General features: G+C 46.3%; 10 protein-coding genes, 1 long non-coding RNA gene and 1 pseudogene across 17 annotated transcripts in view; 5 read left to right on the forward strand and 7 right to left on the reverse strand.

The window, feature by feature from the left end:
• Positions 1–13431: 13431 nt before the first annotated feature.
• LOC121835267 lies at positions 13432–15845 on the reverse strand. Its single transcript, XR_006077512.1, has 3 exons — positions 15803–15845; positions 15287–15414; positions 13432–13469 (listed from the first exon to the last, which is right to left on the reverse strand). It is a non-coding gene; the product is annotated as an uncharacterized LOC121835267 (long non-coding RNA).
• An 11914-nt stretch (positions 15846–27759) lies between these two features.
• On the forward strand, positions 27760–31901 carry LOC121835346 (annotated as a pseudogene).
• Positions 31902–34488: 2587 nt separating this feature from the next.
• On the reverse strand, positions 34489–67385 carry LOC120835991. 3 transcript variants are annotated; one of them, XM_042289470.1, is made up of 8 exons: positions 66756–67385; positions 46449–46574; positions 45862–45918; positions 44848–44961; positions 40430–40546; positions 36594–36650; positions 36370–36471; positions 34489–34868 (listed from the first exon to the last, which is right to left on the reverse strand). In XM_042289470.1, exons 1-8 carry the CDS (start codon positions 67195–67197, stop codon positions 34732–34734), a joined length of 1152 nt encoding a protein of 383 aa, XP_042145404.1. In that variant the 5' UTR covers positions 67198–67385; the 3' UTR covers positions 34489–34731. The 3 variants fall into 3 exon arrangements, with proteins under 3 accessions (XP_042145404.1, XP_042145405.1, XP_042145406.1); XM_042289471.1 differs by lacking the exon at positions 66756–67385 and adding an exon at positions 49867–50319 and having other exon boundaries at positions 36564–36650; XM_042289472.1 differs by lacking the exons at positions 40430–40546; positions 66756–67385 and adding an exon at positions 49867–50269.
• Positions 54266–96901, reverse strand: LOC121835347 (peroxynitrite isomerase THAP4-like). The gene is made up of 11 exons (XM_042289473.1): positions 96566–96901; positions 96114–96201; positions 95957–96016; positions 95810–95854; positions 95206–95265; positions 63976–64101; positions 63384–63440; positions 62391–62504; positions 57629–57685; positions 57406–57507; positions 54266–54479 (listed from the first exon to the last, which is right to left on the reverse strand). The coding sequence occupies exons 1-11, from the start codon at positions 96728–96730 to the stop codon at positions 54343–54345; spliced, it is 1011 nt and encodes a 336-aa protein (XP_042145407.1). The 5' UTR covers positions 96731–96901; the 3' UTR covers positions 54266–54342.
• Positions 96902–100805: 3904 nt separating this feature from the next.
• LOC8036370 lies at positions 100806–120962 on the forward strand. 5 transcript variants are annotated; one of them, XM_029981663.4, is made up of 8 exons: positions 100806–101113; positions 101665–101745; positions 102433–102531; positions 102703–102801; positions 103877–103975; positions 119114–119284; positions 120374–120526; positions 120606–120688. In XM_029981663.4, the coding sequence occupies exons 1-7, from the start codon at positions 100903–100905 to the stop codon at positions 120517–120519; spliced, it is 906 nt and encodes a 301-aa protein (XP_029837523.3). In that variant the 5' UTR covers positions 100806–100902; the 3' UTR covers positions 120520–120526; positions 120606–120688. The 5 variants fall into 5 exon arrangements, with proteins under 5 accessions (XP_029837523.3, XP_029837522.3, XP_042145409.1 ...); XM_029981662.3 differs by having other exon boundaries at positions 120374–120962; XM_042289475.1 differs by lacking the exon at positions 102703–102801 and having other exon boundaries at positions 120374–120962.
• On the reverse strand, positions 120656–158667 carry LOC8036371 (vinculin). Its single transcript, XM_042289476.1, has 25 exons — positions 158399–158667; positions 153889–153996; positions 153315–153486; positions 152280–152425; positions 151318–151486; positions 150900–151054; positions 149370–149588; positions 147936–148128; positions 147153–147298; positions 146694–146786; positions 146146–146215; positions 145663–145811; positions 143295–143360; positions 142598–142709; positions 140562–140759; positions 138040–138131; positions 136016–136106; positions 135152–135256; positions 133540–133608; positions 130224–130351; positions 128831–128946; positions 128412–128535; positions 127898–127988; positions 125393–125431; positions 120656–122789 (listed from the first exon to the last, which is right to left on the reverse strand). The coding sequence occupies exons 1-25, from the start codon at positions 158453–158455 to the stop codon at positions 122620–122622; spliced, it is 3078 nt and encodes a 1025-aa protein (XP_042145410.1). The 5' UTR covers positions 158456–158667; the 3' UTR covers positions 120656–122619.
• Positions 158668–162320: 3653 nt separating this feature from the next.
• LOC8036372 (zinc finger SWIM domain-containing protein 5) lies at positions 162321–204225 on the reverse strand. The gene is made up of 15 exons (XM_029981651.4): positions 203852–204225; positions 198895–198991; positions 191876–192003; positions 191242–191385; positions 187048–187196; positions 185299–185449; positions 183169–183375; positions 179992–180387; positions 178971–179174; positions 176341–176475; positions 174738–175359; positions 173338–173489; positions 173029–173195; positions 171132–171279; positions 162321–166513 (listed from the first exon to the last, which is right to left on the reverse strand). The coding sequence occupies exons 1-15, from the start codon at positions 204216–204218 to the stop codon at positions 165714–165716; spliced, it is 3867 nt and encodes a 1288-aa protein (XP_029837511.4). The 5' UTR covers positions 204219–204225; the 3' UTR covers positions 162321–165713.
• A 23169-nt stretch (positions 204226–227394) lies between these two features.
• LOC8036373 (DNA-directed RNA polymerases I, II, and III subunit RPABC1) lies at positions 227395–240649 on the reverse strand. Its single transcript, XM_002411789.5, has 8 exons — positions 240486–240649; positions 240233–240321; positions 240099–240160; positions 238841–238980; positions 238674–238754; positions 237624–237682; positions 230882–230960; positions 227395–227580 (listed from the first exon to the last, which is right to left on the reverse strand). Exons 1-8 carry the CDS (start codon positions 240540–240542, stop codon positions 227515–227517), a joined length of 633 nt encoding a protein of 210 aa, XP_002411834.2. The 5' UTR covers positions 240543–240649; the 3' UTR covers positions 227395–227514.
• A 156-nt stretch (positions 240650–240805) lies between these two features.
• Positions 240806–243607, forward strand: LOC8036374 (ATP-dependent Clp protease proteolytic subunit, mitochondrial). The gene is made up of 6 exons (XM_002411790.5): positions 240806–240944; positions 241036–241218; positions 241437–241533; positions 242594–242781; positions 243147–243252; positions 243336–243607. Exons 1-6 carry the CDS (start codon positions 240927–240929, stop codon positions 243449–243451), a joined length of 708 nt encoding a protein of 235 aa, XP_002411835.1. The 5' UTR covers positions 240806–240926; the 3' UTR covers positions 243452–243607.
• On the reverse strand, positions 243595–251657 carry LOC8036375 (calcyphosin-like protein). The gene is made up of 5 exons (XM_002411791.5): positions 251508–251657; positions 250741–250827; positions 249307–249484; positions 247481–247690; positions 243595–245794 (listed from the first exon to the last, which is right to left on the reverse strand). The coding sequence occupies exons 2-5, from the start codon at positions 250812–250814 to the stop codon at positions 245693–245695; spliced, it is 564 nt and encodes a 187-aa protein (XP_002411836.2). The 5' UTR covers positions 250815–250827; positions 251508–251657; the 3' UTR covers positions 243595–245692.
• A 209-nt stretch (positions 251658–251866) lies between these two features.
• Positions 251867–253179, forward strand: LOC8036376 (prohibitin-2). The gene has a single exon (XM_002411792.5). It carries the CDS (start codon positions 252021–252023, stop codon positions 252921–252923), a length of 903 nt encoding a protein of 300 aa, XP_002411837.1. The 5' UTR covers positions 251867–252020; the 3' UTR covers positions 252924–253179.
• Positions 253180–287050: 33871 nt separating this feature from the next.
• The window catches only part of LOC121835313, a gene marked incomplete at its 5' end in the record, with an annotated part of 793 nt that continues 759 nt past the window's right edge, over positions 287051–287084 (forward strand). Inside the window, one exon of the mRNA XM_042289345.1 lies at positions 287051–287084. This exon is cut by the window's right edge and continues 560 nt beyond it. Within this exon, the coding sequence (XP_042145279.1) occupies positions 287051–287084 (34 nt within the window).

The raw sequence follows: 287084 nt of genomic DNA on the forward strand, positions 1-287084 counted from the left end.
GGGCCATTCGCGAAGCCTGATCTGTTTGTAAATCCCGTCTTTCGACAGAACGCTTTTGTGACTGCACGAGCTCGTCAAAAGCTGACATTCCCAACATGCAAATGCGGCGCAGGCGGCACTTGGGAGCCACATGCCACTCCCGTTGATTATCTCTGTTATCTTCTTCTTTGTCCCCGGCGCTACGTGAGGTAGCCAAGCGCTATCAAATTCCACCACAACGGTGTCGAATCGACGATCGAACGCCGCCAGTAGGTAAATTCCACTCACCTTTTACTTTCCGAAAAAGCGTCCCAGGGGCCTCCATGTGGCGAGACGGGACCTGTTGCTGGCTTGCATGAATGCGCTGAATGCGCTGTGGACTTCACTGCCGACGCTCGTTCCCAAGCATTGAATATCACGACCAACTCCACTCGGCAATACCGCGGCACATAACACGACAATGTATAATACAAGAAAGACCGCTGGAACCACTGATATGGAACCGACGCGACCGCTCCGAAAAGCGCCCAACAAACACTTGGAGGAACGAAAAAGTAAAAGCGAAAAGTAAAATTGAAAGAAGCAAAAACAAACAAAACAAAAATTTTCGTCACTTCCTGTTTGTGTTGTTTTGCTTGTTTTTGCTTTTTTCTCTCAGCCAATAGGCGTTGCAACCTTACTGCGGCGAAACGCTCGTCCGCGAATGCGGTCACTGGCGGCCATCTTTAGGTAGAGTTCAGGGGGGGGAACGGGGGGAAGGTGCCGCCGCTTCCAATGCACCCTCCTCAGAATTTACGGCGCTCCGTGGGGGCCGCCATGTTAAAACTTGATACCAGTGTTGCTGCATCTGTAGGTCATCTTTAAGTTAGAGCTGACGGAGAAAATCTGGCCACGGCGCAACGCCGATGTACGCTGGAAGCTAGAGCCGGTTTGCTTTCGTTGTTTTTGTTTGGTCGGAGAAAATCTAGCAACAACGCACGTTCAACATGGCGCTGGGATTGCTTCGGCAGCTTCGGTTTGACCACGTTTGACGCGGTTTTCGAGCACATGTAGCGAAGACGTGACCGGAGAAGTGCCCCTTGATGGTTCCGGAAGACGGAAAGCATCATTCGTAATCGTCGTGTGTGCTTTGAAAGCGAAGGGAGTCACAGGGTCCACGAGTGCGCAACCACAAGCCAAGGTTCACGACAGCGCTCCGTTGACTTCGGCGATCTCGTTCTGTTTGGTGCGTAGAGATAGGTTTGGTGCAACACGGCGATGCGGCAAAGAGTTGAAACGTTCGTGGTGTGTGGTGCGGTGCTTGGAGGTAGAAGCCCATACTAACACGAAACGCAAATTGGTTATTGTTGGGTTGAAATTCAGCGATTTCAGTCCCGTCGTTGTCAGCTGATCCGGTCCAGCTGGTCCGGGAGGACGCAGTGAGCGCTTTTAAAAGTAAATCTTCCTTCGTTCCGTTTCAAAATGTGGAAGATTCTCGACGCATACCGTGAGTAAAAAGCTGCGGGCGTTTTCAACAAAATTACGTCGTTTTAATTGAACAATGGACTCCGGATTGTTGTCCTAGACCTGCCGTTTTTATGCTTCGTGTTGTTGGCGTTTGTACAGCGACGCACACCGCCCGAGTAGATGATTCGGTCCTGCAAACGACCGGTCATACAGAATTTCAGGGAAACTTAAGTCACCACCGATATTTTCTTGTAAATCTCGTGTGAGCTTGTTGCGCTCGTCATGTGGTGTGAATAAATTAGGGCAACGTTTCCTACCTGCTTGCGGATGCATGAACTGAGACCATTTTTTACGTAGTGAACATAGCGTTTTTTCTTTATTTTGGAAAGAGGTGTTGGGGAATTTATTATGGTACAATCACTTGAGAGTTCAGAAATTGGAGAGAGCGAGCATGCTTTCCCAACTGTCTCTTTTCTCTCTGGCATTGCCCCTAGTTTCATGTTGCAGTTTCAGTAGACATGCCTACTAGCAGGTACAAACTGCTGTAAAGCAGGTAAAAGACTGCTAAGTCGGGGTGGTGCGGACTCCGTGTTTCGCGCTTTTCGCAAGGTGACTGGGGTGCTTTTATGCGGAATACACAAACGATTTTGTTACGCCCGTCGGTTGCGTCTCTACAGCAAAACGAATAAGATGATCTACAAAGGCGCAATCACAAGCCAATATTTACGATAACAGTGCATTTGATTCGGTGGTCCGTGTAGTTGTATTTTACCCTGTTTTCTGCAACACCGTGTCGTGGCGAAGAGCTGGAACGTTCACGGATTGTGCTGGGCTACCGGTTGACACAGGCGGATCCAGAACTCCGTTTCTGTTTTTTGTTTTTTTTTTTTTCTTTGAGCGGGGGAGGGAAAATCTAAAGCGAGATAGACAAGACTCGGGTTGCGCCTTTTGTTTTAACCGCCGCAGAACCACAGTGCACCGACGGCCCCTAGATGTGCGCCGCTGCGCCGACTTTTGGTTCTAAACCGTGCTTTGAAGCCGCCGCCGCGGACTTCAGTCTCGGTTGAAGCGACGGAGTGCTTCTCCAAGTTCAGAGTACAAGTGTGCCTGCTAGGGTGCGGCCTACCCTATTTCGAACCCTCGTCCTTGAGTACCGAGCCTTTTACCACCTGGCAGGCCGGTAGTTGGTGTTATTTCGGGGGATCCACCCATGTCAAATCGCCCTCTGAGAAGGGGGCAGGGTGGGGGGAAGGGGGGGGGGGGGGGGGGCGGCGGCCGTCCTTGTCGCCCCCCTCTTGGGTCCGCCGTGGGGTTGACAGAAGTCCGCGTCGCCTGCATCGGCACTGAGTGCACTTGGGCTGTTGTAGTGGCTCTAGGCTGTTGATGCTCAAGCCTTTCATCCGCGGCTTGCCGCCAGCTGATCCGGCTGCTCGACGGTGAGGAAGCGGCGAAAGTTACCTCTGAAGTAAATGTAAATCCTTGTTCATACAGTTATCCGGTGTCAAAGTGTGGAAGGTGTCCAACGTGTATTGAGGGCGGGAACTACGAGCGTTTGGCCCTGCTTTCGTAACCGAAACCAGAACAGCGAGATAACTGCCTTGCGTACTCCAAAATGATGAAAGCAATAAGTCGTCAAAAACCCGTTTCTAGGATTTCAAACCAAGTAAACAAGACAAATATAATTCAACTTCGTTGTCTGTATGCAGGAGGACTTATGTAACACAACAATACATTCTCGTTCCAAAACGAAAAAGAAAGTAAAACTCAGTCCGCCGTATATGGCAGCAACTTCTCCGCTGCAAAACCTATGCTGGCAACGTAAGCGGTTTTAATATGGCAGCCTCCACTTTGCGCCGCGTTTCCTTTCCCTCCTCCCCCCCCCCCCCCCCTCCCCTCCCCCCTGGTAGAGTTCAGAGCCGTATATGTAGAGAGTTTGGCCATTCGTTGGGAAGTATAGGAGACAAATGAAGCGGCGCCATTGGCCGAAAGCGGGCTGGGCGTGTTTCAGGGCGTCTTCACAAATTCGAATGTGACCAACCAGAAGCCGGAAATAATACCCTGGCGATGGTCGCGAGAAACAAACCTGATAACTGCATTGGAGTAACTCTCGATGGCTGAAAATATGGTACACGTGATGTTTCAATCACGCTCATCCAAAATGATGGTGGAAGAGTGCGACTAGCGGTACGATCGACATAATCCGTACGCCAAACGCCGAGCGCCGGGAATCTGCCGTCAGAGCGGTCACACTCTGTCCGCGCAAAACAGAGTTGAGCGGCGCATTCGTTTCTTACATCTTTCTGCATGATAATGATAAAACAACACGTGCACCCTATTTTCAACCACAAAAAGTTACTACACTTCACTCTTACGCACTTATTAAAACCATTTATGAACAGGGACCTTCGATGATCGATCGGCTCAGAACTGTTTCTCGCTACCACCGCTAGGGGATTCTTTTCGGCTTCTGGTTGGTCAAGAGAGCATGCCAAGTTGCCAAGCCCTCTTTCCGAGTCTGCCGCACGCCCTGGCTCTGCCCGCGCCTCCCATTGACCAAACTCTCTACATATACGGCTCTGCCGAATCTCTATCTCTCTATGTCTGCGAAAAAGGCGTGCTTGCTGAGCTGACCTTGCTGGAAAACGCTCCAGGACTTACGTCCGTGAGGCTTCTCGACTACAGGTCTACAGATACTGTTTTCAGCACATCTTGCAGTCAAAAAATTTAATATTTAATCGTTCAGTCTTGTGTCATTGTGCTGTGTGCATACCTCGGCATCCTCACTCATGAGTGCGATCACTCACAATCACTCACGCTCACCATCAGATTTGAGGTGATCGTGAGTGAGGCCGCGAGTCTCTAAAAATTGTGAGTGTGAGTGTGATCGTGAGTTACGTGAACTTATGAGTGTGAGTGTGAGTGTGAGTCCTGAGAACTGATGAGCGTGAGTCTGATCGCGAGTGTGATCGCGAGTTCTGAGAACTAATGAGTGTGAGTGCGAGTGTGAGCCCTGCGAACTCATGAGCGTGAGTTTGATCGTGAGTGTGATTGTGAGTTCTTAAAACTCTTTGAGTGTGAGCCCTACGCACTCATGAACGTGAGTTTGACCGTGAGTGTGATTGTTAGTTCTTAAAACTCTTGAGTGTGAGTGTGAGCTTGAGCGCTAAGTGAAGTACTCATGAGTGTGATTGTGAGTTTCGAGGCTCATGAGTATGAGCCTGAATCAAGACGTGGGCACGTGGGGTCTTTGGGTGGGATATGAGTCCGGTGACCGCATTAGTCTGCGTGATGGCGTGAGCCTGAGGACCATGGCCATGATGAGTCGCGGTGAGCGCTGGTATATTCATAGCTGGGTTGGTCACGTGAGCTCCGGGCCGTCTTAGTGGAACAGGAGACTCTCGCTTCGCAACTACTGCGCGGGGTTCGGGCCTTCAGGGTTGGTTTGGGTGTCGCTCGCCTGCTCCTTCGCCATGTGAACGCGCCGGTTCCTCCGGAGGGCGGAGGAGGGGGGGGGGGGGGGGGGAGGGTGCTTGTTCTTGCAGGCTCCTCCTTGCCAGCGCCCTCCGCAATGTCTCAACCAGCTGTAGAGGGCAGAGGGGGTATGAGGAAGGGGGGGGGGGGGGGGGGGGGGGGGGATCGCTTTCGTTTCTCCTCGGCGTTCGCTCTTCGCTTCACAGTAGACTGCGAGACGCCAACGGACTGACGGCGCCTCGAGGCGGCGCGGTAACGTCGGAGTTGGGGAAGCGCTCCAAACGGCTAGCGCACCCCTCTCTGTGGCATAGAAAGGTTCGTGTGTATTTCGGTTCCTGTTGTCAAGTTGGTGTCGGTGGGCACTGAATTTTATGATTGCGTCAACTATAACGTTCGCACGGCTGCAATAAAATTAAATGACTCGCATGATCCTCATCACTTCCCGGAATTTTATTTCTCCGCGCACCTCAACGTACCTTTCGCATAGAGTCATCACTCAGGAAGTGCGACAAAGGCGGTGTCATGATCGATCGAAGCTTCGAGTGAGGTCTTTCACATTGTGCGATGCCATGCTTTCAAGTGTTGTTTGGGGCAAGATGGCGCAAGTGCATGACAGCCAGCCGGCAATGGCCAGGCGGCGCCACGAGAGTGCTGCATTCGGCGCCACAAGCGGAGGGTCTCTCTTAATGGGTCGGCCAGTGGCTAGTCTGCCCGTCGGGCCGTGGCGAGCGGCGACGAACCCGATTTCAGCAGTCCCCGTGTGCACGTGCGCGCCATGTCCCTTTTTATTTTATGCGGTTTTTTAAGACCATCGGGAGCCTTGATAGGTCCAAGTGTTGAGAGCATAATCTGGAGCTGTCATTTGGACACCTGTTTGAACTGTCTTCGTGCGCTTGCGGCGTCGCTCTATAATAATCGCCGCCCGGATCGGTCTGTGCTTCGCTCGACTCCCAGGAAGTGACACAACGCAACGAGAAGGCAGCGAATGGGTTCACTGTACTTCCCGGTTGCCCGTCTTCGAGAGCCGGCAGTCCGGACCCGCCGACCCTAGTTGTCGCCCGTCGTTCATAGCTGGCAGTCGGAGTCCGTGTCCACGCCTGCGGATCGTCCTTCCCACGCACTGCGTACGCTAGCTGTTCCGGGCTATCACAGCCAAAGTTTCGCTGCAGAACCACTCCTGGATCGCAATGGACTAGGCTGATAAGGCCAGGCTCGCCGTTTCCGCCGGTCCTGATCCGAAGCTCGCTGGTGGAACGCTCCGGGGACCGACATGCGCCGGACCAGCCAGAACGGCTCTATCGTTCCTGCCCGGCCCCAGCCTCGTGCAGCACGCTCTTCCTCTTTCCTCGCTGGCTGCGCCCCGCTCGCGTTTTGCTCGACCGTCTTCTTCTTCTCCCGGCGCCCCCACGACACTAGAATAAAATGTGGGTAATTAGAACCAAACTCTCCGTGCTAGAGAACAGTGCGCAAGTCTGGCGACAGGCAAAAAAGTGTGCGTGTGAGAAGGATATTTACGCTTCGCATGAGCTTTTTCTAGAAAAAAAAAAATGCATACTGTTTTATGCACGCCGTCACATTTGTTACCAGACTCGGCATTAAATTTGGTAGCCGAAACAAACAAAAATTTTTTCTACGAAAATCCACTATTTAAAAACTTGCATGCTTAAAAGGTTTTGGCTGCGACCGCGCGTGCCGAACGGCGCGCGCGGTCGCAACCAAATGCACGCCTACAACTACGAGTGCCGGAACAGGTCGAAGGGCATCTCGGTTGAAGACCTGATCGCCTGATTCTCGACGTCAAAGCGAAGCAACAGTCGGCCCTATTTTTCCTACTGTATTCCTCTAAATGGTTTGTCTCAGAGACTCGCAAAAAAACTAGTATAATAGTATTCTTCCACCCAGTCTCAGGTGGTCTAAAAAAATGGTAAAATAGTATAAATACGTTATTTTGCAAAAGGAGTCTGTCAGACCACTTTTCAAGCCTGCACATCTATTTTCGTTCACTTCAACAATTAATGTTAAATTCACTTACTTGATGCATCGCACTCCAGTAATCCACTTTGTCGCCGTGTCGCTTCCCAAGGTCTTAAAAGGAAGCGGTAAAGTCTGACGCTTGGGTCACCTGCACGACCGTGGAAGTCTTTCACGCAGCAATAGCGGCGTTTATTTTTGGGGAAACTCAAGACTTAGGAGAGACGTCACAGGGACCCGGAAAGGTCATAGAGACGTGAAGTTGAGGCTTAATTTTATGAAAAAACAGTTCTAAAAAGGCTCACGCCGATCCAAAGTGCCACGTTCACACGTGGTTTCTAAATGCGCCCGCCCACAGTCCTCGCTACCCAGGCCGTCCTGGACTATCCAATTTGTTTTATTTTTCAGTCGCTAGATGGCGCAACGTGTCGTGCCAACTTCCAAGCTGCATTGCTGGTTGCCTAAGGGCACACTTAGCAAACTGTGGAACCTACGACTCAGTGGGCCAATTAGAGCGTCGCATAGAGACAAGTGGCATCTAGAATGGACGCCTGTGAGACGCTGCGACGCTGCCATGTGTCTTACTCCAATAAATCTACTGGCTCATCGGGATTCGCAGAATTCGCCGTGTGCCGTGTGCCTTCGGTGACGGAGGCGCGCAGTGGCCGCAACGTCGCGGCGCCTGCCCCACGGCCACGGCCGAGTTGCCGGCGCGCCGGCTGGACGCGACTCCGAGGCGCCAATTGCCCGGGCAGTGGCGTATCAACTTGTTTTTGAGTGGGGGGGGCAAACCCGACCCTCTTCCCCCCCCCCCCCCCCCCCCCCCCTTAATCGAAAATTCGGCGCAACTTTTGTCGAAGTTTTCTAAAGATGTGGCAATGATTCGGCAAAATTACAACGTTACCAGACTTAACATTGATATTTTGTTTTTTCTCACGAAAAAAATTTTGCTTCTTCTTCTTAAAATAAATACAACTTGTAGTGCCTATTGAAACAGTTATGATTAAATAAGGTGATATTCTACAAGATAATTGTATCGATGTCGCTTTTGTGTGTTTACTGGCAATTTTAGTGTTTGCTTGCGGAAAGTGGCGTGACAACGAGGTTGGGTAGTAGCCGGAGCAGTCACGAATCACACTACGAGAGTTTTGATTTTGAGGCTTCATCAGCGCACGCCTGCAAGTGTGTCTACATTGTTAAAATAAAGACAATCACAGCGTTCTTACTTTCTCTGGGAGTCACCGTTTCGTGCGCGAAAACGGATGCAACGGTTGTTTAGCCTTCGTTTTTCGATTTGAGTCACTTGACCTCAGCTTTGCATGAAAGTGCGCGTTCCATATTCGCAACGTGCCGTTTTTAACCTTTAAAATTCCGGTTTCTGGTGTTAGGACACACACGGACGTTTAGGAAGATGGGGAGAGTTAGGAATGTCGGATGTGCAACGTCGAGCATGATAGTTCTGTGTTTAACGAATACTTTTCATCAGTGTTTACTAACGAGTGCTTGGACTTCGTCCCCACTCTCCCTGAAGAGCTTTACGAGCGCATGCATCCTATTAACGTTAACTTCGCTGGTATTAAAACATTGATTGATAAACTAAAACTTACTTCGTCCGCTGGAACCGATAACATCAACCCTAAAGTTTAAAAGAAACACCCGTGTTATTTCTAGTGAGTATTTGAAACTCATCTTCATTCAGTCCTCATCTCAAAGCTACCTTCCATCTGACCAAAAGGTGGGAAGGGTAATTCCCAGTCTTTAAACAGGGCAGCCGCTCTTCCGCATCTAATTATCGCCCTAATTCATTGACTTCAATTTCTTGCAAACTACTTGAGCATATCCTCTACTCCAATATCATGAGGCACCTATCATCCCATTTCTTTTCTTTAAACAGCAGCACGGTTTTCAAAAGGTACTTTTCTGCGAAACGCAACTCTGCGACTTCATCCATGACTTGCACACTAACCTTGAATGTCACGTCCAAACTGACGCAGTTTTTTTTTTTTTTTTTTCAAAAGCGTTCGGCCGTGTCTTCCATCAACGTCTTCTTTCTAAGCTATCATCTTTTTGCCTCGACCAATAACCGTTTGCATGGATTCGTGACTTTCTTTTTTACCGTGTACAGGTCACGTCCATGATGATCATGAATCTTCCTTAATAAATGTATCTCCTGGTGTTCCCCTGGGGTTCGTACTTGGGCCCTTACTCTTTTTAATATTTATTAATGACATTCCCATTGGGATTTCTTCAAAAAAACGCTTTTTCGCCGACGACTGCGTCATCCATAACAAAGTAACTTGTGTGCAAAATAATAACCAGCTTCAGGAAGATCTAGATAAAAAAAAAAAAGAGTGGATTATGTCACCAAACAAGTATAAACGCAAACTAATCCACTTTACCAAGAAAAAAAACACTCTGTCATTTAATTACTTCTTGGACTCCGATCTTATTGAGACCGCTACTGTGTATAAATACCTTGGTGTAAGACTAACATCTGACCTTCCCTGGAATAACCACATTGAAGTCATTACCGCCGATTCATCTGGAACTCTTGGACTAAGCAGACGTAACTAAAAAAATGCTCCACCCTTTGTCCCTAAGCTAACCTTTAACACGTACGTCAGACCAAAAATAGAATATGCTTCAACCATCTGGAATACCCATCAACTGTACCTCATCAATACGCTGTAGAGGCAGTTCAGAACAGAGCTGCTCGCTTCATTTCATCCACTTATGACTTTTCTTTCAGTGTCTCGGCGCTAAAAACTGAACTAGCCATGTCCTCTTTGCAGCTTCGCAGGAAAGTCTCTCAGCTGTGCCTTATTCACAAAATCTACTACCACATTCCCGACCTCAAAACCACTTTGTTATTACCCCTCGACCGAACATCTTCTCGCCTCAACAACGTCTGCACCATCAAACACACTTCTGGCTCTACGAACGCTTTCAATTGGTCATTCCTTTCTCAAGCCATCAGCCACTGGAACAGTCCCCCATCCTCCATTGTCACCATCTTGGACCATGCTGATTTCTCCTCTGCAGTAAAACTACACCTTTCTTGGCCCATGTGATGGTGTGCGGGGCTAGGCAGATCAGTGAAAACACTTACGCAGAGCGCTTGCCAGGCCAGACTTGTACGTAGTTCAACTACTTTACTCAAGTTACTGTAGTTTAACTACTTTTCTGGGTAGTTTAGTAACTTTTAATTACATTTCTATTCTAGTAATCAGTAGTTTACTTTAACTACTTTTCCGAGTGACTTCCACTCAAATTACAAATTACTTTCTAATTTTAGTGGTTGTTTTGCCTATCAACAGAGAACAGAGGTCGGAAGGTCAGCTGATATTTGCAGAGGGGGAAGCATGCGGAGTAGAAAAGGGGGGGATGGGAAGGAAGAAAGTGATTTAGATAGTCCAAAAAACCCCAAAATTTTAACGAGCCCCCCCACTGCAACAACACTGCTACGAGGCGCGGGGAGCGAACAGACACGACGCAAGAGAGGTCGAGTAACTGTGGGATTAGCTCCGAATAGTGGCGTTTCTTTGTATTCCGAAGCTCAAGGAGACTTGACGCATTTGAAGAAAGGGCTTGTCCCCGCTTCTCTCCAATCTAGGAATTCTTGTCCACTACAGGGCACACACTGCTCCTTTTACGGTGCAGGCGATAGAACCCCTAACAACGACGCTCACGCCGGACGGGCTGCTCGTGTATCACTCGAAGCGCGTTAACCCACCCCCGCCCCTGCGTTCACGCCGCTTCGCGGTGACGGTGTGCGGCTGCTAATTACAAATCTATTAACCCACCTAGCCCCCCCACCCCCCGTACACGCCGCTTTGCGGCGTCCGGTCGGCAACCCAAGCCCCGCTGCCCCCCATGCACTTCCGTAAATAGAGTCGATACGATTTAGTTTAGCGATGTTTCGTCAACAACATTCGTTTTTTTAGTGTTAATGGTAAAAAAGAAATGTAAATATCGCCAAATGCCTCGACAAAACAAAATGTTCGAGAAAAAAAATAAAAAGAAGTAAGCCGGCCCACACCATAAATAGAACCCGGGTCTGACACGTATGAGGCAGACATCTCACCACTAAGTTACGCTACCTCTTCGGAAACTCGCATTGCATCCGCTGCCTATGTTGACGGCGGCAGCGCCTATCTCCAAGCAAGCAAGCAAAACTTTATTTTGTGTAAGGGCCTACGTCCTGGTCTGGACGGCCCGTCCGGCCCATGTCTCGCGGATGGATTCCGTAAGGTTACCGTGTAGCCTTGTTCGTGGAGCAAGGCTTTACGAACCAGCCAGTCCGGCGTGCGTGAGCACCGTTGCTAGGGTTTGTATCGCCTGCGCGTTAAAAATATGCCCGCGCGGGTCGGGGGGCAGTGCCCTTGGTATTCCTTGGGCGCCGCCGGCCTGTGTCTGCTCTGCCCAGTGGCGGCCGTTTCAGGGGGGGGGGGGGCAAAACGCATGCCTTGCCCCCCCACTCTGAGAACTGGGGGGGCAAGTGCCCCCCTTGCCCCCCCGGTTGGTACGCCCATGTGCCCGGGCTTCTCGGGCTTCGTGCGTGAAGCTGTGCCTTCCTTGGCCGTTGTTTATTCATGTTTCTTTTTTACGTTGTTATGGTCGAATGCATAGGTGCTCAGAGTGAGGCAAGAATTTCTTGTAAAACAAAAATAATATATGTGATAACCAACTTTTTACGATTCAATTATGAAACACTTCTTATCGTTGGAAGGCATATGACACATATCGCGATGATTCAAGCCCGTAATGAATTTTTACAATGGTGTAGCGGACGGCGAGATTGATCAGCGGGTCGTTGAAGTGCGCTCCCAAGTAGCACAAAATGTGGCTACAACGTTACTGGAATGTTGTCAGGTAACGTTGCCGAACGCTGCTAACGACCGCGGATTCTACACTCCAGTAACGTTACACCACAATGTTACAGTAACGTAACTGCATACGTTACCTGGACATTACCCAAATAACGTTACTGGAACGTTGTTAGATAACGTTGCCAAACGTTGCTAATGGCCACCAGTTCTACCTTCCAGTAACGTCACATCAAAATGTTGCAGTAACATAGCTCTCTATGTTACCTGGATGCTAGATCAGTGATGTTACTAGGACGTCGTCGCTAACGTTGCTAGTTGTTGTTAATGGCCACGAATTCTACCATCCAGTAATGTTACACCAAAATGTTGCACTGACATTACGGCTTACTTAAAAGTGAAGGAATAAAAATGTGAAGAACATACACAAACGACCACTCTTTTATTTCGCAACAACGTTTATTTTTTGAGGAGCAAAGAGTCGCATACAGGTCGAGATCAACTAGATACCGAAGGTGGAGTGTTACTGACTCATCCCTTATCTCCCTAAAGTTCCTTTGATCAAGCCTTCCTTTTGCAGTTAATCTTGACCTGTGCGCGAGTCTTTGCTTCCAAAAAACGAGCGTCGTAACTAAATGAAAGAGCGGTCATCTGTTTTTCCTCAGTGCTTTTATTCTGTCAACTTTCAGTAAACGTTTTTACAATATGCTGGCACTGGCCAGATATTACTGCATGTGTTACTTGGACATTACTGAACAATGTTATCCGAAAATACATTGACAAGCGCTGCCAGGAAACTGCATTTATGGTTGTCATGAAGTCATTTTTTGAGCAGGTGCCTGATATGAGTAAATGGATGTGCATTACAGGCCATTAATGAATCAGCATTTTGAAATCCTAGAAGCAGGACTCCGGAAGAAAACAAGAAGTTATTGGAATAAATTTATTTCAAAAACGAAACCAACATTACAAGTACCAGAGAATTCTTCTGTTTCTTACAAGCTATTAGATCTACAAAATTGTAAAGAACACACTAAATTACAAGGCTGATCTGCATAAAAATAAAAATGTAAAATATTAAAACTCCCAGTAACATAAAGCAAGTAGCCTAAAATAAAATTCTAAATATATCTCAAATTACACCCGATCTTGGGCTAGGACATATAAATAAATAACTGAGGCAATAAACCAAAAATGACTAGAAAAAGAACATAAATTTTAAATCTTCTAAAAATACCACACTAATGTGTACATAAATTAAATAAAAGAAACCACTAGCTGGGGCTAAAATGTATGCATGAATAGAAATTAAAGGTAACATATGCATATTACAAATTGACATAAAAAATTCAAACAACAGGGACTCTACTCATGGGATGGCTGTAAAAAAAGAGAAAGAAATCATTAGGAAAAAAAGCATTTTAAATGATTTAGAAAGCATGAATTTTTTTTTTTTTTTCAATTCTATGCATTTAGCACGGTTAACCAATTCCATGCTTCCAACTGGGATCAAAGTAACCAACTACTAACATTTAAAACTAACAGAAAAATCAAGGCAGAAACATGCTGAAAAACAGCGCAAAATGCACGGATAAGAAAACACACAGGACAAGGTACTGTGTGTTCTGTTTCCTTTGTCTGGTTTTCGCACCGTTTCTCAACATGAATACTTACCAACTAGCCCAGCCCAACTGTCCATCCTTGTAATCAGAAACATGCTTGCCTTCTCCCCTTGTGCCAGCCCCTCAGTCACTCCTGAGAAGAGGCACACTGCTCCTGCAAAAGAATAACACAAAAAAGTTGGTTGCATTCAGAAAATGGGTGCCTATTTCAGGGCAAAGAGTGTCATCAAGATAAAAAAAGAAATGCCTACATCTGTCCTAGCAGTTTCACCACAGTTTCTTTGCATGCACAAGCCATTCTTTTCATCCAGTTTAGACTTTTACCGCAAAGTGTGACCTACCCACAGAAGACAGTGGATACGCGACTTATTCTTTTCTGGCAAGGTAGCCGGCTGTTCTCGGCCACTCACTTTTTCCCACTTCAACCTTCTATTTATTCATGCGTGAAAGGCACTTTCTTAAAGGGGAACTCCGCCGTTTTCTTCATAGTCCCCGATTTGCCTAAAAGCTTGCTAGACACACCAACAAACATCGCTGAACTAGTAACCCAAATATTTGGACAAAATAACTTTTTTTCGTGCAGTTACAGAATTTACAATTTTGGACCTCATCGTGTTTTTCAAAGTGAAAAGCTCTACGGGCAACATTGAAAAAGTGACGTCATGGTTGGGTAGGAGTTCACTCTTTGGGCTGTAGACTTTGTTCACATCTGATTACAAACAGTTTCATGGTGTCAAATGAATGCTTTGGAAGGTCGCTCCAGCTCCCGCGCAGCAGCACGATACAAATGCTCGGCATAGTTCATATTTAGACTGCCCGCTCGAACCGCAATCCAGCCCAACCGTGACGTCAGGACAATGAAAAGCGCGGGTATATTCGAATCTTCGTTTTGGCGTCGTTTTCATTTGGCGATTTCACAATAACTATTCTGAATTTCGCGATACTAAATAGCATACCGAAAAGAGTAACGCACGGCAATTTCGAATATATGGTTAGTTGGGGTTGCTCAAAATATCGCCGGAGTTCCCCTTTAAGAGGGAAACAGCTATTTTCCGCAGCGCCTTTTTTATTTTGTATTTGTAGATTTAACTTTGTTTTCATTTTATCCTAAGAGAATAGCTTTCTTTTTAAGAACATAGATGTTCTTAAAAAAGACCGACAGAACCGTGGACCTGTCGGATCTTTGACATGCAGTATATTACTGTATGTCGAATATCCGGCAGGTCCACGGTTCTGTCGATTATAATAAATTAACAAAGAGAGGAGACACGTCTTTTCTTTTCCCCGTATCATGGGCCACGGAGACAGATCACTGCCTCAAGGATGGCTTCATCTTGAAGCAGAATAGGTCTCTTCAAGGATGAAGATATATACCGTATACGCTTTTGAATGGATGTACATTCATCACTGCACCTGATGATCACAGCTTTTAAAAGTGTCGTTAGTGTTACCGTGTCTTATTGGCCTCATTAACAGAAGTCATAATTTACTAAAAAAAAAAAGAATAGAAGGTGACAAAAAAAGGTTCCTTCCTTTTATAAATATATAAGTTTATAAGTTACAATAAATATTAAAACACTGCTATCCTCCCGGCACTAAAAAGAAAAATATTTCTACTGCTCAAATAAGCTACGTTCAATGAAACAACTTCGATGAAATGGCGTTCAATGAAACAGCGTTCGATAAAACTGTGTTCAATGAAACAGCTTCGATGAAACAATGTTCAATGAAACGGCGTTTGATGAACTGTCCGGACCCAGGGGCAATGTCAATGAGCATCATATTTTCTACAATGTCAAGCTCATTGCAGACGATGTCATAACATGGTGTTCTTTCATTGGCTAAATAAATTTCTTAATACTTAAAAATGTCTTTATGTAAAGTGGACTAATGCCTTTGTTTGAAATCTGGGCTTGTTTTAGGATGCAAAAGTATTTTTCGGGAGTTTAAGCAAAATTAGAAATATATTACCATTTTCTTGGTCCTAGCTGGTGCATGCCTGACCGATTCAGCAGCAGCCCATTTGGCGTCGGCTTCCTGCACGATGATGGCTGGCTCATTGTTTTCTGCCTTCTGTTTAAAGCAGGTGCGCACAGCTCCTGTTTCAAAAGTATATAATTACAACACAACGTCAGCTACCACAGTGAAATATCGACAATTTCATGCCGTACTTCAGCATAACTTGGCAGACATCGGTAACTATGAAATCAGCCAGGGTGTCTAGCAAATTCCTCCTTCTAAGTTCCCCAGCTTTTCCAGGTTTTAAATTCCCTGTCCATTACAGAAGTTTGGAGATGTGGTACGAACTGCTACTAAACACCTCAGTGTCCACCGACTCCTCACTGCTCGTACCGCAACTTTCAAGTTCCTTGCGAACACTTTCGGCTACTCTATGTCTTTTTTGGCGATCGGATAGCTCTGATAGCGAACGCTTCGCCCGCTCCATTGTTCAGCACAAGTAGTAACAACAACGAAAATGAAACATACCTTTGTTTACGTTTCCTCCACGCCGAGAGATCGGCAGAGCGGTGCGGTCCGATGAAACAGGCCTTGTCGGTCCGTTGACATACGGTCACGTGGTCAACCTGGCTTCGACCTTGCTTGGCTTGAGCTACTTGCACTCTTGGCGTCTTGGCGCGCGCGTAAACGAGTAAACGACTAAACATGAAGTTTCAAGTAGGAATAAACTGTGGAAATCTGTCTGACAGTACTAAAATAAGTTTTTTTTTAAGAGTTATAAAACATTACATCGATTGGAGAAATTGGAAATTGGTATAAGCCGTACAGCCATAACCGTGATGCCGTACTAGTGTGCAATCATGGCGGACGATGGCGATCTTGCAACGTCTTGCAGTGATCAGTGGATGACCTCGACCGTAATATCGGTAACGATAGTGAACTGTTAACATCGAAACGGTAGTACCGTGGCTATGCGACTGTGCTGTGCCATTGTGATGTGTCCAGATAACAAATGTAGGCAAAGAGTGGTCCACGCAGAGCGAGCTTCGAAGCCTCAAGCTCAAATATGTTCTCGTGTCGACGGCTCTTTGGCGAGAAGTGAACGGGGGCTAACAATGTGTGTGCGATTATACTCGTTTCATTATAATTAGGGTCCATATTAGATGAGCGAATGACGTTTTAGCGAACAGCGGCATTTGAGCGAATCGACGTTTTAGCGAATAACGGGGGCGCGCGTTAACCCATCCGCCGCGCGGCGAGTCTGCGGCGGCTCATTACAAAAATGTGAACCCACTTGGCCCACCCGAGAACGCCGTTTCGCAGCGTCCGAATTTTCGCTAAAGTGTCATTCGGTGAAACGTGGACATTCGCTAACACGTCACTTGATAAAGTGAGTGCCTCCCCCCTTGGGGCCCTTCATTTTGAGTGGTCGGCGGAGTGCGTCCTTGTATCCGTGGCCCTTGATGCTAGATCTCCTTCCTACCTGCCCCTCCCCCCCCCCCCCCCCCCCCCTCTCACTCACTTTTCTTTAATCTCACCCCATTCCCGTCCCATCTCTCCTATGTTGCCTTTTCTAACCTTTCACTCCTCATTTCCTCGCATGATTTAATGTTTGTGGCCCCCCCTTCCCCACCGTCATAGGATTATATGTTCGTTGCCTTTGACCTTTGATCTCGACTTCGGACCCTTGACTGCTCCTCCTCGCCATCTCCCCTTCTATCTCCTCGGTCTCCTTATTCCTCCCTCCCCTCTTCCTCTACTCTCTTGTCCACCTTCCTCTTCCTGCTACCCATCCTACTCATCTTTCCTCCCCTCTTCCCCCTTCTCACTCGTTTGAGTGATTCTATGTTCATGGCCTTTGACCTTTTCTTTTTGGTGGCAGCTGCATATGGCTCTTCATTTTGAGTGGTCGGGGAGGTGTGATCTTGTGTCCATGCAACAGGGGTGGAACGGCTGCGCCATTTGCGCCATTTTGCGCCAGACGCATTTGTCTGCGCCATCCTGCGCCATGTTTCGGAAACTGCGCCACAGCCAATACCTCGCGCCATTATGCACCAAATTGGAAAACGTGCGCCAAAAAAATTGTATTTTGTCTTGGTTTCGGTTTCTATCGACTCGATTGGCAACAATGATCGCGTTTAGCTTGGTCGGCCTTGCAATCCTTTTTTTCTCTTTATTCTCCCTGTGTATCCCGAGTAGGAAGTGTGCGAAAAAAATTCGGGGTTCGGATTCCAAGCGCTACACCATCTGCCTCTGGATTGTTATTCTTCAACCATAAGCGGTTAAACTAGTCGGTCGAGGTGAGGTCGAGTCGTTAAGCGTCAGATTGCCTGAGGCTCCGCAGCCCGGGATCCGGACGCCAGTCAGTTGAAAACAAATGAGCAAAAGATTCCTTCTAGCACTTCATCGTTAGAAGTTGGAACCGAATTCCTGCAAGATAAATCGTGATTTGATAGATCTGAAACGCAGTCCGATCCGAAACCTTGCCGGCCAGCAGCTCTCACGCGAGCGGTCGATCTGCTCGGCATTACCTTGCTCCTGCTTATCGCTTTGAATACGATAACTCCGTTAATCGTAGTCTGCTGCTTTGATATTGAGTTGCACAATAGGATAAACTCGAATTTTGTTGCGATATTGAGTTGCGCAATATGAGAAACTCGAAATTTGTTTCCCTGTTCTTCCGCGCAACTGCACGTCCGTTGCTTACGCATGTCACGTGGTTCGCACATAAAATCACTCTGTCGAGGACGTGTGGACTGTGCGATAAGCGGTGCTGGTTTGCATTTTGAGCAGCTGAAAGCCACTCGGAAAATATCAAGGCTCACAAAGTTCCAATTTTTCGCATCTGTTACACTGTTATCCCATCTGCCTAGGTCCCTAACCACTCATGTTTATCTGGGCTGCTAAGCACAACTGAAATTGCTCCCGTGCTTGTCTAAGACATAAGCTGGAGTGCAATGAAAACTGATTTGAGCTGCTCCTAGCCTGCTCCAGAGTGTAGTTTTAGCTGCTCCCAACCTGCTCCAAAACAGCTGTTTTAGCTGCTCCCGTGGCTGCTCCCAAGCACATTTCATGAGTTCCACCCCTGATGCAACCGAGGCCTATGACCTGCGATGTTTTACGTCTTACCTGGCACCACCCCGTCCCATCTCCTCATTCCCCTCCACTCCTTCTCCCCCATTGGTCTCATATTCCCTCTGTGTGCTCTTCCTCCCCTCTTTCCTCTCTCCTCCCTCTGATCTTGCTCCTCCCTGCCCCACTTCTCTTCATCTTTCTCTTCATGCTCCCTCAGCCTCTCATCCTCATTCCTTTTTTCCTTTTGTCTCCTCTCTTCCTTGTGTGAGCATGTGTTTTTAGACTTCGAACTTCATACTTGACCTCTTTCTTCCTGCCTCTATTCTCCTTCCCATCTCATCGCTCACCTTCCCCCTCAACCGTCTCCCTTTTCCCCTCCTCTGTCTATGAGACAATGGCTACCGCCAGTCGTCTCACTTGCAGTGTGCTGCAATGAGCCGCCACTTTTTGAGTTTTCCGAATAGAGTGCTGAGCTGTAAATTGGACTGAAATATGAGCTTCTGCATGTAACTATTTCAAATTTTCAACCAGGGTGTATCTTATACTGCATGCTCCAAGATTTCTCTAAATCTCTATGGCAAGCACTGGCGCAGACAACCTAGACAGGGCGAGAGTAAGAACCACCCAGTCGCTCGATTTGATCTGAGTCCATCGTGAAATTAGTCCTCGCTTCTATTTTAAATAGTAGAAATCATTTTGCAGCAAGCTCGGGTCGGATAGAGCAGTCGGTCGACCCCAAGAGCTCTCTGCAACCTGGCCGTAGGGTAATCATGTTCGTATTTTTCACAGAAACAGAGCTACGCTTCGAAAATAACGCAATAGAGCACACAACTAAAATACACTTTTGGTGATAATTTTAGCTAGCTACATGTTCCAAATTAATTTACAGGCTACGACTCTCATGCCATCCTATACATGTTCGGGAGGTCTTTGGGTCGTCGCGTCACCAGCACGAGTTTTCCACCTTTGATAACACAATAACACCCCATGACTTCACCCTCTTGTTATCTTTAGCATGTGTTCCAAAAGCTGGACATTCGAATGACCTTAACCTAAAAGCTATGATGAGGGTGCATGCTAGCTCGTGAATATTGGAAGCAAGGAAATGCCATACACACAAATGAATTCAATTTTATCATAAACCTTTTGGACAGATATTTTTTTAATTTTCTGCAATCTTTCAGGGTACATTTTGAACATTTGTTTCAAACACGCCCGTCACAAGCATTAGAGCGGTCTTTCTGTTTGTAAAAAAATAAAAATGTTTGAACAAGAGAATCAACATTGAACTATTATAAGTTTGGTATCTTCGTGTATCCTTGACCAGCCTCTGTGTGATGTGGTGATGCGTCACATTTCGTCACATTAGGCCAACATCGCTGCATAACATTGCCCGTATGTCAGGATGGAAATGTTACCAAGAGGTTATTTCTAAACGTTGCTCCAATGTTGCTTCTCTAACATTCCTGGAACGTTTGCCTATGTGATGTAACGTTACATGACGTTCAGTGACATTCAAACAATGTTACAGGAGAACGTTTCTGTTACGTTAGTTTTCAAACATTGCTATAACATACCCAAATGTGCCCCAACGTTACATTACATTTGTGACATTCCAGTTACGTTATGGCAACATATGGTGCTACTAGGGCTACTGCGTTGAATGAACACTTGTTAACCGAGCGACAGAGAACCTGTCTCGAACCGATGGTTACAGAAAGGCCGCGGGTTTGATAATTATGCAACATAAATTATAATATATCTTGTGACTGTGCAACTAAATGTCCGGAGAAACCGTTTGTCATCATTTCCGCGAGTTATGAAAAAAAACAAAAAAAAAAAAACACTCAACTTCAACTTTCCGAATGTGCTGCTAATTTCCGGGAACTTAATGCGCGAAATAATGCTAAATATTGTATTTAAAAAAAACGCCAAGTTCGATTTTGATATAGGCGGACATTGTGCCCGGGAAGACACCTTCGATATTTTATTTTACAATTAGAATAGGATTCAGGCAATGTTGACAGAGTCATAACCTGTAGTGACGCTTGTGTGCCGAACAAATCACTTAATACCCCGCCAGTATTTCTACCCGTGGCGACACCTCGAAAAGGCGAGGAGACCGATTTTCCGTGACGTTCAAGCGTACCATCAGAGTAGGCTCGTAAAGGCCGGTTCACACATCTGCGTTCCGAGCTACAGGAACGACAGAAACGACATGAACGACATGACACCGGGACAACCGTGACACATGATTTGCTTGACAAAGCTGCTCATTGCATTATCTGTCACGCTCTGCAGTACGAACATAATCGTCCCCTTTGTCATGTCGTTCGTGTTGTTTCTGTCGTTTCTGTCGCTCGAAACGCAGATTTGTGAACCGACCTCATCGCCAGTTTCGCAATGCCTCCTCTGTCGCAATGAATTGTGGGAACTGTGGTCTTTCCGCACGAGGGTAAACGCCACGGTAGTGCACGAGACGAGCCGTCTCGTGCACTACCGCTGCCTCCTGTGAAGTACAACTATGGCTGCGTCACGCACGCTCTAGACGATTGGTGAGATCGGCCAACGTTGGTCAAAGCGAACGGCGAGCTCTCGTTTTCTTTCTTTGTCGGGGGGTGTTTACAGATATTGCGTTTTCCTGGTTGATAACAATAAACTATTGATATGTTGGGCCTGAAATATTCGCTACAGTACACACGGATGAGCACTATATAAATAGGATTACGCTTCCAGCGAGAGCTCGCGCACGTAGAATCGGTCAGCTGCCCTATGGCAAAGAAGACGACGTAGACGATTGAGGAGTTTCAGCCACGATGTCACCGCCCTGGCGGCCGGTCGCCGAAAGAGAAAGAGGGGGATAGGTTAGCTGGGCGCGCTGGGCGTTGACTTTGTGTAAATGCGTTGGCCACGAACGTAGGCTTATAAACTTCGGCAGCAAGAATATTACGCGGCTCTAGTGTTCCGGTACGAGCAACAGAGCTGACACGATCTGCTACGACTAGCTACGACCACCCGCCGCAGCGATGCAGACGTCGAAGGAGCGCATCCGCAGTCAGTCGCCGTCGCCCGACGCAGATCGTTTGGCATTCACGGCTTTCCGCCCCGCATTCTTCGCTTGTACTTGGAACCGAGTTTTATTTCCTGTGCTTGTGTATGTGCTCAGTGGTTGGATATGGACCTCATAGAGCAGTTCTTCAGACTCAACAGCGACTCAAAGTTGACGGCGGAGGGGCTTGCAGCAACGCTTTCGTTTGGTGCACGGGTGTGACAACTACACGGGTAAAATTTAAGATAGCTGCTAGCATGGCGGGCCATAGTCGCTTTATGTTGACACGATTTTAAGTTTAAGTACTCCGTGCGAAGGCGAATGTATCGCGTTCCTAATCCACCTTTGTTTTTGCTGTTGTTTTTATCACGCACGACCGACTACTGAGCAAATGCTTCTGTACCGATCACAGAGTGACTGTCTTCGGCCTTACATTGCGGAACGCCCAATAAAAAGTAATGTTCGTTCGGCGAGAAAGCTTCCCTTTCGAGGGTCCTTCTTTGACTGATTGATAATTTCTCCCGTATCTAGGTGCTTTAATCAACACGATCGATTAAGTTTGCTTCCCTAGTTAAGACATTTTGCTGCCACACGCGGCACTAATGCTTGGCACGATATATGCCACTCGTGGTATTGTGAACTGGTTTACTTCCAAAGCTAAAAGTGTAACAGGTGGGCCCATTCAGTTTGCTAAAAATGTGATGATACGAGAACTTCGTCTACAGCATAAGCTTTCCAGATCTAGAATGGGTGTGCTGGTGGCTACAGCCTCAAGGTTTTTAATTGACCAAATGGGTGATTACACGGCAATAATACGGTGGAAAACTGCCCATTGACTCGGTGAGTTTTGATTTTGACCATTGGTGTGCTGTTGGCAAATTCGGCAATGGCACACCTTTTCCCTGATTATCTGGCTTTAAGGAACATCGTGTCTAGATGTGCTTAAATATGTTTATTTCAAGGTTCAGTTGACCCCTCTGCATCATTACAGGAAGGCAGTCTCAAGCCGCAACAAACAGTGGGGAATATACAATGCATGATAACAGGCAGTGTCCAGGCGTTTAGTCCGCAGAAGCCAATTTGAGCCTAAAAATGTTTTTTTTAGATAGTTTGCATTTGGTGTATACTCCGCAGGGCCTGGTTTCCGCGACCAGTGCATAGTCCACCAAGCTGGTGCGTTGTGTCTTCGTGCTTTTTTTCCTGGGTGGCATTTTCTTCGCAAGTTCTTCGGCGAATGCTATTGAGCCTGAAGAACTGCTCTTGAGGCCCATATTCAGCCACTGAGCACAGACACAAGCACAGAAAATAACACTTGGTTCCAAGTACAAACGAAGCACCTGGGCGGAAAGCCGTGAATGTCAAACGAGCAGCGTCGGGTGACGGCGACTGACTGCGGTGCACCCCTTCGACGCCTGCATCGCTGCGGTGTGTGGTCGTAGCTAGTCGTAGCGAGATGATCTTCACTTCAAGCAAGAAATCTTGCCATACCCTAGTCATGATATGGGTGCAAGTGTTCGACGACGTGGGCTCTCTCACGTTGGTGCAGTTGTCATCAAGAAAGGTACATATCAACAATGTTTGGCGTTTGAGGCTGAAACTATGACGCATACTTTATCTAAACCTAAATTTATCGGTCTGCGGGTACAAACATTTTCGTTGACGTTGCTTAGATGATGTAACCATTCAGGCCTCGCATTAAATGGTGTTGCGAACTCTTCGGTTGTGTATGAAAACCTATTTTTGCCCTAATAAAATACATTTTCAAAAGGACAGTGCCTTCTGCTGATACATATCTTTCAATTTACAATGCAGAGGCAAAAGAAAATTAACTGTGTACATCTACCACTTAGCATAAGCACCTTTTGCCATTCATTCTTGAGCACACTCAAATATCAGCTTAGGTTGCTCTTGTTTCAGAAGCTTTGCCCTCTTTTGTAAAAAGAAAAAAAAAAAAGTAAAAAAAAAAAGCTTTACCTTTGTTCTCCTTCTGGCATTTAATACAGACTTGTTTATTTTGCAGATCACTCACAGCAGATATCACCGTGGTACATACAACTCGAACGGCCGATGAGACTATTGCTATTACAATAAAGCTTTCCACAAGAGCCAAAAGGAGGCTTGTAGGGGTGCACAAGCACATCGAAATGAGATTGGCGCTTCCGGGGCTTGTTTACATTATGCATAAAAACAGGACGATCGGCAACCAGCTGATCGCATTATAACACCAAGGATACCGATGTTTCCATACATAGAACGCAGGATAAAGACCTCAGTCGTCCCTTGTATGCTGTAGCTGTCATACTTTCCATCCAACCGCTTTTTAGCACAATTAATTAGAACAACCGAAGAGTTCGCAACACCGTTTAATGCGAGGCCTGAATGGTTACTTCATCTAAGCAACGTCAACGAAAATGCTTGTAGCCGCAGACCGATAAGTTTAGTTTTAGATAAAGCACGCGTCAAAGTTTCAACGCGCCAACATTGTTGATGTGCACCTTTCTTTGAACCCAAGTACATTCGGTTCAACTTGAGAACAGCTGCACCAGCGTGAGAGCTCACGTCGAACACTTGCACACATATCTTGACTACGGCAAGATTGCTTGCCTTCGACTGGCTTGAACACTTCATTTGTAGCATCGCGGTAGGTCTTGGTTGAAGCGATGATCGTCTCGCACACGTAAACAAACAGAGAACAGCACGCTTTGTTTAATTTATACGCTACCGATCTACGGGCGTCGCAAATCTATCCCCCTCTTTTCCGCCATGTTGGATCGATCGGAGCGCCCCCTATATTCGCTCAAACTCCTTACGCTCCGACTCTATAACAATGCAAATACCTCGTTCATTGGACTTTTAAAGACTACCGAAACCGACAGATTAACCTCTACGTCACTACCTATTTCGGAACACTTGCCAAACGTCAGTTTTGGAATTTCGCGTGCATTACTGGGCACAAAATAAGCCTCACATGTCGCTACAAAAAATGAGCGGTATACTAAGCCACCACTGCGTCGAGAAAAACTCCTTTTAGAAAAAGTTTGGAATGATTCAGCATCTCGCGAGCGTCAAGTGTGCACACGGCCAAAAGCACGACAGAAAGCAACAATTACGTCCGACCGTCTGGCTGCCGAGCGCCGAGCCTCAGCTGGTGGTCACAAAGTGCTACCACACTTTGTGACCACCTTTCGATTCAGGTAAGAAACAAACGGGGTGTTGAGTCTTATAAACACAACGTTTTGTATGTTATTCTAGATTTGCTTTTACTGTTGCGCCGAAATTTAATAACGCAAGTTCTTATTTTTGGTACCTTAAAATAAAGATTGTCATCTGTACGAAAGATAAAAAACTATATAGTTACTCGTTTCATGGCAAAAATAGTGCCTATTGCAAAAAACAAAGCGGAAAGTAGGTATATTCTCAATTTAGAGGTTCAAACCTGTTTAAACCATTATTTTGGCTCCCCTGAACTGAACCAAAAGCCGTAAACCCAAACCCGAACCGCTAAACAATTTAGGTCTGACACTCTGCCTGCAAGCGTCTCTGCCTTTGCGCCTGCATGCTTTCCTTCTTGCCACTCGACAATGCAGCGCATGCGCACCTGCAGCCAGTCCTGGTGCGGGAGGCATCCGCCATTAAATTGCAAACTCTCCCTATGGTTTTAGATGGACCCTCTCACTGATCTCAATGATCTCAATTGTCATAGAGATCAGTGGACCCTCTCTACAACCTAAGCTCTCTGTCGGAGGCGGGCCCTGGTGTTTGTCTACAACCACAGTGTAGGAAGGAGCGGAAGGAGCCTTCCTACACCGTGTCTACAACTCAAAGGCAGGCAAGGGGAGAGCGAGCCATCTGACAGGCATCTTTGTAGAGGAGGCGTTAGCGATATGCACGATGACGTTTGCAACATGCACGATGCATGAAGCGCCGTCTACTTCGGCCAGGCCACCTCGGTTTTTGCGGCGGTCAGGAGACCATGTCATCCTCGTCTTGTGGGTTATATCATCGCATAATCACCATCACTATACGTGGCACTGCAGGCCTACATGGCACGGGCTGTTTTATTAGCGACGGCCGGAGAGCCCGGCATTGACGATCCGAATGTAAAAGAACTCGGTTTCACGTTCAGATACTTCTCAACCTCTTATTCAGCATGGGTACTGTTCTTTGAATAGAGCATAGCTTTGAAATGAACTTCACAAGGCCACGCTCAAGGCCGTGGCTTCGGGTGACTAGGTAACTGCAGTAGCGTCCACTTTTTGCTTCTTTTTTTGTTTCTCTGCGTGTTTTTGCCATTTTCATTATTTATTTCTTGTAAACACCGGCGTATTTTGGTTGGACGACTCGTGAGAAGGCTAAAAATAATAAATATAGATAAAAAAATAACTTGGAGAATGTTTAAGCTTTACCTTTAAGAAGTGGAACACGATAGCTTTATTGGGCCCTGCTCGCATCGCCTACTGATTCTCTGTGCAAGCGGCCTTGCGTGGCTTATACTCTGTTTCACCTTATAATGTACCTCAGGAAAGGCTACAAGCGCGAGCTCCTTGCTATAGGGCACATCTCGGCGGCACAAGCTCTCGTGTGTTAAGAGTAGCTCCCAATGCTTTGAGCTCGCGTTTCTAGCATTGTCTGCGGTACAACTTAAGGTGAAACGGAGTATAGTCACTAGCGTGTCTGGCTCGCAACCGAAGTGTTGTGGGTTTAAATCCCGCCTAAAATTCTTCAAATGTTTTCTTTAAGTCAAACAAATTACTTTAAAAATTTAAATAATTTGAGACATGCAGCGACCTTTAATTCACATTACATGTTATGTTCTAATCACTTCCATTGCACTCGTGACATCACGTTTCACGTGAGCTTTGTTTGAAATTCCCAAGCGAGGTCATGTGGCTATGACGTCATGACCCTATCGACCAATCAGGATTTTCCTCCATCGACATTCCTCCATCGACATGAATGCTGCCACAGCGAGAGTAATTGAGGCCCATTAATTTAAGGAGCTTGATGGGCACGTCAAGTGTTGAAGATGGTTTCTTTGTAGGTGCACCAACTTCAGTCTCAGAATTGCCTGAAAGATACAGAGCTTCATCTTGCTTCTTTGTTCAGTGTTCGTTATCGAAGCTTGAGAAAAGTCTAACAGAATCTGCATTTCACTGTGCGAGTGACAGGATTTTCGGAGCATCTTCTGCGACTGCGAGGTTGACAGAACCTACACCCGTCAGCCCCCCTATCCAAAAGAGTGGAAAAGCTCCAGTGAACCCAATACAGGGTGATATCAAACAAAACTCATACTCTGGAAGCCCCTGCAAACTAAACAGTAAACAAGGAGTGCATCGCCTTTCCGCAAGCGAAAATATGTGTTTTCCAAGGTCTGTGGTCCTGGACCACACTGATGTTGGCAGCGTCTTTCAAGAACCACAGCGACCTCTGAATAGACACTGTAAGGATGCAGGATCCACAAGATAACATGTTTAACAAACCTCTATGGGGGAAAGGTTTCGAAGAAAATAGCCCTTGGTAGGGCAGAAACATTCAATGACCGGTGTTTTTCTCTTTTAATCAGTGCAAAGATATTCAACCACCAATTTTTTTCGGTTTTAAATAATTTTGTACTCTCGTCACTGGCAGATGTTTATCTGTTTTTGTTTAAAACTGGAAAGTGCACATCCTAACTATAACTGACTTGAAGCTGCAAATACGCTGTTTCCAGGCTTCAAATTTTGAGCGTGATGTCTAAGTATCGTGTCCAATCGTTTGGTAAGTTAGGAAAAAAAAAAATTGTGGTGGCTTAGCTCGGCTATGGCAGGATATACGTAGCGTGAGCTTATGCGCACAAAATGAGAGGCGCTATCAAGCAGCTCCGGTACAGCGTCAGACTTGGCTACTGTGCAACGGAGGCGCACAGCTGGGCACGCGGCGGCGCTAGTGCGTCTGCCGCGGCTATGACGTCGCTCCTCTAGAGTGCGCAGACCAGCGAGGCGGGCACGGTGGCGGCAGCTCCAGCGCACCAGCTGTGCGCCGTGTGACGTCACTGCTCCTCGCGCATGTGCAGCACGGAGCATGACTCATTATGCGAGCCACGCGAAACTGCTCTACCTTGGCGAGTGTAGCTCGCGCTACAAAATCCAATTGGGGGTGTTTGTGCCCTTTTAAGTCGGGTGGCATAAGCCACCCATTACTAAACACAGGCGTTCTGTTTCCTCATTCGTTCGTCATTCTAATGTCAAAAAAGCAAAATTTTGGGTGTGTGATCCTCAGCTGTCTGGTTAGCTTGATCAGTTTGGAGGCTGTGCTCGCAGTGTTATTAATTTCTGTCATTCCTCTTTTGTATTTATCGTAGGCAACTGAAGTGGTCCCATGCATTCTTCATGATCTTGCGAGCTTCTTTATGAACCTGACTGCGGGCAGCGATTCGTATGGAACTGATGGAGTCCTCGGGTCGCAGTAAGTCGCTCCTTTCAACTTGTTTCATGAACAAAGGGCAGTGTCGGTGTCTAGTCCACGACCCTCTCAAAACCTGGGACAACGTCACCTGAGCTCTCCCTACTCGCAACTCCAGCGCTCTATAGATGGCGGGGCAGTAGTTCAAAAATGGTGGAAGAGACTGGAAAAGATTTTCCATCTGTCTGCTCGCTCAGCTTCAAATGCTAAAAGGGTAGAGCAGGAGCATATCAAAGGTGATGGACATTTGATGTGCATTAGGAAAATGAGCATGCTTTTCAGAAACAGGCACGTAGCCAGGATTTTGTTTCGGGGGGGGGGATTGGCGGGGGTAGCTTGCAGCGTCCGGACGTAAAGTCCCGAGACAAACTACAAACTATGTCACGATTGTGGCGGATGTGAAGTGCTCTCCGCCGGCTGCTCTCCGAGCGTTTGCCAGAGTGGGCCATTTATAACGAAAAATAGTCATCACGCTCAAAATACAGACGTGTGATTGTCATTTACGGATATCGTTTCATATTCAGCTTATTTGGGAACACGATGGGTGTATTTCAAATTTCGTTGAAGTATCCATTTAAGAATAAATGTTGCGAAATATTTTTGCATGCCAATGTATTCTAAAATTATGCACCTCTTTCAGGCAAGCTTCGAAGTAATATTATTCTTACTTCAACCACTGAAAGTGTTTCTGTTTTATTTTCATTTCAAGATGATCCCCATAACGTGCAACCGTGAAACATGAGCAATTCCAAAGAGTAATAGTATTTATGGCAGCCTTTTAATTCTACGAGATAAACAGCAACACCGCTGATTGCTTGTTCACGCTACGTACAATAAAGTTTTGCGCACACAAGCACATTGGCTAAGCTGAAATTAGTGTCACCATCGCTACGATATTTTTAGGGCACCCAGAGTGCTTGCATACATTATTCTAAAACCTCATATTAGTGATCTTAATTGATATTTTGGAGAGCGATAAATCAGACGGGGTGACAAGCAGGGATGGGCAAAATACATGTAAATTTGTATCGAAATACAAATACAAAATACTTTGTCAAAAATGTATTTAATTACAAATCTAATTACATTTCCAAAAAAGCATTTAAATACAAGATACAAATACAACGAAATGTATTTGGTCTCCTCCAAATACTTTTCCAAATACATTCCTCAAAATTTGCGTCAGCGACTTCAGGGCACCTGCAACGGGTTTCTGGGTATCTCATTTTCATTTTGCATTGCACACCCGGGAGTTAGTGAGCGAGGCTCTAGTAACGTAATAGAAATATAATCACAAAAAAATGTAATCAGCTTGGACGCAATAGGTGAAAAAAGTACAGAGCTTCAAGCAGCTTTTTTTGTCGATTACATTTTGATATAGGCCCACAAAGAACCGAGACGACCAAGACGCGCAGCACATGCTAGAGAATTTTTTATTGTTGGAAACTCGCACCAGTTACGAAAATCTGGATGACCCGCCCATTTAGAATGTCCAAGGCAAAAGTATGGATGGTAATCCGGGTGGAAAGGATCACAAGTTGTCACAGGCACTTAATAAGCCAGTCTGCCTGTGAACGTTGATTTCGTCACTGTTCTTGCCCTGGACTAGCACCGTAATCACAAAGTCACTAAAGGCTTGTGCTTGATTGAGAGACACTGCATTCGGTTCAGAACGTAGTTTTCTTCCTGCTCTGGATAGTGACAATAAATTTGAGGGATGTATTTTCGCCCACAAAATTGTATTTAATTACAATTGTATTTAAAATACCCACGTTTTAGTATATAAATACACATGTCGAATACATTACCCAATTTGTAATTAAATACAAATGCAAAATACACAAAGTATTTGAAATACGTATTTCAAATACTTGTATCTGAAATACTGCCCATCCCTGGTGACAAGCATATGATTGCGACTTTATTTCCTTTTAAAATTTCCAACACTAAACACTCGCGCAAACAGGAAAACATCATAGACCAGAAAATGCCTTCGCCTTGTTGAGAAAGTCGAACATGGAAATTATGCCATCAGGAAGGCGACACTCCAGTTCTGATAGTTTGCGGTCCTTGCTGACCCACTTATGAACCCTGGCTCGCACCCAACTGATAGCAAACGATGGCCGTAGCGGGAAGGTCGTTTTGGGATAGGGCGAGATGCGAAAGGATGAAACGAGAAGGTCGTTTTGAGCCGGGTCTAAACAGGAAGGTACAAATGGGAAGGTTGTATTGGGAATGGGTCGAAATGGGAACCACCCAGCCCACAAGCATGTGCTCCTCACTAGCCTCTCATCTTCCTTGTTTTATTCCACAGTTGGAACTATAAAACTAATCATAAAACAGACATACCTTTGGGTGCAACACAGATCACCACCAGAAAATTATGGCATATCAAAAAGCATTGTCAGAGGGAAGTAGGAGTCAAAAAATCCTTGCCAAAGTGGATGAAATGTTACTTCCTCCCATTGGCTAATTGGAGTATTCTTAATGCAAATATACAATGAACAAGATCAAAACCCATGAGTAATTACTAATGTGAGCTGGTGGAACGCTTTCCCTCAATTCTTTTTGACCACAAAGACCAATGCACTCAAGGCACTGCACCACCCACCAGAAAAATAATTATTTGCAGCCTTTCCGTAAACCGAAATAAAAAGGACAGTGCAATATTAACCTCCCCAGCTGAAACTACTGCAACCATGACTACTCATGTCCAATCCAAGCCTTTAACTTGGTAGGGCTTTCCTTGTCTGTCCAAATCAAGATGGTCTTTTCTTTTAGGTGATGGAGCAGCACTGTTGGAAGAGTCCTGCTGCCCACCGAAAGCCACTGAAGACATCTGGTTTGGATGCTGTCTCTGCACGTATGCCACTAGAGATCAGCATGGGATCATGAGCCACCTGGTTACCCATGGTGATGAACAATTCAACTGCCAGCATCCTCTCATGTCCTCTGGCTCTAGGTCCAAAGTGCACTGTAACGCTCAGCACACAGGGGATAATCCGTACAAGTACAAGCTGTGTCTGCAAGCCTTTACTCAGAATTGTGATCCGACAAGCCATAATCGAAAACACACTGGTGAAAAACCTTTAAAGTGCAAGCTGTGCCCCCAAACCTTTTCCTACCTTTCCATGCTAATAGCCCACAATCGAACACACACAGGTGAAAGGCCATTCAAGTGCAAGCTGTGTCCTCGAGCCTTCTTTCGGAGTAGCAGTCTGAAAAAACATAATCGAACGCATACACGTGAAAAACTTTTCAGTTGCAAGCTGTGTCCCCAAGCCTTTTATCGAAGTAGCCATCTCAAAATCCATAATCGAATGCATACAGGTGAAAGACCTTTCAAGTGCAAGCTGTGTCCCCAAGCCTTTATTCAACATGACAGTCTGATCCTCCATAATCGAAAACATACGGGTGAAAAGCCATTCAAATGCAAGATGTGCCCCCAATCCTTTGCTGTCAGTTCCTATCTGAAAATCCACAATCGAACACACACTGGTGAAAAACCTTATAAGTGCAAGCTGTGTCCCCAAGCCTTTTCTCAGCATTGCCATTTGATATACCATAATCGAACTCACAGTGGAGAAAAACCTTATAAGTGCAAAGTGTCTCCCCAAGTCTTTTCTAGGAGTTGCCATCTGAAAAACCATAATCAAATGCATACAGGTGAAAAACCTCACAAGTGCAAGGAATGCCTCCGAGCCTTTGCTCACAAGAGCAGTCTGCTACGCCATAAACGAACACACGGTGGTGAAAAACCTGAAGTGCAAGCTGTGTCACCAAGGCTTTGTCCAGAATTAACAAATGACTTGCAATAATCATGCACACCTAGGTGAAACAAAGTGCAGGTGTTGCAAGTGGGATCATGCTTTTGCTCGTTTCATCTTCCTTTCCACTTGCTCGAGGTGTGCTCTTTTAAGGTGTGGTCTAATGAGTTTGTAAAAATGCCTTCATTGTTTTTTTTCATTTACCTCTATGTGAATGTAACGTTGCAGAAAAAACATGTGCGACTAGAACTTGGTTTTACCGTGTTTTAATAAAAAGAAAAGGCTGGCAGTTTCATCTCGCACACTGTAGTTTCCTTTCAGCGGTTGCAGGTCTTGGTACTGAATTATATGTGGAGTCATCTTGTAAAAGATTTCTATATTGATGTCCTGTATCTTGCAGTGATCTCAATTCAGCAGTTACCTTGGCGGGGGACCGATTTCTGAGCGTGTAAGCGTCGCAGCAATTTGTGCCCCCCCTTTCCCGATTCGCACATTGCTAGTTGAAAACCCCCTCAGCAGGTTTTGCTATAAATTGAGATTTTAACAATTTTCAATATAGCTTGAAATTCTTTTGCAGGACTGCATTGACGAAGGGTAGAGTGAACTTGGAATCAACATTAAAATGCTTTCCATTTCTGCTCTGGGATCTCCGTCATCATGTGTCTTACGAGACATCTAGCTTTGAGACATCACTCGTGTTTAGGTGTTCATTATATTTTATTCCTCAGTGTTCTTACTGCTGATGATTGTTCTGTATCGCCTGGCCCTCTGCATCAGAATTTTTAGACATGAGTTTTGTCATTGTACACCAGGCTATACCTTCTGCTCGTTTTTTGTGTAACGCTAGTATTTTGGTCCTATGTTTTCCTAATGGCAAACATTCTTAGGCTTATGTGACAGAGCATCAGTCTCAAGGAATACAAATTCAGCCATTATTCTGCTTGGGTTACAGAGCCCATTGAATGGTTGCTCAATATGTGTTTATTTTTGCATTACGTAATACCATAGCCTCCCCTATACTGACAAAGCCCAACAAATAGTCACGTGTCACGGCCGCCGAAAGTAAAAAGTTAGAGTGGCAAGCAACGGATAAGAGGAGAGTCATGTAACGGGCGCCCCGCTGCAGCGAGACGTTGAATCAACCTATACTTTTTTTCCCCTGTTGACGAGGGTAAATGAAACGCCACCCCTTCCCTGTTCCTCCGTTTTGGATTAGTCTGTTTCGTTTGCGTTCAAAATTGTGCAGCAAACTGCCAGGGCGGATTGATTACAGGGTACAGATATTGATACACGGGAACAGCGTTGAGAGGTCAGTATGCAAGATGACGACGTTGAGAGGATGACACACCGGCGACGGCGGTGCCTCAATCTGAGATCTGGGCCTCAGTTCCTCGGAGACGGCAGCTTCAACTTTGGCTGGGTTTCCTCCTTGGAGCCTGATGCTTCGGCCCCAGTGAGGAACAGCGCCATCATGTTCCTGAGGCTCCGTCATGCACCGATCGAACGGCGTGCCAGATCCCGATGGCTTGCTGCTGACCCGCCCAATCCGCCTCCACGAAATCTGGACTTCCACGAACAGCATGCCAGATCTCCATGGCTCGCTGCTGACCCGCCTCCACGAAATCTGGACTTATGCGAGTCAAACTGCCATCCTCCCCAATACCAACTGCCCATGTCGTAGTCATCTTGCATGTGTATACTCATCACGTTATCATGATCACTAGACGTGGCACCGCGGGCCTACATGGTATGGGCTGCTGCCTTTATTCAGTCTTTATTTCTTGGCTCTTTAGAGCCAAGAAATAGACTAAAGACTATCCCCTGCTTGGAGTTTTCGGCGGTCCATGCACCATAGGGCACACAACTGCCCAGACAATGCAGATGGTCCTAAGGACGTCCTCAGCTGGTCTAGACGTCTTCGTCCCGACGAAAACGTCGTCGGGACGTCTGGAACTAGTCGGGACATTCTGGTCCTTTCAAAGACGTCTTGAAGACGTTTTCAGGTTCCTTTATAAAGGAAGACCAAAAAGGTCTTCTCCCGAATGATTTTCAATAGTACAAAATGTTTCCATGCCGGGAAGTGAAAACGAAACCAGGACGAGTCTGAAAATAAGAATTCGTTAAAGGATATCCTTACTAAACATAATAATTGCAGCCGCAATCGCCGTAGCTTCGACTTCAGCAGCCAGTCGCATCAGTTTCTCCCAAGCGAACAGTGTGTTTCGGGGCCTTGCCACTCAAAAGCTGTGCGCTCACTACTTGGAAGACCACCGGGCTCCTGGTGGCCCTACGAGTCGTTTATCGCCGCCTCTCGTCGTTTACCGCCGCCTTTCGTCGTCTAGCTCTGGTGACAACAGAGTGAGCTAGACGTCTCACCGGTGACCAAACATCATAACGCTGAAAATGCCATGGTCCGTTGCAACCACGGTGGAAGAAACATTTAGGTGATGACTCTCTGTCCGACGCGGCAACCTGGGTCAACTGAAGAAGGGGGTTTGAACCACTCGTCGAGGGTGGCTCAACCCCTCCCCACCCAACCCCAACTGGAAAAAAAAAATTATATAAATTGCTTGTGCAGGTGCCCCTGTTAACACTTTTTGGTGCACCTAAACAAGCTGTTAATGAAACGTTCACAAACTGACTGCACTGCTCTGGCAGAGCACATATTTGTGCCACGTGTGTGCTGGAAAGGTGATAAGCAGCCTCTTGTGTTCAGTTGTGCACACAGTTTGCATAAGAAATTAGAAGGATAGGTTTCTCAAATTTCCCCCGCATTTCGGAGGCCTAAGAATGGCAGGGCGAACGTTCTAGGCAGTGCACAAAGGCTGCCATTTGTGGACATCATTGGCCCAGATTTGTGGTGGCTCCAACTCCGACAGTGCCTCATTTCAGCCGTGTTTTTATTTGGCATACTTCAACAATTTCAATATCGTGCACAGTTTTACGCATCACTGCAATAACTGACTCTTATTTACAACTTTTCATAGAAAAATACTTTGCATCCTGAGTAAAACAAACAAAAAACATTGCCATAAACATACATTGGGATGGTATTTGAAATGAATCTAACTCGAGGTGCATTCTCTGCAGCTTGAGGATGAGAACATCTGTACATAATTAAACGGTCATCGTTTTTTTCGTTTTTTTTTAAGCTTGAGCAGGTGCCTTTGAAGGTTGTCTTTGACGTGGCGAAGAGTTTCGGGCGAAACCTGCGGCTCTGCTGAAGGATCTTCTTTTGTTGGCTGATCGGCGTCCTCGGCACCTGAAACGAAATTCTCGTGTTTTTTCATTTTGCTGGTACAGGGTGAGACCATGTGAGCTGGTGTAGCGGCATTCAGGCCAGAGCAGTACAAATGCCATGCTGGGAGCTTTGGGTTCATTTAACTGCTCTTTAATCCAATTCAAAAATAAATTGAAGGCACTTGGGGGGGGGGGACATTGCTTTCTGATCTTTGCTTTGGCACAAGTCATGTTTATGCTTGATACTTATTGTTCCAAATCTTCTCCAACCCTTTATTGACAACGTATACAAAAATTACCTACAACATTCATTTTTTAATAATGTTTAACAAGATCAAATAAAACAACACAGCTGAAGTAAAAAAAAATCGTAAGGTAAACTTGAAAGTTATGTGGAGAGCAAGTCGTCTGCTTCTTGCGCAGGGGTTGCGTGCGGCGACGTCAGAACGGCGCCGACATCAGAACGGCGCCGAGTTCTGATTCGCTCTGATTAAAAGGAGAGTGGGCAGACCTCAATGCCAAATGGCTTGAGGTCTACCCACTATTTTTTTTTTTTAAATCAGACAACAAGAGCTCGGCAATTTGACATCAACGGAACCCCTGTAGAAGAAGCAAACAAACTTGCGCTCCACATAGCTTTGTTGCCTGTGGGCAACACCAGGCAGAAGTCCGAAGGTGGTTCCCTTGCTTAAATATGAATCGCTATAAGATGTTAGTAATGTCTGCGCATACGATAGCCTCAAGTAAAATGATGACCTATCGTAGAATATTGGAGGCCAGAGAAAAATACTTATCCATATTTTTCGCCGTTCTTGATCAATACATATTTTCGCGCAGAACATATTTTTCCTTGTCAACTATTTGCATATCTTTGCACTAGATGGCGCTGTAGTTTCAATCTTCGACGGTTGTTAGACTATTAAAAAAAATGTGATAAAACCAAAACTGTTAAACAAAAGAAAATTATTATGTGGTTTGTTGCCTGTAGGCCACACTCGTCAACAAAGGGGTAAAGCTTCAGGGTGATCTCAGATAAGATCGAACTTAGGGTGGCCAATCAACCTTTTTAATTTGCTTCATTATTTTGTTATTTCCCGATCCTCGGGATAAACAAAATCAATTATTTTCACCCACCAAAAAACATAGATCACGAAGAGGTGAAAAATCGCATTTACGTGCGTAGCCAGAGTGATCAACTTTGGCGATAAACAACGGAAGGTATATTTTCTGAACGAGTTTTATCATTTTCGATTGCAATCTATATATATACTTTACAATGTGATAAAAGTACTACTGTCATTGTTTATTATGTCTTTTAAACATTATTAAAAAAATGACACGTTTGCAACTCCCTGTAATGCGGAATTAGAGCGCAGCCCTTTAGGAGGAGGGGAGGGGACGGTTTGCCTCCCTTCCTCTTTCTCCTCCTCCTCCTCCCTCCTCCCTCCCGCACGGTGCATTATGGAAAATCTCCCATAATGCAACGTGCACGTCACCGCGGTGCAGGTCGGCAATGAGCGTACCTGCTTCCGCTTCCTCGGTATGGTCCTCTTCGAGTCGCCTCGCCAACTCGTTGAGGGAAGACGAGCTGTCCTGACTGGCAGCTTCCGTTTTGTTGCTCGAACCTGGGGTGGGTTGGCAGGATAGCAATCAGTGTTGATGGTTTCGCAGTCTCAAATACATTAGAGGTGATGCAACAGATTTAAAGATTTCACACCTATGAGGTCTGTAAAAGCAAAGCTCGAACCTTGGGCTTTACTGTTGTGTGGCTGTAGAGCTGCGGAGAGTTGGATCTGGCTGGCAGCTGCAAAGGAAGGGTCCGTGTCATTTCGTGAAAACACAATTCTTAAGCAACTTCTAAAAAATAATATATTTTTTTTATTGGTCTATCTGATTTTTTGGCTCAGATGTCCAGTTTTTTATGCTGATTTCATAACTGCAATCAGATTTCAGACATATCTTACTTGTCAAAAGTTATAGACAGAATATAATAACTAATTAGCTCATTTCTTACATGGTTTCAAAATCCAACTAATTAAAATTTCGATTAAAACAATATATCAAGTGCTCCTAAATAAATACCAAGCAAGATAAATCTGTTTTTATCTCTTTAGCACCTTATAATCTAGTATAAAAACTAAAGTAACTGGAAGCCATACAATAAAGGCTCTAATGATGTCCAATTATGAGGTACCAGGTAGTTGTAGCCTACCAAAGTGTAGTTATTTCAATAAAAAATTAATACCAAGTTTAGGAAAATCTGTCTCACAGAAGTGGATCAAAATGCCCATTGAGCCGACGACTATGCTAAAAAGAAACAAAACTGAGAAATTTAATTTCGAATGTTGAGTATGCATATGTAAGAATGTTGGAGCTTTAGACTGGCAGAATGCCTTTTGTGTGAATTGTACAGTAACAGAGAGGTACGGGCTGAGAGATAATCCCCTTATGCAACAATCTGTTAGCCCCTCAAAGGGCTTTTTCGTAGGGGGTTGCTCAAACAGCTATACTTGTGAACCGGGGTCGTTGGCTCTCAGAGAAGCCGGGGCTGCACTCCTTGTCTGTGTCTGCCCCGTGCCTTGAGGAGAGCCTCCTTTCCACACTGGCATCGTTCGACAACTCTTTGTTGGCCTCGTGCAGCCTCCAACTGTCCTTTTCAATGCTCCTCTTGACGAGGGCAGTGCCAGCAGTGTGGCCCAGGCTGCCAGCCACACTCTCGTTTGTGTTCCTCACTCTCTGGTTGAAGATGCTGGCAGCTTCAACAATAGTGAATAGTGATACGTGGGTGTTCTTCAAAACCTGCACTCAGATGACGAAGTGCAGGCTCTTGCTCGAGCTGTGTGTCGTTGCCACCGCTGAACTGCCGGAGCAGGTCCTTGCCGCCTACTCTGGAGAACACTGCTTCCAGTGCTTCTCGTACAAAGCCTGTGAGGGTATCCTTGTGCCACGGGACGCTCGTCATCGGCAAGTGCTCTGTTGTAGAAACACCGTGAGCTGGCTCCCTCGGGACAGGGGATGTGGTCGGAAGACTCGTCGGTGGACGACATGTGGCAAAGGGTGGCTTGCACAGCTCTGCATCGCAGGAACGTCATGGCTGCGACTCCAAAGGCCATAACCGTAGTAGATCGTTACATTCTTCATTCTCTCCCAGATGGGCCTGCCTTTTCGTCTGAGCACCTTGCCTAGAGCCATCTTCTTATCGACAAACGTCCGCAAAGCTGTTCCGATGCGCTTGTGAACACGATTGAGGCAGTCCTTGTCAATCGCCAAGAACCCGTAGATGGCTTCTTCTGTCAGGGCATGGTTCGTCCTGCAGTCGCCGTCAGAAAGAACCGTCGTCTAGTGCAGGCCGTGCTTCTCGAAGGGCCTACTGAACATGATGAGTGCAGCCTCCACCTCCATCTGGCAGTTTGGTTCGTGGTGGGCAAGCCGTGCACTGCATACTTCCTCTTTGGGCCAAAGAACATCCCAGGCAGAAGTTGCGTTGAAATGATCCGGTCGATCATGAGAGCGCGACAATGCAGCCCACACCAATGTGAGATGTGCTGCTCCACGTCTTCCAGGGGCTATTGTACATCTTGTCGATGTTGTTTGGAGGGTTAAGGAAGTCCGCATAAAGGGCCATCGCAGCTTGGACACTTCCTGCTTCAGCTCGCAGGCTTGCATCACTGTGGGCAAGTGGTGTTGGAAGGTCTTGTGAAGAAGGCCTCAGTGAGAAAGGTTCAAGGCTGCACAGAAGTCAGACAGTGCAGTAGACCCTTTTCCGATCAGCCGAATGCCCTTCACAGCTCTCATGTCGAGCTCAAAAGGCATATTTTATGTCTCCGCTCGAGTGCTGGGCAACAAAAGATGCTTCTCGCAGAAGCCGCACGAAGGGCACGTCAACACCAACCTCACAGCCAGCCCGCACTCCCTCTCCAACATAGGTGCGACCAATCCGAACTGCTCACACTTCGTGGTCGCGAAGAACAAATGCGGCACTTTCAAATCCCCGATTACCAACTGCATGCCGGAATCGGTATCTTCTAACCGATTACCAACTGCATGCCGGAATCGGTATCTTCTAACCTTGTGACTGAAATTGAGGAGGTCAAACTTGTACTTTGTCGCAGATTTCGCGGCCAAATCCTCCTTCAACCTGTCAGTATTACGAACTTTCGCTCGGCGAGTAGAAATGCGTTTCGAGTCGTGATGTACCAGGACCAAAGCCGTCGTCTACATCGTCGCTCGTATCGGGCGTGGGCACATCGGAAGATAATGCAGCCGCTGGCAACTCGACTTGCCACGTGTCGGCCGCAAGCAATGTGACTGGCGATGCAAGTGAAAACCATTTCTTGTTCCACACGCGACGCTTTCACTTGCCATATGTGCGTCGCGTTGACCCCTAGGTTGGGCATCGCAATCACTACAAACATCTCCTAAAGACACCTGAGATAAACGAAGCGGGCGAGCGCCGAAAAAAACGCGTTTGTTGACACCAGTCAGAACGTAACAATGTGAGCTTTACCTAGTAGACCTAGCAGAGGGGTGTGGCATATTTCGGGAGAGGAGACACGCGGTTCGACCAATGGCAACAGCGCTCACACCAGCCCGTGCTCTTTAGCCAATTGATAGCTCGGTTTCTTTCTCCTGGGAAAAAAGCGGTCTCTCTAGTTTCCCCGGGGTAGACACCATTTTTAACGGCAGCAAAAGTTTAGACAAAAGAAGCAAGCTTTCAATCGAGGCCAAGGTGGCTGCGAACGACTGCGCAACAGCGGGACACTAAGAATGTGAATTTCGACGTCCGTTTACTCTTTTGGGGTGACTCGGGGCGTATTTCTCGCGACGCAATTGTTGTTTTCTTAATACTTTGGATTTTAATTCTCCCGTGATTTTTTTTCAGAAGGGTGCTTAGAAGTATAAAACACTCAAACATGCCGTTTAAAAAAAATCTATTTTCCAATTTTCTAACTTACGTCTTTTCTTAATCAACGCACATTTCATTGACACTGTGGCATTTTGTGAGAACTCCTAAGCTCACGTAACGCCTCGTCGACAAGACAATTGTTTGGCTAGGCGTATTTACATTAGGTTACCGGCTACGTCCTGTCTGCTGGAAGTATTCCAGAACTATGGCGGGGCCACCCTGGCAGCTCCGATTCAGCAATAACAAATCCTCGAGCCCCAATATTCTGGGCTTCCAAACAGATTGCGGCACGAATGGTCACTCCTCGTTTTGCATCGCCCCTCTTGGAGAACACAAATGGCAATCTTGTGCTCGAGCCCATGCCAAGTCTCGCCGCAACTGACGAGAATTTTGCAAGCAAGGCAACCGTCGGGCTGTCGGCAACCACGACGTGCACAGAAGGACGCCGACGACGAAACTTCACGAGGTGTGTCAAAGAAATGAGCACAAGCACCTTTCAACGAAGCAAGCTGTTGATGAACTGTCGCATGTAGACAAAACAATGTATCGATAAACACCATTAGACAAACTGATCACCGCCAGTGAAGAAACCTTTTGAAGACTGGAAAGATGTTGCAGACAGTGTTTCACGTGACAGTGCTTCATGTGACAAAGTTTTACATGAGTGTTTTACATACCAGGAGCTTCCCTTCGCAGTGCCCTCCGGTAGCACATCAGCATTCTCAAGTCAGGTTCGGGTTCGTTCGGGAGGCTCTGCACATACTCTGTATGGGCGTCTGTGAAAGATGGCAGACCTGAAAGAATGACCACGGCTATATTTTTTTATTCTTTTTTTTTTTTTTTCACTTTTTAAATTTTGTGCGAGTGCAACAACCTGGACGTTGCGCAAAATCAATCCGCTTGTTTCATCCTCAGTAACTCGTCAGACTGCGTCACTGGCGTGGAATCCAACCCATCTTTGCCCAAGCTTGCTTTGCGTTGAAAAATTTCTCGATTGACCCTCTTTTCTATGATCTTTCGCGCTAACCCATCGCTTGCTCCACGTCTTTTTACACTAGCTTTCTATGCTTCATCCCACCCTGATCGTTCTTATAAAGTAGGCATACCAACATGCAATACCTTTCACCGATCGTTATTTAAAAAAAAAAACACTCCGACTGGAACTATTGTTTTTTTTCGGTTGCCACAATCCGGATCTATCACCGGTCCAACGGTCCAAAATCTGAAGTAGACAATTTTTGAACTACAAAACGAGTCATCACTTTCGCATTTCTTGTCTGGCGATGGACAAGATCTTTTGCTGCAAGATTCTTGCTGTTGCATCCTTTTCAACCATAGGCAGGATTGGAACTGGGTTGGCCAATAAGCTTCTTTTATGTTCAGAATTGACCCAACCAATGGTAACAATGCTCGATTGTGAGGTTAGATCAAATAGATGCAGCAAAGCTATTTTTGTTCAGGTCTCACTCAGAAATATGTTTAGTACTAGGCGTGCCACAACATTACATTCCTTTTCAAAACCTTTCTTCGTTACATGACAACTCACTGCACATTGTAAGACAACATTTGTGCATGTAGAATGCCGACTAGTAGCAGACAACACTTCCATCAGCTGCTCTGCGAGCTGGCACTGTACAACGCGGTCTTACTTTATTCGAACAGCCTCCACGCAAAGATCTTGAAAAGGCGATGCAGCAACTTTCGTACTATCAGTGAATCTGCTTACAATTATTCCTTGACACTCAAAACCTATGAAACACCCTTTCATTTTTTTCTCCATGCAATGGCAGCTGCAGAAAACAATTCGAGAAACACAAGCAGCATTTATTCCCTCAACTTTCCACCAGAACAAGAAGCCACATGATCTCGAGTCAATTACATGCTGCAAATGTTTACAATAGCCACCTGCTGGGGGTTGGCAAAAGCACAGGGCAGATGCCGAATTCCACACATCGTTAAGGTCTGGCTACTCCCAACATTGCAGCGATTGGACACAAGCCACTACCTGAGTGCACGTCGAGGCATTGACTGTCACAGGCTCAAATTGAATCGTCATGCAGTGCTTGCACCCACTGTATGAGCCGCATTTAACTAGTGTCACCGCGGGGATCTCAAAGCTTGATGAGGAAATCCTGGGGATCGCATTGCTGACAACGCCTACAATGAGGTCCCGGAACTTCGTCATTAGGTTTGGCAAAGAAGAGGCCGAAGGAAGTTTGCTTTTATCTTTGAAATTATGCAGCGACAAAGAAGCCTCTTGGTCAGTGGCGCTGCATGCCCAATATTGTTTGCTTGGTACCTCTTAAGTTTGTCCACGTTACTGCAACACGCTCCACTTTCGTCAATGCGTTAGATGCTCAAGAAAAGCACAGCGATTTAAATGAAGTCTCCACGCTACCAGAAGCCGATGTGGGACGATACTTTGCCAACACTGCCCTTTTTCAACAAACTGGAATCTGAAAGAATTGATTTTAAAAGGAGACACTTCACGACACATGTTCTATGGCCGCCAAAGAAAGCACTTGCTACATTAAAGGGGCCCTGCAATGACTTTTTGACTGGTTTCTAATTTGCATTGAACCCGAGCGTACTGAACGTAGTAACTTAATCCAACTTTTCTTTTCTCAAATTTCGCTTTATTTTAAAAGTTATAGGAAAATTAGAATTACAAAAACAAGCAAAAAATAACCTCCTTCATGACGTCGTAGGTCCTGGCTTGAGTGGCCTTGAACTAGAGGAGGAGTAGTGAGCTCATCGAGCGCACACGGCTGCCGCACTCCGTGTCGACGTCTCGAGAGGGCGCCACTAAAGCACGTGTTGGATACGCTGTATGAAGCGGGCGGCCAGGGCAGCTCGCATTGCATTTGCTGCGCGACTAATCACTACCGTAATATCCCGAGTCATCGCCCATCCCCGAGCCATCGCCCACCCCATTTTATGGGCAAATATCGATTTCCGGAAAAACACCGAGTCATCGCCCACCCCTTCAAATACCCCAGCGCGGCCTCTGGGATCCCCGAACACTCATCCTACCCGAATGACGCGGCCGCGGACCTTACAGTTGGAGGACGTCCGTGACAAAGTAAAACGAAGGAGGGAAAGACACTTTTTTTGTTTACGCATTTCCTCCGTGAGCGACCCCAAAGTGGTCGTGTATCCGTGCGAAAAGAAAAAGAAGGAGATAACAAAATAAGAGTTTGTTAACGTAACCGCGGAGTGTTAGGTCAAAGTCTGTCTCCGCCGAAGTAAGGTCACCGCGAACCCGCTCCTTCTTCCCGCCCGTCGCGACCGCTGTTGTGCAATATTTTAGGCAAAGCCAAAGCGTAAATAAAGCTTTGCTGGAACGTCCTACACAGACGTTTACAGAGCGTCCCAACCGTGCATTGATAGCCCGCCGTGCACGGACGCACGTATGTACGCACCAAACAAGAAAGTTGCGCAAGAGCTTGCAATTGACAAGGCGCCCGACTTGGCCCGACGCCAAAGTATTTGCCAACGCGACCACCGGCGTTCCCGCTTTCCCAGCATTGCTCTTGGTCGCTTCTTTGGTCCGCTCGCTCGCTCGTTGCGCCTGGTCGGTTTTTCTATTTTCTTGTAGACTTTTCTTTTTTTTTTTTTTTTACTAACTGGGAGAACATAATGGTGACGTTCTTTCACGGAACAAACGTTCGTGCTATATGCAGATCGGCGGTGTTTCTAGCGCGTATGCAAGCAACGGACTTCGCTATAGTAAAATATTCTTTCGTGAGCATTTTTTTTCTATAAAACAATGAAACTAAATCGAGTTTTGAGTTTGATGTATCTCTTGTGCATCAGCGCTAGGTACGCAGAGAAAAATAGGCGTTTTTTTCCGTTTTTTTTTCAAGTGTTTGTGCTCACCCACCGAGACATGGCCCACCCCACTTTTTTAACAAATTTCAGGCGGTTGGGGGGTGGGCGATGACTCGGGATATTACGTAATTCGGCATAGCACTTCATTGGCCACAAACAACAGCAAACACGGGGTAAAGATCAGTTCAGAACGGGAGCCACTTCTTGCTGACGCACCGCCAAATGGCCAAATCGCCAGCAGGGCCCGCGCCGAAGGCCTTGGGAATGCTCGGAACCGGTCGGATTCTTGAGCCGGTATACGACCACAGCGCCGCCGCGTACATCCGGGACTTTTCTATGCTCCTCGTTCGTCGTAGCCTCATCCCACTAGCCTTTTCTAGTATGCGCCGTTTTTTTCCGCCGCTTGGTGGCGGGTATGTCGACGGGTCATTTGTCGTTTCCGTACTTTCTAAACTGCATTTGTTTCTTTTCTGATCTAAAATAGTGAACAAAAACTACTTTCATAGATAATTGAAACGGTTCGCGACACTTTTATTTTGTATCTCGACTAAAAAAAAGCTCTTAGCGGCTTTCACCAGTGGCAAGCCCAGGACCAAAGACGTCACATTTTGCGCGCTTTCGGTACCGCGGGTCGCCGTCGTCGGTGGAGGAGGTTTGCGCGTCGTCCGGTTAAAATATGACGCACTGATATTTAGTTATTCTCTCCGCGCCCGTTGGCTTGCCCGAACCCCAAGAGACGTGGAAACCGCAAAAAAGGTAGATGCTTAAATATGATTGCAGGGCCCCTTTAAGAACACCCGTTTGTCATCGGTGAGCACTAGCCACTACAAAAATAGAGAAACACCCGACGATTCTTCATGCATTGTGCAGATGCCTAGCAGGTTAGGATTTTGTTGACGGCAGCTTCTAAAACCTAAGAAATGTCCTTGCCAACATAGCGGCCTGTTTGAGTTCTCGAGCTTGACGAAGGTATGTTTTACACTTAGTATACAACTGATAATGCTCCTGGCGCAAGAGCGTACCTTCATCTATGGTTTTGTTTATGCAAGAATGCATTCAAAGGATGGAAATACCAATGCAGACAGTTTTGTGCTTCAAATATTCTATAGGTAATACCAGCAGACCTTGTCACTGATATGACCTTAAATAGTGCTTGACAACACGTGGTTTCGTTAATGGACGACATGCGGCAAGACAAATTGAGCAAACTGAGAGCAGCCACCTTAAGATGTACACAAGGTCAATGCATCAGCAATAAGCATACCTGCTTTCGCTACCTCTGCTTGGTCTTTCTCGAATTTTCTTGCCAACTTGTTGATGGAAGACAGGGAAGACGAGGATTTTTCCTGGCCAGCAGCCTCCGTTTCACTCCTTGAACCTGGGGTAAGTTATGAGGGTAACAATGTTGATCATTTCTCAGTCTTAATTACCTCAGAGGTAACTCGACATGACATTTTTTTTTTATCCTTGGAGAGCAGGGAAACAGAAGGACAGGACAACACAGATGTCAGTTCTTCACTAGCTAGCATGAATCCTTGCATTGACTTGACATATATATAGGGTGCCTGAGGTCACCAGGCTCAATCTAAAATGGGCCGTAAAAATTGGGGCCTGCACGTACCAATCAACTTTTCGTGAAACGTGAAGTTTACAGGTCTGTTTTATCATGCAAAATTACAAAGCATAGTGCCATTTCCGTAAAGAAAAGGGCCAAAAACTTGCCAGGGTCAATGGCGGGCGGCGACGAAGACAACCAAGTCGATTGGCGGGGTGCGTTTCGCACACGCATTGGTAGATGGCGTTGGGAGCAGCATCGAAAGGTCCAGCCAGCGAATGAAAGCAGACGACACGCAGACGAAATCTGTCAGCAGCAAGAGCGCCAACGTTAAGCAACCATTTTTTTTTTACTTCAACTTTTGGTACATTACAAAAAGACTGTTTATTTTAGTAGACCACGGTCGTCGCGAGCAGTCTCAATAAGTAGGTAGCGCCATCTATCAATATGTACGCCAAACGCATCCCCCAACTCAACTCGGTCGTCTGCGTCGCCGCCTGTCGTTAACCCTGGCAAGTTTTTTGGCCCCATTTTTTAGAGAGGGAGCTACATTTTGTAATTTTACATGAAAAAGCCGACCTGTGAAATACACCTATGACGAAAAGTTTAAATTGCTACGTGCAGGCGCCGATTTTTACGGCTCATTTGCATCGAGCCTGGTGACTTCAGACACCTATATAACGTTTCACGCGACCGTGATGTCAGTAAAAGCTAAGCTCGAACCTTGGGTCCCACTGCTGTAGGGCTGCAAAGCTTCGGACGGCTGGGTCTCGCTGGTACCTGCGAAAAAAGGGTCCGCATCATCCCGTGGAGACAAGTTTTTCACACAACTTTCGTCGACACTGACATTTTGTAAAAACTCGTTCGCTCTCGCGACATTTCGACAATAATGTTCTTGCTAGGTGCACTGAATTGTACGACTGGCTACACCTCATTCACTAGAAGGATTCCAAAATTATAGTGAAGCCACCCAGGCAGCTCCAACATAATACAACAAGAAATCCTCAATCCCTAATTTTAGTTTTTCAGACGGCACCACACGCGGTCACCTCTCGCTTCGCTCCGCACAGGGAAAACGAATCATAATCTTAGGGTCAAGCTTGTGCCAGGCCTCGTGTGAACCACTGAGGGTTCAGCAAGATAGGCAACCATCGGGGTGTTGGCGGCCGAGGCGATGTGCACGGAAAGAAGCCGTCGACGAGGCGTCGCAACATGTCGAGGAAATGAATGCGGGTACCTCTCTACGAAACAAAATGCTGACGAATGTTGCGCGTCAACGAAACTGTCTGTCAATGAAACATTCGACAAACCGATTGCCACCGGTGGTTCCCTCTGCAATGCCCTCCGGATGCACATCAGAACTCGCAAGTCGGGGGCAGGTTCGTTCAGGAGATTCGGCACATAGTCCGGATGGGCAGCTGCGTGAGACGGCTGATCTGGAAGAAGGACCACGACGAAATTTTTTTTCTTACTCCTTAAATACAAGTAGAGCCCAAATTCATTCATCAATGTGAGAAAAGTCTAAATGCAGTGGTCAACATTCCCGAAGTGTCGTCACTGCCCTTCAAGGGGATCGGTAACCAAGCGTGTTGGTGCACCGCAGCTCTGAGCATCTATAACTACTGTGTGAAGCACATTGAAGGCCCAAGGCTAGCAGCAGTACTGCACAGGCTAAATTTCTCATCTACGTCGGGGTAATTCCATGCCAAAAAAGACATGGCAATTTTTTTCATGTTGAGAATATGAATGAAAATATAATCTGGCTTTTGAATGCAACAACAAAAAAATTGTGAAAAAAAGAATTATTTTTGCTGGTGTCATGCCCTAAATTCCTGAAATTTAGATAAACCTTGATGTCATTTAGAAATACAGAGTAAAATAACTGTTGCATACCACAGATATTTATGTTGCTGCCTAATTACAGATTAATAAGTACTATTTTACAGTAAAATACAAACACTGAAAAATGCCATTTTTAATTGAAAAAAAAAAACACTACAATTTTTCTTTTTATTTTAGTTAGCTAGGGGTAGTTAGCTACAATACTTTTTTGTAATTTTGAAACTAGTAATTGATCTGCCTGAATTAAAATTTCAAAGCCTCGTTTTGTTGTGCTTTAATTAAATGACAAAGTCCCCAGTTTACGCAAAAATGGTCATATTGCCATGCGTGCCTCTGAGCAAGCGGGCTGGTGACTGAATGGTTATCATGCTTGGCCTTCACGCAAAGGGCTGAGGTTCGATGCCTGGTTGCGGATGCACCTTTTTGTTGTTTCTGTAAATGCCGCATTCTCGTAAATTTGAGAACCCCCTTGCTTGTTCGGTCGTCCGAACGTTCTACGGACCAAGCCCTTGCTTTTTAGCTGACACTGATGCCTGCGACACTAGCCTTTTTCTATTTTGTTTTGGGCACAAGTTTGCCCCATTAAACAGTCAGTTTCCGTCAGTCACTCGTCGCCTCATCAATTGTCATTCGTGACAATATAGAGAGTAAAAAAAAAAAAAAGCAATGTGGGCAATGGTGACCGCAATTTCGGAAACATCTAAAAATTAGATCCACCTCACCGAAAGGGAAGCAACGACAAGCACAAAAGGAAGTTATTGGAGCACAATCCAGGTCGCTGCAGCTCAATGGAGTTTCCTTGGCCAAGGGAGTGCCTGTGCTCGCGCGAGCATGTATGTGTTGATGCATTTTCATATCAGGACCTCCTGAACCGGCGATTTCCAAAGATGGTGAATTTAGCAGGTGATAGCAGATCTATGAATTGCCCCAAGCACTATTCAAGCGTAACAATAACCCTGTATAAGTAAGCCAATGAGCGAAGTACAATGACGCTTTCCACAAAAGAGCTTTTAGCGGCGCATTTATCACATCCAAAGTTAGCAAGTAGGGCTCTCGGAGGATACAAAAAAATTTCATTCTTTTGTACAGGGAAAAACAGAAACAAACTGTACGGTTCATGCCACTACTAACAGACAAGCTTGAATCTGCTGCATCTGCCACTAAATGTTCTTTCCAAAAACACTTTTAAGTTTTTTGGTTCTAATATGATGCCATCTGACAGTGCCAGCAATAAGCAGACAGCTTACTTTCATTTTTTTCCCCTGTGCATAGAAAAGAAAAAGCGAGTTTTCCAGCTCGAGTCTTTTTTTGTTTTTCAGAAACCTACACACACAAAATTTAGCTATGATAAACACCTTACCTAAATACACCCTCGTGGAAAGTTCCATTTCACTCCGTTTGTTGGCTTATTAATACATCATATTTTTTTGTGCCCAAATAGTGCTTGAGAAATCCTTGTACGTTGTTTCCAGCAGGGGCCCCCCTTTTGGCAAGTACGCGCTGCAAATTCAATTCTGCGTCGACAGTTTTACCCGCCCAGTAATTTATGACTTTCTCAACAGATGTCGCCTTCCGGTTGCGAAGCAAACAAAGCGAACGACCATGCCGCCTGCTGCTCGGTTGTAACTGTGCTCGCTCACGACAGGTGAACACCCTCAGTCACAAACATGTGAACCAGCCTTTAAGACCTAAACCGCGGTAATGCTGCTAATACACCATAGAAAAGACGACCTGCAAACACTGCATGAGGGACGCTCAGTCTCGTACAATGGTCCTATCACATATTAGCCATACAAGAATTGCCTTTTAGACATGTCCGAAGCATACGTGTATATGAAGCAAACAAGCTTCTGCGCACACGGTCCATGGTAAACATGAAAGTGCCAGATGCCGCTGAAGCAGACGATAGAGTGCTTCAGGAAAGGTTTCGGATGACACAAGACTGCTTTCCAACTGAAAACCGACACCCGCAGAGGAGAAATCTATGAATCGCTGCCATTCGCTGCACAAGCGCTGTTGGTATAAACATTGGTCACTACCACGGTGGAAGAAACATTTAGGTGACGACTCTCTGTCCGACGTGGCGATATGTTCGGCGCACCAAGCGCTTCTCTCACACGGAAATAGATGGCGCCCGAGGATCGGGTCCCTCCCAAACCGACTGCTCCAGTTGTTTCTCCCAGCAGTGGCCCCGCATTTTCTCGCTCACCGCTTCTCGTTTTATTCACGGTGGAAGAAACACATTTAGGTGATGACTCTCTGTCCGACGCGGCGGCAACATTATTTGGCACACCAAATGCGCTGCACTCGCACGGGGATAGATGGCACTCAAGTATGGAATCTCTCCCAAACCGACCACTCCAGTTGTTGCTCGCAGCGGTGGTCCCGCATTCTCTTGCTCACCGCTTCTTGTTGTACCTCATCTTCGCCACGCCGCCACCAAGTCGCCAAAGTCCGTAAATCTGTGTTCTCTTCGTTCTTCTTCTGCGGGTTAAGGCTCACCTTCGAGCACGATGGTGACACCTGTGATCGACACAGCACCAAAGCAAAACACGAGGCCAGCCAGCGGCCGTACATCACCACCGAACCATCACACCGCGAAAAAGGCGAGCACGCTACGCCGCCGACACCGTGGCCGCCGAGGAGGGACCCCATACCTCAGCGCCCTCCGCGGCGGCGCGGAACTAACTACTCCTGGTTCGAGGCTACCTTCGAACACGATCTGGTCGCTCGCTCCCCGCGGAAAGAGCAGCCAGTCATCACCTAAGTGCATTTCTTCCACCGTGGTCGGTACTCCGTCAGTGGGTAACTTCGCCGCGCTGCCGAGTTTGCACATTGCACTTCTACACAGGCGAGTTTCTACTGGAAATCAAAGCAGCCGCTTACCGAAAAGGATTGTGCGTCTCTTGGGACCACTCGTTTTAGATAGTGCAGTGGCGTTGTTCTGGGCGTATTGACGGCTCTGCTTCTTCTTATAATACGATCGTCTACAGGATTCTCTTCTCTTCATACGACCCTCCTCGGTCGCAGAGCGGACTCGCTGTGCTATCCTATTCCTAGCCAAACGCCTCTCCCTCTCCTCCGGAGTCTCTCTGGCACGTCTCGCACGGTCATACTCGACCTCTCTGGCACGTCGCGCACGGTCATACTCGGCAGTTCGCTTCTTCTGCTTCCATTTAGCCATAGCCTCATGCCTGTCGGCTACCCGCGTCAAACGGGGCAATATTCCGGGGTTCCAGCGGTTTCAAGCGAGCTCGAGCCCAGCTGGAAGCGGTCGAGCCAGTCGAGCTACTCGCCGCTACCGCCGCTACAACAATACTCACGTGACCCGGTTGTGGTGGTGGTGATGATGATGATAACTAAACAGAATTAATTGGTTCTGGTATGAAATTTATCGTTTTCGTGACTAGTTTGTTCCATGGAGAACAGTTAGCATTCCTAACGTGTAAACAAACGGTTTAGTGTAATCAAAATTACGAATTTAATGATGATGATAATGTTTTGCAGTCGAGCGTTACTTTTTTATGTAGCAGACGACTTTCAAATATTTTTCGGCTGCTGCTAATAATCGTGTGCGACACCTTTGGCTCTATTTTAGCACACGTCACATTCACAGCTACGATCCATTGGTCTGCTACTGTTGCAATAAGCTTTGCAAATGCTTCTCTGCAAAGCTTTTCTCAGCGTTGTCTCGATGAGACACAACGCCGAAAAATTAGCACCGAGAAACGAGTTGACGAATTGTTCGGAAGTCGTGAAGTGAACTCGAGTGACTACCCACGAGTGTGTGAGGCGGCCACAGGCTACAGCCAGATACATACAGGGTGTCACAAAAGAAAATTTACACGGTCTTTTTTACCGCAAAAATAAACTAGGCATCGCAGAACGCTCATTCTCCGCCCAAAGGTAGAGCTAGAGGTCACAACCAGATGCCAAAGTTTCAGCCCCATCCGATAAGTTAGTCAAAAGTTATTAGTGGTTTTCTGAAAATCTCAATGGGAAAATGGAGCCCATTTTCGCCCGTTTTCGGTTTCTGGTGCCATAGAGCCCCATGTGTTTGAAAATTCCGTCGGCCGCCATTTTCCCATTGAAATTTTCAGAAAATCACTTATAACTTTTGATTAAGTTATTGGATCGGGCTGAAACTTTGGCATCTGGTTGTGACCTATAGCACTACCTTTGGGCGGAGAATGAGTGTTCGGCGATGCCTAGTTTATTTTTGCGGTAAAAAAGACCGTGTAAATTTTCTTTTGTGACACCCTGTACTTGAGAAACTCCGAGCTTTCCTTGGCGATACCAGCAGGCGTCGCACAAAGCCCATCAGATATTATTATCTTAGGTTCATAACATGCACGCACATACAAACAAAGCACTTGTAAAATACACTGAACACAAAAGGGGTCCAACTGCCACTGCCGTGGACTGTTCAGAGTCTGCGGATAAAGACATTTTTTAGGCTGCTCATCTGTTCGGTTGACATACTATCTTTTTTAACACGTGAAACAAGCTTTTTTATAACGTCGGATACGTTAATTCATAGCGGGGCAACCTGTTGAAGGCAGGGACTCGACCGAGACCGAAAACCGATAAGGGAACAATATTCTTTCAGTAACCATAACCAGAACTACACCGTTATTAAAATTTATGAAAGCCGTAATCGTAACCGTAAATTATTTACCGGCAACCGATATTAATTGAAAAATAAAAACGAGTCTTAAAATGTTGTGGCCATCTGACAGAGTTGCCGCCAGTTACCGTCATAACGCTAATATAAAAACTTGACGAATCAAGTGGCGTCGCCCTTTGTGTACAGTGAATCTTTTGCAATGCGACTGTCGTTTGTCCTTTCAGCATTGGTCGGTTTGTAGCTCTTAACTCCACCGCCGACGTACGACCTCGGTCTTCTACAGGAAAAATAATCACCTTAGCCCCTGTGCCCAATCACCTCATAAACAGTGAGGGGGGTAATACGACCAAAGCAACTTAATGCCAAAGAGGGTGTGGGAAAGGACGTATCGAGCAAAATGCCGCAAACCAATCGAGGTTCCAGTTCGACTAGGTTTGACTTTTTCAAACTTCTTGTGAAAAGTTTGATCGTTAAATTAAAATAACCACTTGCGTAAAAAAAAAAATTCTCTAAACCTAGACATGCTTGAATCAAGGTCTGGCCGCACTGTCTACAAAGTCGAACCAGTTGATTCTGGTTGAAAGGTCGAAGGTTCGTCGAACCCCGAAAGTTCGACCTAAAAATCCGGTTCGACAAAAGTTTGTGACATCCCTAAGGCCGGTTCAGACGCTTGCGTTTGACTGCGTTGCGGCGAGAACCGAAAGCGAGTCACCGGCACATCTGTGCTTCGTATGAAGCGTGGAATCCAATTCAAGGAATCGTCTTGGCACGCGATATAAGCAGCAGGGATCTCCTGGTTTCTCGCGGCCCCAACGCAGTCAAACGCAGTCAAACGCAACTGTCTGAACCAGGCTTTAGTTGTAGCAAGTCGTCCAACAAGGCTCAATGCCATATGTGTGCTGCAACTAGGGAGGTCGTCAACTGGGTGAGGTTCGAATTCAATTAGGTTCAACCTTTTCTAACTTTTATTGGAAGGTTCGAGAAAGTTTGACTTATGCGCATATGCGATGGGCTGCCTCAGTTGGCTTTGGATTGGATGGTAATGATCAAGTCAAACATTCTACTTGTAATAAGGGCAGCACTGTTTGGTTGTTATGGTACTAGAGCAAGAATAAATTATGTTATCAACGTTAAAGTTATTAGAATTATGTTCTGTTGATTGTAACTATTTATAAAATGAAATAACCTATCCCATAGAAACATTTTCTCCAAACCTAGACATGCTTGCATGTCTAGCCACACTGTCCATGGTTAGAAGTAAGAAGGTTCATAGAACCGGTCGAACCTAGAGCACTATATAGCTCCTTCGGAGCAGAGTAGCGCAATCTAGAACGCCGTCTCTCGGCGACTAGCGGCGAACGCCCGGAGATTCCAACTGCGGTCAGAAATGCATGGAGAACGTGAGAAAATCGTTGTTTATTCAGTTTTGTGGGGATGTACGGAATGGCAATCATTTTTGACATAATAATGAAACATTTTAGAATAACTTGCGACAAGTTTTGTGCCATGCAAGGACGTAACTTTCTTAAAAAATTGCCTGAGCGGCATCATGCAGCAGACGACATGGCGACGTCACACCATTCACGTGACCCGCTCCGGCCAACCCGAAAAGCCCATCTCCGCTGCGAGCAAAAATCGTCTGCTTCAAACGCCATTGCCTTGGAAATTGCCTTCTCAAAATTTGCACACGCATCCGATATTATTAAAACTTTGATAAAGTGTTTACCGCTTTACTAACTTTACGACAGGCTAGTTTTGAAAAGTGTGAACTCGCCGTTAATTTTTTAATCAGCCGTGTTATGTCCATCTCCATGTATTCTCCCATAGGGCGGGCTGCCTCCTGGAACCCTGAGTACCACGTGACTCGCGCCGAGCCGCTCTGTCGGCCATGTTGTCGGCAAAACACAGGGTTCAAAGGATTGCACTACTCTGCTCCGTAGGAGCTATATAGTGCTCTAGTCGAACCTTGAGGTTTGACATAAAAGTCCAGCTCGACGAAAGTTTGTAGCATCCCTAGTTGCCACATACATCTGTATCTGTAGGAGGAGCTCCGCCCCCGAACCCCGGTGAAAAATGGCGCTACTATGTAAATGCACAATTTTTCTGGAGTTGCAGAATCGGACTGTGGATCTGCAACGAGAGGTTGCGAGAAAGAAGTCAATAAAAGGTAACAAGACGTGTCCATCAACCAAATGCGAACTTGTGCCGACTAAACAAGCTGTTAATGAAACATTGTTGACAAACTGACTGCCACTGCCCTGGCACAGCACATATTTGTGCCACGAGTGTGCTGGAAGGATGATAAGCAGCCTCGCGTGTTCAGTTGCGCACACAAAGTTTGTATAAAAAATTAGAAGGATAGTGTTCTCAAACTTCCCCTTCATTCTGGAGGCCTATGAACGACAGGGCTAGAGCTCTAGGCGCTGCACAAAGGCTGCTTGCCACCAATGGACACCACTGGCCCAGATTTGTGGCGGCTCCAACTTTGACAGTGCCTCATTTCAGCAATATTTTTATTTGTCATACTTCAACAACTTCAATATCGTGCACAGTTTTACACATCACTGCAATAACTGACTCTATTTACAACTTCTCATAAAAAAGTAATATGCATCTTGAGTAAAAAAAAATAAAAAGTGGCATAAACATGCTTTAGGATGGTATTTGAAATGAATCTAACTCTAGGTGCATTCTCTGCAGCTTGAGGATGAGAACATCTGTACATAATTAAAAGGTCACTGTTTTTTTCGTTTCTTTTTAAGCTTGAGCAGGTGCCTTTGAAGGTTGTCTTTGACGTGGCGAAGAGTTTCGGGTGAAACCTGCGGCTCTGCTGAAGGGTCTTCTTTTGTTGGCTGATCGGCGTCCTCGGCACCTGAAACGGAATTCTCGTGTTCTTTCATTTTGCTGGTACAGGGTGAGACCATGTCAGCTGGTGCAGCGGCATTCAGGCCAGAGCAGTACAAATGCCATGCTGGGAGCCGGTACATTTAACCGCTCCTTAATCCAATTTAAAAATAAACTGAAGGCACTTGTGGGGGTCGGGACATTGCTTACTGATCTTCCTTTCGGCACACGTCATGTTTATGCTTGATACTTGTTCCACATCTTCTCTAACCCTTCATTGAAGAGATATGAGATATACTGCTTAAAACATTTAGTTTTTTTTATAATGTTTAACAAGATCAAATCAAACGACACAGCTGAAGTAAAAAAAAATTGTAAGGTAAACTTGAAAGTTATGTGGAGAGCAAGTCGTCTGCTCCTTGCGCAGGGGTTGCGGCAACATCAGAATGGCACCAAGTTCTAATTGGCTCTGATTGGAAGGACAGTGGGTAGACCTCAATGCTAGATGGCTTGAGGTCTACCCGCTATTTTTTTTAAAAAATCAGTCAACAACAGCCCGGCGTTTTGACATCAATGCAACCCCTGTGCAAGAAGTAGACGAACTTGTGCTTCGCATAGCTTTGTTGCCTGTGGGCAAAACCAGGCAGAAGTCCGAAGGTGGTTCCCTTGCTAAAATATGAACCACTATGTCAATAGTATCTGCGCATACGATAGCCTCAAGTAAAACAATCACCTATCATATAATGTTATTGGCAAGAGAAAAACCACCTATCTATATCTTTCGCCATTCTCGGTATTTGCGCGCAAGACGTATTGTTTCTTGTCAACTATTTGCATATCTTTTCACTGGATGGCGCTGTAGTTTCGATCTTCAAGACTGTTGCCACACTACTAGATTAAAAAAAATGTGATAAAACCAAAACTGTTAAACAAAAGAAAATGATTATTGTGTCAAAACATTACGCTTGTGACGCAATTATTTTCTGCGAATTTGTGGAAAAAACGAACCAGCCGAAATTGCCACTTTTTATATTAAAAAAAAAATAACATAAACAATAATACTTTTATCATAAGGTTTCCGTAAAATACCGGGCAAGCGCCCACTTAAACTTTGGAGATAATCGCAAAAAGATGGAAGATGGGCGCTTGTCTGGTCATCAATTTTACATATATATATGTGCTGTGCGTAGTTTCTCAGATCTTACAAATTTGGTAATGGGCACTTAATGTGGAATGGGCGGATGCGCAGTATTCTACGGTAAGTATATACAGATTGCGTTCGAAAATTATGAAACTCACTAAGTACTATACCTTCCGTTATACTTACTGACCACTCCGGCTGTGCACATGAATGTGATTTTCCACCTCTTCGTAATCTACTCTTTCTTGCGTCTTATTTATTTGTTTTTATGATAATAATTATGATTTTGTGTGTCTTGGGCACCGAGAAATAAAATATAGACGCTTTACACACGCGCCAAATTACAGCCGCCATTGCTGCCCTTCTCTTGTCTTACCGAGACGCCGAGCAACTGAAACGGTAGTTGACGATCCTCTAGAAAGGACGATGCTTTAGAAAAGGACACAGTTGAATCTAATATGTCAATAACCTGGCCTGCTATAGTAATGATGGAGTGAAATAAACAAAATAAGAGGAAACAAAAACTGAAGGTCAGTTATGCACATCCATGCACAGTTGCTGCAAAGCGTCTATAAAATTATGAAGCAAATTAAAAAGGTCGACCGGCCACTGTATGTTCGATCTTATCTGAATATAATGGTATATAAGACCATTACAACACAAGGCATCGAGCATTGAGCACTGTGAGGATCATTTTGCACGAGCTTAATGCAACTTTCACATTCCAAAATATTCGGGTTCATCAAGTCTGGATTATACGAGCCCTTTCCTGCCGCCAACATCGTCAGTGAAGAGGCCACTTCCAGAAACACGATGAAAACACGACGCTCAACCAGACATGCCCCGTTAATAACCGAATGGCAGCATGGCCGCCAAATGGATACTTTGGGCTTGGATTGAATTGAGGCCTGCAGCTTTCCCATTTGTTACTAAATCTAGTAGCTCTAACTGGATTTCGCCTAGTGTTGCGCCCTCTGTCCAATCCAATCCAAGGCTCGACTGGGTTTGTCGGCCGTTCCCTTTGCATCGGGTAGCACACTCTACGTCGGGTGAGCAGAGCCTGGGCTCCGCTCTAAGCAGAATTTATTGCCTATATTTCTGTACCCAAGTCCTCAAGCCTTCGCTCGGGACACTCGATGTTTCCGGCTCGTTTTCCCTGACTGGGCTCGCTTTTTGACAATATCCCTGACAATTCCCTGATTTTTCTTGGTAATTCAAATTTCCCTGACAATTCCCGGTCGCGAGACACCCTGGGTACAATGCGCATTCAGATGGGCATGGGCAGAAGTGGAAATTGAACCCCGGGATTACTGGGTTCCGCAGCACAAGCTTTCGTTCCACAAGCTCGGACGTGGAGATCGCTGCCCGCTTTTTGAATATATCCCTGACGATTCCCCGATTTTTCTTGGCAATTCAAATTTCCCTGACAATTCCCGGTCGCCAGACACCCTGGGTACAATGCGCTATCAGATGGGCATGGGCAGAAGTGGAAATTGAACCCCGGGATTACTGGGTTCCGCAGCACAAGCTTTCGTTCCACAAGCTCCGACGTGGAGATCGCTGCTCGCTTTTTGAATATATCCCTGACGATTCCCCGATTTTTCTTGGCAATTCAAATTTCCCTGACAATTCCCGGTGGCCAGACACCCTGGGTACAATGCTCATTCAGATGGACATTAGCAGAAGTGGAAATTGAACCCCGGGATCACTGGGTTCCGCAGCACAAGCTTTCGTTCCACAAGCTCCGACGTGGAGATTGCTGGCACAGATCCCTGCAGTAATAGGGACTCAAGGTCGTCAGCAATCAGCGTACCTGCTTCCACTCCCTCTGTATGGTCCTCTTGGAGTCGCCTTGCCAACTCGTTGAGGGAAGACGAGCTGTCCTGGCTGGCAGCTTCCGTTTCGTTGCATGAACCTGGAATAGATTGGCAAGGTAGCAATCAATGTTGATGGTTTCAGTCTCAAAAACATTAGAGCTGATGCAACAAATTTAAGGTGTCGCACGCCTATGAAGACGGTAAAGGCAAAGCTCGAACCTTGGGCTCCACTGTCGTGTGGCTGTAGACCTGCGGATGGTTGGGTCTGGCTGGCAGCTGCAAGGGAAGGGTTCGTGTCGTTTCGTGAAAACACGATTCGTAAGCGACTTCTAAAAATATATCTTTTTTATTGGTCTATTTGATTGATTCTAAGGCACAGATGTCCAGTTTGTTATGCCAATTTCATAACTGCGATCAAATTTAGATTATCTCTTGTTTGTCAAAAGTTAGACAATATAATAACTAATTAGCTAATTTCTTATATGGTTTCCAAATTATGCTAATTAAAATTTTGATTAAAACAATATATCAACTGCTCCTAAATAACTATTAAGCAAGACAAAACTGTTTTTATCTCTTTAGCACCTTATAATCTAATATGAAAACTGAAGTAATTGGAGGCCATACAATAAAGAAAGGCTGCAATGATGTCCAATTATGAGGTACCAGGTAGTTGTAGACTACCAAAAATGTAATAGCTTCAACTTGCAGTCGTTATTTCAATAGAAATTACCTCCATGTTTAGGAAAATCGGTTGAGCAGAAGTAAATCAAAATGCCCATCAAACCAAAAACTATGTTTAAAAAATATAGAAGCAGCTGAGAAATTTGATTGTGAATTTTGGGTATGCATACGTAAGAATGTCGGAGCTTCAGATTGGAGGAATGGCTTTTGACACAGGCTGAGAGATCATTCCCTTATGCAACAATTTGTTAGCAATACCTTTCTGCAGTTGTTAATTAAAAAAAAAAAGCCGTTTACAATTAATTCTCTGTAACGCCGGTTAGAGCGCAGCTCTTGAGGGGGAGGATAGAAGCGTACTGAGGGATAGGTGACTCCTTGAGGTCACGTGACCTCGGGGGGGGGGTCACGTGACCTTGTGGTTACGTCGACGGCGACGCCGCTCAAGCCAGAAACGGGCCCCTAAGAGCTGCGCTCTAAAATTCATACTGGAACCACTCTCCCCCATCGGTTGCCACAATCCAGATCGATCACTGCTTCAAAATCTGAAGTTGACAATTTTTTAACAACTAAACGAGTCATCGCTTTCGCTGTTCTTGTCTGGCGATGGGCGAGATCTTTTGTAGCAAGATTCTCGCTGTTGCATCCTTTTCAACCATGAGCAGGATTCTGACTGGGTCGGCCAATAAGCTTCTTTTATGTTCAAAATTGACCCAACCGATATTAACAATGCTTGGTTGTGAGGTTAGACCATATAGATGCAGCAAAGCTATTTTTGTTCTGAACTTGCTGAGAAATGTGTTTAGTAGGCATGCCACAACATGACTCTCGTTTTGAACAGTCCAAGCTTTTTTATGTTACACGACGACTCATTGCATATAGCAAGACAATGTTTGTGCATGTAAATGCTGACTAGTAGCAGACAACACTCCCGTCAGCTGCTCTGCGAGCTGGCACCGAACAATGCGGCCTTACTTTACTCAAACAGCCTTCACCATGCAAAGATCTTAAAGGGGCGATGCAGCAAATTTTGTACTATCAGTGAATGCTGGTTACAAATATTCCTCAACACTCAAAACCTATGATACACTCATCCATTTTTTTTTTTTTCTCCAAGCAGTCACAGCCGCAGAAAAAATTTGAGAAACACAAGCAGCGTTTATTCCCTCAACTTTCCATCAAAACAAGAAGCCACGTGACCTAGAGTCGATTACGTGCCGCCAATGTTTATCAGAGCCCCCTGCAGGGGTTGGCAAAGCACAGGGCAGAGATGCCGAATTCCACACATTGTTAATGTTCGGCTATTCCCGACGTCGCAGCCATTGGACACGAGCCGCTACGTGGGTGCATGCCGAGGCATTGTCTGTCACAAACTCAAATTGAACTGTCATGCAGTGCTTGAATTGAATTGTCATGCAGTGGTTGTGCCCACTGTATGAACCGCATTTACACATTGTTGACAATGCCTACAATGAGATCCCCACAACTTCGTCATTAGGTTTTGCAAAGAAGAGACCAAAAGAAGTTTGCTTTTATCTTTGAAATTATGCGAAGACAAAGAAGCCTCTTCGTCAGTGGCGCTACATGCCCAATATTGTTGCTTGGTACCTTCCAAGTTTCTCCACGTTACTGCAACACGCTCCACTTTCATCAATGCATTAGACGCTCAAGGATGGCAGAGCGATTGAAACGAACACCCCACGCTACCAGAAGCCGACGTGGGAAGATACTTCGCCGACACTGCCCTTTTTTCAACAAACCGGAATCCGAGAGAATAAACTTTAAAAGGAGACACTTCATGAAACACGTCAGGTCTATGGCCGCGAACGAAAGCACTTGTTACTTTAATAGCACCTGTTTGTCATTGGTGAGCACTATCCACTACAAACATCTGCTGTTGATAAAGACCCAACCATTCTTCACGCATTCTGCAAATGCATTGCAGGTTAGGATTTCCTTGACGGCAACTTCTAAAATTTAAGAAATGTCCTTGCCAACATGTCCAGCGGCCTGTCTGAGTTATTGAGCTTAACGAAGGTATGTTTTACACTTACCAATTTCCGGTGTATAAGTCAGGTTTTTTTTTTTCAAACATTTTTCTTGGTGCAACTTATAAGTTTTTTTTTTTTTTTTCGAGGTGCGACACCATTTTTTTTTATACGCTGCACACCATCTTTTGTAAAGCACCATGACTACGTAGCCATGGGTGGTGTTTCCCCCTCCAGGAGGTACTGCTGTCGCCGCATTAATTTAACTCGGAATGCGAGATATATTAATTTTTATGGCTTCCCCAAAGCGGCTCAATGTATATAGGCAAGACAGTGAAATAAAGCTTTTATGGCATGTTATTGATGTTACCTAGTTCAGCCATGGTTCCGTATTCTTTCGCTTCAGTTCAGTAATGCTGAAAAGTAAGTGGGCTGGTATACACGCATTGCAGAATATTTTCTCACGTCTTTCTTAGTTTCCGTTTGATGAGCAGTTTTCATGCGCCATGCTCCAGCCGTGTTGCTACATGTAAAAGGAAGGATTATGGCTAGCCGGTCTTTTAGAGGTACAAAAAAAAAAAACTATGTCAAGGATTATCTTTCTGCCTGCGCATCAACGCTCGCGTCGTCTCCGGGACTTAGCCGAGGCTAGGTCTAGTGCTCCAAAGCTTGGTTCACGAGTGTCTAGCTGCACTTCCGTTCTCTCGCCATGCGTTCGCTTGAACAAAGTCCACGACCTTCTCATTTAGCGCACTTTACGTCCTTTTGCTGCGAAACACTCCATTGCCTCTGCCAGACAGCACCATACAGTGGGCATTTCTCGCAACCCGAAATGCGCGTCAAACGGTACATGCGATCTAGCAATTGTGCAAAAAACCGATTCGCGCGTAAACTAAAGAACTCGCGTGAACCGTGCAAAGAGATGCGACTTATATACCAACTTTTCCACGAAAACTGATCAATATACGGATGTGCGACTTATACCGGAAATTACGGTAGTATACAACATGGACAATGCTACTAGTGCAATAGCGTACTTTCATCTATGGTTTCGTTTGTGCAAGAATGCATTCAAAGGATGGAAGTACCAATGCAGACAGTTTTGCACTTCAAACATTCTACAGGTAATACCAGCAGACCTTGTCACTGATATGACCTTAACCCCTTGCCTACTCATTTTTTTTCTTTAAAGATCGTACAGAAAGCTTTATTTAAATCAAGCAATTTGCGTCAAAATAAAGAAAAACGTTTCCTTGGCTTTCAGGCGTAGTCTCGTGCTCTATACCAGGACTTCTGGTCGTCTCCACTTCTTCAGTAGTTCCTCACAGTATGATAGAAATCGAGAGATTAGCAGAAACCTCACATAGGATATCGTTTTGCCAAAAATTGGGGTCTCCACTATGGACCTCTTGGACCAGTTCATTTTGACTGTGTGTTTTTTCACTTGCGTCATAATGATGCACAAGGCAAAGTATGCCTTTATCTCATCCGGAGTGGTGTCAAACCATTGCTCCTCATAGCATTTCTTGGGACGATCCTCGTCGTCCATCTCTTGTTCGGCGTAGCGATTTGTCTCAGAAGAGACAGACGCCCAAAAATCATGACTTGCAAACACGTAAAAGGTCGACAAGGCGCTTATCTTCACACCAAGACTGCGTTGAACCCTTGCTGACACACCTGGGGTTTCTACAAAGGTGAACTGAGCAGGCTGGTTGTCCCTCTTCTCCCAGTTCCACTGACGTGCAGACGCCGAAGTCGATGAAATGCTTCCAGGATTCGCATCGTTTTCAACACTTTTCTCACTGTCCGTTGAACTCTCATCGGATTCCGAGTAATCGGAAAAGCAGCAGGATTCGTCGTCAGAAATACTGGCGCATTCATCACTTTCAAAAAGAAGTCTTTGTATATCTTCGTCCGCCAAAGCAGACCTCCGCGCCGAAGACATGTTTTTGGCGCGCTTGCTTACAATAGCGCGCTTATTTTTTGTCAATGGAGCGCCCTCTCTCTATCAAAAGGCAAAGCAAACAAGAAAAGAACCCAAGGTAAACAGGAGCAACAGGGGTAGTGCTGCCATCTGCCGCAGAGCTCACAAAACAAGCTCTGAAACCGAAACACGAGTCATACTCGTGGTCGGGTTTTATGGTCCGTAAATGGCGGCACGAGTGACACTCGTTATTAGTAGGCAAGGGGTTAAATAGTGCTTGACAACATGTGGTTTCGTTAGCGGACGACACGCGGCAAGACAAATTGAGCAAACTGAGAGCAGCCACCTTAAGAGGTACACAAGGTCAAAAGATCAGCAATAAGCATACCTGCTTTCGCTACCTCTGCTTGGTCTTTCTCGAATTTTCTTGCCAACTTGTGGACAGAAGACAGGGAAGATGAGGAGTTCTCTTGGCCAGCAGCCTCCATTTCACTGCTTGAACCTGGGGTAAGTTATGAGGGTAACAATGTTGATCGTTTCTCAGTTTTAATTCCCTCAGAGGTAACTCAACATGAAATTTTTTTTTAACCTTAAAGAGCAGAGAAACAGAAAGACAGGACAACACGGATGTCAGTTCTTGACCAGCTAGCGTGCAACCTTGCATTGACTTAACATATATAGGGTGTCTCAAGTCACCAGGCTTTATCTAAAATGGGCCGTAAAAATTGGCACCTGCACGCAGCAATCTAAAATTTTCGTGACAGGTACATTTCACAGGTCTGTTTTATCGCGCAAAATTACAAAGCGTAGCAAACACTTGTCGGGGTCAACGAAGGGCGGCGACGAAGATGACCAAGTCGAGTGGTGGGGCACGTTTGGCACACTCATTGGTAGACGCCATTGGGAGCAGCGTCGAAAGGTGTAGCCAGCCAGTGAATGAAAGCAGACAACATGCAGACGAAATCTGCCGGCAGCAAAAGTGCCGTCGTTATGCAACCATGTTTTACTTCAAGTTTTGGTACATTACAAAAAGATTATGTTTATTTTAGTACACCACGGTCATTGCAAGCAGTCTCGATAAGGAGGTAGAGCCATCCATCAATACATTTACCAAACTCGGCCCGCCATTCGACTGGGTCGTCTGCGTCGCAGCCTGCCATTGATCCTGGCAAGTTTTTTGGCCCCATTTTTTTACAGGAACGGAGCCATGCTTTGTAATTTTACATGAGAAAGCTGACCTGCGAAATATGCCTTTGACGAAAAGTTTAGATTGCTACGTGCAGGCGCCGATTGTTACGGCTCACTTTAGATCGAGCGTGGTGGCTTCAGATACCCTATATGTTTCACGCAACCGTGATGTCAGTAAAAGCTAAGTTCGAACCTCGGATCCCACTGTCATAGGACTGCAGAGCTGCAGAGGGCTGGGTATCGCTGTTACCTGCGAAAAAAGGCCCCGCATCATCCCGTGGAGACATGTATCGCGGACAACTTCTGTCGACACTGACATTTTGTGAAAATTTGTTCGCTCTCGTGACGTTTCGACAATAATGCTCTTGCTAGGTGGATCGAATTCTATGAATGGCTACACCTTGCTCGCTAGGATTCCAAAATTATAAGAGAGCCACCCAGGCAGCTTCAACATAATGCAACAAGAAATCCTCAATTCCTAATTTTAGTTTTTCAGACAGGCCGCGCCACACGCGACCACCTCTCGCATTGCTTTGCACGGGGAAAACAAACCATTATCTTAGGGTCGAGCTTGTGCCAGGCCTCGTTTGAACCATCGAGGGTTCGGCAAGCTAAGCAACCATCAGGGTGCAGGTGGCCAAGGCGATGTGCACGGAAAGAAGCCGTCGACGAAGCGTCGCAACATGTCGAGGAAATGAATGCGGTTACCTCTCTACGAAACAAACTGTTGACGAAATGTTGTGCTTCAACGAAACTGTCCGTCAATGAAACATTGTTTGACAAACCGATTGCCTCTGGTGGTTCCCTCTGCAATGCCTTCCGGATGCACATCAGAACTCGCAAGTCGGGGGCAGGTTCGTTCAGGAGGTTAGGCGCATAGTCCGGATGGGCAGCTGCGTGAGACGGCTGATCTGGAAGAAGGACCACGACTAAGTTTTTTTTCTTACCCCTTAAATTACAAGTAGAGCCCAAATCCATTCATCAATGTAAGAAAAGTCTAAATGCAGAGGTCAACATTCCTGAAGCGTCGTCGCTGCCCTTCATGGGGATCGGTGGCCAAGCGTGTCGGCACACCGCAGCTCCGAGCAGGTGGAGTGAAAGCCCGCGCTGCAGAGCCCTAGGATCCTGGGTTCGATTCCCACCCCTGCCCGTTCCTATCTAGAAGAGCATAGCTTGGTGGTATGTATTACTACTGTGTGAAGCACATTAAAGACCAAGGCTAGCAGCAGTACTGCACTGGCTAAGCTTCTCATCTACGTCGGGTCATTCCATGCAAAGAAGACATGGCGATTTTTTCACGTTTAGAACATGAATGAAAAAAATAATCTAGATAAAAATGCCTTTAAATTAAAAAAAAAAAACATTTTTGCTGGTGTTATGTTTTTAATTCCTAAAATTTACATAAAACTTCATGTCATTTAGAAATACAAAGTAAAATAACTGCTGCATAGAACTAAAGAAATTTGTTGGTGCCTAATTACACATTAACCCAAGTCTATCTTACAGTAAAATTCAAACACTAAAAAATGCCATTTTTAATTAAAAAAGACAAAAAAAAAAAAAACTACAATTTTTATTTTAGTTAGCTACGATACTTTTTTGTCATCTTGAAACTAATAATTGATCTGCCTAAATTAAAATTTCAAAGCCTCGTTTTGTTGTGCTTAAATTAAATGACAAAGTACCCAGTTTACGCAGAAATGGTCATACTGCCATGCGCGTCTCCGAGCAAACGCACCGGTGGCCGAATGGTTATCATGCTTGGCCTTCGCGCAAAGGGGCGAAGTTCGATGCCTGGCTGCGGATGTACCTCTTTGTTGGTTCTGTAAATGTCACGTTCTGGTAAATTTGAGAACCCCGTTGCTTGTTCGATTGTCCGAACATTCTACGGACCAAACCCTTGCTTTTTAGCCGACACTGATGCCTGCAACGCTAGCCTTTTTCTATTTTGTTTTGGGCACAAGTTCACCCCATTAAACGATTAGCTTCCTTCAGTCATTCGCTGCCTCACCAATTATCATTTGTGGCAACATACAGAGTAAAAAAAAAAAAAAAAAGCAATGTGGGCAATGGTGCCCGCAATCTCGGAAACAGCTAAATTAGCTAGCTGTTTCCAACATATAACAACACCTGTTCAATATATGAAAAAATCTGAAAAATACTTTTTACTGTTGTTACAAACGAGGCATCTGCCTCATTTGTGACGTATGTGCCAGCAATAACCTTAATCTGCTGTTTTTGAAAGAACTGGTGCCACTCCGCAGAAAACGGGGTTCGAGGTTTCCAGGATGAAACAATGTGCGCACCAGAAAGGAGAGGGAAGAAGTGTACGTCTTTGAACGAACTTGTCAGCAAAAGGGAAGCAATGACAAGCACAAAAGGAAGTTATTGGAGCACAATCTAGGTCGCTGCAGCTCAATGGAGGTTCCTTGGCCGAGGGAGTGCCTGCGCTTGCGCGAGCATGTATGTGGTGATGCATTTTCATATCAGAACCTCCCGAACCGGCGATTTCCAAAGATGGTGAATTTAGCAGGTGATAGCAGATCTACGAATTGTCCCCAAGCACTATTCCAGCGTAACAATAACTCGTATAAGTAAGCCAATGAACGGAGTACAATGAAACTTTCCACAAAAGTCTTTAGGCAGTGCATTTATAATATCAAAAGTTGGCAAGTACGCCTCTCAAGGGATAAAAAAAAGTGCCATTTTTTTGTACAGAAAAAAAAAAAAACCGTCCGGTTGACGCTGCTACTCACAGACTATACCACACAAGCTTGGATCTGCTGCATCTGCCACTAAATGTTCTTTCCAAAAACACTTTTAAGTTTTTTGGTTCTATTATGATGCCATTTGACAGTGCCAGCAATAAACTGACAGCTTACTTCATTTTTTTCCCCTGTGAATAGAAAAAAAAAGGAGCTTTCCGGCTCAAGTCTTTTTCAAGAAACCTACATTCAACTACCATAAACGCCTCACCTAAAGACACCCTCATGAAAAGTTTGATTTCACTCCATTTGTCTGCTTATTTATAAATTATTTTTTTTATGCCCGAATAGTGCTCAAGAATACCTTGTGCGTTGTTTCTAGCAGGGCACCCCCGCCCCTGTGGGCAAGTGCGCGCTCCAAATTCGATTATGCGGAGACGGTTTTACCCGCCAGCAATTCATAGCTTTTTCCTCGTCAGATGTCGCCTTCCGATTGCGAAGCAAACAAAACGAACGCCAATGCCCCCTGCTGCTCAGCTCTCGCTGCACCCACTCACGGCGGGTGAACACTATCAGTCGCAAATGTGTGAACCAGCCTTTATGCTCTAGTCTCAACCTATGGGTGAACAGACTATAGTCATAGTAAGGCTGCCTTGCCTTTTCTACAGCTTTCGGAAATGTGTCTGTTCTTTACGAACAAGCCTTCGAAAAAGAGATGATGAGATGGTTTGAAAAGCTGGTCGTTTTTGTCGACTTGAAACTGACGGACATGCTACGTACAATGAAGGAAGAACTCGCGACCGAGATGTTTGCAGCTCACACGGTAACGGTACAAGATTCCGGCAGTATTTTGGTCATACCTGACAAAATCGCCATACGGAGTAACTTCTTGCGCTTCCGGTCCTCTCTGTTCACCTCTGTCGTCGACCTGCTCTGTTTCGGTTGAGACGTACTGGCCGTCGACTCCAACAACTTCTTGCGAACGCGGTACTCCTTGTTCACCTGCGCGCTCGATTTCGTCTGCTTCGCTGGCGACGACAACTCCTTTGCTTGCTTCTTCCGTCGGCGGTATTCCCTCGATCGCTCGGCGGCCGATTTCGCTACGGTGGCTTTGGGAACCCTCTTTCGTTCACGGTACTCTCTCATTCGCTGCGCGGCCGATTTCGCAACGCTGGTTTTGGGAACCCTCTTTCGTTGGCGGTACTCCTTCATTCGCTCTGCGGCCGATTTCGCTGTGCTCGTTTTGGGGGTAGGCGTCGAGGGAATCTCTTTGTGCTGCATCGTGCTCCGTAGCTCCATCATGCCGATGCGATGGGCGTCCTACATAATTTGTAACTGTTGAAAACCACAGCTGCTGCAACGACCTAAGCGTAGGGGAAGAAACGAAAGCGGAGAGTGGTTTGTCTCTTACCCTACCGCTGCCAATATTTGCTGCGTCATTTCAGGCTCCTTCGGATTCCAATCGTCTTGAACGTCTTCTTCCCCATCTTTCCCCGCCGCTTCGACATCGCAACGCCGACACCCTCGGCACGATCAGCGCAACACACCAACGACGTGGGAATCCCGTGTTCACACGCATCATCATCACCGCTAGAAATTGCAAATTTCTTTCACTAATAAGGCAAAGCAACACGGTAATAATGTTGTATATATCTTTAAATGGCGGTCAAGATGCTCACTGATCTGAAACCACCTACACGCAAAACAATACATAGAAAACTATCGTAAAAGCTTGGTCCGCTGGCCAAGTTGGTACTGGACGTTCATATTAAAAACAGCGTAAAAAAGACGGGACAAAGAGACGAAGCACACAGGACATGCGCTTGTCCTGTGTGCTTCGTCTTTTTGTCCCGTCTTTTTTGCGCTATTTTTAATAGAAAAACTATCGCTTTCGTTATTAGTCCAGATGGCGCGAGCTACCGCCCGTTACAAAGCGTTGTCAATACATCCATCCGCTACCGTTCGTTCCATTCCCGATCGCGTGCTTCGTGCAGCACGCTGCCGACGCTGCGACGCGGCCTGCTTCGTGAAACCCAGAAACCCCAAACTCGTGGATGGCGTGGACACGCAAGGACGCCAGGGTGGATATTTGAATATGTACGTGGGCTCACTGTCATCTTCTGTGCTGTTGTCACGAAGGTCCGCGAGCCTTTATGCCGCAAGCGCCAGGAAAGGTTTCTGACGACACAGGATTGCGCTTATCAACTGAAAAGCGACGTCCGCAGAGGAGAAATCTACGAATCGATGCCATTCGCCGCACAAGCGCCGTCGGTACGAACATTGGTCGGTATTCAGTGGATAACCTCGCCGCGCTGCAGAGAGGCAAGTTCCTACTGGAAATCAAAGCAGCCGCTTACCGAAAAGGATTGTGCGTCTCTCGGGATCCCTCGTTTTAGATAGTGCAGTGGCGTTCTGGGCGTATTGACGGCCCTGCTTCTTGTAGTACGATCGTTTGCAGGCTTCTCTTCTCTTCATACGACCCTCCGCGGTAGCAGAACGGGCCCGCTGAGCTATTCTATCCCTAGTCAAACGCCTGTCCCTCTCCTCCGGCGTCTCTCTGGCACGTCGCGCACGGTCGTACTCGGCAGGTCGCTTCTTCTGCTTCCGTTTAGCCATAGCTTCATGCCTGTCGGCTGCCCGCTTCAGACGGGGTTCGTTCTAGGCGAGTTCGAACCCAGCTGGGCGAGCAACTCGCTCCTACAAGTCGGAGACATTTCAAGCACAGTGGAATCATAACCAGTGGTCCCACTCAAGGCCACTTCCGGTAATCGCGCATACACAGCGCTCCTCAAGCCGGATGGCGACAACTGAAGTTGTCAAACAAAAACAAACAAAAAAACGGGGTCAAAAAGAATCGCAATTAACTAAATTGAGTGCGTTAATGTTATTATTTTTAGAAAACATAATAAGCTAGGTAATAATCATAAACCAACATGGAAAGAAAAAATCGAGCAGTTACCGTTAGCTTCAAAAAGTTCGTTGCCCTAACCGAAGCCGTGTCGCCGGTCGCGTTGTCGGTGTTGCTGTTCTGCCGGGGACTCACTTCGCCGTTCGAGATTCCGGGATTCCGCTTCAAGTTCGTTGCTGGTGAGTGCAAACATTTTGAAGTGCTCGTGCTGTCCTTCGCGTCAGGCCATGGCACGATCGTCTTTTCTCCAACGAAGTGTATGTGACTCGATTAATTTCTTAGTCGTATGTACGTCGGACGTGACTTGTAAAACGGTCGAACGTAATGAATTGCTCGTTCACGCGCAACCTCCACGTATCGAAACTTTCACGCCACTTTACTGGAAAAATATAGATATAGTAGCAAATGACGCGGATCAGGACCGAACCTCGGATTTGCTAATGTGTAAAATCATAAAAGAGAAGTTGGCATCATAGCATAAGATATAAAAAACAAAACAAAAAAACACGCAACATTATAAAAAGTGAATTTACCACTTGTTATATATTTGCATTTGGCTAAGCAAGTTGACTGGGTACATTGAACATAATTCTGAATTAACTAGTCGGATGGATGTCCCTTGAAGGAAATTAACGGGAAGGCACCTCCAAAAAAAGTGTTGCTCAAACATGCCAATTTCCTGGACTCACACCTGTCTTCTCTCTCTCCTCAGGATACCCTGTGGGTATGGCAGCATCTGGCACCTGTCGTCCAGCATGCGTCGAGACCCCTCCTCCCCCCGTCAAGCTCCAGACATTATTTATCTCCGCTTGGCACGTCATACAGTAAGACCCACAGTACTTATCTAATTTAGAAGTATAAGCAGGGACAGATCCAAGGGGGGGCGACGGGGGCGCCCCCCCCCACACACACACAAACAAAGTCGACCCCCCCCCTCCCCCCATCTCGGAGGGCAATTTGACATGGCTGGACCCCCCGGTGCACACGAAAGAAGGGGAGAATAGCATCCTTACAAACTTTCTGCCCCCCCCCCCCCCCCCCCCCCCCCAAACGGAGTTCTGGATCTGCCCCTGATTATAAGGTGTGTCTCGCTTCGTCCATTCACTGTATACTGTTACTTTCTTGTTCCAGTACGATGGTTCCTCGGAGAATCACAGAGAATACCACGAGGGCGACAAACGTGTGGAGGCAAGCTGCAAGGGCCGGACACCAGAGACAAGGACCATCAGTAACCAGGGGGATGAAGTGAGGAAACTCAAGAGGCAGCTCATCATCTGGGCCACAAGAAGAAAATCGGAGACCGTACGCTGGGAAATTTGTCGACCCTCATCCTTGGGTGGCATGAGCATTTTCTGGTCATATTCGTACGTGAGGTGAACTGTTACTGGAACTAGGTTGACTCATCCTTCTGCAGCTTACAGGGCATTACCAAAGCTACGGCACCAACGAGACAACCGGAACATTTGGCTGAGGGACGGGACAACATATTGTGGGAGTATACACCTCCTACGGAGAGCTCTCACAAAACTTGCTTCTTTGCTCTGATTAGCTCCAAAGGGCGGCAGTGCTTTTCTTTGTAAAATTAGGCTGAAACAGATTATAGCTGTAATAGGGCCACCGAAATTGACATTGCAGCATAACATTCCTCATGAGGGTTCTGGCATCTATTCTATGATCTCTTATGCAATTATGAATGTCGCAGCCACAAGTGGTCACTTGACAATAATCTGCAACTCGTCATATGACAAACTGTGTATATGGTTGGGTAAGTGCACTAAAGGTAGTTCTGCATATCTGGGAAAAAACAGTGACTGGGAGGGCTCTAGCTCTTACTAAAGTGGCAAAGCGGGCGAGTTGGTTCATGATATAAAATTTAAAAGCGCTAAATGTTCAGTTGAGAGTAAGCGCTCGTCCTGTTCGCCTTCCTTTTTGTCTTCGTCTTTGTTAGCGCTTTTAAATTTTATCTCTAGCTCTTCCTCATCACGATCTGTCTTAGGGATCAGCACGACAACCACAGGTGGTTGTCGTGCCCGTAGACCTCGTTCTGAAGTCACCGGAAGAAAACAATAACCGGTTGCTCCCATCATGTTGTGTTAGCCAGTGGTCAAGAACAAGATTTTTTCTCTTGAGCTTGGACAAAGTGTTCTTCAATTAGTTTTCTCAAAGCCCCTTTGACACGCAATGGCACACATAACCTAGCTCAGTGGACACCCTACCTGTTAATAGCGTTTCCAGTTTGTGCTAAATCACGAAAAGAGCCCTTGCAGAATAAGGTAGTGTGAAAAAGTAAATTTTTAATTCTTCATGCCGGAGATTCCCATCTGTTGGAGTTTGGATAGAAACAAGCTGTGGTCTGCGCTGTTAAAAGCCTTTCTGAAGTCTAACTGGACGATCTTGCACGGAGTTTGGTTGTCGAGGCTGGTGCTGAGTGCATAAGTGAAAGCTGCAAGGGCCGATTCGCAGCTCCTGCCGGGCGGAAACCATATTGGCGGGGGCTCCATTGTTTGGTTTAGCCATCGCAAGCCTTCGGACGGAAAACGTCGTAGCAGTTGTCTGTGTCGCGAACTCAAGCCGAGTTTAGATAAAGTTATATGTGCCGGAACTAGTCCTGGGTACTGTCTCTCCTCAACATCGGGCCCCGACGTTGCGGAGAGACAGTACCCAGGACTAGTTCGCGACACAGACAACTGCTACAACGTTCTCCGTCCGAAGGCTTGCGATGGCTAAACCGACCTTTTCTTCCCCTGGCCGCAAGGCGAGGATTCTTTGTAATCTGGCGCGAACGCCACGGTGGGACACACACACACACACGTGCCCGCACGCACAGCACTGAATGAGTCGGTAATACACTCCGTCACAAGTGGATGTTAGACTTGAGGGAGCACCGTGTCCCTTTTTGAGAGGCGTTACTGACTCAACTTTCCAGGATTTAGGAACAGAGCTGTGGGAGAGAAAATCGTTGAGGCGAGTGAGGACGGGGGAGATACAGCCAGCACAGGATTTAAGCAATGCAGGGTGGAGGCTGTCTGATCCAGGGCGTTGAGAGGAGTTGTCACAGGCGAGGGCTTCGTAGGTTTCACTTTGAAGAATGACTATGGAAGAGAGTGCGATTGCTGGTGTGGCCTTGATTGGCTGAGTTGTGGGTTGGGTGGGACAAAGGTTAGGTGCGGTAGGGTCAAGTAATGCTACAGCCCGAGAAATGTGGTAAGAGAAGAGCTGTGCTATGTCGTCAAGATTAGAATAGGGCCTGCCGCGATGTGTGAAGACCGGCGCGTGGAACTTTTTTTTTATAGTGAAAACATGCCCAAGAGTTTGGGCTGGCAGGTTGCTTTTGCTCTTAGTTGGTAGGTAATCGTTATGGGAGATATGAATGAGATGCTTGACTTCGGTACGTGCCTGGTGGGCTTGGTAAAGATGAGTGGGATTTAGGGGCACTTTTTTGAATAGTCAGTGTTTACGTCTGATTAAGACTGCAATCTCCTTTGTCATCTATGGAAGGCTGCCGTGCCTCCTGTTGATCCTTAGGGTGAACACATTTGTGCTGAATTGCTGATATGTTGAGTGAGAGGTCGTCGGCCTCGTCAGCCGATGGGTGATCAAACACGATGAACCAGGGAGCGAGGTGGATGAGCCGATTGAGATGAGGGAAATCGGTTTTTTAGAACTACTGGAACTTCTTGGCTTGATGACCTTGCTTAGGGCAATGGATATTGGTGAGGAGAGCACTGCGATCACTGCCTGGTAGGCTGGATTTCACTGTGCAGCGGTAGGATAAGGTGGGATTATTGGTGCAGACGAGGTCGAGGAATGTAGCGTTGCTGTTTTGAGAAATGTAGAATGAGGCGTCATGAAGTTGGGTGAGGCCAGCAGTTTCCAATACGTCTTACAGCATGTCATCAAGTGGATCAGATGAACAGTGCAGAGAACTTGCTGGGGTCGACGCGCTGTATGCTCTTTTGGAGGAGGGCGTACGATTGTTCACGGAGGGAGGGTGGGCAGTAGGTAGACACCAGAAGAAGCTTTCCATGTTTACAAAATGCCTCGACAAAGATGGCTTCTAGACCCGAAGGGGTGAGGTGGTCGAGACGTTGGCAGGGCAGGTGTTATGACATGGCGAGGACGGACTCCTTCGCCCCAAGGAGGGACAGTTTTGCTGGAATAAAGAGAATTGTGCGAGATTGATCAATTCCCCATTAATTGCCCACCAAAAACAGGCGTCCAGCCATGTCTCGCACACAGCGAATATTGTATTCGGGAAAGATTACTTCAGCGCTTTAAAGTCAGGAAGGTTGTTTTTTAGGAAGCAAATGTTGGAAAACCAAATGGGATTGGAGTCTGTAGACTCCGATCGCGCACTTTTCACACAACAACTATGCCAAACGCGGAGTGGTCATGCGAACGGTGAATGCTGCCGATGTCGCTCGCCGGAGGCGGGTCGCAGAACTTCTTGGTAGAGTTGGCGATGATGGTGGGGTACACAGGGGCTCCGTGCTGCTTAGAGGATGGAAAGAGGTCATCGGCCAGGGGTGGGAGCTGGCACGCCGCACAGAGCCACTCGGTTGATAATGAGGAGAGGCATCTATACAAAGCGAGAGATACATCTTCACATTTCTGGTGGAACCACAAATCATAAATGTCGCATTGGAGAGTGGCGACATTGTCGACAGACAGGAAACAGCAGGGGCAGGTGGGACGTGAGCCGGAGTTTGAAGGTACACCCGTGAGCGATATGAAGGTGAACAGCCCTCTTCTTGTTTTTGACGCTCCTGCAAGTTTTGGAACAAGCTCTGTTCCAGAAGAGGGCTAGAACGCAAAGTTTATACCCCAAGCCACATACTATTTGAGACGTTGAGAGTTAATATAGCTTTAGAAAGCCGTAAAACGGGCAAGAATCCAGGTAAAGTGTTCACTTTCATATTGCTGGCGGGTGTGCTTCACCAGTGATCAGCAATAACGAGATTAGGTGAGGTTGGCGAGGGCAATGAGTGAAGAATGCTGAGCCAGGAGGTTGCTTCCATGGATTACAATGTTCAATAGTGATGCTGCAGTCAGAAAGTGGCATTCTAGGTGCTTACGGTTTGTCGATGATAGGTGATATTTTTGTCGAAGGGCCAGTAGCCCCGTTAGGCAGATCAGGAGATGGAGAGTTGTAAAGGCGCGCTGTCATATAACCTAACAGCTTAACATTGTGCTGAAAAAATTGACTGGCTAGATCCAACATATCTCGTAGAAAACTGACCAGGGGGGCAATGTTCGACAAATGTCTTGTTTCTCCTAAGAAGAAAGGGAAGTGATGGAAGTGACGATATCGCGTCTGATTAGTTAGAGGCTCAAATGAAGAAAGCGGGAACTTTCATCATTTGAGCCTCTAACCAATCAGACGCAATATCTTCACTTCCATCACTTCCGTTTCTTTTTAGCAGAAACGAAACATTTGTCGTCGAACATACCCCCCAGGTGTGTTGAACATTCATCTTGGGGGGGAAAGGACAGGCAGGTCAAATGCACCTCCAAGCACAGCTTTATTCTTTACCACATTAGCCTGTAGTTACTGTTAAAGCAACTGGTTTGTAATCGCACTCGTTATGTAAAACTGTCGCGTCTGTGCAGTTTTTTTTTTTTTTGCATGATTTATGAATAGCTGTTTTGAAATACCTTTACCGCGACTTTACTTCTACGTGTTTAGACTATATTTGTTGATCTTAGGTTTATCATTGTTTATGCACATAGCTTGAAGGCTAACATTCAAACTGTTTGTACTACCGTGTATGTTCGATAATACCCGTCAGCAACCGCATCATTGCATGTGCTGTTTGTAACGTTTTATAAATTGTACTATGTAGAGCGAAAATAAACATTTGCCTGCTTGAAATAACTCTTGTGTGAATAAATTACCTGTGATTGTCGTCCAGTGGTGCGCACGTCACAATAAAGCGAAAGCGCAACGCAAGCGGACGCGAGAACCGGGTACAAAGAAATGCCATGGGGGCCGCCATCTTGAAAAGCAAAACAATAAAAACGAAGCATAAAATGTGGTTAGTTACCCCATCCGTGGTGAGAGGGCGCTTTTACGAGTTTAAATAATTGTTTAAGGAACTTTCGCTCTTTTTGAATTATTAGGTTATCAATATAATTAATATTGTGTGAGTAATATGTAATGAGTTTAGTTCTACAATGTACTTTTATTCACACAAGGCCCTCGATCACGTGGTTTGCGATTACCACAGGCTTATTCTACAGTGGGCAAACTGTATCTGATAAACTGTGATTTCAAGGGGCAGCAGTGGCAGCAGCCAATCGTGGACGCGGTAGATTCACGTGACCCGCCTGTGGTGGTGATGATGATAATTAAACATAACTTTAATTGGTTCTGGTATGAAATATATCGTTTTCGTGACTAATTTGTTCCATGGAGAACAGTTAGCATTCCTAACGTGTAAGCAAACGGTTTAGTGTAATCAAAATTACGAATTTAATGATGATGATGATGACTATGTTTTGCGGTCGTGCTCTATTTTTTGACGTAGCAGACGACTTACAAATATTTTTCGGCTGCTGCTGATAATCGCGAGTGATATCTTGGGCCATTCACAATAAAATTCAGTGGTCTGCTACAGTTGCAATAAGCTTAGCAAATACTTCTCTGCAAAGCTCTTCTCGGCATTGTCTCAAAGAGACACAATGCCGAGAAATTAGCACCGAGAAACGAGTTGACAAATTGTTTGGAAGTCGTGAAGTGAACTCGAGTGACTACCCACAAATGTGTGAAGTGGCCACAGGCACGTACTAGAGAAACCCAAGCTTTCCTTGGCGAGACCAACAGCCGTCGCACAAAGCCCATCAGATATTAAATCATCATAAGTTCATAACATGCACGCACACACAAACAAAGCACATGTAATATACACTGAACACATAGGGGGTCCCCAACTGCCACTGCTGTGAACTGTTCAGGGTCTGTGGACAAAGACATTTTTTGGCTGCTCATCTGTCCGATTGACATACTTTTTTTTTTAACACGTGAAACAAGCTTTCGTATAACATTGGATAAGTCAATTCATAACAGGGCAAGCTGTTGAAGGCAGGGACTCGACCAAAACCGTTTAGGAACAGAAAATGTTCAGGAACCGGAACTAAACCGTTATTTAAAATTTCTGAGAACCTTAATTGTAACCGTAAATTATTTACCGGTAACCGATATCAACCGAATAATAAAAATATTAGTTTTTCTCAAGGCCATTTGACAGAGTTGCCATCCGAGTTTTTGTCATAACACTAGTATATAAGGCTTGACAAATCGATTTGCATCCTCCTTTGTGTACAGTGAATCTGTTGCAATGTGACTATGTCATTTGTACTTTAAGTATTTGTTGGTATGTAGTTCCAAACTCCACCACCGACGTATGACCTTGGTTTTCTGTATGAAAGATAATCATCTTTACCCCCTTATCCTATCGCCTCATAAACGGCGAGGGGGGGGGGAGGGGGGGGGGGGGGGGGGATAACACGACCAAGGCAGTGAAAGGCGAAGAGGATATTGGAGAGGACGTACTGAGCAAAAATTGAGAGCGTGAAGTGTTGTACTATGTTTTCCAACAAGGCTCAATGGCATATGTGGGCTGCAACTAGGGATGTCGCGAACTGGTTGAGGTTCGAGTTCGACCAGGTTCAACCTTTTCTAATTTTTATTGGAAAGTTTGAGAAAATTTGACTGTTATGCACATGCACGACGGGCTGGCTGAGTTGGCTATGGATTGGATGGTGATGACCAAATGATCAAGTCAAGTCAAGTCTGTTGGAAAAGCTCAGCCTCCAAACCCTGGAGAAAAATGGCGCTACTATATAAATGCACAATTTTTCTAGTATCACAGAATCGGACAGCGAGAAACGCGTACTTCTATAACCACAAGCATTTGCTTGGAAATAGCAAACATGACGTAGGTGTAAGTTGTAACAGCGCACAACAACGAAGACTAGGGAAACGAATGAACAACACAAGACATATTTTTACAGCTCTCTGTGTTGTTTGTTCCTCTCTTTAGTCTTCCTTTTGTTTTGCGCTTTTGCATTTACATTATGTTTGACTTTCACTGACTAGCCCAGCTCTCAATTTTATTACTTTATACCACTTGCGAGTATTTTGTTAGAGAGGGGCTATAGTTCTGCTCCTTCCTCCAGTGTGGACGAAGCCTCTTCTGCTTATCTTAGGTTAAAGGGAAGATGGGGCACTTCTACATTTGAGAAAAAACGCTTGAATTGCGTTCATTTGGCCTTTAGAATAACAGATATCAAAATTATATTTCAATGCGACGCGCCGGAGAGCCACAAGAGCAATTTCAAAATAGGGCTGAAGCCCCGCCCCCCTAGCCTTGGGCAGCCAAAAGAGCCGTCGATGACGTCACGGACAGCGACTGTCTTTCGCGTTTTTCTCGCGTTTAACAATACTTACGCAGCAAATGATTTGGGTATTCGGGTTCACGGGGTAAAAATACACTAGAATTCACTTCTAACTCATTTTTTCCAAGAAGCTCCGTAGCTTCCCTTTAAGGTCCGAATGGTTCTTCCAGCACCCAGTGGGAACTTTCCGAGGGTCGTTTACAATTGCTGCCAAACAACAAAGTGGCGATGTTTATTTTAATTTTCTTTTATATAGAATTTGATGATCTCCGGGTAGTGGGGGTAACATGCAGACATGCGGTGTCAGTGCTTTGCAGCATTGAAAAATAATTTGTCTTTGAATGCGCAAGGACAGTACATCATTGTAAGAAATCTGTGGAGATAAGCATGATTGATAAGTTGATAGCATACAATTATTGGCAAGGAACGCTTTCAGCAAGGACGATGCTCCAGGGCAATCTTGTTGCAACTAGTTCTGAACTACCCTTTCGAAGCTTTGAAGATTTGAAATACAGGAAGTTGGTAGCCGTGTGTGTTAGCACACTGCAGCTCGGAGCACATAAAGCAAAAGCTCGCGCTGCAGAACCGACGGATCTTGGGTCCAATCCCCCCACCCCTGCCCGTTTCGATCTAGATGAACATCGTACTGCCGTCTGGTCACGCGTGTTGACATGTCGCAGGCATACCTAATGCATGGGCGCCAGCCTTTTTGCAGCACCACCACACCCTGCACGTCCCTACCCACCCAAAGTGCAATAATTACCAATATCAATAAATGTGTGATGCATGGTAAAGACCCCAGGCTAGCAGTCATACTGTGCTGGTTAAATTTCTCATTTACAGTGTAAACCAGTGTTGCCGCACCTCACGATAGCGCAACCCTTCACTGTATAAGCACGAACGTCAAATTTGGTTTTGGTTTAGATCTGAAAGGGCCAAAATGGCGATTGCTATGGCAACAGACTGGTTAGCCAATCGCCTTGTTGGGCTTTGGTCGTCCGTTTGTGCCCGGCTAGCAGGCAGGGACATCAATACCGGGGGAAGGCAATGGTGCGTGCTACTCTCTCAAGACCCGGTGACTAGTTAAACTCTATTTGGATATTTACATGATGATTCCTCTTCCGTGTTGTTGTGATGGTACACGAGCTTTTAGATCGCGAGCGCCAGGAAATGCGCCGTAGTGAACTGCAAGACCAGACGGGCAAGGGGCACTGGCACCCGCCTTCGTCGCTTCCCAACCCATAAGTGACACCCGCAGAGGAGAAAGCTTAGGACCGCTGCCATTCGCCGCGCGAACGCCGTCTCGATTCTACACGGGTGAGTTTCTAGTGGGAACGAAGCAGCCGCTTACCGAAAAGGACTGTGCACATCTTGGGACCGCTCATTTCCGAGTATGCAGTGGCTTTTCTTGAACCATATGGACGGCCGTGCTTCTTGTAGTAATGTCTCATGCGTATTTCTCGTAACTTCATACGACCTTCCGGCGTAGCAGACAGCGCTCGCTGTGCCGCCCGTCCCCTTGCCAGACGTCGCTCCCTCTTCTCGGGCGTCTCTCTGGCAAGTCGCGCACGGTCGTACTCGGCACGTCGTTTCTTCAGCTTCATCTGTTTATTTCCTTTAGCCATAGCCTTAGTTCTGTCGGCTGTCCGCTTCAGACGGGACAATATTCCGTGGTTACTGGCGAATCGAGCTCGTGCAGTTCGAGTTCGGCTCAACGGGAGCGGCTGGATTAGTGGCAGTACCCGGTACCCTTTCTAACGGGCGGTAGCTTGCGCCACCTAGCCTGGCTGACTGGATGTTTTACACAACAAGAACAATAAGATCTGAAGAGAACTCCATAGGATGCTAACAGCTGAACAAAAACCATTGAAAGCAAAAAAGGAGAAGAGCACTCTATAATGGACCCCATAACTAGAATGGAAATGAAGAAGCAAATCAAAAGGCTGAAAACCGAAAAGCAACAGACACATTATCCCCAACGAGTTCATCAAGGCACTAAAAAAGAGGTGCAGGGCAGCGGTGGGCACGAAGGAAATTCCTGAGTGCTGGAAACAAGCCAAAGTGAAGCTAATATACAAAAGGAAACAAACGGACCGAAAAGACCTGAGAGCCTACAGACCGATGTCACTAATAAGTAACGTCTGCAACTTGTTCACCAGTATAATTAAGCTGCAAAATATGTGTGGAAAAAAAAATTTATGTACAAACTTAGAGTGTGATACCGGCAAAACGGAAGAACAAGCGAAAACCTATTCACTTTGACTCAAGCAATAGAACTGAAAAACATACAGAGCCCCAAGTTGTACCTGGCATTTTTGGATATGGAAAAAGCCTGTGACGCAGTACCACTTCAAACTCTGTGGACAAAAATGAGGAAAAGTGGGTTTGAGGAGAACAGCGTACAACTCTTGAAGAGCCTATACAGGGAATGCGAGGCCTGCTACACAATAGGAGAATACCAATCAAGGCCAGTACTCATCACTATTGGGCTGAGACAGGGATGCCGCCATCACCAACATTGTTTAATGTGTACATCAACGACCTCCTCAGGCGACTGAAGGACGGAGCCAGGCTGCGTCTCAGCACGATCACCAAGGATGGCGATGAAGAGTACACACTCATCCCATGCCTGGCCTTTGCAGACAATGTGGTGCTCATAGCATAGACGGCAGCAGATATGCAACACCTGATGAGCATCTGTACCGAAGGAGGTATCGAGGGACAACTTTAAATGTAAGGTCGCAAAAACACACAGTGGATGAGCTTTAATACAGAGGGTGACCAGGACTTTTATCTGCAAAACCAGGTAGTAAAAAAAAAAACAAGCTACAAGTACCTTGGTGCAATGATAACATGTGATAAGGACTACCTGGCCCAACATGAAAGAAACATAGTTGCAAAATCAAACCAATTGAAGGGGAAAGACATCTCTCCCGGCTTTCCCTTTCCTCCTCTGGACCTCATAACAAGAAGAAGAAAGGGAAAGTGTGGCACCTTGCCAGACACTAGTACAAGACAAGTATTCGGTGAGCAGAATTCTGTGGAAAACACTCGCTGTCCCGGTCATTACCTACGCTAACAACACGCTCACAACAGCGCGGCCGGCATCAAAGGCTTGGACCGACACCGGTATGAGCTGGGCAGGTGGCTGCTGGGGGGAAGCAGCTGCATGTCTAATGCAGCAGTGACAAGTGAGATGGGCTAGTCTATGTACCCAACCAGAGAGGCCCGGTCCAAACTACACTACGTGGGAAGACTAAAATTCCTTCTGCCAGAGAGCCACGCACGAAGGATGTATTATCACATTAGATACAACAGAACGAGGACAAATTGGATAAAGAATTTAAAAGCCATAGATTCCAAATGCAGTGGGGGTACGGCAAGGCAACAGGCGACCACGGAAAAAGAATGGGCCAAAACGATTCGCAAAGAGGTGACACGGGCCGGAACCCAGCAGTGGCAGAGGGCAACCCAGAGGAAACAGAGCCTCGAGCTCTACCGAAAGCACAAGAGTGAGCCAGCCCCATACCTTTGCTACAGAGGGGATAGAGCCAGTGCCGTGCTTTTTCAGGCACGAACGGGCTGCATTTCTACCCAGACCCGGAGGTGCGAGCTGTACGGGGAAGACCCAACCTGTCGACTTTGCGGACAAGCAGAAGAGACAATTGAGCATGTCGTCAGTCAATGCAAACGTCTCGAACACAGCAGGAGAAACTGCCAAGCTGCGGCTTGGAACGTGCCCTGGGACTCACTGACGCAGACGACGACGGCGCACGGAAGGAAATGGAAGACACGGAGTGCTGCCTGGTGATGTGGGAGAGAATTTGCCGCAGTACGGAACCTCTCGACGGCCGTGGACTTCAGAAGTGAATCTTTTATTTTATTACAGAATCAGAGGTGCTCTTTCAGAGTACCCACCCTGATCTAAAAGGGTCTTGGTTCACCTGACTTACTTACTTACGACTTTCCTTTGGGAGCGACCGCCCTGATGCAAAAGTGTTTTGGTGCTACTGGATACTGACTACTAGGGACATCGCAAACCTGGCCAGGTTTGAGTTCGCCAAGTTTAACTTTTTCAAACTTTTAATGTGATGTTCGACAAGGGTTCGACTAAAGTTCAACTTTTGTGCGCATGCGCAAAAAAAGAAAAAGACCAGTTGACTCTACCTGGCGGAGGAGAAGTGCAATATATTTGTTGGGTGTCTTGACATTACTGGTTCACGTTACTAACTAACAAAAGCATTAAAAATGCACATTTTTCCGCTTTTATATGGTGTAAACACTGGTAACCATTTTATAAAATATAAAGTAAACTACTTTCTAAAATATTTGTTTCCCAAAATTTGAAATATTGGTGTAGAAGCCAGGCAACACTGCCCATAAGTGAAAGTTTGAAGGTTCGGCAAACCAGTCAAGCCTTCAGGTTCAATGCCAAAATCGAGGTTTGACAAAAGTTCACGACACCCCTGCTGAATACTAAGGGTGTCGTGAACTTCAGTCGAACTTTTTGGCGAACTCACGTTAAAAGTTTGAAAAAGTCCAAATTGGTCGAATTTGAACCTGGGCAGGTTTGCGACATCCCTACTGAATCCTGCTATGGGCCACGGCCCTGAATGAGTTGTCGGCTAGAGTGTACACAGCTCTGGCTAGAGCCACTGAGTTATTATAATAGGCTCGTTCAATTTACTTGCACCTCCTGCACCGGTGCAGAAAAGTGTAGGGCGGTGTATTCTCAATACACATACTGGAAGTACACTGCCCTACACCTTTCTGGACCGGTGAAGAAAGTGCAAGTAAATCAACAAGTGCAGCTAATGCGAAGCAGCTAGCACCCCCCTAAAAAATTTTTTTAATTTTTTGCCAGGCAACTTATAATGGTGTAAGAAGACTAACCATCAATGTTTTGTTACAGCGTCACATATATTTTTAATAAAGTCAAAAAACGTCACCGACCAAAGCCGATACTGGACTGGGGAGAAAGAAAAAATGTAGAGAAAGAGTAAGAGAGAGTGGCTGGAAGTCACGTGGCTACACCTAACAGCGTTTTTTTTTCCTTTTTCTTCAATTTTCCAGCCATGTGAAGCAGACGAAAAACACGCACGTAGCACGAGAAATGCGAGAGTCAAGCACTTTGTACTTGACGTTTATGCATCTTTCAAGTTCTTACTAATTCGTGTTGGTAGGACGAGCGGCATCTTCACCCAGGAGAAGGGGTGACAACTAGGTGACGTCTTTGTGCAAATCAGCTTGGTGGTCGGGCGTGTTGTGTGTGGCGTATATGGTGCGCCACCAATCATCACCATGGTGTATTTAGAAGAGCACGTGAAGTCAAAACGAGACCGAACGAAAATATGTGTTACGTGGTGTTGGACGGGTCCCGTGATGTTCTATGTATTTTCCATTCTTTAGCTTTTTTTCTATTTTATTGAACATATTTTCTCAACTTTAACAATTCAGAAATGGGGTGAGCTGCTCCTCGTTTGCACGTCACGGTGAGTGAGCGAGACTTTGTGATTCGTCAACATCAGTAGTGCGATGCCTTACATCGGAACGAGATCCAAATATTGTGACAAAGCGAGTTGGCCTCACTTTGATACTTGAGATTTTACTGACTGTGATCTGTAACTTGGTGTAATCTGAGCTAGTTGGTTACTCATTATGAAAAAAACCAGCTGAACTAAGGAAAAGGTAGAGATAGAAAGAAAGACACCCGATCGCTGGACTACCAACTGTTTTTGTATATAAACCTCCTCTTCATCCTCTTCCTCTCCTTCTGCATAATTCACTTTGTTCCCCCCTTTTCCCCTTTGTTTTACGTTTTATTTTACAAGATGTTGACCCCCTCGGAGAAATAGTTTTTCGGTGCGCAACAAGGTGATTGAAGGTGCACTAACACACCCATCTCCTTTTTCTTCTATGGCAGCAGCTTCTAACATCTCCCGCGCGAGCTGGCTTTTGTGGCGTGCTACGATGTTAACTTGCGCGAGCTTCGCCGTGCATTTGCATGCTCGGCAATGCGCAGATAGGTGCCCCGCCGCTGTCAGGTTCTTTAGGTTGGCTGCGTGCTCACGTGTACGCTCGTTGATGCAGCGTCCCGTTTGCCCAATGTAGCAGCGCCCACATGTCAGTGGTATGCTGTAAACAACCTCTTTTTCGCACGAGGCGAATTGTGTCTTGTGCCTGGTGTTACATTGACTGATCTGGTTGGTCGATGACTGGTTGATCTTCCGGCACATTGAATACGCTTTGTTGGGTGCCGAGCACACAACTTGCACGTCTTGTCGCCTGGCGATCTTTTTTAACTTGTGGGTAACCCCATGTATATATGGGACCACCACAAAAGGTTTCCGTGCATGTTTCTTTTTTGCTGTGGGGTCGTCTTTCTTCTTGATGGTGCGAATGATTTTTTCGCAAATGGAGGCCAGTAAAGACTCAGGGTAACCGGCGTCCTGAAGTCTTGAAACTTGTGTATTGAAGCTTTGTTGTATTTGGTGGGGGCAAGTCTTTTTGAGGCTGGCCAGAAGGGCCGTGGCGACTATTCCTTGTTTGACGATTTTGGAATGCTGGGACTCGAAGGGAAGGAACCCTTTATTTGAGCGCGCCTGGTACCTCCAACAAACATGATCTTTTTGAAACTCCAGCACCAGGTCAAGGAACCTAATAGTTTTTTTGATGGGAAGCTCATGGGTGAAAGTGAGGCCCATGCAGCTGTTTTGGAAGTATGTCATTATGGAGTCGAGGCATCCATTTTCTTCTTCAATTGCAGTGGAGCATAAAATAAGAAAGTCATCCACATAGCGAAAAATGAATGATATTCGTGGATCTTTTATGACTTTTTGGATAGTTGTTCCACAGGCAGCGAGAAAAATTTCGCATAAAAACGGAGCCACTTGGGATCCGATGCATACCCCACTCTTCTGCACATAGTGATGTTCTTGGTGGGCCACCACCGTTGCGGACAAGTAGAAGCCTAAAAGTTCCAAGAAGGTGCCCAGCCTCATCCCTGCTGCATTTTGAAACGTGGTAAGCCCTTGTTCCTCAATGGTGGTTTGAAGAACACGTAAAAGGTTATCGTGCGGAATTGAGTAGTACATATCCTGTACGTCAATCGAGAACCCAGAAACAATTAGGTTTCCTTGTTCATGAAGAAATGCGATCACGTGCTCTGAGTTAGGTATCCTGAAGGGGTCTTCTACTGGTATTTTGGAGAGTTGCTGGGCAAGAAACCTCGATACGCATGCTTGCCAAGTGTTTCTTTCGGATACAATAGCCCGAAATGGAACACCTTCTTTGTGAGTCTTGGCTGAGAAGAAGACAGATAGTTGGTCATTTTTTGCCCCTTTGATCCTGTTGCTGAGACTAGCTTGTTGGTGTTCGTCTAGCAACTTGAGAATGGCCTTCTTTGCTACTTTTGCTCTTTTCTCTGCTACTGGCATAAAATTCTTGATCATGGCCTGTTGGGCTTTTTCTCCATATCTGTCGGACTCAAGAACGACAAATCCTCCCTCCTTATCGGAAATGCATAGCTTTAAATCCCGGCTTCTTAATTCTTGAATTGTAGACCCAAAGCTCACCTTTGGCTTAGCTTGGTGCTGAAGGCTGGAAAATACTTTGATTCCTTCATCAATAATTTGAGAGCTTCTTTCCTGTGGAGCTTTGGCGGCAATTTGCCGTATTATGGCTACCTTGTCTACAGCTTCAAGCTTGGGAGCTATGGCAAACTTTGGTCCTTGTTCCAGCACCTTCCGAGCTTGTTCTGAAATGTGCACATTCCCTATAAGCTGGAGCGGTGTCTTTTGCAGAACCGTCTTGCGTTGCCGGTGTAGTTCCAGATGATGACGCCAAATGGGGAGAAAGTTCTTCTTCCAGAGGATCTCCGTTGTGTTTTGCGTCATGATGAGATGATTGGAAAATTCGTTGCGGGTCGGAGACTTGACTCGCAGAAAGTCGGTGAGTAGTCGCACTTGGCGCTATTTTTCAGATTTTAGAATCTTGGACACCCGTTGTGCGTGCGCGTGTGATGGTTGTAGAGCCCCGAAAAAACACTTTACCTCTTCCAGGATGATCTTCTTTTGGATGCTGCGAGTGAGCAGCCTTGCTTGGCAGATGGACGTTGCAATCATGAGCCTCAAGCCTGGTGGGCCAAGGAGGTTGAAATTGATAAAAGACGTGCTCAGGTAACTAGAAAGATAAGTAACGATTGGTGTAATCTGAGCTAGTTGGTTACTCATTATGAAAAAAACCAGCTGAACTAAGGAAAAGGTAGAGAAGCCGGGATTAAGAAGCCGGGATTTAAAGCTATGCATTTCCGATAAGGAGGGAGGATTTGTCGTTCTTGAGTCCGACAGATATGGAGAAAAAGCCCAACAGGCCATGATCAAGAATTTTATGCCAGTAGCAGAGAAAAGAGCAAAAGTAGCAAAGAAGGCCATTCTCAAGTTGCTAGACGAACACCAACAAGCTAGTCTCAGCAACAGGATCAAAGGGGCAAAAAATGACCAACTATCTGTCTTCTTCTCAGCCAAGACTCACAAAGAAGGTGTTCCATTTCGGGCTATTGTATCCGAAAGAAACACTTGGCAAGCATGCGTATCGAGGTTTCTTGCCCAGCAACTCTCCAAAATACCAGTAGAAGACCCCTTCAGGATACCTAACTCAGAGCACGTGATCGCATTTCTTCATGAACAAGGAAACCTAATTGTTTCTGGGTTCTCGATTGACGTACAGGATATGTACTACTCAATTCCGCACGATAACCTTTTACGTGTTCTTCAAACCACCATTGAGGAACAAGGGCTTACCACGTTTCAAAATGCAGCAGGGATGAGCCTGGGCACCTTCTTGGAACTTTTAGGCTTCTACTTGTCCGCAACGGTGGTGGCCCACCAAGAACATCACTATGTGCAGAAGAGTGGGGTATGCATCGGATCCCAAGTGGCTCCGTTTTTATGCGAAATTTTTCTCGCTGCCTGTGGAACAACTATCCAAAAAGTCATAAAAGATCCACGAATATCAGTCATTTTTCGCTATGTGGATGACTTTCTTATTTTATGCTCCACTGCAATTGAAGAAGAAAATGGATGCCTCGACTCCATAATGACATACTTCCAAAACAGCTGCATGGGCCTCACTTTCACCCATGAGCTTCCCATCAAAAAAACTATTAGGTTCCTTGACCTGGTGCTGGAGTTTCAAAAAGATCATGTTTGTTGGAGGTACCAGGCGCGGTCAAATAAAGGGTTCCTTCCCTTCGAGTCCCAGCATTCCAAAATCGTCAAACAAGGAATAGTCGCCACGGCCCTTCTGGCCAGCCTCAAAAAGACTTGCCCCCACCAAATACAACAAAGCTTCAATACACAAGTTTCAAGACTTCAGGACGCCGGTTACCCTGAGTCTTTACTGGCCTCCATTTGCGAAAAAATCATTCGCACCATCAAGAAGAAAGACGACCCCACAGCAAAAAAGAAACATGCACGGAAACCTTTTGTGGTGGTCCCATATATACATGGGGTTACCCACAAGTTAAAAAAGATCGCCAGGCGACAAGACGTGCAAGTTGTGTGCTCGGCACCCAACAAAGCGTATTCAATGTGCCGGAAGATCAACCAGTCATCGACCAACCAGATCAGTCAATGTAACACCAGGCACAAGACACAATTCGCCTCGTGCGAAAAAGAGGTTGTTTACAGCATACCACTGACATGTGGGCGCTGCTACATTGGGCAAACGGGACGCTGCATCAACGAGCGTACACGTGAGCACGCAGCCAACCTAAAGAACCTGACAGCGGCGGGGCACCTATCTGCGCATTGCCGAGCATGCAAATGCACGGCGAAGCTCGCGCAAGTTAACATCGTAGCACGCCACAAAAGCCAGCTCGCGCGGGAGATGTTAGAAGCTGCTGCCATAGAAGAAAAAGGAGATGGGTGTGTTAGTGCACCTTCAATCACCTTGTTGCGCACCGAAAAACTATTTCTCCGAGGGGGTCAACATCTTGTAAAATAAAACGTAAAACAAAGGGGAAAAGGGGGGAACAAAGTGAATTATGCAGAAGGAGAGGAAGAGGATGAAGAGGAGGTTTATATATAAAAACAGTTGGTAGTCCAGCGATCGGGTGTCTTTCTTTCTATCTCTACCTTTTCCTTAGTTCAGCTGGTTTTTTTCATAATCTGTAACTTGCAATGGCAAGCAAAGACGCTAGGCCTGACTCAACAGATGAGGTCAATGCAGACGTGATGGAGATGGCACCATGAGTACTAGGACAAAATTGAGCAAAGCTGTTAGTGAGCGCTGTGCGAGAGGGGTGTTCTTTGGGTGTGTGAATGCTTGAGTGACAGTTTTTCGAGTGCCCTAAACGTCGACAAACAAAATTGAGAACTCATTGAACGCCTGTCATTGACGCAGTCGAGTCGACCAATGTCTTTGGTTATCTCTGCACGGGCTGCTTTGGATGCGTCAACTGCGATTCCCAAGTTCGCCAGAATTGAGGGTGACAACATCGTGGCAAATGAGTGGATTACCGAGTTTATCCATGTCGCCGAGGTAGCGAGATGAGATGAGAAAGAAAATATCACCGTGGCCAAGTCGAAGCTGTCAGGACCGGTGCGTGACTGGCAGCAATCCACGGGAGGAGCTTGCAAGACTTGGTTGTCCTGAAAAGCTGCTTTTTGGGACACTTACGTCCGCCCTTCGTCGGAAACTCAACAGTGGAGAATCGTGGAACGCCAAGTGCAACGAAAAGGCGAACACCATGAAACCTACATTCGCAACTAAAGGAGACCAAGGAAGAGATCATCATGGGACTAGCATCAAGGGAACTCGGCCACACCATGCGAAATTGATCTGACCTTTTTATTAGCAACCTTTTATGTGATATTACCAGTTACAAGTGCTTTCAGAGGAAACTCCACGCAAGATTCCTGTCGGACCTTAAAATAACAAGACGAGAGGTCATGGCATACTTTGAAAGTCGAGTTGTTGTCACGAGCTGAGAACAACGATTCCAAGCATGCCCATGGTAAGCGGCCGAAATGTTTCTTGCATCTTTCAAAGTGTCAGTTTGTGAAAACCGAAGTGGGATACTTAGGTTTTGTGCTCACAACCAAAGGAATGAAACCAGGAGCGCGAAAGTTGGCAGCACTAACAGAGCTACCAGCGCCAACAAACGTGATGCAGCTGCAAAGGTTCCTCGGACTCAAAGTTTCTTCAGAAGGTTTGTGCCATACTATGCTGCCCTTGCCGCACCTCTACACAGACTTCTCAAGTCTCAAACTGGGTTCAAGTGTTCAGAAGACGTGGATCTTGCCTTCAATGAGTTGAAGAACAAGTTGGTGTCCGATCAAATTCTACAGTTCTTTGATTCTAGACATGAGACGGAACTGCATACAGAGGCAAGTTCCAAAGGCCTGGCTGGCATGCTTCTGCAGAAGGATGACGCCAATACATGGCATTTAGTTTACTGCGTAAGTCAACGCACGAGCTATCTGGAACAAAATTACCAGTACAGTCAGCCTGAACTTCTTGCAGTCGTGTGGGCAGTAGGAAGACTGTGGTGCTTTCCTCTTGGCTTTAAGTTCATGATAGTGACTGACTGTAGTGCCACCATTCATTTAGGCATGTGGAAGTCGTTGAAACCGCAAATGGCAAAATAGTTTGTACAACTAAACGAGTATCATTATACCAACAGGCATGGGTCGGGAACTCTTTTGGCACATGTGAAGGCCCTGAGCTGTGCACCCATTGATGAACACCAGGAAACTCCAGCAGAGTAGTTCGAACCTGTGGGACACCCTGCATTGTGTACTACCTCCGTTCACTACACGGTGCCTTCAGAAGACAAAGTAGCAATGATCCAGGCGTAAGACCCAGAGCTGCACAGTAAGATGAACATACTGCAAAATCAATGTGATCAACAATCGACATCTAAACAAAAGAAAGTTAAGGGATTCAAGCTAAGACAATCTCTTTTTGACCATGAATACCAAGATGGTGACACAAAGAAGGAATTGCTTGTGTCACCTGTCACCAAAAAGCATGAGAAAATTTATTGTGGTGAAGTACCACAATTTTGGTGGACGTTTTGCAACGGACAAGACGGTCGCACGCTTCAGACAGAAGTTTTGGTTCCCAAAGATGGTGTCCTATGTGAAGCAACATGTACGGCAGTGCGTGGAACGTCTTCTCCTCAAGGCTCCAGGGGAAAAGTTTCAAGACCTCTCAATCCTATCGTGTCAAGTCAAAGGCCATTTGAGACTGTCCAGATTGACCACTTAGGACCGTTTGTAAGGAGTTCACTCGCGGACGATGTGTTGACCACTTACGACCGTTTGTAAGGAGTTCACTCTCTAACAATAATAACAATGTGTTGCTCCCGTCGACAACTTTACAAAGTTTGCTCGTTTGCATGCCTACCCCAGTACTGAAGCCAAGTACGTTGTCAGATTTCTGGAGAAATTCATAGACAAGTATGGCTCCCCTCGCAGAACCATTTCCGAGCGAGGAACTTGCTTTACTTCAAAAGCGTTTCAGCAGTTTTGTCTCTCGCGAGGCATAACATCACATTCACATCCATGCAGCGCCAACAATCATCATGACGTTTTTTAGAAGATCACGTAAAGCCAGAACGAGACTGAATGAAAAAGTGTGTTGAACGGGTCACATGATGTTCTATGTATTTTCCTTTCTTTAGTTATTTTCTGTTTCATTAAACATATTTTCTCAACTTTCAACATACGGAATAAATTCTAGTTGTTTTGGTCAGTAAATGGCTTCTCTTTCGAATCTAGGCAGATTCGCCGGTACTGCAAACAACAGTTCTGCTGAAGTAGAGGTCCCACACACGTCGTCTGCTGCCATCGGTTAGTCCGCTTCGTTCAGCTGTCCAGCCCGTGCCTCCCGCGAAATGACACCATGTTGAGAATTACACAGAGAATGCACAGAGTGCTTCGGGTACTTTGTGCAGCTTTTTTTTTTTTTAATTAACATAGTTGCAGTTTTTTGGACTTTGACTTTGATTATATTTGGTGCATGTTTCTGAGCGGCACATGACCACAAAGAGAATGAGCAGGACTCAAACCAGCCAGTCCTCGATCGGCGGTCTTCGAAAGAAAAAAAAACAGAATTTTGAGCCGCAACTCGTGTTTTGGGTAGCTGGGCTCTCGTATCTCATATACAAATAAAAACCTTGGCGAGCATAGATATACCCTGTCAGCGTCCCTTTAACCCATTTGCTACCAGAGCCAGCGATTCACTGGGCTGCATAAATTTCTGCTTTAAAATGCCATTCATTAATGGTGCGCTATGTAGACTTGGATTAGTGTAGTTAGATACATTGCCAACAGATGGCGAGAGTCATTCTGTTCGCTGAGTTTGTTCGAGCTTGTTCTTTTGTGTGTCGTTTTTTCCCGCTCGAACACTGTCTGCTTGGAGAAGATGGCAGCGTCGAGTGTACCGCGTGGCCTTTCTGACAATGAAATCATAGATATCCTCTTTGATAGCAATGATGACGGGACGTCTGGTGAGGATAGTCAGTTTTCGAAGACTTCTGTCGACGATGGGAGCGATTTTTGCAGCGGTTTCGAGTCAGAATCACGACAAGATAGCCCTGGTTGTGCGACGCCTAACCGACCGAGAATAGAGTGCTTCAAGATTTTTCACATGAGGAAGCATCTGTGAGGGCCTAGTGATTTGTAGACTAGAACGAACCAATTAAGCATGTAAATGAACATGTTTTCTTGTTTTCTGCACTTAGTTTTACTGTAAAAGCTTATTATACAAGAAAAACAGTCACGCCCAGAGTGGAATTGTTTTAGGAGAAAAGCGTGCAGTGCGGGTGGCCTGGCAGCACGCGGTAGCCAATGGAGTAAAAACAGATTGCGTCTGAGTCGGTTGCAGATATGTGAACCAGCCTTCACGCTGTATAAACACAAACATCCAATTTGGTTTTGGTTTAGATCTGAAAGAACCAAAACGGCAATTGCCATGGCAACAGAGACCAATCAGCTAATTGCCTCGCTAGGTTTTGGTTGTTTGTTTGTGCCCGGCTTACTGGCAGGGAAGGCAATGGGCTGCTCACCGTGGCTCCAATGACTAGCGAAACCCAAACTGGACATTTGGAGACCCGCACGAGATGATTATCATCTTCCGTGCTGTTGTTCTGGTGGTATGCGAGCCTTTTTGTTGCGAGCACCGGGAAACGTTTCAGATACGCGGCTGCGCAGTCGTGAATCGCAAGAACAGACGGGCAAGGGGCACTGGCACCCGCCTCGTTTGCTTCCCAACCCAAAAGTGACACTCGCAGAAGAGAAAGCTTAGGACCGCTGCCATTCGCCACGCGAACGACGTCATTCTTCTACACAAGTGGGTCTCTACACCCATGACATCAAGGCCGTTTCTAGTGGGGAACAAAGCGGCCGCTTACCGAAAAGGACCGTGCGCCTCTTGGGACCGCTCGTTTCCGAGAGTGCAGTGGCGTTTCTTGAACAATGTCGACGGCTTTCCGTCTTGTAGTAATGTCTTATGCAGATTTCTCGTAACTTCACGCGACCTTCTGCCGTAGCATACCGAGCTCGGTGTGCCTCCCACGCCCTTGCCAAACATCGCTCCCTCTTCTCCGGTGCATTCAGGCAAGTCGCGCACGGTCGTACTCAGCATGTCATTTCTTCAGCTTCATCTATTTATTCTCTTACGTCTGTCAGCCGGTTGGCTGCCCGCTGGCGACTCGAGCAATCGAGTTCCTGCGGTGGTACAGTTTAAGCAGTTCGAGCCCGGCTCGACGCAAGCAGCTGAATTATTGGTGGTATGGCGGTACCTGGCACCCTTTATGATGGGTCCTATTTAGCCCAAAAACAAACAGGCACTTTTAACATAGTGTTGCTAACTCTAGAATGAAGTACCCGCTGGAAGCAGGTCTGAAAACAGCTAGATAACCCAGTTTTGTGCAAAAAATCAATAGAAGCATACTGCAAAGCAAAATATTCCAGTAGGAGTTTTTTTTTTTTACTTATTCTGACATTTAGGCATGATGAGTACTCTTTATGTGCTCCCCCGAAGGGAGAATAGAGGAACTTTAGCATTAAAGGAGCTGTGCAACGATTTTAACGATGAAAGAATTGGAATTTTCTGCTTTTGATATTGTTCACTGTGTCACAAATGGCAAAAAACACACCTCCTTTCATCGAAATGTTGCGATTCCGCCGCGTAATAGCGAGGCAAAACTTAGAATATTTCCCGACCTGCAGCCACGAGCGGCGGCCATGAGAAACAAGTGGCGTGACGTCACTTGGGTAGTTGTAAAAAGATAGCAAGTTGTGCGAATACCTGCTCGATAAAAGGTAACTCTTCTATAAATCTTGTCGTTCCAACATATATACAAATGCGTCAAAACCCTGGTATCATCGACAAAACTTTTATTATACAGAGTTTTAGTGGCGCCACCTATCCTAGGTCCACAAAACCGCGAATAGCCACCAGAAGCAGGAGGGGGAGGGGGACAGCGCTGGACGGGCAAGGACGGGTATGGCCGGACCTGGATGAGACTTTCCTCCTTTCACCGTATATTTCGCGGGGCGCCCGCCAGCACGTGGTCACGCGGTCGCGAGCGGATGAGTTGTTGCTGCTCGCTGATGGCTCTAAAGAGAGAACTTTTCCGGAACCCCGCGCCTACTCAAGTGACGTCACTGCGTACATGACCCGGAAGACGATGTACGAGTTGAGAGGCAGCAAAAACCTGGATCTTTTTCATTTTTTTTAAATAAAAACTAGGGTATCCAGGCAAAATCTGTTTTCTGTAGTTCACTGCAGAAGTGTCAGGCATCAACTTCCACAATTATTTAAGCAAAGCCCTGAAATTGTTGCACAGCTCCTTTAAGCATATAGAAGAATTCTAGCATTAAAGGGGCCCTGCAATCATATTTTAAGTGTCTACCTTCTTTGCGGTTTCCACGTATCTTGGGGTTCGGGCAAGCCAGCGGGCATGGAGAGCAGGGGCGGATTTAGAGGGGGAGTCCGGATGTCCTGACCCCCCTCTTGATTTTTACATGTGTAAAATTTAGGGCGTGAAATGAGGGAGAGGGGGTTCCTAAACATATGGTACGCTGACCAACACCTGACCCCCCCCTCAGGAAATTCCTGCATCCGCCCCTGACGGAGAGACTAACTAAAATATCAGTGAGTCATATTTTAACCGGACGATGCGGAATCCTTCTCCACCTACGAGGGCGACCCGCGTTGCCGAAAGCGTGCAATATGTGACGTCTTTGGTCCTGGGCTTACCACTGGTCAGAGCCACTAAAAGCTTTTTTTTTGGTCGAGATACAAAATATAAGTGTCGCAAACCGTTTCAGTTATGTATGAAAGTAGTTTTTGTTCAGTATTTTAGATCAGAAAAGAAACAAATGCAGTTTATAAGTTTATAAATAGGGTGTGTACTTTCCGGTGTTTATTTGTGAGAAAAATCGGCGGATGTTTTTCGGTGTTTATTTATTTTCAAAACACCGGTGTATTTCGGTGGAACGTCTCACGACGAGGCTAAAAACGGTAATTATCGGTGAAAAAAAAGCGGTTGATCACAGACAGAGAGTTCCAATTTTATTCACATAGTTCATACACTTCTTCTTTACGAAGCAACTATTTCTCACACTTGGTTATTATAGTAGATGCAAGCATACTTTTATGCTTGCATCTACACGCAAGGACCGTGCTGCCGTCATGACAGCACGTTCCTTGCGGTTCGCAACCCGCAATTATGAAAACGCACGCTCCTGTACGACACGGACGTTGGCAGTGTCTTCCAGGAACCACAGCAACCTCTGAATACATGGCTTGCACCAACATCACTTGGCCAGACACAATGAGGAAAGGGCACGTGAGAGCCTACCCTCCACTGTGTTAATTTCTCCACAAAAGGGGGCCATGGGAGACACAATAGGGGAGAGGCGTATGAGAGCTTAGCTTCCACTGCGTTCACTAGACGCTTTTGACCCCCAGAAAGGAGGGCGGACTGGCGCCACCTACAAGCCATGGATGTATAAACACTGGAAGAATGCAGGATCCACGAGATAACACGTTTGACGAACTTCAACGAGGAAAGGGTTTCGCTAGGTCGGAAACTAACAACGACCGGTGTTTTCCGGTTTTAACCAGGGCGAAATTATCCAACCACCGGTGTTTTTCGGTTTTAACCGATTTTATATTTTCGTCACCGACGGATCTTTATCGGTGTTTTTCGGTTAAAACCGGAGAATGCACACCCTATTTATAAAGTACGGAAACAAGAAAAGACCCGTCGACAAACCCGCCACCAAGCGGCAGAAAAAACGGCGCATACTAGAAAGGGCTAGTGGGATGAGGTTCCGACGAACGGCAAGCGTAGAAAGGTCCCAGGTGTACGCGGCTGCGCTGCAGTCGTATGCCGGCTCGAGGATCCGACCGGTTCCGAAGGTTTTCGGCGCGGGCTTGGCTGGCGATTTGGCCATTTGGCAGTATGGCAGCGCGAAGTGGCTCCCGTTCTGAACTGATCTTTACCCCGTGTTTGCTGTCGTTTGTAGCCAATGAATTGTTATGCCGAATTAGTCTTTAATCGCGCAGCAAATGCAATTCGAGCCGCCCTGGCCGCCCACTTCATACAGCCTATCCAACACGTGCTTTAGTGGCGCCCTCTCGAGCCGTCAACACTGAGCGCGGCAGCCGTGAGCGCTCGATAAGCTCACTACTCCTCCTCTAGTTCACGGCCACTCAAGCCTGGACCTACAACGTCATGAAGGAGGTTATTTTTTGCTTGTTTTTGTAATTATAGTTTGCTTATAACTTTCAAAATAAAGCGAAATTTGAGAAAAGAAAAGTTTTTTTAAGTTACTACGTTCAGTGCGCTCAGCTAAGCTGTAGAATGGACAGCTACGCATTGTGCCACAGCATAATAAAGTAGAACCTGGAACAAGTACATCTACAGGCGAAGAAGGTTGATCACTATTGGCGATGCTCTGTAAAAGCTCGGCTTGTCAGCTCACCCATAGATATTGCAGCAAGCTTTGAGGCAGAAGCAGCCGAATGTTCCAGTGCTTTGGAACCTGCACGACAAAAAAGATGCATTTGAAAAGATCGCAAATGCCGTAAGCACAATATTTAGGCAACCATTACACCTTTGTGACACAGTGCGAGACCGATGAGTACACGAGGCAGCTAGTAGTAGCAAGAAGACTGTCTAGAGCGCTGGAAGGCCACGGAACGCCTCCAAAACCACCAAAAATGTTGTGGATATTCCATACTGTGGCTTACTGTTGAGGGTGTGATGGCAGCTAGGTGAAGCACCAAATGTAATCATCATCATCATCATATCAGTCGTGCCAGAGCATCATGGGCATTATATATAATGCGTGCTTCCCAAGAATAAACATGTTTGCACTGAGAACGATGCGAAGTGTGTTTCCTGCATCCCAGTTAAACGGACGTTACAGGGGGTATCTCCAGTCAGCACGCAAGTGCTGGGAAAGTGTGAAATGAATGCCAAATAATTATTCCACTGTGTGACAAATGAACAGTGATTAACGCTATTGTGCGAGCAAACGTCCAACGCTGCACAAAAGCTATGCAAAAAACTGCTTGTCGCCTCACCTGCTGGTGCTGAGGTCGAGTCCTTACGGGTACTTGGCTGCTCTCCTGAAAGGGAGACAATATACTAATAGTCAGATCAAAAGCATGTCTGGTTGTGCTAGTGTTTGGAGGCATCCTGCAAAGTGGTGAATTAGGCTGCGATCTCACCTGATCTTGGCGTAGACAGCTCAGTGGGCATGCCAACAATGAATTCTGACGGTGATGAAACTGCAGAAAGAATAATCGAAGCTGTAACTAACTAGCCTGTATAAGGCAATCAAAAAAAGAAGAAAAAAGGAAAGAACATTGCGTAATTAAAACTCACAAGAAAAAATGGTGGGCACAGCATCTGCTTTTAGTCTCTTTTTCCCCTTCACGGAGTACTCTTCAAACTGGTCCTGCGTAAAATGATCCTGCATGCGGCAGACGGCAAAGCTCATCAAAACAACCGGGGTAAACAACCCGAGCAACATATTTGAGCCGGACGCTATTTTCTTGCTTGACTTACATCAGCTCGCCTGTGCCTTAACTCATCTTTTAGTAAACAACGCGTGCTTATCAGCGACACACATATTGAGGTACGACGCAGGCATCTAGTACACTGCATATTAAAACACAAATTCGCGCAACGAAGCAACGGCGAAGGAATTTTATTTTGCGAGTACGAACAGCGCAAGCATAGTTTTGTTTATCCTTCTTCCAAAGCTGGAGGCTCACAAAAACAGGTGTTCTCGCAAACACCAACTCGCCGCTCTAAAGCAATGAAGTCAAAATTACCTCGCATAGTTTTGCTCCTCTCGTCGTCGGCCTTTCGCGGCGCATGCGCAACAGCCATTGAAGTCGGCGGCGGACGACGGCGACCGATCGTCCAAATGGTACCGAGAAGAACGATTTCCCGTTTTCCGTGCGGTTCTTGCAGTTCGGTGCAGAACACCCAGTCATAGCCGTAATTCATCGGCACCGCGCAGCCTGGAGAAATCACGACAACACAGCCTCCAACGCTGGAAATGCGCACTTCAAAGGACCGCCACAGCACCGTCAACACAAGGAACAACTGTGGGCAACACTGACAACATTTTCTAGGTTAGGCTAGGTGGCGTAAGCTACCGCCCACTGTGCTACCGCCCGTTACAAAGGGTATAGTAGACCTGTGCGCCGCCGCGCCGCGCCGCCAGCGCCGCCGCCGCCGCCTGTTTTGCCCTCGCCTAGCTGTCTTTGGAGATTTATGTTTGTCCTTTTTCCCTCTTGTTCCCGTTGTTCCCCTTCTCCTGGGATTATTTTCGTAATTCTTGTCCAGCTCGCTTGCACCTTCGCATTTTAATTGCATTATAATTATAACCTTAAATCACAAGCTTCACCCTTGTTGGTGTTAGACAGTGTTGTACACGTTCCTCAAAAAAAGGAACGAAAGGTCGTTCCTCGTTCCTTCTGATTTTTGGAACGCGTTCCCATTACAAGTTACATCTTTGAAAAAGGAACTCGTTCCCGTTACAGTTTAAAACAATGGAACGTATCGTTACATATGCGTTACATTTGTATTTTGCTAACTACTATATTTAGTTTAATCAAGCAGAGTTTTTTTTTATCCCATTAGTAGTCAACATACGAGTTTGTATGGCGTTATGGAAGGGAACAGGAGAGGAAAACAAGCGGAAGCAGGGTTTCATTTGTTGATATATTCAAGTTGAAAATCTCACCTTTCAACCATATTCATCTTAGTAAAACATATAAAATAGCGCAACAGAAAGACAAGGACAAGAAGTATAGGGTGTTTTCACTGACGTAATTTCGTCCACCATTTTGTTGTTGTGAGCTGCCTGGCGTGTGCCAAACTCGAGCATTCCAAGGATTTACATGCCCCTCAAATGCGTAGAGCACCTCTGACATCATCTCAACCGGTTTCGATGTAATCTCATAGTACTAAATTTGTTTGAAAAAACAAACCAACAACAAAATGGCGAATTGACGTCATGTGCAAACAACCTATACAGGACAGCTAGGCGCTATAATTGTCCTGTATGCTTCTTGTCCTTGTCTTTCTGTTGCGCTATTTTATATGTTTTACTAAGATGAACCAACTAGCCCAACAACGTACCTTACTAAACCATATTCATGTTTGTAGTGGACAATTCAGACGAGCCGAATGTACTTTTACCCAACATTGTACGAGCGTTTTACAGCAAAATCACACGTTTCAATTGAGCAAAGTCCCTTGTTCGAACTTAACAACAGTCTCTTCTCGATGTTGCTGTCCGCAAGACGAGCATGTCGAGGAAAGGGTAGGGCCTTTGGAAGGTCAGTCTTAAAGGGATACTACAACGAAATTTCAGCGCTCATTTCTTGGTCTATATGTGTTCAAAAAAGCACCATCAAATCGAACATACCAATATCTTGTTAAAAAAGTCGCAAAAAGGAATTTTAAAACGAATGAAACGATTAGCAAAGAGCACCTGGTGGATGTCGCTAACGCCTCGGTTGTAATGCCCGTCTAGCAACCTTGGCAGCTAGTGACGGAGGTTGTCTCGCCTCCGGCCAGGACGAGAGAAGAGGGGCAGGAGGAACTCCCCTCTTCCCGAGAATGCCTTTTGTGTGTCACTGAAGTCGCTATTGTCCCCCTACAAGATTAGAGGAGATTAACCCGTCACTCAAAATTTGTACAAAAGCAGCCGCTTCGGTGGCTGGAACGACTAGGCCACCCTCTCGACGTCAGCCTCGCCGTAGCTTTGCTCGTCCAGAGACGACCTACGTCACGATTGCGTTGGATGTCACATGGTCTCCGCTTCGTTGTTCATTTTGAAGGTGTGTGTGTGGGGGGGGGGGGGGGGGACAAAAGAAGAAATAATGTTTTTTTTTTTTTTTTGTGTCTGTATCTTTCAAGTGAACAATGTTTGGGATACAACGGTGCGTTCGATATTTGGCAGCCTGTGGTCTTGTTGTAACTGTAGGTCTCGTAATGGAAGTTCACAAGTGGCTGTAGTCGGCCTTAGATTTCTGGGAGGATTTGTGGAAGCAAAGAAAGTAGCTGAGCTTGAAACAACCCTCTTTCTTTGTCTTTTCCTACGACTAAAAGCCTTGCTTTTTGTACGCAATTTCGGGCACTCAAAAACGAATCAATGTCCACCAGCTCTCCTGCACCCGAAACTGTTAGCAGGCGAGGACCCCACAAAATAATTTACAAGGATTAGTAGCCAAAAAGGTAACGAGATCCTGCACTTGGTAAAGTAATTGTTTCTGTACTGTCAAAATTTCCGTTATAAATAAAATAAAAATTCCCCCACTGGACGAAAAAAAGGAATGCCGTTACTCTTTCCGTTCCAGTAAAAATGTAACGCGTTCTCGTTCCAGTTCCAGCGATGCAAAATGGAACGGCGGCGTTCCTTCGTTCCTCCTAAAAGGAACGCATTCCAGGAACGTCGTTCCTTGGAACGCCGTTCCGTACAACACTGGTGTTAGACTGGTGGCAGCTGATAAAACCCGTTTGCTCTACACGTCTAACCCCTGGTTAGCTCAGTTGGTAGAGCGCTCCACCTGTAATGGAGAGGTCCCAGGTTCGATACCCGGACCAGGTGGATTTTTTCGGTCGCTCACCAGTCACCTAGCTGTGTTTGGAGATTTATGTTTGTCCTTTGTCCCTCTTGTTCCCCTTCTCCAGGGATTATTTTCTTAATTCTTGTCTAGTTCGCTTGCACCTTCGCATTTTAATTGCATTATAATTATAACCTTAAATCACAAGCTTCACCCTTGTTGGTGTTAGACTGGTGGCAGCTGATAAAACCCGTTTGCTCTACTGACGTCTAACCCCTGGTTAGCTCAGTTGGTAGAGCGCTCCACCTGTAATGGAGAGGTCCCAGGTTCGATACCCGGGCCAGGTGGATTTTTTCGGTCGCTCACCAGTCACCTAGCTGTGTTTGGAGATTTATGTTTCTCCTTTGTCCCTCTTGTCCCCTTCTCCAGGGATTATTTTCGTCATTCTTGTCCAGCTTGTTTGCACCTTCGCATTTTAATTGCATTATAATTATAACCTTAAATCGCAAGCTTCACCCTTGTTGGTGTTAGACTGGTGGCAGCTGATAAAACCCGTTTGCTCTACTGACGTCTAACCCCTGGTTAGATAAGTTGGTAGAGCACTCCACCTGTAATGGAGAGGTCCCAGGTTCGATACCCGGACCAGGCGGATTTTTTCGGTCGCTCACCAGTCACCTAGCTAGCTGTGTTTGGACATTTATGTTTGTCCTTTTTCCCTCTTGTTCCCCTTCTCCAGGGATTATTTTCGTCATTCTTGTCCAGCTCGTTTGCACCTTCGCATTTTAATTGCATTATAATTATAACCTTAAATCGCAAGCTTCACCCTTGTTGGAGTTAGACTGGTGGCAGCTGATGAAACCCGTTTGCTCTACTGACGTCTAACCCCTGGTTAGCCCAATGGACCTTTTTCCAGTAAGCGTCTGCGCACGCGCACACCCTTTTCCCTTGACCTTGACCGCCCTTTCGCCATTCTTGGGGGGCACTGTTTTCTTGCGACACTAATCTGTTCCTATGGGAGAAGGCGAGTCCGGTTGCCCTCCATTTGTAGTAGGCGGCGAAACCGCCATGAGGCACTCCTTACTGGAAAAAGGTCTATTGGTAGAGCGCTCCACCTGTAATGGAGAGGTCCCAGGTTCGATACCCGGACCAGGCGGATTTTTTCGGTCGCTCACCAGTAACCTAGCTAGCTGTGTTTGGAGATTTATGTTTGTCCTTTGTCCCTCTTGTTCCCCTTCTCCAGGGATTATTTTCGTCATTCTTGTCCAGCTCGCTTGCACCTTCGCATTTTAATTGCATTATAATCGTCGCCCCTGTGAGGCAGACCAAGTTCTAGGCTGTATAAACACACACAAAACCCTTTTTTTTTTTTTTTTTTTGCATTATAATTATGGCTACCAGTTTCTTCGCCCTCTGAGGGGCGGCCACGCGAGCGGTACAAAAGGTACAAAATGCGCACCTAGGGACTTTTATACCTCGTGATCAGCTTCGTAGGGAAAACCAGGGGGAACCGGGGAACCCGCGAAAAACAAGTGAGCAAAGATGGCGACGGCGGCGGTCGGGTGTGGAAGAGTTAGTCAGAAGCACCAAAGATGCCGCAGGATTGTGCATTCGGGAACTGCAAGAACGTCGCGAAAAGCGGCAGCGGATGCCGTTTTTTTTGCTTCCCATCCGAACGGCTCCAACGCAAGAGGAGGAAGCTCTGGATCGCTGCCGTCGCTGCTGTGAATCGAACAAATGAAGACGGTACACCATGGCTGCCGCACTCGAACTCTCGAGTCTGTAGTGCGCACTTCATGACAGGTAAGTTGGAACGTTTATTCGAGAGGAAGCATCTCTCATGGGCAGGGCGTGTAAGGGCTCGATAAATGCAGCGGCTGTTGCGATGACAGCAGGCTGGACGCTCCGCGTCGTGCCCTTCTCGTCGCGGCGCTTAACCTACGGGTCTACCGGGTGCAGCTGCTTCACCGATGGGTGCGTGCAGATCATCGTGCATTCTACGGTACGCGGCCTCAGCAATGCACGCGCCAGACCCATGTGTTCGCGACGAGTACGGCGCACGACGCCGCGCGGCCCGTCAGCTCGCGCCGACCGCCGCATCAAACTGTGATTCAGTGAACCGCCATGAGCATTGTTCGAGCGCGACATATAATTCGTGGTTAAACGAAATGGATCGTGACTATGCCGTCGCGAAATCTTGTTGCGTGCAGTCACGCCAGATTAATGAACGGGTGTTTCGGTAACGTGGCCAATGCAGTGATGTTTTTTCTACGTTGACAATATAAATTGGGATGTGCTGCATCAACTTGGCAAATGGCAACAGCATACCAAATGCAGACGTGGTCACCATCCAGGTAAGCCATCTCGCTACGCCACCCATCCAGACTTTGTGCCGAGAATCCTGAATATCCCCGTCGCTGGTGCCCGAGATCATGGTACGTGAAATGTTTTTCTTGATATTGACAGGTTGCACTGACGTAATTCGGTCCTCCTCTCTGTTTGCAAAACTGCCTCGGCCGTAGCCTTTACTGTACTATTTCTACAAACAACAAACGAGCGCTGCGAGCAAGCGGAAAGAAGTGTGCACAGCTTCCACTGCATTGACGGCAGGGTTCTGCAACCAGCAAGGAATACGGATATGATGTCAGGTATAAGCCATTTACACTTGGCAACAACATTTTTTGGAATATTAGAAGAGGGCACAGGACATCCTTGGTTAGCATCGTAGCGGAGGAAGCTCACGGGTGCCTGTAGTTTGGACTGCATTGCCAAGAAAAGCTGTCTCCGAGTATACCTGATCCAGGGGGGTGCCCCTCCCTCTAAAATGTTCACTTTTTCTGGAGCCTCCTCTCCCTTCAGCCATCTATGACCTTTTGTCATGCCTCCCGTCCCACCCCCTCCCAAACAAAATCCTGGCTATGTGCCTGCCTACTACTGTGGTATCCCAATCTTACGATGTGATGTTTCCCACAGGTTTAACTCCAACCCGACCTCTGCAGCTGCATGGCAATGGAGCCCAATGTTTGGCTTAGATAGATAACATTTGCAATTTGTTACATTACCTTTGGGAACCTACAAGAATGCAAGACCGTCCACATTAGTCTCTCCCTTATCTCTCCCAGGTCCAAGTGGCATGCCAGCCCTCCAGGACTGCGACCACTCGCGCTCCCCTTCTCCAGAGACCGACCGGTCACGGGATGAAGAAATGCATGCGGCGGCAGGTCTGTTTGTTGCTACTGCACGTTCCTTACCCCATTTTGACAAGGGATCTCTGCTTCTCTTGTCCTGCACGAGGCATTGAGACTGTGCTGCACGGGGCATGGAGGCTGCGCTGCAGCTTTTACATCTGGGGTGTCAGAGAGCGCCATTGGTACGTTCGTTATCTCTCCCAGGTCCAAGTGGCGTGCCAGCCCTCCAGGACTGCGACCACTCGCACTCCCTTTCTCCAGAGACCGACTGGTCACGGGATGAAGAAAGGCATGCGGCGGCAGGTCTGTTTGTTGCCAGGGCTGGGCAGGGATACCCCAAAAAAGTATTCGGGAATACAAATACTGAGATAAATGTGTTTTAAGGCCAAAACACAGATACTGAGATACATTTGTCTTTATGCAACGGGATATTCCTGAGATACTTCAGCAATAACGGCGGAAAGGCATTCCAGAATACAGATACAGATACTCATAGAAATACATTTGTTCTTGAACGGTGCTACGTGGAGAGGGTGCAGTTCGTGGCGAACGCGAAAGGTAATTTATGCTTACGCTCTTCTTTTTGTGCCATTTTATGCACTGCCCACTACCTCGAACTCCTTGACTAGCATTTATTTCGTTAAAAAAATGTCACCCCTGTTGAGCCACATAGTTACAGAACGGTAAAGACTGCATACCATGCTTGACGAAAGGCGTCCGTCTGCCTGAAATGAGCCCTGTTTTGCCGTGAGGGCACATCTCAAACTGTCACATTATAAGCTTCTGAGTCACCCATAGTGTGAAGAGATTGGACAACAGGGCCATACTTTTTCTCCACTCAACTGCTGTACAGCGTTCGCTCTGCTAAATTGGAAAGAGTGGAGGGCTTTGTGAGTGGAGCTGATTTTGTTATTCTTGCAAATAACCTTCTTTAAACCACAATTTTTTTTTTTATTGTTGGTGACTGAGATGCGTCATGTTATAGGGCAGGTTCATATTATAAATTCCAAAGCAAGTTGTACCAAACAGATGTTCTTATCCTTTAAATTAAAAAGGGAAACAAATGTAGCAAGATGCCTAAGTCACGCAAAGTATCGCGATTCAAGCGATACATTGTAAATGTATTTCCCTACTGAGATACAAATATATTTTACAAATGTATCTCGATACAGATACTCGAAAGTATCTCTAAGATACTATCGCAATACATTTGTATCGCGATACTGCCTAGCCCTGTTTGTTGCTACTGCACGTCCCTTACCCCATTTTGACAGTGATATCTGCTTCTCTTGTGCCGCATGAGGCATTGAGACTGTGCTGCAGCTTTTACATCTGAAGTGTCTGAGAGCACCATTGGTACGTCCGTTATCTCTCCCAGGTCCAAGTGGTGTGCCAGCCCTCCAGGACTGCGACCACTCGCACTCCCTTTCTCCAGAGACCGACTGGTCACAGGATGAAGAAAGGCACGCAGCAGCAGGTCTGTTTGCTGCTATTGCATGTCCCTCACCCCATTTTGACAAGTGTGTTCGGCTTTCTATGTGCTCCATGAAGCATCCAGTGTGTGCTGCTACCATGGTGTAAGGTATACTCTTTAGGTGAAGACACATTGCAACTAAACGCATGGTGTGAGCAATCTAGCAACGTTCCGTCTACAGATTTCAAGAGGCCGTGTCATCCTGCGGCCACCGGGCCCCCAGCTGACAGAGCGATCGGCTGGCCTGAGAGTGAAACTGTGATAAAAATAAACATGGGAGACGATTTCTCAGTGGGCTTAATGCCCACAAGTTAGCACTCGAAACCAGACGAGGGGCGATTTGTATCAGCACACGTTGATGAGTGCGCTGTCCACACCTGAAGAATATTTTTGCACTATGGCCACAGCTTCTCATTATGTTTTGTTTCTACAATTGCATTACAGTGCGTAACTGCAGAACTGCTCATGAGGATGTCATAACTGAGGTAGTCAACAGCTCAAAGGAGTTGTGAAACAAATATTGAACTTTTTTTAATGTGCAGATTTCGAGTCTTGAGGCGTTACTCTGTGACCCCTGAATATTTTTTTCGTTCTCGGGAGCAGTTTTCTAGTGCAAAACATAAAAAAATTCCGTGCGTAGCCTCTGCAGTTCCTGCTCTCTCAACTCGAAGGGTATGTCACGAACACCCAGCCCTTAAAGGGCCAGTGCAATAATTTTAAGGTTGAAATAATTGTCGGTTTGCATTTTTTATATTGTTCATACAAGACTAATTGACCAAAAACGCGTCACCTTTCCCCAAAAAACGGCTATTCTGCTGTGTAATCGCAAAGCAAAAACCAAATTATTTGCCGATCTGCAACCGCCTGTCGGGGTTATGGAAACTAAAATGACACCGTCTCTGGGGGTACGCGGAAGTCAACAAAACCTGTCCCCCTCCTCTGCTACGCTCGCCGCGACCTTCGATGTGGCTAAGCCTTTAAAACTCGACGATCGCCAGGAAGCGACTGGTCTCTGAAGAGAGAACCCAAGGGGAAACTATGTGAACCCCCAGAGTATGTCACCCGAAAGTCGACGTGGAAAGTGGAGAGGCACTTTGACCTTCGATTTGTTTCATTTTTTTTTTTTTTTTTAATTAGAACTAGCGCTTGCAAGAAAATACGGTTTTCTGCTTTTCGTTCCATAGGTGACGCAGATTAATTTCTGCAGTTAATTGGCCAAAGTCTGAAAATTGTTGCACAGCCCCTTTAAGAAGTTCCGTGGTTGAAAGCAAGAAGACACAAAAGAGTCGTAGAGCAGGTGTTCTACCGTCATTTTTTTTTCTGCCCATTGCCTTTAGTTTTAAAGCATTATTCAATCATTGTAAGGTGTTTGAAACATATATACAGTTTTCAGCTGCACCAAATTCATAAATAACGAGAAAAAGGTGAAATTAGGTAATCTGTTAGTTAATTAACTTAAACGTTCGAATTAACTTTTTAATTTTCACTTGAGGGCACATAACATAATTGGAGAGTTTGGAACTTGGAGCTCAACATAGTCCAGCCGTGCCGTCAAATTGTGACTAATTGTGAGCGTGAGAAATGTTATTCTGGTGTATGGTGTGAAACTGAAGCTAAATGGCTTACCCAACACAAAAAAGGTCCACTCCCCACGTCCATAAAAAAAAAAATTAAACTGAATATGCTTTATTTTGCCCATTTCCACCTGCGTTCCGCATTTTAACGCAAAGAGATTCCTCAGTTTTTGTGTGCGTCCTTGGGGCTGCTCGTGGGATGCAAAGACCAGACACAGCCAGTCACCTTTACTTCATACCCGGCCCACTTTTTTTTTGATAGATGCGAGGGGCAGACCTGTTTGACGCATGTGTGTGAACAGCCCTTAAAGGCCGACGTACACTTTGCGCTTTCCACTTTCTACCGCCTCCCCCTTTCCTATATCCTCTCCACTTTTTACCTTGGCCCAACTTGGCTCCCCTCGCAGCTTAGGAGAGGGGAGCACTAAGAGGACTGTCTTCCCTGCAGAAAGCCGAGGTTGTACGTCGGCCGTTAAGCGGGGAGGAGTGCTGGTGTATGTTTGCATGCCCAGAGGGGTGAAGCGATGACGTCACCGGTGCTTTTCCCCGCTTAGTTTTGGTGGCCTTGAGGCAAAGCGTCAGCCCACGGATCCCCGGTCGGCAGGTTCAAATCCCGGCCGAGGTGCCCACAACATGACAGGCTTACTGGAGAAAGACGCCGTGTAACTCAGATTTGGGTTACATGTCGAGAGATTCCCAGGTGGTCTAAATTAATCCTCAGTCCTCCACTGGGGTGTGCCAGATGCCCATTGTTTGTTTGGCACGTAAACCCTCAAATTTACATTTTCCCTGCTTTGTTCCAGTTTTATGCCGTGCACCATTGTGACATATCTGCACTGTATGAATTTGTTATTCAACATTTGACAACATGTCTGGACCATACTGCAGTTGAGCCTTAAATCTCCAAATACATTATGCACCCTCAAATGAAAAATGAGATTAATTAAAACTTTGTAGCTATTTCGCTTGCTAATCACCTCGTTCCGCCTTCTTTCTCGGAGGCCGCCATGGCCTTTTTGAAAACTATTGAGCTAAAAAAAATACCCTGCATAATAATGCAATAGGCGAGAAGTTCTATTTTGAACCGGAGGATGGTGGTCGGCACTGAGAGCAGGCTCACATACTCTAAAACGTGTTCCTTCCCCGCCATCGCTTGGCCATGCAAATTAATTTTCTCCGCCTTGTTCTCGTTGAAAAAAACAACAAAAAAGTATAAATCAGACACATACATACCGCATCAAGGATGCGACAATACACAAGCGAGGTTCAGCATTTTCCTTTGTTTCCATGGTCATCCCTACAGCTTTGCAGAAGTTGTCAGGAAACGCAGCTTACAGCGTGAACATGCTCACGTGCGGCTTGGACTAGTTGCAGAAAATGAAGTTAATTCATTCACACATTTCGACGTTGGCAACTCTGTTTGCATGAGAAGCGATCCTTTAAGACCTCCTTATTTGCGGCCGACAAAAGCCCATTGCAGCGCAATGTGGAACATAGCCAATAGTATGGCTCGCATGCCGTGTCACTACAGCAGCACCAGGCGGCATCGTCTGTAGTCAACTACGACTATTTGAATTTGAGAAGAACATATTTGAATAATTATTATATATTAATGAATAGACGATAACTCCATTGGGTGCCTCTTGCACACTCAGAAACGGTTACAGACTGTCATCTGTGTTTCATTTGGGTAGGAATGCCTTGCGTAATGTGCGTGTTTGGAACAGAAACTATGGCGAATAACTGTGAACTGTCTCTATAGCAACTGATTATGCAATGCCGCCACAATTTGAAGATGCGTATGTACTTAATGGTGGCTGTGTTTTATGTAAATACAGTGTAGACCGCATATAATGTATGTCGCGGGAGTCGCGAAAATCCGCACTATAAGCGGTACCGCGCTATAACCAAAACATCAATTTTTCAGGCCAAAATACACGCCATCAGACAACTTACCTTTGTAACAGAATTTATTTTATGTTAGATGGAAAATAAAGCTGAGTTTGAGGAGTCTTTATTTCACCAGACTAGTACACTTCTCTCTCAAGTGTGTCACATATTTTGAAAGAAATGAGCTTTTGTTTGCCTGGCGCAGCCTTTTAACGGCGTCGCGGGTTGCGGACGGATGTTGCGAGCGTTCAGGATTGCTAACCCTAATCACTTTTCTCCGGTGATGAAAACGCGTGAAAATTCGCATCCTTTATACGGTACGTGCCAGTAATACCTTCAACTTGAGCACAGGCATGAAATGCTCCAAATAAGAAATCCGGGCGATGTTCGAAAACACAAATGCTTAGAAAGCACCACTGTAGTCGAAGTAAACAAGCACGACGACACGGGCGTTTCTGCCGTCTTGAGAGTGCCGCCACGACATCGCCGCACGAGTAGGTGGATCTTCCCTTCTAGTATGTGCTGGGTTATCATAGCGACACACAACGAAAATTCACAATCAAGGATAGTGCTTTTACGCGGAACGATGAGCTTCCACCACGCCGTCTACGTTGACGACCACAACCGACGCCATGTTTGCGGATAGAAGAAGCCAGCCCGCGACCGGCATGCAACGCGCGAGAAGACTTCTCCTCGACCTGCGATTGGTCTGTCGTTGCGGTTGTTTCCAATGCAGCGGGGGAAAGTTGGGCTGGTTGGGGTTGGGCTCACACGTGAACGCACGCACGCACGTGAACGACACGTGCAAGCGTCCCTCCGTCGCTATGGCAACTGAAGCCTCTGTCTTCGCTTCTCCTTGCTTCTTCGAGCAACCTCCTTGCCCCGCGAGTGCCGCTTGCGGTTCGCGCCGTTATCTAGTGTCGCACAGGGAATCGTGCTCTCTGCGTCGGTCAGTCGGCGCGGTCGCCGGGCTGTTCCGAAAACCGCACTATAACCGGTATTTCCCTTCGCGCGCCTGCATTTTAAGCGTTATGTAATTACATGGAGTTCTATGGGAGGCGAACCGGTGGTTTGAAAAAACCGCGTTATATCCGGTCCTGCACTATAAGCTGTTACGTTGTAAGTGGTCTATACTGTAATCATTTAAACATACTGCAGATGGCTTCGAGTGGCTAGCATCTCGATTTATTTAAATTTTTGCAAATGCAATCATATCAAAATTGACTGCATGTTGAAATATTCCACTCACTGCTTATCCGGAGGGGGCGCGCGAGGCATGATTGTAATGGCCATCAACGCCACTTAGCCGTGCCGTCTAGTTGCAAACTTCTTCCAGTGCTATCACCTCCTCCTCGTGCTTCCCATTGGCGGCCGCTTTTCATCGTTTCTAATTCCCCGCGCAAGCTCTAAAACCTTCTTGCAACATCCTCTGACGGGGTCGTGTAGAAGGTTTAACAAAGAAGGGACTAGGCCGACCAACAGGTAGAGAGGAGGAAAACGCCCCTCAACTTCTCCTTTTCATCCAAAACAGGAGGAGAGTCCTCCTCTTTTTGGTGGAGGTCAGCTTCCAGACTTCCTCCTTTCAGGTAAGAAGAGAGCGACAAGGAATGGAAAGAAGGTCACTGGGAGAGGGTCTTCCCACCAGCAGGTGCTCCGTGCTTGTCGGCCCTTCAGGATAGTATCCCTTAAAAAAGACTGGTTTATCACCCGCATGAAAATAAGTCTCAGTGTATTGGTTCATGGAGATATGCACACCATGCACACTCTTATCAGGATAAATACCAGATGACAATGTGTCGGTGCAAGTGGCGCGACATTGTATTTGGACAAACCACACCACTCTTGCAAGGATAAAACATGTCGAAACTGTCAGCCTTGATGAGGGGTTTGTCAGTGAGGAGCTGCTGCCTGGCGAACTCATCATATTGAGCATGCCTTGTTTTCCTGAGGTCGTCGGTCCTTGTACCAGACTACAGAACAATTCTGCCAAGAGAAAGTGTATCATGTTACCAGTTCCAACCAAAAACCCTAGGGTGAAATGGTACTTTTGTCTGCGGAAAATATTGTGTAAGTTAAAACTGCAGTGCTCATTGAGGATCAGGGTTCCTGAATGAGCACTTGCGACTCTGAACATGGTCGGATTGGTCAGATTTGCAAAAAAGTTTGCACAACAACCTATCTTAGTGCAGCCTTACATAACCTATTGGATTTCACCAGGGTATCAGTGACAGAAATTACTAATATGTTATTTAAAGAAGCGTATTGTCCGCTTTGTAGTTCAGCATAATTTTATGGCGACTTTCTCCTACGTCGGCAACTGGCAACTTTCTGAAAGAAAGATGGAGGTCGTAGCTGCAGTTACTGCCTCTGCCGAGTACTAAAAGGGGTCGATACATGCCCCTTCCGTACTAAATGAGTGTTAGCCTGCCACTTCCTTTATCACCGACTTAGTTTAGACAAAGCTTGCCGTGGTAAGCCATGTGCTATAGTGTTACAGTCTAAGAAGTCTGCCTGGAAAATTGGCACTTACAAAACTATTGCGTGTCTATGATGATGCAGGAAAACATTGCAGATGTTTTGAAGCTCTATTTTATTGGTATTATTAGCCTGCAACCAGCTGCCAAATAATACAATTTGCTGCCAATGTTGCAATACACTCTTATAACATTTATACAATCATTTAGACTAACAAAGATTTCAAATATGCCTGCACAACATGGCACACAAGCCAAATTCAGGAAATGTGCCTTCTGAGGCGCTCATAAGACAAAGCATATGCCACCAGATAAATTTTGACCTCCGGCAATTGTGCATAGCACTGTCCTTGGCATTGGGCAGTGATATGAAGCGTTTTTTTTTTTTTTTTTTTTGTCTGTAAGATCTTGTTTTGTGGGTTTTCCAAGAATGATGGAGTTGCCTGTTATCGCATCTGGCTGATCAGTCATCAAGTGAGGTCGTCATGGTGGCTGGTTGGTGCGACCATGATTCATTTGGATCTGTCTGAGGCTCTGAGCTGAGCGTCCGACTTTTTTTTGGTGGTGAGGGTCTTGACGTATATATACAAGCGGTCGTTGTTCAAATAAACTATACTTGTTTTTTTGAAGAAAAAAGCAAGTTTTGCGCAATGTTTATACGCGATGTAACGCGACGCGAAGTAGTTCTTACGAGATTTGGTTGTTGGAGGTAAAAGGGATGATTTTGACGCAGGAACGTGTTTGTCTTGAATCTAGAATTTACCAACCCCGGTTACTATGGAAGTTCATCAGCTCGCCTGTATTTTTACCCGTGTTATAACGGAACGAACCGTATTGTAGGCTGTAAAATTATTTAATGGAAACTTTGAGAAATAATTTGATACAAGAGCGCTATATTTGCGTCCTTTTTCGTTCCTGTCGCTCGTTTTTCTAGGGGTCCTCTTTTCTGATCCCCACGCCGGGATCTAGCATCGGGGGTCGAAGTCGAGCTGGTCAGGCTTCGATCGCATCCGGTCGAGCGGGGAGGCTCTCCTTACGGGTCTTCGACTTCGCGCCCTCGCGAATTTTGTTGATGTTGTTGTGATCCTCGGTTATGCGTCTAGCTAGGGAGGCTCAAGTGAGGGTGGGTGCAACTGCTAGATCGGCGATCAGGGGACATGGACGCCATTTAATTGCTAAATTTTGCTGGGAGTCTATGGGGCAAAGCGTCGTTTTCTTTCCTAACTCGGGTCATAAAAGCCCATTAAGGTGCTTGAATAATTTACACAAGGTATAAATGATTACTTTTTCATAGCCACCAGTTTTGTTGCGATAGGTTAAGTATTTTTTTAACGCGAAAAATGGTAAATTCCGCCATCTTGGATGTTGCTGCTTGTCTGGCAACTTTGCTTTCTCCGCTCGACGTTTGCAATTCTTGGTGCGAGAAGAAAGCGAGAGAGGCTGCGCCAAGGCGCTCGTTGCTTGCAATGGGAGGCGAGAGGAGGAAAGGCGCATGGAGCAACAGAGTTGCAACAGAAGGACGCCTGCTCTCATGCAGGCAACACTGGCGCATATCCTTTCTCGAATCTTTTTTTCAACGATGAGAAGGGGGAACCCCTGGAGATACAGGACACAGTGATAGAACACATAGAAAAGTACAAATATCTAGGGGTCTGGCTCAATGAAGGAAGGAAATATCTAGAGGAACACGAGGAGAATACAATTAGAAAAGGGAAAAGAAATTCATCTATTATGAAGCTCAAGGCACTATGGAACTATAACAGATATGAAGTGGTCAGAGGTATATGGAAGGGAGTGATGGTGCCAGGACTGTCATTTGGCAATGCAGTGCTGTGCATGAAATCTGAGGTTCAATCAGGGCTAGAAATTCGACAAAGAAGCGTAGGCAGATTGGCGCTGGGAGCACATGGAAAAACACCAAATGAGGGAGTACAGGGGGACATGGGATGGTCGTCTTTTGAGAGCAGGGAGGCAATTAGTAAGTTGAAATTTGAACAAAGGTTGACTGAAATGGAGGATACGCGGTGGGCACGTAAGGTATTCGAGTATTTATACATGAAAAGTTCAAACACAAAATGGACAAACCGAACCCAAAAGCTTACATTTAAATATCTACACACTGGTGATGGGGCTGAACAGACTATGTCAGTGAAAAAGAAGGTGAAAGAGGCGGAGAGGAAAATTTGGGAGGGGAGAATGCAGGAGAAATCAGCTTTAGCAGTGTACAGGTCACGAAAGCAGGAGATAAGAAAGGAAAAGCTATTTGACAATTCACTGGGAAGTGCTTTGCTGTTCGAGGCAAGAACGGGAGTTTTGAGGACAAGGACGTATAGGGCTAAATTTCAGGAGACCGACACATTATGTGCCGCCTGCCATAATGATAGCGAGACACTGGAGCACTTGGTTTTGAAGTGCACGAGGCTTCGTCCTGCCCTCCCTGAAGGGGTAACGGATTTGGCCGGGGCCCTGGGTTGCACTGGCGACGATGGAAGGATGGTAGAAAAAAAAGATTACAGTGACAAAGAGACGATTAGAAGATTGGTGGAAATTATCTAGGGAAAATTAAATGATGGACAACTAACTAGCACAGCTGGGAACAGGCGGGACAGAGGAAAATTGGGACTCCCTCCCGCGTGGCTCCGGCCCAAAGTCTCAACCCTGTCTCCTAGTGGGTCCGGTGCTGGGGTAACGCCGAAGAGGTTTGACCAGAGGAAAATTGGCGACTCCCTCGCCGGGGGGAAGAGGCAGGGGGTGATGTTTTTTTAGTTTTTTTTTTGCCCGATCCCCCGAAGGTTATCCTGGTGATATCCCACACTGCCTGGTGATAGTTAGGGGGAGAAAAATTCGTCTTAAAAGGGCGGGAGGAATCACGTTTTTGTCTTTTTAGACTTAGGCTAGGTGGCGCAAGCTACCGCCCGTTACAAAGGGAATAGCCTCCCTACGTCTAGCCATCGTGGACAGCGGCACCCGCGGGAAGCGCGTGTAATCGGAGGATCTGCCTCGGTACAAGGCGAGTGAGTCGGTTGTGTAGCGGTGCAATCGGCGTCAATCGCTATGTGTTTAAAACAAACAAACAAACAAACAACTAGAGCTGTTGTGCGGCAGCTTGGAAGCAAGGAAAAAAAGAAAAAAAACGTATTTCTTTTTTGGGTGTTTACATTTTTGTTTTCTAAACTTAAACGACTCTTTTCTCTCTACCCCTCACTCTCTAATTTACCCCCTCTCCCCACCCTTTCCCTCTTCCGCGCCTGTCAATACGCCGCGCTGTCAATACGCCGCGCTGTCAATACGCCGCCGCCGGAGGTACAAACACCGGCGCGCCGCCACCGGCGATTTCTGACCGGCGCAAACAATGGGCGCAAAGGCCAAAGGTGCACAGCGGAAGACGCGGAAGAACACTACGCATGACGTCCGTACTCTTCCGGAATTTGCATGACGGGATCGGGACCTCCATGCTGGTGTACCATTTTGCGCATTTTGCATTTTGCCAGCCTTGCCAGCCGTCCACGGCGGGCACACAGCCACACTGTCGCGCCCTGTACGTAGGGTCAACGCGAAAGATGGTAGGATGTTCAGTTGCAAACTGCAAGAACAGAAGCAAGACTAGCGGGCGGCCGGATATAAACAGCGTCGAAAATGCAAAGTTCTTTCGACTTCCCAAGATCATCACACATCAGTGCAAGCGCACTCGGGAACTGTCCGAAAAGCGGCGAAACCTCTGGATCGCCAGAATCAACAGACCCGAAATGAATCCAAACGACCATGTGCGCGTGTGCAGCGCTCACTTCGTGACAGGCAAGGGTGCACGTTTTCTGCTACAAAGGTTCAAAGCAGGGCGAGCGCGGCTTGCGGGATTGTCAAGTACACTCACTACCTTACCATTGGGGAGTCTGGTCGGTCCCATTTTGGACATAAAAAGCTGATTGGCCAACTTTCAAAATGTGGCCAACAGTCTGTCGTATGCTCACTGCATGTGTCGTGGCCTTTCATGCAAGGATAAGTTTCCGCTCTAAACGCTATAAGCACAGTCAAGCATCCTAGCCATTGGGGAATCTGATTGGTCCCATTTGGAGCATAAGCCGCTTCTGCCCACTATTGCAGCTATATCGTCCTTGCCGTAGTATGCACCTAGAGTCACCACCTTGCCACTAATGAAATGCAGAACACGCTAACCGGGGGGTGGGGCGGGGAATGAAAAACAAAATTTAGTGCTAGCATGTGCCAAAATTGTGTATGCTATTCCATTCACACGATTGTAAACATACCTTTAGCTAAAGACCCTTTCTGGCCGGCGGCAAATTAGTTTGAGATCCAAGATCAATTGGGGACCTTGGGCACATTTTGCCAAGGTCTAGATGTTTAAAAAGCGCAAAGGACTAAGAAGAAGCGCTCTGTCCCGTCTCCTTCCTCTCTTCTTAGTCCTTTGAGCTTTTTAAACCACAGTTTGGGATCCTCTTTGCGTGACAAGTGCTTGTGACCCAAGAGAGCAGGCTGATTCGCCGATTGAAAAGGGAGGTTCCTTTATGCTGGCCATCTGAATGGGGTATAAAACTCCCTATGTGGAGCGCAAGTTTGCATGCTTCTTGCACAGGGTTTGCGATGATGTCAGAACGCCGAGCCCTTATGGGCTGATCGAAAAAATAGTGGGTAGACGTCGAAGGCATCTAGCATTGAGGTCTACTCATTATCCTTCCATTTGAAGCCAATCGGAACTCGGCGTCGTTCTGATGTCACCGCAACCCCTGCGCTAGGAGCAGACAACTTGCTTTCCACATTATGCGAGAGAAGGACGGTATTACCACAACTGTGACAGCTGTAATAAGAACTATTTGATGAAATTTATCAACATCTGCACACGATTAAAGGGGTGATGCAACAATTTTGTACTTTGTGCAAATAGTGCTTAAAACAAATCCCTGATGTTAATGACCTCTGAAACACTCGTTCGCTTTTCACCACAAGCAATGCGGAGCACAAATTCGTCTGCTTCTTTTGCAGGAGTTATGGTGATGTCAGGACGCAGAGCTCTGATTGGCTCTGATTGAAGGATAGTGGGTAGACCTCAAGGCAGCTTGCTTTGAGGTCTACCCACTATTCGTCAATCAGAGTTAATGAGAGCTCGGCGTTCTGACATCACCACAATCCCTGCAAAAGAAGCAGACTAACTTGCGCTCTGTATAGAAGTGTCAGAAATAAATTAAGAAAAACAAGCTGCGTTTACCCCCTCAAATTGCAGCCAGAACAAGCGCCCACGTGATCTGGAGCCGATTATATGCCGCCAATGTTGATCATAGCCACGCACTGCGGTTGGCAAACCACAAGACATGCGCGGAGTTCCAGACATTGTTATGGTTCGGTATTGTCGTCACTGCAGCGATTGGACACTGGCCACTACTTATGAATACTTCAATGAATAAAACATTTGAGTGCACGGTCGGAAACAGGACTTCTTTTATTAATCAACATAGAATGGCACAAAATATAAAAACCGCCCTCCAAAGGTTTAAACATTTTCAAAGAAGAAATTTGTTAGAAGAACGGAAAATTTCCTATAAATTTAAAAGTTTAAAAAGCGCTGGCATTATGATGAGGTACCAGTAATCTAGATATCTCTGGTGCTAGGAATTCAATCTCTGTCTTTGTCAGTGATAATGAACGTGCAGAAATGTTGTTGGCAGTCTCCTTGGAAAATTATTCAAAGATTTCTCTCCCAAGTCTGCTGTTGTGCCCGCCCACTATTCTAGTATTGGAGAAATAAGGAGTACAGTCATTGCACGTGCAGCTGTGAACGATGATTGGGTGAAGACTTATTTGAAGCCTTGATGCTTCCAAATTGTGTTCTCTGTCCGATGTACTGACTGCCGCAGCTTAGTAGAATTTAATAAACAGGCTTTCTTTGCACCCTACAAACTTTTTGGCATGTTTAACATTGCACCCTCTGGGACTGTCGCTCTCATTTACCTTTTTACACATCTGCGTAAGGCACATACGACAAAAACCACTCGTATATCGAACTTGGACGCGATAGATCTTAAACGGTGCGCGGAATTGTACATGTAGGGAACCACAGCGAAACAACCTTTCTTTTTGGCAACAGCTTCGGAAGTTGCGGCCTGAGAATGAATCTCTCGAGGGTGGAACTAAGTAGCTTCAAGGATGGAACGAAAGTAGCCTCAAGTTGCAGCATCAGAGGTTGGAAAAAGCAGGCTTTCCTGCATACCTTCTTCATTCCACCCTCGAGAGATTCATTCTTAGGCCCCAACTTCTGCAAGCTGTTGCCAAAAGAAAGGTTGTTTTGCTGCGATTTCCAACACGCACGATTCCGTGCACCGTTTAAGATCTATCACGGCCAAGTTCGACACGAGTGTGGTTTTTTCCTGTCGTATGTTTAAGCACATGTGTAAAAAGATAAATGAAAGTGAGAGTCCCAGAGGGTACAATGTTAAACATTCCTAAAAGTTTGTAGAGTGTAAAGAAAGAAAGGATTACTCAATTCCACTAAGCTGTGGCAGTCGGTACCTCGGACAAACTGGGAGATGTGTTAACCATCGACTCAGAGAAAACAACTTGGAAGCATCAAAGGCTTCAAATAAGTCTTTTCACCCAATTGTCGTTCACAGTTGAAAGTGCAATGGCTGTAGTGCTTATTTCTCCGATACTAGAATTCTGGGCGGGCACAACAACAGATTTTGGAGAGATATCATTGAATCATTGGCCATGGGGACTATCAACAACATTTCTGCACCTTCATTATCATTGATAAAGACAAAGGTCTAATTCCTAAGTTCAGAGATGGCTAGATTATTGATACCTCGTGGTAATGCCAACGCTTTTTAAGCTTTTTCAATTTATAGTAAATTTCCCTTTCTTTTAATAAATTTCTCCTTTCCTTCTTCGAGAATGTTGAAACCTTTGGAGGATGGTTTTTATATTTTGTGCCATTCTATGTTGTTGCTCAATGAAAGAAGTCCTGTTTCTGACCCTGTCCTCAATGTTTCATCCTTTCAGGTATTCATACCTATTCACCAACACATTCCTTTTCGTTTATTACTGCCACTACCCTAATGCTTGTGGAGCTATTGAATATCAAGAGCCCAAATTGAGTGCTCACACAATGCTTGGGTCCAATATATGAGTCACATACAAATCTCGTCACTGAGGGATAGTGCGACCCCCCAGCTTAGTCATCAGGTATCATAAAGGAGAGATTGAAAGAAAATGCTCGCTTTTGTCCTTGAAATTACACCACAACAAAGGAGTTCCTTGGTCAGTGGCATTGCATGCGAGTATAGTATAGCTCGTGTAAAATGAAGAACATTCCAAGTGAATATTGTTGCACGGCGTCTCTAAGAGTGTCCAATATGAAAACATGAAAATTGACTTCAGCAGAAGACAATGCATCAAGAGGAAAAATAAACATTAAATCTTTTTAGACTTAGTTCTTTCTGTCGATACTTGTATGTTCCAACACAAAACCTCGTTTTTTTTTTCTACCATTGCGAGTTGCAGGCTTTTTGCTGTGTGTGGCCGTTGATCCTCTGGCTACGGCGGCTCATCACAAAAATGTTAACTCACCTGATTTACCCGTACACGCTGCTTCGCGGCGGCCGAATTCGCTAAAAGGAGGCTCATCGCCATTTTCTCTAAACTGGGTTCTCTATAAAGGGACTCGATAAACCAGGGTCGGTAAAACGGCGTTCGCTAAAACAAGCTTCTCTAGACTGCGACAAGGGCGACTGTTGCTTACCCGCAATGCTTGGATCGAAAATGGCGTACTATCGCGATTCACACAATTACCAGTGACCTCTGCATTCCCGTGCTGCTGTTCTGCAGTGCCGCATAGTGAATTTTACGCAGCATGAAATGCGGGACATTTGGTATTTTTTGCGGGACGTGACCCCTCAATGCAGGACAGTCCCGCGATTCGTGGGACAGGTGGTCACCCTACTGCCACTCAGTGCTCAGAAGCACCTGCTAACATGCAGCCAGGATGCCATTGGTACAAGCATCAAACTTGTGTCATGCAAAAGGAGCAATAAACCTACGACTGATGCAGTTGTTAAGGGGGGACACTACCCAGAAAAAACAATTTTTGCAAAAAAATTGATTTTGAAAAATGTTATATTTACATCCACCAACATCTAGAGAGTATTCCCAGAAAGTTTCATTAGTTTACACTGCATAGTTAATTTTTTATAAATTATTTTCGGTCCTCCGATGCTAAAGAAAAGGTAGAGGTTGGAGCACTTTGAACGCATTTTTCTCCATTCCACTTTTTGGCATAAATTTCACTTTAGGAAAACTATTGTTTTGTTATTACGCAACTTGGATTCATTTTTATGAGTTTCTCTGGGGTGAAATTTTAAGGGGAAGATAACTATGAGCTTGTATTTTTTATTTTTGTCATTTTTCATGCTCAAGAATTAAAAGTTTCGACAAAGGATGGAAATCTAAAAAACTGTATTTGTGTTTATGTGGCTTTTTTGTCATGAAAGATGGTATAACATAGAAATATAGCTCCATAGTTATCTGCTCTGAACTGTCCTAATGCAATGTAACACATGAAAACAACAAATTTATAAGTAATTTCAAAACGATAGTTTTCCTAAGCAGACACGCCCACTTTTGTCTTTGAACGTTCACAATTTTTTTCGTACTTCACCCAGGTTAACAAAAATTGGCAGAAATGTTCTCAACATCAACAGAAACAAGCAGTGTAAATATAATTTAAATCCGACCAGTGGTTCAAAAATTTACTGTTTTGGGTAGTATATAACCTAAAGGTGCACCACAACCTACTGCGTGCCACACTTGCGACACAGCAGATTTGATACGAGAGTGATTTTCTTTGCACGAAGCTCCATTGTTGCTAGATCCGTGCCCATTTTACACCTAAATATAATTGATCCGACCTTTGCTGGTGAGATTGGTGCCTTTTCCTCTCATAACTGAAGGGCTGTCGTAAAACTGGTAGCACGTTTGGAAATATTCATCCTGAACACCAACTTCGGAAACAAAATTTTGTTTGTTTTATGCCCTTTAACACGATATGAAAACGTGTTAGTGTTTGGTGCAGTACGCATAACTTAATATGAATACTAACTCTACTGTCAAGCACGCTTTATTGCTCTTAGGTTGTTGACATTTCTTTGTGGGCAATGTATACAAATAGACAACACCGATTCTCCTTTCTTTTTGTGCAGGCTCGCCTCCTGCTTTGTTTCATGACAGCAGTCCTGACTGGGCTCCTAGCGTGAGGATGGGGAGCCCAGGCGACAGAAATCCTTGCAAGTCCCGATCCTATTCACGGTTGCAAGGGACACGAGAGGCTGCCGAGAAAAGACCTCGTCCATCGCCCGACAAGAACGCAGCAGGTCACAGCTTCTTTTGTCATTCTAAAGTTGAGTGGTACCTCCACCTTCAACCAACCACAACGAAACTTGCCGAACTCGAACCCACGGTTAGCACTTGTAGTGTACGAATTTGGAGAAGGTTCGAGTTCTGGAGACTACCACGATGGGATGTGCCGGGTGTTTGGGAGAAAAGAGAACACCGTTTTTGTCACGGCAAAAAGTAAACTATGCATTGCCTAATGGTCTGTTTCTGCCCAAGGCTACCTTGGGCAGAGACTGATCGCTCAAGCTAACAGTCTGGACCAGATGCCGAAGTTTCAGAACTAGCCCTTATCCGTTTAAAAATTTATCGACAATTTTCTGAAATTTTTAGCGAAAACATGGGACGCGCTCCTTATAGCGTTTGCCAGTTACGTATTTGTGGGCTGCATTGGTCGCCATTCCCTCGCTCTAAATTTAGATAAAATCGCTTATAAATTTCGATTTGGATAATGGTAAGTTCTAAAACTTTGACACCTGATCCCATCTACTAGCGCTACATTTGGACAAAGGCTAAGTGTATGGTGATGCTCAGTTTGTTTTTGCAACAAGAAAAACATGTTATTTTTTTACTTCCGAACACCTGGTAGCGGGTGCCAATACATCGATTCTCGATGAGCAAGTCAAAACTTCTGAAAGTATACATGTAACAAATGTGTCAGGCTTGAAAGGTTTCACTGCATGCTGTGCTTCTAAGACAGCTGAATTCCAATCACCTGCCTGTAAAATTATCTTTCTTTTTTTTTGGGGGGGGAGGGGGTGAGATGAGATGAGATGAGAGATGAGATGAGATGGAGGGTGGAATGGGAAAGGCATAGAAATTTTCACACTTTGAAGATGCTAAATGCACTTGTGAGGGCTACAATGCAGTTAGATGTCACTGATTTACGACTTTCTACACAGCACTTTGAAGGAACCAGTACTATTACCATTGCATCCCATTGGCAAAGGGCTACATAAGGAAGGAAATATCAGTGGTAGATTCATTTTGCCGGTGCATTTGCATGCATCAGGAAAACGCGATAATGTAATAGTAAATCCGGGGGTCTGATCAATGCAATTTTGTTGCAGGTGCCGATAATGTCGATGAGCCAACCAAGGAAGACAACTCACTAGAAATGAGGCCTACACCCGAAACTCTCAGACATCTCAAAGAAAACCTTCAAAAACACCTACTTAAACTAAAAAGAAAACAGAAAAGACCAGTAACCATGTAAAAACTAGGTAAAGACATTCCTACCTTTGAGCTGCAGTGAATTCGTCTTGACACAGGCTCATTTCGAATGCCATTTCAGTGTTTTAGATTTTTTACATCACTTTCGCTCGAGATGCAAGATACCACAAACACCGAAGTAAGTGTGGTAATTACTTTATTAGCACTACGCAAAGTTGTAAATAGAGTCAGTTATTGCAATGACGTGTAAAAAGCACACGGTACGATGCAGCGCAGCGATTTCCCGTGATAAAAAATTGCCAAAGTACGCCAAACGAAAGAAGCACGGCTAAAACAAGGCACTGGCAGTTCTTGCATATTCTGAAAGAGCAAAACATGTTGCTACATTTTAGTGCAAAGTCTCTCTAACCCTCCTCAATGCCTAGGTGTCGTTTGGCGCATACAAAAAGTTCTACGTTGCCATTAAATGCATTCATTATTCGTGAACCGCTCCCTGCTCCGTTGAACTTGTGTATACGACACATGTTGACGAAGTCTCTTCGATTCACCGGCCACTAGTCTAAGATCTGTCGTTGAAAATGAGTCGATAACAGTTAACGGACACAATACATTCAATTTATGGCACAACCGTCTTGTGAGAGGAAAATCAACACCCCGCATCTCAAAACACAGTAAAACATCGCTAAAAGCAGAGTGAATGCGTGTTGGCATTTACTCTTCCTATTAAAGCAAGCAGTCAATTAAAAGAGGGACCACGCAAAACTTCTCCGTTTTCAGAAGTAGCCCCACAAAGAACTCGTCGACTGGGCGTTTCAATTAAATAATAAAACGTGGTGTCCAAATGCACCACAAACGAAGCGGCGATGTTGTCGCACAAAAGCTTGGGAGACCATGCTAGGATAGCCTACACAAACGACAAACTCTCGAGAAATGGTTAGAGGTGAGGACTGCATGACGCAGCAAGTGCACAGCCTATAAAAATGGCCTAAATCTACATAGTACTCGGCATGAGATCTAAAGAATGTGTGGCCTCGAAGCTGCGAGAAAATAGAAGGCTGCTGAAACTTGGGTGGGTGCCACGTTTCGAAAACTGCACTCGATTTTCGTGATGTGCACGGAGAACAGTAGGTAGTTTAGCGTAATCTTCCCTCCCCACTTCGGTTAGTATGAATTATCTTCTTCCGAAGTGTAAGGTACCCTGTTGTATTAGGTAGATTTTCACGTAAAAGCAACAACTTGTTGGGACTTCTAAGAAAAAAAGACCTCACTGAAGGTCGCTGTAGATAACACATTTCACAGACTTCTTTTTTTGAACTAACCAATAACAAATTGCCAGAAACTAATGGATTCATGGGACACACAAGCATGTTTATCGTTGTCTGCTGCACGATTTTGTTCCCAAAAATCGTGGAAAAAAGCAAAACATCAATTGCACAGCTCGCAGACGTGCCACAATCCGTTACAAGTAAACTACGAAAAACCGTGATCGTCGCGACTCCGATTAAAAAATAATTGCACCGGGGGCACACCATAAGACACAAAAGCTAAAATAAGGCATCTTTCTAAGTTCTCGTTTTTAAACTTCCTCCCGAGGCAGTGTGGTTTCTCGTGTCTAGCGCAGTGCCCGGAACACTCCTTTGACCGGTGTGTTTACGTCCTATCCCTCTGACATATCGAAAGTGGTCTTGAAGTGGCTACAAGACTGTGTCGCAGGAGCCAGCACGCCACGAATGTCGCAGCCCCGACGGATTGAACGCAGAAATGCCAGCAAAGAAAAAAGTCAAGCGTACACAAGGGCCGCCGTCGTCGCGGCGTCCCAACTCGTGTCTGCTTTGGTTCTCGTCGACTGCCCAGCTGCAGAGTGACCCGCGCAGAACAAGTGTGCTGCGTCCGTCGCAGCAAGTAACGGCGGGACAGCTTTAAGACGTCGGTCGGAAACGGAGAGACCACTTTGGAGGACACGGCAAGCACACCTGTCGGAGCCGCGCTCCGGACACTGCATCTATAGCGAGGAGGGAAGACGGACAGGGTAAAAGCACGCGCGTGGGGACGGGAGTCTCCGAGGTTCCCCTAAATGCGTCGTCCGATTCGCATGGTGGATGGAGTCGGCCGGGGGAGGGGGGAGGGCGAAGTTCCGTCGCCTCTAATACTGGTACCACGGCTGCTTGCGGATCCAGCGGACGCGAAGTCCGGAGTCCGTGCGGATCTTGATGGACGCCGCCTCGCAGGCCCGGACGGTCTCCTTGACCGACTGCATCAGGTTTTGGGCGTTGCCGACCAACATGTCCGTCGCTTCCTGGTCCTCTTCCGTACCTGCGTTGGCGCGGTGGCCGCACCGCAATATGTTGCGTCTATGCTGTTCGTGACCGTCGACCAGGGGGACTTGTACTCCGTCTCACATAAAGTTCAACCGCAGCCGTCGCCCGATGGAGCTAACGGTTGAACTTAATGTAAAATGGAGTATAGGGACTCAAGGGTCTTCCAGAGTACCCTCGTAAGCCCCCAGCTCCCAAATTTCCTCGACTATCCCTGCCCCCAAGTAAAGTGTTCTTGGAGTTAAAGCACTTTTTTTCTTAAGAAGATCTGAGCCATTCATTGATGCATGACTACATTCTAAGCACTCCCTAGCATCCACAGTATTGTTTACAAGGTTCGCAGACTTCTGAGCTGCTTCACTGCATCATTGCCAACTCCAGGAAGGACCCCTCGGCCGTCGTTCAAAGCGGACGGATGTTCCTCGAGATCAGAGTTTAAGAACTCCTGCTATAGACCATTCCAGTAATTTCCTTCTGCAAGCTGCCATCTTTGTCTACTGGGCTGTGAGGTGCGTCCTCAGCACGTCCACTAGCTTTCTTTCGTAAAACACCGGGCGCAGCCCGTGCATCCACAGACCAGTGACTCAGCATTTTTCGCCCAATGATATGCTCTGGAAAGGTGTATACGGTGAGCAAGTGGACAAAAATGCATGTCTCTGCACACTATTGACGAGGAAAGCACGAGAGATTAATCGTGAGTGCAACCGAGCTCCGGCCCAGCAGACTGCATTTCTTTTTTTTTCCTTTTTTGTGGGTAAACAATGTTTTGGACACGAGTTAATTTTTTATTGTAGCACCTCTGGTAGTTGTTGGTCAACAAAAACGGTGTACCCTTGAATTTGCTCTCATATTTGTCCAAGTTCAAGTTCTCTTGCGTAAATAACTGCTAGATTTTCAACAATAGTGGAAGGGGCACGGCAGCCATTGCTACGACTAGAAGATGACAGCACTTGTTTACCCACTGCAGCTGCTTTTGCGGCAATCCTCCAATCAAACTTTGGCACTGTAACGTCGCTAAACCTCTGCACAACCAGCAGACAAACTTGCTCCCCGTATAAGCTTTCTGGCTTTTGGCATTTCTTTTTTAAACTATAAGGAGTAGAAATATAAGTTAGTACATAGAGTGCGTGAAAAAAATGTGTGACTAAAGAAAGGTGGTGACGGCAGTCAAAAGCGCAGCACTGTAGTAGAATGTGAGAAATGGGCGCTCCTTAATTTGACCACATGCACACAGAGGCACCCTTGCCGTGACCAGCATCGACGTCAACGTGCACTGCTTAAATGCAGTGCACCAGGAATAAAACTAAGAGATGCCACAAAGTTAGTTAAACTTCGTGCTCAGTTTTTCGCACCAATTTGGTGAAATGATGTAGTTCCCCATAACTTTGACAGTGCTTTCCGGTAAAGATAAAAAAAACTAGAAACCCTCGCTTGTAACAAGTGTCTGCTAGAACGTGAAGTGTGTGTGTGGAAGAATGCAATAATTCCATCATTGCAGTGTATTTGGTGCTTGTCGACTGATAGTATACAGCAAGTTGTTTGTGTGCTGCATTCCCACAAAGGTATTGATGTATCGAAAGATTGATCTACGTAAACATGATGGCAACACAATATAGCCTGCAAAAAGAAATGTGTGGCGGTGCCTGAAAAGAAAAGCTAAGTGGCAACACTGCATGCATTAAGAACAGAAGTCATTCGCCAAAAAATGCAGCAAAAAAGTCACACAACTTCTGTGACAGCCACTAAAGATCATGCCAACCATGCAGACCAAAATGTGCAGAGCAAAAATGTGACTTTCCGTTACTACCTCCCCAGTCTCCCAAAAAGCAGTGACATCTACAGCCATCATGCGTGCCATTCGGTCACTCTATACCGAGCCCAGAAACAAAATGCAAAAAGTTACTTACTGAACTTTCTTACTGTGTCAAAAGAAAGGGAATGAAGAAAGACTGATTCAGTTTAAAAAAATCCATGCACGTCGGGACAAGAGCAAATCAAGTTTGGCGATACAAAGCAACTATATTACAGGGTGTCCCTAAGCAAAAAATGGGTTTTTTTCACCGTAAAAATAAACTGAGTCGATGCACGCTCAGTTTCCGCTCAAATATAGCGCTAGCGATCCGTCTCGGGTGCCAAAGTTTCAGAGCTTGCCGTTATGTTGTTCAAAAGTTATAAGCCATTTTTGAAAATATTCAATGATAAAATGGGACCCATTTTCGATAGTATTAGTGGGCTCCATAGGCCACCACTTCCACACTGAAAATTTTCAAAGATCACTAGTCTAATCAGACAACTGTAATCACAAACTTTGACACCTTGTCTGGACTGCTATCGCTACATTTGGATGTAGATTGAGCGTTCTGCGACGCCTAGTATACTAGTATATTTTTGCGTTGAAAAAAAAATGCTCCAACTTTTTTTCAGACGCACTTTAGAACTGTTTTTTCCGACAACGGGCTGCAATTTCAGACATGCCGAACGAAGTTCTTGCAGCGAATCAGGAAACGAAGCACAGCCATGCTAAACGACAGCACACACGACGACGGCGTCGGCCACATTCGGACAAGCGCAAACATAAAAACGATGGCGTGCCCAATTTACCGCAAATGATCTCGCTTCCATCGGGCGTCGGAATAGGCTCTGAAAATGTATTTCCGCAAACCCCCGGTTAGTTAGCGGCCTTTTTCCGCGTGCCCCAGATCGGTGCCCAAGCCGAAAAATGGCAATTAACTTTAACCGCTCCTCGAATCAACTTAACACCACTCCCGACATCAGTGTCGACCACCGTCCCCTATCAATGTTTCGATTGCACTTTGAATGTTTTACACCGTTGCAGAGACAAAGTTACAATGTCTCGCATCTTGCAAATACCAAAAGTAAAACACATTACATTATATACGTTCTTGAGTCCAGGTTCCAGCCCGTGGCAACCGACCTGCCAGACTGCTACACGGGGCTATTATCATGGGGGTCGGTGTGACCGCTTACGAGAGAATACGCTGTCATTATCCCTTGGGTGCCGTGGAACGTTTCTGATCTGCATATATTTTATGTTCACCGTGTGCTTGACATAATTCTGATAATGTTAAAAGTGACCATTTCTTGTGCACAGCGCATAGATTTGATCTCGTAAATAATGGGAAACCCTTCGGTCTAGTTATGCACAGATGCGTTCCAGGGCCACCCGGGAGACGAATGCCGTCGATCGCAGTCGCAGTGCAGTCAATCGCGGTTAAATGTAAATTTGTGAACCAGCCTTAAAAAAAAACTGAACCCAGGAAAAAAAATTGTTTTCTTTTTTTCTACCTGGTTAGAATTGGCAAACCTCAAAATAAAATGCTTGTCAAAAAAAAAAAAAAAAAAAACAACTTGTGGTGGCTTAGCTTGGCTATGCCAGGATATACGTAGTGTGAGCTTATGTGCACAAAATGAGAGGCGCTATCAAGCAGCTCCGGTGGAGCATCAGACTTGGTTACTGCGCAACGGAGGCGCACAGCTGGGCACGCGGCGGCGCCAGTGTGTCTGCCGCGGCTATGACGTCACTCCTCTGGAATGCGCAGACTGGCGAGGCGGGCGCGGCGGCGGGGCGTGTGGCGGCAGCTTCGCGTGGCTCTCATAATGAGCAGTGCTCATTATGCGAGCCGTGCTCATTATGCAGGGCTCCGCCGCCGCAGTTGCGTGCTCCGCATAATAAGCACGGCTCATTATGAGGGCCATGCTACAAAGAACATTTTTTGCCATATATTTATGTTACAATACAAATTTTTCGATTTGTGGGGGAAACTGAAACTATACCCCTGTGGGATGATGATAGCGTTTCTAGCCAACTAGCGTGCGCACTCTGAGCGCACACAAGTTCGGTAGAGACGCCATTATCATCATGCCACAGGAGTACAGTTTTCGACAAGCATTTATTTATAAATTTGTTCGTCTAACCAGGTAGAAAAAAAAAATCCTAGGCTCAGTGTTTTTCTTAATTGAACCGTAAAAAAGCTTATGCAGAAACATTTCAAAACTCGCTTTGCAATAGCTATATTGGAAGCGTGCGGCACCTTAAGGGGTCTCGCCGCCCTGTCTGGGGAGCTGGTTGGCAGTGCCACCGACGATGGCGTCCGTGTTGCATCGTACGTCAAAGCGCCACCCACCCGGACCTCCTCTAGTGTGTCCGCAGCGTCTCTGCCGCGACTTCCTGTGGCCACGACTTCATGTGGCCGCGTCTCTCTGCCTTGCTCCGAGAGAGAAGGCCTAACAACCTGACATTCGAAAACCTACCTGGTTCCGGCATTAATCTAGACGTGTTTTCACGTCACCCGGGCTCGATCGTGCGTCCTGCAGTTGTGAGTGGCAACGAAAGCAATGTGCCGCCACGCTTTTCCTTTTTCTGCGCTCGAATGTGGCTCCACGAAGCGTTTGCATCTGCGACAATCCGGCATTCATCGGTGCCAGTAATTGATCAAATCTACCGGAGGAGTATTTTTTGCTCCTCTTATTATCAGATTGCTCACCGGCACGCCGAGCAGACGCACCAGGATCGAGAGTATGGGGGCCGGTTCCGCCGGCGCACAGACGAAATCTTGGTTCTCGATTTCCGAGTCTCGCATGAAAGAAGCTGGTGCTGAGTGTGGCCTGAACGTTTTGTATATTAGCGCTGTGCTCGGGTAGGCCTACATTGATTAGAAACTAAGGTTGGCTACCACACAGGACGTATATGCCAGGTCGGCCGCGTTCGACGTAAAACGCTTCTACAACGAGCAAACCGCGGCGCCCCTTTCTTGTCGCACGCTTCCAGTGGACGAAGACCGGGAATATTGGGCTTCAGGAGCAGAATTGCAAGGGGGTCACGTGTGGACTCTGCAGAGAGCGAGTCGTCTGCTTTTCGCGCAGGAGTCGTGGCAACGTCAGACTGATGTTGAGCTCCGATTGGCTTTGTTTAAACGATAGTGGGTAGACCTCATTGAGGTCTACCCACTATTTTTTCAATCGGCCAATAAGAGCTCGGCGTTCCGACATCGCTGCAACCCCCGTGCAAGAAGCGGACGAACTTGTGCCCTGCACAGCGCAAGAAAGGTGTCGGTCTAACAACGAAATAGTGTACACCGGACTCACCCTGAGCACCGAGCATGGTCGCTTTCACGGTGGACAGAATTCTCAGCTGGGTCCCGATGGTGGGGATGCGCTCGCAGACTTGCAGGATGTTCTGGAACAGAACGTGAACGAACAAAATGACTGGGAGCAGATAAAAAGAGCACCAGTACTACTACTAATAGTGCTTTCTTCCCAACTGGTCCACGGTACACTCTGTCCACGGGCTGCACGGGACTGCTGAACGACAAGTAAGCGTAAGGGTAGAGCGCCTGTAAGGTGCAGCGAGCAGACAACCGTGTCGTCCTCTTTCGACAGCGTGTCGTTGCTTGCCGCACCAATCAGGAGATGGCGCCACGAGCACAACCCACGGTTCACTCTGCCGTCGTTGTCCATTGTTGACCACAACGAGGGCTCAAAAATTTGAGATCGCTCAGTGGAGGCAGCGACTTTTACGGCCGAGAGCGATCCCCAGCACTGGAAACACAGTATAGAATGACGGTGATGCAGCACTAATGTAGAATGCACTCCAACTCACAGTCCTCATGCGCTTGTCGGTGCACATGCGTGCCAGCTCCTTTGCGAGACGGGTCACTTCTTCCGATGCCTCGGCAATCTGCTTGGCGCAGGCAATCAGGTCCTTCTTGGTGCCACCCTCGCCCCTGCAAAGGAGTTTCAAAGTTCGAACTTCAGCACTGGGCAGAATCTTTTAATCTACTACTCTTAAAACTTATTCAATCATTGCACTGCCAACGTTTTCTAAGGTTTCAGAAGGGTAGTTTGTCGCTGAGAAAGAGAACTGCAGACTCCCTCGACCTCAAAGAAAAAGCAAACGTCCAACAAAACAATTCTTGCAAGCCGCGACATGCCGCAAAATGAAGATATCCAGAGCATGGACTTTATCCAAAAAGTTGGAAAATGCCCGAGCAATGGGATAAGCGAGAGTGAACCGGTTACCGGACAAGCTGGCTGAGGCGAGCCATCAGGATGGCCATTCTCTTGGCAGCCGCAATGATCTCGTTGTCCTTGCTGGACCACTGCCGAACCTCCTGGTGCAGGCCGTGAGCCGCTATCTGCAAGCCACATGAAAGTGGGTTTTAGAATGGCGCACCCAAAAGCTTAGCATACCTTTTGGCGAAGCAACACGAGCGGACACAACCGGTCAACTACTCTTGTCATATTCCGACATGGAAACAAAGCTAAAATGTTATTCAGGACCAAAAGCTTTTCTTTTTTTCCAGATTACAGCATTTTGTGCATGAAATAAAAGTTGTTACTGTATCTTGGCAGTGCAGCAAGTGTGAGGTGCTTGGGTTTTAGGTTGCATCCGAGAAACGCCATTTTAAAGCTCTCGCATATTGTTTGCCGACATTAGCGCTAAATTTAGCACTAACGTGAGGTAAAATTGGGTGCATTCTAAAACTCGCCAATGTCATACTTGGTGCTGTGCCTGCAAGCATAGTGTTGACATATTCATGCTATGTCCCCGTATAATGTTGCATTCGGTACTGTGTCCGAGTGCTGTTTTGGAGCCAGAAACTATGACAATTTAGGAATTTGTGCTTTGTTCAGGTCATGCCACAAGTGACTGATGTGCTGTGATTAGGGAGAGAGCTTGGGGGAAAGGTGGATGGTCGGAAAAGCGACAGAAATTCATTGCTGTTCAATCGCACAGTAAGCAAAAGTTAGTTTTACTAGGATTTTTTTTTTTCTGCACTGGCTATAGTAAAGCATTTTGACAGCTGACTGCTGACATTCAAAGCACGCCTTAAATAATGCAAAATACTTACGCAACAGCTGGGGAGATATGTTCGACAAATGTTTCTCCTAAATAGAAACAGAAGTGACGATATCGCGTCTGATTGGCTAGTGGCTCAAATGACGAAAGCAGGAACTTTCGTCATTTGAGCCTCTAACCAATCAGACGCGATATCGCCACTTCCGTTTCTTTTTAGGAGAAAAGAAACATTCGTCGAACATTGCCCCCTGGTCGCACATCTGTGGCCACTGTTTAAACAATGGCCGGATACACTGAAACAATGTTTTTGGCCCAGTGATCGCTGCAGCACTTTAATGCAAGAAACACATTTTAACGAAACAGTCTACTGCCAGAAATTGGTCCGTCCATCCGTCCGTTTATCCATCTCCCTCCCACGGCGCATAGATGATGGGGCACATCAACCCAACCGATTCGGTTACCACGGCAACGTCGGCAAAACAATGTACACAAGCATTTACTCGGAAGTGAACCAACATGGTTTACTCGGCCCCCACCAGGAATCTAACCATGGACCCGTTGGTGATGCTCTACATCAACCTCGCTCACTCGCTGCAACACCCTCCCACTCACCATAATGGGTTGGTTGGGCTGCGGCGGCGGGAATCGTTCCTCGAACTCGTCGTCCGTCTCGCAGGGCGGGGGAGGGCGTGGGGGAGCCCGGTCGCCCGATCCGGGGAGGGGCGGCCTCGGCGGAGCATCTTCTGAGGCGCAAGCGCAGTCCGCACGGCGCAAAGCAGCGTTAGCCTTTTCCCCGTTTTTATGTTCTGCTCTCTCCCCTAAGCCAACAGTGCAATGGGAGCTGCACGCTCGGTGGACCAATCGACCAGCTCTCTACGTTTGGGCCAAACATCTGTACCGTATTTACTCGCACAATGAACGCACTCGCGTAATGAACGCACCCCCCAAGTCGGCTCTCAAAATTTCGACTTTTTTTTTTCACTCGCGTAATAAACGCACCCCCAAAATTTTGACCCCCTCCCCCCACGCGCGCGAAATGAACTCATTTTTCTATCCTGGTGCAGCGAGGTCGCGAATGCATGGGCAGTGTGAGCGAACAAAACGCCTTGCAAAAGGCGTAAAAAAAATTCGCAAAGATCCAACGGAAGCAAGAAAAAAAAAAAAAACATGGAGGAAAAAAGTCCACCGAATTAAGAGAAAACAAAAAAGAGCTTTATTTCTTTCCCCCTTTTTTTTTTTTTTTTTGCACAGTGCAGTTTGGTTACGGGGGTCGCCCGCCGCGCGCAAAGGGGTAAGAAAGAGGAGCGGAGAAGCCCTCTAAGCAAACAAAATAGCTTGCGAAAAACGGCAAAAAAAAAAAAAAAATACACCGCGGATCTGAGAAACAAAACAAAAAAAAGCTTTTTTTTTTTTTTTTTTTTTTGCTCAGCGCAGTTTGGTTACAGAGGGTCGAGCGCCGCGCGCAAGGAGATAAGAAAGATAAGCGGAGAGCCCTCGTCTAAGCAACGCCTAAGCAAACAAAACAGCTTGCGAAAAACAAACGGCAAAAAAAGAAAAAAACACCAAGGAACTAAGAGAAAAAAAAAAACTAAAAGTTTTTTTTTTTTTTTTTTTGCACAGCTTAGTTTGGTTACGGGGTCGGGCGCCGCGCGCAAAGAGATAAGAAGTTACTTCGATTTTCCAGGATAAAAGGTCCGTTCATTATGGGAGTAAATACGGACCCAAAAATTTTACTTCGCCTAATGAACGCCCCCCCTAACTTTGCATCGATTTTTCGGAAAAAAAAGTGCGTTCATTCTGCGAGTAAATACGATACACGTTACTGAAATAAAGTAACTCGATACTGTCGCTCATCAGTCACACCAAAAGTAACTACTAATCATGTTACTCTTTCCTGCTATTCAAAAGGAATGGGTTACTTCGGCTTGCATTCGACGCATTATTTTCTCGTCATTCCGAATGTGTAGTTTTTATGAAGCTGTAGCCACTTCCAATATTTATTGTCGTTCATAATTCCTTCCTTTCAACACGCTCGTTCGGAAATAATTGTAGCTATACTGTTCATTTAGGAATCGCTGTGGCTCTTAAAAAGTAACTAGGTCGTTCCTTCTTTACCAAAAAAAAACTAAGTACAAGTAATGCATTATACTCGTAAACGTGTTATGTACAAGTCTGGTTTGGGTATGAACAGAAGCGTGATCGTGTGGCAAAAGACAGCTGTACGACGGGTCCAACAAGCACACAGCTTCCACTGCACTGCCAACTTGGGGGTGAATTGAGTACACCCATCTAGAGGCTTCCCTCCAAATGCCACTTGTGTTGCATTGCAGAAGCCCTGACCCTAGAGATGCCTCGGACACACAATGCCATTGAGAGTAGAGAAATGGAAAGCATAATACGAAGCAATCTGGAGAGTAGCCTCTTTGTGGGTAAGCTCATGCAGCATAAATCGTGATTACTTCGATAGAAGAGTTTTCTTTTGTGCATTTGTTACTAGTAGTGAGTCTATGAGGGGGTACCTTGCTTCAGATAGCCAGGGTTATTGCTCAAAAGGATGACATGTGAAGTCTTAACCTCCTTCGCTCGGTAAAGCAAACAGGCCTGGAGGTTCTTCAAAGGTTTGTCGAATGGAATTGGGAGCGACTTTGGGCTTACAAAGGTGACGCAGCTATTGATGCGAAGTCTGTTTAGTGCTTTTAAGTTGTAAAACCTGGGAAGGTATGAGAAATGAAGAAATAATGCTGAACTCGGGTGGGCCGATGTCAGGAATCATTCAGCAGCTGAAGTTTGGAAGGGGTACCGATAGCGGAAAATATTTATGGCTCAAAAATTGATAGGTTCCTAGCTGGACTGAAATGCAATAAACAAACATGAACAACAACAAAGAAAAGAGCCAAGAAAAATGCACACACAGAAATGCATGCCCACTGCAGTCACAGACGTTTCCAACCCAAAGACAACGGGTTCATGACGGGTCACAAAACAACCCGGATCTTCAAACGTGACAAACGTGTACCTGCCATGCAAACTAGAAAAGCACACTGATTGTCAACATTTGACCATTCCTCCAATGCACACCTCTCCCTACCATGCAAAGGCAAGATCTATCTCCGATACTGTCACCATGCAACTACCAACTTTTTGTGCCACAGTACACGAAAACTTGAGAAAATACTGCAGACTTGCAAGGCTTAGCAACAACATGCATGAGAAGCTCGTAGCACAAACCCAATGAGGTCGGTTGGCACTAAAAATAACGGTTGTGGACAAAGCAGAATAGAATGCAAAAATGCACACAGACCTTGCACAACTTTGCAACTTATTGGCAGTAAAAAAGAGAGAGGCTTTGAGCTCGTCGAAAACCTGACATACAGACAGCCTATCCCTGCCATGGCCAGAAACAAACTACCTGGACGAAGGATGTTAGTCTGTTTCAGACTCTTCCGCCGACTGTACAGCTGTGGCGATGGGAACTACAACACTTGATCATGCATAGTCTGTTGCTCCTGCGATTGCCGATGGCCAGTGGTCCCTAAAATGTGCACATGCACAAAAAAATTCCCCAGACTGAAAAAAAAAAAAAAAAGAAAAGAAAAGAAAAGTTCTTTGTTTTGTTGCCAGGCGGCAGCAACGCAAATGCGTCGACAACATTCCAGTTCTCTTTGTCCACAACCGTAACCGCAACACTGATAAAACAGAAGTCACCGCGTCGCCCATGCACTTTAACACGGAGCGCATGCATCCAAACCGCGCTTTCGTACGAGTCGTCCGAGGGGACCCCGCGGTAGAAACCTCTCCCGTTCCAAGATGCAGACCTCAAAAGTGCAGCCGCGACACACTCTCGCATTCTCCCGTCCGTGCCTCTTCCCCGCAAGAGGAAGGAAGAAGGAAGAGCACTCGAGTCACAAAAGGGAGAGCCCTTCCCCACCTGCGGGATAGACCTGCTCCTGCAATTCCCGAATCATGGACGACTTGTGAAACGGGGCCTCCACTGGCTCTGTGGTGGGCACGGCGTCGTCGCACCGTCAGGGACACCAGACACCTCGCGCCCGTCTTTGTTTACGGTCACCAACGGGACGAGAAAGGCGGTGAGGTCTTTCGGGAAACCCGCCTCCAGGGCGAGGTCTTTGACAATGCTTCGGTATCTTGTGGGCCACATGCGTGCACGTGGGCCGCAACCTTTGTCGAGTTGCTACCGAGCAGCTTTCTTTATTGGTCCCCCAACCCCATCGTCACGTGCCTTTACTGCGTGACAACAAGCAAACTGATTTGATTTGAAAAAGGGCAACAAGCCCGTGCTAGAGGCCAAGCGTCGGAAAGAGACGCCCAGCCGATCTCGTCCCGTCAGTGACCGTACAGCGTGTGTCAATCGTAGAACCAACAGATTGAGTTTGATAGTAATTTCATATTACTCTCCAACATGGCGTAGGAATGTCTATATTGTCTATGCAATGCTGCATAGATGCGGAAAAGGTTTCCGATACCATTGCTGTATACAATCGCATAGAGACACCGACATGATGAGAATGGCAGGCAAGAGCTTCAGTTGGCTCGACTCAGACGCAAGCTTTTTAGCTTCGACACTGCTTCAAACTTGCAAACTCTCGCCGAGTCAGTCAGTCGTGTTAGGTCACACAGTCACTGTACGCCGAGAGGTCGCCGTGCTGCAACCACGTTGTTGTCACTCGAGGGTTGGAATGTTACAAGCGCTGGCGCATACTTAATAATCGAAATGGTGCCACAAGTTGTTACACGTGTTACAGTGATTCTCAAAAAAACGCGAGAAGTCGACATAAAGGACACAAATGTACCACCTGATCAGTTGACAAAGTTTACCACCAGATCATTTATATATAGTTTTAAACATGTCGCCTGCCTGCCAACACGGTCGGAGAATTGAGCGAGAAATGGGATTCCCCAGCTCGGATGGGAGAGCTCTCATACGTGTTCATCTGGTGCTATCGTCTGATGACATGCAAGACAGAGCCCACAACCAGGTTCTCTCACTATGCAGAGTGCAAGTTCGTCTGCTTCTTTTGCACGGGGTTGCGGTGACGTCAGAACACCGAGGTCCGATTGGCTCTGATTGAAGGATAGTGGGTGGACCTCAAAGCAAGCCACCCACTATCCTTCAGTCAGAGTCAATCGGAGCTCGGTGTTCTGACGTCACCACAATTCATGCAAAAGAAGCAAGCAGACAAACTTGTGCACCACATTGTCTCAACTACGTCGATTCGGTCCAAAAAACGGTCTTTCCCCTCGGTTCACATTCTAGCACAGAACAGATTTGCACCAAAAAGCTAGGATGCGAGAACCTTTCTACATGCGTCGGCTCGAAACGACGGCAATGCCGACAGGGCCGAGACGCAACAACGGCAACGACAACGAAGACGACATCGCAGCGAGGGCAACACGCCATGCACAGCTGGTAGTGCTTCTGCAACGGTGACGGCCGGTGGGACTGCCGTTTCCAAAGCACACGACGAGTGTTAGAGGGGGCGGGAAACCAACAAGAATGGGCATGACAACATGTTTGCTACCTCGCTTGGGTGGCTGCTGTTTCTCGGTCTGAGCGAGAGGCTCGATCTTCACGTTAAACATCTCGTTAAAGTCGGGGAGCCTTATCTCCTGCGCCCTCGGTTTTGCTGGAAGACCCAAGGTGGCCGGCCAGAGCAAGAAAAGGGCGTGGGGAGAGAGTGAGAAAATTGAAGACAACAAAAGCAGAACAACAACAACAATGGGAATCGCTCGGTTTTCTATCGTCCAATGCGGACCGAATTTTGCTTTCTCAGGCGTTTCGTATAATAATCCCGACAGAACGGCCACTCGAAAATGTGTCGTATATCGCTAAGACGCGATGCCATTTCCTTGGCTAACGCTCAATTGTTGGCTAAGCAATCTCCTAACCACTAACAGCAATGACACAAAACAGACCTTTGAAAGCTAAAATATTCTGTCAACATTTTATGGAGCTTCCAAGAAAAAGAAAAAGAAATGGACTTCCGCGTTACGGCAGCATCGGTGCAGTTCTGGCCATTTACGAGATCTGTCGACGCTTTTTATTTCAATGCTGGTTGCAGCGGCCTTTCCAAATGTTGTGTGGGAAAGTTGATGCTGAGCGACACAACAATTAATTACAGATGATCGACTAGTAAAGAGACTAAACTCTCTATGCTCGCCTTTATACGCTTATGCAGTCGCAAAAAAATGGTCAAGTTGGCTTAATACGCCGGCAACGAAGCCTAAGCCTCTATTACGACGCATCGGTGAACCACACTGCTGATATCATCACTGCTACTAACTCGGGTTCATAGACAGTTGCACACTGAACTCTCGAAAGCAAGGTGCAACACTGGTCCCGTGAAATGTAGTGAATCGAAAAGGACGGGGCAAAACACTGTTACCGTTGGCCTGGAGTCCCATCAGGTGAGGCAGGAGCTCTTCCTCGGGGGTAACCGTGACGGCCTGACGCACCTGGCCCACCGCATTGATGAGCTGATGTGCGGACAAACGGTCAACCATTAGTTCGATTGATTGACTGATTAATTGATGGGAGGCTCGAGGATTGTTCACACATCTGCGTTCGAATGCGACAGACTGCCTTACGACGGCTTGTAACTACTTAAAGGGTAACTGCAAAGAAAAGAAAGTGTTTTTTAAACAGCCTAATTGGGACAAGCATGTCACAAAACAAATAATCTGCGAAAAAACAAACCTTTTCTAGCAATATTTACGCCACAGGACGTAATTTAGTCGGGGTCACGTCGTCTCCACATTCGAAACTCCCGCTCTTTCGACGCGCGCAGAGTGGCTGTTATACGTCACTCCGTGACGTATAGCAGCCACTCCGTGACGTATAATACCTACTTTGTGGCGCGCAATTTAAAATGGACGAAATAGCCGCAAACTGAAATGAGTCTCGCACAATAAATATTGCTGTAAAAAATTTTGGCGCAAAAATTATTTCGTGACATGCTTGTCCCAATTAGGCTGTTTAAAAATACACTTTTTTTTTTCTTTACAGTTACCCTTTAAGACGAGCGAACTTCACCCTTCCAAAGTTTCCTTTTCTGTTCTTATTCTCTTGCGCTACTGGGCTACTGTATATAGGATGTTTAACCAACTAGCCCAGCAATCGATTTTAACTTATCGTAGCTATCCAAATTATAAAAGACGCTCATTTATAACAACAGACACTTCCGAGAGGCTCGTCAGGCGCTCCAGTCTTCCTCTTTAAGTAAGCTTCGATAAATATATGGGTTATACGAACGGGATACTGAACTGCTAAACAACTTTCTTTTCGCCGAAAGTTTTATCGATTGAGTTTATTTCAGAAAATAATTTTTCACAACCCAATCCTTAAAGGGGCACTGACACATCAAAATCGTAATTTATTTTATTATCCGAAACAATTGAAAATGATGCCGGGACATTACCCTCAAAATTCGAAACTTGGGAATTCAGTATTCGTGAATTAAAAAAACAATTTCCAAATGCCGAATTTGAAGTTCCCGCGCGATCCGCGCCAGTGCAGTGAGTCAAATTTTGCGGTCTCCTGCGACTCGACTTTCTTTCGGACCTCCGCACCACGCTGTGAAGCAAAGCGCCGTTGCTACCGCGACCCGAAGAGAGGAGGAGGTGAGCAGGCGGGATAGAAAGGAGCCGGCGCGGGGAAAAACCGGTTTCTTCCCCGACTCGGCGATAAGCCTCTGCTCGAGCGCCGCCAAGTTTTCCGAGGGAGAACACAAATCCAGGAAGCGACATCACACCGAAATCTGATTTTTGGTATTTCAAAAAGAAAGGCCGTAGTGCGTTCGTCATTACGTTAAAAAACATGTTTTACGATTGCCGTTATTAAATGTTATAGAAATGTCGCCTACAAAGCTTCTAAATTTCCTGATTTTTGACGTCGCCGATCAAAAGAAGCAAGGAGGTAAGCGCAGGAAATATAAACGCCAAAAATAAAAAGGCGCGCGCTTGCGCGAAGAAATTTTTTTTCGCGATGCGGTTTTTTTTGCATGTCTATGACTACAACTTGCATTGTTTTAGACAATAAAAAAGAGTACGACCTCTGGGGCGTCAGTGCCCCTTTAAGACTGAACTCTTACTGGAGCCATCCTACATATCATCACGCAATGATCACATACATAAAGTCGAAATTCCACAGTGCCACACTAATACCTACTACAGATCATTCATACCTCCGTACGTCTGCTGACTAGAATCACCTTTTTACATCCATCGCCACAATCATTAATCCTGTTGATTTTAAAAATGCTGTATTCATACTACTAGAACCTGATTCGTAATTCGAGTGTTCAATGAACTTGTACGTTATAATCCCACCCCCTCTGTAATGCCTTCGGGCCCTGAGGGTACCAATAAATGAAATGAAATGAAACGCGAGATCCGGCAGGGCGAAACTCACCGCCTTGTTGGATTCCCTCCAACGGGTCTGGGCCACTGGATCCGTGATCTTGGTGGCCACCGCCTTGGCGTTCTGGATCATTGGAGTGACCGCTGGAATTATGGAACCATAGAAGTTGGAGCGTTGCCAACAAACCCAGAGGATGTTCGAGGTGCAGGACTGCCTGCCTGGTTTGGATGTTTCTCGTGCCTCAGATTTAATATTTTGCACAAGTTGGGTTCAGTCTTTTTCCCCAAGGGCAAAGTGGTTCTTGCAAAAGTGCTTTAGTCAAGAAAGGTGTTAACAGCATTCTAGGTATGCCTGTACAGTGTGTTCATGGAGCACCTACGAAAAATATTTATAGACTTTACTGTACAGCTCTGCAGCAGTGACCATATGCTTTCTGCTGTGCTATGCTAGAACCTCTCTATTGCAAAGGCCTCTTGTTCACACAGTCTTGCTTCATCATTATCTCACTAATATAGGGATGGGCGAATATTCGGTTATTACGAATAGCCCCCATCTAATTCTGTTCTATTTGGTATTCGCTTCGAATTGAATTTAAGTATTTGACAATATTGAATTATTCGACAATATCGAATGATTTGACCTTTCCAAATACTCTGGCTTGGATTTCCGGCCAGGTGGCGCAAGCTTCCGACCATTTCAACCATTTCGTGCTCCCGAACTCAGTACACTTGAAATTAACAAATTACAGTACTTTTAATACCAAATAAGGGCAAATATAAAACTATAGTTTAAACATATCTCGTGCTATCTGTTGCTTGTAGTATTCAAACTATTCAATATGAAATTATTCGGCCAAAATCACTATTCGCTTTGAATTAATTCGAACCCAAAATCCTCTATTCGCCCACGCCTACACTAATATTATACAACCTTAAAAGCTAATACCTTAAAGCATCATGACTTTGGTCTGCTAAATTCACATTTTTACTACATTGGCCCTTACCACAGCAATTCTGCTCCATAGACACACTTTTCAGAGAAGCAATAAAATTCCAGGGGTGGAACTCATGAAATGTATTTGGGAGCAGCCACGGGAGCAGTTCTAACCGCTGTTTTGGAGCAGGTTGGGAGCAGCTAAAACTACATTCTGGAGCAGGCTAGGAGCAGCTCAGATCAGTTTTCATTGCACTTCTGCTTGTCTCTTAGACGAGCACGGGAGCAATTTCAATAGTGCTTAGCAGCACAGATGAACATGAGTGGTTAGGAACCTAGGTAGATGGGATAACAGTGTAGCAGATGCGAAAACTTGAAACTTCGTGAGCCTTAATGAGAACCAAAAAGCAAGTACCATATATTTCTGAAGATGGTATCCTTGATATTTTCTGGGTGGCTTTCAGCTGCTCAAAATGCAAACCAATACTGCTTATCGCACAACTCACGTGCTCGACATAGTAATTATATGTGCGAACCACGTGACGTGCGCAAGCAATGGACGTGCTGTTGCGTGAAGGAACAGGGACACAAATTTCAAGTTTATCCTATTGTGCAACTCAATATGGGAGCAGCAGACTACGATTAACAGACTCATCGTATTCAAAGCGATTATAAGGAGCAAGGTTAAAGGACGCCGAGCTAATCTACCCCTCGCCTGAGAGCTGCTGGCGGGCAAGGTTTCGGATCGGACCGCGTTTCAGTTATATCAAATCACAATTTATCTTGCCGGAATGCGGTTCCAACTTCCAACGATGAAGTACTAAAAGGAATCTTTTGCTCATTTGTTTTCAACTGCGCTCACGTACGGATCCTGGGCCGCAGAGCCTCAGGCAATCTGCCGCTTAACGACTCGACCTCACCTTGGCCTACTTGCTTAACCGCTGATGGTTGAAGAATAGCAATCCAATCGCAGGTGGTGTAGCGCTTGGAATCCGAACCCCGAGTTTTTCCGCGCGCTTCCGACTCGGAATACACACGGAGAATAAGCAGAACAAAGGATTGCCAGGCCGACCAAGCTAAACGCGCTCATTGTTACCAATCGAGTCCATAGAAACCGAAACCAAGACAAAATACAATTTGTTTGGCGCACGTTGTGCGATTTGATGCATAATGGCGCAAGGTATTGGCTGTGGCGCAGTTTCCGCAAAATGGCGCAGCATGGCGCAGACAAATGCGTCTGGCGCAAAATGGCGCAAATGGCGCAGCCGTTCCACCCCTGAAATTCTCTAGCGAGCTTTTCTTGCGGCCCAGTCTTCTCGCATTGTGAACAGCCAGAAAACTGAGCTTGGTCCATTTGTCCGAAGTACCAGATCAACCGAACATACTTCGAAGTAACAAACATTCCAGATATACTCAAAATTGCAGGAAACATTGTCCGTCCTCCGGAAATGTCGAAACGGTCCGAGACGAGCTTCCCGACACCGCATCCAAAACTTGGGAAGTTACGTTTTCAAATAACGGCTATCGCCAAATGCACCTGCCCTGCACCGAGCACCAAAACGGTGGCACCCACGAGATGATCGAGGAATGGAGCGCCGATGAACGTAGCTCGTCTGGCGACTCCAGGGAGCACTACTCACTTCCCTGGAGGGTGTCGGCGGCCTGGTTGACTCGCCCGATGAAGATGGGGTCCTCGGAGTTGTCCGACTCCTGCTTGGCCACCATGAGCACCCGGTTGGAGAGGCGGGCAATGCTCGACGTGTTGTCCACCATCTGTTGGGGCAGCTGGCGCGCCATGGCGTCCTCGCACATCTCCGTGTGCCGCAGGATCGTGTCCTCTGGAACGCCGCGCATCCCACGAATAGGCAAAACAACTTAGTTTTTGTGACATAGCATATGCTTCATTCTTCGATTGCCGGGTTTTCTTCCCGCGTGTCGAACAGTCCCATGCAGAAAAGCTGTTGCGTGCTTTACGAAGTATATTTATTGGAAAGACACTGATCTATGGGCTCGAGGTTAACTAACGTCTGCACGCCTGCGACCTAGGATATTTTCCTCTAATCTTTTCGACGCGGGTACTATGCAAAGAGGCGCCCCGGCCTTGCAACCTGGGGTCACTCTTTCTGAAAGGCCTCAAATCACTTATTTTTTATTTGGAACTGGGACTTCGTTATTTAGTTTATTAATAAATTAGTTTATTACTACTAGTTTCTAGATCTCGGTGTTCGCCGTAAAATGCGAGGTTGAGCGACATAGAATTCGCCCTTCTGGAACAACGAGGGAACAAGCCGAGACAAAGGTCCCCAAACATAACTTTCCACATGCCGTCGACAGGTGTTACCACGAGACAAACATTGCCCAACATGTAAAAATAAAGTCAACAGCCCCTTTTGGGAGAGAAAATCGAAACTGAAACCTGCATGGGAGTGCTAAATTTCGAGTCGCTGATCTCCCTCAAAATTGGTTCAACACATTTAATTGACACATCTGAGCTAGCAACCAAGATTACAAGTCACAATAAGCTTCTTTAAGAAAGTTATATTGAAGTTTTATATTTCGTCCCAGAGGCTCTACCGGTAACACTGAAAGCATGACATCAACCGTCATCATATGGGGGCAGTACAGCTTCCTCTTGACGGGTCACAAGAAGTTCTATGGTGTGTAATAAATCCCGGAAAAGCTCGCACCAGCAAAAGAAAAAAAAGTGCGTAAAATGCTGTATATTTTAGACTGCCTGCTCGACTGGCAAGTTATACGTGTGATGTAATACCCCACTGGAGAGTGCGGGACAATTTTAAAGTTTGTCTGGACATAACTTTTGTTTGCCGTTTTCCTTAGAGCGCTAGACTCGTTTTAGTTCACAGCTTCCAAACGCGCGCACCAAAAGACGCCGAGGCAAGCCATGGGCAGCGTTCACCTCCGCGTTGCAAAATCACGTGCAAGAGAGAAGTGGAAAGGTGGAGCATTGAGGCGCGCTGAAGAGAGGTAAGGAGAGGAGAGGTAGCCAATGAGAACGCAGTGCTTGGCGTAAACATCTGGTGACGTTATGTACCCATTTTTGGCACGCGCTCATTCGAAAGCTGTAAACTAAAACAAGTTAGCATTGCAAATAATTTTACAAAAAATATTTTTTTGCGGAAAATTTATTTATTAATATTTGGAACTTGTCCAAATTGTTTAAAACAATTTCTTTTTCCCCTTTTCAGTGTTTTTTTAAGGTTTAGAATATCCCCAAGGAAGGCGTGACATGATGCCAGGAAAAACCGTCATGTGCCCCACTACTAACTAGTCCAATCTATTCACGCGCTTGTCTTGTTCTTGTCACGATAAACTGAGGTTTCTTGTAACGTACAACTAGCAAACACAACTGGAACTTACAAAAAGGCACATAAAATTGGCTGGAGGAACGAACAATCGGAGAGTTATTGTTGTATACCTTCTCGGTGACAACTTTATCTAGTCCAATGTAACCCGTGCCTCTTCGCGACTTTATGACGTTCCTAGATGAACTTGAAAAAATGTTTCAAAATTCGCTCGCTCCAGAGAAATATTTTTCGTTGGAAGCCCCTTTCAAAAATATGTGTCTAACGAGTCTCCGTTAACTACTGAAATTTCTTTCCCCACTCCAGTCGACTAAAGGCAAGAAACAAAAAGTGAAAAACCGAGGTCATCTTACCGGTAACCTTGACGAAGCTTGCCGTGTCGGTGGCTTCGTCGGCCAGGTTTCGCATGTGCATCATGCTCTCCGAGTACTGCTTGTGCAGATTCTCGAAATGTTCATCCGCGGCCTGCGCAATGAAGCAGTGTTACTAAAGTAAACTCCACAGAACGAGCTATTCTCAGGTTCCACCAAACGTTACATTTTAACATAAAAATACGACAAAAGCCGAGAGCTTTTGGCGTCCCTTACGACAAAAGGCCGATCAACTCTGCAACCAATCAACTGCAAGTAACATGTCGTGCAACCTATCCTTGTTAGTGCCATTTGCTACACTTCGGAGCAGAAGGCAGCAAACCATTGCAACGAAAGTACGAAGACTTTTCTGGCACCACTTTTAATAGTATAAATTTACTGTAGTGCAGTTTAATGGCGGCAAATGGTACTATACTATGCAGTAGTTGTACTAGGCTGAGAAAAAAATACCAGACCTGAAGTGACCTCGCAAAAACCATACATCCATTTGGGGTTTTCTTTTAAAGGCCGCCATCGCAGTGCAAACCTTATCCATGGCACATTCGAATCGTAACAACAGGAGTAAACATGCGCTGAAGCCTGGAAAGGCCCACTGCACACGGCCTCCAACAGTCGCACATAATCTCAAATGTGGTGGTTAGGCTATGAGAACCAATGTCGCTACAGCACGAGCACTGACCTTGTTGTCGGGGTAGGTCATTCGGATGCGACCTGCATTCACCAGCTGTGGTGTAAGGCTCTCCACCTGGAAAAAATAAAGAAAAGTGCAACCCATTCAAAGGACACTCCGTCATGCTGCACGTTTTTGTCGAACTGCCGATATTATTATAATTATTAGCTACTTTTCTTCGTGCTTTCGGATGACAAACCAGGTGTTTTCAAAATGCATGAGGCCATTATTTGCTCTATAATGCTTAAACAATTGCTAGATTTTCTTAATAACCTGCTTCCTCCTGTTTCTCTAAGTGTCAAAACGCGTTTGAAACCCTCGCCCGCTAAAACAGAAAAAAGAAGTGTCCCCACACACACAATGCATTTACAGTAAGTAGATTTGCCTCGATTCGCCGAGTTGCCAACTAAGAAATCTCTGCGCGTTTTACTGTATATTTTTAAGCACAAAGCTGGCGATATGGTATTTTTGTCCGAAACTTATGGCTAGCAGAGGTCTGCCAAATGCAGACTTGTAGGGTACTCATTTCGCACGTGCATAAGCGATTTTTCGTTGGCATTCAGCTGGGTTCAATCCCCACCCCTGCCCGTTTCGATCAGGATGAGCATCGTACCGGCGTGCGGTCGCGTATCCCTACTGCATGATGCACGTTAAAGACTCCAGGCTGGCGGTTGTACTGCACAGGCTAAATTCCTCATCTACAGCAAGTGACTCGTCGCAACTTTGAAATGGCTGACCAACTACACGTTGTCTAAATATCCACACAACCCCAATTATTATTTATATTCGTTGGCATTGTCTTTAAGGTCAGTAAAACGCAGAAGTAAGCCGATGGCTCGGTTGACGACGGAACTCGAAAAGTACAGGCGGGGATGTATCTGACTCTTAAGCCCATGCTTTACTTCGTTTCCTTCCTCTCCGGAGCCACCCGGTGGCGTCTGCTGAGGCCGTTTTTTCTGCCAACGAGCCGACCTCTCGAGTGCCGGCTCTTCCAGAGTCCAAACAAATATCTCCATGAATAATAAAAATTTTTTCCTGGCCGATGCTCAGTCACATTCCCAACTACAGTGTAGACCGCATATAATGTATGTCTCGGGAGTCGCGAAAATCCGCACTATAAGCGGTACCGCGCTATAACCAAAACATCAATTTATCAGGCCAAAATACATGCCATGAGACAACTTACCTTTGTAAAAGAATTTATTTTATGTTAGATGAAAAATAAAGCTTAGTTTGAGGAATGTCTTTATTTCACCAGACCAGTACACTTCTCTCTCAAGTGTGTCACACATTTTGAAAGAAATGAGCGACTTTTGCCTGGCACAGCCTTTTAACGGCGTCGCGGGTTGCGGACGGACGTTGCGAGCGTTCAGGATTGCTAACCCTAATCACTCTTCTCCGGCGACGAAAACGCGCGAAAATTCGCATCCTTTATACGGTACGCGCCAATAATACCTTCAACTTGAGCACAGGCATGAAATGCTCCAAATAAGAAATCCGGGCAATGTTCGAAAACAGAAATGCTTAGAAAGCACCACTTTAGTCGAAGTAAACAAACACGACGACACTGGCGTTTCTGCCGTCTTGAGAGTGCCGCCACAACATTGCCGCATGAGTAGGTGGATCTTCCATTCTAGTACGTGCTGGGTTATCATAGTGACACACAACGAAAATTCACAGTCGAGGATAGCGCTTTTACGCGGAACGATAAGCTTCCGTCTAAGTCGACGTTCACAACCGACGCCATGTTTGCGGATAGAAGCAGCCAGCCCGTGACCGGCATGCAACGCGCGCGAACACTTCTCCTCGACCTGCGATTGGTTTGTTGTCGCGGTTGTTTCCAACCGCCGCAGCGGAGGGACGCACGCATGTGAACGACACGTGCATGCGTCCCTTCGTCGCTATGGCAACTAAAGCCTCTCTCTCCGCTTCTCCCCTCTGCTTCGAACAACCTCCTTGCCCCGCGAGTGCCGCTTGCGGCTCGCGCCGTTATTTAGCGCCGCACAGGGAAGCGTGCTCGCTGTGCCGGTCAGTCGGCACGGCCGCCGGGCTGTTCCAGAAACCGCACTATAACCGGTATTTCCCTTCGCGTGCCTGCATTTTAAGCGGTATGTAAATACATAAAGTTCTATGGGAGGCGAACTGGTGGTTTAAAAAAGCCGCGTTATACCCAGTCCTGCACTATAAGCGGTTACGTTGTAAGTGGTCTATACTGTACTCTAGCCAATACGGTCAATTGCAACACAAAAGAACTCGAGCAAAGTGGGAAACGCCGTTCCTCCACATCGAAAGACATGGTGGACATGGGACAAAGCAGACAAAGGTCGCCGACATCCCTACGGTAACGTCAAAGAGAAGAGGTGGAAGGTTGCCAGACCTGGGCTGCCGACGAAAGGAGTGCCTCGGCGAGCTTCTTGTTGGAAGCACCGCCGAGCGCGACGTTGCGTGCCGTGCGCGCCGCCTTCTGCGAGAACTCTGTCAGGTTGCGGGCCTTGTCTTGGAAGTTGGCTTCCCTGTTGGGCGTCCCTGCCACAAACACAGCAACTTGACGAGAGCGAAGTGGAGATGCAATTCTAAAGACCGGACATCGTTTTTCAAAGCATCCGACGTCTATAAACGGCACAGAGAGGCTCCAGAGAACTCCCATCAAAGTTTGCTCAGTTTGCTCTACCCCAGTTCATTTGGAAGCTAACTTTTAATGTTCCAAAACCTTTTTTTTTTCTAATTAGCATAAATTGATTTTAATTTTATTTATAATTTGCCATCTCCCTATTGCTCACCCCTCCCGTTCCTCACCGAGTTACAGCAGCTTATCTTTCGAGCCCAGACAAGCGGCTAGATCTAAGACGGCCAAACACACCTTCTGGAGCGTGAACGGCTTCGGTGAACAGTTTCAGCGGAGTGGTGATGTCGATGAAGTCCTCCACCACCTGCAGGAATGGATGAGCATAAGAAATGACATATGACACAAAAGCACATTGTGCCTCTAAGAAAGTCGGTATCTCATGTTAGTCTGTTAAAGGTTAAGAATGGCAGTACATGTTCCTCCCACAAAGCCCTCCACTCTTTCCGCTTGAGCAGAGCAGACGATGGACAGGAAGCAAGCGGAGAGGAAGAAATGACGAGCGCCCATCACTACTATGCGGCCCACAGATTCCAGTGGAACAACAACTCGACCCAACTTCTTTCCGTAATTTAATTACACGCATGCTTTGTTTGTGTAAGGACGCATGCTTTGTTCGTTCTAGCCGACACTGAAGTTTGCACAAAAACAGAGGTGTACGAATGACACGTTTTTGACAGCTCGTGGAGATCATTTTAGCTTATCTGCGAGTGAGGAACGAACGTTAATCTATCAGACGGGCAAAAGAAAAACAAAGAAAGAAAGAAGATGAGAGAGGCGCTTACTCTGTTGACGAGGGCCTTCTGAATTTTGTTCTTCAGTTCCAGCAGCTTGGACGAGATGAGGCGCGCCGTCTGTTGAGCCTCGGGCGAATTTCCCTGGACACCAAAAGAAATCCCGCCGATTTTGAAACCAAGAATGGAATTGCGCAAAATTTGAAACTAACACCCACTCACAGTGACAGAGTAAGTGGGGAAAAATGTGTGATGGGCCATCTTTGAGACGAGACGACAACATTTGATATAAAGATGAACAATAAACAAGCGGGCACACAATACAAACTTGCATCATACGAGAACCGATACACAGGTTACAAAATTTATACCATGTGAATTTAGACTTATCCTAGCTTAAAAGCCACTGTAAAGACAATACTACAGAATACGTTTGGTCAAGAAAGATGCTACTAGGTACCTAAAGTGGCAAGCGGCATCAGCATACCATGCAAGTTCAATTTCCCTCACCTGCCCACGCCTGCAGAGGTCCTTAAGTTTCCTGGTGAGCGAGTCGATCTCGTTGCACAGCTGGACGATCTCGGCTCGCTGCGGCATCGGGCAGCTCTCGGCGGTGCGCCTGCCTTCCTCCACAGTTAGCTGAATGGCGTGCTCCCCTGGCAATGCAGCAGTGAAAGAAAGGCAGCGACTCATTAAGGACACCTCATTCATGCATCCCCAAACAGAAACTGCATCCCACTTAGCAACTGCATCCCATTCAGCGACTGTACCCTATTCAGTAATTGGATATTGCTGAGCGATTGTATCCCGTTTAGGAAGTGTGTCCCATTCAACACTTGTATCCTAGGCAGCAATTGTATACCATTTAGCAAGTGCATCTCATTTGGTTATTGTATTATGTTACAACATATTTCATTCAGCAAAAGTATCCTATGCAGATATTTTGTCCAGTTCAGCAAAATCACCTCGTTTAGGAAGGGCATCCCATTCAGTGATTATTCGGTGATTGTATCCCATTCAGCAATCGCATCTAATTCAGTGATTGCATCCTGTTCAGCAATTGTATCTCATTCATCAAATGTATCCTATTCAGCAAGTACAGATATCATTCAGCAACTAAATCCTGTCCAGCAATTGTGTACCATTCAGCAAGTGTATCCCATTCAGCAAATGCATTGCACGCACTCAGCAAGCATACCCCAGCATATCCCATTCAAGAAGCATATTTTGCTCAGCAAGCGCAGCCTGCTGAGTGGGACACGAGCAGAGGCAAGTTGCAAGAGCTGCACCCACCGAGTCCGCGGTCGGACAGTCCGGGGTTGACAAGCCACTTGAGCGCCTGCTCCACGCGCCCGCCGACCGTGTGGGCGAGCTGCTGAATGCCACTGCGCTCCACGTTGGTGATGGCCTGACTCAGCAACTGGTTCAGCTCGCGCAGCCTCAGCCCCACCCCACGAGCCAGAGACTGTGCCTGGGGTGAGGTGCCCTGCAGAAATGAACAGAACGATGCCACATGCTTCAAGACTGAATGGAGCACCATATTTTCTGGTCTATCAGCTAAACCGCTGTGTAAGTTGTGCCACCATATAAATTGCCTTTTTCGTGAAAAAGTTGCAGCCGCAAACCAAAGGCCTATACTGCCGTGCCTTCAACAGTCCCCAACCGCTAGAAGAGCATGCCGTCAGCAGGCGCTCTGCCATTCCTCCTTTGTAATAAATATCAATGCAACCTGCAACTTGCACAGTTAAGGTCCATACTTCTAAAAGAATGCATAAAGTTGCCCCATTGTATAAGATGCACCGATAGAAATGTATGAAAATTTCGGACTCGCACACTGGACGATGTGGTAGTCTCGACAGAAGTTGTGTGAAAACATCTTGGCCATTTGGTCCATCACACTTTGCAATGAAAGGTTTTCCATTTCAGACGCACAGGTCACAATGCTGCCTTACGCCTTCTAAACACAGCCACACCTCCTGAGTAGTCCTTGACATGTCTCATTGGTGCAAAAACTTTTGTTCAAAAAAAAAAAAGCTTTATGAAGGGCATTTAGCTGGCACGCCCCAGCGGAGAACTGAGAATTCATTCTGTTCACCTCGAGATTTTTTGACGTGCAACCGAAAGCTCAGTTACAATGGTGCCTCCCCCGCAGAAATCTCCGTTGGCACCTTGGTCGGGATTCGAACCCACCATTTGGGAATCCATAGGCATGTGCTTTGCTTCGGGACTGCCACCAGGTCGGCCCAACTGGTGCTCGAATTTTCTAATCGGTCCACGGACAGGGAAGTGACGGGCTCGCAACAAAAATGCGAAACGCACAGACTTGCTCCACCAGGGACAGGTGGGCAAACGCCTAACTGCAAGTGCACCGCTACCCCCGCTTGCAGGCAGCCCAAAAGTACATCCGTTCACAGTTTTGCCCCACTTTTGGTTGCGTCAGTTTCGCGAATTTACCCCCCTGTCGAAGCCCAAGACACTTTAACATCAAAACACGCTCCGTCCCACCTTACGATGAACCGCAGAAAGCGCAACGAACTGCCTCGGCCAATCCAACGCCGTGCGAGTATCGCGCAGTCTTCGGGAGGAAGGCGGCGACGCGTCAGGTGCCCTGTCACGCAACTTGTTCGCAGCATCGGGTTGGCCGGGACGGCTCGCGGTGTCAAATCCGGTCCGTTTTGAGGTGAAACGAAACGCGACGGGCGGTCGTCCTCATGTTCTCCCACGTACCTTGCCCTCCTGCCGCAGCTCGCACAGGGCGTTGGTCATGGACTCCAGGTCCCCACAGAGCTTGCGGATGGCGTCGGCGTCGGCGGGCAGCGACCGGTCCGCTACGCGCTTGGCATACTCCAGGATGTGTCGCACCGACTTCTCGCCAACACCTCCGGTCACCGCCGTTGGATCCTCCAGCCAGTCGTGTGCCGACTGCAGCTTTCCCGCTATTGCGTTCTGCATGTTCCAAAAAGGGCCCTCTTCGTCGGATGTTGTGGAGTGCCACAATATTTTATAACGCAAAATCTGTTATGAGGTTGGGTTTCACGAAAAAAGCAACACGTTGCGCTCGATTGACACGCAGGTAAATACAATATAGTGGAATCTCAATAATTCAGACTAAACATGCAGGTCCCGTCCTATGTGTTTCTAAAAAGGAAGCTCCCGGTAATTCAAACTTTGCATTATTCAAATAAAGTTTTGGTACCCCTCGGGTTCAAATTGGGAAGCTTTCGGAGTTTATTTCTCGTGAAATTTGGAGGGCATTTTTCCGAGTTGATTTTTTGAGTTTACTGATGACAGATTCCCGATTCACCCAAATTCAAAGTTTCATTTTGCTGTGAGCCCAATTTTTTTCTTTTTTAATTCAATATAAAATTAAGTATTATCCGGACACAAAACTGCCCTAAATTCGAAGGAACAAACCTGTATCGAATGATATTTTTTCCAGATCGATTGGGCATTTTCGCCCTTGCCATTGATAATACTATCTGTCCCACAACAAAACTTGCAGACAACTGTAGCTTTAATAAACGTCAAATACTTTAAAATTGCTAAAATCATTGATGTTGTCTCTGGAAAGCTCATTTCCTCCCCATCTCATTCCACCACTCCACCCTGCGGCTGCGCAGAGAGGAGTTGTTGGAGTGGTGAGGTAGAACATTTAGTTACCCCCCTCCCTCTCATGATTATAGATTTCACATGTTATAAAAATGCAAAGACACCTTCACCTAAGAAGTTCAAACTGAGAACTAGAACAATGGCATGACGAGAAATTAGGATGACCCGTTGCCATGAACGAAACTTGACAAGATAAACGGTGAGCCCCTAGTCAGAAGTGCAAGGTTTGAAAGGAGACCGAAGAGGACTTTCCTCAGGGCCACTGACCCCTTGCTCTGACCAAGCTTATTTCTAGAATACTGTATACATTTTGTTTTTTTCTGACATCGTAGCATCGAAATTTTTAGTTTTTTTGATAAATCCAAATAAACAAAAAGCTTACCGGCGAGTATTTTTCAGACTGACATACCTAATTACGCGTGAGTGTGAGACGTCTTTTTCTATCTCTCACACATGCACACATGCACACACGTGCACACACACACACAGAGACAGACAGACATAAGAGACAGACAGAGCATGTGCCCAGCCTGTTCTGAACGCAGTCTGCGAGTCTGTCTCTTAGATATGATCAAGACATGCTTCAATTTCTTCCAGGTTTTTAAGGCGCATAACGGGAAGGCGATCCGCCGACCCTGAAAAGCTCACCTGTGCCTTCTTCATGACAGTGAGGTTGTCGGCGTCCCACTCTTCCTCGTCATAGGTGGTCAGCTGCAGGACACGGACAATCTCGTTGATCTCTTCCGTCATTCGGAGGGCCAGGTAGTTGCGGTTTTCCGCAGCCTCCTCCACACCCTTGCCCGCTGAAGACAGGCCAAAAGAAGGAATTCAAGTCTACTACAGTCAGAGGCAGACTTAGCATCGTGCCGCCCTAGGCAGCTTTTAAAAGGATTGTCTGGTGATATCAAGAAGATGCGCTGCTCAAATCCAAATGCAATCCAGTCAAACCTTCGCTGCGAGTGCCTTCAAGAGGCTTTTAGGAGCAGACGCCGTCGGTTGGGTACCGCTCAACCATGCTCCGCCGTAAACGAACCGGCTCGTCCCACGAAAAGGGCCGATGACTTACACTGTGCCAGGATCTGGACAAAGATCTTCATGCTGCAGATGAGGATGGGTGCCAAGACCTTGACCGAGTCCAGGCAGCGCACCAGGATCTCTCGGTGCACCTGGTGCGTCAGCTCCTTCTCGCGGGCGTCCACGTCCCGCGAAACCTTTGTCAGGCAAGGGCTCATGTCCTGCGTGCCAATCAATCGACCAATTGTAGCTTCGAAAAGAACCCTAAAAACTGGTTACACAGTTTCGTTCTCCGTTGATCGACGGAGCTACATCCACCTATGACGCCTCACGATGAGACAACAAACCGGCGTCGTCTATCGGGTTGGAGCGTGTGAATATTAAATTTTTCGAATAGCGGTTTTGAATGATCCGCTATTAGGTATCCACTTCGAAAGAAACTGCGATGTTCATACTTTTCGAAGTGTTGATCGCAGAGTTGGCCCCATAAATGCACTCCTTGCCGAGCCCCGGTGCACTGCAGAAAAGCAACACCCGCAGATCTCGCTTTCACAGGGGTGCTGCTTCTCCACAGTGCATTTGTCAGACTAGGCTCTATGGTGGACTGTCTAAAGAAAAACTATTTTTTCGGCCAAAATGTTTTTCCAGTGGACTGTACACGGGGTATGGACTACACGCAGGAAAATCCGGTACATAAAATTGCAGAAAACGCTTTTCTGTTCTCCAGGAATGTTAAAACAGCCGAAGGCGCAACAAAACAGTCTCGCCTAAGCTTCCCGATACTGTCTACAAAACTGAGAAAGTCGCATTCTCAGAACGCAACGCTGGTCAATTGCGCCTGCTCTGCACCAAGCAGAGGAATGACGGTGTCAACTAATGGCTCGATCATGTTGCTTGTGCATGCTCAGAGTCTTTATAGTGTCCATGAATTTGTTACTTTTACTTTCTTTTTCTTTGGTATTCATAAAGACTGTTTGGGAAAGCTTTGGAAACATGGTTTCTTTGCAAATATACCTTGACAAACTGAACGAGGTCCTCCATGGACTCTATGACCTCGGACACAGCCAGGTAGTCCAGGACCTTTTTGCACTCTCGGATGATCTTGCGCACTTCAGACTCGTCGAAGCACAGCAGCAGCGCGGATGTCCCCTGCAGAATTCCTGCGGGGAAAAAGACACGGTCCGTTCTCCACTGTAGCCAAATTGAGAGACGGAGCCAAAACCTTACCCCAACTTGGCTCAGCCACAGAATGGGGTGAGTCACATTATGGTGTCCTCGATTTATTGAGTCATGTAAGTTAATCACTTGCCCAAGGGCTGTTGTACTTTTCCACAAAGATAGGAACTAGCCTATGGACGAATATCCCTGAAATCCAAGCCTGCAGGACCATGAAGTATCACCGCAAAGGCTAAAACTTTCAAAACACTTGTCCGCCAATCCTCATGAAAGACAACTCGCAGGGTTCAGAAACAAGGTTCACTAATTTAAAGGCTGGCATTATAAAATTTGGTTGGTCCGAACAAGGTCTGTAATAAAGACTGCCGACATTCCACCACTTGACCTCATTGCTAAACATTGCCTGTTTCATGAACTGTGCGCTCAAAGTGGTACATGAAGTGGAAGGTGATCCATTGGGCAAAGCCGGATATATGACGTGAGCTTTGCAAAACAAGGAAGTACCAAGACACTGGTTCAGAAGAGTGTCTTTTTGCCTAAAGGCTGACCAAGAGAATCGTCTCCTGCCAGGCGAAAAACCGGTTCCCAGTTCCTTTCCTCCATTCCCTCTCACTCTCTTCTCTCCGAGTCTCTGGGCTACTCCCCACAAAAAGGAGGGGGGCGTCCTTCTTTCTTGAATGGAGAGGGGAAATTGAGCAAGAGTTTCCTCCTTTCTGGCTGCTTGTAGGCCTTTAAGGTCGCACCCTTCTGCAGGTAGACATGACACTGTGGTTAAGCCAACCTGATATGACACAAGCTTGCTCTCACTTTGCAGGACAGCTTGGGGTTCCTCACTAGACATGATTCAAATGGTTTCCCTCGTGAATTGCATACCTCTAGCTCCCTCAATGAGCTTCTTCCTGGCCGGTTGGGAGTATGGATCTGCCTTGAGTAGAGCGGATGCCTCCTCGAGCAGCTTCGACGACTGCTCCACGCGGTGCAGAGCTGCTGGCATGTCTTGGCGTAGGATCTGGTCGTCGCTGCTGTTGATGGTCTCCCGGCCAACCTGGCATTGCCGCATCACATTAACGTTCAAATGATTAGAGAACACATGTGCAGTCTTGAGACTGTGCAGTCTTGAGACTATGCAGTCTTGAGACTGCAGCCTTGAGACTATGCAGTCTGATACTGTGCAGTGCCGATTGTGCAGAACTTTGAGAATGTATGCAGTCTAGAGACTGCAGAGTTCTGAAATGATGTAGTCTTGAAATACTGCAGTCTTGAGACTGTGCAAGGTTTTGGGATTTAGTGATCAAACGCCTCCCGATTGCCAATGGGGAGCAATTAAAATGCATGTTGTTTTCACCCCCTAATTAAGAAAATGCAGTGTAGCCATATTTTTGTTCTGGAGCTCCCATAGAAGCTACAATCTGTCCCTCCTTGATGGGAAAAGAAGAAAACTCCGTACCTTGACAAGGTTGGAGACAGCCATGCTGACGGCCTTGACCGGCCGCTCAAGGTCCGGCATGGCATTGCCATCTTCGGCTTCTTCATGAAGGATCACCAACCTGGAAACCTAAGGCCAACAGCCCCAACTCAATGTTTAACCAGTATACTTTGTTTAATCCACTAATTTCATGAAACAGTCATATGTTAAATTATTGTTGATACAACTGATATAAGGTTGCACAAGTGAATCTGACGCTGTAAAACAAGCCTGAAAAGTCTGTGCTTGCACATAGAAAGCTCAAACTTTCACCAAGTGTGCAATGAGCAGGTTCATTTTACCATGTGAAATTTCAAGGCATATAGAAATTTTTTGTAAAAAATGAGAGCAGCAAACTTGGCAAAGCCAATGTCGTGTGCGTTCGCAGACGACAGAGTTGGCGATGCTCGTGGCGCCATATCCTGATAGGCGCAGCGAGCAGAGAACAGAGTATGCTGTCTGCTCGCCGCATCCATCAAGTTCATAATGCCACTAACTTCATTAGCGAACACATCCTGCGTTGACTTTGGCAAGTTTGCTTTTTTTTTTTTTTTACAGGGAGAGTATTACATTTTGAAATTTCACACGCTAAAACTGCAGTGCACATTTGATGAAATTTTGAGCTTTCTATGAGCAGGAGCCGATTCTTTAAGCTCGCTTTACAGCGACAGATCTGCTTGCGCCACCTTGTACATGCATTGCAAGTGACGTCTTGTGGTACCGTACCAGCCACCATGATCCTGTGTCCATATTTTCTGTAGCCTATATTTCGCACCATCAAATTTGTTCTTCCCGGAAATTCAATGGTGACGCGCTGCAGAAAGTACAAGCACCGGAGCATGGTCCGGAGCAATGGCGGCTGATGCGACATCAATGCAAGCTATGTATGCTGTGTTCACCCCTAAGCTGACAGACCCATCAAACGCTTCCCCTTGATCACCTGACCTCGCTCTCTGTGCGCGGGAGAGTGTTCACGTGGTGAAAGGTAGACGTATGACTGGTCCAACCAGCACGTTGCCTCCATTGCAGTCAACTTAGGGGAGAACGGAGTAGGCTATGCGGAGCTCAAGTTCGTCTGCTTCTTGCACAGGGATTGCGATAATATCAGAATGCCGCACTCTCATTGGCTGATATAAAACAAATATAGTGGGTAGGCCGCAATGCATCTAGCATTGAGGTCTACCCACTATCCTTTCAATCAAAGCCAATCAAAGCGTGGCGGCGCTTTGATTGGCTTTGATGTCTGATGTCACCACAGCTCCTACGCAAGCACGATTTGCTCTCCGCATAGAAGCCATGGAGAATAGAAGGGTAGGAGAGGGCATGACGTCGGCCGCGTAGCCTCCGCAAGCCATGCTCCCTTGATGCCTCGCCTCTTTCTCATTTTCCTCCTTACTCTCCTCACTTACCTTGCCAACGTGACCACATCACGTGACCGTAGCTCGCCTTCGTCTTGCTATGGGGTACTAGAATACACCACAGTCTAGACTTCGATCTGATAAAACCTACCGGACGGAGCACGCGCAAGCCTGCGAGGAGTCCTTCTACAATCAACCATCCATCTCACACGTGACATGTCACCCGCACCAATCGCCAGAGAGATCTGCGGTCACGCTGGGCACAAAATCGTTTAAACTTTTTATGACTAGGCTTCACCAATATTGCAACGTGCCCCCTCCTAGTACTTCTAACCTCCTTGATAGAAGCCTTTCCCCACGGTCAAAAAATTTAAGCTTCATATCCCACAGCGTTACAAAGCATTTGGCGATAAATCGGTGTCTACCGCCTTCAACATGAGCTAAGTTTCTGTGGTTTCGTGTTTCGTAATCTAGGTCAGAACAGGTGACCATTCATCATGTTTCTAACACTGCAATTCTGAAAGTGTAACTTCTAAAATTTTCAGGGAATGGAGTGCTCATCAGCAACTACCCAATCAATCTAATTCACATGTGCTGATTGAAAAGAGTTCTGCCTCGAATTTTAATTGCACCTCTAAGCATCGCTTGTCAGTCCACCTTAGCTAAAGATAGACACTACAGCAGAGATGTCAGCTGCAGTGGAAGGATGTACAAGGGCCTTTGCCTCCAATTTCTGAAGGGGGTTCAATGTTATCGTTGCACCCTAGGCTCCAAAAACAAACAGGCGTCCCGCCTACGTTCATAAAAACAAAAACCGAAAAGGGCCCGGGAAAAAAAAAAAAAAAACGCAAGGTAATACGAGCCGGAAGCTTCTAATATTAGCCGCACCCGCAAAGCCCAGCAGCAACTGCCACCAGCCGGCAGCACAAGGCGAAATGGCGGCCGGCTTTTTTCGTCTGCTAATTTTTTTTTTCTCCTCCCAAGCGTTGTTCGTTTGCTTTTTTGTGCTATTTAATCTTCCCTCCCCGCACTTTACTCGGCAAACTCCGCCGTGACACCTTTTTAACCCACCCTCCTCGTCGATAAAATTACGCGCAGCTGTTTTCGTTGTCTGTACTTTTCTCTTTCAAAACACGATGGGAGAGATACTGTCACGGCGAAAACACGACTTCAATCTTGACGCATCGCTCGTTGAGCGCGCAAGGAAAACATCAAATTCAACGTTTCTACGCGCACGACCGCACTAATAGATAAAACAAAGCTTTTTTTTTTTTTTTTTTTTTTTTTTTTTTTTTTTAGACATAGCGTTTTTGATACGGAGACTTTTCAAACATCTGCAACGTCGAATAATCGGTGAAGCAGTAGGTTTTATGTCGCAAGTCCTGCCCGAACGCTTGGCACCTACGACCACTTTCGTTCACTTCACTTTCATCCTACATTTCACGTAGGAGTATTCCGCCTCCTCGTAGCCTACGCTGTCGTTGCGAGCGCGTCTTTTTTTCCCTTCTAATCATGCCTTTTAATGGTATTGAACGATGGAGCTTGATTAGCACATCGGTATGGTGCATCATTTGTGTGCAACTCGACAGCGAAAGGTTGAAGAACTCCAAATGACGAGTCGTAAATGATGCATTGTGCTCGACTTTTAAATGAGTCACGAACTTGTGCAACCGTCGCAAGCCGTGAGGTCGGCCAGGCTTTGTCACCCGGCCAGAAAAACTGTAAAAATAAGCTCGACCTGATGTAAGGTGGTGACAGTTATATAAGGCAAGAAGACAAAAACAAAAATGATGGCACTCCCCCATCACACCTGCCACCGTACGTCACAGCCCGTCCTACCGAAAAAGTAAAAGGCTGATTTCTTTCTTAACCGCCTCCGTTCTTCTATTGTTTACACGTTACAGATGCTATGGTGAGGGCGCAGGCTAGCTTTTCTAAATTGAGCATAGTTGTAAACCCGAGACTGAAAATACGGACAAGGGACAAACACGTATATCCAGTCTCGGGTTTACAACTATGCTCTACAGATGCTATTTGTTATGATATGCAGTGCTTGTTTTCTTCATAAGCTTAACAGTTTGTATTTAAATTTTGCACAACCTGCTGGTCCTACATTAGAAAAATCGTCCAATAAACATGCTTACTGCCGTAGCATTTGCTTCAGTAGCTCTCGAGCATGTTAATATTCGCAACGTCGTTAAAAACTTTTAGGAAGTGGATACATGCTTTCTAAATGTTTAAAAAGCACCAACACGCTCAAATGGTACAAGTCGTTAAAAAAACCCGCCGTGGCCGCCCCCCCCCCCCCCCCCCCAAAAAAAAAAAAAAAAAGAAAACAAAAATACAACACAAAAAAAAAAAGCAGACGGCGCCTGTTTGTGCTCTTTTTATGCCTGGTTTCCGTCTGCTGAAGTGGATGATATCACCAGAGGGAAGACGAAACCCAGAACACTCCTTTTCCGAACTTGTCACGTCCGGTGCAGCGCGATTTCGCATTGTACCGTCATCACTCGCAAGTGACCTTCACGCTTACTCACCCGATCAAAAATCACCAAAACGGTAACTCGCGCACCTTTTGATCGATTTGTTATACGGAAAATTCGATTTCAAAAACTAACCCGCATCACAGCATCTCCAAATAATATCGTGATTCTTTCGCGTTGGTTGTAACTTTTTTTTTCTTGCGTTTGTGTGGTTTTGTTAACTTTTCCAACTGTTTTCGCACTGCGGGGGTACGACACCTGACACCGCACTTACGTCAAAAAGGGATGTACGAAAGCTGTTTTAAAATTTTAATTATCTCAATTCAAACTGTGCGCGCCGCAAAATTGTTTTGTTTGTTTCTTTTGTTGTTTTATTACGAAGCGTTGCATCGAGGAAGTAATTAACGCCCTGCCTGCTCGAGCTTTTTAAACATGTTCGCAGATGGGCAGGGCACACTTACGCTATCACTCGAGTTCTCCCCTTCGTACACCTAAGCCTGCCCTCACTTCGCGGAAAAAAGTGTTTGCAAGTCACATAATGAGTTACAAACGCTACAAAATGTCTCAAAACCCCAGTTTAGGGGCCGCAGTGACAACAAACTTGCAATGCAGGCATTAAAACCGCGAGTCTACGAAACACAATCCCCTTACCTGTTGTGCTACAGGTTCGAGTATGCTCTCTATCGTCTTCGTGTGGAACACCGGCATCGTAACTTCTCGCCGCTATCGCGGAGTCAGCACGTATCCGTTGGCGAAGAACGCGATAGTCTAAGGTAAGAACAAGCGGCCGTGTTATATCACCGCGAAGAAACAGTCAGGGCACCAAAATAATTCGCGGCTTCGAAAGCGTTTTCACGACCATAAACACACACCCTCCCTAAACACAGCCTGGAGAGCAGCACCAATTTCGGCAGGCTCCGCGATGCGTGCGCCGTCTGGGGAGTTCTGTTGACAGCGTCAGCGTCTTCACTTTCGTTTATTTTATTTTTTTTCTTGTTCGCGTAATGGTTTCGGTTTTGATTTTTCAATAGCACAGAACGCTGTAGATCGTATGTGAACCTTGTCGAACGCTGTGGTTGTCTTTGCTGCAGGGTACAACACTCCCGACTTCTCCCAAGTTCGACTATTTTCAGATTTCGGCGAGTTTCTGCTGTTTTCACGTAATGCAAAAATAACCCTGTACAACCGCGCATGGAAAGGTACAAGAAAAGTAGGTCAGGGCTCTCAAAGTTCGTCCATGACCTTTTATTTTGCTTGTTTATATTTGCGGAAAAAACTTTTTCTTTCTTGCTTATTGTAGTTATAAAGCGCGGGTGCTTGTAGGCGCACTGGTGCGCGCCTTCGGCCTATCTACTGTATTTAAACATTTCCCGAGCAAACTGAATAAAACCCTATCGACTGCAATTGCCAAAATTAAACAAATTTAGCCCGTGCCCTCAAAACATCCACATAAAAAAAAAAATTATAATAATAAACATGCTGTAACAGTACAAAGCAGACACTTACCCATATTCTAAGGCCGAGAGTACCCTACAGCAAGAGATGCTCACTCATTACTTAACTGGGCAGCCCAGGTATTTAACTGCCTCTAATAGCCGCATTTACATAAATGCGACTTAGTCGCATCGAATCCAGTTGTCGCGTTCGATGCGGCCATGTAAACGGCATAACGCGCTAGAGAAGCGAATCACATTCAAGTCGCTAGACAATAATTCAATCACTAGTCTTAACCTGTCAGTGAACACAAAAGAGAAAAGGCAATGTCCACAGCATGAAGCATGTGCGATCAGGACACCTCCCCCTACAAACACGACATCTTTCAAATCGGTCTTTTCAAGTTTTATTTTCAGGTCATATCACTCGATGCTCGTACACGACCGCAGTTTGGGAGGAAAAAAAGTGGCGAACAACAACAAAACGCTTTAAATAATATTCGAATAAATAAAGAGTAACACACAGCGGTTAGAGTCGTTCCAACTTACACGGGTTTGACTTGTAACCTACCTAACTTTCAACAGTCTTTAAAAGAATAGAAACCGCACAGTGGCGTCAATACATACAGGGCATTCGAACGGAAACATTTCTACACTCCACCAAACCCAGGTGGGAGGGGGCAAGGCGGATACACAGAGGAAAGTAATGCCAAAATCAGTTGCGGTCGCAAGCATTTTCACCCTCCGTACGAACGCTTGTAGGTTTTTCCGTGTACCGTAGTCCTTCGTGTGATCCTGCACATGACCTATTGCTTCGGATGTGCCGAACGCATACTTGCACAGGACATCACTCCGTTTCGTAAACGCAGTTCCAACACAGTTTCCCCACACAGTTCCCAACGCAGTCCCCCGCACTGACCGTCTTGCAACACCATCCACGAGCACTGCACAAAAATCGGGCTTCGCAGCATACGGGTACCGGCGCGGAGACATTCCCTCTGTAGGACTTCCTCGAGTTGCCGCCCGTCGTCACGTCGTGTTGTTGCATAGCGTTTGGTGTTTGCAGTTGCTTCGCTTTTTCCGTGCCTTCGCGGCACGAAGAAAGGCGGAAAAAATTAAAAAGGAAGAGAGTTCCCGACTACACAGTGCGCATTGCGCCTCGCACGTCCGTCCGCACGTCACACGTCAGTGTTTGCGTTTCTTGCACGCGCACTTCACTGCCCGTTCGGAATACAATGTGTCGCACACTGAAAGCCATTCGTAAACAGACAAAACAAGGCACGTAAAACAACCTCTCTCCAACAAAAGACTAAAAAAACTTGAACTCACGAGGAGAGGAACGAAGGAAACCGCTGAACACTGCATTTGGTCCTGTGTCACTCGCCGACATCTATGGGGCTAAAAAAGGTTTATACATTTTATCATCTTAGTTGTAATTAAAAAAGAGTTGGAGATGCCATAAAAAAATGAAAGCCATTTTCAACTCCCTATAACGCCGAATTAGAGTGCAGCTCTTGAGGAGGAGGAGGGAAGGGTACTGGGGGGGTCACGTGACCTTGGGAGATCACGTGACCTCAGGGGGGGAGGGGGGGGGGTCACATGATCTCGGGTGGGGGGGTCACGTGACGGTGACGTCATCAGTGATGACGCCAATGACGTCATCGGCATCCGCATCGTCATCATCAGTGATGACATCATCAGTGACGTCACTGATGACGTCATCGGCATCTGCATCGTCATCGTCACTCATGAGGTCACTGATGACGTCATCGTCACGTGACCCCCCCCCCCCAGGTCTTCCCGAGGAAACCCGAGGTCCTCCCGTAGGAGCCCGAGGTCCTCCCGAAGGAACCCGAGGTCCTCCCGAAGAAACCCGAGGTCCTTCCGAGGTCCTCCTGTAGGAGCCCGAGGTCCTCCCGAAGGAGCCCGAGGTCCTCCCGAAGGAACCCGAGGTCCTCCCGAAGGAAGCCGAGGTCCTCCCGAAGGAACCCGAGGTCCTCCCGAAGGAAGCCGAGGTCCTCCCGAAGGAACCCGTGGTCCTCCCGAAGGAGCCCGAGGTCCTCCCGAAGGAACCCGAGGTCCTCCCGAAGGAAGCCGAGGTCCTCCCGAAGGAACCCGAGGTCCTCCCGAAGGAAGCCGAGGTCCTCCCGAAGGAACCCGAGGTCCTCCCGAAGGAGCCCGAGGTCCTCCCGAAGGAACCCGAGGTCCTCCCGAAGGAGCCCGAGGTCCTCCCGAAGGAACCCGAGGTCCTCCCGAAGGAAGCCGAGGTCCTCCCGAAGGAACCCGTGGTCCTCCCGAAGGAACCCGAGGTTCTCCCGAAGAAACTTGAGGTCCTCACGAGGTCCTCGTGAAGGAACCCAAGGTCCTTCCGAAGGAACCCGAGGTCCTTCGGGAGGACCTCGGGTTTCTTCGGGAAAATTTACCCATAATGCACCACGCGGTTACGCCGACGGCGACAGCAACGTCGACGCCGCTCAAGCCAGAAACGGCGCCTAAGAGCTGCACTCTAAAAAAAATATTAAGAATGTCTCATTATATTTGATAAACTCAGCACACACAGTATGTGCTGTAAATGAGCTGGGCACAGGCTGCGCGCATGTCATGTCTCGAGGTACCATGACATCATGTGATATCATGTCCTGTGACACACTGATGTCAAGGTCACATAGCAATATAGCTAGGCCATAGTTTTTCTGGTGTTCCATTTGTTTTCCAAATACCGACATATTTTGGCAATCTTTTTCAGACGTACGCTAAAAACAGTTTTTGGTAAAAAAAAAAAGGAAATCTCTTAAAAAGCTAGAGGGTTTCAACAACAAAAAAAAATTGCCCTAGCTGGAGCAAAAATTTTCAGAAATCAGTCTTTTTTCAGTTTTCACCGATGTACTTTTGACATCAATGGTGGATTGTTAGCATTTTTCAGTTAGAACCAAATTTGAATGTTTGACACCGACAGACGTTTGTCGGTGGAGGAAAGTTCATTGCCTAAATGTAAGCTGTATAAGGCTATGTTGCTTATACGGCTATGACGCAGGCATCGGTCGAGCCCGATGTATCACTGTACTTATGAAACACAGCTTTATGACATAATCTGCGTCAAAACCCAACGTAATCCAAACCACTTTGAAAAAATGCCCCCCCCCCCCCCCCCCAATCGACGTTACTGCACTCATAATACTGCTCCACTCCAACTCGCTTGGGTGATGGCTAAAGGAAAAGGCCCGCAGTCAAAAGTCACAACCACACATTCGCGCAGACTTTTTAAGAGGTAGATTGAACTGACGTTGGGAGCCCTCTCACTTTGAACGAAAATTGTTTCTCTAAACGGAATGATGCAAAGTGGAATATGGGAAACACAAAAAAAAACAAAAAAAAAACAGTTACAAGTCCACAACAAGAGAACAGCCCAAATTCCGAGTCCGACGCACAACACCGCAACACGTTGGCCCATCAATTGCATGGAGCGACGGGTTTGCTTGCCTTTTTTATCGGGGTCATCTGAGATCCTTCGACAAACTGAAACTGAGAAAAGGCATTCGAAATGGAAGCTCGATCTCCAGTCAATCTTTGGCATAGCTCATGGTATGAGGTAGGCGGCAAAAAACGACAAACCCCGATGTCAAATGCAACCCCAACCCTTCTCCTTCCTTCGGCTTCTCAGAAAAAACTCGGTGCGCGGAAGCGAGGCAGTAAAACAGAAGGGACTGTTGAGCTCGGTCGTTTGAAGCGAGAAATTTTTACCGCCCGTCAGTGGGGGGGGTTAGCGAGGAAAGAAAGTGCTTAGAAGGCGGGTCGTTGACACCTCCAACAACTGCAAGGCGCGACACTTTGACAAAAACAAGGCCGGCGTTGTAAAGGATGCATTGAAACTCGCGCGTCGACGACAGCGCGCCGGCGTGAAACGTCGGCCTTTAACACAAGGGGAAGACCAAAGACATAACACGGAAAGAAAAGACGTAAACAACTCTGACGAAAAAGAAAACAAAAAATATGAAGTCAACAAATACACAAATAAATAACAAAACAAGTATTACACATCATCTCGATACGCCAAGCGTGTCACCCTCCCCCCCCCCCCCCCACTTAAAAAATTAGAATTCGACACTCTCGTATACTCGCGGCGTTTAGCGCTTAAAAACGTGTTCGGCGGTCCTTCCCGCCCCCAAAACTTGGCTAAGTAGTATTAATCACCAGAGCGCAATCGCATCCACAAAAAAAGAAAAAAAAAAAAAAAACTGTGCGGCGGCACATAGTTCATTCTTCCGTTTGTTGAGAAAAATAGCTACAGAGTTGCACGCACACTCGATGCACACAAGCAGACATGCACACCAGAAACGAGAATAAACTGCACAAAATGTACAAAAATCAGCTAGGATATGTTAGCCGACGAGATCGTCCAGGAGACTCGGAAAAAAGGCGGGGCTGGCGCGGACGGGCGAGGCGAGACGTTGTGAGGGAACGCATACTATGTTAGTCTTTTCTTTTTGCTTTCTTTCGGAAGGCAAGCACTTATGAAAATCTCATACCACACTAAAACGACGACCTTTCTCTCTTTGTGGAGCTTTTTGTTTTCTTTTAGAAGGCAAATCATTCTAACAATCTCACCCAAAAGTTATAAACTCCTTGCTTTCAATGAGAAAAATCCTGGGCTTGTCGAAGACACCATGCTTCGCTCAAGCTACCACGATGTCTCTAAGACTAACCACCGACCTAGGCACACTCCTAAACGAGAGCAAAACGATCCGATCGAAACCGTCGTGCAGGGAAGTTGGAGAGTTCGCTGACTAGGCTTTGAAAAAAACGCTAGCTGAAAATCACGATAGGTCGCACCACCGTTTCGGCTTTCAAATGCATAGAATTGATAGGGCCAGATCTTGGAGCTTTCGTGTGCACGGCGTGTAGCCTCGATGCCACGTCACGCTAATGACGTCGAGACGTTCAGATGACGGTCATTATGTGACACTACGTCACATGACGCAACCTTCATGAGACACAATCTCGTGCAACACTCTGACACCGTGTCCGTTGAGTGATCCGGCATACCTCGCATGGCCCAGTGATTTCAGGTGACACCACGTGACAGGACGTCGCACGACACTAATGTTACGTGAGCCAATGTGATGTCAGATGAAACTGTGACGTATAGCATCACATGAGCCACAATATCAGGCGACGCCCACGTGGCATAGGATCTATAAATGCTATGCATTTAGGGCACCCTTGAGACATACCATAGAGAGAAGCAATTGTCCTTTTTTTCCCCGCCTTACCCAACCACAGAGGTGCCCCAGAACATCAAATCGTGCTTCACGTGATTAGAGCAAGCCACATCTGATGACCGGCGCTGCTTGATGCAATAATCTGGACACTCAACCCCAAAGACTGGTGTTCCCTACGTTCTGCCATCGCCCGCCGGCGCTTTGTTTCGTAGCCCGCCGAGGCGCGCAACTTTGGAATATCACGGGACCTATGTACACACCAAATGTAGCCTAAAAAAAAAGTGAGAAAAAAACTAATATTTGCACCTGTTGCCCACACATTTGTTGCTTTTTTTTTTTTTTCTTTCTCTTTTTTTTTTTCTTGTCTTTTTCGACTGGCGAGAGACTCGTTAAAAAGGCTAGCCACGACCGCCCCAGGGCAGGCAGTTTTCTCTCGGGAACGCAGACGCGCAGTCCCCGCGGGGAAAAAAACCCTGGGATCCGTCGTCGGGCGCCCGTGCCCCGCCACCTCGCGACTGAGGGGGCGTGGAAAATGCCGCTGCGGAAGTAAAGACTACGCGTCTGATGCGACGCAAAAACAGTCCCACCCACCCAAAACAAAACAGACAAAACAAGTAAACCGACAACGCGAGCGAGAGATGATTAAAAATTTTTAAAAAAGTCCTACCGCTTTGACCTCGACGGCAGTCGTTATTAAAAGCCCGTTGTGAGAAAGTGACGACGCGGCAACGGGCAAACTGCCTCGTAAAGCCACAGTCCGCTATTTTAGAAAGTAAACTGTCGGAAAAGCTCCGAAGGCTCTTCTGCCGAATTTCAGAACCAACAGGTAAAGATTTGGTGGATGAAATTCGTGTTTAAAAACTAACAAATGCCCCCCCAAAGAAAAAACGCAAAGTTAAAAGAAAAGTATTTGTCAAACAAGAACGACGGCCAGAAAGGCACTTAGTCATAAAACACCGACAAAACGGGAACTGCACGAGCCTCGAACGAAGCCGGATCGGTCCGCGGGCCGCGAGAAAGAGTCGGCTTCCAAGGTGCAGGTTTCTCCCTCGAAACTAAACCCAACCCCTCGGCGATCGGTCGCAAACGCATTTGTCGGGGGCAGCCTCGACACACAGTCGGGGGCGGGGCTAAAAACGATAACAAGAACAACGAAAAAACGCCGTCGACTCGGCAAGTGCGGCCCTCTTTCCGAACAAAAACCGGAACCCAAAATAAACGAGCCGACACCGAGTCTCTCGCCGGCCCGCGGTTGCGGCGACGCCGCGGCCGAGAGAGAGAGAGCTCACGCGAGTCGCACTGCGTGAGCCCGACTCAGCCGAAGCGCTCCTTGACTAGATACATGAGCTTCTTCTTCCCCTTGTAGGCCGCCTTCATGTTGTCCACCAGCTGCGCAAACTGCACGTGCCCGTCCTGCGCCAGCAGGAAAGTGTCTCTGGCCTTACTGAGGAACTCGATGAAGTCGCCGTAGTGGCGCGGCGAGATGTGGGCCAGCCGCGAGTGCGTCGTGTTCACGTACGCTGCAATGGCCGCCTCCAGCAGCGGCCGCAGGGGCGGCTTGTCCAGCGAGAGCGCCCGCACGCAGCGCCGCTTGGCGTCCAGCGTCGCCATTCCCGGCGCCGCCATCGAGCACCGCCGGAGGATGTCTGAGAGCACTGTGGCGCACTGCACGTGCTTCACAAGGAGGGGGACCAAGCTGGCGAGCTCGGAGCGCCCCAGCGAGTGGGCCAGTGCGCACGCCCAGTGGATGTCGTTGATGGCGGGATGGGCGTCCTGGTTGTAGGCCAGCTGCACGCCCCGCGTGGCGAGCACGGCCAGCTTGTAGGCGCGGTGGGCGTAGCCCCGGTGCTCCATGTAGCGGGCAACCGTGAAGAGCTGAGAGGAGGTCATGACGCCCGAGCCGGCGGCATCCACCACGATCTGGTGGGCGGTCTCGAAGGCGTACGCGTCCCCCTCGCAGAGGGTGAGGGCGTTGAGGGCACAGTTGGGGGGGTCCTTGGAGGCGCACTGGAGGGCCAGGGTACGGGCGCACGACGACAGCTCCTCCTGCTGGCCGAAGTCCAGTCCCAGGCGAAGGATTGTGGCATGCGACATGATGGTCGTTGCCACAGGACCTGCGGTGGAATTTGTCTCGCGGCTCGTACATTTGTCTTCGTCATGGGACTGTAGGGTCAAAACTACTTTAAAGGGGCACAAAGAGCGTTTTGAAAGCCTTGTTTTATAACCATAACTCGATCTACGAGCTCTAAGCATCCTAAAAAACCCGAAATTACATTCATATGCGGCCGATTTGTAGATTAAAAACATGATAAAAGTTCCCGATACTTACCGTTGGTGCAGAACAACAGATGGCGTTGCCAAACCTTGCTGAATATGGTCGAACGACGAACGGCGCTTTTCAGCCCCTTGTGAGCAACGGGTTCCCACATGAACAAGCGGCCGACCGGTCCCGCTCGTTTACATAGTAGTCCATCGCTCGCGAGTGGCTCACAAGCGCCATTAGTCGTTCGACCATATTCAGCGAGGTTCGATAGCGCTATCTGCTGTTCTACACCAATGGTAAGTGTCGAAATTTTTTATCACTTTTTTTTTACATGCAAATTGGCCGTGCATGAATGTAATTTAAAGGGGCCCTGCAAGCACTTTTTTACTAATTTTTAATTTGCACCAAACCTGAGCGCACTGAACGTAGTAACTTAGTGTAACTTTTATTTTCTTGAAATTCGCTTTATTTTAAAAGTTATAGGCAAATCAAAATTACAAAAACAAGCAAAAAATAACCTCCCTTATGACGCCCTTGGTTGCTTGAGTGGCCGTGAACTAGAGGAGGGGTAGTGAGCTCATCGCGAGCGCTCACAGCTGCCGCATTCCGTGTCGACGGCGCGAGAGGGCGCCACTAAAGCATGTTCTGGACAGGCTGTATGCAGCGAGCAGCCAGAGCGGCTCTCATTGCCTTTGCTGCGTGATTAAACACTAATTCGGCATGACACTTCATTGGCCACAAACGACAGCAAACACGGGGTAAAGATCAGTTCAGAGTGGGAGCCACTTCGCGCTGTCATACTGCGAAACGGCCAAACCGCAAGACAAAGCATCTCGCCGACGGCCTTCGGAAGGCTCGGAGCCGGTAGGATCCTCCTGCCCATACGACCGCAGCGCTGCCGCATACATCCGGGTCCTTTCCGTGTCGGTGCCTGATCCCACTACTTCTTTCTAGTATGCGCCGCCTTTTCCACCGCTTGGTGGCTGGTATGTCGACGGGTCATTTCTTGTTGCCATACTTTATAAACTGCATTTGTTTCTTTTCTCATCTAAAATAGTGAACAAAAACTACTTTTATAAGTAATTGAAACGGTTCGCGACACTTATATTTTGTATTTCGACTAAAAAGAAGCTTTTAGCGGCTCTGACCAGTAGTAAGCCCAGGACCAAAGACGTCACATTTTGCGCGCTTTCGGTACCGCGGGTCGCCCTCATCGGTGGAGGAGGTTTCCGCGTCGTCCGGTTAAAATATGATGCACTGATATTTAGTTACTCTCTCCATGCCCGCTGGCTTGCCCGAACATCAAGAGACGTGGAAACCGCAAAAAAGGTTGACGCTTAAATATGATTGCAGGGCCCCTTTAAGGTTTTTTAGGATGATTAGAACTGGTGGGTTGAGTTATGACAATAAAAAGAGGATCTCAAAATGCGCTTTAGTGCCCTTCTAAGGGGGACGAAAATGGACGCTCGCAGCTCTTTTCGTTGGCGAAGACAGTTAAGGCCCGCCGCACTGTTCAGCATGACTAAACTGTTGTTGCTGACTGAAAGAGCTCCCAGTGTCCTTTTCTGTCCCCTTAAATGTGGTCTTAATTTTTCGGTTTAACCAATAGCACCTCCAATGCAATCCCTGCTTCCCAAGTGTTGTTACTGTCTGCGTGAGTGTAACACACACTTTTTCCGCCAAAATCGGTGCCCAAAAATAGATGCGTGTTACAATTAAAACCAAAAACCGAAACTCAAAAAGATAAACACAATACTCGGTACAGTATAGACCACTTACAACGTAACCGCTTATAGTGCAGGACCGGGTATAACGCGGTTTTTTTAAACCACCGGTTCGCCTCCCATAGAACTCCATGTAATTACATACCGCTTAAAATGCAGACGCGCGAAGGGAAATACCGGTTATAGTGCGGTTTCTGGCACAGCCCGCCGACCGCGCCGACGACCGGAGCAGCGAGCACGCTTCCCTGTGCGACACTAGATAACGGCGCGAGCCGCAAACGGCACTCGCGGGGCAAGGAGGTTGCTCGGAGAAGCGAAGAGAGAGGCTTCATTTGCCATAGCGACGGAAGGACGCACGCACGTGTCGTTCATGTGCGTGCGTCCCTCCGCTGCGTTGGAAACAAACAACCGAAACGACAGACCAATCGCAGGTCGAGAAGCGTTCGCGCGCGTTGCATGCCAATCGCGGGCCGGCCGGCCGGCGGCTTCTGTCCGCAAACATGGCGTCGGTTGTGGCGTTCATCTCATCGTTCCGCGTAAAAACGCTATCCTTGACAGTGAATTTTCGTTGTGTGTCGCTATGATAACCCAGCACGTACTAGAAGGGAAGATCCACCTACTCGTGCGGCGATGTGGCGGCGCTCTCAAGACGGCAGAAACGCCCGTGTCGTCGTGTTTGTTTACTTCGGCTAAAGTGGTGCTTTCTAAGCATTTGTGTTTTCGAACATCGCCCGGATTTCTTATTTGGAGCATTTCATGCCTGTGCTCAAGTTCAAGGTATTACTGGCGCGTACCGTATGAAGGATGCGAATTTTCACGCGTTTTCATCTCCGGAGAAAAGTGATTAGGGTTAGCAATCCTGAACGCTCGCAACGTCCGTCCGCAACCCGCGACGCCGAAGGCTGCGCCAGGCAAAAGCCGCTTATTTCTTTCAAAATGTGTGACACACTTGAGAGAGATGTCTACTAGTCTGGTGAAATAAAGACTTTCCTCAAACTAAGCTTTATTTTTCATCTAACATAAAATAAATTCTTTTACAAAGGTGGGTTGTCTCACGGCATGTATTTTGGCCTGAAAAATTGATGTTTTGGTTATAACGCGGTACCGCTTATAGTGCGGATTTTCGCGACTCCCGCGACATACGTTATATGCGGTCTACACTGTATAAGGCGGCTAGCCCTATTGCCATTGTGACCGTTTGTCTACAATCGCCATTTTAGCATCCATATCACACACATTTTCTCGGGTCTACGGACTCGTGTCTGAGTCTTAGGATGGAAAAAGAAAAGGAACTAGAACAGGAGGCATTATTTCAACGAAAGGCCATCACACTGGAGAGAAAAGATAATGGAACAGCGCTGCGTGGCCTCGCAATCCCAGCGACCCGACGAGCTTGCAAAGTTGTTTGGAAGATGACCTTCCCAGAGGCGACGGTCGTGCACTCCTACAAGCGCAAAGAAGCACGGCACCTAAAACTTTCTACACGAGAGCAAGGATTACGTTTGAGGGTAGCGAAGAACCATCGTCAAACTTCGACAAAGGCGACTAGTGCATGGCATTTATTTTTGTATTGATGTGTGTTTCATAAAATTTGTTCTATGAGGTATGTGTTCGGCCTTGCCTGCGCATTAGAATTGGGGGCGCTTTAGAATTGTGCGAACACTTTGCAGCCTTCCTCTTTTTACCTGCACAGTACAATCAACGTCAAGTTATTAATGCGGAAGCATTAACTGTCCTATGGAGCGAGCCGACGTCATCAGCCGCGTCAAACGGCAGATAAATTCGCGAAGCCACAATCTGAGGCATCCCAGCTTCGAAGCTGCGCAGAAAGGCACGCAAAATGGCAAGTAAATGAAGCCAAAGGAGGCCGCCGTGCGTCAGTTCCAACTAGCACCACTCTATGGTGCTGCGTGCCCGCGCGCCGGCAAAAAGCATTGGCTGGCGTGGTCGGGCGGCGGCACGGCCGCTCGAGCGCGCCAGCTGCAACTTTATGAGGACGCGCGCAAGAACTACATTTGTGCTTTGGGATTCACAACTCATAAGAAGTGCTTAGGTGTACCCGAGCCTTTTTCTGCATATTTGAGTGCTAAATATACCCGCGTGTTACAATCAGGGGCACGCTACAATTGTGCAAACACGGTACCTGTCAATTCCTGAAGTTTCACATTTGAGAGACCTGGGGTGCAGCATGGCTGAAATGTGACTATACTAACCAAATCGTTACATCATATATCTCAAATTGATTATTTTTTTACAGCGAAATGGCTAGGGTTCCGTAGATTTTTCGTGTATGTGACCAAAAACTCTACGCTCACACTGCACCCACACGCCGCACGTGCCGGCGTCTGTAACAATAACTGTTCTCAAGCAAAAGCCTACAACAAATGCCAACTTGCACGCGCATCCATCAATGTTTTATTTTGTTTATTTACTTCAAATCTTTTATACAGGGAAGACGTGTGCGTGTAGTGCATGGAACGCCATTCCCTGCATTCTCGTCTAAGCTTGGGTAATTGAGCAATTTTCGCGTGTGTGACTAAATACTTTACGCTCGCACTGCCCTCTAGTATGTCAAAAGCGACACTTAACCAAGCCCTAACTATGGACCAAACATTGCGAGGCCTACTCGGACTCTTCTCAAAGCGTCAGCTACGGCGACGGTTGCAGTCACCTCTGGAGAAAGGGCTACGGCTATGCCTGCCAGCGGTGATAATGGTCGCTACCAAGGACAAAAGGTGTGCTCACCGGTGGCCTCGGTGGGTGTGAAGAACTGGTACCACTTCTGCATGATGGATACGAGGGCCTCAAGGCCAATCTCCGTGGCGCAAGTCACCAGCCAGCGCACCATCTCCCGACGTCGCCAGTTCAAGGACGACAGGGTCACCCGCATAACCTAGGAAACGCAACCACAGGACGGCGTCAACAAAAGCACAGCCAAGCCAAGCACAAGAGACGACGCAGCTCGCTCAAACACAAAATCTAGTTTGTCTGCGCTCATTCAGGCCTAACGAGCGCGATATAGAACTCCTCTAATTCTTTACCACATAGAACAAATTATATTGTTCTATGTGGAGAGCAGTTAGAGTGAAAAATTCGTAGTAGGTGCTACAGGGCAAAAAATGTCACCCCTATATGCGGCTTCAACTCAAGTAATTTAGGCAAAAAGCGTCAGTGATGTTGATGCCTCTGCACTCTGACGGCTCCGCAAGCGGAGCTGGCTGCAATAGCGCTGCTCTTTGACCGCTTAGTTTCTGTTTGAGGCTGGTACAAGGTGAGATTTCTTGCCCCTCTGTGCCCACTACAAATTTTTAACAAAACTTTAAGCACGATTAGGTCATATCAAGGTCGAGCGTCGATTCTCCAACTACATAACTTCATTCTATTTATTTCTCCTCAAGGGCCAGATGGGGCATTAACCAAGGAGAGGGAAGCCGGAAAAATAAATGAAAATTAATCGAAACATTTTGGTTAATTATCTTACTAATTAACCCGCTTTGCCTCTTTTCTAGTGGCTGCCATGGCCCTCAACTCGGCCCCAAAGATAAAAGAATCCCAACATAAGTTCCTGATTTCTTTTAGGGGCGAAGCTCCTTAGGGTCTAGCCTTGTCCACCCGTCCGGCGTCCGTGCTCACATCGATTGCGCTGCCTCCGGTATCGGCCCACTTTTTAAAAAAAACGTACGCCCGCACGGGGGTTCGAACTCAGGACCACTTGCTTACGAGGCAGATGTCTTAACCACTACGCTACACTCCAACGTTGCATGCAGCCGCTCAACATCTATACAGGAGAGGGCGCTGCTGTCAAATGCGTATATAATCGCATTAAACTTTGCATGCATTGGCTCAACGTTTATAGACGAGAGGGCGCTGCGGTCAAATGCTCAACTGCGTATATAACCACGATCCACACCACAGATTTTCTTTCTGACATAGACCGTTGACTTAAGCGGTGGAGATGCATTCCCACGGCTTCTAGCGGATCCAAGCTGATCCGCTAGAAGAACCATTGGCTCTGCATTTCACCGACCATAGAGCAGTAATAATGAAGTCGAAACGCAACCCGGAACTCAGCACTACCTATGAGCAATAAAAAACAATCAGCACCATCAGCACTACCTATGAACAATAAAATCAGTATCATCAGCACCACCAGAGCTTCGCCCCAATCAACATCTTTCACCACGTGGAGATGTTCCCCATTCTTTTAAATACGAGTCCACTAAAAAAGATGTAATAAAATACAAGCTTGCTCATGTGACAAAGACTAGTAAGTACAGAATGCGTGATAGGCCTTCCAGAAAAGAACGGTGTCGGAACGGCACCGCCCACACGCCCCGAGATGGCACAGCATAACAGGACAGGCTACGAAGTGCGCTACCTTCGCACCAGTGGGTTTGCTTTTGCGTGCAAGCGGACGCCGACCCTGGATAGCTCAGTTGGCAAAGCACCTGGTTCACAATATTAAGGTGGCGAGTTCAAATCCCGCCAGGGAACTGAAGTGCCTTTACGTGGTTCCCTACGGGTGCAACACCTTTCGGTGTCAGCTTTTCGTTACAGTATAACGTCCAGCGAAATCAACCGATAAAACAGATTCTACGTCAAAACATAGTGATGTAGGCCTCAATTGAGAGGGGAGGCATACCTGCAGGCCCAGCTCAAAGGCAACGTTGAGCAGGGCCAGATGCCTGGGACCTCCGTCCTGAGGCACGGCAATGCGGAAGGCATCCTGGGCCAGCTTGAACAGCTGCGACGAGCTGTGGATGTTGCGCTGCGACGACTTCATCACCGTGCGCAGACGCATCACATCGTCTATGGGAATATAAACACAAAAGTACCAGGCTCAAAAGCACATACCAGATGGAGATACGACCACAAAAGCACTCTGTCTCGCGCAATCGAGCCTAAAAGACGACAGCAAGCGAGAGAGAGAGAAAGAGATAGACGTCCTCACCCTTGGCGGCCGACAGCATGGTGGAGGCGAGGGCGCACTGCTGCACCTCGACGTGGCCCAGGGTGAACCACCGAGGGTAGCGGCTGGCCGCCGGCGCGTTCACCCCGGTCCCGGGGTCGTCGGGCTCCTCCTGGTTCTCCAGGATGGGCAGCCTGAGGGGGCACAGACGACAGTCCCGTTCGAACAACGACCTCTCACGCCAGATCTACGCTCTCCAGAGTTGTGGATTCTCACTCCGTGAGAATACAGGCCTGTTCACACATACACAGCAGCACCAACTCCCCGCTACAGAAAAAGGGCTGACTTTGCGCTGCATCAGCGCTCTGATGCATATTGTAGCGGACAGAAAAAAGGATAGACAGACGTAAAACTAAAAATAAAGGTTTAATCGATGAACTTGTGCCATAAACAAAATAAAGAATGAGCGTCGAGAAAGCAGCAGCGAGCGCCGAGGTGTCGGCGTAACAGCTGGCTAGCGAGTCTCTGACTCGCGCTAGCCAGCTACACTGCACTTAATATCTCGACCATTCGGCCTAGGATATGTTTGAGCGTTGAACTAGGGCGAGACTGACTCGGTGAGGCTATGCTGCCCTTACCTTTTGCATTCGGTATCTCGAACATGCCTCCTAAGATGTGCGAGCGTCAATCATTCAGGGTAACAGTAAACATGAATCTTGCAGAAGTATCAAGTAACGTTCCCTCTCGGCAATGCATGCAGCAATACGACAGCACCTTTTCTAGGTTACACACAAAATGCAGCGCTCGCAGTAGCGCTGATGCAGTTCTGACTCATTGTTATCTCAGTGCAGAGATGCATGCGCGAACCGGCCTTACAACGTCCTCGATGCAGAGAGCTTTTGCATAGTTTGAACGGCTGGATGCGCCGCACCTCGGGGTTTCTTCTCCCAGAAGAAAAGGGTTAGTGGCCAGCGCCATCTGTTGTCGTAAAGAGCTCAGCTACCTAACAACAGCACCGAAAACATAGCACGAAATGTCCAACAAAGAAAAAAAATTACAGGAGAATGTTAAGCTTCACCCTTAAAAATGGAATGCAATAACTAAACATATAAACCCCCCTCGTTCCCAAGCTGTGCAAGCGTTTCTGGCTTGCAACCAAAGGGTCGTGGGTTTGAATCCCGCCTCAGCCTAAAATTCTTCAAATTTTTTCTTTAAAGAGCAACTCCGGTCAGTATTTTTCCATTTGAGATTAAGCCCTGCTTTCAGCTATAGCAGTGTCCCTGAATTATGAGGTATAATTATTTTTTCTATATTGTCTGGTTTTATAAGTATCACAACAAAAGTTTGGTTTCAAGCGTCTATGTCAAAACCGAAACTATCTATTAGATTGATGGCAACATTGATCATCAGCCGCCGGCCACACGTCGTCGTCATCCACTCACCGCATCGCCCTGAGCCCCACGCTGTACGCCAGGTCCGCGTCGTACGGCAGCAGGGCCCCAAACAGGTACCGGGCGAACGTGTGCATGGGCACGCTCTCCGGGTGGGCCCCGCAGCCCAGCCCCGAGTAGGGACCGCCCTCCAGCAGCAGCATGGCCTGCTTCCGCAGCACCCCGACGAGCAGCCCGTCCGCATCCACGTCGCGCAGCCGGGCGATGAGCCGCTCCTCCTGCCGGCACGCCTTCTCCTGGGCGTACAGCCCCACCGGCATCGCCCGCTGCTGCCCCAGCCCCACCAAGGCCGCCTCCACGGCCAGCGAGAGCAGCGACTCGCTGCGGTCGCGGCTTCCCGGCACGCCCACGTGGCGGTAACGCGGGCGCTCGCGCGGTTGCGAGGACTGGGACGAGGACGACGACGAGGAACTGCTGCCTCCGTTGTTGTTATTGTTGCTATTGTTGTTGTTGTGGGGGGCGTGGGGATGGTGGGAGTTGGAGGTGGGCGCCGCATTGTTGTTGTTGTTGTTCGTGCTGTTGTTGTTGGTTCCGCCGTTGTTTCCGCCGGCGTTTCCCCCGGCGCCGTTTCCGTTTCCGCTCGCTTCCTCGGCGCTTGGTCCCGGCAAAGATTCTGCGATTGCGAAGGATGGGTTGTAGATTGAAGCGACTTTGACTGTGCTTGTACCTATTGGTAAAACATTCGCTCGTAGTGTTTTAATTATTAGTAATAATCGTCTATTATTTATTTGGCGAGCTGTAGTCACCGAGGGGTTAAGAATACGGTAGGTGTTTCGCCTACAGTACTTCAGCACAATACTTCAGCCCAGGTGAGGCCAAAGTCCAGCAGAAGGCAACGGGGGTGCGACTGATGCGGATGCACTCTTGACCTGTCACCGACTGTAGAACCAAATTTGTCGACACCAACAATGCGAAGAGACAAATTACGAACGAGGAGAAAGAAAACACCTTGGAAACTTCCAATTTTAGTTTTGAATTAGTTTTATCAGTTTCACCCGAAACGAAACCGTTGTCGTGCGTTTTTGGATGAGACGAAACTGGGTTGTTCTTGAAACTTCCAGTCCAAACTTGATGGCAGTTTTTCTTCTCAAAGGAAATGTAAATTCGCTCAAGTAAAATGTAGGCCACATCGCAGACTATACTCAGTTTTAGCTTATCACAAAAGATGGCGAAGGCAATGACACCAGCGAGTCAATCGGAGTGACGCCACCGGAGTGCACTCTGCCTGCGGAGAGCAGCCGGATGCTTTGCTCCATCACTCTGTGGCTTTCGCACTCTAAAGGCCTAAGCGAATGCTGGTCCGTAGGAAAAATAGCTTTTCTATTTTTTTTTTTTTTTTCTTTCTTTTGACTTGGATGAAGTCATATTTTCATACTTTCATATAATAATTGCCCCATCTATGGGCCCCTCCGTAGTAAATCGTAAATATGACACATCGAGAAACCGATTCGCGCGGCACCTTCAAAGAGTCGATGCGCCGTCGAGTCCCCGCCGTAGATGACGGCAGACCCGTCAAAAAGGCTCACGGCAAAACGGCAAACGACACCTCAGGCACCGCAGTGTGCGCCTCGCCTGGAAGGAAGTGCAGACTCACCGTAGAAGTACTCTAGGTGCTTGCTGTCCGGCACGAGGGAGGCCTCTGCTAGTGTGTCGAAGAGGGAGCCTATGGGATTGAGGGGGTGGCCGACCCAGCCTTCTGTGTTGGAATGGGACGTGTGGCTCGACAGGCCTGCACACGCGGAAAAGACCCCGGTTGCTCCGCGTCCCACGGCACCGCTCACGCGCAGCTTGGTATCTTCCATGGAATGCAGAATCGAATTTGGTTTTTTTTAACGCAGAGTGCATTTTAGGACTGGTTTTCATGTCTAGAGTGTCACGAAAGTTGGTAAAGAAAAAATTATACATAGCCAGGTGTCTTTGCAGAAATCACTCTAAGCCCTCGACAGGAATCAAACCAACAAACTCTCGCTCATTAGTCTGATGCTCTGCCCCTGCACCACCGGAGTGGCTTCTCAGCTGCCAGTCGCGACTCCAATTCACCCATATAGGTGGCACCACTCGCTTCCCAAAATGGGGGCTATGGTGAGGTTCGGAGATCCGTGCTGGTATACCAGTTGCTGAGACTGTCTAGTGTGCTGGCTTCACCGAGTGACAAAAAGTATTCCCACTTATACGAGGAAGCTAGGGTGTTATGAGCACAGGTCACCTCTTTATCCGGAAAACAAACACGGTGTTTAGCGTAATATTTATGCCAGGAGGCACGTTTTAATTTTGGAATGAAACTGAAATTAACCTCTATTTTAGACTTAATTTCTCGGTATAGGTGTTATTTTCGGATTATTTCATAACTCAAGATCTGTCCCACAGCGTAATTATTGAACTAAAGAAGCTGTTTGCGGAAACTTTATTTTGTGACATACGTGTCCGATCCAGGAAATTCAATATATCTTGGAAAGTTCAAAGCCCCTTTAAAAACAGGGCCTTTCATATCGCTTATCATTTATAGGTAACGCAAAGAATTGTATTCACCACAATTTTTTAAAAAATCTGTGCTGTATTTCTCTGTTCTTGCTGCCTTTTCTCTCTCAGATAATTTGTCATGTGAAATAATGAACTCCAGGCCTTTCAATTGGTTTTTGGGCATTTAGATGATTAATTGCTGTAACATTATCTCCAGTGCCAGAATAACAGAATAAATCCAAATTTTACAAAATATCGCCATGGGTGATGAGTTTACAATATTTTTACAGTATATAGATACGCTGTTCTAACTACAAAATTCCATTGACGGAATGCGAGTCAGACAGCACAAGTGTGTGCATATGTCTTTTAAAGGAACATGTCACGCATAGGATATTTTATTACACCCAGTGTTTATCTTGATAACAATGTCAGAGTTTTTCATATGCTACAAAGAAAACAAAATGAGACCGTTCTTGAAATACTATTATGGTTAAATGGCATATTTTTTTTATTAAGCGTTCATTGGGGCCTAGATTTCCGCAATTTGTATTAATAATAATAATGCAACTAAGATATTTTAAAACATTGTTTTTTCAAGTTCTAATAAAATTTGTTGCTTGTGATCTAATTTCAAATGCGTGAACAAGTATGGCAATCAAAAATGTGCAAATTATCATCACTGGTGCCAATTGCAGATTTTTTAACTAACAAGTTATAAAATAAAAATAGTCTAAAATCAATTAAACCATTCTAGCTAATATGGAGAATGCATGTATAATTATATTAATTGTGGGTAAAGCATAAAAGTTGCGAATTTTGACAACCTGCAAAACTTCCAAAGTTGCCGCCAATCCTTCCGGACTACGTACCCCAAAATAGAATTCAAAACAAAAAACAAATTTTGTTGCTCTTTTTTTTTAATTATTAATCTTTTCAGAACGTTGAGCTCTTTTAATTTATGTGCGCTGTCCTTCTGCTAATCTCGGCCTTTCCAGATCGAAGGAACGCCTACCCGCTTGCACGTCTGTTCACTGCGGCATGTTTCATTGGAGTTGGAAACCGGTGACACAGCAGCGAGTTTTAGTATTGCGTATACGAGCGAACACAAGCCCCGTGCGCTTGCGTTAGGTGTTCCACACTGAACGTGTGCAGGGTTCAAAATTGCAGTCTTAAATTCGCACATGGCAACGACTTGCATGCGCAGTGTAGAGCACACAACTCTTACACAAACGCACCGCGCTTGCGGTAGCTTCTATACGCAAATAGTAAAACTCTCTAATAAGGTACAATCCCATACCTGCTGCAGTACTACATTGGGACGATGAAAAGTGTTGTGTGCATTAAGAAATGACCGTTGGCAACCCGCAGTCGCGAGCAGTTCTGTCGTGCCCGCTGAGCAGAAGAACCGGGGGACCCTCACTAGTGTGCTTCCCTTTTTAGCTACGGAAGGGCGAGTAACGAGCTGGAGACGCGAATATTTGTACTTGGGTTACAAACGTCTCAAAACCCTCTGCAAACCGCAGCAAGAAAAAAAAAACTATAACTGACTTTAATATTCAGCATAAAGCTAACAGACACAGAATGCATTGTGTCCTCATATCTCTTTCCATTACAAATTCTCCCCAAAACCAAAACAGATGAAACAGATCGAAACACGTCGAAGATACACGACGCATTCCAAGTCGGTCGGCTCTATGCGAAGTATTGAGGCATGTTTCGTGTAATGACCATGTCCCTAGCTAGCTGGGCAGAGCGTCTCACCCGAGCCAGAAGCGCCGGAGCGGCTCCGGTGGTGGTCCCTGGAGGAGAGTCCCAGGCGCTCCTGCTCGGCCTGCCAGCGGCACTGCCACTCCCGCTGCTGCCGCTTCATCGTGCGCACCACCGCCACCGCCAGCCGCAGGGCCTCCTGCTGGTAGCCATGCGACCGGAGGGCCTCCACCCGCGAGCACGCCATCGGGATCGGCTCTGCATGTGAATGGGCGGCTCATCACGATTGGCTCTGTGCACAAGTGCAAAGCCCGATCAGGTAGGTGGCTAATCACAATCAGCTCAATAGACAAGCGGTTAATCACCATCACCTTTAAAAGTAAGTGGCTCGTCAAAATCGGAGCTGTGTTCGAGCAACTGGTCACGATAGGCTCTACATGTATGTGGCTTATCATGATTGGCTATGTGCAAATAGGTTAATCACGATCAACTCTGGAAGCAACTGACTCCTCACATCTGTTATGTAAGCCAGCAGCTAATCACTACCGGCTATCCAGGCAAGTGACTTGTCACAATTGGCTCTGCACATGGGCAGCTAATCAATATATCAGCTCTGCACGAATCGCAATCGGAGCCATAAAAAAAAGATAACCGCATCTCCACGTGGTGAATGATGTTGATTGGGGCAAAGCTCTGGTGGTGCTTGTCTGCATAGACGCTGAGCCGCAGCATGCCGAGCTTTTCGTTCCTTTTCATCCATGTCACGCTGTGGTCAAAGGCTCAAATGCGTATATAACCACGTTCCATGCCACACATTCTCTTTCTGACATGGATGAAAACGAACGAAAGGCTCGGCACACTGCGGCTCGCCGTCTAAGCAGACAAGCACCACCAGAGCTTCGCCCCAATCAACATCATCCCCCCGTGGAGATGCGGTAGTTTTTTTTTTTTGCCCTACACGTGCACGGGAGCACGTGCTCACGTGCTCGTAAGCACAAGCACCCGACGCCGGACATTGGACGGACATAGGACATGGCTAGCCCCTAAGGAGCTTCGCCCCTAAAAGAAAACATACCCTGCCAGAGGGGATAGCCTTGTGAGTTGAAGTGTCCTGCTCCGCTTGACGAAGGCGATGATGACAACGACGACGATGATGACGAAGAGGAGGAAGAGGAAGGTGGGGAGGAGGAAGAGTAGGAGGGAAAAACAGATGAGGACTCGGAGCACGCGTCGTGGGCGAGGATGAAGCGCAGGTGGGGGTCATCCCACGAGAGCAGCCAGGCTTCGAGGGCACGCTGGAAGATAGAGCGGGGCGGTCCGGCGGCGGTGTTGGCGGAGTTCCTTCGCGACCCTCGACCCCTGTGGTGAGACGGCTGTGCGTGGTGATGGCCACTGCCTCCGGTGCCACCCCGGTGATGGTGGTGGTGGTGGTGGTGGTTATGGTGGTGGCCCCCCGCACCACGAACCTCGCCTGCGAGACGCGAAAGGAAACGGGTGAGTAGATGCAGCACACCCGTTGCACTTGGTTCCGCGTAATGTTTCCAAGAAAAGGTAACCACATGTTTTTGCATGGAAAAGTAACCACACGCTTTTCTACTTACTTATTTCGTTAAGTATCAAAGGAAGAGGGACGCCGCTCGGCTATCGGCCACCGTCCTGACTGACTGCCCACCAATCCAAAACCGTTCCTAACAATTATCTAAAACAATCTGTTAACAAAGACTGCATCATATAAGAGTAGGTGCATTCTGAGATGATTACAGGTTTGTAGATCGCTTCTCTGCAGATTGCATGAGATTGCCCTAGGTGGAATGAGATTGCTGTAGGTCACATGACAGTGCCCTAGGCAGTGTGAGATTGTTGAGGGGGGCATGGGATTGTGCTAGGTGGCATGAGATTACCCTACCTAGGCAGTGAGAGATTGCCTAAGGAAGCATGAAATTGTCCTAGGTGGCATGAGATCACCCGAGGTGGTGTGGGATCGCCTAAGGCAGCACGAGATTGTCCTAGGCAGCATGAGATTACTTAAGGCAGCGTGAGATTACTTAAAGGGTAACTGCAAAGAAAAAAAAGTTTTTTTTTAAATAGCCTAATTGGGACAAGCATGTCAAAAAACAATTTTTCCGCGAGAAAAAAAATTGTTTACAGCAATATTTATTGCGCGAGACTCATTTTAGTTTGCGGCTATTTCGTCCGTTTTAAATCGCGCGCCACGAAGTTGTGATTATGTGACGTCAATCCCAAAAGGTTCTCATTGGCTAAGAGTTTGATTGACAGTTTAGATCTTGGTTGTTAAACCTTTGTTATATGTTGCAATTTCCTTTTGAGCGGCATATTTTTACGTTTAAAGAATAACCCATGTGATGAGAGTTATTATTCTTTACAAAAGGTTTACAAGACGGGCACTTCCGTTTGGATTCATACAAACAGAAGCTTCGCCATTCTTTCATGGCCGCCGAAGCCTGCTCCCGCCTGTCTCGCCTACCTCGACTAATCGTTTCGCCGAAGTGATCAGTGTTTCGTCGTTTCGTACTGACCCAGGTACTTCTTGAAGTGAAGTAGTGTGTGTTTAGCAGCTGTCGCAGGTGTTAGTGATAGGAAGCGACGCGGGGTTTTGGCTTTCATAGCGCGGTTCTTTCGTCTTCCTCTTTGCTTGCTTAGCGTGCTTTTTTTTTTTTTGTTTGTTTGTTTGTTTGTTTGTTTTGCTTGTTTGCACGTGCAAATGCTTACTTTTCGGAGATGTCAGATGCGTGATCCCGACAGTGAGCCTCCCAGCAGCCATGTCGCCCCGAAAGGAATGCTATTTGGCTGGAGGCAATCGGGCGTTCGCGTAGCGACCAACGTGTCTAGTTACGTTCTCGTCATATCGCTCTGGAGGCCGTCGAGATTCGCCCCGTGTGCACCTAACGTCCGCGACTAGACAGAAAATAAAAAAGCACTATGTCCACTACGTAAAAATGGTCTCAGTTCATGCATCTGTAGGCAGGTACGAAATCGTGCCCAAATTTATTCGCACCGCACGATGCAACACGTCGCTGTGCAAACGCAGTCCAACACGAAGCATAAAAACGGCAGATTTAGGACAACAATTCGGAGTCCATTGTTCAATTAAAACGACGTGATTTTGTTGAAAACGCCCGCAGCTTTTTACTCACGGTATGCGTCGGGAAACTTCCACATTTTGAAACAGAACGAGGCAGATTTACTTTTAAAAACGCTCCCAGCGTCCTCCCGGACCAGTTTGACTGGATCAGCTGACGACGACGGGACTTATCTGGTTGAACGTCAACCCCACAACAACCAATTTGCGCTCCGTGTTAGCACCGCATTACACACACCACGAACGTTTCAGCTCTGACGCATCGCCGTGTTGCACCAAACAGAACGAGATCGCCGAAACCAACGCAGCGCTGTCGTGAACCTTGGCTTGTGGTTGCGCACTCGTGGATTCTGTGACTCCCTTCGCTTTCAAAGCGCGCACGACGATTACGAACGATACTTTCCGTCTTCCGGGAACATCACAGGGGCACTTCTCCGGTCACGTCTTCGCCTCTTCGCTACATGTGCTCGCAAACCGCGTCAAACCATAACAACCAAAACAATACCGCGGCCTGGCGTAGTTGCCAGATCTTGCCGGAAGTCGAGACGCTGCGCCGTTCAACTCCGCAACGCAAGGAGAGTGAGGGGCGGGGCGTACTCCTCTTCCGCGGGGGCCGAAAGAGCGGGAGTTTCAAATGTGGAGAGGTTCTGACTCTACTAAATTACGTCCTGTGGCGTAAATATTGATAAAAAAAATCATTTTTTTCGCGGAACATTTGTTTTGTGACATGCTTGTCCCAATTAGGCTGTTTAAAAAAAAACTTTTTTTTCTTTGCAGTTACCCTTTAAGGCAGCATGAGATTGTCCTCTGAAGTATGAGATTGCCATATGTGGCATAAAATTGCCATAGGTGGCATCAGATTGCCCTAGGCAATGTGAAATTGCCTAAGGCAGTACAAGCTGTTCTAGGCAGCATGAAATTACCATAGGTGCCACGGATTTCCCTAGGCAGCATGAGAATGCCCTAAGTAGAATATGATTCTCCTAGGTGACATGACATTGCCATAAGTGACGGGAGATTGCCCTAAGTGGTGCGAGATTGCCTAGCTTGTCCTAGGTGGTATGAGATTGGCAACATGAAATTGCCCTAGACAGCACGAGATTCCTCAAGGCAGCAGGAAGAGGGGGGGGGGCAGAAGGTTGTTGCACGTACCATGCCCTCCTCCGGCCTCGTCTTCAGAGGAGTCTGAGGTGTCATCGTCCACCACGAGGGGCCGGCGTCCAGATGCGCTGGGTCGGAAGTCCGCATCCTCCAGCGGACAGATGTGCATGCACGACCAGCGCTCCAAAAGCTGACGCCACTGCTGCTTCTCGCTGCTCGTGCAGTGAGGGTTCAATACCACACACACCCACAGCGTACCTGTGTTTCCAGAGAAAAGATAAGAGTAAGGTTTATTCGGGAACGCAGATACAAATACCAAGCTAATAGCCCACTAAGTGTAGGACGCCTGCGTGCGGGACCCGCCACTACATTTCCAGGTTTCAAACATGTTGACAGATTATGAAAACAAAGGAGCGTTATTCTCGCTGCTGCCATCTCCTCATAAGCGCCCCACACGGGAGATCCCCAGTTTCCAGTATTTACAGCAAAGAGTCTTAGCTTCATACGTAAGTATTATTTTGGCAATAAGAAGTAAGAGCTCACATTCCAAAGAATCTATACGAACATTTTTTAGTTGGGCAAAGTTGGGCAAATGTGCAGTGTATTTTAAGCATCTCCCACTAGTCACCAACCGATTTTCCGAACTTCATAGGGACATAAAAAATGTCAGAATAATAGAGCAGTCCGAAAAATCAGCAGGTTAAAAAATTGTAGAGCCCTTCCACTTGGCATGAAGATGGAGGGCCAGCGAAGCTGTTAATTTTACGACGTCTAGGACGATGCCTAGAAGACGACATCTAGGACAACCTCAAAGACGACTTGAAGGACGACTTCTAGGACGACCTCGAGGACGACGTCTAGGACAACTTGAAGGACGACTTCTAGGACGACCTAGAGGACGACGTTCAGGACAATTTCGAGGACGACTTCTAGGACAACCACGAGGATGACTTCTAGGACAACCTCGAGGACGACTTCTAGGATGACCTTGAGGACGATGCCTAGAGTGACCTCTCGGACGACCTCAAGGACGACTTCTAGGATGACCTCGAGGACTATGCTTAGAGATGATAACAAGGGATCAGGACCTCACTATCTAATGTCAAGGAAGGCTGACTCATGCTGGTTGCCCCCTCTTTTTATTTTTTATTTATTCATACTTGCCACGACCAATGGGGAGTTTTTTGTCAACATTCGCGAACACATTTTTTCTCAGATCCTAGCGCATAACAGCTTCGCTGTAAAAGCTTGTCTTTATTACGTCTAAGTGGGCTTAAACAAGCCGTCAATAGTACCTTGCTTCAGGTTACGCCTTCGCTTGTGTTCGGCCACTTTCTTTTAGCTCGAGAATCGCTGCCTTCTTTTCTAGTGTCATGGCCTAGTGCTTTCTGCGCTTCTTAGCGTTATTGCATTTTCATTACAGCCAGCTATAAGCACATTCTGCAGTGTGTTAAACGATCACCTAGTCACATGTTCTATTTCTTTCCTATAACACTCATTGCTCCCATCAAAGACAAATTTGTGATTTGTTTTGTCCTTTGACAGGCTCGCAGCTCGGTGACAATTGGGTTTTGATTTGTCGCGTAATGTGCGACCACGTAAAAAGGAGAGCTTTTAAAATGCGTCTGCCTCTCTTTTCTGTCCCATCAATTTTTTTTAATGTGAAACCATCATAATTGAGGAACTAACCCCTCCTGCGAGCATTTGGAATCACCCAGCAAAGAAGAAGGAAGATTAGCTTGGACCGGACCTTAAAAAAAGGGGGTCCTAAGCCCCAATGAGCCCGAGTTGCGACAAGGGAACCTCGGTTGAGATTTGAACCCGGCACCAATTGGGGACCTTGGACACTACAGCTCTGCAAACAGCTAGTGTGGGACTAATCGCACAACGAAAATGGCCCTTACCAATACCGGTTCGGGCCGGTTTGAGCACAGGACCAGAAATGGCAGTCTCAACAATATTCAGTGACCGCATTACTGCGGTCACCGAATTCTCGACGCCAACCACACCAGTGGGAGACGCATTTCGGGTACCGTAGCGATACTCCAGCCCAAGTGTCATAAGAGGTACGACGGTCAAAAACCATACTGCCCAAAGCCGTCGGAAGTGACGTATTCGACAACCCTTGCCTCAATCTCGCAAACCAACAAAGAAACTGGCAGACCATTCTTTTCAACTCACCCAACTGGTCCCAGAGTTGCCGGCACTTGTCTGACATGGGCGTGCCCTGAGCTCGCCAGATCACCAGCCGGGGATCGGCCAGGAACTGTTCCGTGATAAGTCGCAACATTCGCGCACCGTTGGAATCACCCGCCCTGAGCATCTCCTTCACCTGTGGAAAGTGCACCGGCGCGAGGTCCATCAAAAGCCCCTCGTCCACGACGATTCCCGAAGAAGCTCGCGGCACTCTAGAGATTCATGCAAATTGTTTGACAATGCTTAAAGGGGCACTGACACCCCAAAGGTCGTATTTATTTTTATTGTCTAAAACGATGCAAGTTGCAGTCATAGACACGCAAAAAAAACCGCATCGCGAAAAAAAATTTTCCTGCGCGCGCGCGCGCCTTTTTGTTTTTGGCGTTTGATTTTCCCGCCTCTTGCCTCCTCGCTTCTTTTGATCGGTGACGTCAAGAATCATGAAATTTAGAAGCTTTGTAGGCGACATCTCTATAACATTTAATTACGGCAATCCTAAAACATGTTTTTTAACGCAATTGCGAACGCACTACGGCCCTTCTTTTTGAAATACCAAAAATCGGGAGTTCGTTGTGGTGCCGTCTCCTGGATTTGTATCCTCCAACGGGAAACAGGCGAGACCGCTCAAAACCGGTCCGCCGGAACGCCGGCGCTGGCTCCTTTCCCCCTCGCTTTGGGTCGCCATGGCAACAGCAGGGAGGGGTGAAAGAAAGGGGACTCTCAGGTCTCCGCAATTTTTGACGTCAAGGCACCGGCGCCGATCGCGCGGGAACTTCGAATTCGGCATTTGGAAATTGTTGTTTTACTTCACGAATACTGAATTCCCAAATTTCAAATTTTGAGGGTAATGTCCCGGCATCGTTTTCAATCGTTTCGGATAATAAAAAAAAATATGATTTTGATGTGTCAGTGCCCCTTTAAACGCGTCAAAATCCCCGACAATTCCAGCTTTAGTAGACAGCCTTTAATTTAATTCACCAAACATTCAATCCACCGATCGTAAAAAATTTTTATGAAACTCTAAAGTGCACACAAACAAATTTGTGCCATAGATCAGAAATTGCCCGATTGCATGTACTAAAGCATTCGCTCGTTTGCACAATGTCGCAGTTACTTCGCTTGAACGAATACCGGCACACAGACGGCAACTAGGCAAGGTCATGCACCATGTCTCGTCAAGAAACTTAGCCCCGAAGAAGCTTACTTAAGGTTCCGGGCGAAATGTTAGCTGCCACTTATAGGCTTTCTGAGAGGCTCGTGAAGTACCGGCCTCTAGTGCCTTTGTGCCATACTTGGCTGCACATGGGTTCCCAAGCTGGGACCCCCAAAAGCCCAGGGATTCCCTGGACTACTCCCACAGGTTCCCCAGTCTACTCCCAGAAGTTCCTCAGATTATCCCCAGGGGATCCTCGGACTAGGCCCCGAGGTTTCCCAGACTACCCCCAGGAGTTCCTCGAGCCTACAATATCCCTCGATCGTCCCTACCACTATCAAACCATTTATCTTCCAGTCTGAGCCCAAGATCAGCATAGCCGAGCCACCAACTCTCCCACCCGTCTTCCAAGGATGCACAATACCATTAGTAAAGTTTGTCTACTTCAGAACCGCCTCACTGCAAGACTGCCGACTCCCTTGGCTCTGTCTCGGAGTGGACAAGGACTCCCCGCCCCACAGACAGTTTAGCGCGTGCTCATATAAGGGGAAGTCACGAGGAGGAAAAGGGGACATATGTACCTTTGAGAAGAGTGCATTGAGCTGCTTGCTGACCATGTAGTAGCCTCCCTGGGAGAGGAAGGCACGAACCTGCTCGCTCACTTGTTCTTCGTCGAGGTGCCAGCTGTGGTCTTCCTCCGCCGACGCACCGGCTGTCGGATCCGGAGCACCTGAGACGAGGAGGGCGACAGTGAACATTGTGCACAGGGCTTTCATTCATTCTGTGTTTGTCTGTGGTTTTGCAACACAGAACGTGTTTTAAAGAACCCCTAAAAAAAAAAAATGTTTTTTTTTTTTTGTTTTTTTTTAACAATCTGGTTGGGATACGCGTGTCAAAAAATTAATTTTATGTGAAAAAAACATATTTTTAGAGCATTACTGACGGCGCGAGACGCGATTTAGTTGGCAGTCACCTCCTTTCCACTTATTTTCTCTCTCGACATTTCGGGCACGTGGAGGAGAGGTGGATCGGCTTCGGCTTCAAGACCGAGATGGTCATTCCGGAATGACCCGTAACATCATGGACTTTGCACGCAGAATTCCAGATAAATCTCTCGCCGTCAATATTGCTCTAAAAAAATTGTTTTTGCGCATAAAATTTATTTCTTCACATGCATGTCCCAACCAAACAGCTAAAAAAAAAAAAAAATTTTTCTTTTTGGTGGTATTTTAAGGTTAATTTCCAAGCTTGGGGCATCACGAAATATTGTGACGAGAACTATGATAACACAGCCAGTCGTCTTTACGGAAGACTGTATACCTCGGCCGAAATCGAACCGCTGACCTCTTGTTCAATAACCCGATACCCCATCCGCTTGGCTAGCAGTGCAGCTTTCACTGGCATGGTGATAATTTATGTTGGTTAGCATGGTGACAGTTTATCATGACTTTTTTTAAATGCTTAGTAATATCAGAGCTACAGTGCAACCCACTTATAACGATACCACATATAACGATCAGTTTTTAGAGTTTCTAGGCTAGAAATGATCAGTTTCTAGTCCAGATACAACGATAATCAGTTATAACGATTGAAATTTCGGGTGTTCTCATTATCGTTATTGTGGGTTGCGCTGTACAGTATTAGGATATGTGAATTTGTATTCTTTTTTTATATTGGAATTGTGTGTGTATAATGTTAGTGTCTGATGTGTGTATTTTTCTTCTTCGTCTGTCTTATGATGCACCAACAAGAAGGTACGTTGCTGCTGGTGGGCACAACTAAATAAACAAAAACATTGTTGGTATATATGTACTTTGCTGCAAAAGCGTTTTTGCCCCAATGGTGGGAGGGGCTTAGAAAACACAATAATGTTTTGTGTCTCCAGACTTTGCCTGAACGGTTAAGGTGCATTTCAACTTCTCCCTGAAGTCTTCTCGATTACCGCATATAGTTCTGATCATTTCTCAATCAATCACAACTTCTTTGAACTTGAAAACCATTATCAAACCTGGAAAAAAAAAAATTACAGGAGGACACTTAAGCTTTGCCTTTAAAAGTAGAACGCGATAGCTAAACATATAAACTCCCGCTCATTCCCCCAAGCCGTACAAACGTCTCTGCGTGGCCTAGTCAATAGCGTGTCTGGCTCGCAACCAAGGGGTCGTGGGTTCGAATCTCGCCTAAAATTCTTCCAATTTTTTCTTTAAGGCAAATATATTACTTTATAAAGTGAAACCATTCGAGATGCGGCGAACTTTTAATTCGCATTACATGTCACGCTTTAATCACTTTCATTCCATGCGTGACGTCACGTTTCACCCGAGCATTGTGGGTTGTTCGAAATTCCTGCGCAAGGTTATGGGGCTCCGACGTCATGACTCTATCGACCACTCTGGACTTTCCCATCCCACCGACGCCGGCTTTTCTTCGACACAAGCTCGTTAAAAAAAGGGGGGAAGGCATCGGAAATGGCATACGAGGTTTGCTTGCTAAAAAACAATGAGAAATCTGTTTCTTTTCTTGGGACTACCTGGATTTTAGATTCACAAACGAAAAAAACACTTAATTATTGCCAATTGAATGTTTGTCCTGGCTGCAACAAACAAACAATAACACGGCTTTTTTTTTTTTTTTTTCTGCTTGAAAAATGAACTGATTTGACACACTCATTTTTTGTGGGACATTCAAATTTAATAGAGCATGAAGATAAGATGCTTAATTGTGTGGTGGGAAGGTACCACCTGGAACGTCCGGCTAGCGCAAAGCAGCCAAATCGATTGGGAAGAGGAAGTTGGGAGCATCACGCACACCATGTGCCAGAAGATAACTAAAGATTCGCTTCTGGCGACTTTTTTTTTTTTTTTTTTACTATATCACACGCACAGCATCCTCCAACATTTGACATAGAAAACGTACGAGGTGCAACGAAGTCATTTCACCGAAAAGGGCGTCGTTGTAAAGGCCAGTTCAAGCATAAAAAGCGGAGCTGAGATTCTGCAAAGCCGTCGCTGCACTGGCGCTACTTTCTGCACTAAATCTGTACCGAGTTAGTGTTGTATTGTATATATACAGAAAAAGGCCAGATCACACGCAGCAGACTCTGGATATGGCGCCGATACGACACAAAGTTGGCACCGCATCCGTAACGCCGAATTAGCATTGCACAGTTTGTGGGAAGAGGCTTGTCTAAGGCTAGTTCCTCGAGATCAGTGAGACCACTCACTTTGCAAGTCAAACTTCGAGCAAATTAATCCTTACCAATGGCTGATTGACGCGTTGACAAACTTCAGTGCAAATGCTCGTAACCGCTTATGACGACGGAACACATTGTCAGGTGGCCATGGAGGTCTTCCGATCAGCGTATCACTAGACTAAATTTTCGCAGCATTTGTGAGACGAAATCTAGGAACCAACTACGCGAAAATGGCTGCCGAGCAACGTCGCCGGAACGATTTGAATCCCACGGCGATTAGTAAATGATGCACACAGTACACTGCTGCGCGCATGGCCAGGAGGGAACGCCACTCCATACTTCTGAAAGATTCACTTTTATTCCTACCCTCAAAAGTTTTGACGCCCAAACATTCTAGGAATGTTTGAAACACAGAGCGTAACAGATGAGGAGGCCAACGTGACCTTGCCAAGTCAGTTTCCCGAGTGTTCGATGCTGCAACGTTCTAGGCAGAATGATCGAGATACCGGATGTGCTAGATAAGGAGCCCAGCGTGGCCTTGTCGACTCCTTTCACACCCAGCTACTGCGCCGAAACCTCGACGCTCGCTGCTGTTTCTTCGACGCCTGTTCTTTCTTTTATTTCTGGCACAAGTTGGCCAATTAAACCTTTATTTTCTGTATTACACTTGTCGATTCACCTCCATCCGCGACAATATGCAGATTTTAAGTGTTCCAGGGCCATCCCATAGATGGCGCCGGTGTGTTATTTCGTCTAAAGCCCCTCGATATGTTTTCGTTTGTCTTAGCAAGTAGCGCCAAATGCGCGAGCGCACGTGGCCCAGGTCTCGAGCGGCCCTTGGAAGCAAATGGCGGCGCAGCACTGAAATGAGTGGCGCTTGGAAGCGAATGGCGGCGGAGCACGCGCTCGTGGCACGTGTCTTGCGCATTTCCAGAACAATGGCTGGCGGTACTTGTAGAAACACCTTTATCAAGGGGCTTTAATTTCGTCGCATGCAGTCACGTGCGGTTCTAATGCACTAGGTCACACTCTAGGAATAAACCAACCTCCGGTAAAAATTATTGATGGTTGCAGATTTGCCTCGCGATTGGTTCAACATGGATAGACATGGCTGAACACGTTACACTAAAAATAGGTCTAAATATTTCTTTTTTTTTCATGAAGTTACTGAATTTTTTTAGATTTTGGTCCTTATTGTTTTGTTTAAGATGAAAGGATCTACCAACAACACTGAAAAGTGACGAGATGTAACTCAGGCGGTATAACTCGTTCCCGAAGGGCCATAAGAAAGTCTAATGGTGCGAAACAAAGGCCGTGGAAGCTCACTCTGGCAGAATGCAAAATATTTGCGCCACACTCAGTTTAGTAGACTGCCCGCTCAACCGGCAAATTTTAAAAACGAGCAACGTCACGCCGCCGAAAGGCACAGTAACATTTGAACGTCGGCTTTGGCATCGCACCTGTCTGCAGTTTTCTCTGGGGCTATTCCGACCTTGGAAATAATCAACATCATGTTGGGAAGAGGAAGGCCCGGGTATTTTGAAAATGTAGTTAGTTCGGGTAGCTCGTAAAACTGACTGACCTGCGATGCGGTTGATGAGCGACCGTGACTGGAGGATTTCGTCTGCGAGCCGCTGCGCTGTGGGGAGCACCTCCGTGTGGTGCTCTGAAATCAGGTACTGCAGGAGCTTCTGCAACTGCTCTCGGTCCAGCTGGAGCAATGTCTCTGCAAGCGGGATGGTGAAACATCAGGTGATGGGCGGGGCACGCCCTAAGCGATCGGTAACCCGCAAGTGTTTCTTTGTGCAATTTAGACTGCAGTGTACGGGGACACAATGGCACATCAGGTGCCCACAGGGCACCTGATGTGCCATTGTGTCCATAACTCCGTTTTGGGGGGGGCGGGAGAATTTGTAAGGATACTATTCCCCCATTCTTTCTATGTATCGGGGGTCCACCCACGTCAAATTGCCCTTCGAGAAGGGGGAAAGGGGGGGAGGGGTCAAGTTTGTTTGGGGGGGGCGGCCGCCCCTGTCGCCCCCCCCCCCCCCCCCTCTTCCTTGGATCCGCCCTTGGGTGCCCAGGCACCCGAAAGTGACCAAAATAGCTGTGGTTTTGGTCATCGTTGGGGTCATGTCCCTCCATGCCAAATGCCCACAGGGGCCAAGTGATTTCCCACTGTTTCAACGGAGCACAATTCGTTTAAGCCTGCTCACCTGAGATGGGCACCCTGAGCCGAACGCTGTCGGCATTGCGGATTCGGTAGATGGCTAGCGCCACCACGTGCTGGCACCAGAAGATGTCGTGGGTGTCGCACGTGCATGTCACCGACGTTATCTTGCACCTGGAACAGAGAGGGGGAGGGGAGCACCTTTTAGACGTGACATGCACCAGAAAATGACACACGAGGCGATGAAAGCACAGAAAAACACTGAATCTAGGGAAAAAAATATATTTTTGCCCAATATTTATGTTATAATATGAATTTTTCTATTTGCATGCGAAACCGAAATTGTACCCCTGTGGGATGATCATAATAATGTTCCTAACCAACCAGTGGCCACTTTGAGGTCCAGCGAACTCGGAGCGCACACTAGCTGGGTACAAGCACCATCATCATTATCTCACAAAGATAGAGCTTCGGTTTCACCCGCAAGTTGAAAGATTCGTATTAAAGCAAAAAGATTGTTTTAAAAAAAAATTTTTTTCTGACAAACATTTGTTTTTAGACATGCCTGTCCTAACCAGGTAGAAAAATTTTTTTTTTCTAAGTTCAGCGTTTTTTTAAGTAACAGAGGTACCATGTAAACACTGAGTCTCAGCAACAATGAGGGCCAAAAAATGTGTCGATTCTAATCTGACAAACACGAATCTCCGCTCGGGGATAAGATTCAATATCCCTCATACCCCGACTAAGCCTAGTTCGAAAAAAAAAAAAGTGTTACTGCGCCGCTGCCCATTACTTTCTGCTGTACTACGCTTCACCTTACGTTGAACCACAGTGGACGCTATAGGCCGTCCCAGCCAATCAAGCACTGTGAAAGTATCGCATGCATGACTATATGCATCGCGGCACCCTATCCGAAGGTCAAGCGAGACTTGCACGGCATTGGATTGGCTTCGATGGCTTGTAGTGTTCTCCGTGGTCCATTGTAAAGTAAGACGGAGTACAGAATAAGTGCTGTCACAGTTCAGATCAGTAAAAACAATTCAGTTCTTCGTCGACGCTTGTCAAACATGTCTCTGACAGATCTGAATTTTTGTTGCCATTTTCGGTTGCCTATGTTGAAACGATGGGCGCAAAAACTGGTTATGCAGAGCGCGGAATGAATTCTTACTTAACATTAAAAAAAGTTTTGAAGCATACAACAAAGCTGACACTTGTTTGGAGAGTCGACAAGCGAATGAGGCAACAACGAGCTAAGGTTATACTGAAGGGTGTATCCTTCTTACGGAGGCTAGGGCATGGTCTCAGAATTTTTTTGGTTAACTAGTCCTTTTGAGATTACTTTGCTTTCAACGTTCTGGGGGTTGGTCATAGCAAAACATGGGATGCAGCCTGTCTGCCCCCTCAGGCCCCTAATGATCACTGCTACTTCCGAATGGGAACTATTCTGAAGCTACTTCCAAATGGGAACTATTCTGAACTATCAAAAACATCACAACAATTTTTATGCTGGAAAACTACACAACACAACATCAACAACAACCCTAGGCAAATCAGACAAAAACAAGCAAGAAATTGTTGCACTCACAGAATAATTATTATCACCGTCGATGTCTTAGTCTAACCGTTCGACACATGAAACCACTGCTTACATTCTTACATTCTGGACAGTGTACCGGTACAGAGGTAGAATGATAAAAAGAGCACAAATGTTATACTATGATTTAACATTGAGAAATCCAAGTGACCTTCAATAAAACTATAAAAAACTTTCCCCATTTTTTTAGACTGAATAATTGTTTTAGTTTGGAGAAACTAGTCATTGTTATTTTACGCAGAAAAAGGCACAATAGATGGAGGGTTGCGCACACATGCTTCGGAAAAACACAATGGATGACGGTAACTGCGCAAATTCAAGGCGCCTCAATCGGGAAGAAAGCAAAAGGATCGCTTACCCGAACAAAAAAACGTAAGTAAAAACAAAAACCGAAATTCAAGAGGCCTTGAACTGCCATCTAATAGGAAAGAAAGGTCTCCAAACCCATAAAAAAGTATTTTATGTAGGTGCTTGCTCAAGCTTCTGCACAGAAGAAAATTCAAGACACTTGCAAAGTTTAATTTTATTATCCTAACATGTAGTAGAGTAATGCTCCACAGTCTATAATCCAAACCGAATGCTCAGTGTCCCAAAGATGAATCAAACAAACACTGTACTGGTCCATTCCATTCACCGAAGAAATGGCTGTCTGAAACTGGACAGCACAAATTGGGCAGCATACTAAATAAATGAGTAAAAAAAAAAACCCCAAAAAATTTTGGAAACATTTTGGGACTGACTTTAGTGTCAGAGTTTTGTTTTTCAAAGGGGTAATCAGACGCAGAAATATGTAGAAAATATTTATTTTTTATCAGGGTTATTGTAGCTTCCTATTAAAGGGACAATAGATGCAGTTCAAACATTTTTCTTAAAAAGGAGTTTTGCCGTTTCTGGTTGGTTCAATTAAAAAAAAAAAGCTCCCAAGAACAGAAAACATAGGAAAGACAGAAGGCATGCACTCAGGGGCAGATTTAGAGGGGGGGTCCGGATGTCCTGACCCCCCCCCCCCCCCCCCCCCCCCCTCTTGATTTCTGCTTGTATAAATATTCGGGCGTAAAACGAAGGAGAGGGGGAGGGGGTTCCTAAACATATGGTACGCTGACCAACACCTGACCCCCCCTCAGGAAATTCCTGCATCCGCCCCTGCATGCACTCACAGATCTTTTTAGCTCAATCACTTCGCAGGGGTGTAATATAGTAAGGCTGAAGATATTCGGGTGTCCATTTATAAAGAAAATTAGCTGATGTATTCCAGCGTTTGTTTACTTCTGAAAATCGGTGGGGGCAGATCTAAGAAGGGGGGGAAGGGGGGAATGCACTTTCTAGGCCTCCCAAGAGCAACTTATTTTATAAAAAAAAATAACACACATGGCAATCCCTACATGAACAAAACAGATCACTACTTCGTCCGTGACATCAGATCTCTCTGCAAACCCAAATGCACTGATATCGAGGGGAAAAATTATTGGTTAGACTTGGGGGGGGGGGGGGGGGGGCCCAAGCCAAACCAATAATTTTTCCCCTCGATATCAGTGCATTTCGGCAATCATGCAAACGCTAAAAGCAGTGATTACCAATGAAAAAAAAAAAAAGAGGAAAACCGCTAAACACGCGCGAAAAACCCGAGAGAAAGTATGGGTTCAAACTTAATCCGCAACTTGTGCAGATGCTCATTTATAACGTTTCACGCTTATCACGATGGAATACTGCTTGCAAACGACAGAAAAACTAGTCTCCGAACACGAGTCGGGGAACAAGTACACGGACGCGGAGCTTTCCTTCGTGTCCTGCTACCCACTCTTTGTGAAAACAAAAATTGAAGTGATCTCAAGCAGAATGTTCCCACCACCACCAAAGCAAGCTGACCTTGCTTATTTCGCACACAAGATTCCACCAATAACAACCACCATAAAAGTTCTGAACACAGCCGTTTAGCCCTGGCCTGAACAGAACATTGGGACTATCCTTGCTGACCAAACGACTGACAGAACTCTCTTGCCACTTTCCTCCAAGGTGAATGACTCCACTGATTTTGGACAGGCGAGGTGCTTGATTTTAGGTATGATTACCTGTTCAAGAAATGTCTAAGGAGGGAGGGTTTCAATGAAAATAGTCCTCGCTTAGAGCAAAATTTCGACAAATCTGTGTTTCTCGGTTTGAAAAGTCATGACACTGGCTTTGGCTGCGTCTGGACCGAAGCTGAAACGAAGTATAGCAGTGTTTTTCGGATGAAACCGGGTTGTCTGTGGCCTAAATATAGTGCCCTTTTTTATGTAATGCTTTTAATAAAAACTTTCAGCCTCTCCACTCTGGTAAAGAAGGAAGACCAGCAGGGCTGTATTATGGTGGGACGACCTCAGGACAACTTCTTGGACGACCTCAGGACAACTTCTTAAATGACCTCAAGGTAGTGATGCAAAACTACCGATAAATTGACTATCAATACTATTGATAGTTTTTCCAAAACTTTTGATAGTGTCTCAGAACTATCGATAGTCGACTATCGACAGTACTATTGATAGGTTTTCTATAGTCAACTATCGATAGTAATATCGATAGTTTTTTGATAGTCAACTATCGATGGTACTATCGATAGTTTTTCAATAATCGACTATCAATAGTTTTTCTATAGTCGACTATCGATAGTTTTTCAATAGTCGACTATCAATAGTACTATCGCTAGTTTTTCTATAGTCGACTATCGATAGTACTATCGATAGTTCTTCGATAGCCGACTATCGATAGTTTTTTTTACTAGCGATAATCAGATTTCTGGCGAATATTGATACTACCGATAACACTATCGATAGTTTTGCACTATTAAAGTTCTTTGCAACTCAAGAAGGTAGGGCGAGGGTAAGACGGGCCCGGGAGGAGGAAGCAGACGGAACGCTAAAAAGAGAAGGAGGTTCCCCCATCTCTTCTCCAGCATTCGGTCTGCTTCCTCCTCCCCCGCCCCTTCTTACCCTCGCCCTACCTTCCGCAGCTCGCCTCCCTTTCTCCTCTCTTCGCCCAAACTCCCGTCTTCGCCGTCACTGAAAGCTGAACCAAAGTTGGGATAGTAAGTGCCTGTGCTAGTTGGTGTCCCATTTGCAAAAAATAAAGCAATAAAAAGAGGAGAGGGAGCGACGCAAACTACTAGTGTCGCAAAACTATCGATAATTAATCGTTGACAGTACCATCGATAGGTTTACGATAGTCAACTATCGATAGTTTTCCGATGGTCGATTAACGATAGTTTTCCGACGGTCGATTAATAATAGTTTTTCGATAGTCGACTATTGATAGTACTATCCAAAACTTTTCGACAGTCGACTATCGAGTACTATCGATAGTTTTTCTATAGTCAACTATCGATAGTACTATGGAGTTTTTTTTACTATTGATAGTCAGATTTCTGATGATTATCAATGGTACTGTCGATAGTTTTGCACCACTACCTCAAGGACCACGCCTAGAGGACGCCGTCTAGGAAGACCACAAAGACTGCATCTAGGACGACCTCAAGGCCGACGTCTAGCACGACCTCAGGGACAACGTCTAGGACGATGCCAAGGACGACCTCAGAAAGGATGTCTAGGACAACCTCAAGGACGGCGTCTAGGATGACTTCAGGGACGACTTCTAGGACGACCTCGAGGACATTGTCTAGGATGACCTCAAGGATGACTTCTAGGACGACCTCAAGGACAACCTCAAGGACGACTTCTAGGACGACCTCCAGGATGACGCCTCGAGAAATGCAGCCTTTCCACTCTAAAAAAAACCAGAGTGACGGCGGCAACCAGACAACCATCAAGCCAGTTGTCTGGTTGCCACCGTCGCTTATAGATGGCGGTAGCTGTTCAAAGTTTTGTGTCATCATTTGTTTGCTTATGACTCGATACTGCAGAAACTAGCCCTTAACAGCTCTACTGTAATAGCTTTTGCACAGAACAGGCTATATAATAACTAGCAGAAAAGACCACTAGAACTCAAACCAAAACTTCTGCCGAGAACCATGGAGGCAGAAAGAGAGGCAGAGAGATAATGTGAAATTTCACTCAAATTATGATGTGTGGGTTAGCAAGAGACTGAAACATTGCGGGCAGATTTCCATTTTCTCCCACTACAGGTGCGGCACAGCCAAAAAGATCAGTTCATTTTCCCTTAAATTGATTTACGCAGCAAATAATTGTTTGTCTGGATTAAATCTTGAATCAGTATTTCCCGAGATAAGTCTGCTGCACCCCGTTTCACTTCATGTGCAAACGAAGCCGAAGCTACAAGCCCAACCGTGTTGTCCTGAAGGATGCTCGCACTGCACGAGCCCGCATGTTTGGTAGGGACGCTGAAAGCCCGGAGCTCGCTCTCCTAGCTTCTGCTACGCTCACACTTCAAGTGAAATGGAGTATGGATGTGACAACCATAGACTTAAACTATGACGACCTCTTCAGTGTCCCATTAGCGAACAAGCTCCAGTAAACCAGACTTTGCGGATGAGCGTAACTCAGCAGACAACTTGCAGTTAGCAGACAACTCATCTTGTCGAGCACCGCAACCTAGACGAGACTTCAGTGTCCCGTTAGCGGACAGGATTCAGTTAAACACTTAGCAGACAACTGCAACTAAGCAAAAATCTTCCAGTTAACAAACTTGTTGAGTGCACTCAACAATAACTGCACTGAACAAGACTCACATCTTGTTGAGTGCTGTAGTTTAGCACGCTTCTTGCCTATACAGAGGGCAAGTCGTCTGCTCCTTGCACAGTAGTTGCAGTGACGTCAGAACGATGCCAAGCTCCGATTGGCTTTGTTTGAAAGGATAGTGGGTAGACCTCAATGATGGATGCCTTGAGGTCTACCCACTATTTTTTTCAATCAGCCAATAAGAGCTTGGCATTCTGACATCATTGCAACCTCTGTGCAAGAAGCAGACAAACTTGCGCTCTACATAACCCATCCAAAATGCTGACTTCAGAGCCGGCAAAGGCAGGAGCTGGGACTTCAGCACTTGTTAGCACATAAGTTCCGGCGAACCAGACTTAGCAGACGATTTCAAGTTAGCAGACAACTTGTCTTGTCAGACACCGTGATGCGGCATGCTTCTTGCTTAGGCGGGGGGGGGGGGGGGGGGGGGGAAGGGGGGGGGGGGGGGTTCAAACAACGCATTTCGACGAAGGTATACCCACTCAGACAATGAAAGCTGAAACACTCGATCCAGCCCTTTTCCTTGTCTGCAGTCTCCAGAAGCTCAATTATTCCTCAGTTTGTCAAATAGTACCAAGTATGAGGCCTCAACTTAGCACCCTACTCCTAGCTCTGACCACAGCTCGCTCAAAAACCAGCAGGTACGCAAAAGAAGCACGAAGGACTGTTTCAGCTCCTATTGTCCGCGATAGTGCCACTCAGAGTGTATCCACCGCGAGTTAAGAGACGACGAATCTCCCAGAAATCGGACTCTCACAATGTTCAAAATGGCGGCGCACATACCTGTCGAAGCTGATTGAGATCCGAAATTTTCTCTCGGGCTCGGCGGGGTAACCAGTGCCCGGGGCGCTGGGCGTGACACTGCCACTTAGATGAAAACCTGAAGAGGAGAAAGTGAGACATTTTTATAGCACTAGGTATGCCACAAGACAAAATCAGTCAGAGCTGGTAGGAAAAGCTGTAAAAGAAGCAACCCGGAAGCGTCACAATTAGTAGCCAACATTTTAAAAAAGTGCAGACATAAAAATAACTATACTTTTTGTCACTTAAAAAAAAAAAAAAAAAAATTACCTCTTTAATTTGCATAAAGTTGTGCTTGTTAGGCTTTTGGGGCAATTTATCAGGGTATGAGATATAAGCATGATGCATTCTACATCTGTCAGCTTTATCTATTTATTTATTTATTGGTGAAAATGGCCGGCCGCCTATGAAGAGGCCAAGGCAAAAATAATGAAAAGATTACTAGAAGCAAAACCAAACATTGCATAAAAACAAAATGGAAGTGCAACCTCAAAACAAAGTATTGAGGTTGCACTTTTGTTTGGCCACAGGAGTATTTATATGGCAGCTAAAAAAAACACTTTTCCACACCTGCCAAGTTTGGAGAAACCAAATCTGGGAGAATTTCTAACCTATGTTGACAACGAATTCGCATGAAGACAACTTCATTACATTTATATCACACTGCTCATGCTAGCAAAATACAGCTGGGCCTCACTATCATTGCAGCTGTCTGTTGCGACGGCAAAAGCTCCTTGTTTAAGTACAGGAAAGTTAATTTGCGTTCTTCAGGATATTTTTCTGTCCGTCATCAAACATATAAATTGATTAAAATTTGGGAGCCTCTTGGATAATACGGGAGACTTGGCAGATACGCTTTTCCAACCCACTCTGGTAGCGGAGCGGTAGAGAATTGAACCAATGACCTAGAGTTGATTAGTTTGATACCGGCCAAGGGACAAAACGATTTTTGCTAAGAAACCTGGCAGTCACGACCTTGTATGATGTTATAGACTCCGAAGCTAGATTCAAAAAGCATTCTACATTAAAACAAAGTGAGTTTTGTGCATACTTCATACGCTGCACTAAGTAGTTCTGCAAGATTTGGTTGACAGAGAGAAAAAAAAAGTATTTTGCATTTGAGTTGTGTACATCTTAATAGATTATCAAACGTCGTAAATGCACATACAGGTATCTTAATCTACAACCTGAAACGAGATATTAGTAATGCACCACAAGGGGCCAAACTTGTTTTGCGACAGTCTTTGAGATCAAAACAAGCGTATGTCTTTTTGACAAAACATTGTATGCCGCTCTAAGACTTCCTTTCACAAGGCACCTTTCTCAGTTGGCTACGACATGCAAACTGCATCTCCATAAAAGCTACAATTTATAAACGAAGGTTTCAATAAAATAACAACCCAGTGGACCACGGGCCAATAAAGCACATATTAAAGCATGGGTGCCAGGAAATCCAAGCCAGCTCTCCCTTACTGAAACATCAATCACTGTTTTTGGCTGACTAGTCTACACTTTTGATTATGATGTTAAAGTGCCAAACAGAATGTCAACAGGGCCACAAGTGCTACGGTCTGGCTCATCTAGGCAAGAACACCTACCGAGATTGGAAACGAGATTGTGGTCTTTATTTTATTATTTATGAATGGCTTTGAGTTGTTCCCCACACTTCGTAGTTTCTAATTATTACTGCATCACCAGCATGTCGGCAATAAATATCAGCTTTACTGCTCCCTAACCTTTCCAAAAGAAGAAATGAGTGCCACTTGCATCTGTTCCACAATATATATCATTACAATTCGCGTTTCAAGCAAAGATTACCACTCCTATACCTATCAGTGCTCATCAACCATAGGTACAAAGTTGGCATTCCATCTTGCAGCACTAATATATTTTGTGATTCTTTTACCCCAACAGGTCGTTTAACTAAAGTCACCTTCTCACACCTGTGCCTGAAGCTGCCAATAATAACATTTTTAGAAATGCCGTGATCGATTAACCTTTGTTGTTGTCATAAACAGCAGTAATTGTTGCTGAATTTCTTTGATGCAATCTATTTATTACTAAGCATTTTTCCTTTTCCGAAATTCACTCCTCTCTGACGGTGCGTCAGAGAGGAGTGAATTTCGGGAAAGGAAAAAGGAGGGTAATTAAATGAAAATAAATAAACGGAAAGAATACGGAAGAATACGGAACTCTGGAATATTATGACATTCCCAAATAAGCCGGAAGCAAAGAAAAACTAACTTTTAGCTAGTGTGGCCCCTTGGACCCCACAAGCATAAGAAAGTCCACACAATATAAAATAAAAAAAAAAAAAGAACAATGCTCAGAGGTAACGTAAATCAATCAATCAGTAAATAAATAAATCATTCAAAAAAACATTATGTGCACAGCCTAAGCTCCAACAGTACAGCAGCCATAGAAATGTCTAGTGCTGACCACTGACCTCATTGGCAGTACTTTTTTTTTTTTTAAAGCAAATAACGCAAAAAACACGGACAATAAAAAGAGGAATGCATCACAACACTGCGGTGTGTCCATTTTCTGTTTCGCGTTTTTTTTTTTCGTTTTTTTTATATAATTGAAATGTCTTACAATTTATACCAGGCAACAAAAGCAAGCCAAATTTATGCAAGTTTTTGCTTCTTTTTTTTTCGTGTAAGGTTAAAGCATAAAACAAAACGCGCTTTCTAACTGCCAAGAAACCATAAAACTTGAGTCCTCCTTGACAATCGGCCAAATGAAAGTATATTTGAGCCAGAAATCAATTCGCAGTCTAAAAAGTAAATAAAAGAAACCAAAAGATTCCACGTCGAATTGCTAAACCCCCAACATAATGCTACGTAGAAAGCGAACACCAAATCCAAAGTGTCTGGTAAACGCAGTATGTAACGAGTAGTGTATGCGTTGCACTTTAATTTTAATTTCGCATCACGTAGGAAGCAGCAAACAAACCGCTAACCATACCGTGTTTACATGCAGCATTCCCAACTTCCCAACAATGCAAACAAACACATTACAAAAAAAAAAAAAAATAAGAAGGGTTCAACTTCGCTCGTTCCCTGCCTAACCTAACGAGCTACTACATCTTTCATTTGTCAAAGCGCATTTCATTTGTCAAAGCGGCATTCATACCACCGACGCTTCGCATTTTAAGACGACGCGCATTTCTACGCACACACAAAGTAACAGCCTACGGACTTTTTCTTCGTTTATTTAATTGCCTCTTTCGACGAACCCCAGCCTACCACACCACCTTCCCACGAAACGAAAAGAGAACGCCAGAAGCCCCCGAATTTAAAACGGAAAAGAACAACCACAAAAGCGTCCCTGAGGCAGCTTTTTATTTTCCTTTTTCCACCTTTGCGCCGCTTTAATTACGACAAAAGAACGGAGTAATACCAAAGCGTGCGATGATAACAACGAGAAGCATCTCCGCCTCAAAAAGACAAAAAAAAATTAAAAAAGAAAAATGCCGGATCAAGCGAAATAGCAGACGACGCAAAAACGAAACCATCTAGAAAAGCAGACGCCCTATCGAGATCTATCAAACGCAACGCAAAAGTTCTCCACCACACGGCCCTTACATAAGGCAGAAATCCGTTTCTCGCATTTTTATCTCCTCTTTCTCTTCGCATATATACACGTATATATCAACTACTCCATTAAAAATGCAAACGCGTTTTGTTTTGATTTTTTGTGTAGGGAAACGACATTACTGCTGCCGCGGGGGAAAACGCCGCGAATGTTTGCTTTTCCACCGCGTCCGCCGCGCCGCGCGGACAAGAGCTTCGGACGAAACCCAATCACAACGTCCGGAGCCTCCGCGATGCGAAAGAGTCCCCGCTCGAATTCGCCTCTCCCCAGTGAGACGCGCACAAGCCCGACGGGAATCATAAAGAAACGTTCCGAGGAAGAAAAAAGAGATTTGCCGTTTACATTTTGATGAGTGTTCTCGTCCGGCAAGAACCCCGCCGATAGCGATAGCGAGGCCTAGCCTTGCCCCAGCGCCAGATGCAGCGCCGCCGTTGCGATCAAAGCGCACCGATCGTCTGCAACCATTTGCCATTCGCGTCTCGGCAGCTCGGTACCTCAACTCGATCATGCTTTGTTAAATTGCTGAAGCACGGCAGCAACGGCGACCAAAAAAACGCGCATGAAACACCGAACAGCCTGCGACGTCTAGGCCTAATACAGCTTGCTTGCTACTAGCTCGCACCGTGGGACCAAAACAAATACAAGCACATGCGAACACGAACATACAAACGCACGCGCGCGCTCCAGAGAGAACGGACGCCAGCTCGCTGACGCAGCGAGGGATGATTACGCTAGCGGAACGCGCTCGCGGCTACGAAAGCGCTCGAAAGAAATGCCAAATAAAATACCGAGAAGCTTTCTACGTCGAGTCGTCCTTTCTGCGACGTAGGGTGGGTCCCACACAACGCTCACGCGGTTTGTTTACCAAAATCCTCCGTCGTCGGGCGCAGAGACCCAGCCCCCCCGCAACCTCTCGGGAGAGGATCGTCGGGATCGTCTCCAATATCGGACGCTATCGTACAAAACTGCGTCGTGCACGAGAGTCGGCAACGAAAAGGCGTCGACGGAAACGACCCTTAGTTTATCTAATACGTGCAGGACGTGCGAAAATCGGCACCGAACGCGAGCAAACAAAAATAGAAAGGCAAGCGTAATCAATAATGGAACCGATTAAATTAGCCGCCTGGGGTGTCGCCGACACCGCCCGTTTGCAAAAGACGCCCCGGCTACGGACTCGAGAGCCTTGCCAAGTATCGGTGCAGGTCCGGGGTTCTCGAACCGCTCGTCCAATGCACCTCGCGAGCACCTGCCCCCGAGCTACGGCCCTCGGCGGTCCACGGCGGAGCGCGTCGCCCGAGAACCTATTAGGGGTCTTTGTTCGGCGCTTCGGTTGGGTACTTACCGACTTGCAACACATTATCGACGCATCCAGCCTCGTAGAGCTTGAGACCGCGGTAGAAGGGAAGTTTCTGGTAGTCACCACAACTGTTGGAGTCACTTGATAACGACGAGTACATGCAAATATCCCGTTCGTTCCGTGGGAAGGACCAAAAAATTATCCTCCGTTGCACTGGCTCAGGTATCCTGTTGTAACGCTCCTCGATTCGCTGGAACGGGATGTGCTGGGCGACCACTTTGGCGCAGATGTCCAAGAGGCTTTCGGGCCGACGATGCCCGAACAGTTTTGGGTCGAAATTTCGTAGCCGGTCCCCCTTTTGCAGGCAACTAGCGGCCACAAAAGAACAGGACGGCCGGACCGCCGCCGCCATGTTTGAAACATCTGATATAAGCCGGGCCAGTGCGCATGCGCGCCGGAGTTTAATAACAATACAGCACCTGCGTGGTATTTACGAGGGAGTCGCTATCCTGCTCGCGGGGCTCGGGGGCCCCCGCTTGCGCCGTCGCGGCCCCGCTCGGAGCAGGATAGCTCGTCGGGGCAATTCACATGTTTTTCATTCAAATGCGAGGCGCGGCGTGTGAAGTTTTGGCTGTCATTTTGCCAGCGCTAGCGGAGAGCCACCGGAATGGGCTCTCGGCGCCCGAGAGCGACTTCGGCTCCGCCTTCGGTACGCGGGGCCGAGGCCTAGACGCACGGGCAGGGTTCGGGGGACGTATTAGAGGGCCGCTGCCAGGCCTAATTCGGATAATCGCCCCCTTCTCCTGCTCCTATTTTGTTTTCGCTTGGGCCCCCGGTTTCGATCTGCGAAAAGAGGGGGGTCGGAAGTACGTACTTTCCCCCCGCTCGTTCGCTTGCTCCCGCGTCCCCGCTCCAGGAATCGTTATGCAGGCCGCTGGACATTGATCCTAGCCTATCTTTTGGCTCGCCCGCGAAGGCTGCATTTCGCTGTCGCGGAATTTATCGCACTTTGATGTTGGCAGACACCTCCTCGGTTCTCCACCACACGGCCGTCGGGAAATCCAGAGCGCGTGGTCGGACGCTTCTCTTCGATTATACGGACGTCGTCTGCTTTGTCGGATGTTTGCTTTCAGCAAAAATTTTAAAACGCGAAACAGTCACGGAGCGCTTTGACTCGCGTTTTGATGGTCATGGTTGCATTTATTTTTTTTTTTATCATTTGTCGTTTTTGTTGGGAAAACCGGAGAAGTCCCGACGGCGCTTCACGTGATTTAGTTTTCGTTTCATCGCCTCTTAGGCCTACCGCTACGGTACCAAAACCTCGCGGTCCGTGCATATCGGAGTTTAGTTCCCCGTTTTTGGCCGGGTCCACCGCGCTGGCGAGGCATAATTGCGCGAGCCTTTCCCTTAATTCGTCTTTATTAGCGGACCAGTGAAGCCGGCCACGCATCCCACGGCTTGCGCCCGAAAGAAACAGACGACAAAAAGCGCCGGAAACCCCGCCCACTTTTCGAGTGACCCGCCCACTTTTTTTTTTTTCGGACACGTGGCGCCATCTAGTGTCACGGTATGTCCCCATTTTATCACTTTTTTTTTTCTCCCCGATGTGACGTGTCGTGACGTCAGCCGCCCCACGTTTTCTCCTGATGGAAGTTCGTCTCTCATTTACTTTTTTATTATATTTATTCGCTTCCCGTTTGGCAGCGGCAGCCCACCCCTAATGCACTTGTGTGCTGTTGGTTCTTTCGAAACTACGACAGCCATTTTCTTCCCCTTGAATTCGAGATGGCGCATTTCAAAACACATAGGGAAAAAAAAAAAAGAAGGAAAAAAAGACAAATTCAATGTAATCCTGTCGTGGGGGAAGCTCTCTTGCATCAGAGCGTGGCGAGGTTCTCGCGATTCTTTTTTGGCGTCTCGTTTCTCGTCAAATTACCCTTTTGTAGCCAGGCGCGCACTCACGATGCCCTAAGTCAGCCAGCTACTAGAGCCGCTGGATAATCTACTACGCCGCTGATGGCCCGCGCATGCGCAGTTTATTTTAAGAATTTATACGGGCCAAAATTTATTATGCCAAGTTCGGGGAAAAAGCGACTGAAAGTTGCAGCAGTCTGCTCGCTTCTGCTTGCCTCCTCCTCGTGCGTAAAGCTAGCAGACGACAATGTTTTTTTTTTTTTTTTTTTTTTTTTTTTATCGTTTTCTTATTTAGACGATTGTCTTCCCACTTTTATTGTTGTCTGCTTCCCGCCGCTCGGAAACGGAAATCTTTGCATGTTTTATCGTACGTTCGTCCTCTTCCGTCTGTATTTGTTTTAGGATGTGACTCGGCGGCTCGTGCATTGATGCAGATATGACATGGGCGCCAACGGAGGCGCAGTCGGAGAGCGCTACCATGATCTCGTCTGCTCCTACTACTTTGAGGTCACAATCAGAAAAACCGCTTACCCGTGTGACTATCACAAGCGCGAGTCTTCACCAAATTCTTCTTCCCAACGTGCATCCAAAACAGTCGAAGACAAAATTAACTAGGACACGCACCTCGTCAGTCATATGTGAACGCAACTGAGCAGAGCACATGATCCGATACATGAACTGACACAAGAAGAACAGCAACAAACACAACAACAACAACAACAACAACAACAAATGGTCAGGTCAGCTCCGAAAATTTCGGCGGTCGGCGAGCAGACGAGCCCTTGCTTCCTCGGCCTAAAGAAAAAAAGAAGAAAGAAAAAATCCGCTCGCGGGCTTTATCAACGATGTCAAGGCCGGTCATGGGGCTTTTCGTGCTGAACACTTTCTTTTGTCCGCCTTCGCCTCTTCTTCCTTCGCCGCAAAAAAGCAAAAAAAAAAAGCAATCAAGACAGACGGACCGACTGGCCGCGGGGAAGCGAAAAGGAAGCCAAGTCCACGGACAATGCAAAAGCGTCTCCACTTTTGTTGACTTCTGTACTTAGCGAGAAAGCGGGGAAGAAAGAGGTAAAGAAGGTAGATGGTGGAAAGGGGGGGGGGGGGGGGGGGGGGCTGCTTTGTTGTGTGGGTACTTTGTTGTGCCTTGCATTTCTTGAAACGGAGACGCCGCCACCGTTGCTACAATGGAACAGTTCGAACGCCGCGCTAGTCACCCCGCAAACCCATTTGGTAGGCAGTGGTGTGGCCGGACGTTTTTGCACCTTCCTTCTTCCAATGTGGTAGAAGCAGGCCAAAAAGGTTGTTGCTTTTGAGCAGTGTTGGAGCGTTTTACTTAAAGTACTACTTTGAGTAGCTTTAGGAAACTTGTACTCTTTGGAGTACATTATGATCTTAGTATGTACTCCTACTTTACTTTTTTTTTGTCATATTTTTTTAGCAAAGCTTAACTCCCGACTTTAAAGTACATTCCCCAAATACCGTGAAACCTTTTTTTTGCCATAGGGCACAAAAAGTGTCTTATGGGCAAGCCGAGATTGCTCTGTTGTTTTCGGCATTCAGTGCCCAACCTTATTTATGCTGTGGTGCGGATGGGTCTTGTCGGTCACCAACTGGGTAGACCATCTCCAAGCTGCTGCTGGGGGTGCCCGCAGGAGAGCGACCTTCCAGAGGAGTCGTCTCTTTTACTGTTTTCAGAAGGCAATAACCATACTCCGTATGTTGTGTACAGCGCCCAGAAAGGCATGGGGACGAGCGCGTTGGACTGGGCAGTGCCTTCTTGCGCTCGGTGAAACGTAGCTCTTTCAGGGACCACGCATTCGTGTCCTTCGCTAGAGTACACAACTTCTGACGCCGAGTATAAGTGTTCACCAACCTCTAAGGAAAAAAAAAAATGGCGTATCGTTGTCGTGTCATTATGTGCCATCGTTTTCGAGAGGTCATTTTGTCATTTCTCTGGACCTCCTAGCGCTCCCCTCTGCTAAGCTGCGAGGAGGGCCAAGTTGGGACAAGGTAACAAGTGGCAAGGATATATAGGAAAGGAGAATGGCAGGCAGAAGTGGAAAGCGCGAAGTGTACGTCGGCCTCTAAATAGTTCGTCAGCGGGGGTCACCGACTACTCTGTGGCGCAATTGACATACTCCATATATACGCCGCTAGAGTCCCAAAACAACCGATGCACCCCGATCGCCCCCTAAAACGATGCACACGTTTAACTCTCGTCCTACCTCGTAGGCATAATCGGTATGGGCGACGAAAAAAAAAATAGTGAAACGTTTCAACCTCCAAATAGTGTAAAAAAAAAAAAAAAAAATAGAGGGGAGGGAAAACGAGGATGGGTAAATGTAGTCTATCGGCGTGGCGACGGCAAAACAATGTTTTCGCCCATACCGGAAGTGACGATTTTTCAAGATGGCGGCGCCCATGGGAAAGGGGTCTTAGGGGAATGAAAGAGCGTCACATCATAAAAGATTGAGTTAGAAAGTACTTGTTACAAAAAATCCCCCCTCAAAAAAATAAATAAATAAAATAAAACCGCGTTTTTCCACCCTGATAAATAAACTGCATCGCAGAAAGCTCAAACTCCATGACAATGTTTGAGAATTAAGACGACGTTGCGCGAGTTAAAAGCAGAGAAGGCAGTAATGACATTACTGTAATGAAATTACAGTAATTGAATTACTTTCTGAGGTAAAGAGTAATATAATTAATTAATTTATGTTGGTAATTTAGTAATGTAATAAATTAGTTTCGGGAAGTAATTTCGAGAAAGTTACTCGTTGCTTTTGAAATTACTTTCGCTCCAAATGAAACAGTTCGTTTGTAAACTTTAAGAAAAAAAAGAATAGAAAAATTATTTTGCATGGCGAAATGCTGCGAAACAGTCATCAGAGCAAACTTCGAGGGTCATCTGAGAGCAAAGCCTCGTACGAGGAACACGCCAGATGCGCGAAGGCGGGCTCGCGCGACGAACAAGAAAAACGTTTTCGTGTGAAGACATCACTGGAAGGCACTTACAAACTCCAGACGCATTCACGGCGCCACGTCACCACGACGATACTATCTTCATTCACTCGTAAGCTGACAGTGCGGTGGGAGCTACGAGCTCACCGGAACCAATCAACCATGCCTTCCTTTGATCCCCTGACCCCTTCACTGGTATAAACGAGAACGTGGTTACATGGCAAAATGTACACGTGTGACTGGCGCAACGAGAGCGTACCTTCCACCGTATACTGTCAGCCTGGGGGTGAATGGCTTCTTGTAGGCTACGATGCGAAGGGCACAACACAAAAGAGGTCAACATTTTAAAACCCAAGAAAACAGCACGCAGATCCCCAGCCTTCTTGCTCTTTCGTCAACGTGAACAACTAACGACCGCGGAATAAATCGTTAATCCCAAATGCCTCGTCGAGGCCCCGGAACGTTTCGTGCGTAGCCTTGGCCTTGGATAAGTAAGGATGCTTTTGGTAAAAAAAGACGGGAAGCGAGCAAAGCATGTGCCGCTCTTGGTATACCTCTCTGCCTGTCCTTGGGGAGTTCAGTCGGGAATAGGCAAACGAGGAAATATTGCCACCCTTTTCTTAGAAAAGGAAACATTGCAGGAAGCTCGCGCCATACCTTTCCACAAGTGGCCACGCTTCTTGCCCACCAGACGTCCATAGCCGCCGTGTGTGACAACGCGCAAGAACTGCAGTATGCGTCAACTATAGTGCTCTTGGAAGAAAATGATTATACAGACTGCATTCGAGTCGGAAGGGAAAACGTTTCACAGGACCACTTCTCGTAAGCAGGAGCTCGCATGGCCCGACTAAAGTTGCAGACACGGACTATAACTTCCTCAAAATCAGGGAGGCGGAATCATACCACCCTTTAACTAAAGACCTTCACCATTGAATCAAAAGCGAAACCGGTGAGTCGACTCGAATCTTTGAGTCAGACCTGAAGAAGCGATTCATCGTGCATTTAACACTTCCATCCTGTGAGCCAGCGGAACGACTGTTCAGTATGGTTCACTTTGAGGCACATGAAACTGTCACGGTGCAACATCCGAGTTCTAGTACATATTCTGTAAATAAAATAAACACGAATTACTGCCTCAATGCATTGAAAAGTAATGTCAAAGTAATTTCGTCATTTTCGGAAAGTAATTGCAATGTAATGTCATTACTTACATAGTCTGCGGTAATTTGTACCGTAATTTAATTATGTTTTCGTAGTTTTCCATAAAGTAATTAGTAAAGTAATTTAATCATTTCTTGAAAGTAATTTTGCCATCTCTGGTTAAAAGATAATTGTGAAGAAAAGAAATGTCTCCATTAGCCGACGTTCACCCAAGCCTAATATCGTCAAGCCATCATATTCTGAACGCTCGTGGGATTTATATCAGCGAAAAACACTTGCTGCCAGAAGAAAAAAAAAAAGATCTTGAAAGATTGGTTGTTTGTCCCAAATAAGTATTTTATTCTTTCAGCGTCAACTATTGTTTTCCTATCTTTCTTGCTGGCAAGTTTGCTTCACGCTACTGGTGCCGACAATTTCATTTTTAACACTCGACAAAATTTAAAAAAAAAAAAGAGAAAAGAGTGGGGGGGGGGGGGGGGGGGGGGTAAAAATGTGACAATTTAAACCAAGCTGGTAATCGGGCAGAAATCGGGTTTTTCAAGAAATTCATTTGGAGTTCGGGTTTTTAAGGTTATATTTAGAAATATACAAGTATATTTAAAGGGATACTTCAACGAAATTTGAAATATTCCCGTCGTGTTCAAAAATAGGTTGAATATGATCCACAATAACCGTAAATGACAATCGCACGTTTGTATTTTGAGCCTGGTGGCTCTAGTTTTCGTTATAAACGGCCCCCCCCTGCCAAGCGCTCGGAGAAGGCCCAGCGGAGACCACGTGACATCCAACGCAATCGTGACGTAGGTCGTCTCGGGACGAGCAAAGCTACGCCGATGCTGACGTCGAGAGGATGGCCTAGTCGTTCCAGCCACCGAAGCGGCTGCTTTTGTACGAATTTTGAGTGACGGGTTAATCTCCTGTAATCTTGTAGGGGGACAATAGCGACTTCTGCGACACACAAAAGGGATTCGCGGGAAGACGGGAGTTCCTCCTTCCCCTCTTCTCTCGTCGTGGCCGAAGGCGAGACAACCTGCGTCACTAGGTGTCAAGGTTCCTAGACGGGCATTACAAGCGAGGCGTTAGCGACATCCACCAGGTGCTCTTTGCTAATCGTTTAATTCGTTTTAAAATTCCTTTTCGTGACTTTTTTTTTTAACAAGATATTGGTATGTTCGATGTGATGCTGCTCCTTTGAACACAGACCAAAAAATGAGCGCCGAAATTTCGTTGATCAAAAAAACTGCTCCGACTTTACTCAACAAGATTAACAATTTAACCAAACGTTTCGTCTCCCATGCAGGAAACATCGTCAGTGAAACCTACAAGCAGGAAATTTCGTTGTAGTATCCCTTTAAACGGTCCCTGAAGTGGTTCTGTATTTGAGTAAAAACACTTAAAACGTCTTTATTTGGCCTCCAAAATCACAAACATCAAACCCTTTTTTTTTTTTTTTTTTTAATTTGGTGCACGGATCGAGGCCGCAGAAAATCCTTTACAAAGTACCGCTGAAGCCCTTCCTTCCCGGAGCGTTACGTCATCAAGTGGGTTTTCGGAATCTCCACTCTCACGCATCCTCAGCGCCTATCAAAGCTATGCAAGCACACTTGCTATTTCCAAAAAGGTCAGATGGAGACGTCACGACTGGTTTCAGTGCGGGGGAATCTACCTGGCAAGCCTGCAATTGCACGCGCTGCCCACACGAGCGACACGCGCTTGGCGGCCCAGAGATCCTGTTATGACGCAACGACTGGTCGGAGGCTTTTCGTGTTTTCTCGCGTTTAATGACATCTTCGGGGAATACAAACGTGACATCCAGATCCACGGGATAAAAATACTCTAGAATTCGCCTCAAACACGTGTTTTTCAAGAGCCTCTTCAGCTTCCCTTTCACAATAAAGAGCAGTGATCGGTTGGAATATATATATAATAGAAAATATGCAGATGAATGGAGCAGGTGTAGTGGTGTAGTGGGCAATAAATTAAAAAAAAAAAGGTTTAGTGGTGTAGTGGTTACCACACCCGCACGGACAGTGGGAGGCCCAGTGTTCAAATCCTCGCTCCGCCGTTTGCATATTTCCGATTATTTCCTTTTTCGGAGACCACGCACGTACGATGATGAAATGTTTATTAATTGGAACATGGTATCACAACTCACAACAGTTTGTTTTTGTTTCTGCTCGCATAATCTTGTGCGTGCCCAGCATCTGTCTCCATCATAAACCTGCCCGGTCTCCGAACTGAGAGAACGTTATATCAACATCACAGCTTACTTCAGTGGCGCAGCCAGGAATATTTTTTCGGGGAGGGGGGGAAAGCCCCATAAGTCCCCCCCGGGCTACGCCAGTGGCTTACGTACATTCGCAATGCACAGCAGTATCACTTCAGCTCGACAGCAACAAAATATACGCTGTTCCTGTCAAAACAAAGTTTTGAGAGTGATTTCCCGTCCTTCTTTTCTGTTCTGTTGCGCTAATTGAAATAGAAAAGAAAAGAAGAGCAAAGGATATTTCACAACTGGGGACAGAAAGGCAATATTAGGGGTCTCGACCCGATCTACGTCACCGCAGTTCACTAAAGCCAAGGGAATCTAGGTTCGTTTCCGAGGCATGCATGAAGCCCCAGCGCACGCGCGTTAACCTTCCTAAATAAAAATTTCGGAGATCAGCAATTCGGACAATGGTGGGATTCGATTCCCCAACTCCGGGGAAAACTGGGGTCTAACCCGCCTTACCAGAAAACATGTTCGGAGTGGAAATATGGGGTTTCACCCGAAAACGAAGGGCCCCACGTATGGCCCGGGGCGAGGGTCAACCGACGCCTGAAGCCAACCCCGGAAGATGATGCTAATGGCTGTTGGTCCCGGGATGCATTTTCGTCAAGGTCGACCTCAAGGGCATTCCGCTTTGATTATCATCCGCCGCCACCCGCGGATTATCGGGATTATCCTCGACCACGACGCCGCCTAATGGAAGGAGCCATCAGTGTCAGCGCCTAGCGAGCCGACAGTAGACCCATTGTCGGCACTTCCTCGACGCGGCTTCCCGACTTCAGGTGTGTGTGTGTGTGCCAACAACGCTGGGACAAAGAACCAAGAACGAGTGGATCGCGAATGTGCTCTCTGACTTTTGTACATAATGTAAATAAACAGTGCACGTTTCGAGAGAGGCCTAGTTACTCTCCACCACTACGACGGATACCGATGGGTCCCAACAAGACCCAAGACAGAACCTTGTTGTATACTCTCGATGCCACGTCTTCTACAGACGTTCGATGAACTCCCTTGACGATGACATGTTTTCTATCATGGAGACAATTAGCTATTCACCGCAAGCCTTTAATGGCGATGTTCAGGCTACGCGAATCATGAAGTAAAAGGGGGTGATGAACAACATCAAACGCTTTCCTGAAATCTATAGGAAAAATACAATCGGTCTGAGAGCTTTTTCATCAAATGCACGAACTAGATCATGACGTATTACACACAATAATTGTAAGCGGAAACTGTGTTGAACAGGGGGCAAGAAGTGATAAACAATATTAAACGACAAAAAAAAAAAAAAAAAAAAAAAAAAAAAAAAAAGAACACTCGACACCGACCAAGCGTTGAACAGATCAGAGATGCAGGGTTCGATCCCCTACCCGTTTCCTCCTGGATGAGCATCGTGCGGGCGTGCAATCGTGTATTGACAACTGCATGCTGCACGCTAAAGACCCCAGGCTAGGCGTGGCGGTCTTTGCACTGGCAAAATTTCTCATCTGCGGCGGTGGACGCCCATTGGGGTACAACTAAGTGGCCGCTGTCTAAAGATACAATTACAATTATCGGGCTTCGATCATCCTAGGTGGTGTTGTATACTGGTACACACCGGCACGCCGCACACGACAACGCCACCGGGACGTTCGGGCGTCGCGGGTGGGTCCGGAAACGGCGACGTCACAAAACCGGAAGTGAGGACACACGCGGAAACCGAAAGGCGCCGGTCCGCGGCGGCCGGCAGCTGCTAGCAGACGATAAAGCGAGAGCAGACGACGACGACGACGACTACCGCTTGCACCTGCCACCACATCCGCGGTTCCGCTCGACTATACGACGACGCACTGGGTTGCCGCTGCTGCCGGTCACACAAGTTCGTTAGGCGGGAGAGAGTTGACGACCCCTCGTAGTCGCAGGTCATCCACACGCCCCAGCGACGACGTCGTTCCTTGTTTCAAAGGGCGGCCGAACCCCCCCTGGGGGGGGATAGAAGGGGAAGGGGGAAGCTACACTTCCCATTGTTGTGGTGACAAATGCGGTTGTAAATAACGTTCGCGCCGCGGCGCCGTCTGCTGGATTTCAGGAAGCCGCGCTTGAGAAAGGAACAAACAGAGAACGCGTTTAGCTGTTGTTTTAGAAGAGAGTGCCCGCGGGGTTCAAACGCTGTCGACCGGTCGTTCGTCGACAACTGCAAAGCAAGGCTAGGGGTGAATGACCAGATCCAAGCGCGCCGTTCACTTAACAAACTAAACGCTTTTTCATTCTTTTAGGACTCGGGTTTTACTTCTTCCGGCACGATATTTATTATCTCCAAATTTATATTATAGCTACCGAGGAAAATAAAAAAAGGGTAAATGAAGGTGATGCCAAAACCAACATTCAAATTTTCCCGCGCTCTTTATTGGGGTGACGTCACATTTTGTATTACTTTTGAAAGTCAATCAGTCAAGTTGCAATGCACTAAAACCGCGGCGGTGAGCAGCGAGTCGTGAGCCCGCGACACGAAGGGACGGTCGTCGTGCGCGGCTGACTTTTTAGAGCACTAAATGGCCAGGCAAAACGCAAACATCACGATATGTCTTCACGAACCCTCAAGAGTATTTTGCCACAAACACAGTAACGTGACGCGGTGACGAAAAAAGCGGCCGCCCTCCAAAAAGCTTCTCAAGTTGAAGGTTTCCCGTCAAAATATCAACACGCACGTTTTCTTCCTAACGCACGTCAACGACTCCGCCAAACGCTCCTGCCCTGGCCGCTCCGCATTTGTAGGCAAATTAATTATTATTATTATTATTATTATTAGCGCACTATGTAGCGTCAGAGAGCAGTGCGGCGGGCGGGAAATCTCGGAGAATCTATCCCCCGTCTCTTTTGCCATCTTGGAACCATACCGCACCGCCATCTATGGGGAGTTGCGAATAGACGGCGCCGCCATTTTGACGCTCAAGGCAGAGCGGGCACAATACATGACAGTTACGAATTCAAAGGAGCGACAGGTATATGAAGCTCAGAAAATCGCACTGATAATACAAAAAAAAAAGAACTGTTTGCAATTATGTTTGAAGCATTGGTACATGTGTGAAGCGAACATGCTTCCAAATATACTTTAAAAGTGTCCGCAAACAGGTCCGTACTCATGTCCGCAGAGAAACTCCGCGTCTTTTGTATATGATGTACTACGGGCAGTATGCCTGCGGCGTTTCGGTTCTTACGTTCATTTTGATACAAGTTGTCCGTTGTTTAAACAATAAATTCGTGAGTATAAACAAACAAACAAGAACCGTTTTTGAAGCCACCTGTACCACCACGCACAACCACAAAAAAAAAAAAAAAAAAAAAAAAAAAAAAAAACGGAAGTACAGTAATTGCGCGAACACTCGTGCTCCTTGAGGATATACATCGCGCTTCCGAAAACGTGCGTATACAAGACGCCACATGTGTACGTTCGTTTGCTGCGACATGTTATCGCGAAGTTCAAATGCCGTCGACCGTTGGCCAACAACCTCTCGCTAAAATAAAAGCAGTTATCGAACTCGTTCAACCAAACCGGGAAAGGGACAGAGTTCAGTAACCAAAACAAAGCGTTCTCGCGATTCCGCTGCGTAAGGTGCGCTAGCGAAACTGAGTGTAATATCTCGTTCATGTTATACACTGTTCTTTATAACCTCGAGGGTGCAAGGGACATATTTTCACACTTGCGGGTGTAAACCTGCATCTTTTCTCGCTCCTATACATTTCTACACCCTTAGACATATATGCCTCGCTCATATTTACCCCTCATAGAAATTTACACCCTCAACGGTGGAAACATAGCCTAACCTTTGAGGGTGTAAACGAGTCTTTTTTAAGCCCTTAGGGGCGTAAATCGGCATTTTTGACTTGCAGCCTGAAAACTGTAAAACAAAAAGTTAATTTGTTTAGTTTGTAAAGGTGTGAACAAACTGATTTACACCCTTAACGGTTCAAATCACGCTTACTTACACCCTGAAAGGAACGGTGACACTGCCCCCCCCCCCCCCCCCCCCCCACCATTTATTTTAATTTTTGCCAGGTGCTTAATATGGTGTCAAAAGACTACCTATCCAAGATTTTGCGACAGCGTTTGTACGGAATCAATCATAATTGTTTTCATGGGTAAACGATTTCTCTTTCAAAGCTAGACAAATTTGCAGGTACCGCGAACAACAGTTCTGAAGCAGAGGTATCACGCCCGTCGTTCGCCGTTTAAAAAAAAAAAAAAAAAAAAAAGTATCATTTTTTTTTTTTTTAAATATTGAGTGTGTGTTTTTGATGCCTCACTACTTTGATTATATTTGGTGCGTGTGTCTCAACCATAGTGAAGGGCACGTGACCTCGGAGAAGAGTGAGCGCGACCCAAACCGGCCAATTCATCGAGCCGCAAATTGTGTTCTGGGATAGTTTTGCTCCCGTCTGTCACGTAAAAATAAAAACCTTGGCTAGCATATAAATACTCTTTCAGTGTTCTTCAAGGGGTTTTGCTGCAACACCCTAAAGAATGTCACGGCAACAACCTAAGGATGCTAGTGAACATCCTCAAACGATACGCTGGCCTCAAATGGATGTTCTTTTTACGAGCAGCAAGTTCACGAGCAACAAACACGATGCACATGCAGTTCTCACGCGCACAAAAAAGGCAAATAAATACGCAATGAATTGAAAGAGGAATCATGACCCTGCTAACTGCTCCACCACCTAAAATAAAAATACAGGCTTTGCAACAGGGCAAAAAACAACCTTGTCTTACTGTAGCCTTTAATGCGTACATGAGCTATTTTACTACGTTATATCGGTTGACTATCCTATCAAGCTGCTCTTGAAAGTTGGCATCATCGGTTCGACGTTTGTGGACTGAAGGTCGAATTGTTGTTTTGGGGTGTTACATACGGGACAAGGGGTGTACCTCTATACACCCCATATTTCTTAGAGTGCTGTATAAACATACACACACCCCAATTTCCCCCGCAAATGCAGGTCCCACGTATAAGGTGCTTCCTTCTCGTCAATATTTCACGTAAAGCAGAATATATACAAGTTCAAGGAACGTATCTCCAAGAATAAAGCACTGGTACAGGTAATCATTATTCGACCCCAAAACAACTTTCGCTAAAGCTGTTTGAAGCAGGTGCGGCAAACATCCTTCAAAAGCGGTGTTCACATCGCCTCACCGTAGCAGCCTTTTTACACCCTTCAAAAACGAAGGGTGTTCCGTGCAACAGCACTCTATTTACAATTTAAGAAAGGCGTATCACACGAAAAAGAGAGTGCTAAAAGGCTAGCAGTAGAACCGCAATGAATAACATTTCACGTCTACAGCGCAATAGACTCTCGCCGCACTTCACAGGTGTAATGTAAGTCTCATAAATAAAAAAAAAAAAAAATAATCATTTTTTTTTTGTATGATGCGTTTCAAAAAGAATTAGTTGTATGTATACAGAGCGGGAGGTTAGGCTCAATGGGCGTCGAGCAAGATTCACGAAACGATCCGACAATGTGAGTATACGACAAAACGCAAAATCAAATTCGTATTCCCGAAACAAAATTATCTTAAGTTTTGCGCACGTTACGATGGAATCCTATATATACGACAGCTCCGTAGCTGCCTTACGCACTTTTTCTACGATCAAATCAACATGGCCGACAGCGTTGCTCAGTTACTTCGTCGCGACAACCGACGAACATTTATTTCTCTACGTGCTCTTATCGCGCGTCCGGACTTCAAGCAGCAAACAAAAAAAAAAAGAAAAAAAGAAAGAAGTATACTTGAAACCGACCACGACGGACATGTACGTTGGATCCGCAAACGTCCGGGAAAAGCTACAACGGCGACGGTCCTACCGACCAAGTGACCGCCAAGGTCTAGCTCAGCAAGCCCGACAGAATATATATAGGCCTGCTCCGACGGTCCCTGGACAAGACCGTCTGCCCACGACCGACTGCCTTGCTGAACGGAATATGCCCTCGCGACCCTTGTGGACACTTCCCGTATGAATAGTTTGATCGCTGACCTCTAAAGATCAAGAGGTCAATCTCTTCCCCTGGTTTTCCGAAGCAACGGTAACGAACGCTGTCATCGAAAAGGGCCTCAACCGAGTTTATCTGCATGTTTTGCGTGATATAGAGCTACGCGATGTCGGTCCAACCTTCCTTTGCCGAGTGTCACGTCAGTATCGAGTTGCAATCGTAAAAGATCGGTTCCGAAGCGCTTACCAACAGTGCGAATACAGCACTTCCATCAAACGCGTACGTCCGCTCCGAATGTGAACAGGTATTCACGTGGCTCTTGCTGACACTTTCGTATAGTTCAAACGTATATCTTCTTGAATGCGGCTCGCTCCTGCATCTCCGAGGCCGCGAAAAATGCCTCGGCGATTTGTTTCCATACGCTGCTTTGCAAACGACCGGCGCGGGCCGTCTTCTTTTAGCAAGGATGACAGTTGTGTTGACTTCGTGGCAGTCGACGAAGGCGGTTATCCAGGCCTCGGCATTCGGGCCCGTTTAAATCGTGTTAGCGTCGACATTTCACTGCACGAATTCCAGACAAGCTGGAGCAGCCAAGACAGTGTTTTGGAGCAGTAAAAGTGGCTTTTGGAGCAGCCAAGAGAGTGTTTCGGAGCAGCAAAAGTGGCGTTTGGAGCAGATATTCTTAGAAAAACGAAAATATTCGTTTTAAGTGCTGTACAAATGAAGGGCACTTTGTGTTTTGACTTCTGTAGTGTTCTAATGTGACGTGTTGTGACGGAAGTTCCTGCTTGTGTTTTTACTGCTGAGACATCCAACAAGTGTATACAGTGCTGTAGGCGTTGCCGAGCAAATCCGAAAAACCGCTTGTCACCGTTTTACTGGTTCCCGGCGTACCAAATTTTCGTCTCAAAAAAGCAAACGAAAAAAAAAATGGATCGCAAGCGTCTCGGCTGGTGCCTCTGCCGTGCAATCAAGTTCGCAAACACGTGAGGGCAACTTCAGCAGGCTTGCAGTTGCGCGTGCATCGTCGCGCGAGCGGAGACAACGGCTGTTCGATCGAAACCGAAACCACGTCACTCCGCTCCGTCGCCAACTGATTCCCGAAATTGTATGCAAAATGAAACTGTCGAGCACACGACGAAAAACATGCCAGCCGCGCGTTCTTTTCAGGCAAGTAAACAAGGTACAAGCTAAACACATAAAAAAAAAAAGAAAGCAAAAGAGAATAAGAACGCATCGATGCAACACATCACAAGCCAGGGTCAGAAAGTTCTTGGAGCGCTTTTTGCAACGACTGAACTCGAGACAAACAAGCGCGCTGTGCGGGTTCAGCGTGCCTACATTGCCTTATTTGTTTTAGCTCACTTCTCTTCACCAACTTTCTTTCCCAGCAGATTTTTTTACGTACCGGAATCCCTCTCGAAAGAAAGCCTACCGGGAGAAACCTAGGTAATCAATACTTCGACACAGCAGTCTATGAGTTGAAGAGGGATTTTTGTTGTAATGTATGATTAAAAGAAGGACAAGAATGTTGATGAACATGCGGTAGTACTTAGTTTCATTTTAGAAAGCGCCATATCTGCAGCGACGTGGCGACGGCACCACCCGACGTAGCGCGACCACGGTGACTAGAAGGCAGGGACCAAATATACTTTTCTCACGACTGTTGCTTTCAGGAGCGAGTGCTTCAGTTCACAAAGTAACTCCCGCCGCGCAAAAATGCGGTTTCGTTTCACAGCATGACGGCTTGGCTGGTACTCGGAGCCTCCCCGCACACACCCGCGTCTATTGCGAAAAAATATAAAAAAATATATATGTATATATATATATATATATATATATATATATATATATATATATATATATATATATATATATATATATATATATATATATATATATATATATATATATATATATATATATATATATAAAGACGCGAGACGAGATCCACGGGACGACGAGAGCGCGAAACGCCAGATGGCGGGAATACCATACAGGACCCAAGGAGGTTAGAAGTACTAGGAGGGGGCACATTGCAATATTGGTGAAGCCTAGTCATAAAAAGTTTAAACGATGTTGTGGCTAACGTGACCGTAGATCTCTCGGCAATTGGTGCGCGTGACGTGTCACGTGCGAGACGGATGGTTGATTGTAGAAGGATTTCTTGCAGGCTTCCGTGCGCTCCGTCCGGAAGGTTTTATCAGATCGAAGCCTAGACGAAGGCTAGGTACGGTCACGTGATATGGTCACGTTGGCCTGATGAGCGAGGAGGGTAAGGAGGAAAATGAGAAAGAGGCGAGGCGTCAAGGGAGCATGGCTTGTGGAGGCTACGCGGCTGGCGTCATGCCCTCTCCTACCGTTCTATCCTCCTTGCGCCACATAACAAACACAAGCTCAATCCGGTGCTCAGTTTAGTTTCGGCCTTGAAAAACAAATTTTTTTTTTTTTCCGCAGGCTTGGCGAAAATTACCCATATTTTGATAAAACGTAGCAGGGTTAGTCCAATGGCGCAGTTTGGCGCAACAACCACATCACTGGACTTTTCACTTTGGTGAAGAAGGAAGATGGCGAAGCTGTACGCTCGTCCTCGTCTTTTTTGCGCGCTGTTTCCTACGATGAATTCCCTGCAACTCGCCCAACTATCCATTCTTCTATGATAGCTGAAAAGATTGCCGCCATCTACGAGAGACGGCGGCAACCAGACTGGTTGTCTGGTTGCCGCCATCGCTGGTAGATGGCGGTAGCTGTCCAGAGTTTTGTGTCGACATTTGTTCGGTACCGGACACGAAACTGGGAAAACTAGCTCTTAACAGGTCCGCTGTAATATCCACGTGCTCCGAACCATGCTGAGCTCTCCGATTGGTTGTTCGTGCTGCCGAAGATGCCGTCGCCATTGCAACAGCCCGCGCGGGGATCGGGAGCTTGCGGGAGTTCTAGCTTTTCCGTACCAGAACGTCCCTTTCCTCCTCTCGCATAAGAACACGTTCGTGAATACCGATTTCTCCTCTTCTTACGATGTTCTTAACCTACGAACTTCTTAGCTGAGTTGGCGTAACCTAAGAAGCTCTTCGTGAATCTGGCAACAGCACAACACCAGCGGCTGTTGTGCTACTGCTGCTTACAACAGCGGCCCAGCTGACAGGTCAGCTGGGCTGCTGTTGTAAGCAACTCGTACTCGAGCGAAGCTTCATACAAGCTTTGGCGTACACAGACTCCGCGGTCACGAACATGACACAATGCAGCGCGATACACGCTTAACATTACAGCCGAGAACACGCTCCTCAAGTCAGACAGACAAAGGTCAATGGGCGATAAAAATAAACAAAAAATATCACACACACACACAGATGTATATATATATAAATAAAAATTCGGAGGCCTGCGGAAATTTTGATTCTGAGAAGTGTCACTCTGCGGGGGCGTGGAGATCAACGCAGGTTCGCGGAACCGACCACAATGCTTCCATCTGCCGAGAACTTCCTTTCGCATTTCGAGCGGACAATGCGAAAAAGACAACGGAGCCAACTTTTGCCGCGCCCGAAACGTAGCAACGACACGGGCCGCTAGGCGCGACCGCAACCTTCCGCCGTCGCGGCATAGTTCAAGGTCACACACTCCGTTTTCAAGAAAAAAACAGACGAGGAAAGCCTGCGGCCACGGCGAGCCAATAAGAGCCATCGGAGCAAGCCATGTGCCAGATCTCCCAGAGGGTCCATACAGGACTCAGGAGTGACCTCCCACAATGCAATGTCACGTGTTAAAAAAAAAAAAAAGACGTTTTGCGCGTCATACATGCGCTACGCAAAATAGTTCTCTCAATATTTTGTTCTTGAAGGAACAAACGACGCTTTTAGCGTTTGAAGTGCGTACGTCTGGATAAAATACCAGAACGCTAATCTAAGATGCACCTACATATGTCTTAATTCAATGCATGAAAAAGAAAATTTATAACGTTCCGCAATTTTTATTTATTTATTTATTTTTTGTGGGTTTTTTTAGTTGAAAACAGGCATAGAGAAAAAGCCGCCGAGCTGAATTCTCAACATCGCCAGTGCGAACACGAGAGATATGCGAAGAGCAAGTCGTCTGCTTCTTGAGGAGTTGTGACGACGTCAGAACGACGCCGCGATCTGATTGGCTTTCATTGAAAGGATAGTGGGTAGACCTCTAAGCTAGATGCCTTGAGGTCTACCCACTATAGTTTTCAATCAGCCAATAAGAGCTCGGCGTTCTGACATCATCGCGACCCCCATGCAAGAAGCAGAAGAACTTGCGATCCGCATTGGACACGAGCGACATTGGTCACGAGTGATATATACGCCTATTCGCCGACTTTTTCGACAAATATCCAGAATATAGCCTCATCTGATGTGATAAAAATACTTTAAACGCCAACTTGTTGGCAGTTTTTAACAGAACGAAAGCAATCACAGTCATTGCCCTTTCGCACAATTCACTAGCCTAACTGGCTGTGGAAACCAATATCCTTTCATACAGCACTATTTGCTTTCCTGACAATTTTGATACCAGAATTATAAAAAAAAAAAAAGTTTGTATTTTAAATATATTTCCAGGCGGCCAAAAGCCCGAGTTCATAGCTTTACCTTTGGCAGTTGCTCCTGCTGAGGTACCTCTCTGAACAAAGCTCGTGCTTGATAGTAGTGGTATTGTGGTCCTTAAATTTCTTGAAAGTACCGACACAACAGAGTGCCATTCTGTGTTAGAGAAGATGCAGCTAGACTACAGTGTAGTCTAGAATCTTGGCCCATCGGCGAAGCTCTCTCAGAAATCGATGGGTCCGAACTACCTACCCCACGTGCGGTTTCTCTTTGTACCTTTTCTGTACGGTCCAGACTGCAGCAAACTAAACGAACGTGACTGCCACCGAGGATCAAAGCAAAATGTTAAGTGACACACACACATCAAGCGAGCGAACCCGGCTTTTCTAAGGAGGCACGCACGTCTCGAGATAGCGTATTCAAACCTTCGAACGACCCCAGACACAAGTAAAAACCCAGTCCGAAGTCCAAGTTTATCCATTTGCTGAGGGCTCTCTCTTTTCGGGGCCGACGGAGAATGCTCGTCTGCTAGCCATAGCAAAATTTTAGTCGAAGCCACCCCGCAGGGCATAATCCGGTTCTCAAAGCCGTCAAAGGGATTCTTTTCAACACAACTCGCCCCCCACCCCTAAAACTTTTTTTCTTTCCTTTTCCCGTTGCCGCTTCGTTTATAGCAAACTACGCTACAAAGTGACTAACGCGAAAATGTTAATAAAAACAAATATTAAACAGCGGAAACACAATAAAAAGACTTTTCCCCCGTCCACCCAGAACCAAAACGAACAAGAAACACGAGAGGTGGCCAGTGTGCCTCGATTACAGAGTGTTTTCAACTGCTCGTTCGTGATCACGTGGTTTCTGAGCCGCGTTTGCTATACGGGGTGGCGAGATAACAAAAGCGCTGATCGTCTACAAGCGTTTCCGCCCGCTTTCCTACTTGCCACGCGGCAACGCGACGAATTTTTGACCAATCCGGACACTAGGCGTACGGCACTAAAACTCAGACCCCTCCCCGTGGTCTGAGTTGCCCCACCTCTTAAATCTAGGCTCTCTAGTGGCGGTCAGTCTAGCGAAAGTACAGTACACTACTACCCCACGCCGAAGAGAGATTCCCGGCTCAGACAACAATGCGCAGCAAATCTGCTCGCTTCTTCGGTCTGACACTTTGCCACCTTTCAGGCGAAATAAAAAAAAAAAAAAAAAAAAAAAAAAAAAAAGGGAAGGCCAAGACAAGCTGGAGCGAGCCAAAGCAAAAGCCGCCCTCCTTTTATGTTGTCTGCAAGTTGTTCAACGGTTCGAGAGAACCTGCCAAGGTAAAATATTAAATAAATAATAATACGAATATTAACAAAATAAATAAAAACGGTTGGTTAGTCAACGACCAACTCGGCGAAAAAAAAAGAAAAGAAAAAACGGTGTCACCTTGCTATGCATTCTCAACCGTGACTTGTTCGTTGGACACAAGACAGAAAAAACGTATCGTTTTTATTTTAATGCGCGGATTTATATCGTTAAACCTGTGCATGTTCTCTCCGTCGTTCCTGTTCTATTAGCTCCGTATTTCTTTATATTTCTCACGAAGCAGACAATTGGCATCTCAATGCAGGTTACGACAGAGTGCCCGAAGCCGCGTTGAAGCAGCACAAAGGCATACTTGGCGTCTCTGGTTTGCGGCGCTCATTTCGACCAGAGTCGGTGAAATAATGGTGATTACCATTATACTAGTATATCTCTAAAAGCAAATCGAATTAAAAAAAAATCAGTAAGGTAAAAAAAAAGCAAAACAAATAACGTTCAAACCACCTTTCAACCAACTTAAAAAAAAAAAAAAGGGAAAAACTTCTGTTTGATGGAAAGAGATTTCTATAGAGTTTTATTGTGCGTTGACACGGAACACAGTCGGCACTGAACTGTCCGCCGAGACTAGTTTCTGCTGTTAATACGCCGAAGCCAACCATTTCAAATATTAGCAAGGATTAATACGCATCAGAAAGGTTGACATATACTAATTTTTGTTTCTACATGTCTTCAGAGTCCTGAATCGCGCGAAATGCCAACCAGGAAACGCCGTTCGGTTCACGTGGCCAACAAACACACCTTCCAGAAATGATGTAAACGTGGAACACAAGCCAAACGGATATCAAGGGGGTCATGTGGCGGCGATACGCAAGAGGCCGCTTTTCTTCCGTCCCGAACTTCCTCGTAACGCTCATTGTGACGTAACGGTCACTTTCCTCGCCAAAAGATGAGCTGCCACCACCAGGACATCATTTTGGCCGTTGCGCCTATTTTTCTTTGTGTATGTCGCCGTTGTCCCTTTCACTCGGCCAGATCACTTGTGATGCAACAGACCGCTCCACCTTTCTTACCATTTGCGAGTTATAAGACATAAAAAAAAAGGAAAAGGAAAAGACACGGTAACACATGATACAGCAAAAATAAGGTTCAAGCGCACGACATGTATCCTTCCGCCGGAAAGTAGTCCGGTCGCTGTAGCTCCGAAAGTGCGCCGACAGTCGGGGAAAAATCCGTGAAGCAAACGAGATTTTGCTTCAGCAGTAAGAGAGCACAGACTAAGAAATGAAAAAGAAGAAATGTGTAACGTTAAATCTAAAACGCGAGCGACCGACATTAAAAAAAAAAAAAAAACAGAAAAACACATATCTAGCGGCCATCTTCTATGGAGGGCATTCTTGGGGATCACGACGCCACACATCTCAGGTCCCTGTGTGCCAAAGCCAGTCCGTCATGCCAGAAAACAATCGCAACTGGTACTTTATCTCGCGGTCTCCTCTCCCTCAAGACACCACTTGATGCGACTTTCCCAAACCAGTTCGCTGTGCCGTCTTTTTTCGGCGATAAGTAGACAATAAAACTGCTCCCAAGAAACAAAACAAACGATCACGGATGTGGGCCTCTCTGACCTTCTGCGATGGAGGGGAGGTCAGGGTTGGCGACCGCACGAAAAAAAAAAAGCGGTTGAGTTTTGGGGCTAACGAAATGGTAATAGCGATGCTACGAAAAGAACAAGCGGTGGGCTCGACGACGACGCCGTAGCAACAGAAATCCTACCGCAAATTCAGCCCGCATTGCGCCGAATAATTAAATTCCTCAAGGCCTGCTCGCCATTTAAAAACGGCTGATACGATAGGAGGTAGGTAGCAGATGTGAGCTTCGCAGCTACAAAAGGAACAGAAAAAAGAAAAAAAAAAAAAGCGGGCGGCGAAAGGAAAGCGAAAACGCATAAAGGAGAGATCTGCGAAAGCAGACGACGGACGCCTGCGCGCGAAACAAAAACTAGCAGACGACAAAAGAGCCAGAGAGCACGAAAAGGAAACCGGAATCACCGGGACGCGTCTAGTTACGTCAGATCCGGCCCGCTTTTCGCCCGGTCACGTGACCGGCGGCCGGAAAAAGCCCGCTAATATCAAAGCGGCCGATCGAACGGGCGAAAGCACTCCCGTCCATTCCGCTCTAATGACGCCTCGCTCGCCCGCCCTCGCTGACTCATCAACGAAGAAGTACGAGGCTCTTCTCCCCAGCGGCCCCGCATCCGTAATCGAGGGCAGAAATCTAGGCGCCCCCGTAATCGAAACGCAAAGCAGACGACCAAAGTGCAAAACGGAAACGCCGATCGCACGATGGGCGGAAAAGAGCGACGGCGTCAGGGTTAGCGCTAATCCGGTCAGGCCTAAAACTACGAAGCAACAAAAGAATGAAAACGCATTAGACAACCATCCAGCAAACAGCGGCGACTGCTCCCGCTGTTCCTAAATCTCCAGCGGGCCATCGATTGGCCCCGCATTGCTACTAGATCCCAGCACGCGCGTTTTTCTCAAAATCCAATTTTCTCTCCGCCATTTGCCAACCTCGCTTGGATGGACCCCCTTTTTTTTCTTTCGTGTTGTCTAGATCTTGCCCGCCCTGTTTGCGCTATCCGCTTTTTGATGGACACGCCCGCTAGAGATTCCGGCACGAAATTTATACAAACATTCCACAACAAAATAGCAGACGAAACAAAATGGCGGCGGCCGAACGCAGTGTTGCTAGAGTGGCCTTTGAAAGCACGGCTTGTTCTAGACTAAAGAAAAGCAGCGCACATAAAATCCGTAAGAATCGATGAAAGTGCGAGTGGGGTTTAAACAAATAAAAATTATAAGAGATTTGTTTGAGCGCACGAATGTTTAAACGGCACTTTAAGGAAACACTAAAAACACCAGAAGGGACATAAAAATGCGCAAAAACAAGCTCATAACTATTGCAGTCAGGAGGAGGAGGAAATAAAAAGCATTTCGTTAACTTTTCATAGTAATAAAATAATTCCTAATGTAAAAGCAACCGCCGAGCACAAATTATTACCATAGCAAAACGGGTAAACTAAAATGATTCAAAACGGTACTGAACCAGGAAAAAAAGAAAAAAAAAAAAAAAGCTAGATTTGAAATGGCTCCAGACACTGGCCTGACAATTCACAAAATTGCAATGCTTCCAACCTTCATACTTTGTGACCCGCAAACGATACCTCTCAAGCAAAGACACATTGCCACTGCCACATTCGTGTTGTCGCCATGTCACGCACTCGGATCTAAGGTATGACAAAACCGCAGTAAAAGGGTCATGCGAAAACCCTAACAGCTAGGGAATTCTTAGCAGTTTTAAAACAGAATTCATTCCAATGAAGGCCACAGGAATTGACGTTGCAAGCTTGCGTCAGAACAACTATGACGCAGCTCGAATCGACGAAGGATCACACACAGTTAACATGGAGGCCCTTGTATTTATATCAAGGTAGCAAGAAGACAAAAGTAGAAACAGGTGCAGAACACTGACAATGAGGTGGCATCATTCTTTTTACATACGACTTTGAAAGGCAAGGCTTAACCAACGAGGCGGTAGGAGATGTATCTTCCTGCCGTTTCACTGGGTCGGATGATTTTCACCACCTGGCAAAAAAAACAAAAACACTTGAACATGTGCCACAACAGCAACATGCGCGCACATAAATCGACTGCGCACACACCTAAGCTTATGAAACGCCACTGCATGTCAGACTGCATTGAGATCCCGCCCACACCAGCAGATGCAGGATGTGACAATGTTCCTTTGCTGAGACCGACAGCATGTAATCGTCAGCATTGTAAAATGATCGCCAAATGTGCGTGAGGTGGTCGGTTTTAGCTTGTGAAAATTCAGGGTGCAGTTCTCTTCCTGTAAAAAAATGAGGCCGACAAACTTGCCAGAGTCAAAGACGGACTTTGCAGATGACCGGGTTAGTGATGGTTGTAACTCGTAGCACCACCTCCACGTAGATGCAGCGAGCATACAACAGTGTGTGTCGTCTGCTCACTGTACCAATACAAGCTTGCACTGACGTTACTTGGTCAGACGTAATGGGGGAAAGGGCACGTGAGAGCGTAGCTTCCACTGCATTAACGAGGCACTTCTGGCCACCAGAAGAAAGGGCGGACTGACTTCATGCAATGATGGAAGCGACATTTGACGTTTTGGAGCAGGTTCTGTAGCAGGCAAAATATTGGTTTGGAGCAGCTACTGTCGCTTTTGGAGCAGATGCCAACGTCTGTTAGCATCTCTTTTGTAAAAAAAAAAAAAAAAAAATTTGTCTGCATCGTTAAACGAGTTTATATTTAAAAATGGCTGAGGATTTATCTTTGATACTGGAGCATATTACTTGTTACCCTTTGTAATAAGAACAAATAGGGTGCAAAAGGTACACAGAGCTTCCTTTTTAGAAATAAGGCTCTGGTCAGAGTAGCTTCCATTTACAATGGATACTAAACAAATTGATGGGAAATGAATCACACCAGTTTGGGTAAAGCCTCCCTCCGCTCCCACTTTTACACTAGATAATTTATTTAGCCTGTATGTATGATTTCTGCAAAATTCCACCAATGTCACTACTGTGTGGTGCACATTAAAGACCCCAGGCTAGCGGTTGTACCGCACTGGCTAAATTGCTCATCTACAGCCGAGACACCGGACACCCACTGAGGCAGAGTAACTTCCGGCGGTATAAACATACAACAATTTGCTTTGATTTGCCACCAACATCCAACACAATCGCTAACACGTCTATCAGTAAAATGCGCCTACCAAATTCTGTCGTAACCAAAACTCAAGACTTGAATATTTTAAACTGGAAAAAAACCACCCACAAATATCATGAAAACCTACTCTTGCACTTACATTCATTCAAATCGAGCACAGCATATTTCTTTTTCTTTCTTTCTCGACGCAGCAATTGAAAACGAGATCATATAATCGAGACCAAAAAATGTGGACCTGCAATAGTACTGAGCATGATTTACATGCATATCTTGCTAAACCAGACCAGACGCTCACCCACGCTGGCCGCTACTCCTAGCACTCCGGTGCAAGGCAGTGAAGCTCGACGCGCTTGGGCTGGGGAGAGGCGCCACGGAAGCATACGGCAGACGTAATCAAGTGATCTCACCAGGAGTACAAGAGCCTGGTTCTGTCTTATCGCAGTAGCCGCCACCCTACTCTTTTGCAATGTTTTCTCGCGACTTTTGGCTCCTCACATCGCTGACATAGTCTGAAAGTTTGGAGGATGTCGGCGATCGAGCCGCCAGCGCATTAACCGGGCAGCGCAGTGGACGAGCAATGTTAATTTCACCATAATTTAAAGTGCAGCCGACGCTATGAGCCAATGGGATCAACCAAAGAACGTCAAAGAGCGACAGAGAGACATTCGACCATCTTCATGTAATTGTTTTTTCATCGATTAAACCAATCAAATGCAGCGAATATCCCGTGACTTGCGCTTTTACTATGCGTGTTCGTGATGTATGAGTTTGAGCCTCCGACTGTGCTCTGACCTAAGATGAAGCAACGTATACAGTGAGTAGAGACGCAGCAAAATACATATCCCTACCGTTTTCTTTTTTCTTTCTTCCTACTTCTTTGTTGAATATTAGGGTCAACCAATAAAAAAAATATATATACATTTTTTTTGTTCTGCCCATTTCGGCGCAGGTGTGGCACAATTTGGCGCAAGATGTAGCAGACGTTCGCTCACGGCGCAATTCGGCACAAATGGCGCAGCACTTCCATCACTGCTTCATGTGTAGGCTACGTATCGGGAGATGGTGCTACAAGTTACAACCGTTGCTAACTCAATCGTCTGCAACGTCCGCCATTGACCTTGGCAAGTTTGTTGGACACAATTTTTTACTTTTTACAGGAAGAGAACTATGCCTTGAAATTTCACAATGTAAAACGCACCACTTCAATGCAGACTCGGTGCAATTTCGAGCTTTCCGTGCGCAGGCAGATTTTTCTGGCTCTCTTTACAACGTAGGATTAACTGTAGGCACCCCATGCATTGAGAGTTGACTTCGAATGGAGTTGACCAGAAAGGCTCCATATACTAAGCAGACAATGAAAGTCTCCTGCCTTGCTTAAAGGGAAATAAAAAGGCATCACTTTCTACAGGTTGTTTCCGAGCGCTAGTTGGGTGCAAAATTTTCTATAAATAAACCAACAAACGTGTGCATTGAAACTTTTCGTTTCAATACACTCAAAATTAGTGAGTGTAGGTTTCATGGAAAAAGAAATTGAAGCCTAAAAAGAACTAGTTTTCTATATGCAAGAAGGAAAACGGCAAGAACTGCCTGGTTCGCACTGCAACTCACAGGTGGCACCACCCACGCCCGGATCTACTGGATCTGCTTTCAGGTTTAAATGCCTCACCTAAAGACACCTTCTTGAAAAGTTTCCTTGAACTCAATTCATTGGTTTATTTATATGAATTTTTGTTATGCCCAAATAACGCTCTGAAATACCCTGTACACTATAGTAACACCTGCATAATTTTTTTTTTGTGCTTTATTTGGGAAATGATCTCTGTAGCACATTGCTTTATAATGCATATTCCTTATGTCATACAGTACCACATCTGAAAAGTCTCTTTTTCATCATGTGAAAATCCTCTCTTGGAGGACTTCATTGACATTCACTGACACATTCCGCAAGATGGCTGCTGCATACTTCCACCGCTAGACATAGACTCAATAATGGAGTCTAGGGTATTTCACAAAACAAAATAAACTTTCCAATTTCGAAGCTAAGCTCGGGCTTAGTCCCCGAAGCTACCCTGCCTTTTCCTTCGCCCTGGGACCACAGTTAGCCGCACAAATAAGGAATGCATCCGCATGGCCGCCTTGGCAGCGACAAGCGTCTCCACGAAAACAACAGTGGTCTCACCTGTCCTCTCTTCAGGCCAAAGTACCGCGCCACAGGATCGCAGGCTTGGATCTTCATCAGGTGGTTCTCCTTCAGCTTGCTGGTTACCAGTCGGTCAAGGTCGTCTTTCACTGATGCAAACCAAAAGTTCAATGCAAACAAACCAATCTTGCCGGACACAGCATAGAACTTGGCAGAAACACGAGTTGCTTCGGTTCAGGCGGTTTGTGTATTCGGGTGGGCAACACGGGAGTCGACATCAGGGCTATGTGGCGCAAGCTACCGCCCGTTATGAACGGTACAGACGTTAGCATCCATCCGGTGCCCGTTCGTCCGAGAACTTAGAGGGCTACAGGATAAACAATGTTTTTCCTTTCTATTTCAAAGATATTCTTTCAGGAACGCTGACAGTGGTTCCTGAAAGACTCCGCTGTCGCTCGTTTTCCTATAGTGATGACTTTGCAATAGCAAGCAGTGGGTGTATGTACGCCCAAGATCCAGCTTGATTGACGTACGTTAGAACACAGCTGCCTGGCATGGCACCCGCAGGAGCACAGAAGGCGAAACTAAGAGGCAGTCTCCACTTTCCTAGCCAACTAATGTCCAGTGTGAAACAGCGCGATCCTTACAATGGCGCTATCTCCATTCTACCTTACGATGAGCAGAAGACAATGCTACGAGCCATTAAAGCCAATCCAATGCTGCGTTAGTGTCACACGACCTTTGGGAGGAGCACATAGTCACATTGCGATACTTTTGCGGCACTGGATTGATTGGAATGGCTTGTAGTGTCCGTTGCAATCCCTTGTAAGGTGAAGTAAAGTACAAGTGAAAACTGCATTTATTAATGAGCCATTTTGAAAAAACAAATTCTTGTATAGTAAGCATCTCTAGATGAACCACACGGCATAAAATAAAAACTTTTAAACATGTATAATCCGAGGGCTATAATCCGGAAAATAAGCCATCTTGATATTAATTTACAAAATTGCCCTAGATACAAGTATGTTTACTTCAAAGGTATTCTTTTCCTTTCATAAATGGTTTTCAGATGAAATACCAGATTAGAAACCAATTTTGTAACAATTATGATGCAGCTTATTTCGACATTATACCTGGAAAAAATTGCGAGGGACACTGAGATACCTCCCCCGGTAAACTCATTTGACGAATATAATATGCAAAACCTAAATCATACTGAGTTTGTAATTACATTTCAAAGCCTCGGACATTTGGAAACAATGTGCATTGGCTTTGTAGACAGCACCTGTTCGAGTTCAGTCCAAGAAATGAGCTTTGTAAACGGTCTTGGATGGCAGTGCATACCGGCCTCTCTTTACTGGGTTTGCTCACCCTAGCCAAAATGCTTTATACAAAGACACTTCCTCCCACAATAATAAAAATTGCGTTTTTGAAAAAAAAAAAAAAATCTTTTGACAGCAAAAAGTTGTCAATTTAGATTTATCAGAAAAACTAAGAATTTCAAGGTCAAAATGGCCTCACAAAAACAATACCACTTTTCCATGGAAATTGCTGCTTCAAGATGAGAAAAAAAGGAAGAAAGCTTCCCAGAGACTGCTTTTAGCAGTTTACCGATTTTTAAAAGCTGATGTATCGTAACGAAAATACCCCTTTTTGCAAGTTTCGTCGGGTGGCCGTTAGCGTCAACGTTGTAAATGTTTCGCGCGACTAAAACGGTTCTCAATGTTTTTGATGCGTTTGAGCCTGTACATCGTTTCTTTTTATTGGAAGCTTTGTGGGGAATGCAGCAGAGCTGAATTTTAGGCAATAAAAATTATACAAAAACATAATCCGATTAAACGAGAACTCCAAAAAGCACCCTACAAATTTTGATAAATATAAGCTAAGAATACACGGAACCCTACGTACAGTGAAATACAGCGGAAACGCCCACTACGTACAAGCGCCCGCTATTAACATTTTCCAAACTTGGGAACTCTGCAAATTATACGTCGAGTGCCCGATTTGGTCGGACAGGCGCCCATGTCTTGATTAACTGAGGTTTCAGTGAAGGCGAGGTGGGTACTGCCCCGGTGCGTTACGGTATATGTCGTACCAACGGCACCTGGACTGTCACTCCCTAAGATGCTTTAGATGAAACATTTGTGTTGGGAAAGGTCAGGACCGCAGTGTCTCGAAAACTCAAGATCGAGGAACAAGGGTATTTTCAACGATGGTTTTGGACCTCCTTGTGTGTCGTCCCCATTTTTTTTGTTCCTCAGTCCTGTGTTTTCAAGATGATGAAAGTTCATCAGCTCACCTCCATGATCTCCGTTATTTCGAACTGAGCCCTTCTTTTACTCGAGACTTCAGAAAAGATTTTGGAAGAGTGTCAGCGGGAAAGCAAACTTGTTGCAGTTATAGAAGTTACTCAATATTTTACCCAAGTTAAAGAGACAGCTACTAAAAAATAAAAGTACCTAGGTTTGTACCTGAGACACACAAAAAGTACCTACAGTATAGACCACTTACAACGTAACCGCTTATAGTGCAGGACCAGGTATAACGCGGCTTTTTTAAACCACCGGTTCGCCTCCCATAGAACTCCATGTAATTACATACCGCTTAAAATGGAGGCGTGCGAAGGGAAATACCGGTTATAGTGCGGTTTTCGGAACAGCCCGGCAACCGCGCCGACTGACCGACGCAGAGAGCACGCTTCCCTGTGCGACACTAGATAACGGCGCGAGCCGCAAGCGGCACTCGCGGGGCAAGGAGGTTGCTCGAAGAAGCGGGGAGAAGCGAAGAGAGAGGCTTCAGTTGCCATAGCGACGGAGGGACGCACGCACGTGTCGTTCACGTGCGTGCGTCCCTCCGCTGCGCTGGTTGGAGACAACCGCAACGACAGACCAATCGCAGGTCGAGGAGAAGTGTTTGCGCGTGTTGCATGCCGGTCGCAGGCTGGCTTCTTCTATCCGCAAACATGGCGACTCGATAACCTCGGGCGCGCGAGCCGCTCGTTAACAAATTGCTACCACGATTGACACCTCAATCGCAGCGCAAGATTAAGGGAACAAAATCCCATCTGGCCACAATTTTTTATCATTCCGGCCCAATTTTTATTTATTTATTTTATTTATTTATCTATTATTCTGGTTCGGTCCTAATTCAGCTTAACATTAGGTTTGTACAGCGGGGCTCCTTGGTGGTGCTTGGCATTGGTGTATTTTGTGACGGCCCACTACAAGGAAGATTTAAAGAAGACTCTGACTCAAGATTTAAAGAAGACTCTGACTCAACTTCTACGAGGAAGAAATGCGCTTCACCGGCCGCTCTGCTCGGCCGGGGGGGGGGGGGGAGGCTTCTTCGTGCGGCTTGCGTGGCGTGGCGGCGCGATTTTGCGGCGCGACACTGGGGCAACCACCCTTCTCCTACCTCTATCTTTCACTCCCCCTCCCCCACCCCAAAACAAAGGTGACATATTGAGCTTCCGGCTCAGCAACACTTCCTTCGATTTCCTTGCTCTCAAGACTCTGACTGACTGATGTCGGTTGTGATCGTCGACGTAGACAGCGTGGTAGCTCATTGTTCCGCGTAAAAGCGCTATCCTTGACAGTGAATTTTCGTTGTGTGTCGCTATGATAACCCAGCACATACTAGAAGGGAAGATCCATTTACTCGTGCGGCGATGTTGTGGCGGCATTCTCAAGACGGCAGAAACGCCCGTGTCGTCGTGTTTGTTTACTTTGACTACAGTGCTGCTTTCTAAGCATTTGTGTTTTCGAACATTGCCCGGATTTCTTATTCGGAGCATTTCATGCCTGTGCTCAAGTTGAAGGTATTACTGGCGCATACCGTATAAAGGATGCGAATTTTCACGCGTTTTCATCGCCGGAGAAAAGTGATTAGGGTTAGCAACCTTGAACGCTTGCAACGTCCGTCCGCAACCCGCGACGCCGTTAAAAGGCTGCGCCAGGCGAAAGTCACTCATTTCTTTCAAAATGTGTGACACACTTGAGAGAGAAGTGTACTAGTCTGGTGAAATAAAGACTTTCCTCAAACTAAGCTTTATTTTTCATCTAACATAAAATAAATTCTTTTACAAAGGTAAGTTGTCTGATGGCATGCATTTTGGCCTGAAAAATTGATGTTTTGGTTATAGCGCGGTACCGCTTATAGTTCGCGACTCCCGCAACATACGTTATATGCGGTCTACACTGTAGTGACCAATTTGCAGTACCTTGTACCAAGGTACTTTACAGCCATGCTTGTCACCATGGCGACAAAGCACCATCCGGAGCTAGCAAGAGTTGATGCCAGTTGTCGAGCTCAATGCATTGCGCCGCAAACCAGACAAACTTTAGTGAGGGCTGCTGAAATTGGGTATGTGTTTAGGCACTTTTGCTACGCTTTTGAATGGGAGGAATGTGAACAAAAACAGCTTGAAATAAAGACATATTACTGAAGTCTGGTTTTCACCATACCTAATGTTTTGGCAAGCTTTACACAAAAATCTATACTTTTTTTTTGGGGGGAAGGGGGATTTTGCAGTAACCACTTTTTATTGTAACACGGTGCTAAGCTATCAACATGCCGCCCAGGCATCTAGTCAAGTGATGACGATGATAGACAACTTTCACATCTATGAGGCTAAAGCAGCAGAAAGGCTCCACATACAATGAATGAGAAAATATGTTTTCTGGGCTAGTCCCCTCCCAACCATACAAGATGGTCGAAGTCCACACATACAGTGAAACCCGTTTAGAACGAACCCTCGTACAGCGAATTATTGCCGATATTGAACTCCCCCCCCCCCCCCCTGGGAAGGCTTCCAAAAACGCTCAAACAATCATCTTCTAGCCTGTCCCTTCCCCCAAAAAAGAAGTAGGAATAAAAAGAAAATTCCAAAAGCTCAAGTTGCAAACAAAATTGAACGAAGAGAAGCGATTCAGAAGGGGAGAAAGCTAAAAAAATACACTCTGCACGCACGCACAGAAAAAAAATAACTTTTCATTATAAAGTGTTTGCCCACGAAGAGAAGTGATTCAAAAGGGGAGACAAGCTAAAAAAAACAAGCTCTGTACACATGCAAAAAAAGAACAAACAAACTTTCCAGTTCGTTGTGAAGAAGAAGTGAAGAGATGAGAAAGAGAAGCTTTCGCCTTACAACAAACACATTGTGGAAGTTCGTTGTAAATGGTGTTTGCTATATCAAACTACTTGCTATATCGAACTGGTCGTAGCGTCTCTTGCTGTTCGTTATAAACGGGTTTGACTGTAGTACGGGTCATGCAGGAGACTCGGCAGCTACTATCTACTCGCTCACATCTTCAGGGGAAAGAGTGGTCTTGGAGCTTTTTTTCTTATTTTATGACCAAACCCAATGAAACTGCACAAGGTTGTTCAGATTTTTGTGCTGATTTGATAAATTCTGTCATTTTCTCAGTCAGTAGAATTGTCCTCAGGGTAATTAAAACTCGCCTGCCTTTGTTCAGAAGAACAATAGGGAAAAAAACTGCTCAACGAAATACCCTTAACTCATGGCTAGATATTACATGTAGAAAATACAATGTTAGAAGTACTTTTAAGATAAACCTATTATTAGTGATTTTACCACACAATGAAGTTCAATGCTCAATGCATGGCTAACAAGTAATTAAAAAGATCAAATAGAATATTTTCTAGACTTACGATTAAAAAAATCTGCTGTCAAAATTGCATGCTTCACACATTTAGCTACACATTTCAGGAAAGGTTATTTTTCTATATGCTCTTAATTCTGAGATATCCCTCCTGCAAATTTCAATGCGTCCAAAAATTGTGTTTTGTAAAAACAGTGTTTTAGAGTCAACTTCTACGAGCATTCAACTCACATGAACATTATAAATTGATTTATAGCTAATATTCAACCTCGAAATTAGAAGCCTGGTAGGTTCAGAACAACAGCTATAGAGGTCAACGTCGTCGTTTTCAAAAGAATGCAGTTTTATGAAATTTTTGGCTCAAAAGCCACACTCACAATTTACACAAAAGCCACTATCACAATTTCTTGACTATGACCATGAATAGTTTTTTTACAATAACTTAAAAGAATAGGCAATCTGGGAGATTTAGATGTAGGAAGTTATTTACTGCTTGCACATTCTAAAACAAACAAATTGCATCTTGATCAGCCGTCTCAGAATTTCATTAAAACAAACATAAAGATTTCTTTACTGTAACAAATGTAAAACATGCTACTTGTTGGCCACAAGAGTAAGATGACAAAGTGTCATCAAATACCAAAAATGCGAGCTACGCTGCGTGAATCAACATATGTCATGTAAACCAGCTTATAAAAAAAAGGAGATCAAAGACGTTTACAATTTTCTGTAATGCCAAATTGGAGTGCAGCTCTTAAGGAGGAGGAGGGGAGGGTATGCCCCCCTCCCCCTCTTCTCCTGCTACCCTCCCGTTTAGCGGAAAATTTTCTGCTAAATTGAGCGGTAACATTTCCCAACTAAATTTAGCAGGGAAACTTTTCAGCTAAACTGACATGGGACATAACGTGTGAGACTACACATCAATTTCACATGTGACCTCACGTCACGTGATGCCATTACGGGCAACGCCTTGCAAAATTTAGCAGAAAAATTTCCCGCCAAATTTCGCAAAACATTTTACCACCAAATTTAGTGGGCAATTTTTACCTTTGAGACGTCACATACGTCCCCTAATGCAACGCGCGGTTACGCTGACGGCGACGCCGCTTAACCTTGAGACGGGCGCCTAAGAGCTGTGCCTTTAAAAATGAAAAGGATACTATCTTGCAAGCAGTTCTGCCTTCTCCTCTGGTGTCAGCACCACGTGTTCAGGCACGAGCTGTAAGACAAATTGAAACCGTGAAGCAGACGAAGACATAATTGGTCTAGCATCGCAGTGATACTATTGTCATAGCATCACAGAAAGTTAAAGTAAAATTTAAAAGGGATAGGAGTAAACGTTTTAGGCTAGGCAGTGCAAGTTATTGCCCATTTTAAAGAGTGTAGCCAATACCTTCCATTTGGCCCTCCAGTAAAAGACAAAAATAAAGTCCAATACAGACATACAAATGGAAAATAAGCTCATTAACGAGTCTCAGTCCTAACAATGAGAGGGTAATAATTGAAATTCCCATGTTCACACTTCCATGCTTTTGTGACTTTGGATCAGATAGTTATGAAGCATTTCGTCGCAAGAGCTACAAATTTTGTTACCCCTTGAAAAGGCCTATACTTATATTTCACTGCATTTATAGCAGATAACTAGCGAACTCAGACACTGGCTAATTCTCCCGGTTGCCGTCTTGAGCATCTCGTTTAACTGTTTCATCAAAGCTAAGCTTTGGCCCAGAAAAACTTAGAAGGAACTGTAAACACCTTAATGTTCGCATGGTGACCTAATTTTTGCGACTTTCTCAACTTGAAAAGTATCGCAGAAAATGTACCATGCAAACATAATGCCATACGATAAAGACTACAAAGCATACCATTCTCTATCACGAAATATTCCCGAACCTCACACTTCCCAAAAGTGACAAAATATCCAGCCCACGAAAATTAAGTTGTTTACCAACAAAAACCGGATATAGTCACGTCTGACCATCCCACATCAAAGACAAACTAAATACACTTTCTCTTAGTCGCCCTTTTTCAATTCTAATAGACGACGTCGAAAGGTAGCCCAATCTGCTATGCCTCAAATATCACGGCAACAAAACAAGAACGAAGGTAGGATTAAATTTTACGCATGTACAGCCAGAGTAAAATATGGATCACCGCGAATCATTGGGACGAATTAAACGCCCCTGCCAAAGGAAAAAGAATGAGTATACCTCATGCTCTGTGATGTTGATGAGCAATTCCGACTCGAGGAAGTGTTCAAGGATGTACTTTGGTGCCATGTCACCAAGAGCCTGGGTAGAGCGTAATGAGAATTCGTGAAAAAAATAAAGAGACTGGGAAACCTAGTAATAGACGTCCGCATTAGGCGAAACAATACCTGTTTAGCAGACGGAGTCATGCCCTGCTGTACGACAATGATGGCTCGGGTAATGTTCTCCTCTTGCATGCGCTGGCAGTATGTCTTGATGGTCTTGATGCCGATCTTCGGTTCGTCCGGGAAAAACACGAACATCTGATCTGCACAGACACAAAGAAGTGAATCAAAATTTTAAAAAACAAATGCACTATTTGACGCTTGCAAGCTCCGTATGCGCTGCACATCAAGGCTTTATCAAGAATTTTTGTTCGGCTAGTATAGTATGCTGGTATCTGATCACGATTAAAGTCCCTTGATTAACGCTTTCCTAAGCGACAGTGATTGATGCGCCGACGTGCTCTCCCATTGGTCGGTGCCCACATTCCGTTTCCGGTTAGAAAGAACATGGCAAATTTGACCCGACCTCACTCTCAAGTAACGGTTTGGTATCTCGGCGTTCGGAAACCTATCTGCGTCCGCCATTGGTCCATCTGGATTGTCAAGTGACATGACCCGCCAGAGTAACTTGGAAGATTTCGAACACAGCCATGGTGGGCGAATTGGGAAATACATGGCGGACCTCACACTAGTAGAAGACACGAGCGAGAGGAGGAGGGCAGGGGAGGACTTGTCGCTACCTCACATAGTGTTATCTAGGGACATTAACCAACTAGTTGAAAGTAGCGCTTGTCTGCATCCTGTTCTTTGTGTTTGTCCGTGTTGGTTCCCTTAGCATCAAAGTTTTATACTGGGCATTCTGCAGCTAAGAATTGGCACGTTGTAGTGGCCCTTTTAAAGTTAGAAATACAATATGGTGAAAGTGGGGCACATGTCGCCTTCCATAACGCTTGCTGATGCCCGAAACAACGAAGTGTCTAGCGTTACGTCCGACGTAACCCAAGTTACGTCCAAATCTCCGCCTTCCCTAGGTTCACGGGGGAGAGAGAGGACGGCGGGGGGAGGGTTAGGTATACGCGTTTCAGTGCTCCGTCCGGACGTAACGCTAGCCACAGCGCCGAAACAAAGCTTGTCCATTGGTTGATTGTTGCCATAAAAATAACAGCTGAAAGAAACGTGCAATTCTGATAACGCACCTCCATGAACAATTTGCATTCAGCTTCGAAAACATTCACTGCCAGCGCCTAGCTTCTTTCTACAGTAATAAACGAATGCTCAGACCCACAGGTAGTTAATGAATGCTCGAACAGACCCAGGGATCTGGGTGCAACTTTTCCTCTGGCCGTTTTATCATTCATGGGATATGTTCAGGTGGTCTTACCTGTCGGATCGTCGTTGTGGGCCACAAGTACAATGAGATCGCTCCTGGCTGGTCTTCTCTCGCTGTAAGTGAAATGCTGTTAAGTGTCTACCCAAAGATCCCCAAGAGAAATGCATGATGACATGGGACGGTACCTCGGCTTATCGCCGAACTGTTGCTTGAATTGATCTTGCGTTTGATCCAACTCGTCTTGCGTGACCAAGTAGCCTCTGTCGTGGCATAACTAAAAGAACACAACGAAGAAATTGCTGTAACCGAAATAAAGAGCACCGAAACAACGAACACCCTTGCCAAGATCCCAATTTGGCAGCCATGTTTGCCCAGTACCGGCGATGTAACGGGCAAAAGAAGGTCCGCTGTCGAGGAGAGACAACAAACGTAGGGTACCTGCATGATAGTTTTGCGAATCCTCCATAACTTGTAGGTTTCCGCTTCGTCGTCCATGATTTTGCACCTTTAAAATAGCGTCGATTAAAAATATTGTCAACAAGAGCACATGCACCACCGAAACTCACACGCCGCAACGAAATAAATGCGACTTGCAACACCAGTGGCGCCGCCGGTTGTCGAGTAGGCCAACTACTGTACGCTGTTTTCTGATTTAAAGTATCAATGATGTTTTGAAACAAAAATTATTTTGAATTGGATCTAAATAATTAGCTTTTATATTTCAAACTAATGACGACGTTTTATTCTTTAACTATTATTAAAGGGCATGCCTCTAGAAAAACAATGGCTTTACTATCGTTGTAAACATCAATCAAACACACTTTCCAGTTTCTGTTTTCGTCACTATCGCACGCCGGCTCGCCTTGCCTCGCTCAAATCATGAGTTTATTGGTAAAGGTAAGGCAAGATCGGAGTCGTAAAGTGATCTTAGCGTTTCCACAATCTTTTTATCATCTAACCAATGAGACTTGTTTGCCTTTTTTTCCAGGCACTGAGGTCTCAAAGATCACTAACAAGCCTGAGACAACACACCCCGCGCTGCATCCATACATCTTCGAGAAGACTGAACCCTCTAATCCCGATTGTAATCGAACAAACTGGACGAGGCGAGCGAGCTTACGATATCTACAGTAGGCTACTCAAAGAACGGATAGTATGCGTCATGGGACCGGTACGTACTGCCTGCGTACTGCCTCCGCAAGCTACCCACTAGAGCCCACGTCTTGTGGACTAACTTGTTTCTGTGACGTCACGCCGTTTTGGAGGGCACCGCGCAAGCGCACTCGTTTTTGCTCTTGAATCGGTCTCGGTGCACGCTGATAGGTGCCCTCAAATGATGCATAATTATTTGTGAGATTTGTATGACCTAGCAATGTTTTCCTTCTGCAGATAACAGATGAACTTTCGAGCCTGGTTGTGGCTCAGTTGCTGTTCCTTCAGTCTGAAAGTAACAAGAAACCTGTTCACATGTACATAAACAGCCCAGGTATGAATTGCGTCACGTATACTTTCTTCACGCACTTGGGAACACACCAAAAAAGTTTGCCCAAACTATGGTGCCTGGAACGCGTCTCCGACTGGTGTGTTTACCGCCTCCAAAAAAGTGGTCCCTCGATTTCCGCCTAATGACGTCATAAAAGTGTCATGCTGTCGCCGATCGCGATTCTGGCGGCGTCTCAATACTTGTGGTGTATATGGCAGACGCCTGTTCTGCTGTAGGTCGCTCTCCACTGTGACAGTCCATGGAAGCTAAAGCAGCCGGAAGTTGGGACGCCTGGGATGTCGTGACAACAGCGACACTCGCGTTCGCTCGTGCTTTTCATCAGCATTTCTACGGCCAACCGCCAGGATCGCGACAGGCAACAGCATGACACTCCGGCTTCTGTGACGTCATGTGTTGCCACTTTGGGACCACTTTTGGTGTATGGGCGGGAGAGGACGCTAAACACACCAGTTGAAGACGCACTCCAGGCACCATAGCCCAAACAAATATACCGCATATAACAATGTTGAATGCATTTCAGCAGTTATCATATAGGGAGCGACTCAAGGAATGTTTGATTCATTTTCACTGTGTACACTGTACACTATATAGAAGTAAACATACACTTCTTAGAGTGCAGCTCTTAGGCGCCCGTTTCCGGGTTGAGTGGATATGTGTTTCAAGCTGGGCTGCACTTCTAGATCGAACATGCGCGCCTAAGAGAGCTTGACATATAATCATTTGCAACATTGGGGCTTATTGCAGATGAAAGAAAGAGCAGTTACAGCGTGCAGAGTAGTGTTACAGTGTAAACGAGAGATCGGTCGAACGTCGTAAGGTGGTCGAAATTAATCTCCAGTCCTCAACTGGGGCATGCTGGACGCTGTTGGTTAGTTTGGCACATAAAATCCCCAAATTGAGCTTTTTTTTTTTTAACAACATTGGGTTACCACTTGCAGGGGGCCTTGAAACATTCTGCTGGCATGTTGGGTTTTTACATAATTCAGTACAATCTCTCTTTCCCCCGACTTTCTAGCCATATTCTCAATTTTTTTCATTCCAGGTGGATCAGTGACAGCGGGACTCGGCATCTACGACACCATGCAGTACATAATGCCTCCAATCTCCACCTGGTGCATCGGTCAAGCATGCAGCGCCGGCAGTCTGCTCTTGTGCGCCGGCACGGCAGGGATGCGCCATTCTTTGCCGCACTCGAGGATCATGATACACCAGCCCTCCGGACAAGCTTCCGTGAGGGCCTTTTCCCATTGCCATTGTTTTGGTCCATTACAAATTCTTCGTTATACTAGAGCAACGAGACATTCTTACAGTGCCATCTTCTAGAACATCTGCTTTGACTGGAAATAGCGACAAAATGGGGGATGGGAGCAGATTGATTTCCTGCTGCTGAACGGGAGGGAGCGCGGCAGCATTACAATGTATCTGACCAAAGATAAACTCTATCATGTTGGCACCGCATTTCCTTGCAAAGGGCTCGGAAACGAAATGTGTGCATTTGTTACTGGTCACGGTGGGGAATGTTGGCCTGAACTGCATCGGTGTTTGCACCACGGGAAGGCAACATACTTACGGGTGCCGGCTCGTGTTTTCCGCAGGGTCAAGCGACAGACATCCAGATCCATGCAGAAGAGATCCTTCACTTGAAGCGGGTCATAAACGGAATGTATGCGAAACACACCAAGCAACCCCTCGAGACAATAGGTAAATCTACCGGCACACATAACCTTGATTTGCTTGCAGGTCGTGGCGACGCTTGTCTTTACTTTTTTCTGCTTTCTCTGCAGAGAGCGCGATGGAGCGGGACCGCTTCATGAGTGCAGAGCAGGCGAAGGAGTTTGGTATCATCGACGTCGTCTTGGAACATCCGCCAACGTTCGAAGTTCCAGAATTGGGGAACTAACAAGCATGTCGTGAGCAGTGCTATGTCGCCTGGAGCGCCTTTTGTACCTCCCCCGAAACGTTAAAGTTGCCGAAGGGGCAAAAAAATAAATAAGCTGGCAGTTTCTCTGGTCAACATTGTTACGGACCGCAGAGACGTTCGGCTTGTTCTAATGGAGCTTTATTCTTTCCAAAGAAAAAGGCAACAATTCCGCAGCTTGTAAAAAGGAGGTGTGTAGACAAATTACGGCAGTACACACACACCTCCGTACGCGGCGCGGCGATTGTGACAAAGCGGGACAGACGTGCATGGGTGAGGACACATGAAAGGTTGTGTGTCTTGAAGGTGGGATTGCTGGAACTTAGGTAAAATAAAACATCTTGAAACAAAAACGATAACAACGATAAAATGTGCCCTGTCACCGAAGCATATTGGAACCGGAAACGAAGAGAATGAAATTGGACCGTTCAGAGTTTAGAAGCTCTTAAAAAAAACACTCTTCCATAACGTGTCATATCGTCATTAAAGTACTGTCGTGTAAACCATCTTTCTAAAGAAACTCGTCACCTATAATTACTATTTGAAAGTGAAGTTACAAAATCTTTTTTGCAACTTTCGGTATCCATACGTGGACTGCAATTTGGCAGCTCCCTCCACAATTTTTCGTGAAGGTCCGCAACCTCTCTTTTAAAATTGGTGCAAGGTCTAGTCACTTCGGCCTATCGTCGCCTGCTTTGCGACGCCGATGGAAAGTAATAAGGGCCTCCTAGTCCACATACCAACAAATCTCCATACCAGATCTTGCTTACAAACATTCGGTTTTTTAACCTTACCCATCGACCTGCGGTTACTACCTGCAAGAAACGTCTAACTTATTCAGGTGTTTTCTGAAATTGGTGTGCGATTCGGGGGTCCGAAAGAATCGGGCTAGACGAAGAAGTGAAAGCTGGGCTGCGGCCCCAAAGAAAAGCTTGACACCGAGAGTGGCTCTAGCCGGTCTTTGCCTCGCTGGGAGCGTACCGTTCAAACACTTTGCGTCTTGCCCTACTGAGTCATGAACTTGGCACGGAAGGATGTTGGCAGAGTTGGCAAAGAGGCGGGCAGGGAATAGAGGTACCTAGACAGAGAGTTGGCAAGGAACAGTTGGGGAGCGGAGGTACCTAGATCGAGAAGTTGGCTACGCTTTCAAAGCTGTGAGCTCTCATCTAAATGCCTTTTCCACTAGCTGAGCAGTCGGCCATTTGACGACCGATGCAAATGCACTGTGTCAGCCCCTCGGGGCTCAAACAAAAAAGCGATAGAGACGACGGTCAGGAAAAAGCGTTTTGTAAAAACCGGTTCGAGAACGGACAACAACATTCTCTCGGTCTGATCTGAAAACATTCCTCACCTGGTTAAAGTAACAGCTAGACATTGCAGTCCGAAAATGAAATAAGATTGCGCTCGTCAGTACAGTGAGCGATAGTCGGCAACGGCAATGGTACGCACGAAACAACATTAAAATATGGAATGCATCTGCACAACCCAGGAACACGGCGGTAATAACAATGGTATATAAAGCGGTCACTCTGGCGTCAACAAACTGCTGGGGGACAACGTGTCACAGCATCGGTGCTGAAGTGACCACGGTACATTCGGGGCAATAAACATGTGCAGTATGTTGGATACGAAGAGCCTACTAACTGTACTAATTTTACTCTCTGCTTCATGCGCGGTGCTTAATGTTCAACCCTTCATATAACCAACTTTGAAACTCCGAGCGTTCTATCATTGGCATACAGCTATAGATCGGACTGTTTGGACTCGCGTCATGGTTTGTCACTTGACTACCTCATGACTAGGTAAAGCTAATATAAATAAATGCAACATAAGTAGGACTCTTGTGTCGGAGCAACATTCTCAAATGCTCAGTCACGCGAAAAAAAAAAAAAAGAGGTCACACACGCTACCACAGTTGATACAAAATTAACCTGTACCAAAGCCTAAAGATGTCTTTGAGAAAACGCTGCAAAAAAAGCTGTGCAGAATGCGTGGGAAACATGCATCCAATGCTGTGCGAGACGTCTCAACTCCGTATTTTGTGGTGCGTGGTCTTGCAAATCGCGTGGGAATCGTAAAGAAGATTGGCAAAGAGACTGAGCGAAAAGCAGCAATGACGACGAGCAGCCGGAGAGATGGTCTTAGACGGAAAGCGGCAGGCTGAGTTGCGTGACCCTCCACACCCAATCTTGGGTCACGTGTCGGAGTTGTGCTCCGAGTCGTTCAAATCTTCCAGGCGTTTCTCATCATCAGATCAAAGTAGGTGTCGCTGTCGATAGAGGCGCTCACGCCGGCATAGTAGTTGATGAACTCCTCCAGGGTCACCTGTAACGAGCCAAGGTGGAACTGTTAGCTGGTTCTCAGCCAAGTTAATAGCCGTGGCTCGAGCTTATCGTTCGGCTAAACCGTGGTTCAGCCGATCGTTCGGTTGAACCACGGCAATGGATCAGCCTGGAGCTCTGAGATACCAGCCAATCTGTCCGATTAATTTTCCTATTTCAATGTTGTCATTATCTAATCGATGATGTTGTCATTATCTAAGCGATGATATAATCGACGACCAGTGCCAGAAGCTTGATCTTGGTCCGAAATGCAGATAGAAGGCAAAGACTAAAGGAATTGATCATGGAAGGGAATTTAAAACGAACACGCCTGATAGTCTGTTGTAGGTTAAGGAAAGCAGAACAAGTTCACCCCCAAATCCCTTCACTCTTACCACTTTAGCAGAGCAAACATTGGAACGGAGGAAACCTATGGCGAGCAGCTTCAAGGGGGAGGGGAAGAGGAGATTCTTGTCATGCTATTTTACATTTGCAACAGACTATTGCAACTTTCATTGCATTACTACACACTGGTTTACAGCTCTAACGTCCAGGAGAATAAACAGACCTCCGGATTGCTTCTGCATTGTCATGTACAGAAAGGGACAAATGGTGCATTGTTATGCACAGAGAGAGGGACGAATGACAGGACAATGCGGCAGCACTTGTTCCTGGCGAAAGAAAATGACGCCTTATCTCTCACTCAAAAAAGATTCGGCCTTTCTTTTCTAAAACCAACATCTTGAAATGCTTGTTTTCTTTTGTTTTTCATGCACCACTCGGTGCTGGAACGAGTTCCTAGGGGATCTGGTCTTAGAAGAAAAGAACTCGCAATGTTTTCATTCTTCGGTCTCTTAACACCCCACGTGTACCGTAAAATCTCGAGCGAACGCCGACTCAAAATTTTGAGAGAATTGCGTAAAAATGGGGGTCAGAAATGTTAAAGATATGTCCTTTGTGCATTTTCTAAATGTTACAAAATGGACGGCTGGGAGTGCTTATTGTGGGATGGGCGGATGCTCCATACTTTACTGTAATCAATTTTTTGTATCATTGATTTAGCGCACAAGCACATATTATGGTTAAGGGGTTTAAATTATCTTTGAATTTGGGGACATCTCTTTAGGGGTTTATCTCTTCCCGCGAGTTCGGCGTTTCTCGGCATCAATCTTTGGTGCCTGACAATAAGATGAGGGTTTGTTCGGGCTCGTGTCAAGTAAAATGGGGCATGAGTACGGGTTTCCCCAACCTTCGGGGGACATGCGCATGACTCAAACACTCCTCAAACGTCAAAACGTCCCCGCATACCTAAGGAACAAAATGAGGTGTCCAGTTCCAAAGAAAGAAGCAGCTTTGTGGACGGCTCAGGGGGGGGGGATGTGTTTTGAGTCATGCAAAATAAAGCCGTAGATAAAGGTTTTCTTCCCGTAAAGCATTCAGGGTCGGCTCCAATTAGGGACTTTTCAGCATTCCCCAATTTCGATAAAGCCATCTTCGGGGGTCGGTTTACGGGGTTCATTGGTATTCACCAAAAACACTGAACCCTAGTTATTGTACGCTGGTTCTTCCAAGATCTGTGTTTTGCCGTGGGCAGCGCGCGCCTTCCTCAATGTGCTATGGCGTCGTTTGCTTGTTTGTCCCTCTGCCGTTATAACGACCTCACGGGTGCTGTGGGGTAAATAAATACTACCTTTCCGTCGGGGTCGTTGGGGCTGTCAAAGTTCTTGAGGAAGAGCAGGAAGACCTGGTCCTCGGTGAGCTCCCCGTTCTGGTATTTGGGGTGCTGGCGGGCGTTGTACACCCCCTTGAGGTCGTGAATTGTGATCACCCCGTCGCCCGACTTGTCCATCTTCTTGAACGCCTGGTTGATCTTCTCCATCCGACTGGCCGACATGGGGGGCTGCGCAACACCGCATATTTTATTAATTTCTGTTGGCACGGTGCGAATTTGGGACGTGCCAAAGAAGCTGCGTTCCCTAGAGCCAGCGAACAAGCTAAGCTTCCAAGCAACAACACTTTTGCCATCTTGGTGCTCAAAATCATGGTTGCCAGTTATCTGAAATTGCAGGAAATGCTTTTCTGTTCTTCGGGAATTCTAAAACAATCGACGACGGAGCGAAAGATGACATTGTCTGAGCTTCCCGATGTCATATCCAAATGTCAAGAAGTTGCATTTACTGATGGCAATGCGCAAAGCACCAAAATGGCGGCGCTGAGATGTGCCCACTCTGCACAAAGCACCAAAATGGTGGCGCCCACAAGATATTCGGGGGATGCAATGCCGATACTCGAAGTGCAGCTTATTTAGTAGCTCTAGTGTGCCCCCTACCCATGCTATGCTGCCACTTCCAGCTCCTCTGGCTTTGCTTGCTCCTTTCCATAGTATTATAAATTAAGTGAATGCCAAGGTGCTGAAAAATGCACGCAGGCTTGTGCTCTGGAATTGAAAAGTACCATCGGACAGCGGTGCTAGAAACTTCAGCCAGCTATTTTTATTTTTAAGCGGATGGCTAAGTTCGTCAAATAACAGCTATTTTTAGAAAGAAATGTTTGGTGTTTGGTGACATGGGGAAATATAATGTAAAAAAAATAGATCTGGGCAACGCTTCAACCGTGAAGTCCTGCAGAGCCGCCCCCTCCCACCAAGCCTGGGCCATAAAGCTGCTGCTGGCTATACACCAACATGCGACATAATCTAACTTCACGCGGACTTGTTTGTGGGCGGGATCAAATCCGTTTGATCGACACACAAAAGGGGGCTTGCTTGACTTCCGTGTGCCAATATATTGGTCCCCTTTTCATTTGAACATGACATGATTTTAGCATGGAGGAGTGCACATTGGATCGGGAGAGCCATATGTGCACTGTGACCACAGTGGACCCTAGCACAGCAAATATTAACCGCAAAAAGCAGCACGTGCCCATAGAAAGCTTAACATTTGCCCGAGTGTGCATTTAGACAGTGAATCTTGCCTCATGAAATTTCAAGGCATAGTTCTCTTTTTGTGAAAATGAGGCGCCAACAAACCCGCCAGGGTCGACGGCGGACGTGTTCTCAGACGACCGAGTTAGCGATAGCCGTAACTTGTGGCGCCATCTCTCGATGGGTGCAGCGAGCAGACGACGCGCTTTGTTGTCTGCTCGCTGTGCCTATCGGGAGGTGGCGCCACATGTCTGCCGTTGACCGTGGGCAGGTCTCATTTTTCACAGGAAGAGAACTAGCCCTAGTACTTCATGAGGTAAAGTCCACCGCCTGAGTGCATGTTCGGTGAGAGTTCGAGCTTTCTGTGCAGGTGCCGTTTTTTACTGTTTGTTTGCAGTGCTATGATCTATTAGCGACCACCCTACACACGGCCGTACTAAAGGAGTGGTACATGACTTTTGCAACCCTCAGTTTGATGGTGTCTTTTCTACCGTTACTCCTGTCACCGACCACGCACTGCAGAAGAAACTAACAATGCACAGGCCGTCGCCCCAACGACCACTACCAAGGTGTCGGGGAAAAGAGATGCCCACCCTGAGTGCCTGGAGGAACTCGTTGAAGGAGAGCGTCCCATTGCCGTCCTTGTCCAAGGCCTTGAAGAGAGCGTCGATCTCAGCAGGACTCAGGTACACCTTGAAGTCCTGGAGGCCCTTCTTGAACTCTTCCATGTCGAGCTTCTTGTCTCCGGAATCGTCCATGATGCGGAATTGTCTGCCCCACGAGCGTGCACAAAGCCATCAGTGATACGAAGATAGGACAACGCATTGCTGGTGATTGTACAGTGCTTACCAAACTTGTAGAGAACACGAAAACTGCAATTTTTCTCGTGGCACCGCTATCCTGGAGGAAGTTGAATGATGGCTCCGTAGCACTTCAGGATGGTCTGTCAAGTGGTATATACTACGAAACCATTGCTTAGCTGCCACCAGGATAGCGATCATATGAGAAAAGACACAGTTTGTGCGTTTTATAGTCTTGTCTTGTTAATACAAACCCCGTTAATACATACTCTGGCAAACTGGGTGAATACACACATTTTTGTCTCCTTGCTATAGGCGACTCGATCGACTTTTGGAGGGAAGTAGAGGTTAATGAGACATATGAGCACTGTATGTCTAAATGGTGCCCATATTTTCTCCAAAAACTAAACAGGTATATGACTATCAGGCATGTAGCCAGGATTTTGGTTTGGGGGGGGGGGGGGGGGGGGGGGGGCATGACAAAATGCTGTATGAGAAGGAGGGGGAAGAGGAGGTCCCAGCAAAATGAAAAATTTCGGGGGGGGGGGGGGGGGGGGGCATGGGCCTCCCCCCCATGGCTACGTGCCTGGTGACTATATATCTTTTACAACAATCTGAGTAAACTTTTTTTTTTTTCTAGTCAAGCCCTACACAGTATATTTTGCACAGTTTTGCAGAACTGAAAGCACAAAAACGCAGCCACAGTAAGAATATTAACATCACCAGGCTATCTTGACCATATTTTGGATATTATAAGTGAATATTGTAATTCTTACTATGTAAAATTAATAATAGAAAAGTACCCAACACAGGTTATAACACAAGAATAAACCTGCAAGCTTTATATTTTCTCGAGTAGTGCTGACTTTCGCTAATAAAGAGTATTAGTTTTAGCAGATCGTTTTTTCGCCCCGATAACGATACCTCCTCTCCCCTCCGGCGGCTTTGGGCATGCGTCTTATCGTTATCGGGTGTCGGTATCGGGGCGAAAAAACGATCTACTAAAACTTTCTAATATTATTATTACTATTCTTCTTCTTCTTCTTCTTCTTCTTATTATTATTTTTGTTCCTTCCGGCGTTTTTAGACATTACTTCACATACGCAGCTTTTTATCTACATGAAATATTGCTCCGCAATTTTTAAAAGAAACGTATATGAAAGCCCAAACTGAAGTTGACTCTTACTGCCCGCGAAAAATATGTCGCACGTAGAGAATCCACGTTACCTGGCAAATCCTTTGATGCCATGGGCGCCTCGCTGCAGGCACTGGTGTCTTAGCTTATCAATTGGCGAAGTCATTTTTATCTTCAATCTGGGGCAGCAAGAAATGGAGGAGAAACACGTTACAAAACCACAACAGCGCTTTTTTTTTTTTTTAATTTTTGGCACTTGTTTGCTGAGTTAAGGAGAAAGCAGATGTCGAACATCGTGAGTGCTTGCTGGGCTGGCTGAATCATTAGCAGACAATGCAATGAATCAATGTCGATTCTTAATAGCAGACGACAGGTGCTGCGTCTTTCCTTGAAAACGAAACTAGAACGCTTTCTGTTTCTTTTTCTTCAAGAACGCGCCCACAGGAAACGGGCCCCCACGCCGGTACCCAGTACTTAGGAGAAAATTGGCTGACCCCGATATGCAATCAAGAAAAGGAACTGCCGCACGTAAACGAACGACTCTACGACAATTTCGAACGCTCAAACAGTGCGTCAGAGTATTGCAACATTCGGTGCAAACGTTTGAAAAATATCAACGCGTTCAAAACGGTTCAGCACGAGCTGATAACGGGCGTCTTCGACGTCCGATGCCGCCAACGCGGTCTCCTAGGTGCCATACTAAAGGGTGGAGACTGGAGACGTTGGAAACTTCTCGTTGATGCGTCGGAATCACTCGATTTGTGCCGCGTATGGACTGGATTACGCGTGATAAGTGAGCCGTTCTTGAAAGCGCTTAATTAAGTTCCAAGGGAACGAAAAATCAGCAGTATTGTCGTACCTGCGAGACCGGTGCGATCGCCGAGAGAGCCGAGTAGGAGCGGTTGATCGACGCTTGCCTCGCCTCCGCACTGCAGACGAAAAATTACAAGCGCAAAAGTTCGGGCGCCGTCTGCGTACAAGCAGACGCGCAGTGGAGCTTGGCGAAAAAAAGGCGTCGGAGCGTAGCAACAGCAGCTAAAATCACTACAGCTGACATTCAAAAATTATTTATTAACTCAATTCAGCGTTTACTGACATAATAAAATTATCTGTGTCAGCCGACGTCGCCAAACGGCCAGACAGAAAAATATATTTTGAAACTACAGTCAGTTTTGTCTGACTCGTCACTAGCGCCACCAATTCACGCTCCGGCTCTGAATTGAACTCTCACCGTAGCAACAGGCCCAAGCGTCGTTGTCGGTCGCACACGTGAGTTTTTCGTTTCGCTCCTCTCGTTAGGACTAGATTTTCTCAAACATCATCGTTAAACGCGTGTTGCATCAGACAGTTTGCAAATTCGGATCCCGTCAACATGGCCCAGCAGTTCAAAGACATGGCCAGCAAGCTAGGCAAAGGCGGCAGCCCCAAGGGGCTAGGCCTAGGCATCAAACTGGTCGCGGCCGCTGCCGGCCTTGGCTACGCGGTCACCCAATCCGTCTTCACCGTGGACGGTGGCCACCGGGCAATTATCTTCAACCGCATCGGCGGCATCCAAAAGGACGTCTTCGCCGAGGGCTTACACTTCCGAATCCCGTGGATCCAGTACCCCATCATCTACGACATCAGGTCCCGGCCGAGGAAGATTTCGTCCCCCACGGGTAGCAAGGACCTTCAGATGGTCAACATCTCGCTCCGTGTCTTGGCCCGCCCGGACGCGATCATGCTTCCAACAGTCTACCGCATGCTGGGCACCGATTACGACGAGCGGGTGCTGCCGTCCATCTGCAACGAAGTCCTGAAGAGCGTCGTGGCCAAGTTCAACGCGTCGCAGCTCATCACGCAGCGCCAGCAGGTGTCTCTCCTTGTCCGTAGGGAGTTGACAGAGCGCGCCCGTGACTTCAACATCATCCTGGACGATGTGTCCATCACTGAGCTCAGTTTTGGCAAGGAGTACGCGGCAGCCGTGGAGGCTAAGCAGGTCGCTCAGCAAGAGGCTCAGCGCGCCATGTTCACCGTGGAGCAAGCGGTCCAGGAAAGGCAGCAGAAGATCGTTCATTCAGAGGGTGAGGCCCAGGCAGCCAAGATGCTGGGGGAGGCCATCTCCAAGAATCCGGGGTACCTCAAGCTCCGCAAGATCAGGGCGGCTCAAAACATCGCCAGGACGATCGCGGCCTCCCAGAACAGGGTCTACCTGAACGCCAACTCACTGATGCTGAACATTGCTGACAAAGAGTTCGACATTACCGGTATCTCGCATTCGCAATACAAGAAGTAGGCTTTGGGGGCAACGTCTTTGGGATACAAAGAGAGTGTAGTTAGATGTTGCCTTTAAAGTTGAACAGACGGATGCATGGAGCCCCTTTTGATATGTCTTTGTTGTACCATACCAGTTCTAGGAGGTGTTGTCGCTAATGGTCCAAATGCGCTGAAGAGCACACGTTGAAGGGTGGACAGGTGGGAATAGTGGAAACTGTGGTACATTTCCCATTTATCAGTTAGCATTGTTACAATAAACATTTTCTCTATTATAATGTTTGGTGTGGTCAGTCGACAAGTTTGGCCAAGATTTCATGGGCTATGCAACTTTTTGAAAGGGTTGCAACATTCAAAAAAGTTGCATGGCAAGAGTGTGTTTTAAGAAGATATGAAATTTGTACCACATAACATCTTATTTAAAAAAAAAAAAAAACATTTAGAAAACTAAGTTTAGAAACACTTTTATGACTTCTTTCACATTGAGTAAGTTGTCTAAAATTATCAACCTCTTGACATTAATATTGGTGGAACAAAATAAGAAGCCCGTGCCAATATTTACTTGTTAGTTGTCTAATTATACTTCGCTTCAGCTTAAATCCAGACGCTACGAGCTAATGGTACCAACCAAGCAGTGTCAAAAGTGCAAGTCACTGGGCCTTGTCTGTTCACGATTGGTTCCGCGCTAATAGAACATGTACAGAAACATGAGGAACACCAAAGGGTGCACTTTTGACGCTGTCTTATTGGTCCCATCAGCTCGTAGCATCTGGACTTTAAACAAAATATAAGTAGTTAACCTGTAGCTATAATAACCTACCTTGGAACCCTTTAAGAAGATAATATGTTAGCAACCCTACTTTTGAATGTATTTTTTTTAATTTGTTTTTTTAAATTAAAAACCTCTTTGTATAGCCAGGGTGGAGAATAAAAATCAAGACAATTCAAATCTTGATTTAGGTCGGACCAGTTTTACTATGTTCTAAACGCTACCTTTCCCTATAAAATAATCACGAAAATATTTTTTTATGCACTGTTTGTATATCATTTGGTGCTTTCTATGTGAATTCGTTTTATATTTAAATGAAAGAGTTGGGAAGGTTGATATGTCTGTCCGAACACGAGTAAAGAACAATGCTCTCTTGAGCAAATCAGAGCTTTGAGCTCCCTTTTTACCTTACACCTCATTCGTCAGTTACATAACATCCTATTGCAAGCAAATCAGAATGTGAAATAAAATGCAAATCAAGCTTTTTAACTAGCTAAAACATCAACTTTTTTTTTGGTATGGTTGGGGGTTTACAGCAATAAAAAGTTGCTAACTACTTTAGATTACAGTAACTCTTTGCATACACGGCTTGCACTCACGTGTAGAGGAGGCTATGGTAGATGGCAAACTTTTGACCACCATGTAGGAGGAGGAGAGGGAAGCTGCTTTTGTGAGAATTTTGAGTGACGGGTTAATCTTTAATCTTCTGGGAGGAGAATAGCGACGGGTCTGTGCGAATCTGGGAGGCGCAAAAGAGGATCCTGATAAGAGGGGAGCTCCTACTCTGGTGGTCATCGGAGCGATCTTTGAATGACCTCACGTGCAAACCATGTATTGTTTTTAGTGATCGGACGGGTTGATAAATCAATCTGCCATGTTTAAAAATTCATCTACACTTGTACTCATCTCAATCAATGTTCTTGGGGTTCAAGAACACATATATATATGTAGGTGCGTCTACGATTTGCTTGGTTATTTTATCAAGACACACACATTCCAAATGCCAAAAGCAATGTTTTCTTTCGACAACCAAATCTTGTAAGAACTACTTTATGCGGCGCATGAATAAGGTGCACACCTTACTTTTTGATTGATGTGACGAGCATAGTGACAATTACTAGCTATATAGCTATATAGGGATTTAAATCAAATTAATCTGATTTAACTGAGATACATCTGATTTATTTAAATTTTTTAAGTTATGATTTTTTGTTTTTTTCACCTTGTTTGTAGCCATTCAAGATGCCCACCATGTGACTGGTCAAGAACGAAGTGGAAACTCCTCCCACCTCTTTCCATTTCAGCGGAGGGAACGGTGGAGAGGAGGTCGCCTCTTCTCCAGCATTCGCTCTCCTAAAGTGGAAAGAGGTGGGAAAAGCTTCTACTTCGTTCTTGACACCATAAAGACAGACTTTTTTTTTTTTTTTTGGGGGGGGGGGGGGGGGGGGGGAGTTAGGTTAAAATAGCTACAAGTTGGACCTTATATAGAATAAAAATTCTGCTCAAAACTACATGCATGAAAACAATCTGAGAAGATGCAAAATGGGTTCAACCAGCTCATAAATAAACCAAAGCTGCCCAAAGCAAGGGCGAGGGAAAGGAATGCTGGAGAGGGGGGATGTTTCCTCGTCTCCTCTCCAGCATTCCATCTGCTTCCTCCTCCCCAGCCAGCCTTCCTTTTCCGTCGCCCTGGGTTCTTATCTGGTCTCAATGGCAACCCACGTTGGGTTTATAGACCCTTTCAGGCAACATTTCATGGGCGCCGCCATCTTGACGTCACGTGACCCTGCCGCCATAGCCGCCCTTCAGTTTCTCGCCGTTCCTCCGCGTTGTGTGCTGCACCGGCCACTACCGGAGCTTTGTTTTCGCGTTCTTTTACGTTCCCCGTTGAAATCGTCTGTTTTCTTTAGGTCTTTTCGATATTTCGGGCTTTCATTTATTCATTTGATGTCTATATTTCAACATAGCTCTTGAATTTTCTTATTCATCAAATGGAATCGGACAGCGAATTGATCGACGATACAAGATTATGGCTTCAGAAACCATGTAAGTTCATCGCATTCTAACGTTTTTCTCGCTAATAAAGGGCAGTCAACACCATCGCGACATATGCAAATTTCAACTGACGCAGAAAGGCTATCCAGTCGTGCTGCTTGCTGCGTGTGCGCGCTCGTTTCCGTAAAGCCGACCCGCATGTAAGCGATTTAGCCTGCGACGAGACGAGCGACGGCGACGGCGACAACGACGACAGTCAGCGATGAAGATTTCTCACTGTCGCCTGTTACATCGCTTGGTTCTTTGGGTTTCGTAGCTCACCGTCTTGGTCGCTTGCTCCCGTCGCTTTCATGCGGTTTGCCTCGTCGCGCGACTGCCCGAGCAACAGCGAAGCGGGTCACCGTCGCTTGTCTCGTTGCTCGCCGAATCACATGCTTTCGGTTTATACTTAATATCGAGGCGCCGATGGTTCAATACTGTGTGCATCGAAATTAATTGAGTATAAACCGCATGTAAGCGATTTGGCGAGCGACCAGATAAGCGACGGCAACCCGCTTCGCTGTCGCTCAGTCAGTCGCACGACGAGGCAAACCGCATGGAAGCGACGGAGCAAGCGACCAAGACGGTGAGCGACGTTTTCTAGAAATCCAAAAACTGAGCGATGCGACGGGCGACAGTGAGAAATCTCCGTTGCTCGTCTCGTCGCACGCTAAATCGCTTACATGCGGGTCGGCTTCACGGAAACGAGCGCGCACATGCAGCGAGAAGCACGACTGTGATAGCCTTACTGCGTCAGTTGCAATTTACATATGTCGCAATAGTGTTACCGCCCTTTATTAGCGACAAAAACGTAAGAATGGCATGAACTTACATGGTCATTGAAGCCTCATAATCTTGTATCGTCGATCCATTCGCTGTCCGATTCCATTCCATAAATAAGAAAATACAAGAGCTATGTCGAAATATAAATATCGAATGATTAAATGAAAGTCCTAAATATCGAAAAGACCTAAAGAAAATACAAGATTTCAACGCGAAACGCAAAAGAACACGAAAACGAAGCTCTTGTAGTGGCCTTTGCAGCCTTGTTTGCAGCACACAACGCGGAGCAACGGCGAGAAACTGAAGGTCGGCTATGGCGGCCCGGAAAGCGCGCGAAGGGCGCGCCGACTGGTGGCAGCTCGAGTAACTGACTCGCTGAAAGCGTCTATATTTATACAGCCCAGACTTGCGCCTATCTCAAATACTCAAGATACTGTGTTTCAACTACCTTTTGAAGTATCCTGGTATCTTGCAAATACGTTTGATCGAGAGTATTTGATACTCTATTCTAATTACAATTCCGAGTATCTTGTACTCATTATGTCAAATACATTTTTGACATTCCGCCATTTTCCAAGTTTTTCGGTATGAAGCGTCGTGGGCGTGGCACGAGCAAACGTGAACATTCTTTCGAGCAACCAAATCCTGTTGCTAGCTCCGATTAGCTGCGGTGACTTTGAGTGAGCTTGTGAAAACATCGTTTTCTTTTTTTGCCGATTGTGACTCATATTTCAGCCCAAAGTTCGTACAATGAATGTTTTCCCTCACCTTCCCAAAAACGCGTTTTGTTTCCATATAGTGTTCCCTCAAAAAATCCTCAAAACAAAAAATGTGGTTCTACGGAAGTAAAGATGCCACCCTGAGGCGCAATACGGACCAGGAAACGACCCACGAGAACAATGCAGACTTGAGTGTGAAGAAAATTACAAATAGAAGAAAATAAGAAGTGGACACACACAAACAAAAAAAAAAATCTTTTTGTTTTGCTTTTTGTAGATTTGACCCCTCTAGAGCAAAACGTCAAGGTTTTCTTTGGTTTCTTTTATTTTTGTCGTCAGTCCGTCGCCTATTGCTCTCGCGAACACGGTCTGCAAACGAACATTGATGAGCAAAAAACAGTGCAGGAAACGAACTATACTCGCGGTCAGCTTTCTGTGGCAATGCAGTCAATGCTAGGGGAAAGGGTGCACCAACCGTTGTACAAGCGCTTTCCTCCTCTGTTCGGATTGTTACAGAAAGCTGACCCCCAAAGTTGAATGCCTTCCTTTCTAAATGCAACCTACTTGGAGAAGGTGGGACCACTGCCGTGGCTATTATGTGAGTTCTCTTTGTTATTCATTCACTCATATCCGTATCCCAAGTTCGTTTATAGTGAACTCCCCATATAGTGAATATGGATTGTAATTAAACGATGCGTCTAAGGTGCGCGGCAGGACGTGATATTCAGCGATGTCACTATTGGCGAGGCGCTCTGACGCGTTTGTCACCCCCAGACCTCGGTGTTTACCCAACACAAGGCCTGTGCACATGCCCACAAGCCTTGTGGGCATGTGCACAGGCCCATAAGGCCTTGGCTTTTGTGCTGAGCTGTGCACCGTGCATGCTGCATTGTTTATGCAGGCTGGAGTGATAACAAAAGGGTCCCTCCTCCCCCTCACCGGAGAACACGAACTCCAGCCGAACGCTGACGCCGCGTTCGGTTAAGTCAGGCGAGCGCTGGGTCATTGTATTTGTTGTCCCCATCTATGTAGTTCTAAAATTAGCCGCTTGGGGCGCAACGGTCTGATCTCCTCCCCAATAGCTAAAGCGACCTCTTCTTGTTGTCCAAGAAATGTTTTGTAACATCTATCAGTGATATTGCCACGCGCGTTGTCCAGAAAGCGCTTGGGCGAATGGTTACCGCGCTTGGCTCTCGCGCGGAGGCTCCGGGTTCGATACCTGGACCTCTAAACTCGTCAAAGACAAATTTTGGGCCGAAGTTGACGGAGCGCACCGATTGGCCTATCACGACGATGACTTCGCGCTTTTTCCGCCGACGTCCAATCAGCGCGCTCTGCGAACTTTCGGCTGAAACTTTGTGTTTGACGAGTTTAGGGACCCAGGAAGCAGTATCCAACTTTCAACTTGACATTCTCGTAACTTCGAGAACCTTGTCGTCTGATCGAGTTACAAATGTTCTAAGCGCCGAACTTTCCACGCCAAATGTTCCAGAAACGCACGCGGGTACAAAAGGTGCTTCGATTGGCGGTCCGGAGTCAGTCTGGCCCTGCGTTCGATCCTGCTGTTTCGCCGACATCGGCGCCTGCGATGCTAACCTTTCTCTATATTGTTTTGGGCACAAGTTCGCCCCATTAAACGCTCAGTTTCTTCAGTTACCGGCCGCCTCATTTGTCATTCGTGACAATGTGCTGCTCCTTATAGTTGAACTGCAAAAAATAGCCCTACGATACTTTTTTTTTCTTCAGTTTTGTGTTTTTGCGTGCTAATAAACCATTCTGCTAACCCAGATTTGCGCAGCTGTATAATTATCGTTGTCACTGACGTCGATACAAATTACGCAATGCGGAAGTATCTTCAGAAGTAATTGAATTATATTTCTAAGTATTTGTACTCTACTCAAGATGCCTTACAATGAAAGTAACTTGAGTAGTAGTTTAAATACTTTATGAAGCAGGTATTTAGTAACTTAACTTAAATACTTTTATCGAGTATTTTGTCGAGCATTGATACAGCCTATAGAACCTGGTCTGCCCCAACGGGTGACGAGTCTTCCAGCTGTAGATGAGAAATTTAGCCAGTGCAGTATGCAACCACTAGCCTGGGGTCTTTAACGTGCACTAAACAGTAGTGATACACGACCGCACGCCGGTACGAAGCTCATCCAGATCGAAACGGGGTGGGGATGGAACCCAGGATCCCTGTTCTGCAGCGCGAGCTTTCACTCCACGTGCTCCGAGCTCGAGTGCGCTAGCCCACTCGGCCACCAATCCCCCCTCCCCCCCCCCCCCCCCCCCCCTTTTTTTTCTTCTGTTTAATGCATGGACATTTTTACAAGTGACATAACATGTTGATACTTATCGGTATATACACTTACGAAACATTCACTTTCACACCGTATTTACATACCAATGTCGCACACGCACCTTATATTTGGCATCTTATACATGTGGCCAGTAGGTGTGATAAATTCAGACACAGAAATCTCATCGACAAGTGTAATACAATGGTTACAAAAGAATATCTCATCGATTAGAGCTTTTCAGAAACCTGGGAGACCAAGACATGCATCGAACAAAGCAAACCACTCTGGTTGACTGAGAGCTGAAGCGTATACGTTCCTCACTTGCGCTACCTGTTCCAGAAAAAGCCACCAATCGGGCAACCCAGAGATTTTGTAGGTGCTGTCTGCTTTCTGTTAGCTCACCGCGTTTTGCCATTTGTCGCATTCATTTGCATATGCGACTATGCCCACAGCTGATGTTATAAGAATTAAGATTTAAAACACAAACGCGTATCGGCAGTTTTCAATATAACGAGAATAAGCACACCGTCCTTACCTGTCACACAATTCACTCTAGCTTAACAGACAGAAAAACATCTCTTCATATGGCACTTTTTGTGTTCCTGGCGATTTTTATAGCAGCATTATGAGAGAATACTTGCATATTAAAAGGTGTTTCGGACGGCTAGAAGCCCGAGCTCATAGCTTTATGTTTGGCAGTGGCTCCCGCTGAGTAAGCGTTCGTGCAACCGAGGTGCCCTATTGAGCAGAGTTCGCCCTTGTAGTCGTAGTGGTGTGCCTTTCCGGTTGATTTACATGACAAAGGGCTGAGAGGCCGATATTTAGATGATGCAGTACTCCGTCCAAAAGAAGATTGAATAATACAAAATTTGTGATCACGTAATTTGAGCAGAGCTCCTTTGAGCGGAAATGAATCGACGATACCTAACTATTATTTACGGCGCGTGTGGCGCTCGATGCATGGGAACGGGTGGCTCGCAACCGCGGGATGCTTGCGGGCCGGATCCCAGAGAGTCGCGGGCCGCATGCGGCCCGTGGGCCGCATGTTGAAGAACCCTGATATAGAGGGTGTTCACGGGTCGCCATTGTGTTGGACGTTGTTCGCAGCGAGATGTTCGAGGACAACTTTTTTGGGGCATTTAAGAAGAGAGCACCGCCCGAGCACAGTTGAGATCGGCGCTCAAGTTCCGCGAGCGCACCCGTAGCTTCGGCTTCACTGACAACGAGGAATGCAAGAGGATGCGCGTTCAACGTCCCTTCTACACAATCAGAATCGTTGCCCTGGGAATACGATAAATAAGAGCTAGTTAGCGTGCGCCGTGAACCACGTCCAACAATATGGCGTCGCGTGAGTACCTCCTGTTCGTGGTGAGAACCTCGCTGGGGTGCTTCTGTTTTCCTCATGCTAAAGCCCCTTCGTGTTTTAAAAGTAGCGCAAGGTGCGTCGATGCACGAGGCACGTGCAACGTGCAGCCCTTGGGAAGATCATGGCGGCACAGCGCAGCACTGAGCTAGATTTCAGACGCCATGTTCTTCCCAGAAGTGGCGCGCGGCACGTGTCTCGAACATTTCCACAACAGTGGATGGCGCCACTTTTCCCAGGACAGAGGGGCTTTACCTCACTTTGGGCAGTGCACGTGCTACCCACGTGGTTATGCTTTCATTTTCAAAGTGCAAGCTCGGCATTGCACGTGCCTGCACCGGCGGAGGAAATTGAAGTATTCTCACTTTGGGTTAAGAAAAAAATTCCGCCAGACGGCGTTACCCAAACTTCTCGCCGCGAATATACTGTTTCACCTTACGTTGTACCGCAGCGAAGGCTAGAAGCGCGAGCTCATAGCGTTGGCAGCTGCCCTTGGTGCACGAGAGCTTGTGCCACCGAGATGTGCCCCAGAGCGAGCAGCTCGCGCAGCCTTTCCTGTGGTACATCATAAGGTGAAACAGAGTAGAGTCTGTCGCAGGTTAAGAAGAACAGAACAAACTAAAGTCCCTCGATAAAATTCACGCTTACAAGTACCGCCAAGCATCGTTGTGAAAGCGCGCAAGACACGTGCCACGAGCTGCACGAGCGGGTGCTCCGCCACCATTCGCTTCCAAGGGCCGCCTATTTCGGTGCTGCGCCGCCACTCGCTTTCAAAGGTCGCTCTCTCGAGACACGGGCCTCGTGCAGTAACGCATTTTACACTGCTTGCAGGACAAACGCGAACACCCACACACAAAATAAACTTTACTCTTTTTACTTTAGCAGAGCAAACGCTGGAGAAGAGGAAACGCGTCATCATGGCGAGCAGAGGGGCTGGCCCTGTCTTTCAACCGACTATTTCAATACTCCTTTGCACCTTGACGTCTCTTTTGTTATTTCCGTTTATGTTTCCAGGTGGACATAAAGGTAGACCAGGACTCGCATATGCCCACCATGAGTTTGGGTCTCCGACCCGCCTGCATTTGTCGCCGACTCTAGGATCCCGTAAACCTCGCAATTTTCCCTGAAGATTATAGCAAAACGTGATATGTAGTGGTTTCTGGAAAAATGAAATGACACGGCTAAAATCACTGCTTTCTAAAATAATATGTTTATACTATCAGCTTCAAGATAGCTATTCAACCAAATGCAACGAACTTATCGCCGCAAGCGTAAATCATACAAATTGTATAAATTTTCCCATAATCCTCTAAATAAGAAAAAATAAAAATAAATAGCTCGGCACATCCGGGGTTAGGCTTCACTGCGCACCAGATGTGCACTGCACAGCAACCGACTTTCGACAGCGCCGCATAACTACAGTACAACAGAACTGCTTCGCCAATATACAAACCACTCTTATTTACAAGGTAAACATCTCGAGCCAAATAAGGCAAAGAAATCCAGCATACGTTTTCCAAACACAGTAAATCTAACCTATCAGCGTTAATTTGTGCACACACAGCTGGCATCTCCAGCGAACTACTATACTTCCCGGACATTATTATTGCTACAGTCGGCCTAAGGTCTGAACTGCCTCACCGACCAGCAGGTCTGCGGTAGGAGACGCCTCGTCGCAGCTGGGGTAGTGGCGCACGACTTCGGATCTCGGCCCCGCCGCACTCGAAGCCCAATTAACCACGCTCAACGCACATGGCTTTCGAGTCACGACAAAGCGGGGAAAACACGTGTATAGGATTTTGTGTGCGTGCTTCCTTTGGAGCCGCGAAGCTTTCACAAGCAGCAACTGCGGTGTGTAACAAATGACGACCGCCCTCTCACCCATTGATTCTCTCTCTCGCCGCTAGGGGTACCGCAGAGACTCAACGGTCGTAGTTTGTCAGGAGCTAGTATCAGCGAAAGAATAAAACGATGTTCATCTATATTCTTCAGTAGTGGCCACGGTGGAAGACAGAGGTGGCTGAACATGGCCAGCAAAGAAGGGAAAACGTTGCTCTGGCTTCGCTCATCCACCGGCAGGGGCGCTGACAGTTTAGGGCCCTCGCTCAGGCGCGGTCGCGTGCCCTGCGGCCTTGAAAATGTGCGCGGGAAAAAGGAAGGTTCCTCAAGCCCCTGTCATGTTGTGCATATCTCACGGCGTTTGCCAGAAATGCGAGCGAACCTTCGACACACTTGTTCCCTGGTGAGGCGGTGCCGTTCAGGCACCTCTCCCATCTTCCACCGTGGTCGTGACTTACTTGTCAAAGTTCTTATTTTTTTATTTTATTTAACATACCCCAGGTGACACGTCGCCTGGTTAGGGCATTATATGAAAGGAGATACAAAATTTGATGATACAAAATACAGCGTGCAATAACGCACTTATTACTCACACAAAAGAGTATCGTATCCTTCTAAACAAAGTGTAAAAACAATATCAATATTGATAAATACAATGCAAAGAAATTCACCCGCGCATATGCCTCATTCCTGAGTACCGGAAAGTAATAATTCACATGATGTTTTGAATTTTGTTCTGTCTGTAATTTCCGCAATATTATGGGGCAGAGTGTTTCACTCTGAAATACAGAAGTAATAACCGTTCCTTGATGGGAACATTAAAACAATAAATGTTGTGAATGAACACGAAACGAGAAACCTTACGTCTGGCGTTCAGAGAAGGCAAATTCGCTCTATGTTTAAGGACCGCTACGCTTATAGATGGTTAATTAGCTTTTAAATATAAAACGTGCTCCCTTGTTTTGAATTATTTCTATTTTATTAATCAGATAATCTTGGGAGCCCATATGGTACCAGTATACTCAAGCTGAGACCCGACGAATGATTTGGAGGCTAAAAGACCAGTTTCGGTAGATGCTAAGAACAGTTTTCGTCTAATGAACCTCAATGACCGACTTGCCTTATTTACGATGCAAGAAATGTGTTCATACCAGCTCAGGTAATTAGAAAGAAAAAAAAAAAACTATATATTTCTTAACTTTTTCAAGGGGCGCACCGTTGATTCTGTAATTTCAAAACATTGTGGTTTTAGTCGTTGGTACAGTCATACATTTGGTTTTGTTGATGAATTAGTACGTATTTTCCACTTACTACACCATGAACATATAGAGTTAATGTAGTTTTGCAAAGCCAGGGTGTCATTTAGAGTAACTGTGTTCCTGCATAAGACGCAGTCATCTGAAAATGCCGAATCGAGGAAGATATGCGAACGGGAAGGTCATTTATAAAAGTAAGAAACCATACAGGGAGCCTAGCACTGCGCCCTGGGGCACTCCGGACTTTCCATCCGTACACTCGCTGACAAATGGTCTGAAACTGCAACAGATTGTTTTCTATGAGACAAAAAGTCTCTAATCCAACGTATAATTGAGGGGTCTACGTTCACCAATTCAGGCTTTTCATAACCGTCCCCGGGGCACGCAGTCGAAGGACTTATAACTGTAATGTAATGGATTATAGTGCGTAATTTGCCGAAAGTGGCTCGCATGCCTTGATCGCGCGAGGTCAGAGAGTTATTATAAATTTCTTAAAATAAAGATCGTCAATGATATAAATGATCAAAAGCACGTTTGCAGCATTATATACAGGGCGTCTATACCCTTTGTTTACTAATGTCACCCCTTTTTTATTCAAACATATGTATAAAAAAAAGAAAAGGTTGTGGATGGTACACACATGTGGTCTGTGCAGGGGGGTTATACGGCCAGGGGGGACATGTGCACTTTTTTCCCGAAAAATTGACACATATTTGAGACCAATAAACAACTAAAAATTGTAAATTAACAAAATTTATCAGCGAAATTAAACTTATGGTTGAAATTAGGAACTTGCTGAGCGTTATTGAAAACCGCTAAATCAGTTAATTTGAGGAAGATTTGAAGGAAGTTACCCCTCGTGCAACAGGCACGATTGGTAACTTTAGCGCACCACCGCGCTTCCCACGTGCTCCAAGTCTTCGTAAAATGTATTGATCTTGTGGTTTTCGATGAGACCAAGCAAGCTTCGAATTGGAACCATATGTTTTTTTTCCCAGACTAAAAAAACTTAATTATAAAATTCTAGTTGACCTGCACTAATAAGATTAACGTAACTTTTTTTTTTTTTTACGAACTTGGAAAGCCTAAACAAAAGACCACCCCGCGAATCGTGCATGAATGGTGCAGTGACCTTTACTACATCTTTGAGCTTCACGCGTAAGATACGCGTTCTGTAAAATAAAAAAAAAAACAAAAAAAAACATTAACAATTAAAGAATAACATTCCTTTCATCTTGGTTCTACCCGAGTGAACGGGCTATCGTAAGGTCGCTTCATCAATGCAGTTTGAAAAAAAAAAAGAGAAGTTTGAAAACACGAACATTGGAAGGGTCATCAATCACGTGACTCCTTGGGCGTGCCGAACCAATCACGAATGAGATCAGTGTCGCCGGCACGCGAACGAGGGAAACCGAAACCGCGTTCCGGCGAAGCAGACGAGAACGCTCAACACAAACACAGCGCCGCCTGATAAGCACGGCCCCCGACCGGCGAGCCTAAACCCAAAACCCGGCCGAAACTTCAAACCTAGGGACTTGACACGTTCCTGGAATACTTTCATCGCCGAACTTTAGTCCGCACGGCCGTCATAGGGAAGCCACGCTGAGATCCAAACACAGACCGCGCTTGATCGCGCCGCCGATTTTGCAGACGACATAAAGCGAAGCGTCTTCCTCGTCCCTGTGTGCTTTAATTTTCCACGAGGCTGTCATCGTGCGGCGGACGTAGGTGTTCAAAGCAGAACTTTCGATTTTTAACTACGCTTCCGAATAATTAAACATATATGCTGAAAAAAAAAAAAGAAAAGAAGACACGGCATTCAATTACGTTGAATTTCGTTATGGTTGTATGTTTAAATCTAGGTGAATGTTTAAACGACAATTAGTGAGAATTCATTGAAGAAGCTTATAATTAACGTGGCTCTTACACGTTGCGTTAATGGCAAGATATTTCAAAGATCAATTCAGATGTCTCCGTGTGACGTTTCAAAGCACAATGCTATGATTTCTGCTAGTCGTCTGCTTATTGCTCTCATATTACTACAAAACCACGTGAGTGGTTGTGTATTACTCAAACGGGCTATATTTGGTTTCACTTTAAGTCCGACAGCTGCGTTCACATATCCAGAGAAGGAGGGCGAACCCCGATGATTAAAACAGACAGCACAAAGTGATGTTTCAAAAGTGCCACGCGCGAACAAGCTTCAGGAGACACTCCGCACGCGACAACCAGCGACGGCAAGACTGCGAGCGCCGGCGCACCATGTCCACGAGGGTGGCTGTGACGCCGTGACTATCGGCTTTCAGTAGGTCTGTTTCGCGCAGTCTCGTGGCGGGAACGAGATCTGCCTGCCACGCGCCTCCCGTTAAATATTGACTGGAGATAAGGGCGACAGGGGACGGGGAGGATCGGCTTCAGGCTCTGGCAGGAGGAAACTGTTAGGGCCTATCCTTGTCTGCCCGGCCATTTTTCGATCTGTCTTCTCATTTGTCTTTCTGGTCTTGGCTTTGGGTTGTAGCTGCCAGCACTGTGACGTCACGCGGTGGCACGTGCCGTGGGCAAGTTGTTTCTTTGTTTGTGAGGAAGGAGGCGAGAGCAAGCTTTCAATGTGTGGTGGTCATTTTTGGGGACGTTCGAAGTTCAAGCACCCTTCCATGATCTTGATGTGCTGTCGTGGTTTGTTGAGCTTACAGCATTCGTGCCGTCAACTGCTTTTATGAACATCGACGCAAGCTGATCTTTGGCTAATCTCTTCCTAGTTCATCTTAAAATCCCTCGATCATTATTTTTTTACTGTTTAATTGATTGAGTTGTGGGGTTGACGTTTGTTGATTCTGAAGGCCTTGGAGGGAAGCCTGGTCAAGTAAATTTTGCAATAAAACTTTGGTTATGTCTAGATTAAAAGGTTAAAAAGCGCGTACTGAAACACGGGCGAAATATGAAACAGGTACAGTAAGGAGAGGCTCCTGTCCTTGTCGTATGCGTGTTTCTTATCTTGTTCGCGCTTCAGTTCGCGCTTTTTAACCTTTTAAATTTTCCAGCTTTTCTTTGAGGCGTTGCTCCAGTTGACCCCTTCTTGGTTCTTTCATCTCCGTATTCTTTTTTCGCCTGCGGGCTAATAGCTTTGTCTTGCGGGCACCTAAAACGCGCGCGCGCACGCAGGCACGCACACACACACACACACACACACACACACACACACACACACACACACACACACACACACACACACACACACACACACACACACACACACACACACACACACACACACACACACACACACACACACACACACACACACACACACACACACACACACACACACACACACACACACACACACACACACACACACACACACACACACACACACACACACACACACACACACACACACACACACACACACACACACACACACACACACACACACACACACACACACACACACACACACACACACACACACACACACACACACACACACACACACACACACACACACACACACACACACACACACACACACACACACACACACACACACACACACACACACACACACACACACACACACACACACACACACACACACACACACACACACACACACACACACACACACACACACACACACACACACACACACACACACACACACACACACACACACACACACACACACACACACACACACACACACACACACACACACACACACACACACACACACACACACACACACACACACACACACACACACACACACACACACACACACACACACACACACACACACACACACACACACACACACACACACACACACACACACACACACACACACACACACACACACACACACACACACACACACACACACACACACACACACACACACACACACACACACACACACACACACACACACACACACACACACACACACACACACACACACACACACACAAACGCAAACACACGCGCACACACACACACACACAAACGCAAACACACGCACACACACAAACGCACACACACATATGCGAAGGATGCAGATGATATAGTGAAAACAAAACGTCTGCATACTTTAGGGGCGCTTAATTCCACTACTATTCACCAACACAGTGTTTACAAGAAAGCCCGCTTTGGCCACATCGGGTGGAGGGCACTACCGTGCGCAGAAACCTAAATCGGGGGAGTGAAACGTCTGCGCATGCGCAATGCCGACAGCAGCGCCACCACAGTGGCGTAACGTCAGAGTCTCCCACAAAAAGCCTCCACTATTTCCCACTATTTCCACTTTAGCAGAGCGAATCCTGGAGGGGAGGCGAACGGAAAAGAGGGAACTGCCAATCATGGTGAGCAGAGGATTTTGTGGGAGGGGTTTGTCCTGTTTTTTTACACGCTTTGCAAACATGTCATATTCGTCAATAACTTTTTTTTTTTTTAACGTGTTTTAACGAACAGAAGAAATGGCTTGTGAAGATAGGCTAGCAGCGATCGGATCACTCGGATCGCTAAAACGTTTCGGATGGATGGATGGATGCTTATGGCTGTACCCTATATAACGGGCGGTAGCTCGCGCTACCTATCCTGGAAACAAAACATAACAAATATTATTTCTACCCTTGCCCTTCTAAGCCAATTTGCTTTCGCTCTGCAGTTTTGTAACTATCGCCAGGCAGTGTGGGACATCGCCAAGATGGCCTTTGAGAGATCGGGCAAAACTAAAAACGTCACGTAAACTAGTTTGTTGTTGGGCGAGTTGGCGAACGTCACGTTGGTGAACGTTTGTTGTTGTGCGAGTTGTTGAACATCACGCCCTGCCTCCTCCCCTCGGCGATGGAGTTGCCAATTTTCCTTTGGTCAAACCTAGTCGGGTTACCCCAACACCAGGCCCACATGTGAGACAGGGCCGAGACTTTGGTCCTGAATCACACGGGATGGAGTCCTAATTTTCCTCTGTCCCGCCTGTCCCCAGCTGTGCTGTTAGTTTTTACTTCATCCCCTTTCATAATTTCTACCCTATTTTCTAACCTCTATTTCGGGACCCTAATCCTTTTCTCCTTCATTGTGTGCCGTATTCCATAGTGAGGGTAAGATCGACGCTAGAACATTTGGTTTTTAAGTGCCGGGGCTTCGCCCTGCCCTCCCTGTAAAGGTAGCGGATCTGACGGGGGCGCTTGTTTTTGCTGGCGAAGACGAAGACGAAGACGAAGGCGAAGACGTCTTCGCCAGCAAAAACAAGCGCCCCCGTCAGATCCGCTACCTTTACAGGAAGGGCAGGGCGAAGCCCCGGTTGAAAACCAAATTTTCTTGCGTCGATCTCACCCTCACTATGGAACACGGCACACAATGTGTCACTCTCCTAAAATTTAGCCCTATACGTCTTTGTCCTTAACACTCCCGTGCCCGCCTAGAACAGCAAAGAACTTCCACGCGAATTATCAAACACCTTTTCCTTTCTTATGTCCTGTTTCTGTGACGTCTACATTGTTAAACTTGATTTTTCCCGCATTCTTCCCTCTCAGATTTTTCTTTCTGACTCTTTCACTCAATTTGTTTCCACTGAACTTCCACTTCGTTTCCTTTTCTTAATGTTGTTGACAGATAAACTTCAGCGTTCCTCGAGCTAAGCATGTTGCAATATACACCCTCAGAAATACGTGGTGTAGTACTTGTCCCTTGCCCCATATATAATACAAAAACTACAATTCGACGTTCAGTTCACTGTCGTCAAACCGACGATATTGACTTTCACGAGCGACTTGAGAGTCGAGTGATACAACTTAATAAAAAAACTAATGCACGCATTAAATACTACAGGAAAACACTCAAAATTTTGTTAACCATACTAAAAAAGATTTTTTCTTTTTTGTGAGTTATGTTTCAAAGTTATCTAGCCGCCCGTGAAAGTAGGTATCACCAGTTGGACGTCAGTGCACTGAACGTCGAAGTGTAGTTTTGGGGTGTTATCTATGGGACAAGGGGTGTAAGTGCTACACCCCCTATTTCTGAAGATTTCCACAAAAATCAAAGCTCGGCCCACATAAAAAAAAGTTCTGTTGTGGCAGTAGGCCCCTTCATGGTAAACTGCTGCTCAGTGGCACGTGCTAAACACCATCCATCCGACCGTTCCAATGTCCGGATAACGCGGTCTCGGGCAAAATGGTCCGGGTCAAAATAATTCCGGTCAAAACGACCACGGATGACATGTAGTCCCAAGCGCTAATCCGGACAAAAATGGTCTCAGTTGAATTCTGCAGCATTGCTTTTTTTATATTTGAGGGCTTGCCGATTGCTTGCACTTCATGCAAATTAAGCACATAAAAAAAAAAAAGAGAAAAAAAGAAAGGTAATTGGTGGTGGCTGAGTGCGTTAGCTCACTGCAGCTTGGAGCACGTGAAGGGATAGCTCTCGCAAAGTATTTGATGTGTATCGTGCTGGCGTACGGTCATGTACCATTTACCGCGGGATGCGCGTTAAAGACCCCAGGCTAGTAGCGGTACTGCACTGATCCCGCCGTCTAGAAATACACACAGCACAATTATTTTTATATCGAAAATAAAGTATCGAAAACACAAAATCAAAACCGCAAAAAAAAAAAAAAAAAAAAAAACTTGCGAGGACGCCATTTTGTGGTTAGTGGTCACTGATGGGCTGGAGCACTTGTCCAGGCATGCATGTAATGTACTATACAAAAAAAAAAAAAAAAAAAAGTAGTTTTGCTGTTACGCCGATTGATTGATCGATTGAATGAAAATATATTTTTAATTCGGGAATAATCGATATGATTGCTACTGGTTCGTGATCCTCTAATGAAAGGGACGCCAATGCATTCGTTTCCTTTGGGAGTCGAGGATGTGGACGTATCTAATGACCTCGAAGTGGCAGGTAGCCGCAGAAAAAAATAATAAAGTGCAGATCAAAACGGTATACTCCCGGTAAGAACGTAAAACTCGTAGCACATACACAAATATATATATATATATATAAAAATTCTCATAATTGCTCTTTATTCCTCAGGAACTTTTGGTATTGACCACCGTTTCAGCCCCCGTAAAGTTGCCATTCCCGCATGTACCGCGACGCACTAAGGCAAAACAACCTTTGCAGAGGCTCATGGCCATGGGATCTGTGGCATGAGGCGTTTGTTGGTAGTCGATGTTGGTAATCACTGAGTTGCCTCAAAACTGGTTGAACATGTTAGAGGACGTGCCTGATCTGTATAACCCAAATTACAAAACACAACAAGTTTTCTTCGTGAAGTTATTGAATGTTCAAATTTGGTCCGAGAGGCTGAGCGACTCTAGTGGCTACACTAAAAACGTGGTGCCATATCTTGTAATATGCGGGAAGTACAGCTTGCTCCCCACAGGCTACTTTAAGGTTAATGATTTAGAAAAAAAAAACACGAAAAAAAACGTTAATAATATTGTGATTTTATACTGCCTGCTCGACTTGCAAACATTTGAATGTTGTACCTGGCATAAGCTTCATTTGCCATTTCTCAACAGCCACTTTGAATTTAGAGATAATAGATAGCATGCTGCAGGAAGAGTAAAACTTGGGTAGTCCGAAACAGTAATTAGTTTGGGTAGTTAAAAAAAAAAACGCGTTGGATCGTCGATTTATATACATCACAGTGATTGGTTACAAATTCTGTACCGCCAGGAAAAAAAAGAAAAAGAAGAAAAGCCATGTTTTTAGTGTGAACCGTTCTTTGACTCGTGAGGAGGAAAGGGGGGGGGGGGGGGGGGAGAGAGGTGGTTAGACCTGTAGTGAAGACCAAAAAATCGACCGCGAACTCGACGCTAATTGGCAGGTGGAAAGGTCATTCGATCAACGGTGATTGGTTGATTCCGGTGAGTATGGGAGGTTCTGGTAAAGCCGCCAGGCTTTAAAACCCGATTAGCGCCTGTATCTTCATTCAGGAGCTGCTTTCAAGTATATAGACGCTTTACAGCAGCTGTGCATGGGCGCCGCCATAACTGACCTTCAGTTTTTGTTCCCTCTTATTCCGTTCGCTTCACTTCATCATTAGCACAGCAGGACAGGTTATTGCCATTCTAGATGCTACTGTATACTTGTGCCCAGCATAGGCCCTTGTGAAGACCCGTCAACGCCCGCTTCAGTGGCTCGGCATCTCGGTAAGACAAGAGAAGGGCAGCTATGGCGGCTTAATTTGGCGCGTGTGTAAAGCGTCTATATGCCGCGTGCTAAGTTATCTGATGAAGAGTGCCGTGAGCCCCTGGGCGCCGTGCTCAATGTTTCATCTACAGTTTTTTTTTTTTTTTTTAGTAGAGCATTTGCTTTGGAAATTTAGGCGCAAAGCGTCTCTTGCTTTCTTTTTCTTTTATTTTTTCGAACAAACAAATACGTATATAAACATACGCTTGACACGCGGGGGCGGGGGTATATGTAGCGCAACATCTATGTTTCACCGTGCAATGTCGCGCCTCTTGCAAGTTGTTTCGTGTCGTTGCTCACTAATTTATTTTACGCACTCTTTCCCGCTTAATTATGCATGACTCCGACTTCCGAGCGGCGAGTCAGCGCGCAGGCTGTACGTTTTCTACCTTTGTTCGTGCGACGCACTATACTACACGTGTTTACTTCAGTTGGGCTGGTAAGTCAGCCGGAATCGAGGAGCTGTAGGTATCTATACACGTATCTTGGCGAAGCTTTGGCCGCACTGATGTGGCTTTTATGTGCGTTGGAGCTGGTCCTAATAGCTATTTATAGTGCGCTAAATAAACTACGCTTCAAAAAGAACGACGGTTCATCCATCGGATGGATGAATGAATGAATGCTAATGGCTGCGACCTTTATAACGGGCGGTAGCTTGCGCCACCTAGCCTCATCATTGCCTCTTAGAACAAAGTCAGTATTATATAATTAATTATTTTACTCACATAAATTATGGCCATCTTATATGGGGAACCACTACATATACCAATCTCCAAAATATATTCACATTACAATATACATAAGCATTTCTCATGTTACACTCGATTACCAACGAACATTTTTTTCAGTCAACTTGAAATAGGGAAAAATTTTGATTTACACAAATATCGTTTATGCTCGAAATATATGGTAGAAAAAAAATCTATCTCGACATTATCTCAAAGTCTTAGTAAACTTAACAAAAAAGGGTATATACATATCCAATGCGGACTGTAGAACCATGGCAGGTACTATTTTTTAGAACTAATCCGGACAACACGCTACATCACACACCCTTCCGACTACACTGAAGCAGTTCAGTGGAGAAAATATTGAACTTAACAATGTACCGGTGAGCAGCTTAGGAGTATGAATCATACTCATCTCAAACCAAAATTAACAGAAGTGTTAATTTTGGGGGGTTGAAGTTGTTTGTTTGCCACATTTTGTCTGATAATGCTGTAGTCTGTTCAACTTTACTTTGCGTTATCTAATGATACTAATCACCGATCTCAATGGCAATTGCTGGTTCGCGCTTCCCCGCTAGGTGCGCTGCGACGCGAATGAAGCCACCGGACGGCCATCTTGCTCGGGTAGTAGGGTTTGCGGTTTTGCTAGCGTTTTGCTGCGGTTTGCCAGCGTGCTATAGACAACGTTTTCTACTCGTTTGTCGTCATTCGCCGAAGAAGTTTTTTAGGACTCTGTGAAAACGTTGAGACTTGCCGTTGTGAACACGTGGAAAGTTTTACGATTTTCTTGTGCAAAGGATCTCCTTTCATGTTTCTAATTTATTTCCTGATAAAGTGTAAATAATTTTGTTGCCCGCGTCTCAACTGCTATTTAGATGGCTCGGGGCAAGTCAAACTGCGTTACAGCCAACGTTACTAGAACCACTTAGTTGGGAAACTGCCATAGAGCCTGCTCTGAAAAAGTTGCGCCGATCCGTACTCGAGAACCGAGCTAATAGCGACCACAACGCCTCCATTTCTCCCGCAGCGGCCACTCGAGGAACTGCACGTGACCTCTAATTTGGCTTTAATCGGCCAATTTGGCGCCGAAGCGGATACAATAGAAGGGCTTTCAGGGGTGCCACCCCCGTCTCCCAAGCGGACGCGCCGCGAAATATTTCCGAAGTTAAAATGCGCCTAGGTCGGGACCCGCGCTACCTGAAATCACCGCTGAGGCATGGACCATGGTTGTATAAAAATAATATTAATTGTGCTGCAAAACCTTGCAAACTAAAGGTGAAAAAAAAAACAAAAATAAAACATCACGCGCCTTTTGTTTTGTACTAAATTCCAATAAAAGTTACTACAAAAAGAGTTCTTTTCCGTTGGTGTTTGCGCAAAAACATGCTTTCTAAAAGCTTATGGTGACCACAGTACAGACAAATGATAAAGAGTGGCGCTGTCGTATTTAGCTCGGTCTCGGTGGACGCCAGCGGCCCAGGTTTTGACGGCGAGTTTCCCAACTGAGGGTTCTAGTAACATTGGTTACAGCTTTACAGATTTTTTCTCTTTTCACCTTCCAACTACTTTTGACAAAATAACGTTAATAATTTTATTATTATTATCAATATTATTGTTGTTGATGTTGTTTTAATTATTGTTGTTGCTGCCAGTTAATCCGAAGCTTTATCTGAAATCACCCAAAACGCTTTTCGTTCTCCTGAAATGTTAAAACAGCCTGCAACAGGGCTATCGCCTGAGCTTCTTGACACCGCTAAAAGCTCAAGATGTCGCGTTTTCAAATTGCAGTGTTCGTCAAAGACCCCTTTCAGAAGTCCGCGCCAACGTCCGCCATTGCCTGATCCGATACTGAGAGCATGTATTGGACACGAGGTCTGCGTAAGCGTTCGGTGAAGTCTCGGATCCAGTCACGTGCCTGGGGCTCAAGAAATGGCGACCGTCATTGTTGCTTGATGAACTTTTGGATTGCGTCAATAGTCCCTTTTAAAAAATTCAATCTAGTTACTTTGATCGCTATCATCATCATCTCCGTGCGCTCGCGCACATTGAGCGGCGTAGATGGCGACCTTCTGGTAACTGATACATTCACTGAATCCTGGGAAAGTATGCGCCATTGCCTTCCATACTTGCTAGCCGGACACAAACATATATTAATATACAGACGACCAAAAACTCGCAATGCGATTGGCTACTCTGTCCACGTTGCCATGGAAATAGACATCTCGGTCCATTCAAATCTTCGAAGCTTCCAAAGGGTCGTTCTAAACCAATCGCGCCACCCATGGAGCATCATCGTACTGGAAGCGTTTCTCGCCAATATAAGCGTCTTTGGTACTGTGTATGCAATCAACTTATCAATCAAGCTCATCTCCACAGATCCCGATATACAATTATATTGTTCTTCTTGCGTATTTCAAAACAGTACACTTATTTTTCAGTGCCTCCAAGCACCGACACAGCATCTGGTGATGGTACCAAGATGTACGCTTGTTTCGCCGGTGTGTGGATAACAAAATTTTGGCATACCGGCTGCCGGCAGTGTCTATTCTGCCGGCAGCCGGCAGAATAATTTTTCCGAAATTCTACCGGCAGTCACCTCCCATTGGCTGCCTGAAGTCACGTGACACCTGCCGGTAAAATAATGAAATTTGTATTTTGGGTGAGACTATTGTGCCGGCAGCCGGCACAATAGCCCGGGGAAAAAAATGCCGGCAGTTTCGGACGGCGCGTGTATCACTGGGAAGCTCGTTAACATGGCCCCCCCCCCCTCCCCCTCCTTTAGCGGCGACAGTCTGCGGCTGCTCATTAGAAATATATTGACCTATTTGGCCCACCAGTACCACCGCATCGCGGCGGCGTGCCGGCCGGCCCAAGCCCCGCTGTCCTCCATTCAACCCCAAAAAGGAAGTGTTTCGTCAACAACATTCGTGTTATTTTTTTTTTTTTTGTGTTCTTTTTTCAGTGTTAATTCTAAAAGAGAGATGTCGTAAATATCGCCTAATACCTCAACAAAAAACAAAATTCCGAAGAAAAAAAAAATTCCCTCGGGGGATTAAACTAAGATCCTGCTGTGTATGAGGCGCACATCTTACCCACTGAGCTAATCCACAGCTTAGAATAGGCGTGTTTACAATCCGTTTTATACGAGACCCAATAGGCGACTACTGCCGGCACTTTTTCCCCCCGGTTATTGTGCCGGCTGCCGGCAGAATAGACACTTCCTACAAGAAATGCTTCCATAAAGCTACCCGTCACCAGCGAATTTAGATCGGCTCACCAAGAACAGAGGGGTTACTGATGGGGGATCGGTGGCCGTGTTAGCCACCGTAGCCGAGTGGCCTAGGGTGCCTCAACGTCTTTCTCTTTAGGGTGATATGTCATCCTTTGTAGTGATGCCGAAAGCACGCGCGCTCACGGAAAAAATGCAAATACATCGTCGAGAACAAAATATCGCTGTAGCACAGTCAGCGCAACAAGCGCATGCAGGGGCGCGCCCTTTCACGCACTTCAAAACAAAAACAAAAAAAGCGTTTGGAACAAAATGATTAGGTGTCATTACCAAATAGGCAAAGCGCACGTGGAGGCACTATGCGGTGCACAAGTTCGTCTGCTTCTTGTCGCCCCCCCCCCCCCCCCCCCACACACACACACACTATTCTTGAATCAGAGCCAATCAGAGCTCGGCGTTCTGACGTCACCACAACCCCTGAAAAAGAAGCAGACGAACTGAGTGGCCTAGCGCACACCATCTCGGAGCCCGTGGAATCAAAGCTCGCACTGCAGAAGCCAGGATCCTGGATTCAATCGCCACCCCTGCCCGTTTCGATCTGGATGAGCATCGCACCGGAGTGCGGTCGTGTATCACTACTGCGTGGTGCACGTTAAAGACCTACTGCACCGGCTATTGCTGAGAGACAAGTCGCTCGTTGAAGACAGACTAACTTCAAGGCTATATACACATACCCACAACCATTTTTTTTTAAGCAGATTAGTTTGTGTTTTGCACGGAGTGGGCTAGCCTTTAGCGCATACTAAAGTGACTTTAGCGCATACCAGCTTGGGAGCACGTGGAGTGAAAGCTCGCGCTGCAGAACCCGGGGATTCTGGGTTCAATCCCCACCCCTGACGCGTTTCGATCTGGGTGAGCATCGTACCGGCGTGCAGTCGTGTATCACTAGCAGTTGTACGGTACTGGCTAACTTCCTCATCTACAGTTGAGACGTCAGACGACAGGTAGACTAACTTCCGACTGTATAAACATACACTCACCTTTTTATTTTTTTTATTAATGATGGAAGATTCTCTGAAGCCGATGATGCCAGCCCTATAGGGTGTTTTCACATTACGTCAGTCCGCCATTTTGTTGTTAGATGTCAGCGTGATGAAACATAAGCTTTAGAGCCCTGCGCGGATAACAGTTTGATTATCCGCATCCGATCCGCATCCGCAGACTTTGTATTCGCATCCGAACCGCATCCACAAACCTTTTTACATCATTGTATCCGTATCTGATCCGCATAATTTGTATCCGTATCCGAACCGCATCCACAAACCTTTTTACATCATTGTATCCGTATCTGATCCGCATAATTTGTATCCGTATCCGAGCCGCATCCACAAACCTTTTTACATCATTGTATCCGTATCTGATCCGCATAATTTGTACCCGTATCCGAACCGCATCCACAAACCTTTTTACATCATTGTATCCGTATCTGATCCGCATAATTTGTATCCATATCCGAACCGCATCCACAAACCTTTTTACATCATTGTATCCGTATCTGATCCGCAGACTTTGTATTTGCATCCGAACCACATCCACAAACCTTTTTACATCATTGTATCCGTATCTGATCCGCATAATTTGTATCCATATCCGAACCGCATCCACAAACCTTTTTACATCATTGTATCCGTATCTGATCCGCATAATTTGTATCCGTATCCGAACCGCATCCACAAACCTTTTAATATCATTGTATCCGTATCTGATCCGCATAATTTGTATCCGTATCCGAACCGCATCCACAAACCTTTTTACATCATTGTATCCGTATCTGATCCGCATAATTTGTATCCGTATGCGAACCGCATCCACAAACCTTTTTACATCATTGTAGCCGTATCTGATCCGCATAATTTGTATCCGTATCCGAACCGCATCCACAAACCTTTTTACATCATTGTATCCATATCTGATCCGCATAATTTGTATCCGTATCCGAACCGCATCCACAAACCTTTTTACATCATTGTAGCCGTATCTGATCCGCATAATTTGTATCCGTATCCGAACCGCATCCACAAACCTCTTTACATCATTGTATCCGTATCTGATCCGCATAATTTGTATCCGTATCCGAACCGCATCCACAAACCTTTTTACATCATTGTAGCCGTATCTGATCCGCATAATTTGTATCCGTATCCGAACCGCATCCACAAACCTTTTTACATCATTGTATCCATATCTGATCCGCATAATTTGTATCCGTATCCGAACCGCATCCACAAACCTTTTTACATCATTGTAGCCGTATCTGATCCGCATAATTTGTATCCGTATCCGAACCGCATCCACAAACCTCTTTACATCATTGTATCCGTATCTGATCCGCATACTGTAAAACCCTTTATTTTCGCGGCCCCTATTTTTCGCGAATCGGTCACAGATGACATAATCGCGACCACTAAATTTCGCGAATTCCAGACGCCTGCATTGAAAATCTTAAGGAACGAAATTTTCGCGCGCCCTTAAATTTCGCGAATTCTTCAATTCGCGAAATTCGCGAAAATTGAGGGCTCGCGAACAATAAGGGTTTTACAGTAATTTGTATCCGTATCCGAACCGCATCCACAAACCTTTTTACATCATTGTATCCGTATCCGATCCGCATAATTTGTATCCGTATCCGAACCGCATCCACAAAATGTGGAACCAGATCCGACTCACAATCAGGCATTCATTGTATATCATAACATCAAGCGAGAATGAAAAAAAAAATATACAAATGGCACTTTTTAAGCTGTTTGTTTATTTTTGTACAAAGAAATCTTCGGGTCATCATTCAAAGGGGATGTCATTTTATCATTATCAGTTTCATCGTATTTATATTAAAAGCGATCAGCCTTCCCGATGCACTACGCGTCGAAGGAAAAATTACCTCAGTTATGTGATCGTCCTTGGAGTCTGCGACGCTCTGCTCAGAAGAAGTGCACAAAAAGGATGTCGAGGCACTTGTTTTCTTTTTGGAATCGTGACTAGACTACTCTTTGCGGAGAGGGGGACGTTTCTTCTACTTTCTTGTGACTTGTACGTTTGAGGTTTTCTTTGCCTGGAGAAAGTCTTCCGCTCTTTCCCTGATTGATTGACTGATTGATGCCCTGCAATTTTTACTTTTTCTATAGATAGCATTTTTGACGAGGGGCAACGCTCTAACTGAAGCGATCGTCAGTGAGACTCAGATCTTTCTTAGGATCCCTATTGTTTCTTCGAAACGCGTTTTGTGGAAATATGTTTCGTTGAGAACTTTTCATGGACATACATTTCATGGGCACACGGTTCGTCGACGCTGTACGTTTTGTGAACACATGCCCCTGCGACGTTTTGTTGACAACGCATTTCTTTACTAAGCTGATAAAAGCTAGCTCGCGATTCACTAAGGCGAGCTTAACCAAACCATACCCCTCTCCTCCCTGTAATCCAGGCGAAACGCGAAAAGTTTGTTACGAAAATAGCAGGGTTGCGTGCGACGAAACGTCTCATGGTTTTCCGATGAAACAAACACGAGAAGCCTTTCGATCAAACGTCGCATGTCGACGAAACGATCAGTAGATGAAACGTCAGTCGACGAACTGAATGCCACCGGGCAAAAATTTAGATCCGGATCCGCGGATATCCGCATCCGCAGCACCTGACATCCGCATTCGATCCGCAATCCGCCAAAATATGTCAAATTTGTATCCGCATCCGCCCGTTTACTGCGGATATGCAGGGCTCTAATTAAGCTTTTATGCGCTACCAATTTAAGGGTGTGATGCGAATCTTCGAAGTGCTCGCCCTCTGCGCGCGCCAGACTGCTCATAACAACAAAATGGTGGACGAAATGACGTCGGTAAAAACACACAGGAATTGAATAGAAGAGCTGCGCAGGCGTTCATTTCTGACTCGGGTTCAGTCAATCTGTCGGCGGCATGTAATCGGCCTTACAGCCCCTTGATGTATAAAATATTATCACGGCTTCAATGGGGTCGGTGCTTCGTCCTTACCGGTTGTATACTTGTCACCATCGAAACTGAGAGATCCAGACAGAATTGTAAGGAAAAAACACACATTCGCGACTTATCTTGATAAGCAAAATAATAATGCCCGAAAAAAAAAAAAAAGACTACGTTACCTTTATTAGTACGGTAGGTAAACTGCTAATCGAGCCACCATACGGTACGGAATTTTAAAAATAGTCTATTGCGTCTATTGCGCCCGCTCTGCACAAGCAGCAAAATGGCGACGACCAAAAAAAAGCCAGAGAGAGTTTGTAGAGTGTAAATACTCTAAGCGTAGCTACTTTAGTAACTCTATGCATTTCATTCCTTCTTTTTTTTTTTCTTTTTTTTCTTGTGGGCACCGCCACTTTGGTTCTTACTGCAGAGCAAGATTGTTACAATTCGAAAATGCGGCTTCCTCAGCTTTAGGCGTATACGGTGTTGGAAAGTTCGGACGATATCGTTTTTGCTTTGTCGCGGACTGTCTAAACGACTCTGGAGGTCGGAAAAAAATAAAATGAAATAAAAGCATTTCCCGCGATTCCAGATAACGCTTGGGATAACTGGCAACAATGATTCTAAGCGCCAACGTGTCGTCGGTACGCCGAAGCGAGCCTCGACAACGGTTGCCGCGGGCTCCATTCGTAGCACAACGCAACGCGGTCGCTTTCATCTCGACGCACATTGTTTGCCGCGTTCTTTCGCGGCGGCAACAATAAAATACCCGACATCGATTCGACAAATGGCGGACGCTTCTCACGTTACGGCCCGGAAGCGCTCGCGCCGCAAACACGTGCCGCAGCTAGGACGTGAAACTTGAATCAATATCGAACCTAAGACAAATGAAAAGTAGAGACAAGAAACAGGGGCGTATACAGCCACTAGACAAGGCCTCAAACGTCATCACTCGCGCCAGTAGACAAGGCCTCAAACGTCATCACTCGCGCCAGTGTCGCCACCACCAGGCGCGTCTCGGGGCGTCTCAACGAGTGCGACGCTATGCGGGGCGCTCCTTGAGAAACACTCAATTCTGAGTAGCTGAGGAACACTCAATTCTTAGTCCCCAGCAGTACGGGTTTCAGAAAGGGTACTCGACAGAGTTAGCGTTACTTCACCAAAAAGAAATAATTTTAAACAATATTGAAAATAAACTTCTTACATGTTGGGAATCTTTATCGATTTTTCAAAAGCCTCCGATCGTACTAATCATAAAACCATCCTTCAAAAACTAGAACTTTCTGCTATTCGGGGAATAGCCCTGAAAATACTCGAGAGTTACTTACAGTTTCGCTTTACAAGTGTTGTAATGAATTGCCAATGTTCTGAGTCTAGAAAACTTAATGCAGGTGTTCCACGAGAGAGTATTTTAGGGCCTCTTTTATTTAACCCGTATATTAACGACATAGCTAACATTGACAATGAAGCAAACATGATAATTTATGCAGACGATGCTAGCATATATTTTGCAGGGTCCCGATATTTCGGACATTATGAAGACAGGTAATACATTTCTAGAAAAGCTTTATACATGGACAGTCCAGAACTCTTTAGCGATAGATAGTAGTAAAACGAAAGCTGTGGTTTCCAGGTCAAAGGGGGTAAAAATTAGCGGTAATCAGCTTACCTCGTTAGACTCACGTGGTATAGAAATTGTGCAGAAAATTAATGTCAAAGTTTTTGGTGTTATGTTTCATCAATACATGCAATGGGATGAAACAGTTGAGATTACAGCGAAAAAACTATCGAAGGTGGTAGGTATAATTTATAAGCATAGAAAAACCTTACCCTGCAGTCTGTACTACGCCTTCTTTATAACTCTTTAGTCTACTATTGTTTTAATTACTGTTTCTTGGTATGGGGAAATACAACTCCTGCTGATATTCATCGCATTCATATACTTCAGAAAAAGTGATTCGTATTTTGTGTAATGAAGCACATGACAGGCCAAACGGTACCGTTATTCAATAAATTAGGAATTGTTCCAATCACGAATTATTATGAGTACAAACTTGACCTAGCATATAAAGCAGCGATAAACCACCCGAGAAATAGACTTCTTTCTCTTTATTCCCTTCACTCACACAACACCTCGTATACGCCACCCGCCATGCCGATGCCTGGGCGGTCCCACGCTCGAGAAGAAACTACGGAAATCAGGTGGTGAGATACCAACTACCAAAAATGTTAAACCATTTTTTATCGCGGAATATTACAATTAAAAACTGTCCTAACAAACGCATATTATCTTTACTAGTTTCGTGAGAAATCAGATTGTGTACTCTTCAGAGCGGTTTTGTTTTGAGTGCCTCTCCTACTGTTGCTGTTGCGGGAGGAGAGGGCACTGTCAAGCAGTTTTGTACTGCTTTTTTCCCTCTTCCCTCTCTTCTTGTACGAAGAGGAATAAAGAAACTTGAAAGTACGTCTGTTTCTTTTGCGGGGGTTGTGGTGACATTAGAAAGATGCCGAGCTCTATTTGGCTCTGATTGAAGGATGATGGGTAGACCTCAAAGCAAGCTTCCTTGAGGTCTACCCACTATCCTTCAACCAGAGCCAGTCAGTGCTCAGCGTTCTGACACCATCGCAACCTCTGTGCGAAAGCAGACGAAGTTGCGCTTCGCATGGCACGCGTCAACACCAAGACGGACGCGTCTGCCGCTTTGCAAAGTACTTTCGTTGACTTTCAACGTGCGCAGAAACTAAGATTCGCGTGAAGAGAAGCGCCTATCGGCATGCGCCGACAACTGCGTTACCGCGGTGGCGTAATGTCAGGGAAGCGTGTTGTTGTATACACTCTGAAGAAAAAGAAAGGTGTAAAAAGGTGTATCGTTACACCGTTTGTCCCATATAACACACCCCAAAATTTCAATTCGACGTACAGCGCCCTACAGTCGAACAGACGGCCCGAAATTTTACGAGGTACTTGATAGCCGTGTTCTACAACTTTTTTAAACAGCTAAAGACGTATCAAAGACCACAGAAAGAAAACACCGTGTTTTTACAGTAGGGCCAAGAAAACCCCGATTATTTTTTGTAGGCAGTAAAACGTACATTAGCTACTTTAATAACTTGTAACACACGGCTATCAAGCACCTCGTAAAATGTGGGGCCGTCTGTTCGACTGTAGGGCGCTGCACGTCGAATTAAAGTTTATGGGAGTATTATATGGGACAGAAGGTGTAACGATACACCCTTTCTACACCCTTTTTTCTTGAGAGTGTACTGAAAATTAAGAAAACATTGAAAAGACTGCATGAATGTTTTCCGAAACAATTGGCACGGTGTATACCTAGGGCTTCACAATCCGGTTGTAACCGAAACAACAACAAAAACCTTTAAACATCTTTTTGCGTCAAGAATACAAATAAAATTGGTTAAAACCGAAAAACACCAATTTCTGAAAATGTTCGCTCCAGTTGGACTGCTGATCATGATGTTGAAATCCTAAGACTGGAAAGGAAACTTGAAAGAAAAAGTGTAAGAAGTCACAAAAATAAGGGGACAGACAAACGACTCAAACTCAGCTAACAAGTTTTTATTCCGTCCACAGCCGCCTGCACGTTGACAATTTTTTAGTTGGTCTGCGTTTTGTCGAAATCCTCGTAGCTCTTAGACTTGAGCTCTTTGGTTTTTCGAGAGATTTTATTTCACCAATAATTCACCGATTTTAGCGTGCGCCCGAAACGAATCACCAAGATACACCAATACCAAAAAAAAAAAAAAAAAAATGAACGAACACTTAGAAACAATCGCCGATTTTGCTCATAAATATCGGAAAATCTTCGGTCTAAGTATACCTAATCAAAGTAGAGCTTCCATTTGTATTCAGAAAATATATATATATAACGCAAATTTCCTTTTTTAATTCTACAAAAACAAATAATTTATTGTCTACGCAAAGTTGATGAGTTTCGCCAGTCTGTACTTCTTTGTATGTTTTACTTCAACGTAAACACCGTAAATGAACCTATTTGTGAAAAGATAAATATCATCGGCTGCGGGTTAAGCAGGTCACCCGCGGTTTTGATATATTTTCATATGATCAAAACACTCAAACCGCCAAATCGAAAAAAAAAAAAAATTAAGAAGAAAAGAAGCAAGTCTTGACAGAACAAGTCCGAAAACCGATACAACTACTTGCCTCAGACTGTCGTCGACAAACAGTGTGTGTGTGTGTGTGTGTGTGTGTGTGTGTGTGTGTGTGTGTGTGTGTGTAGGCGTTGTAAAAACTACAAACACAGCTCGAATATCCCAGCCGAGCTTTCCAGATAACCGATTGGCCAAGCCGCAGGCTGACGCGATAAATCGGACGGAACCGCCATTGGGCGTTCCGCGCTGCGGGACCTGCCTCCGAAATTTGAAACTCTTTCGGGGGGAGGATCCACCGATCGGACCCTCCAGGGCCCTCGAACGAGCGATACCAAACGCCTAGTCCCTCGCCCACAAGACAACACCCTCTCAGCCGAACCGTCTCACGGACACACGTCCGTCTTCCAGGCAAAGCCTAAGGTCCGGCCCTGAATCATCAAGTCTTCTACGCAAGAGTGACTTAATTCGCGACGGCCTGGTCGTAAACTCTTTGTCCACAGACGTTCGAAAACGTACGCAGGCATAAGGTGGACTGTTAGTTTCCCACCACTCCTGGAACCCCGTTTTGTATAGACGAACCAAGGCTAGAAGGTCACCGATTTAGGTTACAAGAAGACACAAGTTGACCATTTGCAAAAGCCGACGTCATCCGGAATGCTTTCCGCTGAAAAGGCTCAAGCCCTTTGCTGAGGAGTTGCGTCCAGGGACCCTGGTAAGTTTCTGCATACATACAGTCAATGACAACCCGAGAAACGCAAGGCATGGCTTGCAATGTCCTCGCTTCGTGATTGGCTCTGCGGCGTTCCTGTCGGCTAATGCCGCAATCCCATTGGCTGCTGGGCGATAACGACACGCCCCGCGTTTCTTGCGTTGTCGGCGACTATGCACGGTCGGCTTTAGATAAGTAGACGCGTGCAAACCATCACCTCCCAGAGCCAGGAGGCGCTCAAGACTCGTGAGGGGCGACCCAGGGTTGACTTTCGAAGAGCATGGAAGACCTGTTGGACCTTGATCTGGACGTCGGCAACTGTGGCTGGCGGTTCTGGGACGGCCTGGATCAAGATGCGTCCTACTTCGACGCAGTTCTTCCCATTGATGGCGACTTTGGCCTCTGTTCCGCTTCGTCGGAGGAGAACACTCTGGGTGAGTATATGAGAGCCCTTGGAAGTTCTAGAGGAGACTTTCGTGTAGAGTAATCGATGTTGTATCCGACACCGGAGAGAATGTATACCTTACAGCAGTAAATAGAACCCTTTTTTTTTCGGTTTAGCATAACGGCAAACATCTAGTCCATGAAAAATAAATTGGTGGCATTGTCAGTCCGCTCATTGACTGAAACATATAACACGGGACATTCCAGCTTCAAACAACCTTCCCCACTTCGTTAGCAGCCTAAAAACGGCTCATTAAATTACTAATGCTTGACCTGATTCCCCTTAGGAACGAACACCCGTACTTTCTGGCGTGATTTCGCGTGACTTTTACATCCATGAATTGTTGCACAACGAGATAATCTACTAAATGATTCAAGATTTAGTTGCATCAGTCCCGTCCCTCCCCTCTCCGATATTCCAAAAGTAAGATTATACACGAGTATCGACGCATTATCTTATTTTGTGGATTTTAATCGACGCGTTGTCCATTTTTGTGTCACTTCGCTCAACCCCCTCCCTCCCCTCCTCTTCCACACAAGGTTTTACGCAAAGCCTAGGTGCAAGAAGAATAGAGAATTTGTGTACCCATCCCTTCTAACGCGATAGTGCCCCAGATGTCGCGCTTCCGCACAGCAGGCCCACAGTAACAGTTCCTCAAGGCTGTATATCTTTTGACGAACAAAAATGAAAAGACAGGGTGAGGTCGGGTGTAGCCCGAAAGAACCCATTCCCGTTTGAATCCCTCCCGTTTTGACCCATTCCCAAAACGACCTTCCCGTTTGAACCCGTCCCGTTTCAACCCATTCCCGAATCGCCCGTCCCATTTGAACCTGTCCCGTTTCAACCCTTTCCCGAACGCCCTCCTTATATGGTGTGTAACCCGAAACAAAACCCATTCCCGTTTGGACCCGTCCCGTTTCGACCCATTCCCGAAACGACTTTCCCGTTCGAACCCATCCCGTTTTGACCCATTCCCGAAACGCCCTTCCCATTTGAATCCGTCCCGTTTCAACCCGTTCCCCGAAGCGCCCTTCTTATTTAAACCCGTACCCGAAACACCCTTCGCGTTTGAACGCGCCCCGTTTCAGCCCATTTGTAGAGGGCTGTAACGGAAACCACCCCAAGTGCGAACGCCCGGTGTCAGGTTATCATCTCTTACACTGTGGTACTTCGTTGTGCTCTAAGCTAAGGGAAGATAGACGATTTATTAATTGCCCTGTTCTCAAAATGAACCGAGGCGTTGCACAGTGTGCACACATAGATGCGATACTGTGACGTCATGATATCACATGACACTGTGATTCCCCACTAAATTTAGAGAATATATATATATATATATATATATATTGTTAAGAAGAAAAAGAAGGGACGTTTTCGTGAGGAGAGAAGAGAAGAAGAAGAGGCAGAGGCAACGAGCTTTGGATGATTGTAACCGCCATTTTCAATCTTCACCTAATGTAAATTAAATCATTGTATATATCTATATTCGTCGTAACATCTTGGTGGAGGTGCGGTCCGTCCATCTACCTCTCCGTCGCCACCAACCTGGAACTCCGGAGCCGACAGCTCCCCGTCTCATCTACCATAATGGCCTCCGGCAGCACGGCATCTGGCAGTACCCCATCGGAGGGCACACCGTCGCAACCCACCTCCCCTCTTATCATTGCCCACCCTCGTGACCCTGGAA

Source organism: Ixodes scapularis, unplaced genomic scaffold (genome assembly GCF_016920785.2).
Source record: "Ixodes scapularis isolate PalLabHiFi unplaced genomic scaffold, ASM1692078v2 PGA_scaffold12__126_contigs__length_90152505, whole genome shotgun sequence".
Lineage (NCBI taxonomy): Eukaryota > Metazoa > Arthropoda > Arachnida > Ixodida > Ixodidae > Ixodes > Ixodes scapularis.

What these genes read in the sequence shown, in the direction of transcription:
- LOC8036373 (XM_002411789.5), bottom strand. Translation starts at nt 240,542, where the DNA reads ATGGACGACGAAGCGGAAACCTACAAGTTATGGAGGATTCGCAAAACT. An exon ending in GCAGAACTGCTTGCAAGATA is followed by an intron (nt 230,961 to 237,623) that starts GTATCCTTTTCA and finishes ACTGGTAACCAG; the next exon opens with CAAGCTGAAGGAGAACCACC. An exon ending in TTGGCCTGAAGAGAGGACAG is followed by an intron (nt 227,581 to 230,881) that starts GTGAGACCACTG and finishes TTTTTTTGCCAG; the next exon opens with GTGGTGAAAATCATCCGACC.
- LOC8036372 (XM_029981651.4), bottom strand. Translation starts at nt 204,218, where the DNA reads ATGGCGGCGGCGGTCCGGCCGTCCTGTTCTTTTGTGGCCGCTAGTTGC. An exon ending in GCTCATCAACCGCATCGCAG is followed by an intron (nt 187,197 to 191,241) that starts GTCAGTCAGTTT and finishes TCCTCGTCTCAG; the next exon opens with GTGCTCCGGATCCGACAGCC. An exon ending in CCTTTGAGCTGGGCCTGCAG is followed by an intron (nt 171,280 to 173,028) that starts GTATGCCTCCCC and finishes TGCGTTTCCTAG; the next exon opens with GTTATGCGGGTGACCCTGTC.
- LOC8036371 (XM_042289476.1), bottom strand. Translation starts at nt 158,455, where the DNA reads ATGCCGGTGTTCCACACGAAGACGATAGAGAGCATACTCGAACCTGTA. An exon ending in AAGCTTCGTCAAGGTTACCG is followed by an intron (nt 140,760 to 142,597) that starts GTAAGATGACCT and finishes GCGGCGTTCCAG; the next exon opens with AGGACACGATCCTGCGGCAC. An exon ending in TGGAAGCGAGATCATTTGCG is followed by an intron (nt 122,790 to 125,392) that starts GTAAATTGGGCA and finishes GCGCCAACGCAG; the next exon opens with GTACGGAAGAGGACCAGGAA.
- LOC8036375 (XM_002411791.5), bottom strand. Translation starts at nt 250,814, where the DNA reads ATGACTTCGCCAATTGATAAGCTAAGACACCAGTGCCTGCAGCGAGGC. An exon ending in GGCATCAAAGGATTTGCCAG is followed by an intron (nt 249,485 to 250,740) that starts GTAACGTGGATT and finishes CTCGTGGGGCAG; the next exon opens with ACAATTCCGCATCATGGACG. An exon ending in CCAACGACCCCGACGGAAAG is followed by an intron (nt 245,795 to 247,480) that starts GTAGTATTTATT and finishes GGCTCGTTACAG; the next exon opens with GTGACCCTGGAGGAGTTCAT.
- LOC8036376 (XM_002411792.5), top strand. Translation starts at nt 252,021, where the DNA reads ATGGCCCAGCAGTTCAAAGACATGGCCAGCAAGCTAGGCAAAGGCGGC.
- LOC121835347 (XM_042289473.1), bottom strand. Translation starts at nt 96,730, where the DNA reads ATGACTGGGTGTTCTGCACCGAACTGCAAGAACCGCACGGAAAACGGG. An exon ending in GCTGTCTACGCCAAGATCAG is followed by an intron (nt 95,855 to 95,956) that starts GTGAGATCGCAG and finishes TCTCCCTTTCAG; the next exon opens with GAGAGCAGCCAAGTACCCGT. An exon ending in CTCGACCTCAGCACCAGCAG is followed by an intron (nt 95,266 to 95,809) that starts GTGAGGCGACAA and finishes TTTGTCGTGCAG; the next exon opens with GTTCCAAAGCACTGGAACAT.
- LOC8036370 (XM_029981662.3), top strand. Translation starts at nt 100,903, where the DNA reads ATGCCGCAGGATTGTGCATTCGGGAACTGCAAGAACGTCGCGAAAAGC. An exon ending in TAGTGCGCACTTCATGACAG is followed by an intron (nt 101,114 to 101,664) that starts GTAAGTTGGAAC and finishes GTCACCATCCAG; the next exon opens with GTAAGCCATCTCGCTACGCC. An exon ending in AGAAAGGCATGCGGCGGCAG is followed by an intron (nt 102,802 to 103,876) that starts GTCTGTTTGTTG and finishes TATCTCTCCCAG; the next exon opens with GTCCAAGTGGTGTGCCAGCC.
- LOC8036374 (XM_002411790.5), top strand. An exon ending in CATGTACATAAACAGCCCAG is followed by an intron (nt 241,534 to 242,593) that starts GTATGAATTGCG and finishes TTTTCATTCCAG; the next exon opens with GTGGATCAGTGACAGCGGGA. An exon ending in GCAACCCCTCGAGACAATAG is followed by an intron (nt 243,253 to 243,335) that starts GTAAATCTACCG and finishes CTTTCTCTGCAG; the next exon opens with AGAGCGCGATGGAGCGGGAC.
- LOC120835991 (XM_042289470.1), bottom strand. Translation starts at nt 67,197, where the DNA reads ATGATGGAGCTACGGAGCACGATGCAGCACAAAGAGATTCCCTCGACG. An exon ending in ACACAACAGTAAAGCCCAAG is followed by an intron (nt 36,472 to 36,593) that starts GTTCGAGCTTTG and finishes AACCCACCCCAG; the next exon opens with GTTCGAGCAACAAAACGGAA. An exon ending in TACCGAGGAAGCGGAAGCAG is followed by an intron (nt 34,869 to 36,369) that starts GTACGCTCATTG and finishes ATTTCGTTTCAG; the next exon opens with GTGCCGAGGACGCCGATCAG.